The sequence below is a fragment of the Lutjanus erythropterus genome, chromosome 2 (genome assembly GCF_056507025.1).
Source record: "Lutjanus erythropterus isolate fLutEry1 chromosome 2, fLutEry1.hap2, whole genome shotgun sequence".
Taxonomy (NCBI): domain Eukaryota; kingdom Metazoa; phylum Chordata; class Actinopteri; order Lutjaniformes; family Lutjanidae; genus Lutjanus; species Lutjanus erythropterus.
In genome coordinates this window covers 46,647,742-46,936,099 of record NC_139318.1, presented here as the reverse complement: position 1 = coordinate 46,936,099, position 288,358 = coordinate 46,647,742, and the positions used below count along the sequence as shown (strand labels likewise).

The 288,358-nt window shown below is 39.7% G+C and overlaps 9 protein-coding genes and 1 long non-coding RNA gene across 11 annotated transcripts; 7 read left to right on the top strand and 3 right to left on the bottom strand.

Moving 5' to 3' along the window:
* The first annotated feature begins 39,687 nt into the window (after positions 1-39,687).
* uqcc1 (ubiquinol-cytochrome c reductase complex assembly factor 1) lies at positions 39,688-58,565 on the top strand. The gene is made up of 9 exons (XM_084742032.1): positions 39,688-39,906; positions 41,481-41,588; positions 44,043-44,150; positions 46,774-46,846; positions 47,202-47,259; positions 47,428-47,536; positions 52,597-52,674; positions 53,490-53,603; positions 57,459-58,565. Exons 1-9 carry the CDS (start codon positions 39,832-39,834, stop codon positions 57,591-57,593), a joined length of 858 nt encoding a protein of 285 aa, XP_084598158.1. The 5' UTR covers positions 39,688-39,831; the 3' UTR covers positions 57,594-58,565.
* A 27,142-nt stretch (positions 58,566-85,707) lies between these two features.
* On the top strand, positions 85,708-112,508 carry sack1c (scaffolding CK1 anchoring protein C). Of its 2 annotated transcripts, none has more exons than XM_084741972.1 (6): positions 85,708-85,987; positions 87,004-87,620; positions 96,384-96,551; positions 98,980-99,104; positions 107,354-107,593; positions 108,883-112,508. In XM_084741972.1, exons 2-6 carry the CDS (start codon positions 87,111-87,113, stop codon positions 109,676-109,678), a joined length of 1,839 nt encoding a protein of 612 aa, XP_084598098.1. In that variant the 5' UTR covers positions 85,708-85,987; positions 87,004-87,110; the 3' UTR covers positions 109,679-112,508. The 2 variants fall into 2 exon arrangements, with proteins under 2 accessions (XP_084598098.1, XP_084598091.1); XM_084741965.1 differs by having other exon boundaries at positions 85,711-85,987; positions 108,880-112,508.
* Positions 112,509-126,346: 13,838 nt separating this feature from the next.
* On the top strand, positions 126,347-128,218 carry LOC146332340 (uncharacterized). Its single transcript, XM_084743648.1, has 2 exons — positions 126,347-127,140; positions 128,119-128,218. The coding sequence occupies exons 1-2, from the start codon at positions 126,518-126,520 to the stop codon at positions 128,216-128,218; spliced, it is 723 nt and encodes a 240-aa protein (XP_084599774.1). The 5' UTR covers positions 126,347-126,517.
* An 886-nt stretch (positions 128,219-129,104) lies between these two features.
* LOC146332339 (uncharacterized) lies at positions 129,105-130,299 on the top strand. The gene has a single exon (XM_084742021.1). The coding sequence runs from the start codon at positions 129,137-129,139 to the stop codon at positions 130,127-130,129; it is 993 nt and encodes a 330-aa protein (XP_084598147.1). The 5' UTR covers positions 129,105-129,136; the 3' UTR covers positions 130,130-130,299.
* Positions 130,300-131,932: 1,633 nt separating this feature from the next.
* On the top strand, positions 131,933-133,643 carry LOC146332338 (uncharacterized). Its single transcript, XM_084742009.1, has one exon. It carries the CDS (start codon positions 132,021-132,023, stop codon positions 133,011-133,013), a length of 993 nt encoding a protein of 330 aa, XP_084598135.1. The 5' UTR covers positions 131,933-132,020; the 3' UTR covers positions 133,014-133,643.
* Positions 133,644-145,192: 11,549 nt separating this feature from the next.
* On the top strand, positions 145,193-225,722 carry mmp24 (matrix metallopeptidase 24). Its single transcript, XM_084741730.1, has 10 exons — positions 145,193-145,792; positions 176,739-176,887; positions 177,446-177,562; positions 188,456-188,555; positions 189,559-189,763; positions 200,871-201,032; positions 206,496-206,701; positions 214,977-215,115; positions 220,053-220,319; positions 225,117-225,722. The coding sequence occupies exons 1-10, from the start codon at positions 145,655-145,657 to the stop codon at positions 225,479-225,481; spliced, it is 1,848 nt and encodes a 615-aa protein (XP_084597856.1). The 5' UTR covers positions 145,193-145,654; the 3' UTR covers positions 225,482-225,722.
* A 17,526-nt stretch (positions 225,723-243,248) lies between these two features.
* Positions 243,249-253,302, bottom strand: LOC146332336 (uncharacterized). The gene is made up of 4 exons (XR_014772244.1): positions 253,284-253,302; positions 252,243-252,375; positions 243,941-244,083; positions 243,249-243,714 (listed from the first exon to the last, which is right to left on the bottom strand). It is a non-coding gene; the product is annotated as an uncharacterized LOC146332336 (long non-coding RNA).
* Positions 253,303-255,147: 1,845 nt separating this feature from the next.
* On the top strand, positions 255,148-260,419 carry eif6 (eukaryotic translation initiation factor 6). The gene is made up of 7 exons (XM_084741697.1): positions 255,148-255,286; positions 255,597-255,730; positions 257,728-257,813; positions 257,978-258,153; positions 258,320-258,496; positions 258,582-258,766; positions 260,140-260,419. Exons 2-7 carry the CDS (start codon positions 255,624-255,626, stop codon positions 260,147-260,149), a joined length of 741 nt encoding a protein of 246 aa, XP_084597823.1. The 5' UTR covers positions 255,148-255,286; positions 255,597-255,623; the 3' UTR covers positions 260,150-260,419.
* A 3,915-nt stretch (positions 260,420-264,334) lies between these two features.
* On the bottom strand, positions 264,335-277,112 carry map1lc3a (microtubule-associated protein 1 light chain 3 alpha). Its single transcript, XM_084741710.1, has 4 exons — positions 276,908-277,112; positions 271,096-271,151; positions 268,950-269,056; positions 264,335-267,272 (listed from the first exon to the last, which is right to left on the bottom strand). The coding sequence occupies exons 1-4, from the start codon at positions 276,945-276,947 to the stop codon at positions 267,110-267,112; spliced, it is 366 nt and encodes a 121-aa protein (XP_084597836.1). The 5' UTR covers positions 276,948-277,112; the 3' UTR covers positions 264,335-267,109.
* Positions 277,113-278,604: 1,492 nt separating this feature from the next.
* On the bottom strand, positions 278,605-286,734 carry LOC146332333 (dynein light chain roadblock-type 1-like). Its single transcript, XM_084741684.1, has 4 exons — positions 286,580-286,734; positions 286,195-286,270; positions 282,662-282,829; positions 278,605-279,277 (listed from the first exon to the last, which is right to left on the bottom strand). Exons 1-4 carry the CDS (start codon positions 286,694-286,696, stop codon positions 279,234-279,236), a joined length of 405 nt encoding a protein of 134 aa, XP_084597810.1. The 5' UTR covers positions 286,697-286,734; the 3' UTR covers positions 278,605-279,233.
* Positions 286,735-288,358: the final 1,624 nt, after the last annotated feature.

Genomic DNA, 288,358 nt, shown 5'->3' with positions numbered 1-288,358 from the left:
GCATTGTCCTCAGCACCTGGGGTCAAACTTGGATATTTAAAGATCTCATGGCACATCAACGGATTTATTGAATCTGAATTATTGAATTTCCTTTAGTGTAAGTTAAAGCAGAACAAGCAGATGTTGCTGTAGAGTTACATACATTTTGATCATCCAGTCACATACACTTATCTTTCCTGGTCCCGATCTGAGCAGCAGCGTGTTTTAAAATGCTGATCACTTCTCGTTCTCTCAGTAATGTTGGATCGCCTGTCCGTGGTTTCAAAACCTTCTCTGTTGTTGATTCCTACTGAATATGACCCCTTGACTTTTACCCAAACAAAACACAGGCATTTGGTTCCAATGAAAACACAAGCGGAACAATTCAAAACAGAGGCTCACACCAGCATTCTTTGGTTTTAAGAGTAAGATGAAATGAGTTCCTGTTCCATCAGTTGCCACAGAAATTTCTCTCTGTTTCTCTTCTTTTCTGTCCCTCTCTCTGCAGCACAGAGAACAAGAAGTCAATGAGTTTCCAACACGTACAAAGAATATCCTGTTTTTCACTGTTTCACCAACAGATAATTCAGTTCTTTAAAGTACACAGATATATAGTTCCTTTTAGGGATAGTTTGGACTTTTTGAAGCGTCCCAGTTTGGAGAAGCAGCAGGTGCTGTGGACAGGGTCAGCAGCAAAATGTATTTTAATAAATGAACGCTAAATTTAGAATATTTTCTCGTCTTTACCTCGCTGTCAGACAGCCTTTCCTAACGGAATATTGCTCTTATATGACGCAAATATCACTCTCTCCAAACCAACCAAACTCTTTTGGAAAAAACGCCCCTGTGTTCTGTGAAGTCTACCGATGCTTCGAGTGATCGATTAGTTTGTGTAATTGACCCTTCATGAACCACCACCCTCCTATTTTAGTGTTGCTTCTCAAGCTTTCCATTCTTGCACTGTACATGTGCAGTTTATGGTGATACTGGAGGTCTTTGATTTCACAGTGACTCTGTCAGCTACAATGACGACCCTCACAAGCAGGTTTTGTGGGTGTAGCTGAATAATGTGAGCTAATGCTCGTGCTTGAACTCCTCGAGTTAGCCGAGAAGTCTCTTCAGCTGACTTCTTTAATGTTTCCATTATTTTAAAACAAGAACCCTGGGAAAATATCTTAAATATGTAAAGTTATCTAACAGATGATATAACACATGATATAACATAAATGCTAAAATACTGAGGCTAACGCTAGCTTTCTTCTTTGCTTAGCATTTCATCTTGGATAAGAGCTAAACTAATCCAGTTTAGACTTGAGACAGCGAGCCAGACTGAGGTGCATCGTCGCTGACCCACTTTGATTCTGCACCAGTCCACCTTCTCCTCCTCAAACCCCCACAGAACAAATGCAGATGCAGAGAGATCTAACAAGTTTTTCTGGAGGTAAAGCTACTGCAGCTAGTAAACTAGTGTGATCTTAAAAATCAGGTCTTGAATAGCACAGCTGTCAGTACCAACAAACAAATGTTCCAATCTGATCAAACTGTGGAGTCAAATTGAATTGATGATTTGGAGAATCATGACAGCGTAATGTAAACAGACCTTCACTTTGACTCCAGGGTAACTTTAACTGCCCCTTATTTACATTATAGAGCAACTTGAGTTTGGTCTGTGATTAACAGTCTGGATAGGTCTTATTTTTCTATTTGACACATCAAGTAAGAAAGAAAGTAAAACTTTATCATGATGTCACAGTTTTACAGAGGTGTGTTACAAAGTTCCACAAAGATGATAAACCATCGGAATTAATATTTGAATCAAATCCAAGCAGAAATTATTTCAGAATACGAGCCAGTCAAATACCTTTGAGATGAGATTTAAAACACTCAGCAGAGTTTGGTGCTGCTGTCAAAATAAGCAGTTTTCATATTTCCCCAAAGACGCTTTTTTCTTTCTTTTTAAATTAAAAACAAGGCTGCATTTTGGCCTTTGAAAATGAGAGAGTCAGCTGTAACCCACGTCCTTCTGAACCGATTTTCATTAAACTTGGTTCATTATAAACATGAATTTGGACATGATGGTGGTTATTCATTGGAATTAAAGTGGAGGCGATTTAATCAGCTCTGTTACACAACATGAACCTCCTGAACAGACACTTCCACTTCCACTGGGACATGCAGACTAAAACATGTAACGTAATCCAAGTATCACAATATTAATGTAATGTAACTTGATTACTTTATGTTACTTTTGGATTATCTTAGTATAAAATATGGTGGCATTTTAACCTAATGTAGTGTATTTGGTGCTGCAACTAATGATTATTTTCGTCATTGATCAATCGGTTGATTATTTTAGCAATTAATTGATTTGTTGGTTGATCCATAAAGTACCAGAAAATGTTGATCAAAATCCAAGATGACGTCCTCAAATGTCTTGTTTTGTCCTCAACTCAAAAATATTCAGTTTACTGTCAGAGAGGACAAAAAAAACCAGAAAACACAGTTAAGAAGCTGAAATCAGAGAATTTTGACTTTTTTTAAATTAAAAAATGACTCAATGATTAGTCTGTAAATTAATCCTGTCACGATCTTGTCAATCAAAAAGTAGGTCATATTTTTCACATCTTTCCTGTAACGATTATTGTCCTTATTGATTAATCTGTCAACCATTTTCTCTATTAATTGGTTAGTTATTTGGTCCATAAGATGACGTCCTCAAATGTCTCGTTTTGTCCACAACTCAAAGATATTCAGTTTACTGCAAAAGGAAACCAGAAATATTCACATTTAAGAAGCTGAAATCAGAGAATTGTGCTTTTTTAATAAAAAAAAAGACTCAAAACGATTGAACGATTATCAGAATATATTGTAAGATAATCTAATAGTCAATTAATGATAGATTAATTGTTGCAGCTCTAAGAGTTTTACATTCATTGTTAGGTTTATTAGTTTGTCCAGCTGTTCCTGCCTTTGCTGTGCAGAATTTATTTATTTATTGATTGATTGAAGTTTGTACTTCCTGTTTATTGTCTCCTTATTTAGGACACTCAGTTACAATACCATCACACTGTTCTATGCATCTTAAATAAAACTGGGACTTTGCTATGCAAAAATAATTTATTGAAAAAGTTGTGGTTGCATTGCAGCAGGTGCTTCACCATCTGTTTTCTGCATTGTGCGTTGTGATGAAGATGAAGTCTCAGCTCTCAGAGAACATGCGATCACTGGAGTTTCCATGCGGTTCTAAACTCTTCCTGACGTGTTTTTAGGACACTTCATGTGTTTTTGTTGTATCCGACTCATGTGAAACAGGAACGAGTAATTTGGCCTTCGCTGGAAATAAAACCCCCATTCAAACTTCAGCAGATTTTAACCATAACTAATTGTAAATGAATGGGACTCATTGGGTCAAATAGGACATGTTTTAATGTTTAGAGCAAGAATTTCACAACGAGTCTCTGTCTGTCCTGTGATTCTAATCTGAAGTTGAGTCAGTGTTTTTATTTTTTAACTTATTAAGGCCTAACAGAACATTTTCCCCCTCGTGGCTGAAATCAAACCTCCGGGCAGAGGAATGTATTTTTCACATTTTTCATATCCACAACATGTGATTTACGTTTCACAGTTTCATCTCGTTTCACATTGCGTGAGATTATTGGAGCATGTGTGAGATTATTGGAGCTTCATGTTGCAACCACAGTTCTCTACTGTTGACCGCTGATCCGAGTCCCGTCCTCCTGACTCATCGCGTTCAGCATTTTGTGGAGGATTGCTAATTACTCGGGTAGGTGGGTTCTTTTGTAACAAAGCTGGTCCTTGAACAGACAACAGTGATAAAACTGTGTGTTCTTCCTCATTCTCAGATTATTTATGTGGTAATGTGGTTATAAGATCTTCTGTCCCTCATGATGAGTTAGCAGTATCTCAAATTAAGGGTGGGCAGTACTTTTCTTCTTCTTTCAGCTTCATTGCTGGAACATGAGGCACTGGAAAATGAGGATGTGGGGTTCAACAAAACAACAAATGCGGTCTGCATCTTTCAAACATGCAGTCAGGATGCACCTCCGTGTGCCATGTTACAGCCTGGGCATAAACCTGCTCCTGGATGAGGTCCGGTCAGGAAAATGAACCAGATGAAATGGGACTCAGGCTGGACAGACACCAGGAAATGAGAGACTGTTTGTGTCTAAAAACAGACAGACCTGCACCACCACATCCAGGAACTAGGCTGTCGCACCTGAAGGGGGGCAGATCAGACTCCAAGCTGACAGGACGCAACACACAAGACTCTGTCAGGACAGACGAGGGGAGGAGGACTCTGTGTTTACACTGATGATACCTTGTACACAAACACAGTCACAGTTGCATATATGCATATACTTCATAAGCACGTGCTTCATCCCACCCCTGCATAAGTTAGTGAAAAAAGTCTGGACACGCCCCTGTTTAATCAGCATCTCTATATGCCACGCCTGTGGGTGGATTATCTTGGCAAAGGTAGTGTGCACAGAATAAGTCTGAGGAAAAAGGGAGCAAAAACCAAAGCGTTGCATTACAATTTTTATTGAGTTTCCTGATATACTTTGGATTTTCTGCCAAATAAATGCTGCTGAGATGCCTAATCTAAGCCTTGTCTAAGAATGAATCACATACATTCACTAATTAACCTTCTTCACGGAGCAGCTTCTCCTCCCAAAACACATGTAGGTCGATTCCTCATTTGAATTCCTGTTTGGAGCCAATAAATACATCTGTTTGTCTTTCAACATATGTTCCCTTACATTGCCAATACAATGAAAAGAGATGGAATCATGTTTTGAGTGGAGTATTTCTTATTATTTGCAGCAGGTTGGACTGTTGTAATGTTGTCTTCACAGGTTTTATTAAAAAGTCAATCAGACAGCTGCTGCCAGCGTCCTCACGAACACGAGAGCGGAGCACGTTACACTGGTGCTGAAGTCACTGCACTGACTTCCTGTGAGCCAAAGGATAGATTTTTAAAATCTTTAAAATGTACTAACAGGATTTTAAGGGTCACGGGCCTTAATACATTTCTGATTTACTTACGAAGCAGTCAGACCCCTCAGGTCATGTTGAACACGTTTCCTCAGAGCGAAGTGAAGAAGTCTTTAGTTTCTCTGCTCCTCAGCTGCTGAACGAAGCTCCTGAGGTCGGCTGATTTTAATCAGGACTTAAAACATCACTGTTTACTGCAGCTTTACAGTGAAGTAGATATATAACTTCTTGCTAATCTGTAACTATTTATTATTTTGCAAATTAATTATAATTTTTAACATTCTAACTATTTATCTGCTCACTTTTTTTTACTGTCTTTTAAATGCAGTTTTAATATTTTTGTTTAGTTTATTTCTTTGCTCCTGTAAAGCACTGAAAACTCCTACTGTTTGGTGCACAGGGAGAAGCTGGTTAAGAAAAACGTCGGGCTGCATTCAGGATTTTTCATTAAAAAAAAATGTTGGCCCTTTAAAGTTGTGTTCCAGATTTCTTTCAGCTCTGTCAGATTTTTACAGAAACATGATTTAATCAGGCATGAAAAGAATCAGCAATGAAAGACGGGAAAACTGTTCATGCACTGGTTTCTATTTTTAGACAAATTCTAATATTAATATTAATATAACATTTCTATCAGATGTCTCAACCATAAAATGTCAACTCTGTAATCCTTCTAAATCAAAGTTAAAAATATGTATTTTGATTAACATTAAGAGAACTGTGAGTTACTTTAAAAAATAAAATGGCTGCTCACTACGACTATGATATAAAATGAAAATATGGAATACTTTCAACTCCATAAAACCTTTAATAAAAAACTTCACCACCAAGTTGGCCCGATAGAAAGTTTAATAGCCAAGAGTTTTATCCTTTAAAATATATTTCCCAGCAAAATTGAATAGTAAAACTCAAAACCCCCTCAAAATATGATTTTGTTCCAGTTCTTAAGGGTGAGTGAATACTGTCAACGTAAAAACAAAACAAAACAAAACAAAATAAAAATGCAGTACTATGAATCTGAGGTCGTATCGTTCACGCTCAGGTGAAGATTTGTCAAAATATAGACTCATCAGCTGCAGCTGATGTGAATGGAGTCAAACGCTGGGAATGAATCGAATGTAAATGAAGTGACCTTCAGGCTGCATTCATTATGTATTTGTCTGCACGTGTGTGTGTGTGTTCCAGTGTTTTGATAAAAGTGTCATAATATTATTATGGGATGGAGATGCCAAGAAAGACAATAGCGGTGTAATCCGGCCTTGCTGTCAAACACACTTAAAACCTGGACAATGAGAGGTAAACTAGACTCTGTGTGTGTGTGTGTGTGTGTGTGTGTGTGTGTGTGTGTGTGTGTGTGTATGTGTGTGTGTGTGTGTGTGTGTGTGTGATGATGAAAAGGTGTGGTGGACCACCCTGCCGGAGAACCGTCTGTTCTGGCCTGTTGTTATTGATCTCAGTGTTGCAGGGCCAGACGTTCCTGATGCCGCTGACTCAGAGCCGCCTCAGCTCTTCCCAGAAACAGATTTGGAAGAAACGTCGGCGCATCTGTCTGTACGCGTGCGAGTTGTTTGTCTCAAACTCAATTTAGAGAGATGAGAGGAATCAAACTCCTGCTGTAATCAGTTCAAGACTGACCACTGCTGTGTTTTCACACACGTAAACAGGCTGCCCATCAACAGCCACTTCTGCAGACCTGAGGAGTCTGGGTAAGATTCCACTACTGTTATCGACTTCACTCGTCCAGTGTTGATCTGCATGTTCAGTTTGGTCTAAACCAGGGGTGTCAAACATATGGCCCGGGGGGTCCAATCTGGTCCTCTGGATGCCTTTACAAAGGTCTTATTAATGCAGATCTGTTGTATATTACAACCAGAGTATGTTTCTATGAAAAAATATTTATTGTGGTCATATTTAAAGATAGCAAAACCCTGTTGTCAGTCAGCAGCTTCAGTGCAAAAGAATCTGTATCTGAATCTTCCATCTTAAAGGGATAGTTCGTCCAAGGATGAAAATTCAGTCATTATCTACTCAACCTTACGCTGACTGAAGGTAAGATTTCGTTTTTTGGTCCATAAAATATTGCTGGAGTTTCACAGGAAACAGCGTTGCAGAATCTCCCAAACAACGGACATGAAACGTCTCAATGACGTGCCAGAGCCATGGTCCTCCAATAAAATAAAAGTCCAAATCAGCCCAGCAGTTCACTTCAGCGGACTTCGGTTCCAACAAACCGACACAGAAGAAAAAAAAAAACATCCTGTCACCGTCCTCTGGCTCTGGTGGCTCAAACATGTCTGGACATGTCCAACAAAGCTGATAGACTGAGTGTCCATGTTTAAGGTTGTTTTCAGGTCGTAGTGGTGTTTGACACTGAGACGGCAGAGGTGACACACCTCCAGCATTTCAGAGTAGAGACAACGGATCTTTTTTCATGAATTTGAGACCTTATTTTATACACTTAACATTCAGATTAGGCTGAATGGTTAATAACAAAGACTTGACTTGAACAAACATCAGCATAAGAGCTACCTAAAATGACAGAAACCATCTTTGGGGGAAAAATTATTTGACGCGTACTGTGATGTTTTAGTTTTGCCCATCATCTGCTAACATGGAGGAGACAGCTTTGTGACCTATACTGCAGCCAGCCACCAGGGGAGATCCAGATGTTTTAGCGTATCTTTTGAGGAGCTGTCATACCCTTCACTGCTTCTGTGTCACCTCCTCATGGTGCCAAAGCTCAGCAGAAAATAATGTATTTAGTAATTTACTGGTGAAGATTTTCTGGACTGTACTGAATCACTGTCAGGCTTTATAAAGCTGCAGGAGAAACTTCTCTGGAGTTTTTGATCCATTTCTTGTTGTTGGTGTTGTGTTTTGGACTCATAGCTGCTGTCCTTTTCAAACTATGCAGAGCCACCATTTAATTCTAAAAGTTTAAGGATTTTAAAGCTTTTAACACTAAAACAGCTGAACTAGAACTGAACTAGAACAGTTTTCAATTTTATATTTTCAATAACTTTGCTGAATTAAAAAATACAACGCTGCTGGTACCTGACTTTTCATGAAAGTGTCTGTGTTTTCATTTGGTCATCAGTCATTGCTGCTGTCTTGTTATCTTGTTATCTTGTTATTTTTTGCACAGTTGGAGATGCATCTTGGTTGCTTAGCAACTATCATTGTCTCTGTCAGTAAAACTTCACAATTGGTCTCGATTTCCAATTTCCCAACATTAAAATATAAATAATTAACTAATCAGACTCATTTAAAAATGAGTAAAACTCATTTTAAAAAGTGTTACAACACTTTTTGTCTCAGCACCTATACCTCACTGAATGATATGATGTTAAAGCTCTAGTGTTAGAAGTTTCTAACTTTTTTGGTTTTATTTTTGTCCTCACAGCCTGTGGTTATATTTTATGATTCTGGGTGGAACATGTTTATAATCTTATAAAATAAAATTTAACTGTTTCTTGCTCTGAGTAATTCTAGATTAATCTAAAATTTGAATCAGATCACTGATTATTATTAATCAACCGAAAAATACTGCTGTGAATTTATGCAATCATTACGGTATACCACATACAATACTGCATATTAATAAATATATAAATACATTTGACAAAATGTACATGTTGGTATTATTTCATTTCTAAAAAGATAAGCTAACAGAATAAATCCTTTTTTATCTTAGTCTGGTGTTTATCATGACAGATAATAGAGTTTGGAAGTCAAATATCAAATTTAATTTATGGCCGTTCTAGTAGTTCTGGTGTTAAAGAATCAACCCCCATCTCTTTGACAGATTAAAAAAAATCTTTCTTTTCCTGAAACACTCAGGATCTGTCTCAGTGCACTTTGATCGCTGGGTTAGGGTTAGGGATGCAGCTTCCATCACACCGCCTGCTGATGTGACTGTGATTTATTTTTAAATAAATATGTGTCTTCAGCTTTACTTCTGGGCGGCACGGTGGTGCAGTGGTTAGCACTGCCGCCTCACAGCAAGAAGGTCCTGAGTTCGATCCCCCAGCTGGTTGGAGCGGGGCCTTTCTGTGTGCATGTTCTCCTCGTGTCTGCGTGGGTTCTCCGGCTTCCTCCCACAGTCCAAAGACATGTATGCTAGGTTAATTGGTGATTCTAAATTGCCCGTAGGTGTGAATGTGAGTGTGAGTGGTTGTTTGTCTCTATGTATTAGCCCTGTGATGAACTGGTGACTTTTCCAGGGTGAACCCCGCCTCTCGCCCAACGTCAGCTGGGATAGACTCCAGCCCCCCACGACCCTTCCGGAATAAGCGGTTACAGAAAATGGATGGATCTTTACTTCTTGCCTCGTGCTGCACAAAGAGATTCTTTCCTTTGCAGAAAAAAAACATGAAGCTGCAAACTTACTTGTTGTTGTTGATGTTTTGTTGCAGTCAACATTATTGCTTGTGAAGGATGCCTGCATGGTTGCTATTACTGTAATAAATTGCGTGTAATTTGATTAAAATATTATTTGCAGAAGGCTATCTGTGTGTTGTGAATAGAGACATAAAGTGCACTTTTTGCCTCAGTTGGTTGTGTTGCCATCTTGCTGCCTGACCTGTGCTCCTGTGTCTAACCTAACCCTAACCACTGTCAAATAAAATCCATAACATGCCAAAAATATCTTGAAATTTGTAAAATGCAGTCAGAGAGTCGCCTCTCGTGTCGCCTTGTCAGTGAGCCTGTAATGTCAACACTTTCCTCGGAGTGGACTAATGGTCATAAAACGGCCTTTATGTCCCACAATAAGCCAAACTCACTAACCTGCAGCGCAATTTCCCAAATGCACGGCTCCGATATTCACTTCCCCCGCTCTGACCTGCCGTGCGACAGCGCTGCGTTAATGTAAGAAGCCTTTGGGAAGGCGGGCAGAGGTGAGCGTGTTAATATGAGCCGAGCGTTGACAGTTTGAGGGGGTCGTTACGTGAGGACAAACTGTGGGGTTTGTATCCAGCTTCAATAAAACGATATGAGCTCTTTCTGTCTGTCTCACTTCCACTTCTCTGTCATTCAGCCTGGATTTCTTCTTTAATAAACCACAGAGTGAGACAGTCTCTCTCTCTCTCTCTCTCTCTCTCTCTCTCTCTCTCTCTCTCTCTGCTGCTTCATTTCTTCTTTTCTCTCTCACACAACTTTTCTGCTGAATGTGCTGCATTTCAGCTTTTATAAACTGACAGCAGGTTTGAGACGTCACTGCAGTCAGATTTCTAAATAAACATCTGAACTCTGCACAGCTTTTTTTTCTTGCATGTCTACTGATTCTGCTTTTGATTCTGTTGGATTTGTTCTTTAACTCAGTTTGACTTTAGTTTATTTAATTTATTAAAGGACAGCGCGCAGTGACATCGATCAATTACATGAAATCAAAACATGGTTGCACCACATTTAGCGAGACGGTCTTTTCCATCTGCAGTCCTACACACAACAAGCAGACACGATAAATAAAATATAAAAGTGCAGCACAGAATACAGTAAATGCAGGTGCCTCATGTAATAAAAACAGTAAACACAGTCCAAAATACAATATGAAACTATAATAACTACCTCATAAGTCTAAAGATAATTTCTGACTGTTTAAATTTAAATCGTAAAAGATACTGATAATGAAAAACTTGGTTCTGAGAAGAAAACTTGTAATTTAAGCACCTGTAATCTATAAATCTTAAATTAACTTACTGACAGCACATGACGTACAATCAGAGATTTCCCCTTATATAATGAAACACAGGGGTTTTCATCAAGAACAAAGAAAGATGAGAAAACTCCTAATTTAAGGAAACTGTTTTCAATAATTTTATCTCTGAAGTTTTGAAATTCCAACCTATAATATAATTGTCCTCTTAGAAAAACATACATTTTATTCTAAAAAAAAATGTTATGGAGACTCATTAAAGTGAATAATGGTTCATAATCTAATAATTTTGAAATTCAGAATTCTTTGAGTTTCTCAAATCACTTAAAACTCAAAACTGAGTGAAGTTTCCTTAAAATTATAAGAGAAAAACAAACCTTTTGGAAGATGAGATCACAGTGATGGTCGAGGAGATTGAAGGCAACATGGATAATTCAGTGGACTGAACAGAGGTAAAGACAAGTAGAAGAGACAAATAGTTTGAGAGTGCATCACTATTAATTTGTCAGACCTTTAATTGATAATTCTTATCATGTTGTTCATAAAGTTGATGCAAAGTTCACCACAGGCTGCAGTACCCCGACATAACCAGCAGGAAAATCACTTCAGTCCAGACTTTGCTTTAAGATAAGATCATTTCCAGGTCAAAGTGAAGCTTAGTGATACTTAAGTTACACTTAAGATCAAAACTGATCATACGTCCATTTTTTAAATGAGGCCCCTGGTATTCCTGCACAGTTGCAGATTCAGATCAGGCTGCACTAATATTTTTGAGATTATAATATTTGTAGAATTAGTTTCCAGTGATAGCTGATTGTTTCCAACTTGTGTGATCCAAACATTTCCACCAACTCCGAGCGTTGCAAAGTCCAAAACTCCAAATTTAATTAAAAAAAGATAGATGTAATCATTTGCAAAACTCACATCATGTTTTTATCTGATGGAATATTGTGCTTCAGTCCAGATTTGTTGGTGTTCAGACTTTCAAAAACATTTTCACTGCAGTCAGAAACTCCTGCTGAACACAGAGTGAGGCACAAACATGTATTAAGGCGACAGTCCAGCATCATGATGTTTATTCAAGTGTTTTTCATATCAGTTTGGTTTAATTAGGTATTTGATGTCATAAAAAGGGAGCTTCACGTCATGATCGACAGCTGAGCCGGCTGTGTAGGCGGGACCTTAATACCTCATCTCCAACCCCGATTTCTGCTGCACAGACTCTAAAAGACCTCACCAGAGCAAGATGGCAGCGCTCGTACATGTGGGATATTTTGGCTTCAGTTTTGCACAGTGGAAGGACGCGAGGACATGGCGTCCATCTTTATTTACAGTTAATGGTTTGGCACAATGTCTGAAAATGGGTGGAAACATCTGGCCTGGTTCTGAACCACTAAAACTCACTAATTAACACTCCGATTGTTGTTTTCTCATAAAAACCAAGGTGTAAAGGGTTTGTGTTAAGAGTTTATCCTTCCTGAGTCCAGAGTCTAAACTAAAGACAGACTGTGCCGTACGCTGTACTGATTTTAAAGCCTCCTGAAGTAAATTGTGATTTGTGATTCTGGGCTATATAAATAAAATTTGACTTGACTTGATGTGTAAAACTGAAAAATCTGAGTTTTATGGAGAGATTATGTGTCTGACCTTTTCTTAGCCTGAACTTTTAACTTCCTGGAGTCCCTGCTGGTTGCCTGGCAACTGCTCAAAATGAAGAAACAAGGTTGTGAAGTTGGAGGAAAGACTGTTTCCAGAAATGTTTTTTTCCCCATTCTGTATTCCCATTTCACCTTTTTTTTTTCTTTTTTTTAGATGAACTTTGTTTCTGTATATTTTTTCCCTTCAGTTTAGCATCTCTAAATACTGATACACTCAACAAGAATCTAAACGGACCTGACAAAAGGCTTATTTCTCTTATTTCTCGTCCACCTGACAGGTGTGACATATGGAGAGATAAGCCGTCTCCAACATCGCTTTCGAGAATTTGGCAGAACAACCAATCGGCCTCGCAGCCACGTCAGCCCAGGACCTCCACATCTGACTTGCCTGTCTGGACGATTGTCTGAGACCATCCAGCTGATGCAACAGCTGGTTTGCACAGCCAAAGAATTTCTGCACAAACTGTCAGAAACCATCTCAGGAAAGCTCGTCTGCCTGCTCGTCCTCCTCACCGAGGTCGACCCGGCTCTGCACAATTCCTGGAAGCTGAAAACATCCCAGTTATTTCATACTTGGCTTGTTTGGATGCTCTGGATCATATGTACAACAGCGTGTTCCAACACCTGCCAACATCCAACAACTTAGAAGTGGACCAGCGTCCCACCGGACACGATCAATAATCCGATCAACTCTGTGAAGGAGACGTGTCGAGCTGCTTGAGAGAAATGGTGCCTAAGAAATGTCTTTGTTTAAGATAAAACTGCACATTTTAGAGTGAACTTTTATTGTGACCAATCCTGCAGTTTAATCAGCTTCTCTATATGTCTGTAAAAAGGTGGTCCCTCCAGGATTTTGCAGGCCATTTTTGGGATTGTTGCAGCCTAAAATGCCTGATTGTACAGCAGCTTTTTCTACAAAAAATTGTTTTTACAGATTTTTTTGCAACAAAATGCAACAAGCAAGTGAAAATTACAAAAAAAAGTTGTTTACATTAATAAAATCAAAGCCAGTTTTTACCAGGGAAAACAAAACCACATACTATTCTGAGTGTTTAAAGCTCAGAATTACAAAAACCTTTTTAGAACTAAATATTATAAAATAAAAGTGCACAGAGCTTTGATAAATTGATAAATTGACATTGACAACTGTTGCTGTTATCGCAGCATCTCCACTTCCTTGAGGAACTGAAAACCCTGTGATCCTTCACTGATAATGCCAGCTGCTATGAGCACAAATAAAGAACCAATATCATCACTAACAAAATGTAGCAAGGTTCATGGGAATTGTAGTCAAACAGTATGTGTGCAGCTTTGGCTTTTTCCTGCCTCTCTTTCTTTTACTGCCTGTGAAAAGCCTTCCTTTCCCTTTGCATCTTTTACTTCTTCTTTCCGATCACCCTATCAGGTCTTCTTTCCCCCTTTTTCCTCCTCCTCCTCCTCCTCCTCCTCCTCCTTCATTGAGGAGAAGGTAAACTTTCGCTCCGGCAAAGGAAAACATGGAAAAGGCAGCGCTGCCCTGTAGCTGTCATGATGTCATTGAGTCCCTCTACTCAGCTTAAGTTATCTGGAGCCGCTTTATGACTCGACTGTTTGCATGCGTGTGTGTGTGAGTGTGTGTGTGTGTTTTACGACAGGCCAGGGGCTCAGCATGCTTACCTAGCCTAATAAATCCTGACAAGCTCTCTACAATAACCTGGATGAGGTTTCTCTTTTCTCTCACTCACACACTCCGTCCCTCGGCGGCCGACCTAACCTCTGTGCTCCGCTACATATTATACCTGCCACCTACTGTTTCCTCAACTTCTGGACAGGGGGAACACACACACACACACACACACACACACACACACACACACACACACACACACACACACACACACACACATATCAACTTGCAGGAGCAGTCATACTTGCACTTGCCTGGCCACACCCACAAAAACAGTCGCACATGTACTATTCACACACACATAAACTTGGAGTGCAGTTGCTCTGAGTTGGAGGACAGACGGAGGACTGTAATATTTATTGAGTGAGTGGGATTTGAACCCCTGGTCTCCTCTCCTACTGTATGTGAGCAGTCAGTGATCTCCTGTGAGGAGCTTTGATGTGACTTCAGATCACCTGAATCATCCAGTCAGACTGTGTCAGGACGCTCCAGCTGTTTGCAAAGTGCTGACACATACTTTTTGGCTCAAAAATTACCCATCAGTCAGTCTGAGGAGTCTTTTTACTGCAGCTGCAACCGTAGCAGCTGACAGTACTGTCTGACATCTTTTAACACTTTGATCTTTTATTAGAAAATAAAAGAACAGGATCGTTTCACCCACGTAAGCAGCACGACTCTATAGATGATAACAGCCTGTATGTCGGTTGGTCCAGCACTTTGGTCCAGACTGAATTATCTCAATATCTATTGGTTGGATTACATGAAATGCAGTTGGAGGTGCATCTTTCCACTGTCCCAGCACTGTTAGCTTAGCTCTTATTCCGGCTTTCTTCCATGATTGCGGTGTGGCTGGTCTGGCTGGGTGACCAGTCTCAAGGTCCGCTGCACTAATTCAGTCCCTGCGCTTCTTTTCCCCACATTAATGAGTGCATTTCTGTCATCTATCATGTAGATATACCTGCTGTATTTCACCATCCGACCAGTGTTTGCTGAGAAGTAAGCTAGCTTTAGCCTCAGTCTGTTAGCATTAATGTTATATCATGTACGAGGCTGTTAGCTAACTTTACATAAACACTTTCACAAAATCCACAGTTGTCAGCTAGAAATGGCAATCTGCTTTTGTTAACATCTCAAACGAATCACAGACCTCATGTTTCAACAGTTACACCCAATTTCTATGTTAAATCTGCCACTGTAACTAAGGTGGGCGGGGCCTATCAGAGGGTCAGTCATTAGAATTAATTATTATTTTGCACCACAATATTATAAACAGACACTTTTCATCATGAGTGGATGAATAACTTTGTCTGATCTCTCACTCCATCTCATTCCTCTCCCTCTCAGCCTCTTTCTGTTTCTCCCTCACACACTCTCAGTATTTTTTCTCTCACACAAACAAACTCTCTTGCTCCCTCTCTCGTCCTCTGTCCCAACAGACACACACGCACACACACACACACACACACACACACACACACACACACACACACACACACACACACACACACACCTACACACAGGCAGTGAAAAGCAGTGAGGGATGAAGTCATTATCAGCTCTAATAGGTGACGTGCCAGCTATTTCCACTGCACTGCAGGGAAATAACATGACAGCAAAACAAACGACGCCATTAGTCATACTTAACACCACCTGTAAATCAACTGTGTGTGTGTGTGTGTGTGTGTGTGTGTGTGTGTGTGTGTGTGTGTGAGAGAGAGTGTGTGAGAGTGTGTGTGTGTGTGTTTGGGGGGGGGGGGTCTTACAATGTGTGTGTGTACTTGTGTGTTTTAACAGGTTATTTGCTCCACAAACTGCAACCAGTGGAAAATATGAACCACACAGAAGACTGACAATGTATGATGAGTGCGCACACACACACACACACACACACACACACACACACAGAGTTGAGGAGTTTTACACTCTGCTCATGTTTTGCTGAACACAGATTATTCACACGCTATGACCAATCCCTGTTAATATTTTCCACTACAGGCTAAACGAGACGAGCCAGCGCTCACTCACTCACTAATCTGTCATAACTGGGACCCAACTGGGCCAGTAAACATTCGTCAGGAGCCCAGTTACAGAGTCGAACAGAGCCACTTATCATCCGCTCGTCGTCTCGCTCGTCGTCTCGCTCTCGACTACACGGCTCCCCGGGGGTTTCTGTTTGCTTACTTGTCAACACAGTAGCAGCTCTTTAACTTCACTCAGTGATTTTTCAAGATTTTGGTTTGGTTCTAAAGACGGTTTGATGAATGAAGTGCAGAATCCACTGAGTCAGTAAGTGCTGCTAAATGGGAGGGGAATTGATAAGATTTTATTGATACCAATGGCAGTATTGATTGTGCTTATTGGTTTGATTCCTTTTTTGACTCCCGATCAATTTTCTCTATGGAAAAAAGTAGGTCTGCTCAAGTTTTTGTCATCAACACAACTGTTTACGTCTGGAGATCATGTGATGGGTCGTGTGTGTGTGTGTGTGTGTGTGTGTGTGTGTGTGTGTGTGTGTGTGTGTGTGTGCATTTTAGGGGCAAGACCACAATGACTCAAAATCTCAAGGCAACTTACTGCAAAATGTTTTAAGCCTAATTCAACTCATAAGTTTTAAAATAAACTAAAAAAAATTACCAGTCTATTATCTAGTTTATCTTTAATTTACTTTTCTTCTTCAGATAAACTTACATCTTGATAAAACTGTAATTCAAAGTGAGTTGTGAACTTTATTTGTCAAAAACTGAAATATTCAAGTTTATCTAAAGAAAAGTTTATTATCTCAACAAAAGATAGGTAGTTGATCAAACTTTTTTAAAGCTTAGTACGTAAATTGCCTTGAAATTCTGAGATTTCTCAACTTTTTCATTTTTACAGTGGAGGCTGATGTACTAGAAGTGTTTGGGGAGTAACTAGTTACATGTAATTAAGTAGCAAAATAAATGGAATTGTAATGTAAATTGCAATTAAATTTCAGTTAATCAGTTTCAGCTGTGACTCCTCTGCGATGGCCGTGAGTTCAACTCCTTCCTGCTGCCCTTCGCTGCAGGTCATTCCTCCACTCTCTCTCTCACCATTTCCTGTCTTCAGCTGCCACACAATTAAAGCCCAAAACACATTAAGAGAATTTGTCTCTGAGGCCTCGATCATCTGCAGACACCACAGACAGTGCTGGGTAAGTTACCCAGGAAGTTACTTTTTACTTATTTTTCCTCTAAAAAGTAATAATAATACCTTATTTGTGATTTGGTATCAAAAGTAATTAGCTACATTACTTGTAATATTACTATATTACTTCAGTACCTCATTGGTGGCTGCTCCACAAAGTTTTTGTTGTTCAGATGCCAGATGACAACGTATTCTCTCTATTCTGAGGAGTCAAAAAACTCAAAGTAATTACAAAACTGTAGGAAGTCTGCCTCTCTTCTTCTCACTAAAGGATAAATTCCACCAGGCACGGCTGCGTCGCCTTACGACTGCGCCACGTCAGCCAGAGGTGATCGCAGCACTTCTACACAACGCTTGTGATTCCACCAGAACCAGAATTCAAATACGTGCTGAGTCTATTTTTGATGGATGCTGCGTCAGTTAGCACAGAGCAGATCGAACAGGCAGGAAGTCAGACAGGCAGGGAGATCGTGGTTAATTTTCAAAATAAAAGACCCTGTGCAGACTCACCATCATAAAGACAGACAGAAAAGAATCTGTTTAACCATGTAGCCTGCTTATCCACGGTAGACATGTCATGTAAAAATAACATGAATCGAAGATTATTGGTACAGGATTTGTCCTCATGTCCTGTAAATAGTGAACATTTACAGGTGAGGATGACCACTTCACATCTGACGACTCTTCTCGTCATGAGCACTCCTCCGCCTCTTTTGAAGGAGTGACGTTGTGTTGGCGGAGGCTCCTGGTGGCTGCACACCTTCAGTCAGAGCGAGTGTTAATCCTCTGTAAACTCTCAGCAGCTGGAGCCGCATGTGTACGGACATAAAAACTGAGAGCTGCTAAGTGTAAAGAGTCTGATGGGACCGACAATGAAAACCAGGCTGCTGCAATTAAACACCGAGCAAACAACGAGCCTCTCAGCGCAGCCATGACCCCCTACATGCACACACACACGCTCCGGTAGGGCCTACTGTGGTAATACTGCTCCCAACGAAACAATAAAAACTAAAACAACACCATTGTCCTCACAGTGTGAGTGTGTGTGTGTGTATGTGTGTGTGTGTGTGTGTGTGTGTGTGTGTGTGTGTGTGTGTGTGTGTGTGTGTGTGTGTGTGTGGGTGTGTGTTCAGAGCAGTTACGTCTGTCCTGAGGTAACAATGAAAGGGCAGACACGTCGTCTCAGAGCGAAGAAGATTTGTCAAACTTTGACAGATTCAGTGAGACGGAGTGAGTGAGTGAGTCTGACAGCTGAATAGCAAGAGAAGAAGAAGAAGAATGTGTCTGAGCCAATCAGGAGAGAGCAGGAAGGAAATGAGGAAACAGCTCCCCTCACTGTTCTCAGACAAACACAACAAAGCATCTGACATGACGGGACTGACATGAGACACACACACATTTTCTACAAATAATCAGCATTTAACAGCTGACATGATAAACGTCACAGAACAATGATTTTCACTCTGTTGTGTCTCATTGTTCATCTGTGTTTTCACAGAAACTAATTATGACCAAATATTTGAGCCCCAGTTTGGGAAAAAATACTTATCTAAGGAAAATATAATATAATAATACAAGAGCAAAGTGGTAATATTTCAAGAACAAATCAAAATTTTATGAGAAACATACCTAATATTTAGAAATTATTGCAATTTTCTGAGAAAAAGGTTCTAATATTTCAGTAAAATTTTGAGAAAAGTAGTAATTTTAGAAGAAAAGTCTGTAATTTTAATGAAAAAATACACTCAAGCTGATATTTCATTTAAAACATGACAATTATAAAGAGGCAATATTACAACAAAGTGTCAGAACGTTTAACAGTTGCAATTTGATAATATTGATAATATTTTGAGAATAATGTCTCAGTTTTACAAGAAAAAAGTATGAATTTGTTGTAATATTTTGAAGAAAAATGATATTATTTCTAGAAAAAAAAAACAATATTTCTAGAATAAAGTCATGACTTTATGGAGAAACAAGTCTTTGAGAATAAAGTCAAAGTTTTACTTCACTTAGGAAAAAATACTAATCAGAGATTCTGAGAACAAAGTTATAATGTTACAAGAACAAAGTCATAATTTAATCATTTGAAGAATAAAGTTGAAATTTTATTAGTTTATTTTTTTAAACTTAATTTATTAATTTAGGAAAAAGCCATAACATTCAAAGAAAAAGTTTAAAAATATTTATGGGAAAAAAAATGTAAAAGTGTCACTTATAAACTTTTCTAAGAAAAAAAAGTCTTAAAATTTTGTCCACTGCGTTTTAACAGAGGAGGGACGTTAACATCTGAGTGGAAAAGGTCAGATTCATTATTTTCTGTCAAGTGTTTTCAGACTGTTGAGATTTGCTTTTGATGATGACTTAGATGTTTTGGTGAATAAACATCTTCTTCCTCGATGCCACTCTGATTATTTGTCTCTTATTGTCATTCTGTTCCAGGTTTGATTTTTGTCTCTTTATCCTGAGAGAAAGGTAACTTCAGGTCGTCCTCGTCACCCGTTCAGCTCATAAAGTCAAATTTATTTAATTTTCTCAAATGATTTTTTTTCTTTAATGTAGTCATCCTGAAAAAAAAAAGATGGCTGCCACTGAACACAGTCTCTGCCACAGAACCATTTTCATTTCAGGTTTTTAATTCTTCTTCTGTGGTTGTGGCTGAGGTTAATACTGTGGTTTGGCTTGTTTTTAGCTTTAAGTGGGCAGTAAGAGTACGCCTCCGGGGTGTGAGTGTGTACACACACACACACACACACTTCACATGTGTTCATGCCTGTGTGTATGTGTGTACATGCATATTTATGTGTGTGTGTGTGTGTGTGTGTGTGTGTGTGTGTGTGTGTGTGTGTGTGTGTGTGTGTGTGTGTGTGTTGAGTTGCTGAGCTCTGGGAGTCTATAAAGCAGCTTCTGGCCATTCAGTGGGTGATTATATGTTAGCACAAACTTTACAGAAGTGAGGTCACCTCTACTGGATCTGTGCGTGTGTGTCTGTGTGTGTCTGTGTGTCTGTGTGTGTGTGTGCGTGTGTGTGTGTGTGTGTGTGTGTGTGTGTGTGTGTGTGTGTGTGTGTGTGTGACAGTGTACCAAACAGTGTTGCCAACACCAACATTGTGTTGGCTGGACTGGTCAACCTGTTGGCTTGTCACCGGCCTCCCTCCTTTTCTTCTTCTCTGACTCTTTTACCTTTTGTACTGCAGCGAGCAGTAAATCAAGATTTTCTGACTCTTATTAATCATCATCATTTTGCGTCATTGCTGACATCTGCACAATCTTACAACAGTCATTTTTGCATAAAATGAGAAGCATTGCATTGTGGGAATGTTAAAAGAAATAAGCGTGCGTGCCAACAACAACACTTCTTTGAGTGGATTAATTTACACACTCAGAATCTGGACACTTAAATAAAACGGCAGCCGCTCTACAATTGAAGGTGCAATATGTAAGAATTTTAGTTGAAAGAAGAAATCTGTAATACATTTAATGTCCTAAATCACAAAATTAGGAAGATGTGTCATCAGATATTAAGGAAACAATAACTGAAATATTCCAGCAACAACACTACAGTCAGCATGTTCTCCTCTGAAATTTCTATTCTGGGCCAGAACGTCTGTTTTTGTTTGTTTGTTTCGCATAAATGAGAGCTCAAATTAATGCTGAATGTTTGCTGAATGAGTTAGTGTCTGTTTATGAGTCATAAGAAATCATAATTAATCTTTCAGATGGAGTAGATGTTTATAACTGTTAAATTGAGCAAAATGTTAATGGAGTTTGGCAGCAGTGAGACAGGCAGCCACTAAACTTCAGAGTTTATTCAAGTAGAAGTACAGATACTGGTGTAAAAAAAAAGACTCTAGTAAAAGTAGAAGTACTGATTCTTCTTATTTACTGCAGTAAAAGTGAAAAAGTTCAGGCTCTAAAATGTCCTCAAAGTGTAAATGTAAAAGTCGTCCTCTGAAGGACATTTCTTCTGACTGTTTCTGTGCAAAGTTAACTGAACCTCACCTTTTCTCCACAGTTCGTCTCCCTCTCTCATCTCTTCAGTCCTGTACAGCATTTTTGTCTTGTTATGTCTTTTCTGTCATTTTTTGTAGTTTTCCATCCTTTATATTGTTTTTGTCTTGTGAAGTTGTCTATGTCGTTTTTTGTCTTTAACATGATTTCCATCCTGTCAGATTGTTTTTAAATGGTCTTTTCATCTTTTTCATCATTTTTCATCTTGTTTTGTCTTTTACATCATTTTTTGTCTTGTTGGTCATTATCATGTATGATATACACCGATGGACACTCCAAGGAAAGGTCTTTTCTATGTCTTATTGTCCCACTGACTTTGGTTGAAATCAGTCTTCATGTTGGGAAGGTGGCGCACAGTGATGCAAAGTAAAAATACTCAATAATTCCCCTCAAATGCATTAAAACTAAAGTAAGGAGCCCGTTTGGAAAATGTAAAGAGTAGAATGTACAGATTAATCTAATCTATTAATCTACAATGTACAAAAATCATTAGCTAGCAAGAGTTTTGATAACATTAGCTAACTTAAGACACAACCATGAATGGAAAAGGAAACAAGGAGAAAAATGACCCAGGTATGAAGTTCTCTGAACTGTTACTGGAGGAAAAAAGAAAAAAGGGGCGGGACTTTTCAATTCTTACATATTGCACCTTTAAGTAACGTTGGAATATTTGTACTTGAATATTTAAATGTTTGTATGTTTGTACTTTTCCTCCAACACAATTAAGAGGAAAGTTTTCATCTTTTTTCACCTCTACCTTTATTTGACAGCGACAGTTACTTTACAAATTAAGATTTAACAAACAGAAGATCAGTTTATAAAATGATTCATCGTTAGAGATGAAACTGCTCAACATCTAATAAAACAGTTGAACAAACTAAAAAAGCAAAATGCTGTAAAAATGTTCCTGCATCAGCAACAATAATCTAAAAGCACACAGCATTTAGCCTTTTCTACTTAATTACTTTTGATATTTTAACTAAAATGTCTTAACCTTTACTCATTTTCAATGCAGGACGTCTACTTGTAATAGAGTATTTTCACACTTTTACTCTGATAAATGATCTTAATATTCCCTCCAGCTGTGATAGAAAGTTACCAGACATTTATGGAGCAGCTCTGATTTACCTCCAGACTGGCTGTTTCTATTTAGTTTGCAGTAATTTGAGTTTGGGAAGTTGTAAAGCTCCAGGTGATCCTTCATATTTATTGAACAATAAAAGAAAAGTAGAATGAGTTTCTGCTCTGAATGGCTTAACACGCTCAAAATGCATCCAAAACCACGAGGAGGTCGAGTCCACGTCTGCCACTGTTCTGGCTGCACGTGTGTGTGTGTGTGTGTGTGTGTGTGTGTGTGTGTGTGTGTGTGTGTGTGTGTGCTGCGAGCAAATCACAAAGGTCAGTAAATTTAAATGATCTTCAGATTATTTGGATGATGTAGTCGCTGATTGCACGGCTGTTTCACGCTGTTTTACTGTTCAGCTGGATGGTTTTCTTTCAAGCTGATTAATTCTTTTTTCCAAGATGAATTTTGTTTCTTTTCTTTTCTTCTCTCAGTACGAGGCTGGTGTTTGACCACGCGGCTGCCAGCTGGAGATAAACCGACCCTGGAACAAACTGGTCAATGTGGTGGCACGGGCAGGAGCAGGGCACTGACGGGGGGCAGGACGGCCCGGGGGGGCTGATGGCTCGGTCCACATTCTGAGCAAGAAACTGAACCCCAGTTGCTCTGAATGGTCAGGCCAGTGCCGTCATCAGTGTGTGTGTGTGTGTGTGTGTGTGTGTGTGTGTGTGTGTGTGTGTGTGTGTGTGTGTGTGTGTGTGTGTGAAGCACTCTGGATAAAAACACTCAATAAATAAAGTCCAGTTTCAGTCCTGGTGAAACTGAAGTACATTCTTATCCTATTTTTCACTCATGTTTACATAATTTACAAAAATTCACAATTCATTTGTGTTTTTGAAACCAAACTTGTCTAATATGATTTAAAGGTATAATCTGCAACATTTTCCTTAAAAATGACCCAGTAGAAGTGTGTGGTGGTGTCTGCATCTGCAGAGACTCGTTGTTTTTCTGCTCGGGACGTTTTATCAATCCAAAATGTTGGTATTCAACATCCTGATGTGTTTAGGAGCAGCTCGGACAATTCCTACCTACTTGACTTTTAAAGTTCCAATGAAATCACAGTTGGTGTTTGTGAAACCTTTACGCCAGTTTATGTTTGAACAATGACAAAAAAAGTAACTTTCTTGGGTTTTGTTAAAGGGATAGTTCACCCAAAAATGAAAAAATAATTAGTTCGGGTTTAGTTTTTTAGTCCATAATCCAGAATCTCCCAAACAATGTACGTGGATGGTGACCAGTTTTCAAATGCGAAAAAAGCAAGCAAAAAAATCACATAAAATAAACATAAAATGCCTCCACACTGCTCATCTGGTGTAATCCAAGTCTCCTACAGTCCTGGCATGCCGTTCACACACCACAGCAGTGACAGCCTTGAAAAGGATCACTGGTCTCATCCGACCCCCTCCAGAGAGTCTTGGCTCAAACACCAGGCTTAATTTGACATATTATTCAACATATTTTAATATTTGTCAAATGTTAGGGCTTTCTGGACGCAGCTTCATTAAGTGGAAAACAAAAGCAAGTAAAAACAAAAGAATGTTTTGTGGAAAACCCCTCCTGCACTCTAACAAGTACAAGCATAAACAAGAAAGGTTTTGTTTCCACAGAGATGTTAACCTTTAAAACAGAAATATTTTGTGATTCAGACGTCTCGGGGTGACTCATAACTCGATTACTAATCCTAATAATATCCTCTGCTTTTATTTCAAGAAGCACTTCATAAACCTGCTTGTCACTTTTTCAGCTGGTAGTTTCCTTTTCATATCAAATCTATTTTCAATTGTTCTGTCAAAACATCCAATAAAACCTTGTTACATCAGCTCCAGATTTCTAAACACTTTTTGTGGGAATGAATCATCGTCCCATTAAAATCTAATTTCTACTGTGACCTGAGAGTTTACAGCCATGTTAGTGGCTATGTGAAGCTGTACTGTGGTGCTAATACACGCCATCTTAGTTTCGCCAGTTTGTATGCTATGATTAGGATGTTAGCATGCTGATAGTTAGCACGAAAAACAAAGTGCAGGTGAAGCTGATGGAACATTAGTTTTACAGGTATTTGGTCATAAAACAAATATTAAATAATGCTGAATTTTCAAAAAGTTTGGCAGGAAGACAGTCAGCCACTAAACTCCAGAGTGTGTATTTTCTGACCATTATGGCCAAATGATGAACCATAATGGTTTTGGTCCAGGTAACCCTCTGGACTGTATGATTCTGGACGGAGATTCTGGGTCTGAAACCTGCCTTAAACCTCTGCTGTTTCAGCGTTAATCACCAGTTTTATGTCACGTGATTTACACCTGTTGCTGGTTCTCTGCATCGTTCTTATGCGTCATTTTGGGAGTCATCTGTTCTGTCATTTCGGTATGAAGACATGTAGGACAGACATTGTGACACTGCCATCCATAGAGCTAGAGCTGATAAAATAAACCCGTTGTTTCAAAGGAGCAAACGTCACGTTAGAAAGTTGACTCAAAACATACAATTTTTACATGTTCTTTAACCTTTCAGTCACCGTCCACCATGTTTTCACTTTGCAAAGTACAGCAAACACATTCGTTATATCAGCCTTCATTAGCATGAGGGTTGTCACGGTGACCATGACAAAACACACGTTCACTTGTTCATCAAGTGTAACTGAAGTTTTCCATTTGTTTAGTTTAATACTCAGGTCATCACAGATTGTGTTTTCCTTCTTTAGTGGAAGTGTGTTGGCTGGATCTGACACACTGGCACTCTGCGATCCTTTTGTTACTGAGCCCCAAACTACAGATACTTTTAGTTCCCATGAGTCTTTACCACTGACACACACACACACACACACACACACACACACACTGCAGAGGTGGCGTGGTGGTACATATATTGTAGGCGTGCGTGTGTGTGTGTTAGTTTTGGCTGTGTTCCCGTCGTGGCTATAATCAGGGGCGTCTTTGACATGTCACAGTTTCCCCACCTAGGCATGACCTGCCCTCAGCCAGGAAACACTGAACAAACCAACGGTGCCAGAGCGTGTGTGTGTGTGTGTGTGTGTGTGTGTGTGTGTGTGTGTGTGTGTGTGTGTGTGTGTGTGTGTGTGTGTGTGTGTGCGTGTTTTACAGAGACTGTGTTTTTTGTGGACGGTGTGTTCAAACATTATGTGTGCATATAAGAACCGTACATGTAATCATGGCTTCTGAGTGAGTCATATTTTGCTTCACTGAGTGGATACATTTTAACACCATTGTCGACCCGGTAACGTCTACGGAATAACTCACTACAGAAGTGGCTCCTAAAGTGGAGTGCCACAAGATTTGTCATATTTTTGTTTATTTGCTTTTAATCGTTTTCAAATATGTCGGTGTCAAAGTTGTGTCAACTTTATGTATATATGTATAACACATTTAAAAACCAAAGTTTAAAAACTTACAAGCTTAAAATTACATACAGATACACAAATTGCAGCATAATAGAGGAAGTCGAGGTGTGTAACTCAACCTGAATTGAACTCCAAAGAGAAGAGGTGGATCTTCAGCAGTGACTTAAAGTTTTCTGGTGTCTGAGCGTCTCTTATATGGAAAGACAAACTGTTCCATAGGTTACAGGGCAGCCATTGCAAAGGATCAGTCGCCTCTGTTTTTGCATCTGGATCTGAGAACATCCAGGAGCAACAGGTTAGACGTTAGACCTGTTACTCTAACTGGAGTCTGAAGATGTCAGAGATCAGATGAACAGTGTGACGCCAGCCCATTTAAAACCTTTAAAACAAGCTATAAAATACATCAAAAACATACAAGAAAAAGCAATAAATATCAAAATCACCAGTATGAGCATCTGTTAGATATGCAGTTATGCTTCACACAGAGAGAGGGACTGGAATTCAAGCCGAAATTAAGTCGTGCACATGACACACATTTGAGACTCGATTTGAGCCACATCAAAAGACTTCAGACTCAAATTGAAATCTGAGAATCATGAACAATCTTGATTTTATTTTTTAGCTAATTAAAACGAAGACTGAACGATGGGGATGTCATTGCCTCATTTACTAACATGCATAACCCTACATATGTGTCAGCTGCACACAGCCACAGATGACTGTGGACTGTGGACGGTTAGCAAAGATGTTTTGTTCAGCTGTCTACAGTTTGCTGGTAGATTTGTAGCTGGGGGGGGGGGATCTGGGATCTGTGTGATCTGGGTCTCTCCTCAGAGTGAAAAGGTTCAAACACCTCACAGTGCAGCAGTGAAAAAGATAATAACCAATAATCAACAACACACCACAAGTTCCATGATGTAAGTTGTAATGAATTGCTGAAACATCATGCAGGGAGAAACATGCCTTAAATAAATCAAACATACCACATCCCAAATGGTATTCAACATTTTTTGGGGGGGTAACGGTCGTGTCAAGTGACGACAAGTCGAGTTCTGTACATGACTTTCAACTGAGCCCAGCAGGAAGTCCAGGCTCCCTCCTCTGCTTTTACCATTTCTGTTATTTTACTGCAATCAACGGCTGGCGTTGTCTCTCACACATATAAAACATTATAACAAACCTAAAGCCAAGACAAACTGCTGAAAATGAATTCTAATGTAAAAATGTTCACTGGAGGAAAAGAAGTGCACGATAAAATCTGATTCTTGTTCTCTCCCCTGTACGATTGACCTCTTTGAGACGTGAGAAGCATTGCGTTGGCGTTGTGTTATGAAGTCGTGAACATCGAGTCCAGGTCGACCGTCCAAACTTCATTTCTGACGAGGAAGAAAGTGTATGTTGGCCTGAAGTCAGGTACTGTATGTCTGAGCCAGAGGCATCTGATGCCACATATGCTACATGTACACACTCAAACACTCGTTTCAATCCACCTGTCTTCATTCTCAAATTGCATGCAAGAAAATGTGAGTGGAAGTTCCAGAAATTTAAATAAAAAGTTTTTAACATTTGGCTGAGGCTTAAAATTTGGTCTATTGCTAAAAAAGTGACAAAGTACAATATAAATTGACTTAATAAATGATGACATATATGAAAAATGACTTAAACAGGGGCGTCTCTATAGCTCAGTTGGTAGGACGTGTGCACCATGTATTGAAGCTATCAGTCCTCTGCAGCAGCTGCTGCTTCGATTCCCGTCTGTAGCCCATTTGCTGCGTGTCATCCCCTCTCTCTCTTCAGCTGTCACTATCACAATGAAGGCAAAAGCCCCCAAAAAAATCTATAAAAATGACTTAAACATCAGCTGTCAATTGCTGTGAAGAGCTGAAAACATCAGATCCATGTGGAGCGATAAGGAAACCTTCCTTATTTCCACCATTTTGTTATGTCCTCTTCTTCTGCAATTGTTTATGGCACCAAGTGGAGCATCTGCTCCGCCAACTGTTCACTGACATGAATCAACTTCTAACATTCAGAAAACAGCAGCATTTCTCTTACAGATTTTATGGAAATTCTGATAAAGTTTTCAGCAAATTCGGATGCAAACTTGACATAAATGCATTATCTGTCTCCTGAAACTCTCAGCGTGGAGTCAGGCTGGAACGTGCACAGGCCTGGTTCCACAACAAAATGACTTTGGGTGCTTCTGAAATTTAAAAAATTGGGTGCACTTGTTGCTACAGTGCAGGCCAGCAGGAGCATTTTCTTTCCTGTTTCTAAGTAAATACTTAATGCAGACACACTGCCACAGCAATGAATGCTTCATATATAAATAATTTGCTTCAGTTAATTCATGAAATCCTTGCAGCGTCTGAAAGCAGCAGGCCTGATGGTGATTCATGCGCAGGCTTATTGTGTATTGTGTAAATATTTGTGCGATTCATGCCAGGTAGTCACCACTGCTCTGTGACACTGTCAAGGCCACTGTGGAAAAGCTACAGCAAGGTCAAGGCCACTGTAGAAGAAAGAACCAGGAAAAGCAATGTTTCTTGTTTTTTTTGTTGTTTTGTACTTTTCTGCTTCTTTGTTTTTCTTGTCTCTTTCGATACCAATCATCAACTGCTCTCTGCAGACTGCAGTGTTTCAAATTTCAAGTGGCGTGCATCAAGTCCGTGTTGTTGGCTGCAATAATGTAATTGTGGAAGTTTGCAAAGCATGTCTGAGAAGCATGTAACAGGCCTCAACCTTCACTCCTACATGCCCATCCTATTGATTTCACTGGACAAGGCACATCTGCGCAATTCTGATCCATCCTCCACATGGCTGCATGCCCCCTTCAGCAGTGTTCCAGAAGCTTTTATTCTGAAAACTGACCAGATTCTCTCTGGCTTTTTCTGAGCACTCAATCTGCTCTGTGCAGTTTGATGCACCATCTGTCAGAGATGATTTTGGAACATACCGAGGCACTGCTGGTGGAATCAAACCCTAACCTTAACCTTTAACCTCTTTATCAGCCGTTTGAAGATGTGACAACCAGAAAACTTGTCCATCCTCACTGAATTGCTAAAACTCAAATGCTGTGCACTGTAAAGCCCCTTGGGGCAAATTTGTGACTGTTGATATTGGGCTGTTTAAATAAAGTTGACTTGACTGGACTTGACATACACACACACGCATATTAGGAATTCATGCAGACTTGCAAATATATCACATTCTTACACGTGTCAGCTGAAACATGCACACTCAGAGGAGCACAGTAGAAATACTGTAGTCTTAATGTTTTAGGGAGGTTTCACACACACACACACACACACACACAGACACACACACACACACACACACACACACACACACACACACACACACACACGCTGCATTGCCAGGAAACACTTTAGTGTAACTTAGACCTTAACTTCATTGGCTTTTCACTCCTCTGGGTCATACCTTCGCTCCTGATGGTTTCCAAACGTCGGCACATTACCGTCTCTACCTGTCTGCTGCTCCAAACCTTCTCGTGTTTCTTCTGGCTGCTGTTTTCTTCAGTTAGAGCCCACAAAGGAGAAAATATCTGACCAGCTGCACCCGGGGCTGTGAAATACATGATATAAAGAGCTGATTATAACCCTGATTTTGGCCCAGTGGCCGACTGCCAAGACTGTGGGGCATCTGAAGAAAAAATGGCTGCTCTCCTGCATGCTAGTGCTGGACTGAGTGCTAAATATTACCAACGTACAAGTACTCTATTACACAGTACTTGTTACTATTTTGAAAGTTTGCATTTACTCCCTGTTGCATTAGTTTTGGGTTACTCTACAACATCACTGGAGATATTTTGTCACATAATATGAACTGCATTTAACTGACAAAACACACTCAACAAACTCACAGGAGTTGCTCACAGGTCCAGCATATTTGACATGTTTACAGCGTTTACAGTTTACAACATGCAGTGGTTTTACATCATGAAGAAAAGTCTCTCAAATCATTTGTCAGACACTCTGACTCCTCAGGATGAAGAGCCTCTTCACAGGCCGAGCAGACCGTGTCATTGTGTTCAATTTCATGGATATTGTAGGGAAACGGTTCAGGACCTTCATCTCTGACCCTGACTTTAGATATTCAGTGACTTCGGAGTTGAGTCAAGCCGGATCCTCTTCATCAAAACCAAAGACGTCACTCAGGCAAATGTTGCAGAAACAAACATGAAAGAAAACAGTTTAATGTTTCTTTTTCTTTCTTTCTGCCTATTATGCAGATCATTGAAGAACTTATGTAACGCAAGTGCAGACATAATCATTAGTGACTGTAATGTGATTACTGAATTAGGAACATTAAGGCATTACTTTACTGTGTTGCAGACAAATGTAATGTGATTACCCCCAACAATAAACTAAATGCTAACATGTTCAGTGAACATGCTAAACATTTTACATGCTGAACATCATCCTGTCACTGAGAGCTCAGTGCACAAATACTCCAGCAATTATTTTAACTGTTAATAAAGCCCCTGGTTATAGTTCAAAATTCTTCATAAAAATGGACGGGGCGACGTAACTGGATGCGAGGAGGAGGAAGAGGAAGATAAAGACAGATGAAGGGAAAATGGGTGACCAGTTTTCAAATGTTAGAAAACATAAAATGCCTCCATGCTGCTCGTCTGGTGTAATCCAAGTCACCTAAAGTCCCAACATGCCGTTTGCACACCGTCACACCACACACACCCAGTTTAGACAGTGTGCATGTGAACGTGACTCTGAGCTACGGATCTACATTGAAGATTCAGAAGAAACATGGTGGAAATAAGATCTTTTTTAGTCAGCTTGGCATGATGGGGCTTTAGGAGACTTGGATTACACCAGACGAGCAGCATGGAGGCATTTTATGTTTTTTCCCAGCTGTTTTTTTTTTTTTTTTATGTTTGAAAACTGGTCACCATTCACCTCCATTATTTGGGAGATTCTGCAACACTGTTTTCCTGCGAAACTCCAGCAGGATTAAAAAACTAAACCTGACCTTCAGTTGGGATGAGGGTGAGTAGGTCCCTTTAAAGGTACAATAAAAATTGGTCACCTGTTGATGTCATACTCAGATACAAACTTGGATGAAAACATTCAAACTTGAGATGTATTCTTTGGGCAACTAGTAGATGAATCATTTCAATAATTGATGACTAATCGACTATCGACGATGTACGTACTCCTGCTGATTCTCCAAACTGGGGGCAGGTTGACCACCATCTACTGTAGGTAATACATCATATAACCCCACTATAAAATACCCAAACTATCCCTTTAAGTACAGTACTTGAGTAAATTTACCACCTCACATACAACAACACTCACTCTTTCTCACACTCACTCACAAACAGGCCCGGTTGGACTCAAACACACGCAGACACACACAGACGGAGCAGCTGTGTGGGTTAGATCATCAGTTTGTACAGCAGGCTGGTACCCTGTCCTGCGTCAGGAGGTGTTAGTGGTAACATTAGCCAGGGGGGTGAAGGAAGGAAGAGCCAGGGACTGAGGGAGGAGGAGGAGGAGGAGGAGGAGGAGGAGGAGGAGGAGGATGGAGAGAGTGAAAGAGAAACAGAAAGAGAGAGTGAGGTGGAGTGTTAGCATAACCCGAGGCTTAAACGTGTCATTTCTCTTGTTGGTTTAGCCCCACCAGTTAAACACTCAGGAAATCAGGCTGTCTTAGCAGGAGAGCCGCTCTGTCATCACACACACACACACACACACACACACACACACACACACACACACACACACACACACACACACACACACACACACACTGTCCTCTACTCTTAGATTTACCCGTAACTTCTTTTTGCATCTTTTTAGCTCTGATCCATCCCTGTCTTTGTGTGTTTTCTCATTTCTTCCACTTGTTATCTGTTTCCTTCTCTTTCATTTTGTCTCAGACAGAAACTGACACACGTGTGACAGCATGAAGTCGGGTTTGATGACACCAGTTGAGACAACAGGAAGCAGACGGGGTTGACCACGCCAGACATTATGATTAGTGGTTTTCTTTGGCATCCGTCTCGTTTTGGTCTGAAGGTGAGTAATTTCAATTTTTGGAAAGCGCTTCAGTGTGGTATTTTTTATTCTGACATGTTGCATTTTAATCCTGTTACACCAGGTTTGGCAGCCGTGATCACCACTGTCTGTGCTGGTTCCTTTGGTTATTACTCACAGCTATTTTATGTATTTTGTACTGTAACCAAGTCAAAAACTGGGCTCTGCAAGATAATTTTCAGTATTATTAGATGTAAACCAGTAGAGAATGTGGTTCTGTAAGGTTATTTTATTCCCAATATTATTTTCTAATTGCTAAAGTAAATAATAATAATAATATATGTGTCAGTCAAAGCCATTTTGCTCAGACTTCCTTCTTATTGGTTAGATCAGGCAATGCAGACTTCCAATAGGAGAAAGGTAAATAAGTCCCACCCCCTCTGGGTCAGAGTTCAGTAGCACTCGAGCCGAAAACTAGTATGAAAAATGCAAGTGATAGTGGATACATGTGTCATGAAGAGATATCCTGAAGAAACCTTCAGATTTGGATTTTGGATTCTTCCTGATGAGGGAGATGGCGAGCCAGCTCTGAACCCGACCACCTCCTTATCCGGAGGAGTTGGACCGATTCTTCTTCTGCCCTGAGGAGGAGGTCACCACTCTTCTTCACCCACATCGCTGAAGAAGACTTTTAAAGCCCCACATCACACTACTTCACTATTTGACAATTCTAAGAGCCAGAGGAACTGAGTCGAACTTAAATGGACAGGTCAAAGAAATTCCCAGCTCCCGATACCTTTCAGACACATAACTCAAAACAGTTAACGTTGAACTGAATGCACTAGAAAGATGGCTAACTGGTCGATTCCACTGGGCACGGTATGTCTGCGCCACAGTTTTGATCCCTCCTCCTCTTGTCTGCAGCCCCCGTCAGCAGTGTTTGTTACATTGACTAGCTGAGAATTTGTTGATTTGGTCCTCCTTCCTCGCTCTTTGTGATTCTGTGTGGTTTAATAGATTCTTTCCTGTCTGTTTTTATAATCATGAGTCTGCATGGGGGCTTTAATTTGGAAAAAGCACAGACTGGACTGGATGAAAATCCTAAACTGAGATAACTGTCAAATTTCTGTAATGATCAATCATGACTCCCAAATCACAATCATCCCAATAACTGGAGAGTTTGAAGAAAAGAAGGACAAAAGAGAAAAAAAGAAAAGGTGAGATACATTGTGTGTTCACACTGGTTCATACCCGCAGCAGTTTGAGCACACGGCCCGCTGACCCACCAGGACGACCTCCATCTGTGTCCATTTATAAACTTCTGAATCTAATCTGGCTGCAGGTTTATTTGTATTTAAGATCCCATTACTGAACCAGCAGCAAATCACCTCTGAATCTAATCTACAGCTGCGATCGAGTGTTACGGGTCGATTTAACGCCTCCTGTACTTCGGTGTTAATAACGTTTCTTCTTAATGGCTCCATTTTCTTTAAGGAACAAACCAGAGGCCACGTGGAAACAAGGTGCTCACACTCTCTGTGAGACGTTCGCTGACTCTTTAACCCAGCGAGCGGAGGATGGAACAGACACACACACACCACATAAACACATACACACTTTACTACGTGTCTTTGAGGAGAGGCAGGACCATCACTCACTTGCTTTTTGCGTGTGCATGGGTGAGTATAAATACATCCTTAACCTTTGTTTTCTTTGCACTTTTTCTCCTATGGGATACTGTTAAAAGTGGACTAACACACACACACACACACACACACACACACACACACACACACACACACACAAACACACACACAGAGACACAGTGTAGTGTTGCAGGCAGGATGGCGGCGTGGCAGCCATTATTTATGTCTGCTTTCTTTAGCGAGGTTTCTCACAGGAACAGGAGCCGAACAGGAATCCAACGTTTCCTCTGAGTCCACCATTTATCACTCTTTATTAACACAAAAACACACACAGAAAAATGCAGGCAAAAGTGTCCCAAACACAATTTATTTGCTTATGTGAGATCTGTTTTTTTTTTCTTCCTAACAGTGTGAACAGCACAAATCACCTGGAATCTGATCTTTTTTTTTTTCATTCATTCATAGGTAACAATTCATAACAGAAAGAATTTACATAGCTCATCTATTACATGAGGTAATCCCATAAAACTTTATTTCATGACTAGTTGTCATGAAATAAAGTGAAATACCATAAATAAATAAATACAAATAAATAGTACATATAGCAGTATACTCAGAATGAGACCCAAAATAAGATCATTGCTGTGTCAATGCATTTAAACACTTTAAAAGAACAGGAAAAAAGGGAAGAAAAACAAAAATAATAAAAAATAAAATTCTAAAGCTGGAATCTGATCTTTTCATCTCTTGAATCAGATACAGGTGTGATTTTGTTTGCAGTGTGACCTCAGTCTGAACAGTATATTAGAATTCATGTGATTTTTACATCACTCACCTGCTGCACTGACAGATTTTGTTAAAGTTCCCCTCGACATCCAGAAGTGTTGGATGAAATCTGTTTCTGCAAAGCCTCGATCCTGTCAGGCCCAGTTAGCGCCCAGCTGCTCGCCTGGCGCATAAACTGAAAAAGTTTTCGTGTTTACTTCCTGGTTACACGGCCCGCTGAATATCTGCAATGGTGTTCCACCGCTTACCTTCACCCACGAGTTCCTGCTCGGCACATAGACTTTAAATTGTGAAGACGAGTTTGAAGAAAGTTACATGAATATAAAAACTCCATGAATCAAAACTTCATAACAGAAAGAGTCATAAGTGACTTTGCAGTTTGAGGCGGCCTGTCAACAGTTCCACAGACGTCTCTTATATAATGCTGGCCTGTGGAGGAAAATGCTTTTTTGGGCCAGTTGGTAATTTTTTGCTGCAATATCACAAGTGGTCAGTGAAAAAAGTAGCGGCAGGGCTGAGCGGCAGTGTCCTGTCTAGGTCTATAATAAGTCTATTACTGGTGCAGGCTGACAACAACAATGAGAAACAGTCGGTGTTACAGGTCTGAGTTTGGTTCCTGATGAACAAATGAGAAACGTGCAAACAGCAGTATGTGAACACAGCGTGTGGTTCTTCTTTAACAACAGTTTGCTTTGTCAGATGATATGTTGATTAATCCACAAACTCTGAGAAGAGCCTCACCAGAGAAGAGATGGGTACTGAAACCCGGTCTTAAACAGGCCCTGGGCCTAATTAATAAAGACCGGAGTATTGATACACTCTGACATTATCGATAAGAGTACCATTAAAGTACTGGATTAATTAGAATTACTGTTAAGAGTACTAGTATCGATAAAATCCTAACGATACCCATCCTTGTACCAGAGTACAGTACCTGTTACACACTGTCCCTGTGTTTTCATTAAATCACCTGAAAATGACACACACAGACACACACACACACACACACAAACACACAGAGAGAGAGAGAGAGAGAGACACACACACAAACTTTTAAAATTATTAATACCAACACTTTCACTTTTTGGTGAAAATGTATTCTTTAAGGATGTATACATAAGAAGTTTGTGTAGTTTCTAAATGATATTGCTTTTCAGATGTTTCTCAAATATAAAATTTTTCCCTTGAACTTTATTTTGCAGATCAGTAACAGAGAGACAAGGGAAATGTCCAATCAATGAGCAGCTCCTCAATGTCCCTCATCTATGAGGTTTTCTGGTGATTTCTTTATTCTGGATATTTTGATTCTTTCGGTTTTGACTCATTCATGTTCTGTTGGCTGATGTGTGTATGGATGTACGTGATTGGTTGTCTTTCAGGGCCCGGCCTGCGCAGAATCAGTCACCAGTGATCACAGCACAGTGTGATCGAGAACACGCTTTATTTCTTCAGCTATGAACGTTGTCTGCAGACTACAGGTCACCTACAGGTGATCTAACAGGATGTTAGTGTCACTTCCTGTTTATTCTCTGAGGTCTGCTGGAAACTGTCTGAATTGACTGAAGCTTTTCGTCACCGCCTCCTGCTGCGGACACCTGCTCTCGTCTACTTTCCAGGCGAGACGCAGTTCATCTCGAAGAGCCTAATGTGTGCCGGAGCCAAAATATGTTGGTCTGCAAATAAAGTTGTTCAGCGCACTATAAGTGTTGCAGGAGCTTTGCTCTTTTGAGCCCTTTTCCTCTCCTCCGTGCATCTTGAGAGCAGGTAAAATTGTGCCAGGAACCCCAACTTGTCTCAAACACATCATGTCGACTCTGTAGTCCTTCTAATCAAAGCTAAATAAGAATTATGGCTTTAAAACGTGTATTTTGATCAGCATTAAGAGAAATCTGAGCAACTTTAAAGAAATAAAATGGCTGCTCACTACGACTGTGTTGTGAAATGAAAAAATGGAACGATTTCTCAACTCTGTTTGATTTTTCATCTGATGGAGTTGACCTGAGGTCGGCCCGTTGCAAGGTTCACTAGCCAAGAGTTTGATCTTCTAAAATGAAATTTCCAGCATAATTGAAGAATGAAAAATCTAAAAAAAACCCTCAAAATACAGTTTTGTCCCAGGATTGTTCTTTATTCTGCCAATAAACCCAATAAAAACAAGTCCTTCACCGGGTTTGGGTCACGACCCCGTGTTTTGGAAACACAGCACTGATCTGAAATATGAACATTTTTATGCCAATTAGGGGGTTCCACCAGAATTTAAATTTTGTCACGGTGGGTTAAAAACTGAACTCTAAAACAGATGAAATTGAATCTAGTTGGCACATTTAAAGTCTGGAACAGAGTCAGACTGCTGGGACTTTTTGTAGCTTCCTGGGAGGTTATTCAGTGTTAGATGAAGGTCATAGATGGGAAATGGTGTGTGTGTGTGTGTGTGCGTGTGTGTGTGTGTGTGTGTGTGTGTGTGTGTGTGTGTGTGTGTGTGTGTGTGTGTGTGTGTGTTGTCAGGTGAGGTCACTGCAGGGAGTTCAGCATCTGACTGACTGCTGAGGAAATAGCAGTGGCTAGACCTGACGTTACCCCACTCAGTCGCGTCTCATAACTCACGGCTGAAGTATTATTGTAACTGTTCACGTTCGGCATCAATCTGAAGCTGCTGAGTTCATTTCCTCACAAAAAAAAAACGTCTCGACCAGACGGCTGCTGCTCCACAAAACTCCACTTGACCTTTTAGTTTTCTACTTTCACACCCTTTCATTTAGTTTTCCTCTTTCTGTTTTCTCTGACTGGCTTTCATTGTGCCTCTCTCTCACACACACACACACACACACCATTTCTTCATCAATCATCGTCCATTAATCAGCAGTGATTGATTGTGTCCACAGGCCGTGGCTCGGGAATCAAAGGGACAAATTATAAAAACACAAAATAATAACAGGAATGTTTGCTGCTGCCTGCTCTGACTCTTCTTTCATTCACGCCAGGAAAATTCTTTTAGACATAATTTGAAAATGAGGGAAAACAGGAGAATTAGAGTAAATCAGAATAAATTAACTGCTCTCTGAATGTCAGTGAGTGTAATAACAACTGTGTGCTTTCTTTCTGCATTTTTGTCTTTCTGCTAAACTGCAGATTCTGCCTATGAACAGAGTTTATACAGGTGATCATACTTTCCTCAAACTTGCAGCCATTATTTATTTAAATACTTTGCTATTATTGTGTGATTCTGTGGTCTTAGTTTTTGCAATTACACTGTTGTGTTTGAATTGCATTTATAATATTCAATTTGATTTGCTGTGTTTTTAATTGCATGCATTATCTAGTGTTTTCTTATTTTGTTTTGCAGATAATTATTAGGAGCTCAAGCAGCATCGCTCACTGTGGATCCCTATTTGTTTTGTTCTGATTATTCTTTCATCTTCTCCACTAAAAGTGTTTGTGCAGCAAAAACTGTAAAATGAAAATTCACCAAAACTGGCAGGTGGGTTGCAAATTCCACCCACTACTCAGGCAACAAAAACAGCACTTATTGACCTCAAGGTGGCACTGTAACAATCAAGCGAATTTTTTCACACATTCGCTTTGTGTTTGTGACAAACGTTTGTCTCGCTGCAGCCCGTGGTCAATTCAAAAGTCCAGCACGAAGTTTTAATATTTCGTCAATTACAATGATTTTCCTTAAAATTCTGAAGTTGATTTGTCTTCAATAGCCTCTCAAGGAACAAGAATGTAGTGGTTGTGGCTCCTGAAAGTTTTTTTTATTTCTTTTTTTGGCCAAAAATGGCTCTTTTGATCATAAAGGTTGTAGAGTCAACAATCTTTCATCCCTTCAAATCATCTGCGTCTGATCTTCTGCTCTAAAATTGTACATTTCTGCAGTTTTCGCCGTCTGCTTGGACTTGGCAGATCTTGTTTATATTTATCATGATGTCAGCAGCTCTGTAGGGCTGGACTTCTCTGCATCACTTTGTTTTGTGACAAATGTCCTTGCAGAATTATCAGTCTTCAAACATTCCCACAATATATCTCCCCTATAGAAAAAGTCATTTGTGAGGTTTTCTGTTTTTAGAACTTTTAAGGAAAAGTTGTTTCTAAAGTGAGGAGTTATTGTTGCTGATTTAAAACTGCTGCAATGATGTCATGAAAGCCTGATGCCACATCATCTACTGTATGTTATCCATGAACGTAGAAGACTTACAGCTGCAGTTTCAGTTCAGCATGTGGACATGAATGTTTATGTCCTTAAAAACAAAAGCCACAAAACTTAAAATATTCCATCAGCGTTCATGTGGAGGTTTGGGTGTCACATTTTCAGTGTTTGTGCACAATTGGACCAACACATTATTTTGTGAAATCTTTCATGCAGAAACAGGTTACATACTGTGACTGTCGGTCTGGGGGCTTTAGCAGGAAGCGGCTGAATAGCTGGACGGCTTTGAACAATCTGTGGAGGCAGCCATGCATGACCCTGCTGACTCTGTGGCCCTGGAGTCCTTCCATAACTGACGCTTCGTAATGTTCATCTTCAGGATGAAAGAGGAGAAGAAAGATTTGTTTATTTTAAAAAAATGAGACAAATACAACATCAACACTAAATCAACTAACTATGGAATCATGTGTTCATTTTACTGTATGTATGAGTCACATTTTAACCTCCAGGCAGCTTTTTTTTTTTTTTCTGTGATAAACCCACGGTACTACAGACCAGCAACAAACAGCAGATATATATACATACATACATACTGTATATATATATATAACATCTAACTTTATATATTTTTAAAGCTATATCAACTTCTTTGAGCTCATTTTGAACTGTTCTGTACCACAGTGAAATTAATCATTATTAATTCTTTTCATTATGAATTGATTTGTTGATTATTTTCTCCATCTGTTGATTGATCATTTGATTTGAAAAAACTTCTGAAAATAGTGAAAAACTTTGTCATAATTACCTGAAGTGACACCTTCACAATGTTTCTTTAACAAAACAAATATTACATTAAAATGAATAAAATGATTAAAAATAAAAGCAGAAAATTGTCGTACCTTTCTTGTGCAAACTTCTGGTTTGTTTAATTCATAACAAAACATCATAGTTTATAAACTTTTTATTTATTTTGTGCAAAGATCTTGATTTGTAAAGTAACTAGTAGCTGAAATTTTAAAATGTAATTAAGTATTAATATAATTAAGTAAAAAGTAATAAAGTAAACGACAGAATATTTCCCTCTGAAATGCAGTGCAGTAGAAGAAAAAAATGGAAAGTAAAGTACCTCAAATTTGTACTTATGTACAGTACTTAAGTAAATGTACTCAGTTACATTCCCCACTGGTAAATGGTAGCCTAACTAAATGTATCAACTAGATGTAAAGTAGAAAGTAATAATGTTTCCAAATAAAAAGGAGAGTGTTGGAAGTATAAAGTAACATAAAACAGAAATATTCAAGTAAAAGTACCTCAAAATTGACCTACTTAAGTTTCTCAAATTTTTTCATTATTTTTTTATTTTTAATTAAATACCCGGTGTTCATAAGCGCTGTGTGCGTGAGCGGACCTTTTCTTCGCTGAGTCTTTGTTTCTGGCCGGACAGGTTTCCGGGTCGGACAGAATCCGTTGACATTGCTGAGGAGGAGGAGGAGGAGGGGACAGGACTGGCGTTACCAAACCTGCTGAAGGTTTAATTGCAGGGAGCCGCGGTGAAGTGGCAGCCCGTTTCTGAGCTGTGATATCGGGACACGGTGGAGTCATGTACCGGCGTCCGCTGCAGTCCGCCGTCAGAGCCGCGGTGAACGTGACAGCGTCCAGAGCCGCGTACAGACAGGTAACAGCTAATATTAGCTTAGCAGGCTAATAGGATTTAAGCTAAGTTCACCAACACGCCACATTACAACACACTGAGAAACTGAGAGCTAACGGTGTTTGTGAAAACACAAAACAATAAATGAACGATAGAAACGTATTTAAGTGAAGACCGTCGGTTATAACCTTGTGTTTGTGGTGATATAATCAAACCACAACACAAACTCACCGTGATATCAGGTTAAACAGATTAGTTAGTCACCTGCCTGTGTGGTTAGCTGGTCAGTGCAGGTGAACTTGACCATGCAGGTTAACCGTTAACTAGCTGACGTCACTGCTGGTCACAGGTAAGTTAACGGCCACAGTAACAGTCACTGATCCACTGACCTACTTCTGCTCAAACCTCAGAATAACAACTGGAAACTTCATCTAAAACTATTCAGTGTCACGGTGTAAAGTTCACAATAACACAGAAACCTGTAATATTTCTATTATTTATGTTTCTCTGCCTGTTGGAGGACAAAACAACTTCCAGTAAAAATAACAAATGTGCTGTGAAGCTGCAGACTTTTGAGGAAGAGGCAGGAGGAGTCATGAAGACGAATCTGGACTGATTCCTGTTCTTTGAGACCAGATTTTAAAGGAGTTTATTATCTCTTAAGCTGCCAGTTAATGCTGTGATTAATTTCTTATGCCAACCATACAGAGCTGTAAATCACAGACTAAGATTCTGCAAAGACATAGGATTTTGTGGGGTCAGTGTTTAAAAGCCTACAACTAGATTACTTTGTTCTTGTCCCCCACCTCTGTATTTTTGGCAAGATGTCTGTACGTTTATTTTCCAATATACTGACTCGGCACAATTAATTGAAAATTTATCGAAATTGCAAGAAGGCTTTCTGCAATTTCAGTCCATCAATTCAGTCCATCTGAAGTTGCGCAAACTTGGTGATCAACACTAAAACTTAAAAAGTAACCAAGTTTACAAAGTTAATATGATGCACACACTTTTATCAAAAGTAAAGTACATCTAAGCAATTAAATCCCAAATATATTCAATTTAATAGAATGTAAGACAACGCAAGTATCAAATCCTCACATCTGAACCTGAAAACTTGAAATATCTGGCTTTTTCATGAAATTACATACAGTGAACATCAGAATAATTAATAATAGATTTTCTGTCAGTCAACTGATGGATTACTCTTCACATTATTGCAGCTCAGTCATTAAACCCTTTTGGAATGTAAACTTTATTGTGTAGTTTAATTTTGTTTCACGCGGGAGCAGATTTATTTATAGTGTGGTTCTTGTTCAGAATGTGGCTTTTCTCATTTGACTGATAATCATATACAACACAGCAGCAGTTATCATCAGAACACAACACTGGAACGTCCCTCTGAAAGGCCTGCAATTTATTACCACAGTTTAAAACTCAGACCAGTTTGGTGCTGTCTGAAATGATTAATATATCTTATTTGTGCAGGACCACAGTATCTATAAATTTGTTCATTTTATCATTTTAATGTCAGTAGTTTCTCATGTCATTCTGTTTTCCACCGTCTCTTAATGTTTCTCCTCTCTGTCTCCATCCAGGTTTTAGATCAAGAAGCCAGTTTTGCCAGAGCTTTAGCAACTTGCCAACTGGCCAGAGTCTCCTCTCCCAGTTTAACACCATGTCGGACACTGCACATGACCACACAGGTAACTTCACACACACACACACACTCTTGATGTATACACAGAAACAGACTTTTAAAACACAGATGTAAGGTTGTCTGTAGTGGCTGCACTTCCAAAAAAGTTGAGAAGAGAGTTGAAACATAATGCAATGATTAGCAAAGGCATCTCAACGTATATTCAGTCAAATAAGGTACGAAGAGAAGATGCTTAATGTTCAAACTTATTTAACCTTATTATTATTTATTCACAGAAATGTACAAAAAGTACATTTCTGTGAATAATTAGGTTGTACATTTTTTGTAATATACATGAAACAATGGGGAAAGGATCATGTTTCTCTCTGTGATACATCAGATTTTGTTTTAACACTCAGTCAGTGTTTGTGAACTGAGACACTAATTGTTGAAGTTTTAAAGTTAAATTCTTTCTCATTCTTGTTTGATATTCGTCTTCAGCTGCTCAACAGTCCACAGTCTCTGTTGTCGTATTTTGTGCTTCATAATGCACCACACATTTTCAATGGGAGACAGGTCTGGACTGCAGGCAGCTCAGTCTAGTACCTGAACTCTTTTACTACAAAGACGCGCTGCTGGAACACGTCCACAATGTGTCTCAGCATCGTCTCTCTGAAATAATCAGGGACATCTCTGAAAAAGACATCATCTGGATGGCAGCATATGTTGCTCCAAAACCTGTACGAACCTTTCAGTATTAACGGGGTCTTCACAAATGTGACAGTTACCCATGATGCCATGGGCACTAACACACCCCCATACCATCACAGCTGCTGTCTGTTGAAGTCAGTGCTGGGAACAATCTGGATGGTCCTTCTCCTCTTTAGCCCGGAGGACATGACGTCCATGATTTGTGAAACCCGTCTGAAATGTGGACTCGTCAGACCACAGCAGACTTTTCCACTTTGCGTCCGTCCATCTCAGATGAGTTCAGGTCCAGAGAAGTCTGCAGTGTTTCTGGATGTTGTTGATATATGTCTTTCTCTTTTCATGGTAGAGTCTTAACTTACATTTGTAGATGCAGAGACAAACTGTGTTTACTGACAACGGTTTTCCAAAGTCTTCCTGCGTCCATGTAGTGTCCTTTATACAATGATGAGGGTTTTTAATACAGTTACTGAAATGCATGAATTGAAGAAACAAATCCATAAATTTGTAAGACCAGGTGATGATAATATGATGCGCAGATTATTAATTTTTCAGTAAGTTTTCTTGTATCATATGTAAATTCTAAATTCACTGACATTACAGGTGTTCATAATCTGACCAAGTGTTTTTCTACCTGTGGAGAATTATCCAATCATGATGTGTGTGAAAAGTTTGGACAGCTCATTATTTTGATTGGTACCAAAGAGAAAATTGGTGAATGCGACAGATTCCCTTAAAGCACTGAAGAATGAGTCTGTCTGTCGTAAAACTGTCATTTTAGATTCAATGTGCTTGAGTCAAAAATATGTCACATGTGTTCTGATACTTTCTGACTGCACTGTGTGTACTGAGCAGCCTGGACACAGACACAAGACAGCCTGATATAGGACTTTATTTAGCATCATAATCAGTATAGAAAACATGTAATGGCAAAAATGAATGTAGAAAAAGCAGCTGCAGTCATTTTAAAGCAAAACGTGTGCCAGCACTGATGGAGGGTAACTGGGGTCATGGTGGCAGTAATAAAACTGTCAGGGATGAAGACAACATGCAGCTTAGAATAGGTCAGTATATTAATTTACTCAGCAGCTGCTCTGCCCAGTAAAGGCCATGTTCTCCAGGTGTGTGTCGTCATACTGAAACTACATGTGCTGTTGATTTAATGAGGCTTTTACAGTATACACAGAGAATATTCAGCCTGTTTAAAGGCGCGTTCAGGCTACACAATATTTCTGTTTATTAGGATGGTCACTGTGGTAGAAATTCTTGCCATGTCTCGGCCAAAAGAAGGCATCTCTCCCTTCCCTCCTGTGCTGTGTGCAGGTAGCAGGAAGCTTTGAGCTTTACTCTCATTTTTTCTATCCAACATGTAAATACTTTGCTTGATCTTCTCCCTCTTTTGTGGATTAAAATGGTTTTACTTGAAATAATTGATGTCCCTGTAGTGAGTTTGTGATTATTTGATGTATTGATCGCTCCCTCGCTGCAACCGACCCTTTAATCTGTCAAAATGATGGATGACCTTCAGATTTTTCTCTCATTGTTAAAAAAAAAAAAAAAAAAGTCAGTCAATGTGGAAAATATTCGTTTTACGCAACCCCTGGTCTGAACCCAGCATGAGGAGGAGTTTCTCCTTGCTTTCTTGTCTGTTGTTACTCCTGTTTGAGTCTTCTGAATAATTTCTTTCATTCTCTTTTATATTCTGTCTTCTTTTCTCACACATTTCTTTTCTGTTGTTACTTTTCACTCTAACCTCCTCTTTGACCTCGTCTTTCATCCGTCCCTCACTGCTTGTCCATTTCTCGTCCTTCAGCTCTACAACGTGAAGGAGACGCCCCAGCACACAGAGGAAGAAGTCGGGGCCTTCACGAAGCTCATTGAGGCCATGGGCTTCACTGGACCCCTCAAATACAACAAATGGGTGAGTAATGGTGGGAGAGGGGGGAGATAACATGGAGGGAAAGTGTGGAGGATGGAGGAGAGGAGAGTCAAAGGTTGTTAAAAATGAAGGAAGAGGTGGTTGGGGGATAAAAGGACCACAGAGGGCTCAGGGACTGTACTGTGCTGTGTACAGTGTGTAAAATGTTCAAATACAAGAACAGCTGCACCTTTACCCTCATTTAACCTGTTGGTTTAGTAAGAACATGTCAACAACCCAGAGGGAAACATCACAGGGAGGGAGGAGAGACACAATGAAAGACAGAGATACAAGTGAAGTGTAATAATCACTGTCTTTTAACTGTTACTTATTGAAAAATCTATTCTTAAATAAGATTCCCAACAACAGATCGCTGGTGTTAGTTTGTTAATAGTTTGTTCAGGTCTGTAAGGAGAGGACTGTTGTATGACTCCAGTGTGTGTGTGGTGGTCAGAGGACAGAAGAGCTGCAACCTCCCAGCAGGGAGCTTAAATTATGGGCTGTCTTCCAGGAATATTCTTCACAGCATGTCAGCACACACACACACACACACACACACACACACACACACACACACACACACACACAGCCAGTCTGTACTGCTGCACACACTGATTTTAAATACATCCTGTCAGTGCGGCTGTCACTTCTTCAAAAATAGTATTTAATGTACACTTATCAATGCCTACGATCATCAAATAAAAACCTATTTGTGTTTTGTCAATACTTGGTATACAGAGTCACAGCACAGGAGTCAGATTTCAAACGTTACGCTGTAGGCTAATCACAGCTTGACACGAGGCTGCTTGACAACTGGATGTGGTTTTAGAAACTGAAATTCACTGGAAGAGCCCCAGCATTGCAAAACAGTCATGGAGTGTGGGCTGCATAAAAGTGAGTGTTCTGTTGTTCAGTACATTACCATGAAGGTGTTATCTGGTGCTAATTTATCCAGAAGGAGCTAACAGTACAACCAAGGTGTGCTCGACGTTAGTGTTACTTTACAGCTCGACTGTTGGAGTCGGTGTGGGGGACGTTTGAGAGACCTGCAGCTTGAAACTGAACAATGAACCAACTTTCTAAGAGTTTAAAGTGCGATCTGAGGTCAAAGATCACAGCACTCAAACATGAACGTGGAGAACAATTCAATACATTTTAACATATTTCGTTTTTTTCATACTTATGACAACAGAGGAAACAAGGATGGAATTCAAACAGGAACCGATGAGTAGAAGTAGAATCAGAATTAGATCATTGTCCAGTCAAATACTTCAACATGTTTTTTCCAATACCAAATCAAAGTATAAACGATATCCACTCCTAATCAAAATGGTCGTTGCATCCTAGAGGTATTTTGTGACTGGAATGTCAATAACCGTGTATCTGTTACAGCCAAAAATATAACAACCAACACAGAAGATGAGGGACGTGCAGTGTAAAAATCAGCTGGTGAATCCACCTCGCTGGTTGAGGTTATACTGTATGTTTGAGGATTTCCTGTAAAGGCAAACTCAGCACAGCAGTGACTCGTGCATCCTCAGTTCATCTGTTCACCTGAGCAGGTGTTTTCAGCAGCTGGACTCGATACAGTGAACAAACAGACTTCAGTCTTTACTGGTTTAATTGAGCGCTGTTAGTGAGGATCAATGTTAACTTTACGTTTATAGTTAACAGATTTTTAAAGTTCTGGCCCGTTTTATTGAATGTGGCTCGACTGCTGCGTGCTGATGTGTCCAGCATGTTTAATCTTTTTTATGTGTTTTTTTCCTGTATCAATATTTCAATGTGCCATTTTTTGATAAAAGTCAGGAGAGTCAGAACACCACAGTTCAGTGAAGGCATCATTTTGTCTGGATTATGTGATGATTGTGAGCCTCGCCAGATGTTAAAAAACACAGTGACTAAAAATTACCCACTTTGCATCATTCTTTATGATTAACCAACTATTGAATGTCCAATAATCAGTTAAGGAACTTGTTTGAAATTTGCAGGCTTAGGCTGTTTGTAAGATGAGTGGAGGACAAGAATTAAATCAGAACAGTTTTGTTAACATTTTTCAGGGATGTGTCTGTTTTTTTGGTTGCATTCATTACATCACAGTCTTGTAGTGAGACTCTTTTCCAAGAATTCACACATCAGTGGAGCATAAACATTTACAGCCACAGAAAGGTTTGGTTATGTGAGAGTGAAAGCGGTGGCGTGTGTGCAGAGGAATGTGTGTTGTTGTGTCATCTAGCAAAGTGTTGGCCTACACGGCGGCTTGGCAGCATTTGGCGTGAGCGGTTACACGTCTCTGACCTCATGTCCTGTTCTCTCAGAGGGTTGAGTCGCCGTTTGTATTCTCGCTTTCTCCGTACAGTTGTTGCAGTTTAATTTGTGCGGTGTGTTTCTGGCAGCTCATTCAGACGCAGCGATCAGTGTTACGGAAGTAATCAAAGGAAACAAGTTAAATTAAATCAAGAAGCTAAATGTGTCGACATTCTTCCATCTCTTTGGAGACAACAGCATTATCAAATTGTCCACAACAAAGTGGCCAAAAAAGTTAATTTTGCACCCTGACTGCAGTATATTTGTTAAAGATGTTTATGATGTTACTGATTTTTTTTTTTCTCTTTTGTCTTCACAGAAAATCAAGATTGCTGCCTTGCGCATGTACACATGCTGCGTAGAGAGAGTCAACTATGACGATTTCTTTGAGAGTAAGTGTGCAGCAGTTCAGACGCTGCATGAGTTAATGAGGAAATGGAGACAACAGTTGACAATACACATTGTGAAATGTGCCAAACAATTCAGCACATTAGAAGCAAACCATAAACTAGAAGAGCAGTCTGAGAAAGCAGATCTTCATTAAGACCAAAAGTCAACTCTTAATATCTCTGGTGGATTTTATTATAGACAATTCACATTTGGATGTGAGTATGAGTTGTTAGGGTTGTGGCGATGTTACAACTGTACAGTTTCTCCCATGAAAACACTGTCCCTGTTTTATCAAAGTCAGATCGATAGTAAAGAATGCACATATTCCTGTTCGTGAACGCTGTGTGTTTGTTTCAGAGTGCTCCCTCCCTGACACACTCAACTCCTGGTTCTTGGTAGCGCAGCTGCATGTGTGGTGAGTTACACACACACACACAAACACACACACACACACACACACACACACACACACATAGATGATAGCTGTTTTCCCATCTGTCTTGTCTTTTTTTCTTTCCTGTGCATTAATGCTCATTCTCTTTCTTTTTTTTCCCTTGTCTCATTTTGTTCTGTCGTCTGTCAGGATGTGTTTGGTTCGGATGCGTCAGGAGGGCAGAGCTGGAAAGTACATGTGCCGTTACATCGTCCACTCCATGTGGGAGGATGTGGAGCAGAGGAGCAAAATCATGGGGGTGAGTTCTCTGTGTGTGTGTGTGTGTGTGTGTCTGTCTGTCTGTCTGTCTGTCTGTCTGTCTGTGTGTGTGTCTGTGTGTGTGTCTGTGTGTGTGTGTGTGTGTGTGTGTGTGTGTGTGTGTGTGTGTGTGTGTGTGTGTGGTGTTTAACACAGCTTCGTGATAACCATCAGATCATTCAGCAGGATTAAACCTACAGGAACATCTGACCACATTTCCACCATAAACACCTGCTGCACATACATTACATGACCTCACATTACATTATGCACGTATAGCCTGATGCACAGCATGCTTATGATCACACACAGGGTCTGTAGCTCCTAAATATAGTTCCCTCAGACTGATGTCTGTATACCAGTCGGCTCATGTGACAATAACTGCACTATATGCAGCATCATGGAAACACAGTTCACACACACCGTCCACAGATGGATCCATAGATAGACTTTATTTATCCCTGAGGGGAAACAGACACGTAACAGCAGCAGCCGTACACAAAGGAGCCACATGGAAGAAAGAACGTTGCAAAAAACATGTCAGAGTACGAACACAAAAGTAAAAAAGTTTGTCCTTTTAAGGGTCCTTTTAGAACAGGAGCGGACAATTATTTTTTTGGGGGGGGCACATGACAAACTGATCAGGCTGCTGTGGGTCAGAAACAAATGATATAAGGTTCTAATGTCCAAATCTCTAATAATGGACTGGTCAGAAATGTTCTATATAGGGTTGGTCACTCTTTCTGAATTGCCATGTTGAATTGTGGGCAAATATTTTGTTGGCGATGTCCAAAACTTTAATGTTTTACAGTGTAGCATGCAGGCTGCAAACAGGCTGCAACAATAGTAGCATCAAAAGTAGAAGAAGAACATAAACAACATGGACGTGCAGCACTGAGTGCATAAACTTAGTTTTTATATTAAAAGATACAGTTCATTATCATTACTAATGAATACAGTACTGAGCCCTTTCAAAATAAAAGTCTGATAATGGTTTACTGGTAAGCAAAATGCTAATGACTGTCTTTGCTAGATTTTCATTTTTTTTGTTCCTATGATGACCTTGTGGGTCAAATGACACCTTTCAGTGGGCCACATCTGTAAACATAGAAAGTTAATAAATGTGACTTTTGTGAGTTATTGACTTATGGGAATCTTTATAAACTTTTTGAAATGTCTCCTTCAGCAAATTCTGAATTATTGTCCCCTCTTGTAAATTCAGCAGAGGGTTATTCCTTTCTTTGTATAAATAATATTGTTCCAGTTTTGTCACTCAGTGTTGCAGTGCTGGTGTGTCGGCTACTCTGTGAAAAGAAAAATTATCTGCCTTGTTAACTGCAGATCAGTATTTCTTTCATGTTTCACACAGTTGAATAACTCAACTTTTGGAGCTTTCATGGTGCAGAATAGATGTATTGTCAGTAGGGTGTAACAATTAGTCAATAAAAAATAAAATGTTTGTCGTGCTGCAGAGACATGCTGACCTACACATCAGATATCTACAGACTTATGAAGGCAGGGGCAGATCTAGAATGAACCATGAAAACTACAGCTCAGAATGACCAGTCACAGTGTCATGTTTAACAGATGTTTTGTTCGAGGAGTTGCATTAAAACATATATTATATTTTAACATATATATATTTTTCTGAGGTAAATGTGCGACTGTAGCAGTGTAATTTTCCACTTTTCTCATGTTTGCAGCCACAGCAGCTCAGTTTTTTCTGCGCCTCTAAATAGAAGTTCTACCCGACAACAACTAAATGTCATTCTGTTAAATAAATATTCATTATTTTACAAACATTTCCTCTTTGGGCTGATGCAACAGTGCATTAAGTTTTATTCGTGCCATTGCATGCTACATAAGATGCAGGTTTTGTTTATTTAAAGTTTTACATCAGCATAATTGTGCCAGCAGTTCTCAGGCAGAAAGTGAAGTCAAATCCCCGGAGAGCGAGCCTGGCTGCGGTCGCCGTGTCCACAGAGTCGCTCCTCTATTCTTTCTCAGTGGAGCAGCTCCAGGAAGTGTCGCTCATTGACATCACAGACTTCAATCTTGGCTTTACTCACATGTAGTTTTCAGAAAGTCTTTCTCAAACTCAGATTAGACTGGAATTAACGCTTAAAGTTCATATGAGAAAACGAACTGTAGTTACTTGTGTGTTTGTTATTTTACAAACCTCACAAACATGACAGTTAACTGTAAACTTTAACAAAAATAAGAGTTAGAGTTAAGGTTGCAAATTCCAAGCTCTTTCCTTAAGCAATTATTGGTAAATTAACAATCGATTAATAATCCTTACAAAATCTTTAAAAATGTGCATATACCATCAAAGCTTTATTTCCACAACAACATATCGCAGATTCTCTGACAGCGTTACATGCAGTCTTAGAAATAAAGGTTCTAACTAGAACCATATAGGGTTTTTCAGCTTGTCCCCATAGAAGAACCATTTTTGGGTTCTGTTAGAACTTTTTATAAAAAAATCAAAGAATTCTTGACAAACACTTTCTTTCAAAAACGTTCTTCTAAAGCACATTGTTCTGTGTAGAACCACAGCCCTTCACGAAGAACCCTTCTGGATCCCTTATTTCTAAGAGTACATCTTATGAAACATATAAAGGACTCCATATTAAACACATATCAGTGAATATCAGAGAACGTGAGGCGCGCTTGTAAAAAATAATCTCCGCCGTCTTTATTTCTGTTTTGTTTTTGTTTTGTTTTTGTTTTTTTCAGTGCAGCTGATGTAATGTCTCCTTCCTCTCTTCAAAATGGAAAGAAACAAATTTAAAAAACATTCAAACACTGATTTAGACGTCTTGCAACAACAGAAGTTTTGACTCTTCGAAACATTCAGATCAGCTGTCGACACCTCTGATAAACACGGGGTGATTTCAGACTGATGAAATGATGAAACTGTCGTTGTACTTTGTGGGTTCCCTCTGCCTGTATAGAACAGAACACAATCACATACAGTCACTTATACAATAAGCCTGCTGGCAGCTGAACAGCAGAAAAATCTACGTCGACCGTGATGTTAAACAAGTAGGATGGTTGAAGTGGAGCCAAGGTTCAGAAGGTTTTACACATATGAGGTCTTAAGTTGAGCTCATTTTGTTTTGTGTGACAGAAAGAGGTCAGAGATGAGGAATTACAGTGTGGTTTGTGAGGTCACTCTGGTGTGTGTGCATGCATCCATTGGGCGGAGCACGGGGGTGCGATGTGTGTGTGTGTGTCCGTGCGTGTGTGTGTTTTCACAGCTGCACATGTGAACTTTTGTCAGCAGCATGTGTACACACACTTGCATATATCCGTATGAACTGGCACACGGCTGCACATGTGACTGCGAATTAAATAATCGTCATCAGTTTGACCTCAACACAAACTCTAATTTATGTTTTGAAATTTAATCTAAACACCTGGAGACGGCCACGACAAAAAAGGTCAGACAGAAGCCCAAAGACGCAATAAAATATATTTAAAAAATAGCTAAATAAATTTAGATAAAAATAAAGTAAAATTGGAAAACTGTAAAGGAAAGAAAAGTAATGATAATAAACCTCTGACCTTCTGTAAAGGTCACGTGACTCGTACTCAGAGATCATACTCTGAAGTAAGTTTTTCTGTCTGAAAAGCCTGTTTTTACTAAAATGCCGTTGTGAGTGTGTCTGAAACTGAAGAACGCAGCACAGCTGACCCACAGTGTTTCAAATCCAGCTCACCATCAGCAGCACAGGTATTTATACAACACACACAGAACCAGGAGCAGTGATTGCAGTTGTTCTCAGGTTTCATGCTAATTGTGGTCAGAAGCAGTAAAAACATTGGTCATTTTCTCCACGTTCATAATTACTGCGGCAACCACCTGAAACCAACCAAACTCACAGAAGCTTTACTAGATTCTGCTTAAATCATGAAACATTACTGAGGAAAAAATCATTTTAAAAGATTTTTACCTTCACTGCTAAAAGTCTGGCTTCGTTTAGTGACTGATTACATTGCCTGCGTGCGTGCATGCGTGCGTGCGTGCGTGCGTGCGTGCGTGCGTGCGTGCGTGCGTGCGTGCGTGGTGTGAGATTTATACCTGCTTTCTATGGTGCGGGCCCCTCTCTTGGGCCAGACTCACCCTGGGTTCCCTGCCCTTCACAAAGAAAAGGGAACTCTCCCCGGGGTTCCCATCAGCTTCTCCAGGATCGTTTGCGTTACCAGACTGTGCGCCTCGCGGCGCTTATCTCCGCCACTCTAGCTTCAGGGATCTGAACCCGTTCTCCAATCTCTTAGGACCGACTGACCCGTGTTCATCTGCTGGTCACATGGAACCCTTCTCCACTTCGGCCTTTAAAGTTCTCGTTTGAATATTTGCTACTTCCACACAGGACAGGATGCTGCTGAGTTACACGTTCACCTTCTTTAAATTAAGTACTTATTCTACATACATGTCAGCTGTTTTTAAGCAGGGCACGAGAGAGAGAGACACTTTGTCCAGTCCTGACAGGGCTGCACATAAACAGACACACACAGACAAACTGGAGAGAAATCCATTTTAACTTTAACTGTTGCAGAAGAAGCAACTCCCTGTTGATCCAGGAACACAAAAACATCTATATGTTATAAATTCATGAGGTTTTCAGCTCCACGATTAAAACGGTAGAAGAGCAGAATTACTTGTTGACCGGTGTGTTGTTGTGTTGTGTCTTTTGACTGCACGTGGCCGGCACGCTGTCTTAACTCACAGTCTGGGGCAGCTTTACATCAGCGCTGTTTGGTTCAGTGAAAAAAAAAAAAAAAAAACAACACAAAGGCAGATTAGATGTGAGCCTTCGTTGCTGCACTGCTGCACAATCTGTGTGTCAGAAGGTCTGTTGTGTTGTTTTAATGAAAATGCAACACTACAATCAGAATTTTAATTTGACCCACTGAGTTTTTGATCCAGACTACAGTGACTCAGACGGTGGTGATCGAGAGGAAAAACAAAATCTACTGTAATTTATCAGTATGTAACGTGTGTTCCTGCTGTTCTTCACTCAGGTTTTTGTCTCTTTTTCTGTTATTGTGTAGGTTGATGCCATCCACAGAAAGGAAGCAATGAAAGCGATGACGGAGACGTTCTATGCAGCGATATTTGGATATGATGAGGTGAGAGATTTACACACATCTGCAGAGGCATCGTAGAGGCTTACTGACTGATCAAATTTTGTTTTTTAAATCTATTTGTAATAATGTGAACTTAAATCCAGATAAAACAGACATTCCTTAAAACTGAGCAACTGTGCTTCTAAGATGCTGTCAGCAGATGTTTGTATACTTGTTAGTTAGTTATGTATAAAATATTGAATGTGTATCAGGAGTGCTGCTCTGAAGCTCATGATGACTTCTGACTGAGTGTCCAGCTTTCAGATCATTTATCTGTTCACTCATGTTGAGTTTTTGAACAAGGTCACAAGATTTTTCATGTATATTTTCATACATAATGTTGACTTCATAAGACTTCTACTCAAAACCAAAATGTGCCTCCACTTTAACTAAATCAGATGCAACAATTGTTGGGATTTCCAGTTTTCTAAGTGTGATTAATTGTTTATTTGGGGTTAAACTCTTCTGCCAAAGCAGCTCGTGTCTCCAAATTAACTTGTGAATGGTTATAACTGGTTATAACTGTAAGTAAATGTCTTGGCAGTTGATTACAAAGTAATAATTGATGATGTATTTCATGTGTATTTGACTTTGTCTCAACACGTAGGCTCATAAAGCAAAACTAGTTTTTCTTGTAACAAGTGACTGAAGAAGCAGAGAAACAGCAGAACACATTCCTGTTTTTTTACCAGTGAACAAATATAAAACACAATTTAATCATGGTTTATAAATGTTACCTGTCAACCAGCTGTCATTCACAATATTTTATGATCATGACTTCTGACAAAATCAAACTGTGTGTGTGTGTGTGTTTGTAGGGAATCCTGTCTGATGACTGCGTTCTGGCAGCAGCTCTGTGGAGGAACCTGTTCAATCGCGAGTGTGAAGACCCCCAACAGCTGGAGCTCATGGTGGAATACGTACGCAAACAGGTGTGTTTGTTTACACGTTCTATTTTTGTCAGCATTGTTGTCAAGTTCATCTAAACCGAGACCAAGTCAAGACCAGGACCAAGTGCTGCCACATCTCCTGTTCTGTCCTCTCAAGTGACGGAGCTGATGTTAGCTAACGTTAGCTAAGAAACTCAAAACCCTGTTTCCAGGTCATCCTGATATCTCAGGATCAGGATTTCTTCAAATTTCCATCAGACCCGAGGATGAATTAATGAGGTTTTGATGGTAAAAGTTAAATGTTCAGTCTGTGAAGGTCACTGTGGCTTCATCATTGACACTGTTTAGCTTTTATTCAACACTGTAACTCAGGAACAGGAAGGAGATTGTAACCATATTTCCTAGTTTGTCAAACAGTGGACTCAAAGGTCAAAGGTCATTATGACCTCAGAATAAGAATTTAAGCCACAACTCAAGAACAAATCGGGTGATGTCTGATTTTACGCTCATGTTCTTCAGAGCTTTGACAGCTGTGCTCTTTAATGTTGCCGTGGTTACAAGTTGGTTAGCAGATGAATTTCAAATGGTGATTAAACTTGAGCTGAACTACTTGTGTGTAATACGGTTTTAACACACACCTGCCAGCCAATCAGAAAAGAGTATTTCACCCAGACCATAGTATCATTCTAGTTGATCCTTGGAGGTTTTATGTTTTTATATAAAAGTTTCCTCGAGCTGAGAAAAGTGATTTAAAAGCCTGGAACATCATCACACCAAACACTACAGTAAACCCTGAAAATAGAAAACTTCTTTTTTTGGCTTTTCCGTCAGGCGAGCAGTGAACAGGAGCCATCTTTGAGTATCAGGTCTATAATGCATCCATGGTACAGAGGCAGACGGCTAATGTTAGCTAGCTTTGCTATTTTACAAATGAGCTCAATTCACCATCCTTTATTGGCACAAACAACATAACCAAACCTCAGAGAAGTCTTTATGGTTTAGGTGGACAGATTTTACCACAGATTTCATCTCTTCTCAGACAGACACACCTGCTGCTTCTTCTTCTTCTTCTTCTCCTGCATTCACTTTCTCACAGTGTGTGTGACGGGGGGCGGGGATGGATGACAGCCGCTAACAACAACATTCAAATTATAATGAAGTTATTGCTAAAAACAGACTTAAAGCCAGTAATGAAAGCGCAGGTTTGTTCTATTGTCACTTTATCTCCTCCTGCTTCGATGAATTAAATCCACTCCTGCTTAATATTAGACCAAAAGTCAGATGTCATAATCTGGTGAATTTGCCGACACACACTGTTCTGCCCATTTCTGCTCCCCCCACCCTCACTGAGAGCTTTTCCTCTCCTCCTCCTCCTCCTCCTCCTCTCCTCTGTATATTTTCTTTCCCCCTGTGAGATTGAAAACACTCTCCTGCTTTGAGAAACACCTGCAGGCCTCCATCTGCTGCCGGGGCCATGTGGTCCAGGACCTCCTCTCTCCTTTTAACTCCACTTCCTTTCATCCTTCCATCCTTTCATCGGCTCTCTGCAGCTTTCTGCTCCTGATCCTGTTTCACTGTTTACACCCGTCTAACTCTCCCTCACTGATCCACTTTTAATATTTATGTCACGTAAACATCCACCTACTGCTCCTGCATCTTTTTTCTGGCTCTGATGAGGCAGCATGTGGAGTGATCACACACACACACACACACACACACACACACACACACACACACACACACACACACACACACACAGATGCAGGTGTGTCAAAGGTCATGGAAGCAGCATCCAACTCAATCAGCCAATTAAGTGTCCCCACTGCCTGTGTGTGAGCATGTCTTACGTCAGAAAATAAACAAATGACACACTCCACTGGATGTGTGTGTGTGTGTGTGTGTGTGTGTGTGTGTGTGTGTGTGTGTGTGTGTGTGTGTGTGTGTGTGTGTGTGTGTGTGTGTGTGTGTGTGTGTGTTATAACTGTTGCTCCTGACTCCCGTAGTGCAACACACTCACATCTCGCAGGAAAGTAAACAAGTTTGTCAGGTTAACGCCGTCACAAGCGGAACACATAAACCTGCTGCCGCTGACGACATTAAACAGACCCAAACACACAAAATTATTCCTTAAGTAGAACAAAAACACAGAAAACACTCGGCACATTTCCCAGAATTCCAGTAAACTCACCTCCAGTGTTTAATTTATTCATTTTGATTTATTCAGATCTGCCTCTCATTTATTTGTTTTGTTTCTGCACCATATATGAGGATTATAAGTTCTCTAAATATTCATTTAAGTGCTGTTCAATATGTAAAAGTCAAATCTTACCTTTCAACATCTGCAAGTAACTAAACTCCCAAGTCGAAGACGTCTGATCAGCCTGTGTCGTCTGAAAAGGCAAAAACTTGGACCAGAATGATCGTTACAGCAACAAACACTTAAAAAATGATCCTGACAAAACCTTTTCTTAATGTTTCACAGATGAAGAAAAGTTACTGTTTCTTCCTTCACCCCACTTTACTTTTTCCATCTTTGTGTCTTTTTTTCCATCCCTGTCATCATGATCATGTTCCCGTCTCTCTGTTCTCCTCTCTGTCAGATCAGGAGGGATTTTAAATTTGACATGAAGTTTGTTGCTGTAACTTTCTCGTCCACTCCTTTATCTCTTTTTTCCTTCTCATTTACCCAAAACACAACTCGTTCCTCTTGTTTCCTTCACAGAAAAAAGTAAAATGAAGAAAAAAGATTTTTTTTTTTTTTTTAGATGTAAGTCTTAAGGTGTGAAGATGAAGAAGCATTTCACAGTCCAGGGTTCAACAGAAACGGTTGCCCAGGGCAAGTGAAATGCCACGTTGGGCTACTAAATCTAACAACTCACTTACCTGATGTGGTTAAAAATAAATAAAAAACTTGTCTCCTCGGAGCTGATGATGATGATGCAAGGAGTTTACTCAGGTGATGTTAGAGAACATGAACAAAACTACAAGTTTGAGAAGAAAGTGGCTAAAAAGAGGTTTTGTTTTCAAGGCGAGTCCAGTTTCTGAAAAACTTTGCCGGAGTGCCACAACAAGAGCCGACAGTGTGGTAACATCAGGATTTTAAATACGAAGTTTCTGCTGTAGCTGATACCACCATGTTTCTGTCTCTCTCAGAAACTGGTGTGCAGAAAGAATAAGAACATTTATTCCACTCAAAGAGAAATGATCAGAATAAACATTTACATGGTTGTTATTTTCCTCATGAATATCAATGTTTTACACCACACCTCTCAAACTAAATGATTGAAAATTCAGTTTGTTTGAAATTTCTTTTTTTGACCCGAAGTGTTTACATGAAAGTTTTATTCTGACTGGACAGTTATTGTGATTATTTGTGAAATATTAGAGTCCATACAATTGCATTCTGGCATTCTGTGTGTGTTCCTATTTCTTTATTTAAAAACAGATTAAAGATGATCACATGCAGAAAAAAATTTAATGTTGCTCTCTGGTTTCAGTGTCTAAAGAGTACTGAGGTCAGTGCAGTAAATATCAGAACTGTGGCTCTGACCTTTGACCTCCTCTGTACTACTGCTGCTTGTTATTTAATGAAGGTTCAGGTTAAGTTTATTTATAAATCACATTTAAAAACAGCTAAAGTTCTGTACAATAAAATGACAGTGAACAGCAAGACAAATAAAATCCCACGCACAAGTAAATAAATAGAGGAACAGATAAAAATATAAAACACGAGAATAAAAGTGAGAATACGACTTAAAGCCTGAGAAAACATGTGGATCTTAAGTTTTGCCTTAAAAATGTCAACAGAAGGTTTAGACTTAACTGAAATAAATTATCGTCCCTGAAGATGGACTGAAGAGTCATTAAACATAAATGTGGACGTCCTTCTCCGTGCAGATGCAGTACATCGATGCCCTGAACGGGGAGGACCTGCTGCTGACAGGGGAGGTGAAGTGGCGCCCCCTGGTGGAGGAGAACGCACAGAGCATCCTGAAGGTGGTCACGCCCACATACAACGACGCCGGACTGTGAGATGAGGAGACGCACTCCTGCGTCCTCTAATCCAAAGTCCTCTTCTCCTGACCTCTTCCTTCACCCACTCTCACTGTCCTTTTTCCATCTTTGTCTTTTTTTTTCCCTCCTTGTAATCATGAACATGTTCCCCTCCTGCCTCTCTGTTCTCCTCTCTGTCAGATAAGGAGGGATTTTAAACTTGACATGAAGTTTGTTGCTGTAGCGTTCTCACTTCTTTACCCCCCCCCTCTCATTTATCCAAAACACACACATCTTCTTTCCTTCCTCTTCTCTTGAATGATTTGTCCTCCAGAAGTCTGTTTCTGGAGCTCCAGTGTAGCCAGGATAGACAGTCAGGGATTTATTTCACACACATACACACCCCTTCTCGTGCACCCATCAATCAGCGAGCCAGCCAGTCCAAAATCAGGAAACGCCATGCTTCATCATCATCATCATCTTCCTCTGCCGCGGTCCTGTCGGTTCTGAGAGCCTCTGACGCTTCCTCTCTGCAAACTGTTGAACTCACTGTTGCGTGAAAAACACACAAGAAGAGAACAAGACACTCTGTATTTATATTTTTCTTGTTTTTTTCCATGAATGCCACGCTGTATTTATATAGTATTTTATACCTCCATGTTTACACTCTTCTCCTGCAGAGATGTTTCACTAAGACTTCTGTCACCGCTCCCTCACTGTGCGTTAAATAAAGTTTCACTCTGAATAGGTGAAGTTAGGTGACAAGAGAATAATGCCAGATTTCAGCAGGCTGACGGACCTCCTCTCTCTCTCTCTCTCTGTGTGTCAGAGGTCTGTAGTTCATCATCTCTGCTCCTGTATGTTTCTCTGTAAAGTTTGTCTCTCTCTCTTCTCCCATGATGCTCTCAGACCCGAACAGGAAGCGACTTGGACGTCGTCACTGCATCAAAAATAATAAGAAAGTTTTTAAAAAGTGAATTAATAAAATGTTCTCTGGATGTATAAAAACCAGTGAGCCTTGTTTTCTTCATGTGCTGCTTTTTGTGACCAAATGAGCAAAAAGTTTCTTTGCTCTCTGAGTGGAAACTTGTTAGCCAAACTCGCTAAGTCCACTTCCCAAGTGAAATACAAACTTAACACCAAGTCTTCCCAGATGTTTAAAGCTACAGTTTGCAAGTTTGCAATCAAATGTGGGGCAGCAAATCACCAGAGTAACAGCTAACTGCTGCTGTTAGCTCAGTTAGCTCTGCAGCTAGCGGTCCTGGGAGATTTTCCATCATGGCTGATAAATAAGTCTGTGCTTAAGTGAGAAATCCTGGCTTGAATTAACTTCAACTTTAGCTCAAGGCTTAAACCACAATTTATCCTGGTCCAGTCAATGCTAACTCAAGCCAGGCTAAAATAAGCTGCACTGTGAGCGAACAGAAGCCGACCAGAACAGCTGATTGTTGAAAAGAAAAGAAAACCAGAGCAGTTTTCTTCTCAGCTGCAGAACAAACCCTGCAGATCGAACTATATGAAGAATACAAAGGGTTCATCGTTAGAAGGGAGGAGGAGGTTTTCAGACCAGAGTAACAACTCGATCTCCCTGTGAACACAGAGACCGATGGGGAACACAGTACCAAGGTTCTTTACAGCAGGTCTGACCAGGACTCTGACTCTAAAAACAACAAAGACAGGTGGAGACAGGAGACACAGAAGAGGAGCAAGAAGGAATTCAGGCATCAGTCAGCAGAGACATCCAGAGGCCTGACCGGGGGTTACAGTGGGGTCGTCCTTTAGGGTGTCAGGAGCCAGAAAACTAGCTTGGTGTCTTATAATACTTTCAGAACTCAGAACTAGTAGAAACACACTTGAAAAGAAATGTTGAAAAATGATGCATGACAGCTGTAGAGTATATCAGATGGTTAGTATATTATATATTATATGTGTGTATTTTCATGCTTAGCTCTGAGTCAAATATAATACATAAGAGGAACAAACTGGAGCTACAGATCTTTAATTCAGGGCCACAGGGTGTGTGTGTGTGTGTGTGTGTGTGTGTGTGTGTGTGTGTGTGTGTGTGTGAGGATATATTTTGGTATGATGAACCTCTCCTGAGTCTTGGGTTGAGCCCCTGAGGCTCTTACAATTTTGCTTAATTTCACTTTGTAACTAAATTGTACTCAGAATTATGATATAAAATTAGCTTTAGTATGATATGAAAGTAAAATAAACTGATTGAGGCTCTGTGTTGTGCCTGCAGAGGGCGCCACACTCCACTCCACTAATATACAGTCCAGCAGCATCTGTAAGAGTCTTCATATGTTTAACATTTCATTCACATGTTGACAGCTGGAGAGGAACAGCAGTTAAAATCTGCACAGGTACATTAATGGAGACATTCAGGGTTTTTTTTGGTGGGATGTTGAAGTATCCACACCCCCGAGACATTTTCAAGTTTTCAAGTTTTGTATTAAATAAAAGTAGATCAATTTTTTTTTTCTTGGTGCTGATCAACAGACAGATATTCTTAAATGTAACGTGTGGCAGCATCAGTGATTATTCGGGGGGGAATATTTATGAAAACTCTGTCTGGACTTTTAGAAAACCCTCATTAGTGACAATGATGGTCTTTAATTGAACTGCAGAATCATATTTACAGTAATATTAGTATCTGTATTTGTATTTTCCATGATCAACCAAGCCAGACTCTACAGCCGAGCCGCAGACAGCCTGCTAACCCCAGTTTCACCTGGGTTACAGTTTGTTAGTTGGCCGCCCCCGACTTACATAGCTGGTGAACTAATTTGGCAAGACAGCCAACTAACATTTTCACTCAGATAGTATTTTGCTGGTGATAACATTAGCAAGCAAGCAAAGGTTAGCCAGCCACGCTGCATGGATCCATCACCAGACCAGCGCTGGAAGTCTGGATGAATTAGCGGACGTTATTCACTCCAGACAGTGTTCTGTCTGTTATGTTAGCTAGCTGTCAGTTTGTCTACACCAGCAAGAAAGCTAAGCTCAGCTTTGACTTTGGACTTTGTGTTGGACTCTTTGTGTTGTATTGTTTGTTGATGTTAGTAAGCTAACTAGCTAACGTTAGCTAGTGTTGTATGCTGTACAGGAAGTGAAGAGAGGCAGGACACGTGCGCACACATAAAATGTTACATCCTTTAGATTCTCAGATTGTTGTAGGTAACTGACAAAGTCGGGAACGTCTGATTTTTTTAAAGTTGTGTTACAATCTGTTTACACATTGGCGTTACAGAGTGATTAATACGTGAAAATTCATTCAGATTTTTACATATTGCACCTTTAAATCCCCTTTGATTCAGTGCTGAGAAACAAAATAAGAGCTTCTTACATCCACTGGAACATGGCTTTATACGTATATCTCCTGGCATACGACTCGACTCTTTTTATTAATGTATTCATTTATTTCCTGCTCCTCCTCTTCAGCAGTGCCTCTAACTCCAACTTTCAGTCTTGAGCTGACTAAATCTAACAGTCTGTCCTTTGTAGCTCTTGGAAACATTTCCCAAAGTCTGGAACTGGACATGTGAAAATGACGCAGAGAAACAAGTTGTTTTTAAAAAAAAATTGTGTTTTGCTGCTTTAATTTGGCTCTGCGCTCTGCCTCTGTGTCGCTCTGTGCCTCAGTGATTTTCTCAGTCAGTGGAAAAAGCCTCCGACCTTCATCTGTGTCTCGGGACGTTAAAAGCTCTTCTGTCGACTGTCAGTAACAGCAGCAGAGTCCCAGCAGCTGAAGGAGGAAGTGGTCAGACTTAGTCATCTCTTTATAAGACGAGATGTCACAGAGGAGAGTCTTTGTTTTCGGTCTCTTCTCTTGTTTTCCTCTCCAGTCCTCTGTTCTTTTCCACTCGTTTGCCTTCACATTTCACAGCTCCGTTCTTTTCTTTCCTCAGATCTTTTTCTGACATTCTTTACTCGTGCAGAAGTACAAAAAGTCCTGAAACGTCTTCTGAACTGAAAATATACTCAAAGTATAAAAGTAAAACATCGTCCTCTGAAGGACATTTCTACAAGATGTTTCTGTGCCTCGTTTTTTTTTCCAGGCTCAAGTCTTCGTCTCCGTCTGTTTTGTCTCGTTACATCTTTTTATCCTTCATATATCTTAATGTCATTATGTCTTTTTTTGTTACATGACCTTCTTGTCTTTTTACATTTTTTTTTACATGGTTTTCTTCTTGTTCCATCTTTTACTTTATTCTCATCTTATAACATCGTTTTTGTCTTTTTATATCTTATACATCGATTTTCTTTTTTCACATTTTTTCATCTTTTCACATCTTTTATGTCTTTTTTTGTTTTGTAAGATCATTTTGTCTTTGTTATTTTTGTTTTGTTACAGAATCTTTCTCTTTTTACATTTTTTACATATTCTTTGTTCATACGTTGATTTTGTCTTTTCACAACTTTTTATGTCTTTTTGTCTTGTTACATCGATTTTGTCTTTTTACATCTTTTTACGTCTTTTATGTCGTTTTTGTTTGGATACATCCTTTCTGTTTTTTTTGTCTTTTCATCTTTTACATTATTTTCATCTTGTTACGTCTGGTTATGTCTGTTGTGTGTGATATGAACTGACACATTCACAGCGCAGATACCTCAGAGCTCCACTTAAGGACAGTAACAAAGTATTTGTACTTAGTTACTTCCCACTGACATGGTCAGACAGAGTTTCTTGAACTCCAATGAGATTTGTTTTCACTTTGTCACCACGACAGGTGATCAAAACCTTTAACTACATGATATACAGTAAAAACTAGAAGTGCTCACACTCTCCTCCTTTTCTTTCCTCCTGAAGTCAATAAGCTGCAGCTGCAAACGGTTTCATGGCTGTAAATCGAGTCAAAATGTGACATCATGACCCTCCTGTATGTTAGCAGTGTAGTTTACTTCAGTATTAATGGGAAACTTGACATTTCAAGTTGTAGCGGTTCATTTCTTTATTGGATATTTCAAACTGAAGAAAATAGTTTCCATCTCACTTCACCTCAAACAATATGTGAGCAGTAGATGTTCCTCATGAAACACAAAGAACCACAGGGAGTCAAACACGTTCAACAGACCAGAACATTAACAAGACTGAGAGTCTGCAGTCAGGATCGCAGCTCTGTGAGACTTTAACTCTGGTAACTCTGGTATTTTCCAGCCTGGACCCTATTTTACCATGATTTTTGTCTAAGTGACTGAGGAGGAACAGTTTTTGAAACTGGTCCTTTACTGAGGGAGAAACACTGCAACTGTCGTCCTTGAACTAAGCTGTAATGTTGTCCTCTGTATGGACAAACGTGTCCGTCTGAGTGCTTGTTTTGCCAAAGACAGGCTCAGATTTATTCTAAGTTTTTAACAGCCAGTTTCAGATGTTCGGGCTGATTGCGTTCTGACCTCAAACAGTGGCCTCTGGTCGATCTCAGGCCGCATCTGAGTGTGATCACTGTGTTCACTCAAAAGAACCAAATCAAGAGGTAAAACACTCCAGGTGTGGAAATGACTGGTCTTAAGGAGGAATGCATGAATACACCCTGAGAAAAACTTGAATCATCTCTTGAATCATCTCTTCCAAACTTACAGACTTTGTTTTTGCAGAGCGGCTGAATACGCAGCAGAGACGGAGACATTTGAGGGATGTTGGTATATTGAAGACACATTGTGAGACGGACTCTGTGGTCACCAAGTCTCTCACACTGTAAAAACAAATAAGTTGACACAACTCAAAATTTCATTGGACTGCAAATTCTGAAGTCTTGGAAAAGTTTTACCAACTACTGATGTTTTGTTGAGATAATTTACTTTTCTTCTTTAGATAAACTTAAAGCTTTGAATTTTAAAAACTCAAAACGTATTTTAAAAATAAATACAACTTACAATTAAAACTGTTTAATTTTTGTGGCGTGAAAAAAAAGATGAATCAGGTTCTCAGCACACTGGCCAGTTTTTGAATTTTTTTACTTAGAGTTTCTAAAACTCAAATATTCAAGTTTATCTAAAGAAGAAAAGTGAATTATATCAACTATAGATTATAGGTCAGCAAAACTCTTTAAAGTTTATTTCAAAGCTTAAGACTTGGGCTCAAAACTCAAAAATCTAATGCAGAGTGTTGCCTTGAAATTTGAAGTTATCTTGTGAACTATTTTTTTTTACAGTGCAGAAGTATAAAGTATTAAACCTCACTGAAACCTCAGACAGTCGGCTGTTGTTGTATTTGAACATGTGTGTTGTTTTAATTTCCCTCCTGTGTTCGTTTAAAGACTTTGAGCCGGATCTTCCCACAACACACCAGTTTCTTGGTAAATCTAACATCTCAGTGTGTCGTATTCAAGGTCAGATGGTCCACATGTTACATTCAGGGTCTTTTTACGCTGACAAAAAGACTTGATGTTCATTTTAGTTTGTTGCTCCTTTTCTATTATATTCCGTCCGATCCTATTCTATTCTAGAGTGCTGTGAAAAGAGGATATTTAGTGGGTTAACCTGCTCACTATTGTATCCATTCATAAAGAAACCAGTTTTTCCAAAAGCCTGATTCTCTCCTCGTGTGTGTGTGTGTGTGTGTGTGTGTGTGTGTGTGTGTGTGTGTGTGTTTGGATCTGATAACCTTCCCAGTGTTCCCAGTCCTTCCTGCTGGTGACCTGTTCAGCTACAGATCAGGTTTAATCCCATCAGAAAACACACAAATACTCCTTTAAATGTACATGTGCACACAAACATGTATTAAATCAGCCTTCACACAGACGCTGAGCTAGTTTTATTATTTTAGTGTTTGCAGTAGACAGAAGGATCATCTTTTGTTGTTGATAACAGTAAAAAAAATATAATATGTTGAATGATTGTGATAAAGAAGTCACTTCAGTCCCGTTGAGCCTCAGTGATCTGACTGAAACTGAGGCTGCAGGTGCAGGAACAGGTGCAGGTGCCGTATGTAAATGTTAAGCATCACAGGAAAAACCCTCAGGTACTTCAGCTTATGTTACAGCAACACACACCTGCATCACTGCATGATATTAAACATCTTGTGTGGCGTACAGGAGCAGTATGGAAAAACCCTGAAGGCATTTGAAGACATGATTAGACACTCGTTGTTTCGATTCAGTTCGACTGTATAGAAACATCTAAGCTTCTATGTATCCCTAAGCATCATGGCTGCCTCACGTATCCTGCATCCATTTGGAGCCATGGTTGAGTCCGTCGTCAGAAATGAACACTACATATGTGTGAATGCAAATGTGTGGTTAAACAGCAAGTTTCTCTTTGGCCCAAGTTGTCAGTGTGGCAGTAAATGTACAGTTCAAGTTGCAGTGTGTCAATTAATAAACACTGCAGCTTCTCAATAAGAAAAGTCACGTCTGATGTTTCCCAACTGCTGGAAAAGTGAAAGAGTTTAGCCCTGAAGTAAGCTAAGAAAGGCTAATGTTAAACAATTGAAATGTTTCTAGGGACTTGGATTCTGTCCAATCACAAACTAGAAGCATCCCGACTTTTCTGTAATCTGAAACTGTGTTTTGTCAAATGTCATGTTTTGCAAAATATTTTGTAGTATTTTGGAAAATGTAGGTTTTTGCCTTTTCCAAAACCAGAGTTAATGCTGTTAATTAGAGCTGTGCAATTAATATAAATTGTATCAAAATCGCAATATCCTGCAAATCCTGCAATTTTCAGATCGCAGGTGAAATATTTGTCAAAGGCAAAATGTTTTAAAAAATGTAATTGATTGACTGTAGTGAGGCACAGATGTCCTGTCCTACAGATTCTACAGACTTAAGAAAACATCTTCATTTGGTAGAGATTCCTGCAAAGAAAAAAAGAAAATATCACACCATAGTCATTTTATCATGTTTGTAAAAAATATCATTACCTCTAGAATCACAAATCATATCACAATTGGAATATCAGTAAAAATAACTGCACTTTAGATATTTTCTTCAAAATCGCTCGGCCCTACACTGAATGGAAGATGGAAGAACCTTACATTGTTTTAAACCGTTTCTCGCTGTTTTAATTATGTCATCTTGTTGCGTCCTCTTCTTCTGCAGTGGTATAATGGTTTTCTGACTGAAGAATTGACGCCGTCCACTGCTCATCTCAGTGAATCAACTCCTAATAATCACATAATATTTGCCGGTGGAAACAAGCACTCATTAAATTTTACGACACATTTGGATGGAAACACGGCTTCTGTGAACTACATCTGTCAACCTGTTGAAGCTCGACTACTAAAAGTGTTTGTCCCAGTAGGAGATTTTTGCTCCTTTTGTGTGTCAGGACCTAAACTGGGTCACTAACCAGGTTTCATTATGGAGGCTCCCAGAGTGACAGAGTCACATCCTGACATCTGGGTCACACACAAGCTGTAACCTCTCACACTGCTGCAGGTCAGCGAGCGGCAGGAGGTGAAACTTTGTCTCTGAGTAAATCTGTTAATAACGTCTTGTCTTCATGTTTGTGCTCTGTGAATATAATGTATACAGAATATGAGAGTATCCCATATAATTTGAACTGGATCAAAGCTAAATGACAGCTGTAGCAATTTAATTTCAAGAAGTTAGCATGTAGCATCAGTGCAGACAAGCAACCTGCAATTTTTAACTCTTCAGCTCTTTTAACTTTTCCCATTTTGTTCAAATTTGAAAAATAGAAAGAAAGAAAAATAATCCCAAAAATGCCAGTGCTTAAATTAACTGTCATCCGCTACAGTTAGATAAAAATATAAATGTGTGTAGACAGAAATTACTCATTTATTACTTTTCCCCACAGATTTAATATGTCAGTCTGTCCAATTTAACTGCATGTGTTGCAGACTTTGCTCAGTTTTGCATTTTATTAATTCAGTAAATGTAATATTAGAACTCAGTTCTGCTAAAACATGTTTGAAAAGCCTGAATGATCACATGCTCCAGTGATGAATAAATCAGAAGATGTTACTGCTCCAGGTGACAAGTTGGCTTCACACCCAAAACACACACACACCAAGTTCATAATGGAATGAGTCTCTGGGAAAGTGGAAAGCCGTTGGTGTTCTTCAGAGGATAATGTGGGAAGACTTTGACTTGCACTGAACCTGCTGGAACAAGAATCCTGCAGGTGACATAACGTGTTTATATCTCTTTGTGCTCAAACTTTTCCTATTTCATTCTGTTCCGTTTTCCTCAAGTGTTCGTTCTTCTGTGCAAGTCTCTTCTTCCAACTCAAGAGTTTGTCTCATCATCATGCGCGATTTGACCCATAACCCAATTCCGGGCGGGTTTGGGTCAACTTTGAATAAAATACCAGACTGGTCAAGTGACAAAGCAGCATGTTAGTGTAACTTATTAATACATTCAGAAACATTGTGTGCAATAGTCATCTTTTCTACCTTCCCCTTCTCTGTCTGCCAATCTCACAAACGCACACACACACACACACACACACACACACACACACACACACTCTGGCTGCAGCTCTGGACACTCCAGCGTATCCTGTGCTACTACTGATCAATGCACAGAGCACAACAAAACAGGCTAACTCCTGAAACTGTGACCACACTGCAGCCATGTCCTTAATGAAGGATCAGTCGTTATGCTGCTATTCACAATGAAGAACACATTTGGAAAATGTGCTCCAGATGCAGGATCAGCACTCTTGAAGAGCACCATGACAACCGAGCTACTATAATGTGTAATGTTGGTGATTTGGGGGTCGCGTTGGGCGCAGGTCATTCATTGATATATTTTTACAGGTCAGGTGAGGTGGACTGGCTTTGATGACTCATGACAGGTCAGGTGGATGCAGGTCTTAAAAAACCCTGACCCTGATCTTCTTCGTCATGGTAACATTAATAAACATGTTTTATTCTGGTGGTGTTGAGCATGTTCATGTTTTTGGTTAATGGTGAACTGAAGGTATCAGTTGCATCGAATGACGTGAAAATGAGTGTCGTTGAGTCTCTCTGCAGGAAGTGTGATGCAGACTCACAGCAGAGAGCGAGAGAGAGAACCTGGACAAAAGTGTTGATGTAATATAAAAAACTTTTTTTGATCGTGCAGCAACCACTTCTATTAACTTTCAAATTCTTGGCAAAGAAAACATAAACTTTCTACATAGTTCCACACAACAAGAAGTAATAAATTATGTTGTTTTAGCCATTAAAATAAATATTAAAACATGTTTCTCCACACAGTTATGTTCTATACAGGATGGTAACACACCAGAGTCCCAAACATCTGAACATTTTCAAGCTGTTAGATCTGCAAGTACATTAAGAAACAGTTAGGCGAAGCAAGCTGCAGTGAATCAGCCATCTGTCAAATGACACTATAAAATATTATATGACTGAGTCTGAAATACAGGTTTTATTTGACATGACAGCTGTCAGGCTGGCAGTGTTTGCTCACAGTGTAATAACTGGTTTAATATTCTAATCGTATTCACACCGCTGGAACATTTTTTAGCACAGCATGTTTTCATAAAGCAGCTCATGACTCAGTGAAGGCATCATCATCTTTTCCACAGAACTCAAGTCTCATGTTTTCTGCTCAGCTTGTCTCTGTCTCACTTACACTACATGTCCACAGTCAAACTGAGACTTTAGTTTCCTTCCATTCATTTGTCAGCTTTCATCTATCCGTCCCCCATCTGTCTATTTGTTTTGTCATGACTTGTTTTGACTGGTGTGTTTTGTCTTTTCTTTCTCCGTCTTTACAGACACAGACATCTACACATGCCAGCTTCGTATCAGAAAAAATTGCATCCATGTTAGATTCTGCAGCACGCAATTGACATTCAGTGCCAATGATCGGAGCCAACACAGGAATTAGAGCCCCTTTTATGTAGTGCGGTGGAAAATGAGGGTGTGAATAGAAGGTGTGATGGCTGCAGCTGTTGCCTCATGGGATTTTCAGTTTGGAATTTTGTGATTTTTTTTGGACTGCATTAGTTTGTTGGGTTTTGCTTACTTGTCAACACTGTGCATCGCTGTTGACTAATCATTTAGCACGGTGCAGTAATAAAATCGTGCCAATGCATCTGCAGCAGATATGCAGCAGGGGGCGCTGTGGGCGGCTGTTGTTGACTAAACATAGTTTTCATGCATGAGGCAGAAAGAAACATGGTGGCTGAAGGTGGACATGACTTTGGTTGTTGTTGAACATAGATTTTATATGTTATATCCTGTTACATAAACAGAATTTAAGGTATTTAGAGAAGCAAAGTCACCTGCAAAAAAAAAAACAGTCACATTGTTACTGCTGTCAAACAGTTTAGAGTCCAAGTTTAGTCCAATCAGATCTCAGCTCATTTGAAAACAGCCTCTTAGCTCAACTATTGCACCTGTTGTCCAGGTTGGTCCCGCCTACATTAGTTAATCCTTTACTGGTTGTATTTGAGGCTTACAGCAGATGAGTAGTCCCCGGGAAACAACAACAGCCTCCGAGCTGCAGCCTGTATGTCGGCAAAGTCACACCTGGGACGCTAATGGTACAAGCTAACAGCTGTTACCTTTTCTTTTGCAGTGTTGTGGTCATTTTAATATCAGAGCTCACCTCCTGATGTGCAAATGTTCCACCAAAACAAGTTCCCCCTTGACACTATTGTGCAGCAGAACCATCGCTGCATCCTGGGCTTAGCTCCGCCCGAGATGTCTGTGATTGGTTTAAAAAAATGCAAACAAGGCAGGGTGTTTTTTCACTTATAGCAGAACGTGTATGTGTGGAGGCAGACCTTTCTCCAGCTCTGAGACGTCTGGCTATGTGAGACTATCTGGATGAAACTTGTGAGAATGATTCATCCCAGCGCTCTGTGAAGTTCTTCATCCCTCAGTAACTGAGCCAAAGAGGGCTTTAAATGAACAATAAAATACAGGTGGAAACGAGGTATGTGGGTTTGAATCAGTCATTGTTCATTCATCGGTTCTGTCTGTGTGTCAGAGCTGTTGGTTTCTACCCACAGAATCATGAATATAAACGACGCCCAGTGAAATTTAAATGAGATGCTGTTGAATTCAGTAATGAGCACTAACAGTTTTTGCTGTGTCACAGAGACACTCTGTAGGTGTTATTTCAAAAATCTGGACATCCCTACAAGAGGTCCTTTGTGGGGTTTATTTTAATTTCAACCTTTAATTTTGGCCTTTTCTTTTGTCGAAGAGAACAAATTGTCTTTTGACAGAACTCTCAGTCTCACACTGTGTGGTTTGAGCTGCAACCTTTCGCTGTTAAACGGCTCCACTTCATCAATGCTGTTCTGTCAGAGTGTCGGAGCTGTGGGTGGAGAGCGACTGTGAAAGTCTGTTTGTGCTCCAGCAGAAGATTTTAACTCCAAACCAAACAAGTTACAGTCGACTCAACTCAGATCATCTCAGTGTGCAGATCATCACCTGTCACTCCAAACCTGCAGCGACTTACAGCAACAATTTGATGTTTTGGGAATTCTTACTTACTTTACTGCCGATGGGATCGATCGACCAGCTTCATTACTCCACCACTCAAAGCAGACACTCGCTCTGTTGTTAGCACTGGGTCCAGATCATCACAATCTCCCCGTCTCACATGTATAACCACAACCAGAGACTCATGCAGCAGGCTTTGACCACTCAGTTAAAGACAGTTCACAAAATAAAAAATACGCTTTTATTATGAAGCAGCACAATCAGGAAATGTTTTCCTTCGGGATTCCATCAGCAGTAACTTAACACTGAACGCAAATATGAAACGGTGAGATAAAGCAGATAAGTGAAAGAAGGAGAGGAAAGAAACTACATTTGAAAGCACAGAGATTCAGTTAGAAGAGTTGAAAAGACATCACTGCAGCCCGCTTGGAGGCGGGTCAGGCTCGCTTTGTCTCTACTCCAGAGTAGGTCCGTCCCAGGCTCGGCTCGGCGCAGCTCGATGTGATAAAAGTGGTAATGGAAATTCAAAGATATATATATCTATAATACTATATATAATATCTCCAAAACTCTGCAGCTCAATCTTCTGTTGGCCACCGATGAAGATGGATAAAGAGCACTGCAGGTAAGATTGATTGATTGATTGATTGATTGATTGATTGATTGATTGATTGATTGATTGATTGATTCTGAGGTGCACTGTGCCTTTCATATGAGGCTATTAGCTTAGCATGAAGACCGGAAACAGGCTGTAGATGGAATTGGATCCTGTTGTGGAGTAAAGCAGCACACTGACGCTCACTGCTCAGAGTGTGAATGAACACTGTGGGTGTTAATAAGTGTTTCCAAGTGTTTGTGCCGTCCTCCCTCGTCCTGCTGCAACACCGCTCTGCAATTACTGTCAATAAGAAGATATCCTCATATAAATTCCCTGAATTAATAAATGTTCATTACTGCCTACAGAAATCCTCTGCTGGTCAAGAACAGGAAGTCAGACCTGCAGCATCTGAGCTGTTTGTTGTTTATCTGTGACAGATCTGATGTTCAGGAAACAGGTTCTTCCCCCCCATGAGACTGTGGGCCCTGACCTTTAGTCTGGGGACTGAAACACCACACAGACACATTCTTCTTCTTCTTCTTTTGTCTTTTTGTTTTGCCTTTTGTTGAAAGAATCAATGCTGACCCTGCAGATTTACTTTTGCCAAATGTTTCTCATTGACTTGTTCCTTTTAAATGACGTCTATAATCCTCCATCAGACATGCAGTTTGTTTCTGTGCTGCCTTCACAGTCCACGATTGTTTCCTGTTTGCAGCCGACAAAGAACAGATCAGAGTTTCTTTTATGAGATGCAGCCATTCAGAGCGCAGCAGCTGAGCGACCGGCTCATGTTCAGCTCCGCTGCCTTCATGTCCATTATGTAACCGACTCCACTGACTTCATCATGACGCGCTTGTGTTTGTTGTTGTGCTAAGGTGTGCGCAGATCTGCATACCTCCAGTCCAACAACACACACACACACACACACACACACACACACACACACACACACACACACACACACTTGTCCAAAATGCCTTTTTCCTTTTCATGAATACACACACACAATGTCCTGATTGAGAAGCAGAATAGAGTTACACTGAATAGAGAGCGAGAAGAGGGGCTCTGTGTGTGTGTGTGTGTGTGTGTGTGTGTGTGTGTGTGTGTGACACATTTCAGACTCGAGTATTTAACTCTTTCTGTGCCAACATCAGCATTTTTAATCAAAAATTGGACTAAAAGGCGTTTAGCTCATGTTGCTAGATATAGAACTAAATATTCTCTTGGTGCTGAAAAATCTGTGAATTTTATCAAAAATGGTGATTCTGCTCGGAAACATTTTTTTTTAATGCTGGTGGGGAACAAGTTAAAACACAGATGATTAAATAGAAAACATTTTTACATCTATATTATCAGTAGGTGAGATTTTAAAGACTTTTTTTTTTTTTTTAGGTTATTTTTTTTGGCATTTTTGCCTTTATTGACAGTGACAGCTGAAGGTATGACAGGAAAGGGGGGTGAAGAGACAGGGGATGACATGCAGCAAATGAGCCGCAGGCGGGATTCGAACCAGCGGCCGCTGCAGAGGACTAACAGCCTCAATACATGGTGCGCATGCCCTACCGACTGAGCTATAGGGGCGCCCCGAGATTTTAAAGACTTTTAATACATTTTAAAATTGTTCGAAGTTGTGAATTCTTGTCTGGAACAAGGCTGTTTTCTGCTACAGAGAAAAAAAATTAAAACAAAACATTTTAGAAATTACATATATTTTCTGTATATAAATCTTTCTGTAATAAATTTTCACAAAAAATGGGATTTGGATTGGAGGATTGGAGTGTTAGTATTAATAATTATTAATATATTTTAAATTATTTGATGATTGAATGAAACCAAAACCTAATATTAATCCTGCAGCCAAGATGTGACCTTAAACTTGAGATTACTGAAGTTTTTCAGTCGTCCTTTGAACCACAGTGCAGAATAAAAAACACACAGCTGTAATAACCATGATGTGACTCTGACTCATTTCTCTCTTTCATTTTTATTATTTCTCTCGTCTTTCTGTCACTTACATTCTGTATTTGTGTCGGGAACATACAGTACATATTCTTCCCTTCATCAACCCACACACACACACACACACACACACACACACACACACACACACACACACACACACACACACACACACACACACACACAGGCACAGGGAGGATTAACATCTCTGACTGGTTTGTCTGCGGCTGCTTGAACTGCACAGAGAGAAAACCTGCTGATGCAGCAGCTCCTGAACTGAGTTTAACACAAAGTGACATCGACGCCCTGCAGACAGAAAAAACTTCAGCTGCACAGAAAACATACGAGAACTTCCTTAACATGTTGCACACATGTATGAACTGGACGTTGTTCTATAGGAACATAGAACGTCAAAGAAATGTAAGATGTCGAACGTGAGATGATGCATGTCTGAATGACCTTCTAGTCACCTCAGTTTTTACAATAAATGAATCACAATCGCCTTTTTATGTCGAGGAGGAACACAGAATAATAATGCATGAGATTTTTAATGGGACATGAACGAGACAGGGATGAAAAAAGAGAGACGTTTGTGATGACAGCGGATGGACGGTGTTTTTATAGTTCGGTGTGGAGATTAACGGTTGGCATTTGAAGTATTTGATTTCCAAAAGCGGGTGTTTCCACAGCTTTGGACACCATGGACATGTAGTAGTTCTGTTTATACTACTTCCTGTTCCACACAGAAGATCGGTGTCCACATGGAGACGTATTCCGAAACACACTTTTGTCTCTGTCCAATGTCCCTCCACAAACTGTTGCACGTTTGATTGTCTTTAAATTTAAATTAAGGATGAATTGTAGAAGAGTTGAAGAGACGCTGACAGTGACACTTCTCAAATTCATTTAGGTCCATTTTGGACACAGTTCATGTCCTTGTAGTATAGTGGGCGCACAGATTTGCACGGTCACCATGAACTGGCAGAGGTAAGTATTTATATATTTATGAGTTTTTATTTTTCTGACAACTTTTTACTTTTATTTCTTACATTTGAACATGAATATCACAATAATATCTACTTTTTCAAAACAGACTTGTGTCATGGTTTTGGTTTTTGTTGGTGATTTCCTGTTTGATTTTGTAGTCCTGGTTCTCCCTCATGTGTCTAGTCTTTACTTCCTGTCTTTGTTCTTTTCCCGCTCTTTTTGATTGTCATGTGTTTCACCTGTTTGCCCACCTCTGTCTCATTAGTTCTGTCTATTTAGTCCCTGTGTTCCTCTGTGTCTTCGTGAGTTCGTTGTTGTCTCGTGTGTTGAGGTCCTGAGTCCTGTCTGTGTTTCTTCGTGTTTTTTTGGGGGGGATTTTTCTACCCTGTCTGAACTTTTATTTTGTGTTTTGGACGCCCACGTCGTTCAAGTAAGCCTGAGCTTTTGTTACCTTTTTGTTTGCAATTAAATCCCTTTTGAACTCTGCTTCCTTCGTTCCAGTCTGCATTTTTGGGTCCACTCTTTGTTTTACTTGTTTACTCAGCACACATAACAACTTGTTACTTTAGTTTTAGTGCATTTGAAGGGAATTATTTTTATTCCGCATGATTATGCGCCATCTCCTCAACATCAAGACTGACTTAGAGCCACAACACATGATCAGCAGTGAAGACATTGTTTTCCTGGTGATGGTGGCCCCATCCATGCAGCATGGTAGGTAGTATATGAACAGAACAACCACAGGTGTTTGGTGTTCACATATATCCGTGCACAGGTCTGTTTGGGAGTATAATCCAGGCTTAAAAAAGGTTTAACATGTCTGTAGTTTGATGGAAACCTTTCTGTAAAGCAGCTTCAGGTTCACAGAGCAGAAAAATGTCTCAACAATAGAGATGTTCCAATAACATCTGACAAAGGTGAAGCAGTTTGTTTAAGACATCCATCATCGAGCGTATCTGACAGACCTGCTCTTACAAAATGCTGCTGTTACTGTCGCATTAATGCATCAGTTCCAGTCACAGATGAAAGACTGGAATGAGGTTAGTGAACTGGAAATCTATCAGTCGGTGTTGATAAGAACAAAGCAGTGGCTCTGGTTCTCTGCCAAACGCTGCAGTGCTGAAGTTACTCAAACTCTGACTCAGCCTCGGATCATTTACTTCAATAACTGTTACACATGACTTCAGTTATATGGTGGCCCTCATTTTCAGTGATGCTGAGATTACATTAGACAGCAAAGCAGGAATACAAAACAAGAAAAGACAGAGAGATAATAAAATAAATAGCCAATAAGAAATCTACGATTGATTTATACAATTCCTGGTTAAAACGTGTACATTTTTCCAGGAATCAGGAGCACAGAACCTAAAATCAGTCTTTCCTAGTTCAGAACTGACACGAGGAACATGAAGTGTTATCCAGTCCTGAGAGCAGGTCTGATAAGCTCCTGTCCTTAAATGTAATAGTGATGAAAGGTAATTTGGTAATTTGTTAAGGAGTGCTTTGTAGATAAATAAATACCAGTGTTGGCCTCATCTCACAGAGAGAGACGGCCAGGGAACTTTACTGCACAGAATACAGCGATGGGTACTGCAGGCATCGCCGGTGATGAACCTAAGAGCAGAGTGGTGACCTGCATCCAGGGGCTCGAGGGTGATAACAGCAGCGTGTCTATAAATTACATCATCATAATCTAAAACAGGAGACTATGATCCTCATTTAGCAGCTTTATGTAGACGATTATCAGTCAAACGTGTAAAAGTATCAGAGGGAAAGTTACCTTGTTTCGTCACATCTTCTCCTTATCTATTTATTTGATAACACACAGGTAATTTTTCCATTGACGTCTCCACTGATCTTGATCTACATGAAGGCACCTTCCATCTTTCAAGGAACGATAGATTAAAGATATACAGTAAATCATCTTTATCTTTACTGCAACCAGTCTGTCCACGTCTCCTGCTGCTGTTTTTATTTCTGCCTTCAGTCTCGACACCTGCTCTCCCTCGCTTTCTGTTCTTTTTACTTATTCATCGCCTGCATTGTCGTATTTCTGGCTTTTTTCTGCCTCAGGAGTTTCCTTTTTCTCTCTCTCTCTCTCTGTTCCCAATCTCTCTCTCCCTCTCTTCCATTTATGCCTGTTTTTTTCCATCATGCTGGTAAAGTCCCAAGTGCTCATTCTGCAGAAGTACATTTACTCGAGTACTGTATTTAAATATGATTTGAAGTACTCCATTACAATTGACTGGCAGTAGTTAGTCTCACTCTGCCACACATATCTAACAGCCATTGTTCCATCGAATTTTTCAACTTAATTTATTGCATTAAAAATAAATAAATTAAAAACTGTTGACTGCTCATATTTATCTATTGACCCTTTGAAAGCGACTGACATCAGGCTGGGAACCACTGAGCTCACTCTATATAAAGTAGTTAAGCAGTTTAAGTAGTTTACTGCAATACCACTCAAAGCCACATCCACATTTTTCTTTTGTATCTAAGTTTTTCTCTTCTCAGTTCCTTCCATTAACTTCCTCTTCGGTCTCTTCACCATGATGTCCATAAAAGCAGGGGTCTCACTCTGTAATTGGCTTCTGGCCACTGCTGATAAAGATGAAGATAAAGTTGTCGTCTGAGTATTTCTGAAACTTTACTTTTTCACTTCTAAGTAACAGTAGCTAACAGTAACACTCACTACAGTAACATATGTCTGATATGGCGAGGAGTGTTTGTTCTCTGAACCCTCCCTGTTTTTTCCATCTTTACCATCTTTGCATTTCTCCACAGATACTTGAAAAACGATGCTGGATTGAATATTATATTTATTTCCTAACCTGAGATAAGAGAGGATAGTAAGTTAGGATTTGTTTCTGTAACACCAAATTGGGGGAAAAAGCTCCCATCTTAAACTCTTCCTATCTTAAGACTCAAGACAGGAAGTTTCTGTTTCTTTTTCTGGCCCCTCATTAAGTTAAGGATCTATAAACTTCCTCCTGTAATTGTCCAAACTCCACTACACAGCCGTGACTCACTGGTTTCAGCCAACCGCCCATTTATGCATATGAGCCACTGGAAGCTGTTTCCAGTATGACTCAAACAGGGTGACTTCCCCTCAGCACCATGACAGCTGACTCACCTCGAACATGTGACCACGAATATGTAATTACACCTACAGCCAGGAAGTCACGCCAAATAAGGACACTCGGGATTAATAGTTACTGATATTAATACATATAGTAATGTAGGTGTCCTGTAGAAAGAAATAAAAAACACTAAAGAAAAAGAAACAGGTCGCCTCTGACTGATGTGTGATCTTCAGTTTAGCAAAGTCACATGACAGAAACTTTTGTTTGCACTGAAGATGTCAAGAAAATATTAAGAACTAGAACCACCAGTCTGACTGTCTGACAAACTCGACACTGTGATATTTGAAGGAGCGAGAGGTCATGGTGTTTTTTACTTCTCTGATACAGGAAGTCTGGGTTGACAGAATATTTTAAAATGATCAAACAAATACTTTGTGTGAATCCTGTTAGTTTTTAATGATGTTTTACTCTCATCTCCATACGTCTGTATCTGTGGAGGAACATCTCTGCCAATGAAGATCCTGTAAGTCACTGCAATGTGAATTTTTATCCAAGTAACAACTTATTATCGCAAAATAATAATTTACTTTTTTTTTTTAATAGTGACTTACTAATGTGATAATTATATTATATAATAATATAATATAAAATATAATCATTTTTAAATCAATATTTAAAAATACCAAATCATTATTTAGAGAGGGAGAGTTATTATTTTGGGAAAGATTCACATTATAACAATTTACTGAGATACTAAATCATTGTTTTAAGATACTAAATAATTATTTTAAGACATTAAATTATTATTTTGAAATAGTGAATAATTATTTTGAGATACCAAATCATTATTTTAAGATAAGAAATTGTTATTTTATGGCACAAAATTATTATTTTGAAACACTAAGTAATTATTTAGAAATGCTAAATCAGGTAAGTCAATATTTATCACATATTTCTGTAGAGATAAATTGTTGTTAATAAGTATAAGATATAAATCTAAGGATATAGATTATCCTGGCCATTTCAGTTAATACAAAAAATATGAATATTGCATACACACACATACGTACATATGAGATGTGTATGTATATACACAGTATATATCTTTTGTGGATTATGTAGAAGGCTGCACAAAAACTACCAAAAGTTTTACTTAAATTATACTTAAATTGTTAAGTATTATTCATTTGAGAATAATATATAATTGGACTAGTTATTAATGTATGAATGTGTTCATCAGTTTAATGTTGCAGCTGATAAATGTGGAGCTGATTTTACCTACTTTATACAGTTAATGGTACACCGTCATTTATTCTTTATTTTATTTAGTTGAGAATAGAAGAATGAAGCAGCAGAATCTGAAAAAAGTGAAGTATAAGTACCTCCAAACAGTTTGTGTTCACTAGTTGATTGTGTTCATGTAGAAGGGCCTCATGTTTTTTGCCCGCGGCCTTCAAATCTCTAAACCCGCCCCTGTTTAAATCTAGCTGTGGCCTACATTTGCAGCATGCAGGCAGGACGCCAACGAAACATTTGACTGCGGCTTAAAAACACTGTCTTATCATCATACGGGAGGTAATTCTTTATTTAGCGCAGGTCAACCTGTCAGTCCAGTGTGACTGCCTTTTTTTTTTCCACCCACCTCATGACTGCACGTAAACTAAATCCCTTCACAATAAAGTGTGAGTCTTTGCAGGCTGTTTATTTATTCAAATCCATCAGAGTGATGATGTCAAACAGGAGCTGAGCGCTTACACCTCACCCTGCTGGGTAAATATTAACCCAGACGTTAACATGAGCTCCTCACGGATGTTTACGAACAGTTACGGACATTGAGAAACTATACCTATAGAGCAGTCAGTCCCAAACACTGGGTCGTGACCCTCAGGTGGGTCACAGGAGATTTTATTTGGGTCATCATATAAATATGGAAGCATTTAAAATGTGTGTGTGTTTTACTGATGAGAGGAGAAAAGAACCTGCTAATTCAGTCTAAATGCACTTATTCTGTCTCATTATGACGTTGGCTAAAATGTCCTACACTGAGAAAAAACGAAAAAGTTGATAAACTAAAAAATTTCAATAGAATTTTGAGTTTTGAACCCAAATCAAACTTAAATTTTAAACACGTTTTACCAACTAATAAATAATTCATTTTACTTTCCTTCTTTGGATAAACTTAATAAATTAATGAATTGTTTTAGAAGACACCCCAAAAATTAATTTTAGTTAACTGAGTTCACCAGACCAGAAAAGTAAATGACCTCAACTACAGATCGGAAAAACTTTTAATTTTAGTTTATTGAGTTGGGCTCAAAGCTCAAATAAAAAAAATGAGACAACTCAAAACTTCAAAGTAACTTACTGTAAAAGATTTTTAAGATTTATTTTCTTGATGTGAGGAAATAAAATCAGTGAAATTTCCTGTTAACTCAGCCTAAATGGATTTATTTCTTGTTTATAGATTATTTAACATTTATGTGCATGTGTCAATATAAGGTGATGCAGAAATGTTGGGATCGTTTTGAAAAAATAAAAGTTTGTGAAACAGTTCTATAGAGAACCTGTTTTTTTTTCCCTCTCCTGTTTTTTCTTCTGTTGTTGAAAAACTGGTGTCGGGTGTTTTATGTTGTGACTGTTTGACCCTGTCACTCCGCATTAACACAGAAAATCATTTAGGCCAAACGAGATCAGAATCGTTCTCCGTTCATCTATTAATTCTGTCGTTTTGCCCGAGGGAGCCGAGGCAGAGATGATGAATCCTCCTCTGTCTCCTTCAAATGCTCTCTGCTTCTCTCACATCACTACAGGAAATTCAGCAGCGCTACACAGCTCCCAAACTTTACTAAGAATTTTCTTGCAAGGAAACTGATAGTCTTAAGATGATTCCTTGGAATAACTGCACTATGGTTAAAATTATAGTGAAACTGGAGACAGTGTCCAGACAACGTCAAGTCAACGTCAAGCTTTTTATTCTTACATCCAATTTACAATGCAAACTGTGGCAGCAGGGTTGCCAGGTCTGTGTGAAAAAAACAGCCAAATAACCACTGAAAACCAGCCCAACCCCAGGCCAGCGGCGAATAAAACTTTACCTTGAGAGGCAGCTGGATTCGTGAGATCAAGAGATAATGCAAGAATCCATCTTGCCAGCTCCAAGCTATCCATTTGTGTCCATAAAGCCAATCAGCATTGTCAGAGGGACGACTGGCAGCTGTGGTCGTGGTTTTAGGCGCGTCGATAGCAAGAAGCATCCATGAAAAAGACTCGTCTCGAATAAACAATGGCGGCTCCTTGACAGGTTAGCATAGACACTGTGATAGCATCAGTCACATCATAACTGGAGAGGATTTCTTCATTGAAAGATGAGCAAAGAACTCGAGGGCTTTTATCGACAGAAAAGATATTTTCACTCTTCTTTTGGGCGACTTCATCTGTTGGTCTGATTGGTTACAGTTAGACGTGACAGATGCCCCTTTCCAAACAGTTTCTATAGATGGCCTCCCAGATGGTTTTGTGTCACAAACCATCTCATGTCAGGTTAAATAAAACCAGCCCGATACCAGAACTCGTGTCCATATACACCGCGAAGAAAAGATTTTACCTGCGGCAACAATTTTCCTTCCATCACACATACAGGTTCATTTCAGAAAATAAGCCATAATCTAAAAGAATTTTTGGGCTCATATATTTTCTACTTGCCCTATTTGCTTGAGGCATTACAACAAACAAGTGTTTGTTTGTTACGTGCACTGTAACACTTTATTATGCAGCTTCCAAAGAATTTTGCAGCAAGGAAGTTGATTGAATTCTTTAGAAGATTCATTGGAAAAAACTGTGCACTGTGGTTCTAATTATAATGAAACTAGAGATGGTGTTCAGTTGCGGAAGACAGTCAAGCTTTTTTTTTTTTTTTTTAAACAATGAAAGATTTACCTCAGAAAAATCATAATACCTTAAAAACAATGGTTTCAGACAGACATAAATACAAGAAGCTGACATTCTTCGTTTTTGTCACCTTTGACCAGGGTCAGGAGGGTTACCTCTACAGTAAAATATATTATGATACAGTTATTTGTTTAAAAATGTAGTCAGTAATCCAATAAAAGTATCACAATATTAAAGTAATTTAACTTGACTACTTACTTTAGTTAGTAGTAGTAGTGGTTTGCTGTGTTGAAGTGTAACTTCTAATTAACAGACTGCCCTGAACCCAGAACTGACAGGAAACTTACATGTTGTGACTGTTTCATGAACTGCCATGACACAGGATTGAATGATAGCTGCTGCTGGCAGATTTTACCTTCTGTAGAGAACTACAGGAAAATTTAGGAAAATTTAACTCTGTTTAGCTGCTTAAATAGTGAGACGTTTTTATGCTTATTGGACTTGGATGATGAGGACTAACTGATGTGTCCGGTGAAAGTTGCTCCCTCCGTCTCTGAACAAGGAGGAAAATCACTGATTGCCTTGAAAAAATAGTTTTTTTCTTCTCTTCCAAATTCTTCTGCAGACACTCTGTAGAAAGACAGAACATTCAGCAGCCACCTCGCAGCGGAAATGCAGCCTGTGTGGACGCCACAGCGTGTTGGGTGGCGGTGCACTGCTCCAACCTGTAGCGTGAACGAGCCATAAGAACGGGATGAATGCTAATGTTAGCCTAAACTCTGAGAGCATCCAGAACAAGCTCCACACAGTGGCAAAATGCTGGATGTGTAAGTTGTGAGTGTCACTTTTTTAATGTAACAAATTAACTTTCTGGGCTACTGAAGTGAGCTAGTTAGCTGAACATGCTAATGTTTGAGGCTGTAGTCTATGATGTGTCAACATGACGCAGGAATGAGAACAGGCAGGTTTGGGAGAATAACATTAATTCGTTGGTTGTAAAGTTAAAGATCTTTACTGTCAATCACCATCTTTGTGCTTGAAAGAGACTGTCAGTTCAGCCCCCATCACCTTCACCTCAGGTTGCTTTTACTTTGATGTTATCTGTAAGAGGACAAAAACATTACATGAGTCACCGCTTTGAGCTCGTGTCATGTGCATCCTACTGGCTGTGCTTTGCATGAAGTCTGAAACTATCGCTGTGGGTTCAAGTGCGTTGGTGACCTCTCTGACCCTCTTGTGATTCTATTGTGCAGTAAAGCTCACCGGGGAATTAATCCGTCCAACCGTCGGGCCAGGATGTCGAACAAAAGCTCTGGAAGTCTTTGATGCTCTCCTGATGAAACTATCAGCTCACCTCAGGTACATGTGGCTGGTTGGTAGCTATTCTACCAGCAATGTCAGTCTGTCGGTCAGACATTTGGTTCAGACAACAACTACATACTTTACAGATATTAAAGGTGCCCAGAGGATGAATCCACTCACTTTGCCAGACATGCAAACTTGTCACCTTATGTGCTGTTCTGAATCCAAACTAGGTCACCCAAGTGATTCACGCAGATGTGATGAGAATTTCATTCTCATCCAAGAAGCTGAAGGTGTGTAAGAGACACTGGTCCATGAAATTCTAATTCTAGGCGAATTTCACAAGTTAAAGTGAGATGATTCACAGCAGTATTTCACTGAAAATGAAGACAGTGTTGTCTTGGCTGAAGAGAGTGTTAACATGATACATCTATTGATCGTGAGCGCAGCCATCACTTCTCGCAGCACCACTTTGAAAGGTTTTCGAAACTCCATGATCACCTGATGAGTTTCTTGATAACAGGTTTGTCATTCCAGGTTTGTAAACCCACGCTCTCGTGCAGTAACTTGGTTTCTCTCTGTCACAAGAAATACCTGCTCAGTTGGAAAACACGAGGTGAGAGATCAAATTCAAGGAAACCAGAGTTATTGCAATCTTTCTTACCAGCTCAGGTTTCTGCAACCTTCAGCATCAAAAGAAAGAAAAAAAAACTGTTGACTTCTGAGCCCAAACTCAAACTCTTTAAAAAGTTTTGCAGACCTATAATCTTTAGTTGGTTTACTTTTATCTTCAGATAAACTTGAATGAAAAATATATATTTCAAAAACAGTTCACAGCTGTGAACTTTTTTTTTAATATATTGTTATTTGTGTTCCTGAAAATTAAATGGTTTTAACTGAAAATATTAAAATTCATACCATCCTTCACTTTCACTTGAATTAATTTACTCTATAATTTTTAAATACACTTTTTGGGGATGAATGACAATTAAAGTATTTTTTAAAAATAACTGTTATCTATATATTTTTTTTGCCAAAAGGGCCACATGCAGCTCCAGGGATGCAGGATGCAGACACCTGAATTCACTCATTTAAAGAGAACAGGCAGTAACCTGGACTGTAATGTTACCCCTCAACATGACAAGTTTTAATCTCGCTCTTCATGCAGCAGACAATAAATACAAGTGATGTATAACATGTATTACTTTGCACTTCTTTTTAAATGTATTTATTTATTTAATGTTTATTTGTATAAGGATAAATAAGTAGCATAAATCAATGCCACAAGCAATTTGCAATGGCCGTCTTTAGCGGGACCTTTAAGATACAAAAGACTCAGCAATAAATACACAAGAGGCTGTGCAAAATACAAACAATAAAATACAGACAGAACAATACAAGACACAAACCATAGAATAAGAGGCACCAGATTACTCATGACTACACGACTGATTCCTCTGCAGAAACTGTTTCAAAGTGTCTAAATCTGGATCCAGTTTGAGTTCTGTGGGTAAAGAATTCCACATGTTAATTCCACAGACAGAAAAAAAAATGTTTGTCCAAATGAAGATTTACGTCTGAGAACCTTAAAATTAAAATGTTCCACGTGTTGCTAAGCCTGAAGCTCTGAGTGGAACCTCGAGGTCACTGAGCACCTGAGGAACCGGATGATGTAGGCGTTTATGGATGAGTTTAAGACAAAGTTAATGAAATGATCAAAACTTTACATATTTATTTTCTGAAGAACATGGTGATGATAAGATCTTATTATCTTATTCTTCATCATGCATCATTTGTTAAAAGGCATGAAGACATTTTTAGAGTTATTTCACTGCTAAATGTTGGTATGAAATGTGCATCTCCTGTTGGTCAGATATTTATAAAGATAATTATCAGGTTTCCCATGATTCTCTTCTACACAATAACGATCACACTGTGGGAGTTTCAGTCTGTTATTGACCAACAAACAACTATAATACAAGTCTGAAGGCAGTAATCTGTCTGCGCCTGATAATTACTTGATCCCTACATGGACAGATGGAGGTCCCTCTGTGTGTGTGTGTGTGTGTGTGTGTGTGTGTGTGTGTGTGTGTGTGTGTGTTATCATATGTGATCTTTATCATTCATGAGGAAGAACTGAAAGGTCCAGGACAGACTGGGAGCTTTCAGGTGAATTGGGGTTGCAGCCTACATGTAACTGAGTCCCACAGAGACAGACGGAGAGTCTCAGGGGAGGACGGGACAGTTTTCCATTTCACACATCATGTGAGCAGAGAGAGAGAGAGAGAGAGAGAGCTGGAAAACCTTCCTACAGTCAAGGAAGAGGAGAATTTAAACGCCCACTGACGTGAAAACCTTTGGTGAAAGAAGTGTTCACCTCCTGTCAGTGAAGCTTCTGTTTGTAAGAGAAGAAGGAAAAAAGTTTTTCTTATTAGACCGATTCTCCGTCCGTCACCACTCCTCTACAAAGTAAAGTGTGAGTTGACAATATTAAAGTGGTGGTTTTATGTTTTTAGAGGGAGAAAAGCTGTTTCTTTCAAAGTCAGAGACAGTGTGTGAGTGAGACCAGAAGTTAGGGAGCCCTGCTTTCAAAATAAAAGCACAAAAGACACGCACATAGAGAAGTAATCAAGCAAAATAAAACAGTCACTGACTTGTTTATCATGATTGACTGATTAATCATTATTGCAGATTATAGTGAAAGTGCAGCTGTTAAATAAACCTGCATCTAATATCTCAATTCACAAAACAACCAAACCCTGTTTCTACATCCAACATTTCTGGGCATAAAGTGGATCAGTTTTTATGACTGATCATGATGTCTTATATTTTATTATGTTGACTTGTCTTCAGCAGGTTTAGCAGGCTGAGACGTGGGACTAATAAAGGAATATCTTCTGTATTTATTTGTGTTAGGACGTAACATCTGGAACCAGTAAACCCTCTGATTTGACAAAGTCCCTAAAATATATGAGCTACTTCCTGTCGCTTTAACTTTGACCACTGTTCAGATTTTTAGATTTCATATCTATTTGAATCAAATACAAACTATAACTAAATAATATGCAAATTCACCTCTTTATGCTATGGGACTGAAAGTTTATAGGCTGATTTCAAATGTTGTATTTTAGAAAGACGTAACCTGTAGTTTATGTACAGCAGAGGATAAGAAAGGCCAAAAGATGTAGTGAACAAAGATGGATGATTTAATATTCCACCAAATATAACTGGCATGACTGTGACTACAAACACAATCAACATTTCATTATTTATTTAATTATTTTTTTTCTTTTCTTGTAAAGTTCATCACAAAACTTCACAAACATGCTTTGGCTTTTACAGAGCATTTTGCCTAAAAATTTAAATTAAATGCTTTGACATAATCCGTCAAATCAGTTATTATTATGACCAAAATGTATATTATTGATAAGTAGGGGATAATGTACAGTGAGCAATAATGATGTGCTGTCACTGTACATTATCCTGCTTATTTGCAACAGTCTGTCAGACAGAAACCACAGACGTAAGAATGCCATAACAAAGCCATATTATAATAATGAGCTAATATAAATTTCCCGGTAACTTATCTGCCCTGATATTTACTGTGCATCTTCTATATTGAATCTATCTACAAGAAATGGGTTTAATTAAATTTTACTTGTAATTGGGACAAATTTACAAGAAACTTCCAAGGAAATATCAGGAAATTACAGACCTGCAGAAATGTTTCTGCTCCTCCAGATGCAGTCTGACCCTCTCATGGGACTTTATTTTGAAATTTGAAAGCAGAAGTAGTTCCGGCCTTTGTGTTGTGAGTTCGGTGACTTGGCAACGGAGCGACAGGAGGAGCGGGGGGGGGGGGCGGGGGGGGTTGGGGGGGGGATAGAGGAAGAGGAGTGAGGGGGAGGAAGGAGGGGGAGGAGCCTGGCCACGTCGGAGACCAATGACAGCGCAGGGAGCAACAGGTGAGCAGAAAACACACACCTCACACACACACACACACTCACTCTCTCACACACTGACACACACACACAGTGAGAGGACAGAGGAGAGAGGAGAGAGGAAGGTGTCCGCTGTGCTGAAAAGGCTCCTGGGACTCAGATCCTGTCTGACATGACGGGGAATTAGAGAAGCGAGGACCATTTCACCGCCGCGGAGGACAAACGACTGCGGGACGTTTGGATTATTACCGCGATTATCACGAACCAAATCACCGGGACAGAGAGAGAGAGGCTCGGCGGTGAGTTAGAGCCACTCTAGAGCTTCACAATATTTTTATTTCACATTTTAAAGTCGTGTTTTTCTCCTGTGTGCGCTGTTTTTACAGATCTGATTATAGATTATTGATCTTCTCTCGGCTTTGCGGATTATTCCGACTCTAATCCGACAGTTTGTGTCTCTCTGTGGCTTTAAAATTCCTCTTTCTTTGCAGTAACGTTGCTCCAAAACCAGTTCAGTAGGAAATAGCTGCAGTGATCGGCTCTTTAGTTTCTTCTCTGAGCCGGGTACAGGATTGTTGGGGTTATTCTGGGTGAGGGTTTCATAAAGATGACAAATTAAAGGTGGGATCAGCAATTCTGGAGCAACATCGTTGATTAAGGCAACCTGTTGCTGATTGTGTGGCTCAGTTAAAGCCACTTTTTGTTTCCTATTTTCACAGCAAGAATCAGGCAGTGAGATACGTATCACGATACGGGAGCTACGATTCAATATACTGTGATAAACTGCAACTTTTTTTTTCTTCATCTAATTTTAGAAAAACTGTCATATGCAGAAAATTTGAGCTAAAATTGACTTTTTTATGCAATCAGAGCAGTGAACAAAGATAACACTGCCATCTAGTGGTCGGAGGTTTAAATGCAACATAAAATGAACAGAAGTTTTACTTGTATCACGATTAGAGCTGCAACGATTAATCAATTATGAATCGATTGTTAGATTAATTGCCAACTATTTTGATGATCAGTCAAAATTCTTGAATTCTAGCTTCTTAAATGTGAATTTTTTTTTTTTATTACAGTTAACTGAATAGCTGTGGACGTTTGCACTTTTTATGGACTAAATGACTAATTGGTTAATTGAGAAAATAATCAACAGATTAACTGACAATGAAAATAATTGTTAGTTGCAGCCCTGATCATGATATAGTTTTGAGAATCGATACAGTATCATAAAAATAATATCGCAATGTTCAAGTTTGTCAATATTTTCTTCACCGCTGGTACAAACACTGAGTTTTGTTTCTAACGTGCACAGAGAGCGGACAGCTAGCGGAGCGTGAGGAGGAGATATTCGCCAAATTCTTCTTGGATTAGACTCGTGTCCCCACCTTTAATCTCAGGACGGCTGACTTCACGAACGCCATGATGAGCTCGGAGGCCCTGCGGCCGAACACGTCCAGGAAGCCGCTGGGGAAGCTGGCCTCGCGGCTGGACGAGGTGAAGAACCCGTGGCGGCAGGTCTCCACGCTGGAGCTGAGCCACAACGAGGCAGCGCGGCTGGCGACGGACGCCCTGCTGGAGCACGGAGAGAAGGAGTACCGCCGGGTGCTGGCTGAGGAGCGGGAGCTCAACTTCCTGTCCCCGCTGGAGATCCGCTACATCACCCAGCACGCGGCCAAGGCGTGCAACTCCGAGAGCAATGGTATCGGAGGCCCCAACGACAGGGACTTCGGGGACGGGGACGCCGTGTCCGAGCTCACCTCTGGGACATACTTCCCCATGATGTCCGACGAGGAGCCGCCGATGCTGGAGCTCGGGTGGCCAGATGCCCCGACGAGGTACGGACCGTCGGAGACTCAGATCTACTTCCAGAGGGACAAGTCTCACAACGTCAAAGACCTCATCAGGTCCCTGATCAACAAGGCCAAGAAGGTAAGAAGACTCTGGGTGGTTTGACCCCATGATGTCCCAAAATGTGAAGAAAAAAGATTTCAGTGTCCTTTAATTTAGAGATGCAACAATTACTTGCCAACTGTTTTGATAATCAAATAATTTGGTTGAGGGTTTTTTTTTTTTTTGGCAAGTCAGAATTCCCCAATTCAGGCTTCTTAAAGGAGCAGTACGTAGCAGCCGCATGTGCAAAAATGACATCTGCAGTCCAGATAATGAGTTGGAGCCGTAAACTGTGTATTAAATAGGCTGCAGGAGTGAAAGACGCGTGCAACTTCATAAACTGACAGTAACAAGCGAGGACGAGTCCTCAGCTGTCAGTTCATCAGCTGTTCATAACTCTGTCAGTTGTCTGTTGATCTAAAGTTCAGCCTGTTGTCCTGAAACTAAAGTCAACTGCTCTTAAAATACACACTCTTCAGTGTGTGTCACTGCTGCCAAACTCCATTAACATTTTGCTCAATTTAATGATGATTTCTCACAACTCATAAACAGACGCTCACTGTTTCAGCGAACATTCGGCATTAATTTGAACTGTCATTATCATGAAACAGGGAAACAATAACAGTTCTTCCTCTGTGGTGTAGAGATTCAAAGTGGGACACCGCAGCTGTAGTGTTGTTGTCATAGAAGTGAGTATTTCAGCTTCACTCTGATGACACATCGTAGTCATTTTAAGATAAATTACAGAAACTATATTACATATTTTCCCTTAATGTGAATATTCTGTTTTTTTTTGTTTGGTTGTGGACAAAACAAGACATTTGAAGACGTCATCTTGAGCTTCAGGAAACACTGACCGAAAAAACTGACAGAAAATAATTGTATCTGCAGCCTCATTTTAATGACAAGAAGATGCCGTTTTAAGTGTAAATTTGTTTTGAGAGAATAGTTTTTGTGCTTATAAAAAGAAGGCTGTGTAACGAGGAGGTTTTAATAGATTAAAAGGAGGAAATTCTACCTGAAATGAGACAAATATACACACAAACTCACTATCTAATGTAATAACTGTCTAACTTTGCTGAACATTTCTTGACCATCTTCTTGAAAAGCCCATATTGTTTAAACACACTGATAACACGACTCATGCGGGAATTCTGGGGCCGATATCGATAATGATATTATGGAGTTTATCGTCCGATATTGCACCGATCCCTCAAATGTGCTCATCAAACACTTGTGACAAAGATGGAGGCAGCATTTTACAGTTTAACTGTGAACTTGTTGCTATAAACACTGACTATTAAATGAAGCGCAAGTTTGACGTCCTTGTTTTGCACAACTGTTAGAAAAACATGCCGGCATTGATGGAAGGAATTGATGATAACATCAGCCGGCCGATGCAAACACTAGCCGATCAGTTAATCAATAGCAGGATATAGGTCAAACACTCTGCAGTTCTGTCATTAACCTGGTTTTAACAGTCCGCTCTTCCTCAGCTAAAACACATATTTACACAGCGATTAAAGTCGACAACATGTCATTCAGTAGTTGTGGAACCAGCTCAGTGATGCAGGAGGACGATTATGAAAATGAACTTCACTGTAAATATGAGGTCACTTCAGTCACGCCCTCCACTGTGATGTCAGCACTTTTTCCACCGACTCCAGTTCATTGAAGCAAACAAAACCGTATTTATTTTTTTAAGAATCCACTGGAAGACAGATGTTCTTGTTTCAGATGTAGTGGGCTGTATTCTTCATTATTAGTCACAATAACATGTTTCTTGCATTATTTATGATGTTTTGGCTTCAGTGTGCAGTTTTTGTTTTCATGTTCGTCTGTTGAAGAGGCAACGTTTCTCTGAATTCAGGACTGAAAGACTGGAAAATATCTAATTATAATTATTTTGACTGATAGTGTGACTGCAGAGTGATTTGCAGTTTATGAAGGAGTGATCATTTTTACATTTTTACATTTATTCTCATTTTCATTGCAAAACATTAAAATGATTACATGTTTTTTTCTTCAGATGTTTTCTGTAGAGTTTGTCATGACGGCCTGAGCATCTTTGCAGCGCGACAACATTTAGTTTAAATATTTTGGTATTTTGACACACATTTTTCCTTTAACAAATATTCTGCCTCCTTGTGGGTCGACCACAACATATATGTTGTCCAACATGCACCGATATGAAAACTTTAAGAGAAACAGATTGTTTTTATTTCATCTATTTATACGCAGCTTTTATGTTTATTTGATTTGAAACTCTTTGTGGTCCTTTGTGTCTTAATGTCTCCTTGTAGTAGTTTCGTGTCTCTGTGGTACTTTTGCGTCTCTTTGTAGTTTTTGTCTTCGCGGTTTTGTGTCTGTTTGTCTTTGTGGTTGTTTGTGTCTTCGGTGTTGTGTGTCTCTTCTGCACCTCTTTCACTTTGAAAACTTTCAGTAGGTTGATCAATATTCAGTCCTTCCAGGAAGCTGCGTCGTTGCGATCGCAACAGTCAATGTAAATTCAGCCAGTCTCTGTGAAATCTGCACGACCTCGCAATTTTGTCCAATCACTGCAACTTTTCCAGAAATTCAACCAATCACTGCAGTTTCCCACCAGTTCCATCAATCATAGCAGCTCCTCCACTTCTCAGTGTCCCGACATTTATCAACGCTCTTTTTAAAATAATTTTGTTCTGGTTTTGAGTTTCAGCTCCAGAAACATTTTGTTTCTTGGTGGAACGCCCCCTGACTGAACGTCTTCATTTACATTTAAAGCTTATTTTGATAGAGGTTTTTTGTAATCTTGAGACTTTTTCGTACGATTAGACAGAACACTCAGAACAGAGTGTACCACCTTTTTTGCAATTTTCATTTGTTCCCATTTTCTTTGCACAAAAAAACAACAACAAAAAAAAAACCCAACTGAAAGCATCAAAAGCAATTTTTTTTTTTTTAGAAAAGCTGCTGTGAAATCATTTTAGGTCACAACAATCACAAAAAAGGCTTTGAAATCCTGGAGGGACTGAATATTTGTTTTTCTTCCAGTCTAATTTGCACCAGTATGATTTTTTGCATTTGATCCATTTTCTTCATTCAGGATCGATATTGAAATATATTTTCATTAATTTGTGTATTTTTTAATTATTATTATTGAAAATACCAATGAAAGTTTGTTGTTTCAGTGACTTGATGTCATTTTGGACATTAAAGTTTATTCATTTAAAATGGTATTTTGCCTTGAACAAATATTGCACCTCCTACAGTTTGAAAATTGTAATAATTTAGATAAACTTCAGTTTGAGCCTCCAGTGAACCTACACTGAGAATCATCTGACTGAAACAACAAACTTTATTTGTACATCTTGCATTTCAAAGTTTTTTAATAGATGAGAGACAAACAAACAATCTGAATGATGGAAGTGAAACAATAAAATCAATACAGCTGATAAAATCAGTAAAATAACAGACAAAAAGACAAAACAAAAACAGAGAATCAGAAATGACATATTTTAAAACACGAGTATGTAGAATTAATGACAATCAAAAAATGGTCCCACGACAAGCTGAAGACGGAGGAGACAACGTGTGTCCAGCAGTTTAAATGAAGATAATAAAACCTGCAGTCTGATAATAATAATTCAAAACAACATGATGCAGGTTTGTTTTCCTGACAAACAGTCTGATGAAGAGATCATCAGCTGTCCTGCAGTCAGTTGGGAGTTTTCTTGTTTTTCATGGTTCCAGCTGAGCGGATAATTCCTCCCTCCAGTGGTTTCCACTTGGTTTGCTTACAAACAAATGCAGCGGGTCCCGGAGCCGCTCCGTCCTCCTGCCTGCTGTCGAGTTCGATCAGCTCTTATCTCCCTCCAAACGCCGCGGCCGACGGCTCGCTCTGTCACTCATTTAACAGCTGACCTCAGGTCAGAGATCAGACAAGTTTGACTGTCTGATCACCAGCTTTAAGTTAGACAAGACTGGGGACGGATTATGAGACAAGAGGCTCTGATTCGTGTGTCTTTGAACTGATTTAGTGTCTGTAGGTGTTTTGTGTCTTAATGGGTGATTCATGTCTCTTTGTGGTTGTTTCGTGTCTCTTGTGTGTTTTTGTAGTTGTATTGTGTCTTTGGTTGTTTTGATTCTTTGTTGTCATTTTGTGTATCTGTGGTAGTTTGCATCTCTTTGTTGTTATTTTGAAACTATTTGTTGTCGTTTTGCGTCTCTTTGTTGTTGTTGTTTTGTCTCTTTGTTGTTGTTTTGTGTCTCTTTGTTGTTGTTTTGCATCTTTATGTTGTTGTTTTGTGTCTCTGTGTAGTTGTCTTTGTAGTCAAACAGAGGCTCTGACAGCAGGAGCCTCCTGACCTCTTCGGGCCCCGGAGCCCGGTGTCTCATGGGCCCCTTCAGTATGAATCCATCCATCCAAATTAAAGCAACAAAGTTTTCATCAGTTTTCAGCTCAGTAATGTAGAGTTTACACTGAATGTTGTCAGATCATCTCATGATCACTGAACTGACCACAGACCAGCAGAAATAAGAAACAGTGGGTTTATTGGCAGACAGTCGGACACACGTTGAACATGAGTCACGTCTCCGCAGACACTTCCTTCTTCTTCTCTGTCTGACTGTAAACACACTTAGAAATCTGTTGTCTGTTGGAAATAAAACTGAAGACAGTTCAACCTACAGTGAAACAAAAATCCAAACTTGTTCGATCCTCACATGAAACGATCTTTAAAGTGTTTCTGTCGAAGCTGTTTTCTCTGCACATGGCGGGTACGTTGACCTCGTTCTCACGTGTTTGTGCAGAGTCAGCAGGTTTGAGATCAAATGACACTGTGACTGCAGCTCCTCAGTCAGTCAGTGGGTTCAGCTGATAGCTGCTAGCAGAGCTGCACATCAGTTCACTCCACTTATCTTAGAACGTCACTTCATGGCGTCATGAACAAGATGAGAACAATAAATCAGCTTTGATGGAACTTTAATGCTGTTTAACTCCAGAAGAATTCAATAACTGTCTCGTGTCCCACTGCTGTCTGTAATAAATAAGGCTTCTTTGTTTCAACATCTGAGAGCTTTAACACAAAAACTTAGTGAGTTATAGGTGCTGATGTTACAACTGTCCCTGGTCTCCCCTACTCCACTTTTAATTCAGTCTAATTAATTATTTGTATTTTAATGTTAGGAAATTAGAAGTCAAGACCACTTGTGAAGTTTTGTTGACAGAGACAGTGATAGTTGCTAAGCAACTAAGATGCATCTCCAAATGTGCAAAAAGTAACGGTGAAACAGCGGCAATGACCATGTGGTCAGTATGACCACCTGTGGCTAAAATAAGTAAAAATTATCACACATTCTTTGTCTTTTGTCTGATTTATGCATTAAAATAACATTTTAAATGAAAATTAAAAAGTCAGGTACCAGCAGTGTTGTATTTTTAATTCAACAAAGTTATTGCACATAAAAAAGTGTGAGTTGCTTGTGAAAACTGATGTGTTGATTCCTCTGGACACATCTGCACTGATCATCTGATGTTTTTAGTTCCAGCTTGAGTCCAGAGAGCCACATCTGGACCCATGACTCTCTGGAACCACTGTCATCTTAATGATCTCTCAGAATTTAACAGATTAAAAATAAATTAATTGACAGTGTATGTTTTGTGTATCATTTGACATTGGCAGAGACATTATGTTGTGTGTGTGTGGACAGGTGGACAAGAGCAGCTGTTTCTCAAGCGAGACACTTATTGTTTTATTATTCAGTTTGTTTAAATTATACATGCTCCATGAAATAGAATAGAAAAGAATAAAATAGAAAGCCTTTGGAGCGATACACCTGATCAGTGCAATAAAACTACAAAAAATACACAGGAAGGAAAATAATCTTAGCCACAGTAGAATAAAAGGCAAAAAACTAGAATAATAAACATAATTTGGAGTAAAGAAATCTGACATAACTAATGTACAGCTAGAATGGAAACAACAAAGACGTGCATTGATTGTTGACATGTTCAACTATCGATTTAAGAAAAATGCATAAAGTTTGTAGGTTTAATGCAGATGGCTCTCGTCCTCCTCTCTCTCTCTCTCTCTCTCTCTCTCTCTCTCTCTCTCTCTCTCTCTCTCTCTCTCTCTCTCTCTCTCTCTCTCTCTCTCTCTCGTTGCTCAGAAAGCTATCGGCTCTGTAAGAGATCGGCCTGTAAATCCCCTGCAGCTCACCTCTCCTGGGAGACACGTTGTTCTCCAAGCGTCCTGTTGGCAGTCGCTAACATGTCCCACATACCTCCACTGTCTGCTGCAGCAGCACGACTGGTTTGGTGTTCTCGGGTAAGAAGACGCAGTGTGGTTCGGGAACTCGAGCTGTTGTTTGAGGGCCACTAACAGCTGCCTAATCCGGTTCAATCTGCTCTGATGAAGACTATGACCTGCTTGAAGGAGCAGGAACCTTTAGCTCCAAGCCTGGACCCGACTCAGTTTTTTAAAATTTATTTATTGAATCAGATTTGGTCGTTCAACACAAAGATTGAGCAACTTGTTTGTTTTGTTTTTTTCAGTTCAGCGCCACACTGAGTTCCTGTATCAGCCTGCATGAGTCTGTTTTACCACTCAGACTCATGTCTTAGAGTCTGTCTTCATCATCTGAGATGTGATTTTCACACGGGCAGATAAAGAGTGCGTCCTGCGTCACGCTGCGCTCCGTTTCTATCACTCTTCTCCACCTCCATCAGTTAGTTTTGTGGTTTGTGGTGATTTAGAGATACGGTTTGTTAAGTTTACAGCCTGTCATGAAGCTGAAAAACAAAAGCTGAAACTTGTTTACCAGCCGCTCGTTTCAGCCTCTCTAAACGCCAGCGCCTGCTGTCAGGAGGATTTTTTTTTCTTAGCTCAGGGCAGACATGTATTATTGTTTTCAGGTTGCAAATTCATGTTTATTTAGACCCATCTTCCATTTTGATGTAACCGATCCCAACGAGATGCTCCTCCCTCCTGACTGCAACTGATCATACTGAGCAGACATCCATCAGCTTCTGTTTCCACGGCTGCATTAATTCATTCTTTTAGTATCTTAAAATAACTCAACAGACAGTTTTTAAGCCCTCAATAATCACAAAATGAAAATGCACACTTGGATATGTTTGGTATTTGGGACGGGGCCCTGAGAAAACACAACTTCTGATCCAAACATCTACTTCAGATTTCTAATACTTCAATCCAAAGTGGTCTGATCAAACTACATTCCTCGATACAGAGCAGTGCGCCAGCTAATCTAAAAATATATTTAATTCCTCTTATTAATAACTCCTAACTGAAATGTTCTTCTTGGGCATTTTCTAAGCTTCTATCAGTTTTATTTTGTTAGTTTAATGGACACTGACTGATATAAAAAAAAAAACAACCTGCTGAACTGGAAGAATCTCAGTCAGCTGAAGGTTCTCCAATGATTCCACTCACTGACTTTCACTCAGCTTTGATTTTAACAGCTTCAGCGGTGACCTCCATCAGTTTCGTCCCCCTCCGAGTGACCTTTAAATTAATTTCCTTTTAATTAATTTGGCTTTGTTCAGTAAAAAAAACTTCCGATCTGCAGCTGATCGATGCGGCTGTCAATCATTTTACGAATGTTATTCATTTACATACTTGTGCCTTTGGGTCTGAACATGTTTGTTCATGTGTCTGCTGTCAAACACATTCTTTTACTCTGTGTGTGTGTGTGTGTGTGTGTGTGTGTGTGTGTGTGTGTGTGTGTGTGTGTGTGTATGTTCATGTTGCATAACTCTCACTATATGAAGGGCCATATTGTTTCTTGTGAAAGCAGGTGAAGAGTTTTTATTTGTAAAGTGACACCTGCAGAAGTCATATATCACCTGGACTGTTATGTAACGTAATAGAAAAGTCCTGTCTAAATAAAGGTCAGATTCTAACCTTTGTCGTTTCAGTTTGTGTTGTGCTCACATGGTGCGTTTTCATATCACTACAGACTAACTGACAGGTGTACTGGAGTAACAAAGCCACCATCTATAGCGTGTTTTGTGCCGTGCACACGTTGGGATCTTGGAGCCATTTGCTGCCAAACACTGACACTGTTTGCCCCGGGACTGTAGAACAGGTTAATCCAGCCACTGTGACAGACTCAGAGGACTTTGTGAATGTGCTTCGAAACTGTCATTTATCTTTTTGAACTATTGTGTCATAAATCATTTGTAACACAATTTTCACAGTGAACAATGGTGGCCCCTGGGGTCATTTTGTTTTTAGAAAAGATATTCTGCACCCGTCGTCTGTTTTTAAAAGATAATCAGGTTGAAACATTATTTATTGAAACATGCAACAATAAATATTACTAGGGCCTCACATTTATAAGACTGGAACCAGAGAATATGTGGTGATTTTGCTTAATAAATGACTCATAATGATTAATAAATTATCAAACTTGTTGCAGGTTAATTTTCTGCCAGTCATCTAATTAATTAATGAATCAACTCATTTCACCCCCTTAAATTGCAATTTTTTTGCTTTTGCTTCAGACAGTTTTTGATTATTTTCTGATCCCTTTTTTAAGAGGAAGGACAAAGCAACTGGAGCTGTCGCAGTATTTCAAACTTTGATCCAACACTAATATAATAAGATACTCGATGCCTCCACCAATTATACCATAAAAATAAGAAAAGTCCCACATGACAGTGGAGTTTTAGCTGAATCGTGTCTGTGAGTGAAGCTGCTGTCAGTTCTGTGCCATGAAGAGGCCCACTCACTCTCATGAAATCTTTATTAGCTCTGTATGCTAAGCTAACGTGTCCCGTGTCTCTCCCCGCTGCTCCAGGTGATAGCGTTGGTGATGGACGTGTTCACAGACGTGGACCTGCTCTGTGATCTGATGGAGGCGTCCAACAAGCGCCGCGTCCCCGTCTACATCCTGCTGGATGAGAAAAACCTCAACTGCTTCACAGAAATGTGCTCGGCACTCGACATCCAGAACTCACACCTGAGTGTAAGTACAGAAGAGTTTTAGCTTATAGGAACAGGACGTACTGTACTGATGCAGGGACAGAGACGCCGTGTTCACGCCGTCTGAGTTCTGTTTCAGGTTCAGAGACAGAAAAAGATCTGTTAGTCCATTAATTAAAGAGAACTTTAAACTGAAGATTAGTCAAGATTAGACAAAGATGCTATTATGGGGTTTGTGCAGCGAGATGTTAAAATTACTGTAGCTGGATTCTTTGACCTTTGACCTTCCAAACTATATTAACCTTCACTTTAGCTGCACAGCTGATCTTCAGAGGCTGAATGCCACGGTCAGTAATAAATATTAAGGGTGTCAGAAGTTGAAAACTGAGGCAGAATCTGTATTCTCCCAGTATTTTTTTCTCTCTCCACCCGCCTGCTTGTGGCGTCCAGTGTGTGTCTGGAGAAAAAAATAACACAGTGCAGCTTCCTGGCCTTTCTTTCACACTCCATACCATAGAGATATTTTTAAAGAAGAATTTGAAACTGTGAATGACAAGGCGTTGGTGGATAAAACCAATGATCTACTGATCTTTACAGAGGCAGAGGAAAAAGAATAGAATCTTAAAATTGAATTGTGGGTTTGGAAATCCGTGACACCCGCAGATAGGCTTATTTTGGTTTTACCAACTTGGAAAAAAGTGAGGATTGTTTGAGAATTGTTTATATCTACTGTGTTTGTTTCTACAGTGATGTTTGAGGTGGTTGTTCTGTTGTACGTTGCACACAATTCACTATGACAGTTTTGCACATTTGCACATTCAGTTAATTTTTTTCATATTACTCTCGTTCTGTTGACCCGTGACTCAGATCTGCTTCAAAATGTAATGGGTTCTTCCTCAGCTCATAATTCAACCTTCCGCCAAGTTTTATGAAAATTGGGCCAGTAGCTTTTTTGTAATCCTGCAGACAGACAGACACACAGACAAACATAATCTCATCAGAGAAGGTAATAATAAAATCAGCTGTGTCATGATTCAGTCCAACATTTTGGTCCAATCTCAAAAATCTCAACCAAATTTGTTTTTTTGATGGATTTCCGTGAAGACATCTGTTAATCCAGAGGATGAACCTCAGTGACTTTAAATAGTTTGATTTATGAGCAGAGCTGTGGTGCTTTTTGTTTTAGTACCTGAGAGCAGCAACAACGTGAGTCTGCACTCTCTTAAATTGTCACTTGTTTCAGGTCATATGACCACTGGTCCTACAGCGGTAGATTTACATATATTAGTCAAATATAGCTGACCACATGATCAAATGTTGGACTATGAATACTGACGTCACACTGAGAGCATTATACAGCAGTCAGTCCACATGAGCTGTCTGTCTGTCTCTGTCTGTCTGTCTGTCTGTCTGTCTGTCTGTCTGTGCTGTGAACATGATGGAAAACATTATACCTGCTAAACATCAGCTTGTTAGCAGTGTCACTGTGGGCATGCTAATGTTAGCATTTAGCTCGAAACACAGAGTACAGCCTCACAGAGCTGCAGAAGTCTGATTATTACACTGCAGTTCAGTTCATTATAGCCTGTTAGCCACCGTGTGTGTGTGTGTGTGTGTGTGTGTGTGTGTGTGTGTGTGTGTGTGGCATTATTGTGCACCCTCAGCAGTGTATGTGTCTCTACACTCGACTTGTAGAAGTCACACTGGAGCGTTAGAGAAGAAGAGTTTGGAGTTTGCAGTGAAACTCGTCGTCTTTCTAACTTTATCACCTGCTCCGTCGTTTACTTTGGCAGGCGTCATTTCAACCTTTGGTGTGTTTGAAGTCTCTGCATATTGATTTTAAAAAAGTGCACCAACATGAACTGAAACTAAAAGGAAAGAAGAATATAAACATAAGAGAAAACTTATGAAAACTTTGCTGAAAATAAACCTTTATACTTTGTTGGAGTAGAAGGTAAAAACGTTTTTGTCCATCTGTTGTTCTGACCTTCACACGCTCACGTCCCACCTCGCTATTTTTCAAACTACTGGCTGTTTCTAGTTTTGTTTCCTCCATGTGAATAATTATAAAACTTTTTATGCATGGACCTCATTTGCATTTTCAACAAATAATTTAGTAATTAATTTCACGAACATCTGTGAGACCAGGCTGCTCAGAGCTCGCTGTTCTATCGTCCACAGATCGTCATGAGTTTGACTTGAGAATTATAATGCCTTAATCTGAATGCATTTAGAGTTAAGTATGAAAATAATATTAACTTAACTGAAAATGTTGTTTCCATCTGATGGTTGTGATGCTTCTTTATGTCGTAGTAACAGAAGTTTTCATTATTGCCAAATGTTATTTTCTCATTTCTTATCATATTCAACTGAATTACTGAGTGTGTTTCCTCTGTGAGCCTGCATGTGTGTGTTTGTGTTTCTAACAGTAACATTTGTGTGTGTGTGTGTGTGTGTGTGTTTGCATGCAGAACATGCGTATACGCAGCGTGTGCGGGGACACGTACTGCACAAAGAGCGGCAAGAAATTCACCGGTCAGGTTCTGGAGAAGTTTATGATCATCGACTGTGAGGAGGTCATCGCGGGGTCATACAGGTCAGCAACACACACACACACACACACACACACACACACACACACACACACACACACACACACACACACGTGCGCGCTAACAATCATTAAACATGTATTAAACACTTCTATAATGTGGACTTAAATGGATTAACTGTAAAAACAATGGAGAAATCTTTGGAGATTGAAATGAAAGGAATCTTCAACTGAGGAAGTAGAAAATAACTCTAATGCTGATATTGAAACAACTTGCATAATTTATTATTATAATATAATATTAATGATATATGCTGTTATATTAAGATAAGTGCACAGACAGTTGATCACCACAGCTCATCTCCAGACGCTGTGCCGAGCCCAGAAATCCACAACTTTTTCAGCGTGTGCACCCATGAGAAATGTTCATGGGACTGAAGACGGTGCCATCTTGTTTCATGTTACGCATTTCTTTATCATTATTTTTAACTTCATTTATATTGCACCTTTAGTTTACATACAAAGCATGATCAGGAGACCCAGGAGGCAAAATAACAAAGCCAAACAAAAAAACTAGACAAAATTAAAGTAGGATAAGAAAGATAAAAACAATGAAAACCCTGTCGGTATAATGCATTAGAAATTAAATAAAAAGATGACATCACATCAAGGAAAGTCTATGAAAGATGATGTGATTTAAAAGATTTGCAAGGTTGTTCTACAGCTGAGGAGCCTTGACAGCGTCGCGTTCATGAACTGGCTATAGTGCAGGAGTCAGCAAGATTTATTATCAAAAGAGTCACTTTTTTTCTCTGGGACTTTTCTCTTTTTTTTTCTATAGCTAGTCTGTGGAGACTCAAAACGAGCCACCAGCAAAATGTAAGGCAGAAGAGCCGCAGATGTTGGCTACGATGCACATTTTAATTAATAAGTATTTTTATGACTTGGAGAACCACATGTAGCTCCGGAACTGCAGGTTTGCAGACCTTAACTACAGTGTCCTACAGTTTTTATAGCTATCACTGCTAGCTTAGCTACAACACAGTCATGAGACAGCTGCCTCATGTACGAGGAGGCAGAGACGCTCACAGATTTTACACAAGAAGATCAGTTTATTCGTCATATTCATCTCTACTCTGAATTGTGAAAACGGTTTTGTCATCTGGAGGAGTTTTGTCAAGTCTGACAAAATGACTCAAGGGATTTCAGTTCTGCATCAGAAACTGGGAGCATCAAACTGTCAGGGAACGTCTAATGAAAAATGCTGTTGAGTTGCATTCTGGGAAATGTAGGATCCAGTGTTTTTGGACTATTCTGGAGACTAAAAGTCAGGATACCTCTGGCTCTGTTGCATCAGTTTTTACCCTTCTCCTTTTTAATCTGTCTCCTCTGAGTCCCACAACTTAACAGAAGTCCAGTATTAAATTTCTTCCTTTTAAAGGCACACTGCAGCCGGTGTATGTCATGATATTTATAACTGGCATAATGTTGCAGTAATTTAAGTCTGGAAGAAGCCTGGAATGACACAAAGATCACAGATTGATGCTGGCTGTGAGAGGGTGTGTAGGTGGACTCTTCAGACTGAGACATTCACACTGATGAAGCGAACAGATCGAGAACAACATGTGAGAACATAAAAATAGGTGTCTACCAGCAGCAGAACCTGCGGGCCGCTGGCGGTCGGACGTTCACTTTGCATCCTGCGTCCTGATAAGCAGCAGGACGATTACAGGAGGAAACCGGCTGAGCTCAGAGGCCATATTGAGTTTGCAAATGTGTGTGTGTGTGTGTGTGTGTGTGTGTGTGTGTGTGTGTGTGTGTGTGTGTGTGTGTGTGTGTGTGTGTGTTTAAGCCGTGTGTGTGTGATGAAGCTCGTGTTGTGCAGCGACGTGACTGCACTGCTGTCAGAGAGGAGCTGCTGCTGCTGGTTTTTGAAACTGTTATGAGAATACCTGAGTAATACCTGTAATTACAGCTGCACACTCAACAGGTATGTGAGACTGAGAGCTCTGAACAACATGCAACGACGGTTGTTTACTGAGTGAAGATTTCTATATACAGTTAAAGAAAGGATTTTAAGCAGTAATTTCACTCATCTCTTTCATTTGCAGTAGATTTTTCTTTTTTTTTTTACATTTCCTGCACTTTAACTGCAGCTTTTGTGTTGTTAAAGTTTATTTTACTCCTCACACTGTATCCAATTTTAGTACTGATGAAAATAGTATCAGATAAATGTTGAAATTGCACATTATGCACTACGTATCCAGTATGTGCATTACAGGTGGAACCATGTCATTACTGCAAGTCTCAAGTCTTTGCACTCAAGTCAAGGAAGACAAGTCCTGAGTCCTAAACTTAATGTTAGACCGAGTTTCCAGCCTCACTGGTTTACCTGGCTAATGTTAGCTTAGCATTAGCTCACTAATTATGTTAATATTACCCTTGACTTACCGTTCTTTGTGCAACTTCAGATGTTGCAGCTGGAAGTGGTCGTAATTTTTGAACTGCATGTTTGGCAAACCTCATATTTTTTGTCAGTGAACAAAATTATGTTTGTTCTATTTTTTTTCCAGTAATGTAACTTCAGGTCTTCATGGTTCTCTGCTGTCTGATTGGTTGAAACGGATCTGGTGAATTAAGTGTCGAGTTACTGAGAATGAACAGTGTTAATGTTCAATTCAGGAAATGAACTGAGTCGTGGATTCACACTTTTTAAAGGTAGAGTGAGAAAGATTTGTCTGAGGTGTCTGTAAACGCACCAGAAAGATGGTTGATGGTTGACTGTCATCTACTGGCGACTGGTGATAAATATATTATGTTGTTGTTGTCACAGCTGCAGGGCATTGTGGGATATTTATGCCAGTATAAAGTCCAGTGGTTACATACTGTAATGTGCACTTCAGGCACTATTAGTTTAATACAAAAGCTTTCTGAAAAATCCCACTTACAGTTTTTGCACATTAATTAACATGTTAGTCTGGAATTTCAGGTGCTGCCAGAGTCCAGAGCTGCAGCTGATCATTATCAAATAAGCTGATGATTATTTTCTTGATGAGTCACTTAGAGCTGCAATAATTAATCAATTAGTTGTCAACTATTAATTAATTAATTAAAATTAAATTAATCAACTATTTTGATAATCGATCGAAAAAAATATCTGGTGTCTTTACCTCACTATGACAGTAAACTGAGTATCTTGACATATTTTACCTTTTTTCTGACTTTAAATGGACCAAAGAACTAATCGATTAATCAAGAAAATGATGACAATTAAAATCATTTTTAGTTGCAGCCTTAAACTCACTTGACCTTAAAACATCGGAGAACTGCAAAATCCCTGAGGAGTTGTGTTCATATTATTTATTTTATCACAAAAGATTCAGTTACTAATTATGTGCATACTATAGAATTGCATTGAATTCTCAGATAAATGTTTTTGCTTGAAAATGGACAGAAATGCAGACATGACATAAAGAACAGAACAGAAAGAAATCAGGCAGTTCTGCTGTTAAGTGACGCTTACTCATCCTCAGCTCAGAGTCCCTGCAGGGAGAAGAGTGTGTGTGTGTGTGTGTGTGTGTGTGTGTGTGTGTGTGTGTGTGTGTGTGTGTGTGTGTGTGATGTACCAGTGAAGCTGCGAGACAAATAGTTCTGTGGGATTTTAACAACTTAGTGTTACGGAGCAGCAGAGTGTTGGTGTCACTTCATGCTGTGATTATAAATCCTTAAATCCTCCCTCACTGAGCGAACACAGACGATTCTCATTAATCTGAGATTATCAGTGTTTTTTGTTTTTTTTTTGTTTTTTTTTAATTTATGAGAACGCAACAACACATATTTACTATTTGACATTTGAAGGTCGACTGCTCTGATGTGTGAACTTCTGCTGGAGTACGTTGTGCTGCCTGTGTAGCTGGATGGATCAACAAATAATCAATAAAATCTTCATATGATTTAATAGAAAAGGGGTAAAATGTGTGTTTAAACAGCTTTAGACTGATATTAGAAGAATATCAAGGGATGGACACGGCACTAGAGGCGTCTTTGTGTCTCTTTATATCTCCTATCATCCCGTCGCTGTGCTGTCACAGCAGCTCTCTGACGTCTGAAGTCTTCGTCCTGCACATGTGAAAAACCAAAGAAACCATCATTCTCCAGGAGAAACCAGGTCTCTGATCCTCTGCCCTGATTCTAGAAACCAGGTTTCTTGTTTACGTGACGTTTCAGAAATCAGATGAGTGCAGACGGCTGACAGTAACCCACTTACTTAAATGGGACCTATTATGCTCATTTCCAGCTCCATACTTTCTTTCTGGGACTCCAGCAGAGCAGCTCTGAGCGTCGCTTTCTGTAAAAACTGAACCAACCGGCAGCTTGTATCACGATGACTACATTAAAAATTGTGATAGATATTTGAGGTATTCACACTTTCTTTCTTTCATCATCGTATTCAGGTGTGTTACCAGCTACACACCTTCATTCATTCTGTTCTTTTATTTCCTGAGTCACCTCCTCCGCTCTCTTCTTCCTCGTTGGTCGACTTCTGTCCGGTCAGTTTGTTTCCTCCGTGTTTTATTTTCTCCTGAACATTCAGTCGTGTCTCAGATTTCACTCGCTGGCTGCAGCAGAGTGTTTTCACTCCTGGAGTGTGTGTGTGAGTTTCAGGTGTGTGTTGTGTGGCAGTGGGTAGGGTGGGTCAGGTATGCGGGCCGACGGGCATCAAATGTACAGCTGACTGAGGAATGAAGGGCGAGGTCCCGATGGGTGCCAGGAGCCTCAGTCATGTGTTCTTATCACCTGAGCACACCTGTCCTGCCCTCCTACACAATCTACACACACACACACACATAACTCTGATATTAAAACGCTGCTCCACACTGTGGTACCTGGGCACTGCCCGCTCCGGTTCATTTAAAACTGATTAGTTTATTTGAGAAGCAAATAATAAACTCTGATTCACTGATTATCAGTCGATAACGTCGGCTTTTATCTTTTAATCCAAAGGAAAGTGCAACATTTCTTGATTTTTTGCAGAGATAATACCTCACATACATGGCAGGTTTACTGTAGCCCGTCCTCGTTAGCATTTATAAGCACTATATTAACATGTAATAAGTGACATAACACTAATAATGTGCTGATGCTTGGTGTGTATCCCCACACTAATATTACCAGTAACTAAGAAAGTATTAATAGCAGTAGCAGTAATGTTATTGGTGAGGAAAAATTCCCACATATCTTCCACCTGTCTTCCACCTTGGAAAGTAAAGGAATTTTTGACAGATAGGGACATTTTGGAAAGTTAAGGACAGTTTTGGAAAAGTTTTTGAAAAGTTTTCACATATTCTCCACCTGTCCCTCACACCTATCCTTGCATTCAGGAGATTAGGACTTTTTTGACAATGAAGGACATTTTTTGGGAAAACTTTGGCAAGTATTGAAAATGTTTTGGAAGGTTTAGAAAGGTTTTGGAAAATGTTCAACCTATCGCCCACCTGTCTTCCACCTTGGGAAGTTAGGGGCATTTTTGAAATGCAAGGACATTGTGGAGAGTTTAGAAAGGTTTTAGAAAAGCTTTGGGAAGTTTTGTAAAGGTTTTGTAAAGGTTATGGAAAAGTTTCCACCTATCCTTCACCTATCACCTGCCTGTTCTAAGGACAGTTTTGAAGGTTTTGGAAAAGTTTCCATGTATCGCCCACCTGTCATCCACCTTTAGCTATATGGACATTTTTGATAAATCATTTTGAAAAAGTTTTGGAAAGTTTAGGCAGGTTTCGTGGGAATGTTTCCTCCACCTGTCCTCCACCTTTGCTAGTAAGGATTGTTGAAGTCGTCTCACAGTCAGCATCATGAGACTCTGCTGAACAATCACTGATGTGAGAGCTTGTTGTTGTTTTCAGTCAGTGGAAAATTGACCTTTTTAACCACAGTCCAACTGATATGTTTACTGGATTAACTGGTAACTGACAGAGGAAGAAGCATTTGAAAGTACACCAAACTTATCTTGGAAAATATGGCCTGTTGTATAATTTTATATGACTTCTTGGATGAAGTGATGATGGATGTGAGGCCTGCGACTCCCTTCTTGTAATGATAAAACAAGGTTTTATGGTTTCTGCAGACGAGGCGTGCTCTGATCAGTTCCTCTTACCTGGAATTTATCTTGAGGTGAAATGTGTCCAACATATCTGATCAGTGAGTGATTAATTACAGAGGAAGTGTTGTCCTGCAGGTTTTTTTTGGCTGCTGTTTGTTTTGTGCTGCACGTAGCGGCGTCTCTGCAGAGATTATTATTTGTATTTAGTTTTCATGATGTTGTTTAAAACTAAATCACAATTAAAGTGATTTAGTTAAACTGGAGGTGGAGATGCTCCCGAGGACAAGTTAGTGCAAATGCTGCAAACTGTCCTGACATGAAGAATCACAGCCGCTGTTTGTTACAGTACAACAAATAAATAAAGACAACAAGTGCAGAGCCTGTTCAAAACGTGTCCCTGTTTGTAAGTGGTTGAGTGCTCGGCCTCTGGCTTTGCTTTCTCCATCCAAAAACTTCTTTTGATTAGTTGATTAATCTATCAACTTATTCTAGAAATTATTTTTTATTACTCAATTATTTTTGGCTAACAATTAATTAATGTCAAATAGATGTAAATATGTCAAGAATTTTATGCACTCATCTAATCATCATTACCTAATTTCCATGTCGGTGCCGTGTTATGATAGGTCTATTCATAGAAATGATAATAGACGCTATTATTATACCACATTCCTTCAGCAGTGAGTCCTGGGCCACATTAAAGGACGTCCTGTAAGTACAACAGTTGATTAATTGTGATGAATATTATGTGTAGCGCCTCTGACCTGCAGCTGATATGTGTGAGCGCACTATTAACCCCAGGGTCCCTTAAAAAAACTGCTATTTTGAGAGTTGTAGGCTGAGGAGAAACTTTCTAAACCCTGTGAAACACTGTCCACAGCAAATTCTAAATTCATGCAGATCTTCTTGAAAATTCAGCAAATGTTACACATTAAGTTTTATCTTTCTTTGTGTAAATAAACAGTGGGCCTAATAAGTTTTTTTCTGAAAGTAGAGTAGAAGTGACTGAGAGTAGAAGGACTTAAATCACATAATGTCCCTTTTCTATTCACTACTTTACTCGTGTGATAAATATGACATGACCAAAAATAAGAGGGTGAGCTCGGTAATGACTACAACGAAGAGGACTGGCAGGAAGCCGTTCATCTGGTGCAATAATATAAAATATTACATAAGCTTCTCATATATGTCAAACCATCTCTCCTATTTGTTGTATCTGAAGACAACTGGACATTTCTGTAACTTAGCAGGATCTTTAAGACGACAATAAGAAAGGATCCAGCGCTGTTCATGCAAGGTTCTCTAAAGAAGTAGCACTTTCCAATAATGGCTACGAATTGTTGGACAAACATTGCATTAAAGATGCTCCACCCACAGTGACACTCTGGTACAGGGAGATTTTCAATGTCTCATTAAAGGTTAAGTGCGGCCCTGAAGGATAATGAGGAGTCATTTTTTTTAAAATCTGGAACCCCGTACTCGAAAACTGCCACGTAAAACCTTCCCTAGTATTTCTTAAATCACTTTATACCACTCTAAATCAGTGAGAGTTGGAGGACAGTATGTTCTGATGTTCTTCTAAATGCAGACGTCTTCACTCCACATCCTGTCTGTCGACGAGTCCCTCTCCTCATTAGAGATAAGTTATTATAAATATTTGGTTTCTTTCTTTGGTCGCTTTGTCTTTTATGCCGTGTGTCTCAGGCCTGCAGGGTAACACAATGCATTCATTCGCGCTCAGACATTTGCATGATCATACCTCTCTGACTGCGTGTCCTCCGGTGTGGATTATTTCTGCTGATCAGCCTGACGCCTTCAGTACTCGTGTACCCGACGTGTGATGAGTCACCGCTGCAGTGACTCATCGTCCTGCAGGAAGCTGTTGAGGCTGATCTGCAGTTTTATCAGCTGGAGGTGGAGGGAGATCATCTGCATAAAGACCGCTCGGAGCTTTTAAGTCCGACCCGGTGACACACGTTCAGAATAACTTTATAGAAATGAACATTTTTCTTGCAGACGGTCTTGTTAACTTATGTAGGTCACATAGAGGCATCATTAATAAGTTAAGACTGTTTCATGAACACTTAAAAACTCCTTGTAGTAGGTTTAAATCTCACAGATCACCTATCTGCTGTCCAGCGTACTGGTTTCACTGGTTTCATGCTCTCTTTCCTCCTCCTTCCCGTCTCCTCTCCAGTTTCACCTGGCTGTCGGCTCAGGTGCACAGCAACATGGTGATGCACTTCTCAGGTCGCATCGCCGACAGCTTCGACCGGGAGTTCCGCTGCCTGTACGCCGACTCGCAGATCATCGACTGCTTCTACAACGCCGAGGAGGAGGGGATGCCCTACTTCCCCCCGTACCAGGCCATGATGGGCCCCGGCATGGGCGGCATGGGGATGGGCCCCATCATGGGGCTGGATCTTCTCTCTGACAGGTATGAAGCCGATGTCTTTGTGTTTTTCAAGGTCACCGCTGTACATCATTTCCTGTTGACGTAAGATTTTAGGATGTACAGTCACTCTGAGAGGCCTGGTACATGTTTGGTTACTTTCTTGTATAACTGATTAATAATTTCGTTCAGAAAATGGCGAAAAATGCCCAATCTGATCAAATTTAAGTGCTTGTTTTTTTCTTGTCAGCAGTCTGCAACACATGGATGATAATTACGACGATATAAAACAGAGAGAGGCAGCAAATATTCATGTTTAAGGAGCTGGAAACAGCAAATCTTTGGCATTTTTGCTTTAAAAAACATGTAATAAAATACTGTGCAATCATTTGTGACTTGGCCTGAGTTTTGACTAATATGTAAATAGACCAGTTTTAAATAAATGGCAGTAATAACATCGAGTCTTAAAGGACTTACAAACCTTGTCATGTATAGAGTCTACGCTGACTGTGAACTTTGCTCAGTTTGTCCGTTCTGGGCTACTGTAGAAACATGTCTCTATAAAGGCGGTTGGTAACAAGTGGCTAAATGTGACTGTCAGAGGTTGTCGAGGACGTTAAACGTCACGGTGCTGAACACTTGTTACTCGATGGTGTTGCCAAAGTGATGCTGATTTCAGGGTTCGCCTACAAAAATATTTCATCCCTGTGTCACTCAGTTATACGGCTTTGTTGAATACTCAGTTCTGATTGGTCAATTATAGCTTCCTGAAGTCTGCTGAACAGACTGTTACTGTAGTTCTGATTAAAGACTCTGGATGAACAATAAAATCGTTGTTAAATTACTTAAAACATTATTAATCAATTAATAATTTGTGTTAAATTATTGTTTTTTGTAACAAGCAGGAAAATGTACGGTGAGCAGGTTGTTATTGTGAAATAAACCCCTTCAGAATGATTCAGGATTCCTCTGTGAATCATCCTGATGAGATTTATGTAAGGAATAATTTATAGCTCATTAAATGGTCACTTACCAAAATAAAAAAAAAATATTTGGCACACGTTTGTGTAACACAGAAAATCAATTTTAAACTGATTTTGTGGCTTTATTTCACAATAGTGAGCTGCTTACTGTACATTATCCTGGTTGTTACATGGTTATGGTCTGGTTAATATGTATTTTTGATTTTGTTTTTTTTGATTAATGCCTAATGTGATTATCATCTGATGTATCTGTTTGGAGTGACCAGTTTTATTTCTTCTTTTTGTTGCACAGTTTATACCTGCATTAATAGATAATCTACTAATTATGTCTTTTCGTCCGTCCTCCAGCAGGCAGAGGGACAGGGTGTGCTCCGAAAACTCCAGCAGCCAATCAAGTAACAGTGTGTCGAGTGTGAAGGCGGCGCCGGGGATGACCTCCAACATGGTCTACAAGGTCACTCAAGGTCACGACAAGAAGGAGTCCAACAACAACTCTCACCTGAGCCCAGAGAGGAGAGGAGGAGACCGAGCAGGAGGACAGACCCCTTCGCCTCAGGGACCAAGAGTCTCTGCCAACGGAGGGACCAATCACAGCCCGGCTATGGACCGACCATCGCCTGCATACGGTCAGACGATGGGCATCGAGTGGAACAAGCCCAACCCGGCGGACGTGATGCGGGCAAATATCGGCGGCACATCCTCCAAGTTCCAGGCGTTGGGGTTGTACGACCACAAACCGAGCATGTTCCACAGCTCGGGGCTCGCTCCAGGGGGCCCCAACTCAAACCTGAACGCCAAGACGCCGACCCCGATCAATGACGCCAAACTCCCCCCAAAGCAGAGGACTACCTCCAACCAGTTCCTCAACAAGTTCTCAGACCTCTTCAGTAAAGAGAAAGACTCGTACAACTTCCGGAGGTCGCCGTCCCCTCTCGGCACCACGGCCTGGGGGGGCCCGGACCTCTCGCAAAATGAGCCGGAGAGCCAGCAGAGCCCGCCGCCACCGCCGTCTCCGGCCGCGGTGATGAGCCGGCAGGACCAGAAACGGATGACGCTGGGACACAGCAAGCTGGACCTGGTGAACCAGTACAACAAGATGAAGTCCAAGCAGGTTTACAGCCGCTTTGAGCTCAAGACGTCCAACTGAACTGGGAGCTCAGACTGAAGTTTACTCTTAAAGTCTCTGTGGACTTTTTATAAACGGGACAGTCCTTCGTCTTCTTCCACAGTTCAGTGACGAATGGTGGAAATCAAGCCATTAGAGCCACGTTGGCTCCTTCGCAAAGTTCTCCTCTGACATTCTTGAAACCATGTTGCCTCTTTTATTGTGTGAGGAAACTTTAAAAACTACAGGAAGGTCGTAGTTTACAAAACCCGAGAAAAAAAATCACTTACAGAAATTATACATTAAAGTTAATATGTGAAAATCATCTGAAACAAAGTTGTAGTTTTAAAATTACAAATGGCAGCTGAAGTTTACAGCTGAAACATTAGAACAGTTCACCTCATTTTAACACAAATATCAAGTTACATTATACAGTTAAGACTAAAATTAAATTTTGACTCTCACTGCCTTTTCTGTGGTACACTCCAGGGACTTCCAGGAGGATTTTTCTACACAATTGACCATTCCTAAGTCCCGCCCCTTTTTGGAACCTCTGTTTCCTGTTTCCTGTGCTTGGATATGCTCTGCGCTGAGCTGTTGAAAACAAAAACAAATTTTGAAGAAGATGGATGCTGGAGAACTTCCAAAAATGACAAATAGTCACATCTTAACTAGGGTTAGCAAAACACTAGCTAGTTAGCTAGCTAATCTACATCACTCATTAGTTAGCTATTGACATCTGATAGCTAATGTTATCAAAACTAACTTGTTAATTCCCAATTTGAGAGTGCACATATTAATTACAATCACAGTTTATACAAATGTCTGCATTCAAAACTATTTAAAAACATACATTTCTTTGTCGTCAATTAAAAATAGTTCTGTGAGCTCTCAGCTCTGTGATAATGAATAATTATTGTTCTTTTGGTAACAATGAGTGTGTATCAGCTGCTGTGTTGGGTTGTTAAAAGAAAAAAAAGTAGCTTTTACTAGATAAGAGATGTTTACCAAAAATAAAGGTTCTAAGAATGGAAACAGTTTATTTTGAACAGTAAAGCTCTGGAATTAATCACTTATTCTTTGGGTGTTTTCTGAGAACAAGTAGGGTCATCCAAGGAAGCTAGCTAGCTAGCTAATCTACATCAAGCGTTAGGTGGCTATTTACACATGATTGCTAATGTTAGCAAAACACAAGCTAACTGGCTAGCTACTCTACATCAGTTGTTAGCTAGCAAGTTGCACATGACAGCTAATTTATCGCTAGCTAACTAGCTAGCTATTTTACATCAATCATTGTGTGCATAGTTATATGTGATATCTAATGTTAGCAAAACACTAGCCAACTAACTAGCTTAAGGTTAGGTAGCTAGTAAGCTAGATTTACAAAATATCTCTGTACAGACAGCAGCCCAAAAACTATTCCAAACACCCACATTGAAATTACGATCTTTCCCTAATTGAATCCAAAGTGTGTTAATTGCCTAAACCACTGAAAATAACAACATTTCCTCATGATAACCGACGTGCGTTTGCACAGTGAACACCCACCATCCAACGCGGCCTCCTACTTGCAAATCCAGTGGGTTTTATAAATGTGTTGTTTCAAAGAAACACAATCCAGGCAGGAATAACGTTTGTCACCACAATGTAATTTATTGACATACAACGTATTTTCTAGGAGACAGTGTTGAGCAGGAGGTGACGACTTTCACGTTCGTTAGTCGTAAAAAGATGCGTTCAGTTCTCCAAAAACATGAGCACACTTAATGAACGTGCTCTTTCAACGTGTTCATGCACAAACACTGGAGTCAGAACACAGAGCACCAAGACAGAGACTTAATGCAAACTCAAATGTAAAGAAAACCTCTTTATTCTTTTCTTTCTTTATTTTGATGCATATGGTTCATTCGTATTAACACTCCTGTATCATAGTGTATATAACATGTGCCTTCATCATCCTGCCTTAAGGTTTACAGTCACAGTTTAATACAGAAAATCTCCAGTGACTTCAGAAACGTGTTAATTAAGGTACAACACATGAAGCCACTGTCACTGCAGGGAACAAAGTTTGTCGTAAATAGAAGCAGAAGCAGCAGGAAAATATTCCTGATGCTGTTTCTAAACATGATTCTGGGAAATTAGGTGTAAATATAGAAACTGATGGGATTTAAGGTGGAAAATATTGTTCTCAACAGAAAGACAAAGAGAAACAGTTCTGAGAAGATGCTGTTTAATACAACCCTAAAACTAGTTTTTTCATTACAGAGGATTATTTCCTCAGACTGTACATTTTATACAATAAACAGCATTTTTTCCAAATATGTAGATTTGTATATAGTTAATTAAAACAAATTAGCTGCAGTTTTGTAAGGTTTTCTTTGAGTTCTTGTTTGTGATGAATTGCGCTGCTGTTGTTTTTCATCGCAGCACCACAGGGCTCAGTGATTCCTCCTCAGCATCTGTAGCAGCAGCGCTGCACGTGAGGACTACTGATATTTGCTGTTGTCACCAAAGCAATAATGATCGACAGCGATCAGTTATTTTGATATGTGTTTTCATTTTGTTTGTTTTTGTTTACTGTTCATTTCACTTTGTATTGTTGTTGTTTTTTTCTTAAATCGGCCGGACGTCGTGCAGACATCATGTGTCTCACGTTGGTCTGACTCATGTATATTATTGTTGTATATAACACATGAACTGACTGTCAGGAATTTGGGTTGTTGTTGTTAAAGAAACACTGATTTGTTTTTTGTTTGTTTTTTTTAATTTTACATTATGTTGTTTACTGGAGAATGTGAACTTTCTGTTTAAGTTGATCTTAATTTGTAAGATGAACACTTTAGGATTTAATAAAACAAAACGCTGAAGCTCAGAGCTGTTTGTGCGTAGATGTTTTGTCACAGCAAAGATTATCGTCTTCATCAAGAAGATTAAACAAAAGTGAGGGATGAGAGGAGTCGTGGGGAGAGAGATGGTAAGAGATGAGGGTGAGAGGGATGGTAAGGGGTCAAGGGGAGAGAAGGATGAGAACGGGAGAGAGATGAGGTGGGGAGAGGGGAAGGGAGGTCGGTTGTTGACCTGAGCAGCTGAGAACCTGGGGGTGGAGACTCAGGGTGAAGGACGTGCCTTCAACACATCGTACCCCATGGTTCCTACAGAAGATCGACAGAAAGAAAGACAAGTTAATGATCAATAACAGAATTATTAGCTAAGATACGTGTAGTGAGGTGGAACCGGAGCTTGCAGCAGAGACCAGGGTGGATGTAGGGAGGACGAGTCCGCTGCTTGTGGAGGGATCCTGGGTTGGACGCAGTGGAACTTGTAACCGACTGGTTAGAGGACCGCTGTCCTAGCTGTCAAACTGTGTGGTCCCTCCTGAGACAGAAAACAGCGTCACGTTTTTAAGAGAGACTGTCCCTCAAAACTCTGTCTTCTAGAATAAAAAATAATTCAACTGCAAAAGGAAATTATGCTTAATATTCTGATTTAACGGAGCTTTTTGAATTCATAAGGCAAATAATTACTTGTCTTTTTCAACATGGATGAGTGATGCAGGTCAGTGAGTGGAGGATGTTTGCAGGTTGTGTTCAGACCTGTGTGTGTCGGACTCCTCAGCGTCAGGGATCACCTCTCCCCCCTGAGCCTCTGTACAGTATGTTTTCCTGTCAGGAAACTGCAGCCCAGAGGCCACGTCAGAGACCACAGCAGGAACAATGTGACACAATAAAAAGGACAGAAATATGAACAATGGAGCATCCAAGAAACTGTGTCCCAAAAAGTCCCCCAAACTGGACGACAATGTCCCGTCATTCATCCAGATATAAATCCTGAGACAGAAAAGAAACAAAGATCAGGTGGAAGTTTCTCATCTGGTCACTGTTTACATGCATTAATACATATCAACATCATAGATCCAGGAGAGAAGCCATGAGATTTCTCTTTTACTCACAGCACTGCCAGGTTCTGCAGATGTCTAAGGCTGGATCAAACCAGCAAGGATTGATTTTTAAATTAGGGTTTAACTTTAATTTATGTTGCACCAAATTTTTGAACCAGTTTAGAATTAAGTAAGATTAAATATAAATGTCTTTTTAGTTTTTACTCTAAACCTAATTTAATTCTGTTGTACCAGAACTTTAAGGTACTGAAATAATAAACTTTTATAAGTACTTTTAATAATTATAAATAGCTATAGATAACTGACAGATACAACAACTTTAATTAAGAAAAATTATCAAATATATATATAATGCTGCCTATGAAACTAAAAGAATCAAAAGATAAAAACAATTTGAATTATGTTCTGTAAGAAAAATATCAGACAACATGTACATGATACAGATACAGACTGAGATATACGGCTGTGTTAGGCTGTTTTATTCTGACCAATAAACTGCTTCTGCCTCTGACTCAAAGTGCTTCACATAAGACAAGGCACCGAGGAAAGAAACACTAAGCAACATAAAAAGACATTTAAATAGGACTTTAAAGCATGAAATAAAGTATAAGATAAAACATAAAACAGGAGAATAACAGTTACAGAGCAGTTTTGATGGGGTGCAAGATATGAAGAAGTTCTGCATTAATTAATCTATTAAAATGCAGCAACAGAAACGTCTTGAATCTTAAAGAACTGAAAGCTGAAGCAGACCTGCAGTTTGTTTCAGATATACGGTGCATGAAAACTGAATTTTTAACTTCACGACTTTCAGTATTACATCATTTACAGCTCTGTGCACTATAATTAAATTCAATTTATTTTAAAAGAAATTATCTCTCAATGAGTCCAAGAAGGGTTGAGTTTAAACGTGCAGATGAATGTGTCAGTGTGTTTCAGCTGCAGAAGTCCTGCAGTGTTTACTTCAGTCAAACATCACAGAGAAGCTCGATGAGAACAGATGCTGAATACCGGTTGTCCAGAAACGCATGTTGTTTGACCTGTAGCCGTAGTTACGGGATGCCTGGTTGGTTTTGTTGGGTAGTCATGGTTACGGGTTTACAGGTTGTTTTTAAGGTAGCCGCAGCTGACCAGGTTTTCTGTCTTTACTGCCCGTTCTGCACGTTCTCCATGTTCTACATTCCACCTCACAGTGAAGAACTGGGTGTGACAGTCAGAGGATTTAACTTGACTCATTCCTTTCATTCGTAACTGTGGAGCTTTAAATAGACGGGACTCCCAAAAAACTTTTTATTCAGTATAGCAGACTGTTGCTATGGACACAAATCTGATCATAGACTGTGGACTGTGAACAATAAAATCATTGTTAAATCAATAAAATCATTTTAAAATTAAACTTTTGTGTCACATAAACGTGTGTCAAATTATTGTGTAATAAACCCCGTCAGGATGATTCAAGACTTATTTCACAATAATGACCTGCTCATCGTACATAAGAGATCCAACAATTAACCCTTCCTAAGTCCCGCCCCTTTGATACCTCGGTCAACTTTGTCCTCTCCTGTTTCCTGTACGTAGATATTCTCTGCACTCAGCTCGTCTGTGTTGAAATGAAAATCACATTTTGAAGTTAAAAGTTAAAATATGTTGCTGGGGAACATGTAAAATGAAAAGATGGGCTGTAGAGTTGCATCTTAAATTTGCAAATGTTAGCAAAGGGCTAGCTAACTAGCAACCTAATGATTGATTTTGATTAGCTAGCTGGTTAGCTAGTGTTCTGCTCTCTAGCAAAATGCTGCTTATATACATCAAGTATTAACTAGACAGGTAGCTAGCATTTTGCTAACATTAGATAACTTAAGAAGTGCATTATACTACTGTATACAACAATACAGAAAAAAAAAATAATAAGAGATGTTAAAAAAAACACAACATGTAGAACAGTGGTACACAAACAAACATAAATAATGCTGAAGCGTGTTAGGATGCAAGTATTATAAAAAATGCATCTTGGTGGAACCAGTCTCGTACTGAATGTGCCCCTGATGCTTGGCGTTCCAGTGGTCAAGTCGCGAGAACACCGCTGCTAGGGTTAGCAACTGACGATATCTAGAAGCCACAGAAGCTAACAATTTAGCATATTAGCAAGACAGTAACATAACTCAGGAAATGCAAAAAACAACAAAAAGATGAGACCATAGGGAATATCAACATTTTCCTCAGAGATATTACAAAACATACAAAAAAAACCTCTGAAAACATCACAGAACACGTAACATCTCGGAGGGGGACGTCCGTATCGACTCCTCTCGTGAACACGATTAATACGACCCAGTTTTTAGGCAGCGAATTCCCAGGGTCATTTTGCTTATGATGATATAGTACAAACGTTGTGGTTGTGTATCTCTGTGCATCAGTCTGTAGATATTATTTACGTGAATCTCTGCTGCACAGCAATTAAAAGAATTAAAACGTTTTGTTGCACCAGTTAAGTTGCTGAACATTGTTGTGTTGTGATCAGCTGACTGTGAGCATCTGGAGCTAAATCCAGATTAGAAAGTCCCAGAGTGCTGAGAGGACAATACACCAGGCTTCCTGCTGTACACACACACACACACACACACACACACACACACACACACACAAAAAGAGTATCTACAAAACATGAATATTCAAGGACTCAAGGGACGAACAAAATTTAACCGTCAAGGACACTCATTGATACACAAACACACAGAGCTGCACATGCATGAGCCAACTCCCAAGAAGCAAGCACAAACACAAACAAGGTCTCATATCGTATACACACACACACACACACACACACACACACACACACACACACACTCAGCAGAAAATAGCTCTGAGACGCAGGAAGAACGCTGCATCCTGAAGATAACATCAAGATCCTCAGAGCGCCACTGCAGGAAATGCTGCTGCTGCTGCATCCAAGTAGGACACTCGATAAAGTTTGATTGATTTTCAGGAACTGCATCACTGCTTCAACAAAAAGAAAAAAAGAATTTGAATTTATACCAGTGTCAGTATCTGTCTCGGCTGACTGCTTCTTCTGCTGACACAAAGTTTGCATTCTTGTAAGACGGAAGAAAACAACAAAATAAAACAGAAAATGTGATGGCAGGATGGATGTGAGCTGCTTTTAGGTCCACAAAAACACCTGGTTAGTAACGTTCCCATGTCAGTCTCATGACTAAAGAATGTTTTAGGCTGAAGATGACAGCTCCTTAAGTCCTGCTGAACAGGCTGAGATCAGGGTTTGAGAGGTTTTCTTGACTCGTGTCAGGTTACACCGTGGAGGAGATTTACTGTCTGTACTGACCTTTTTCAACATCTTCAAAGTTCCCATGACACTTAGTCTGCAGAGAATCTGAACTTTGTGTTTCACTGAACTGAATTCAGCTTTAGTTCAGATGATTCTAGTCCAGTTCATTACCTTGATTATCTGTTCCTGTTTACACACTGCGACTGTGGCTCCCAAGCATTTTAGGCCGCTCGCCCTCCTCTACATCCTGATCCAGCTGAGCGACCTCCAAACTTCGGGGGACTTTTATTGCAAAGAATTTATAAGTAAAATGTTTACACATCGATCAGCTGCACTTCATCAGTAACTACACATCTTCAAGTGGCTGAAACGTCCGCTGTGCTGTGCTGAGGCGCAGAGTAAAAACAACGAGTCGAGCAGCACACGTGGAAGAAAAAGGAAGAAAAAGGCCTCCACCAAAAAAAAACGTGTCCACCTGGGTGAGTAAACATCTGCGTCTACTGCAGAGTCCTTTGACCTGGGAGTGAATCCTGATTGTACCCTGACCCATTTGAGAAAAAAGACAGATGTTAGTGGGTGTTTGTGGGTTTTTTTGTCCAGAGACAAGGAGGCTTTAATGAGGAACGGCCTCGTCCTGACTCCTCCCCCAACCAATCCTCCAATCAGAGCCAGGTTATATAAGGTTTATATAAGGCACCTGGTGGCCCTTGTTGTTTCCGTTGCCTCCTGCTGTCTGTCCTTTGCCATGTTAGGTGTCTCAGTTTGTTTGTGTTGTCTGAACATGTGTTGGACTCCCTCAAGCCCCGTACCAGAGGTGGTGAGTCGGATCACAACTCTGAAACATATTTCTATGCAGACTGGTCAATTCTGGTTTGCCCCCTTTTTCAGGTTCACACATGGTGAGGTCCCTTCACTTTATGCATGTGAGTAAATGCACTGTGATGCACCATGTCTGCTGTGAAGTTTGCTGTGTTTCACCTGAAATGATCAGCTGTTGCACCTGTGGACACTCCTCAGTGTCGTCTGCGTCTCATCCTAGTTTTCTCATTTTGTTTACGTTGGACTGAGTTCTGTAATGTGCACCACCATGTTAGTTTTCAGTAATTTTAAAAGTTTAGTTTGAAGTGATGTGTTTACTCTCCTGGTTGAGTAATGAGTAAAATCTGATTACTATTTTAGAAAAGTCAGACATTAGTAATTAGTAATGGATCCTGGTTGTGTGTAATCTGGTTTGACTGTGTGTCACTAAAGCCAGCAGCAGTCAGTCAGACGGAAACACGACCGGAGAAGCTTGTGTTTCTCTGTCTGCCCTACAAACAAACACTAACACACACACACACACACACACAGAGGAGTTTTTCATTCTTTGTGTGTCAACTCAAGTGGATCAATAACTCACACCATTGTTTCACACCATTAACTCCAACGTTTCTATTCAATCAAATACTTTAACTCAAGAACAAACAACCACGACACCAGAGCTGCTGGTGATGGTGATGTCAGTGGTTCCCAAACTGGGGGTCGCGCCCTCCTGGGGGGGCGCAGTGCGACTGTAGGGGGGACGTGGATGAAAATGCACAAACAAGAGTAGACACTCAAAGGACTATTAAATTACTCACCAATAATTTTTGATAATTAATTCATTGTTTTGAGTCATTTTGTAAAGAAAAATATCAAAATTCTTTGATTTCAGCGTCTTAAATGTGAATATTTTCTGGTTTCTTTACTCCTCTATAATGAAATTTTTGGGTGATGGACAAAACAAGACATTTGAGGACGTCGTCTTTGGGTTTGGGAAACAGTTAGAAAGAGTTAGTTGCAGCCTGTGACGGTTGTTTGAAACTAGGATGTCAATTGCTTTGATAAAGTCTTGTGTTTGTGTTGTTAAACCTATTCTGTACTTTTAAAATCTCACCCCTGACAAACAAATAAACCCTTCATATTATATTTTTAGAAAAACACTACAACTAACAGAGAAACTATTTAAAAAAAAAAAACCTAAAACTAAACATTTTAAACAATAGCCTAAACAAACTCTCTCTGGAAACTAAGTTGAAAACAAACATTAAAAAACGTATAAAAAATTCAAACTAATGAAAACTACACAGCTATAATAACTGTGAAACATGAAAATAACCTGCGGATGCGTTCAGAAACTTTCTGCAGCTTAATGATGAGATCAGTTTAAATACCAAGTAAATGAACAACAATATTTTGGATTTAATGTGGTGAAGTTGCTTCACCGCAGGATGTTTGACGAGCTGAGACACGAATTACAGCCGGAGATGTTTCTTCTTCTGATTAAAGGTTTAATGTGTATCAACACAGCAGCTGCCAAAAATCACATTTCTCCTGATTTTCAAACCTGCTCTTGATCTTTGACAGTCTGTCTCCTCCTGTTTTCAGTGTTTCTGTGCGTTCGTGCCAACAGTCTTTACTCAGAGGGAATTCCTTCATACTGAGGGTTTAACATCGACGTGTCACCTGCAGCTGAAGAGTTTCAGTCAAACAACATCCACTCTTTACAATCAGAACAAATCATGTCCTATCAAACAAACTTAAAACAAAGATTAATACTGACACTATTATTACAGATGTTTTGGTATTTATATATTTTAAATATATGAAATTTCATCCCAGACAAGTTAAAAATGTGTTAAAAGATTCAAAATCTAAAATTAACAATAACCACTAATAACATAGGTGTAAGGAATTATAATCAGCTTTGTTTTAAAATTAATTTCTTTTATTAAAATGTTGACCCTTTAAAGTTGTGTCCCAGATTTCAGATTTTTACAGAAACATGATTTAATCAGGCATAAAAAAGGATCAGCTGTACCGTAAGGACCCCTGTTTCACTCACCCAAAAAAAAAAAGAATTCACAAAAACCGGAGTTGACGGAAATTTTCATTTTCATTAGTAAATATATTTTAAAACAAAGACGAATATGATTGCTAATTTCTGCACATATGTTAACATTGTTAGATCTAATTTCTGAAGACTCATAACACATTTTTAAAGATGTTTTCTGGCACAGAGCAAGTTTAGAAGTAAAAAATAAATAAATAAATCAGACCAAAACATTTCATGAATTACATTTCACCAAAAGAATTAGAGTGTTGGTATTAATCATTTTCCATAATTGGTCCCAGTTCTCAAGAATAGGCGACAGAAATTTGCCTTTTATTTATTTTATATTTTGCCAGCTTTTGTACCTGTGTTTGAACTTATATCTATAAATCTGCTGAATATTTTGATCTGTAATTAGATCACTTTAAACTTTAACTGCTCAGCCTGCAGAGGTCACCTGATCTCACCTGAGGCAAGGAGGACATCACAAGCGCTCCTGCCTGGGAAGGCCACGCCCCCCTCAGGTGTGATCACTTCACCCAAATCAGAGCCTCTATATTATTCTATTGCCTCCCTCCCTCTGCTCTGCCTTTGACCCCGCTGACGCTCTGAGTCTCTCAGCCCACAGACGTTGGAAGTTAGAGGAGCTGCTCTTTTCTTTTCCTGCACCAAACCACTGTGGTCCACTGGATGATGGAACAGTCCATGTCAAAGGTCAAGCAGGAAATAATCGAATGAAATCAACACAGAAAGTTTGAGTCAAAAATACAAATGAAGTGGATAAAGGACCAAAAAGCAAATAGGTGGTGCAGAGAAGCCCTTGAAGGTTAATGCTGCAAAATTAAAAACATTTTAATATGTTTGCTGTTACCATGGACGTAAAGTTATGCACCTGTAGACGTACAGGATATAAAATGGGTCTTACAGTTTACAGTTTTCGGCACAGCACCTGTCCTGGATTAAAAATGAACTGAGGACTAAGACGACTCAAAGGAAACTTTTTCTCACAGCAGTTCGGAGCGAACTGACTGATAACTGGACTGAACTGATGATTCTTCAGCCAAAGCAGAGGTGAGACTGTTTTATGATTCATCTAAGCTCAGAAACTCTTCCTGTGTTTGCTGTGTGTGACACCAGAGCTGCAGTCGGTTGTTTAGCTTTCGTTTGTGTTAATATTTTTCCCATTCTTTTGTTAATGAGCTGTTGGCATCGACTGAGTGAAGCGGCTCTGTAAAAACCTTGTGTTGCTGAGATGCAGGTGTTGTTGTGTTCCTGTCTTGTAAATCCTGCTGAGATGCAGGTGAGTGTCTGTCTGTTAACCCTTTAAACAGTCCCTCCAGGAAGTTGACATGTTGCAATCGCAACAGTTCACACAAGTCTGACCAATCCCCATGAATCCTGCACGGCCTTGTAGCTGCAACATGAGTCAAAATAATCGCAATATTTTATTTTATAATATTTTTTCTAAATTGTTCAGCCCTGCTTTTGAAATAATTTCCGCTAATATTTAATAGAATATCATTAAATGTATCATATTAACAATAATGAGTTGAATGAGCAGAAGTTTTTGAAAAAAAAAAAGTATTTTTTTTGCTTCATTACCTCACTATGAAAGGACAAAGTCAACCGACAACCGTCAAGCATGATATTAGAAATTTGTTTTACCATTATTAGATTTTATTGCAAAAGGAGGCTGGGGTTGCATGAAGCCTGGAGCTGTGAACCAAGCACACAAAGTTCTCTGTGAGAACCAACAGAAATGTTTTCATCTACTCCCACCATCTGAGGATGTAAAGACCCAGTCCATTAACTTTACTTTTACTGGAAATGTGAAATGTTATTGGGACTGCTTTATCGAGTGCTGGTAACGAACGTAGCTAACAAGGATGGATTGACACAAGTAAGCTGATGACTAAGAGATCAAGTGGTGTCTGTGTGTTGCCTTCTGTTCAAGCTGAAGCTTTTGCCATGTTTTAAGTTGTTTTTTAAGTTATTTTGTAGGTTTTCACCTGTTAGCATGTTGCATGGCTAATGTTTATAGCTTCTGCACTCCAACAGGGTCAGCTGACATTGGATTAATGTTGTAATATGGAGGGGCAGTCAAGAAAAACTGTGTGAACACCCTTGCAGATGTGCAGAGGGGCTCAAAATAACTTAACCTCGCAAAACTGATTCATTCCAAAGGCCTGAAAACTAAAGTTGTGCTTTGGTTTTTGAAATACAACAGAGCTCAGTGTTACAGGGTAAGTTCCACTGGGCGCGTTCGACTTGGCAGACTGCGGTTCACCCTTTGTTGCAGCGGAATGTATTGGAACTTATTGCACGGGATCAAAGCCAAGCAGTGTCTGTTTGAGGCTTTAATGACACAACAGGTTCATGACAAACATCAGTATCAGTCATGTGGTGGAAGAAACAGTGACACAGACGCACTGATAGAGAAAATCAATAAAAAGATTCCAATCATCCATAACGTACACGTCATGTTCAGTGTTTCTCCTGATTGTTTTTCTCTGGTTCATATTGAAATTATTGGTGACCACTGAGAATTTTAATTTGTTTTTTTTTTTCTGAATTGTGGACATGATCAACACAACAAACAGGGTCATTTGCAGCCAAAACACTCAATCTGAAAATATTAAACCAAATACCTGCAAACTAATGACAATTAGCAAACATCAGAATGCTAACACGCTAAACTAAGATGGTGAACTTGGTGATTCTGCTAAACGTTAGCCTTTAGCTCAAATCACCGCTTTGTGTAAGTACAGCTTTAGAGAGTTACTTGCACAACTATTGATTGTCTCTTAAGATGAAGAGAGCAATTAGCAACAGGCTATTGGGGCTGTTAGCCTAAGATAAAAGAGCTTTCACACTGCGGTAATCCTGGAACATTGTAAAGTGAGATAGCCCTGAGTTTGTGGGGTTACCCCCTGAAAATCGACTAATCCCAGGGTTAAAAGCAGCCAGGGCCAAAAGATTAAAAGAAAAAGTTCATCAGCCAGGTTAAGGCAAATCACCTGTGTGAGATTACAGAGGGTTTAACCCAGAGCTGGAGGAAGAGCAGTGTGAATCATATAAGTCCTATCCCAGAGTTAACTCTTAGCCCAGGGCGAAGAATATAGTGTAAAAAGCCCTTTAGTGAAACTCTACCTAAAAATTTGCCCTCTTTCTTGGTTAATTTTGCATCAGAAATAGTCGTGTCTAGAAGGGAACCACGAAATCTCATGAGTGATTATTTTTCCACAATTCATGATCTTTCATTAACCAAGTGTTTTTTGTCTCTAAACATATCCAGATTTTAATCACAACCTTGTCGTATTATAAAACATAATTCACTTTTACAACGTGCACAATGAAGAAAAATGTAATCAACAGACCCTTTTTAATCACATCGAATAACTAATTAAAACCAAACTGATGAGAATAATGAACACTTGAACAAACATCAGCGTGATAAAAGCCACCTAAAATGACAGAAAACATCTGCGAGAAACATTTATTTACTGTGTGCTTTGATTTTTTTTTCATTTGGCAAAGTCCCATAGAACATGGAGTGGGTTTATGACCTCTACTGCAGCCGGCCACCAGGGGGCGATTGAGATGCTTTAGCTTCATATCTGGGTAGCTGTCATGTCGTCCATTTCTAATATGTGTCAATGGTAGAGATGAAGAAACGGACAAACCACAAAGTCAGAGACAAGGAGAGATTTTTTCAGCATAAATCTGTCTCTGGTAACATTTCATTGGTCTCCTGCTCCGTTCTGGAGTCTGAAACCACAACATGACTGAAGCATGTGTCACTCACAGGTATGTTGACCACCTGCACGCATGAGAGAAGATACGCACACAAACATCGAGTTTGTGGCAACTGTGGATTTATGCACAGGAGACAAATGACTCATAATAAACAAATGTCACAATATTTAATTCTCCACAGCTTTGAGTAACAGCGACCCATGAAGTCTCTATTCTGTTGCTCTTTTTCTGTCTGTTATTGTCTTGTGTTTCTTCTTCAGTTTGTTTTCCTCCTGTGGTTGTTTTCATCAGTCTGTGTTTTACAATCAGTGACTCACTGTTGTTTTGGCTCCGTCCACATTCAGATGGTGTAAACCTCATGGACGCAGCGTGCAGATATAATGACTGAATAACATGCCTTTATATTAATTATATTTTCATCTTCTACATGGGGTTACCTCTGTTTCTGTTGGAGTTTTATTGAGAAACTCTTTTTGAAACAGGTTTCAAACTGTAAAGTTGGGAAAACTTCAGTAGAAAATCTCATTTATACAAATTATCATAAATAAATATAACCATTATTATTTTCCTTCAATATCAAAGTAAAAGAAAAAAGTGTCTGCATTGAAAGGAGAAAAAAAAATGTGTGTTTATGTTTAATATTTGCATTGGACCTTTGACAACTAAACTTGAGTTAGTTGCCAGTTAGTTTGTAAAGTGACGACATGCTGCCCTCTAGTGGAAAGAGACTGGAATTTAAAACAAAGAGAAAAAGATTTTCTGTATCTTGAGGGTCAGTGTGTTGAAGAAAAAGAAATGACACTGGAAAAAAAAAAAAGTGGAAATAAACCAAATCAATAAGTGCACTTAAGCACAATTTGTACTATTTAAATTTTCTTTTCAAGATGAAATATTGTTTTATTCCTCCCCATTTATTAGCTATTTTTAATAGTCACATTATCACAATTCTGAAGTTAAGATTTATTTTGACTAAAACTTATTTAGCAACCAACCTTATGTAGTGTTCAAATAGGGAGGGAAACAAATTTTCTGTGCGATTAATTACAAACAAAGTTGATCCAAATAGATGCAAAATTCACATCATTTATGTATATGTGTGACCTTAATGTGTGTCGCGGGGCTTTTACCAGGTGTTGTGTGAAGAAAGCACCCCTGATGAAAAATACATCACTCCTCCAGTCAGCAGTCAACATGGACAGAGACGCTGATTCTCTCACCGTGTCGAACGAGGTCGACTCCTCCGTGGGTCGCTGCTGCAGACAGGTGGAGAAGTGGGAGTGAAGATAAATCCACTTTTTAATCCCAAAAAGTTTGCAACAAACTCTTGGCTCTTCTCCTGCCAGAGTCAGGTTCAGAGAATTCAGAGAATTTTGATTTTTTTTCTCAAACCAAATAGTTGGCAATTAGCCAACTTTGTCTTTTGATTGTCCTGTAATTAGTATATGTAGTACTTTTTTGTTGTACAACTTTTTAGTCAGGCACCTTTTTTGGACAGCTCAGGTGTGCTGCAGGGTCCTGGTAATGTTTATCCTGGGTGTGTGTGGAGTTAACGGGTCCATGCTGCACTGAGGCTGTATCTCATCCCACATAGAACACATTCGTGAAGAAAGTAAGTTACTAATTGTCTAGAAAATGTATCTGCTGGTTGTTTATGAGAGAAACGTTGTATGAAGCCCACATTATGTTCTGTTAAGTTACTGAGGCTGCTGTTGTTGAGGCTAATGTGTGGTAATTTTGCTCACTCACCAACTGAGTTACTGCTAGACACCTAGCTGTATTATCCTTCTCATTTACATTGGGTATATATGTGTAATACCAACTAAGCTATTCTGTCAGCTATTTTTGTTTACATAGCACTTGTATGTTATTGCTAGAGCAGTGAAGCACAGTGCATTCGGTATTTAATGTAGTGAATATTATTTGTATTTTATTGTGTCTTACAGAAACCATTCTACATTCTGCATTCCTCATCTCAAAGTCAGTTCATTAGACTGAGGATTCACCTGTAATGCTGCCAATCATTTAATTCTATAAAGAACTTGAACTGTTCTCTGTGTCTGTCTGAGCCTGAGAGATCTAGTGGAAAAAATGGGTGGTACATACTCACAAGAAGACTATGAGAGGTCTGCTGTCACATTTTATGAAACTGCTTTACAGAACCCATGCCTCCTACCAGATGTGGGCATAGATGCTGAAATACTGAAATATTCTGGCACTAACTCCAACACCGTGCTGCTGCAGACCTCTAATGAACTGCTCCACAGCGTGCCAGGCTTTGTTGAAAAGCTTGGAACAACAACTTACGTCTAAGTTTGTGGACCTTGGACACAAAGTCAACAAATACACCTCACTTTCCAGAGGTCTGGTTGGTTCCTGGTGTTGTCCTCCTGGTTTTATATGAAGGAGCCAACTGGACTTTATGTTCACACAGTTTGTCCAACTTTAAGTTTTATTTCTGGTCATTTGTACTCAGACCACTACTTGTATGGCGTGACTCTAATGCATCAGTTTATACCACTTCTTCCTGGAGGCTTCCTATAATGACTCACTGCTCGACAGGTGGAGAAGTGGGAGTGAAGATAAATCCACTTTTTAATCCCAAAAGTTTGAAACATAAACTCTTGGCTCTTCACCTGCCAGAGTCAGGGTCAGACAATTCAGAAAATTTGGATTTTTTTTTCTTAAAAAATTGCTCAAACCAATTAATTATTAAAATAGTTGGCAATTAATTGAATAATTGATTAATAATTGAATCACTGATTAATCATTACAGCTCTACTGTCCTTTAACTGGTTAAAATGTGGAGACTGAGGTAAATCATCAGCACTTTGTATGACTTGTGTCTGTCTGAGCCTGAGAGATCTAGTGGAAGAAATGGGCTCTGGAATTTAACAAGAAGACTATGAGAGGTCTGCTGTCGCATTTTATGAAACTGCTTTACAGAACCCATGCCTCCTACCAGATGTGGGCATAGACGATGAAATACTGAAATATTCTGGCACTAACTCCAACACCGTGCTGCTGCAGACCTCTAATGAACTGCTCCACAGCGTGCCAGGCTTTGTTGAAAAGCTGGGAACTGGTTTGGCTCCGATGACTTCAATCCCAAATGCTGTTGGACTCGGAGCGTTGGTGATTTCCATGATCATTGAGATCATCACCAAGAGCAACACTCAGCCAAACGTTGATTCCTACAGCATGCTCCGACGTGTGTTTGGTGAAGAGAAAGGTTCGGCCGTCCGGGACACGATGTCAGAGTATCTGAAGCGCCATCGAATATTCATGAACAACCAGCAGAGAATACGGGAGGATTTACGGAGACTAGAACAGCAGCTGAGCAACCATCTCACCGTCCTCAGAAACTCCCTGAAGCATGACGGACAGATGAGCACCCGCGGGTTCAAAATCTGGGTCAACGGAGCCGCCTTCCACCTCCAGATGCTGATCCACGAGGCTCAACTGAATATTCAGTCTGGTAGAAGTGCGTCAGACTACGTTCGTGATATCAATGCTGCCATCAGTTTGTATCTGGAGGAACTGGATCTTCTGCTGGAGAAATACAAGACTTACAAGACCAGTACTATGGGTTTCAGTTTGAAGAATCCCGGGTGCTACCATCGAGGATGTGCCTTTTCATCTGTATGTTTTTCCAGAGATACTGTGGCAGGTTGTGAAATACTTCATGACCACCCTGGTCCTTGTGGGGATCCAGAATTGCTTGAGGCTTATATGAATCATCTTTTCTCACATTATGAACCAATCTCAGGTTTGAAGAGTCATTTTTCAAACATGAAGAACAACCTCACCGCTCTGATTCACCAACATGGTTCATTCACTCTGCCATCAAGAAGAACAAATGATTAGTTTAGATTTGTTCTTAAATATCACTAATCACACGTACTGAACACAGTCAGATGCAAAAATAATGTCAAGGGAAAACATTGCACAAAAACCATCTTTATCTGTTTATTACTGATTTGTGAACTGATTGATTGAGTGTATTTCTCATTAATTCAATGTTTGAATGAGACTGACTCAAAGTGTCATGAAAGTCAGTGGCAAGAGACAAATTACTTTTTGATTCTGTTTGAATTGTGACATGAATAACACATACGAAATTTGTCAATTTAAAACATCAGTTTACAAGTCAGGAAAGACTCCGTTTGTTGTAGTAAAGTTTTAGTTTTGTGTGAAACTACTCAGTGAACTACATCTCGCACAAAATAATTCTAACATCAATCTCGCTGTCTTTTGTAATATTATCTCACCTGAAGTGTTTTATCAGCAGTGTTGGGGTTAGTTACTCAAAAAAGTAATATATTACATATTACATATTACTCTCAAAAATAGTAATGCCTTACTTTACTTTATTACTCCCTGGAGAAAGTAATTAGTTATATTACTAGTTATATTACTAGTTACATTTTTTTTCTTAATTACTCTATAATTGCCTGAGATGCATCAGATGGAGGGAGAACAGACAAAGGAGTTATCTTTCGAAAAGACAGCGATTCGACGGTAGAAAGACGTAACATTTCTTCTACTACGTACGAGGCAACAAGCTTATTTATCTCGGATTTTGATGTCGGTAGTACTTTATGTTCAAATGAAAGTTTTTGCTGCTTGCGGGGCTGCTCGTTCATGTCACTCTGTCGCTTCGCAACGAGCTTGATGTGTCTGTGCTGTCGCTCCAGGTGCTTCTTCCAGTTGGAGTTAGAGTTACAAGCGGAGGAGAGCAGCTTTCTCCCCGGGCAGAGTGAGCACGTCACCATCAAGTTATTTTCCTCCCGTTGAACACATTCAAAATAATGACTGAATCTCCACCCGTCGAAACTAGCTTTCTGCTGCTGGGAACCTTCCTCTGAAAAAGAGCTTGCGTTGTTGACGCTTCCATTTTTTCTCATCTGTCTTTGCGGGTGCCGCTCTGCTGCCGGCTGCCGGGTGTCGATCAACCGGTGATGGTAAATGATACCTCTTGCCAAACCCAGACCAATCACTGTTCCATTCACGCCCCCCTCCCTTTCCCTTCTGTTCTCTGTGTTGTGTGCGTTGTGTGTGATGAAGGTGCTACTGGCAAATGTAACGCAAGTAACTAGCTCGAGAAAACTGTAATAATATTACCATTTTCAGACGAGTATTGCGTTACACTACTAGTTACTGAAAAAAGTAATATTATTACAGTAACGCGTTACACCCACTGTTTATCAGTGACTCCTGGTCCTTTTATCAGCTGGGAAGAGAAAGAATGAGTAACAGTGCATTCTTGTGGGGTGTGAATGATGAGAAAATGATTTCCCGACTGTGAAAATAAACCTGTCCCATCAACTTGGAAAGTCGGAGAAGATTTTGTACATGAGTTGCCAAGTTGTTGTCTGTTGATGTCGTGTATGTAGAAATACAGTGGACAAGAGTAAGTGTTTGGTTGATAATTTTCTATAAATTCATGTATTGCATATCATTTGCTGTTCACGTAATTTGTAATGTACAGTAGTATTAAGTTGTAACCACCTACAACATCATACTGTTAGTTCAGTCCATCTAAGTTTATGGACCTTGGACACAAAGTCAACAAATACGCCTCACTTTCCAGAGGCCTGGTTGGTTTCTGGTGTTGTTCTCCTGGTTTTATATGAAGGAGATAACTGGACTTGATGTTCACAGTCTGTTCAGTCTGTTGGTTGTCTGAGCCTGAGAGATCTAGTGGGAAAAAAAATGGGCAGTACATACTCACAAGAAGACTATGAGAGGTCTGCTGTCGCATTTTATGAAACTGCTTTACAGATCCCATGCCTCCTACCAGATGTGGGCATAGACGATGAAATACTGAAATATTCTGGCACTAACTCCAACACCGTGCTGCTGCAGACCTCTAATGCACTGCTCCACAGCGTGCCAGGCTTTGCTGAAAAGCTGGGAACTGGTTTGGCTCCGATGACTTCAATCCCAAATGCTGTTGGACTCGGAGCGTTGGTGATTTCCATGATCATTGAGATCGTCATCAAGAGCAACACTCGGCCAAACGTTGATTCCTACAGCATGCTCCGACGTGTGTTTGGTGAAGAGAAAGGTTCAGCCGTCCGGGACACGATGTCAGAGTATCTGAAGCGCCATCGAATATTCATGAACAACCAGCAGAGACAACGGGTGGATTTATGGAGACTAGAACAGCAGCTGAGCAACCATCTCACCGTCCTCAGAAACTCCCTGCAGCATGACGGACAGATGAGCACCCGCGGGTTCAAAATCTGGGTCAACGGAGCCGCCTTCCACCTCCAGATGCTGATCCACGAGGCTCGACTCGATATTCAGTCTGGTAGAAGTGCGTCAGACTACGTTCCTGATATCAATGCTGCCATCAGTTTGTATCTGGAGGAGCTGGATCTTCTGCTGGAGAAATACAAGACTTACAAGACCAGTACTATGTATTTCAGTGTGGTGCCAATCCTGATTTGCCACATGGATGTATGTGGCGTTAGACCCGAATGTCATTTCAGTAATACTGAGGCACATTGTCAAATACTTCATGACCACCCTGGTCCTTGTGGGGATCCAGAATTGCTTGAGGCTTATATGAATCATCTTTTCTCACATTATGAACCAATCTCAGGTTTGAAGAGTCATTTTTCAAACATGAAGAACAACCTCACCGCTCTGATTCACCAACATGGTTCATTCACTCTGCCATCAAGAAGAACAAATGATTAGTTTAGATTTGTTCTTAAATATCACTAATCACACGTACTGAACACAGTCAGACGCAAAAATAATGTCAAGGGAAAACATTGCAGAAAAACCACCTTTATCTGTTTATTACTGATTTGTGAACTGACCTGATTGATTGAATGAATGTATTTCTCATTAATTCAATGTTTGAATGAGACTGACTCAAAGTGTCATTTACTCTCATCTCCTGATCTACATGTATATTTGATCTACTTAAGAACTTTCTGATTATGACTTTGTTTTGATGTATATCCTGCTTGTTATCAAATGATCATAACATGTTGCTCTCTTTTCCACATGCAAAAGATGCTCCAGACATGTTTTACAACGACTAAAATAAAATACACTGCTTTGAATACGTATTTTGTCTGTTTTTTTTTTCACAAAATATTCATTTACCTCATTGAAATTTTTTAAAATTGCATCTACACCCCCCCCCCCACCCCAAATTTCATGGCAGTCCTGGTGAACCTCCACAGGATCTTACTTTGGAAGAAATATGTGTGAAAGTCAGTGGCAAGAGACAAATTACTTTTTGATTCTGTTTGAATTGTGACAAGAATAACACATATGATATTTGTCAATTTAAAACATCAGTTTACAAGTCAGGAAAGACTTGTGGCAGGTTTGTTGCAGTAAAGTTTCATTTTGTGTGAAACTGCTACATCTTGTTCAATAGAAGTTTCTAACATCAATCTCGCTGTCTTTTGTAATGTCAATTTCCCGACTGTGAAGATAAACCTGCCCCATCAAGTCAGAACAACAACTTACGTCTAAGTTTATGGACCTTGGACACAAAGTCAACAAATACACCTCACTTTCCAGAGGCCTGGTTGGTTTCTGGTGTTGTCCTCCTGGTTTTATTTGAGGGAGACAACTGGACTTTATGTTCACACAGTTTGTTCAACTTTAAGTTTTATTTCTGGTCATTTGTACTCAGACCACTGCTTGTATGGCGTGACTCTAATGCATCAGTTTATACCACTTCTTCCTGGAGGCTTCCTATAATGACTCACCACTCGACAGGTGGAGAAGTGGGAGTGAAGATAAATCCACTTTTTAATCCCAAAAGTTTAAAAAAAACATAAACTCATGGCTCTTCTCCTGCCAGAGTCAGGGTCAGACAATTCTGAAAATTTGGATTTTGTATGACTTGCTTGACCTGAGCAATGATTTGTCTTGCTTGATTCTCATCACAGTGACTTGGGACTTGCCTGAAACTTGAAGGTTAAGACTTGGGACTTGCTAGTGACTTGTACAGGTGTGACTTACTCCCACCTCTGCCAATCAGAGCAGCAAAACGTGACGTGACTTTTTCCAATCTGGACTGTTGGTCATATATGAAATAAACATCCACCACTGCTGGAACTGTGTCTAAATGGAACGAGGCCCAGACATACCTGCCAAAGAAAATGAAAACAGAAGCTCGGTAGATTTGTCTGGTTCAGGCAATCTGCCACATTTTTTAGTTTAAAGTCTCAGTTCATGGCGAAATACAAACAGTTTCTCCAGCTGCTCCCAAGTCTTTGAACAGCTTCGTCTTTTGATTGTATTGTAATTAATATCTGAAAAAGTATCATTTAGGAACTGGTGTGAAAGTCAAATCACTGGTATCAAAAACCTTTAAAAGATACCCACCATGATCCACCACAACATCATACTGTTAGTTCACTCCATCTAAGTTTATGGACCTTGGACACAAAGTCAACAAATACGCCTCACTTTCCAGAGACCTGGTTGGTTCCTGGTGTTGTTCTCCTGGTTTTATATGAAGGAGACAACTGGACTTTATGTTCACAGTCTGTTCAGTCTGTTGGTCGTGGAACTTCTTTTTGATTTTGTCTGTCTGAGCCGGAGAGATCTAGTAGGAAAAATGGGTGGTACATACTCACAAGAAGACTATGAGAGGTCTGCTGTCGCGTATTATGAAACTGCTTTACAGAACCCATGCCTCCTACCAGATGTGGGCATAGACGATGAAATACTGAAATATTCTGGCACTAACTCCAACACCGTGCTGCTGCAGACCTCTAATGAACTGCTCCACAGCGTGCCAGGCTTTGTTGAAAAGCTGGGAACTGGTTTGGCTCCGATGACTTCAATCCCAAATGCTGTTGGACTCGGAGCGTTGGTGATTTCCATGATCATTGAGATCATCACCAAGAGCAACACTCAGCTAAACGTTGATTCCTACAGCATGCTCCGACGTGTGTTTGGTGAAGAGAAAGGTTCGGCCGTCCGGGACACGATGTCAGAGTATCTGAAGCGCCATCGAATATTCATGAACAACCAGCAGAGAATACGGGAGGATTTACGGAGACTAGAACAGCAGCTGAGCAACCATCTCACCGTCCTCAGAAACTCCCTGAAGCATGACGGACAGATGAGCACCCGCGGGTTCAAAATCTGGGTCAACGGAGCCGCCTTCCACCTCCAGATGCTGATCCACGAGGCTCGACTCGATATTCAGTCTGGCAGACGTGCGTCAGACTACGTTCCTGATATCAATGCTGCCATCAGTTTGTATCTGGAGGAGCTAGATCTTCTGCTGGAGAAATACAAGACTTACAAGACCAGTACTACGGATTTCATAGTGACACCAGCCAGGTATTGCATGTATCTCTCATGCGCTGAATCATCTAAATGTCTTTTGGGAAACACTGAGGCAGGCTGTGAAATATTTCATGGCTACCCTGGTCCCTGTTCAGGTCAAAAATTGCTTGAGGCTTATATGAACCATCTTTTCTCACATTACAAACCAATCACAGGATTGAGGAGTCATTTTTCAAACATCAAGAACAACCTCAACTCTCTGATTCGCCAACGTGGTTCATTCACTCTGCCATCAAGAAGAACAAATGGTTAGTTTAGTTTTGTTCCTTCATTCATCTTAAATATCACTAATCACATGTACTGAACACAGTCAGAAGCAAAAATAATGTGATGGGAAAAAAAAATGTTTTGATGAATGTTGAAATAGGAAAGATTGACTCAAAGTGTCATTTAAAAAATGCAAACTATATTTGATCTATTTTTAAACTTTCTGTGATTACAGCTTTGTGTACACTCACCAGCCACTTTATTCAGTACACTTTCCTAGAACCAGGTTGGACCCCGTTTTATCTTCAGAACTTCCTGAAATCTTTGTGGTGTTGATTTATAAAAGGTGCTGGAAACATTCCTCAGAGATTTTGGTCCATATTGACGTGACATCATCACACAGTTGCTACAGATTTGTCGGCTGCACATCCATGATGTGATGCTCGGGTTGAACTTCAGCAGGTGGTCTTCACCGTGTCTACATGCATAAATGTACTGAGTTTCTGCCATGTGATTGGCTGATTAGATATTTGCATTAATGAGCAGTTGAACAGGTGTACCTAATAAAGAGGCCAGTGAGTTTCTGTGGTGCATGTTTTCAAATTATAATTACATGTTGCTCTGTTTTTTTATGATGTGCAAAATGTTCTATAATAAAAATCACTGCTTTAAATAACTATTTTGTCTCATGTTTTTTTTCCCCACAAAATGTTCAGGTGCATCATCAAAACTGCATCTAGATCATCTCTTATTGAAAAATCATCAAAGAAAAGTTCCCATGCAGCAAATAGTGGAGTGTTTATAAAAAGTTAATGGCAAGAAACAAATCAAACTGTGCACAAACTTAATTTAAGTCATTTGGAAAAAAAAGAATTTCAAAGACAGATGAGTAACAGGCCTTTTAATGTTAATTTTATCTAATAAATAATAAATTATTAATGGTTGTTTATTAACTGGCCACCTGTCACTCACAGTAGACGAGGACCCCCAGCTTGTAGGAATAAATGTGTTAAAGGCATATTTCAACAAACTTCACATCATCAGTCTATTAAATTAAACTATCATAAACCTCCTCAAACAAGGCAGTGGGTCACATTTCAGTGTTTGATCTTTTGTGTTACATTTTAAAGCTTGTTTTCAGGTTTCCTGGTGTGTGTCTGTCCTCATAGACAGGATGTTGAAGGTGTTTGTTGTGTCGCCGCCATCTTTGTCTGACTGCTAATGAGCTTAAACTCCAAAATACACGATAAAGTTTTCCCAAAACTGATTTACTCTCATCTATATTTAATTCATTCTTGAACTTTGTGTGTGCAGTGTGATACAGCAGCCTGTGTGTCACTTCAGGTGAACCACATGAGAGTGCTGCCACCTGCTGGTACAAGTATTCACTGACAGGCCAGAGGACACACTGTCCTTTTTTAGTACACCAGCGTCCTCCAGAATAGAATAGAATAGAATAGAATAGATTTTATTATCTAACCTTTGTGTGCAAAAGGTGATTGAAGCTGCAACTTAAAAAGACACAAATATTTGATAAAATATGGGATTAACTTCTTACAGTTTTGGAAACATCGGCTTGATATTGTAATTGTTCTAGTTAATGAATGAGACCGAACCCACTTCTTGTTTGTTTGTTTCTACATTAAATGCTCAGAGTTTAATTTAAATTGTTTTCATTAAAAACAAATCATACAAACAACACACATAAAAGGGACATTTAACCCCAAAATCAAAAATGCATATTTTTATAAATCCTTTCGATCCCCATTTAAAGCTCTTTAGAAGTGTGAGGTTTTGGTTTTATCTGCAGAAACCCTGTTGTCTGCCTGTATGTCCTCATTATTTTTGCTGTGCTCGGGACATTTCACCAAACCAAAACATCTGTATTTAATGTCCTGGGACGTTCTGGTGCGTTCATGAACAGCTTGAACAAATCTGACCGACTCTAAAACCAAATCATGATACTGTCAGCTGTTTACAATTCACTTGTTTACCTGTGGAATTTTCCAAACAGGTGTTTGGGGTTTTTTTAGGCAAAATATCCCAAATCCACAACTTTCCATTGTTGCCCTGTCCCAACTTTGCAGGTATCAAATTCAGAAAGAGTAACTTTCATGCTGAGTGAAGACCAGGTTTAGTTTTTTCAGTCCACAAAACGCTGCTGGAGTTTGACAGGAAAACAGTGATGCAGAATCTCCAGACAGATGAAGTGAATGGTGAGCAGCATGGAGGCATTTTGTGTTTTTATTTTGCTGGGGTTTTTTTTTACATTTGAAAACTGATCACCATTCACTTCATCTGTCTGGAGATTCTGCAGCGCAGTTTTCCTGTCAAACTCCAGCAGCATTTTGCAGATTAACGAAATAAATACAACCTTCAATCAGCATGAGGGTGAGTAGATAATGACTAAATTTACATTTTTTGGGTGAACTATCCCTTTAATGATTAATTAAATTATTTTAAATTAATTTCATCTGTCGGTTAAAATTAATGGAGGTGACTGTAACCACTGAGCAGAACATTTTTAACAACAGTTAAAAACTAACTAATACTCTGAGAAGTTTTTGAGATGAATATTTTGTACTTAAGTATTTTTCCAACAGCTGTACGTTTACTTGTAATGGAGCGATATTTTAGTAATGTAACAGTACTAGTACTTGAGTACATATTTTCAGTACTCACCACCACTGCCACTTTACTACTTCAGTACCTGGGGTGGAAGTAACTAATTACAAATACTAATAAGTTATCAGTAGAATTCTGTAGAAGTCTGTACTTTTACTTGTACTAAAGTATTTATTACACCATGGAATCTACTTAGTTACTGTCAAAATTGTAACTGAGTCCTGAGACTTAGACTTTTGCTTAGGTATTTTTCTAACAGCAGTACTAATACTTGTAGTTGAATAATATTTCAGTAATGTAACAGTACTTGTACTTGAGTACAGACTCATGGTACTCTTTCCACCATGGTTCAGTAGTACTAAATTAAATCTGACAACTCTCAGTACAGTGAGCTGAACTTTAGTCTGACTTTTGCCTCCAGTTTGCCTTTTTAACCCAAACGTGTTGTTGTTTTTCCAGGTTCTCTACATGCTGATAATTACTGACAGAAGCACAACAGACACTCACATGTTCAGAAGCTTCTCCTCCACAGAACCACAGATTTATTTTTCTTCCATTTCCTGCAAACAGCAGATTTAGTTCAGTAGGTCAGTTCACAGCTGGAGTCTGCCTGTCTGTTGATGTCTGCTAACTTTAGACTCCACAGTGTTTGAAAATAGGAAGAGCAGAGAGTTTTTCATCTTGCTTCCAGGTATGTGTACTACACACACACACACACACACACACACACACACACACACACACGCACACACACACGCACACACACACTGACCTTTGTGAGCCAGGAGGAAACAGGACCAACCAGCAGCCCTTCATTCTCATTAACGAGCCTGTCTGTCTTAATGAGCCGCACATTCACACCTGATTGGACGAGGCAGGTGAGCGAGGGATTCATTCTGATGTGTGATTGGCCGAGAGTAATCGCTTTCTTTTTTTAGAAGCAGAGCCCCCCACTGCTGACGCCATAGCGACCAGTATCCCTCCAAGGGGTTTAGACACACACACACACACACACACACACACACACACACACCCCTAAACACGCCTCTCTGTCTGTCATACAAACACCTGCACACACAAGACTGTTTCAAGAACACATCAAGTTACTGTGTGTGTGTGTGTGTGTGCGCGCTCTTGTACATCTTTCTGCGCAACATTATAAAGTTGAAATGAAATGAAAAATGCCTTTTTAACCCTTTTAGATCACATCTCAAAATATATTGTTCACACGCCTCCAAGCGGGATGTGGTGGCATCACGCTGAACGCGTCCAACCCTTGATGAGCCTCCTTTCTCCCCCTCAGGCGAGTGTTGTGATACTGAGCACATGTGTGCAGGAGAGCAGAGAGGTTTTGTACTTTTTTGTCTCTTTATGTTCAGCTCTCAGCACTTCTGAAGTTTCTAACTGAGTCTCTGTGCTTTGAAATTTAGTTTCTCTTCTGTGCGTTGTTTGTACTTTCAGGTATCTGCTTTATTTTACCATTTCATGTTCACTTTTAGCTACTGTATGTTGGAGTCATGTTAAGTTGTTTTTGTTGTCATTGTTTTCCATCTTCTTATGTCTTTTTGTTTTGTTATGTTATTTTTGTCCTTTTATTCATCTTGTGTTTTGGGTCATTTTCATCTCCTTGCATCTGTCGTTCATGATATGCAGTGATGGATGCACTAAGAAATGATCTTTTCTGAGTTATTGTCCCATCCATTTAGAGTGAAATCGGTCTTGATGTTGAGAAGGTGGCGTGCAATGATGTCAAATGCATTAAAACTAAAGTAACGAGCCTGTTTGTAAAATGTAAGGAGTAGAAAGTACAAATATTTCTGTTAAAATGTAGGTAGTAAAAGCACAAAAGCGAAAATAAATAGTCAAGTAAAGTACAGATACCTGACAAATCTATTTCAGTAAAATAACAAAGTATGTGTACTTCCCACCTCTGATTTTGTGTTGCTCCGTGCAGATTTGTATGTATGTTTATTGAAGACTTGCTCGCTCCATGGTTACATCACATCCTGAGTGTTGGTCTGAGTGTCTGTTGACACTGAAGGCTGCAGAACAGAAGGAGTGTCAGTCCTGGACCAGAACAGAACATGTCAGCTGCTGAAAAGTGGGTCACAACCCAGAAATTATAAGCTGTTATAACTGAACAGGAGGGAGAGGGAGGTGTGAACTGGCGATCTGACTGGCTGGAAGAAAACAAGAGATGACAGAGGAGAAATCAGGAAAGAGTGGCGAGGAGTAAATGAGAGGAGAAAAAGAGGAGACATGTCAAAGGAGGAGAGGACAGAGGTTTAAAAACAATTAACAACAGAGGCGAAACAAAGACATGATGAAAAGTGAGAAAGCTTCTGGCTGGCTGGCTGACAGACTGCTTCACTGAGCTGACGGATGCTGACGGATGCAGAGTGGGAAGGACGTGTTGGGAAGGTGAACAGCTGAGGAGACGAGGTGAGGAAGAGGGGGGGGATGAAGAGGGCAGAGAAGGAGCGCAGAGCGCAGAAAGCGTTCAGAGATAGATGTTAATAACAGCAGAGATGGATCTGTGGGGCTGTTGGCTCCCTGCTCTTCTCAGATGGTGTTTATTCACAGTCTGCGAGTGAGCAGGGAGGATTGTGGGTAGGGACTATGGTTCAATGTCTGGTCTGAGGGGACGCCAGTTTTTGTGCACCTGTTTGCATGTGTGCATCATGTAGAGATGCTCAGTAAGTAGTACAAATACTTAGTTATTTGAATCTTTACTTGAGTACAAATTTTTCTGACAACTTTTTACTTTTACTCCTGATATTTCAACATAAATATCTGCACTTTCTACTCCTCAGTTTTTAAAAACAGGCTCATTATTTTAGTTTTAATGCAAGAGGAACGTAAAAAGGCTTAACAAGACAAAATCGACGTGACAGTATCTAACAAGACAAAAACGATGTACAAGACATAATAAGGCAAAAAGACAAAAACAGCATAAAAGATGTAAAAACACAAAAATAATATAAATAACGTAACAAGGCTGAACAAGACAAAAATGACATGAAAGATGCAACAAGCTGAAAACGCCGCAACAAATCAAAAGTGATGTAAAAGTTATAACAGAAACAAGATAAATGCCATAATGGCACATAACAAGAAGATGTAACAAAGCGAAAAAAAACACAACAAATCAAAAACAATGAAAAAGTTATGACAAAAACAAGATAAATGGCATAACAGGAAATAAGACGGAAACATTTCAAAAAGACAAAAACAACGTAAAAGATGTAACGCCACAAAAACGAGATAAAACACAGAACAGGACATGACGAGAGAAAAAATAACGAAGATGACACAAAAATATCAAAACAACATAAAAGATGTAACAAGATGAAAACGACACGAGATGTAAATGACATAAAAGAGGATGATTGTAGCTGATTGATTGATTGATTTAAAGACACCCAGTGAAGCATCAGTAGAACTGGACACAGTGCATGGTGATTTTATTTTAAAATTATATTCCCAGTTTTAACTAAATGTGTCTGTAATCTGATTGTCTTTTTATCTGTAATTGTAATAGATTACAGTTACCTTTTCTTTGTATCCAGATTATGTAAATCCATTACATGTAATCTGATACTCACCTGTTAGTGGAGTCTGAGAGAGAATCTGTAGAAACTCTGCAGCTCTCTGTCTGTATTTCTCATTATTTTGCTGCTCAGCACATTTTACCGACTCAGAATGTCAGTTTACATCCTGGGAACGAGACACAACAATCACCTGTTTTTCTGGTGCGTTTAGAAACAAATCCTGCCGTTTCTGCCTTTAAAGTTGGCTGTTTGTGATTCTGCCAAAACACGTCCGATTTCATCAAATTTGTTTGAGTCCAGGTCATGTGACTTGCCAACAGCTGTCACAGCTGATCAGCGCTGAAGTGCAGGCAGCCTCTAATGTTCACATGCTGCGTGAAGAGTGTGACAGTGAGGAAGACAGACAGAGACAGAGATGTAGATGGACAAAAGAGGAGTGAGCTACTCAAGTGTGAAAGTGAAAGGGGGGGGGGGTGAGTGGGAGGAGAATGAGGAGGTGAGAGAGGAGGAGGTGTTGAAGACCAAACATCTCTCAGTCTGCGTCTCCTCCGCTCGCTGTCTTTATTTATCTTCAGGATTAATAGATGTAACTCAGAGTAACTCCTCTGTCTGTCCCTCTTCTGTCCACATCAGCAGCATGGATCTATGAACAGCAGCGTCTGCAGGCTTCAGCTGGTAACAAGTTATTGAACCCAAACTGATGCAGTGAGCAGCTTCTCATTTCTTAAACAACCAAGTCAGAAGACAAATCCTGTGGTCGAGGAAAAGATGTTCCTCTGTTTCAGAAGAGTCAAATTATTGTCCTGCATCAAGCAAAGAAAACAACCGAGGAGATGAAACAACTAAAACTGTGTTAAGATCTGTCCAACATGTTATTAAAACCTGGAAGGATCGTGGTGAACCATCATCTTCAAGCAAGAAATGTGGTCAGAAAAAAAAAGAGATCACTTAAATGTTTGGTGAAATCAAATCTTTTTTTTTTTTTTTTAAAAATGAAAGTAAGAGCGTTTCCACACACACAATGTGAAGAGAACTCAATGGACCGGGACTAAACAGCCTCAAAAAATACTTATGAGTGAATATAATCAGAAAAAAGGCTTCAGTTTGCTGGGGAGCTTAAAAATTGGACTGTGGATCAATAGAAAAAGGTCATGTGGTCTGATGAGTCCAGATTTACCCTGCTCAAGAGTGATTCAGGCATGAGGGTAAGAAGAGAGGCGGATGAAGTGATGCTCCCATCATGCCTTGTGCCTACAGTACAAGCCTGTGGAGGCAGTGTTATGATCTGGGGTTGCTTCAGTTGCTCAAGTCGAGATTCAGCAACGTTATGAGGTCAGTTCACTACCTGAATATACTGAGCAGGTTTTTCCCTGATGACACGGACATATTCCAAGATGACAATGTCAGGATTCGTGGGGCTCAAATAGTGAAAGAGGTTCAGGGAGCAGGAGACATCATTTTCACACATGGACTGTCCACCACAGAGTCCAGACCTGAACCCCACTGAGAATCTTTGGGATGTGCTGGAGAAGACTTCACACAGCGGTCCGACTCTCCATCATCAACACAAGATCTGAGTGAAAAATTAATGCAACTCTGGACAGAAATAAATGTTGTGATTTTGCACAAGTTTATCGAAACGCGTGTGACTTCTTTTTTTTGCCAGACAGTGCAGGCTTTACACTTCCTCCTTTCTATATGTCAGAACAGGATGATTGTCAGTTGGCTTCAAAGCCCTGCACACTTCCTTTGGAGCCTCCTGTAGAAACATGGTGGTTTAACATGGCGGACTCCATGGAGGAGGACCTGCTCCCTCTGTAAACAGGCTCATTCCTTATGAATATAATACTCCATTTCTGCCACAGCCTGCCCATAAATCTCGGGGCAGACCTGCAGTTTTCTGCAAGTTTGCTCCAGACATGAAATATAAAGACTGAACGCCGCTTGTTTGTCCAGGTTTAGTTTTGACTCTGGGGACAGTAAGCAGACTGATCCCAGACCATCAGAGATGTCTGGTCACTTCATTAGCTTATTGCTACAGTTTTACGGTAAACGGCTGAGCTTTGTCAGATGATGCTGTCCAGCAAAAGCTGAGCAGCTTCAACTTTTTCTTTTTTTCTTTTTTTTTTTTTTTTTGCTGGATGACCCTGAGTGTTTGCGTCCAGCTGGACTGTTGTTGTTTAAATGAATGAGAGGGGGCAGAGATTTCTCCCCGCAGGCCTGAAGTCGACCCCTGTTTTCACATCTATCTTGATTTGTTCTGTTCATTCTCTCTTCCAAATGTCTTTTCTCCTTTTTTTTCTCATTCCTTATTTTCACTCCTCTGCTTCTCTTCATCTCTCAACTTATATCTCTCCTTTCTGCATTAATTTTCTTTTCTTCTCTTCTTTTTACATCTCAGTTATTGTTTTAACTGTATCATATTTAACTGAAAAGGTAAAAACAACAGGGCGCGTCTTCCCCTACAGCACAGTAAAGATTTTTATGTATTTTTATATAAAATGAACCTACAGGACACCTGAGGACAAATGCATTATGAATCACTGTTCACTCATTCATAATTTAAGCGTGTGTGGAAGCAGGTGTGTGCTCCATATTTCTGAAACTGTAGATGTGATTTTATGTTCAGACTGCTCTTCTTCTTCTTCTCATTCTTCAGGTAATCCTCCCTCAGTTTCACACACATGCACACACTGTAACACACACACTGTACACATGGTTAGCGTGTATGAAGGTGTGAATGGGATCGGTGTGGGAAGTTGGTGATTTAGAAGTCAGTCAAACTTCTCGCTGCTGCGTGAGAGTGAATTTGTTAAGTGACGTTCAGTGACGCACGACGAAACTGTAGTCAAGGAGATCAGATCTTTTGGTCCGTGGTTGTAAACAAACGCTTCACAACAGTTGATCTCCAATCAAAAATAACTAGGACGAGCCCTTTTGACATTAAAGGGATAGTTCACCCAGAAATGGAAAATCATTCATTATCTATTAAGGTTCGGCCATGATTTTCAAATATACGAATAGTCATTAAATTATTCATTCATTCATTCATTCATTTTCTGTAACCGCTTATTCCATAAGGGTCGCGGGCTGCTGGAGCGTATCCCAGCTGACATTGGGTGAGAGGCAGGGTTCACCCTGGACAAGTCACCAGTTCATCGCGGGGCCGACACATAGACAGACAACCACTCACACTCACATTCACACCTACGGGCAATTTAGAGTCACCAATTAACCTGTATGCATGTCTTTGGACTGTGGGAGGAAGCCAGAGAACCCGGAGAGAACCCACGCAGACACAGGGAGAACATGCAAACTCCGCACAGAAAGGCCCTGCCCCGGCCGGGGAGCTGGGGGATCGAACTCAGGACCTTCTTGCTGTGAGGCGGTCATTAAATTATTTAAAAAAAAATGAATAGTTCATGTTACTTCAATCCAAGTCTTCTAAGGCCCCAGCATGCCAAGTTGACTAAAAAAATGCTATTTACATCACGTTTTTAGCTTGAATCTTAAGCTTGGAGCCACGTTCACGTGCACACTGTCTGCACGAGAGAACGGTATGTTGGCGCTTTAAGAGACTTGGATTACACCAGATGAGCAGTATGGAGGCATTTTATGTTGTTGTTGGGTGTTTTTGTCATCATTCTGCAGCACTGTTTTCTTGTGAAACTCCACTTTCAATCGGAAAAAAAAAGTGTATCTCAGAAAACATAAAACCTAACTAATAAATACTAAAATACACTCTAAGAAATGATTCATGGGGTTAGTAAGTATAGCTTAAAAAGAGCTTTTTCAGCTTAAAAAATGAAGTTTGTTACATGTACACATTTTAATGAGTTGATAACTTATTTTATGAAGTTGGTCAGACTTAAAATGAAGAAAGCTGTCTTAACCCAATAACATCTTGGTTTTGAACAAAAATTTCTGCCTTTATTCAGCAACAGAAAGAATTAAGTTAGAGCAATTTGAATATGTAGTGAGCAAACTTTAAAAAGAGCAGAAGGATTTGAATTTGCCCAGACTTGTTTTGCTCCCAGACTGCGCCTGCCACAAGAGACAGGAGGGAGAAAAACAGAAGTTTTGAATGCTACCTGGTGAGTACTTTGCTGTTTTATTGGCAACAACTAATGACTATATTGATACAAGAAGCAAAAAATAGTTTTTATACACAACAGTTTGCTTTTAATTTGTAGCTTGTCCCACCTATTAAAGTTGGTAATTTTAGCTAGCTTGTGTAGGCCCTAGTCTTTTTTATATTTGGTTTTACAGTGGCAGCTTAATGACTAAAAGGCTTAGTTAAGAAAACTAATCACATTATTTATAATATTATAAATATTTATAATGAGCACTTATATATGTGCAGTACCCTGTTTATTTCGTTTACATGATTTCTTGGAATATATTTCAGTTTTATTGCTGTGCGTATAGTGACTTTCGAGCATTGCGATGAAGAAATGTTTACTTGCACTTTGAAATTTCCCTCGGTTTGAGTGGACCTTGAACTCCTCAAGTGTGCTTTCTGTTTGTGTATTGGGTAGCCAGGTGTCAGTTTGTTGTTATCAGCCAATCATTGTTCGAGTTGAGATGAACGCTGTAACCTACCGTATTCCTTTAGGGGCGGGACTTAATCTCTGCGCGAGCGGCAGACGAAGCTACAGCGACATGACGGAGAAGTAGACATGGTGAGCGGCTGGTTAGTTCACTTTACGCTGTTAACTTAATGTCTCTGCTTAAGTTAAAAGCCGGGAGGTTTTCTGAGAGTTTGTACCTCGTGTGAACAGAGAAATAAGATGACTTTAGAGCGAGTGTTCAGTGAGTAACTTTGCTAAGTTAGCACATATGCTGTAGCAGTTGTGGACTGTTGTTAGCTAGGCTAACTAATCTTCGCTCTCACTTGCCGGGAGGCAATTTCACTGTTTACATCGATCTGACCTTCTTATACCAGGATGGTGACATCATTAATGACGTGATGAAGAGGTGCCTGATGTCCGGTTGATTAAAGAAATAGAAATCTTAGTACCTGCAGCCTGTGTAATCCTCGTTGATAGGGTTGATACACACAATCTCACCTACTCAAAAGAACTGAAAAAGACTTTCAGGTGTTTCAGAAAATATTTCTTGAACTGTCTGAAAGCCTGTCCAGAGGTAATGCATCTAATAAATAAAGTGCTGTATTAAAATATATTTATTTATTTATTAAGTATTTATATATTTATTTTGGGCACAGATGATGGTATCAAAACTGTTGGACATAATTTGATAATTGGTTTTAAAATAAAGAGTTTGATCATAAAACTGAAATTATGTGTATTTTATTCTGACTGAAATAAGTTACTAATACTCAAATTATGGTAACTATTTGCATGGACTTTTCTGAGTAGACTGAAAGTAAAATAAATAAGTTAGAATAACTGAAAATAAGTAATCTGACTACTTAATAGCACCAGATGGTGAAACTTAATTAAGCTTGTAGAGGATAAAACAAATCAAGTTGGTTGTACTAAACTGATTGAGTTGGTCTAACTATAAAAGTCTTGTGGGATTTACTCAGGTCATAGCTGAGTTGGAATTACTTAAAAAGATCCATGCAAATTGTTAACTTCATTTTTTAAAGTTGAGCCAGGGTATTGTTATTATTATTATTATTATTATTATTATTATTATTATTATTATCATTATTATTATTATTATCATTATTATTATCATGGTATGTATTTTGAGTGTAGAGAGATGGTGATGGAAAACATGAGTCTTCCCAGTACAGTGATATAATTCAGTTTACAGGGAAAAAAAACAAACATATTTAAGTGTGCAGTACCTCTTTAAATTACATTATTTTTCTTTCATTCACTGTCAGTTTCAATTTCTGCTTGAAATGGTATAAACTTTCCCTATTTTTATGTCTCTTCCTGTTCAAATATTCATATTTTTTTTATATCTCCTCTTGCTTATATTTTTTGACATTTTATTTTATATTTTATTGATGCTTCTCTATGTTTTTGTTTTCCACTTTGCTGCTGTAGCTTTAAACTTTCCTCGTTGTGGGACTAATAAGGGAATATCATATCTTAAATAAAACCCAGAGTGAGGAGTCTGTCTGCAGCTGCAGCGCTCCTGCTGTTTGCGGAGCGCTACTGCAACAACATGCGTCACATCTCCACCTCCACCTCCCCCCTCCGTCCCTCCCCCTCCTGATGTCTCCTCCTCAGCGATACCGGAGCACCGACCAACCTGCAGCCGCGCTGTCTTGTAGCCAGGCTTCCCCAGCTGTTCCGCTGGACCTCAGTGCGCATGCGCAATGGGCGCTCGTCAAGTGCAGGAGACCAATAGCGCGTCTGCAACTGCGAACCGGGAGACAGTGAGAGACAACACACACTCGCACACACACGGAGAGGGAGACGGGATGAAGCAGGAGCGCACGGACTGTTTCCTCCGGTAAACAAGCGGAGCAGGAGCCTGGACATCACCGGCGGACAGCGGAGGAGGAGGGGGGGATTTCGGGGACTCAGCCATGGCGACGGGAGGAGGAGGAGGCGTGAGGCGGAGGAGGAAAGCGGGGCTCCCGGGATTGTGTTGGAAAACCTGCTACTTTCCCATTTTGTTCTGGGTCGTCTCGGTCTGCGGGGAGGAGAAGACGCTGATCGTGGAGGTAGGTGGTGCTGCTCCATCCACACACACACAGACACACACACACACGGTTATTTAGAATAAACATGAGGGTAGTGTGTGTTTTCACCTCCACCCTTCTGTTGGATGTGGAGGAATGAGCATCCATCCCTCCTTCTCTCACTCCTCCGTCAGTTCTCCGTCTCTTCACGCGCGCAGGTCGGGGAGTCGTGCGCTCCTCGGGATGTTTTTCTGCGCGCGTTTGTTTCCATGTTTCCTCTCCCGTCTCCTCCTGAAAGTGATACCCGCCCCCCTCTCCCCGCGAGGAGGGACGGGCGGATAAAACATTCACGAGTTGGCGAAGTGAATTAATTAAAGCAGATCAACAAGAGAGGAGCAGAGAGGAGCGCTGGAGCTGAATCCTCGCTCCGCTCTTTTGTTGTCAGTCGCGTGGATGGAGCGCGCGCTGAGCGGCTCCGGTGAATTTGGTCAAAACAAACAAAAGGACCGTAATGACTCCTCCGCGTTAATTGTCTCCATGTGTTTGTAGTTTTATTTCCGACCGCGTCTCAGCCGCGGATCATTTGTTCCTCCGCTGGTTGGCCTTTTGACGGCGGAGGAGGGAGTCAGACCAAGATGGTGAGGAGGTGTCAGAACAGCCTCCTTAGAACACCCGTTCATTCACACGCTGCTAATTGTTCTAGATAGAACCCATGGATCATAAAAAGATTATCTGTAGAACCCTCTGAGCACGTTCTAGTAAAACCTTTGGAATATAAAGAATCTTTGTAGAACCTGCTGAATGTGTTCCAGATAAAAAAAACACTTGGAATATAAAAACGTTCTTGTTGGAACCCCCTCAGTGTATTCTAGGTAATCCGTTGGAATTTAAAAAGGTTCTTAGTAGAACCTTTCTGAGTGTTTTTGAGATAAAATCCTTGGAATATATAAAGGTACTCTGTAGAACCCCCTGAGTGTGTTCTAGACCTTTGGAATATAAAAAGGTAAAAAAAAAGAAGACTCGAAACAGCTTCTAGTTGAACCCACCCCAGAGTGTTCTAGGTAAAACCCTTAAATTATGGAAAGCTTCTCAATAGAACATCCTGAAAGTATTCTAGTTTTCAGGAGTTTGCCTTGAAATGCAGAAAGGTTTTAGATAGAACCACTGGAATATAAACTGGTTCTCTGTAGAACCTCCTGAGGGGTTTTCCAGATAAAGACCCTTGGATTATTGGATTACACCCCTGCATTATAAAAATGTTCTCTAGTAGAACCCCCTCCCAGTGTTTTCTAGATTTAACTCTTGCAAAAAAAATTCTCAGTAGAACCCCCCTTACAGGGTATTACAGATGAAACCCCTGCATTATAAAAGTGTTCTCAGTAGAACCCCCTCCCAGTGTGTTCCAGATTACACCCCTGCATTATAAAAATGTTTGCAATAGAACCCCCTCACAGGGTGTTCTTGATTAAACCCTTGGATTATAAACAGGTTCTCTCAGTAGAACCCCCTCACAGTGTGTTCCAGATTAAACCCCTGGAACATGTTCTTGTATTTGAGGGGCGATGTGGGCCATTAACCCGGCGTCTCTCCGGTTCTCCGTAGCGGACAGCGGGGAGGTGAGAACGCACCGACGCTTTGATGTAAATGATTGTGTGTTAATGTGTGTAATGAGCTCTCAGGCCGTGTTGTCAATAAGGAACCATCAGCATGCAGAGAACGTCAGAGCGAGGCTCAGTGAGTGAGTGTGCTGCTGAACAAAGCTCCTCCAGATTCTCCCCCATCTCTCCCTCCACTCAGGCCAAATATAGCCTCCCTCCATAATTTATGGAAATGGCAGCGAGTCGGAGGAGAAGAGAAGAGGAGCAGACAGATGTGTTTTAGAAAGTCTTTTGATGGCCAGTAGATCTGATAGAGATGATTATCATGGCCAAAACAAATCAATAATAACGATATTATCAGAATATCGATTGATCATTTGAAAAGAAAAAAGTCAAATTCATCTTTAACTTTGTTTTTTCTGTGTTTTGTCTCATTTTGACAAATTAATTAAACTCAAAGTTCGAGTATAGAGACTCTTTAACCATAAGTGAACAAAAGTGTATAAAAAGTGCTACACTCTTAGAAATAAATGTTCCAAAAGGGTTCTACCTGAAAGGCTGAGGTTCTACCCAGAACCACTTGCTTCCTAATAACCCTTTTTTAGAGAAATGGTTCATCAAGGGTTGTTCGTTTAATGAAGGGTTCCATTAAGAAACATTTTCATTCATGGAAGAACTTGTTAATAAAGTGTTCTTTGTACCATAATGTAAAAGTTCTCCTTGTAGAACCTCCTGGGTAGGAGCAAGATAAAACCCTTGGAGTATAAAATGGTCCCTGGTAGAACCTTCAGGGTGGGTGTCAGTTAAAAATCTTGATATATAAAAAGGTTCTTGTTAGAACCACTTGGTTGGGTGCTGGATAATACCCTTGAAATATACAAAGGTTCTTGGTGGAACCGCTTGTGTGAGTGCTAGATTAAACCCAAGACTACAAAACAGTTGCTGGTAGAACCCCCAGGATAGGTGATACATAAAATCCTTGGCATTTTGAAAGGTTCCTGGTAAAACCCCTGGGATGGGTACTAGATAAGAACCTTGTAATGTAAAAGGGTTCCTGCTAGAACCCCGTGGGTGAATGCTATATGAAACCACTGGAATATAATAATATTTGTGGTAGAACCCCTTGGATCGAGGGTGGAAAGGTTCTGGATAGAACCTCCAGACAGGGTTCTGGGTGGAACCAGTGCATCATAGAAGGGTTCTGTGTAGAACCTCTTATGGGTGAATCATTTCACAGATGATTCTAGGTTTAACACTTCATGCTGGGTATTAGGTAAAACTCTTTGAAAGGTAAAACCTTTTATAAAAGGAACCAAAATGGGTTCTCCTGTGGGGACAAGCTGGAGAACCCTTTATGGTTCTGTGTGCACTCTTGATGGATGGTGAAACGTCAAGCAGATGAACTGATAAACCAAAGGATTTAAGAACCTACAGTTTGTTTAAGAGGCTCTGGATTATTTAAAGGATATGATCATATGTGTGTTTTATCAATCTGTAATCAATATTTCTAATATGTTTTAAATATCAATTTTATCATCAATATCTGTATATGATGACACCTTTAATGGTCGGTCTCAGTCTCACACAAACACACATGCTGAGATGTTCAGAAGAACGTCTTTGTTTACATGAGTGCAAATTCAATCAAGCTGCAACAATCAATCGATTAATTTGTTAGTTATCAACTTTTAAATTAATCACCAATTATTTTGATAATTGCTTAATTGGCTTGAGATTTTTTTTTTAAAGAAAAAAGTAAAAATTCTCTGATTTCAGCTTCTTAAATGTGAATGTTTTTTGGTTTCTTTACTCCAGTAAACTGCTGAGGACAAAACAAGACAGGTTCTGACATTTAATGGACCAAACAGTTGATCAATTGATCGAGAAAATGATCAACAGACTGAAAATAATGTGTAGCTGCAGCTCTCCTCACAGTGATCCTCATGTTCTGACGTGTGATCTGTTGTTTGCTGAATGTAAATTTGGGTCGTGTGTTATGAAATCAAAGGCTCGCAGAAAGTCTCTCACCTCCGGGAGACGTGGTGATGATCTGTGGCGTGTTGTGTTTTTTTTTTTTTCTTCTTCTTCTTCTTCAGTGATGTTTGTGCTGCTAGTGACATGTTCATTCAGACAAAGGAAGCGCCTCTGGCTGTGCTGAGCGAGGCTGCTAACAGCCGGAGAACGTCACGGTTCTGCTGCTGTACAGAGGATGAGATGTTTTCCCTCAGAAATCATAATCCTCACAAAGCTTTTGTTGCTACACGTCATGCTAATGTGGCCTCACACACGTGTTCTGTACAGTTTCTGCTACGATCCAGGCTTTTTATTACAAAATGTTCCAGGAGATCTGGGAAGAACGTATTTCAGCTCACAGAACGTTCCATTGTAGAACAGAAACAGTTTGTGTGGCTGCAGATTATTTTCACCGTTGATCATTTAATTTATAAAATGTCAACAAAAATGTGAAAATGCTTTTCCAGAACCCAGAGTGACGTCTTCATATCTGCTTCTTTTGTCCAACCTCACTCTGAGAAATAAAGGTTCTCTTTAGAGCCATTAAGGGTTCTAAGGCTTGACCTTTTTGGTTCCTGATAGAACCCTTTTAGAGAATTCTATCTAGAACCCAGCATAAAGGGGGATATCCATCTGTGAAAGGTTCCACACAGAACCACCTATGAGAGGTTCTACATAGAATCCCTCAAAGGTGTGACTGGTTCCATCCAGAACGCTCCCTGGAGAAAATATCCAGAACCTTTACATTTTCTAAAGAACCAGCCCAGTACCTTTTTATATTCCAAGTGTTTTATCTAGAACCTACCCAGAGGGTTCTACTGAGAACCCTTTTATATTATGGTACAAAGAACCCTTAATAAAAGAGCTCTTCAAAGATTTAAACAGCCATCTCTGGGGTTCTGTACAGAATCATTCAATCTTCTTCAGAGTCTTCAGAGTGCTAACAAGAACCCACCCAGGGAGTTCTGCCGAGAACTCTTCTATATTCCAAGAACTCCAAGACTCTAAAACCCGGCCAGGGCGTTCCACAGAGAACCCTTCTATGGTGTTATGGTTCCACCCAGAACCCTCTTTGGAGGTTCTACTGAGAAACTTTTTATATTCCAAGTGTTTTATGTAGAACCCAGACAGAAGGTTCTACTGAGAACCTTTTTTATATAATGTTACAAATATGCCTTGATAAAAGAGTTCTTCAGAGAATCAAATTACCCTCTCTGGGGTTCTGTCAAGAATCTTTCCACCTTCTAAGAGTGCTGACAGGAACTCACCCAGGGAGTTTGACCTGAGGTGAGGACCTTTCTATGGTATAATGGTTCCACCCAGAACCCCCTCTGGAGGTTCTATCCAGAACCTTTCCACGTTCTTCCAAGAACCCTTCTATATTCAAATGTTTTCATCTAGACCCCACCCAGTGCATTCTACCAAGAACCTTCTATATTCCAATGATTTTATCTAGAACCCACCCCTGGAGTCAAGAACACCTATTATGTATATTATGGTACAAAGAACCCTTGATGAAACTCTTTCTTCCAAAGTGGTTCTTGGGATAAAAAGAGTTCTTAATGGAAACCTGAGCCTTACAAAGAACTCCTGATGAACCCTTTCTTCAAAAAGAAGTTCTTTAGAAGGAAATGGTTCTGGGTAGAGCTTCTGCCCTTTAGGAAGAACCCTTTTGGAACCCTTGGTTCTAAGAGTGTAGTGTCTTTGAGATACTTTTGCCTGAGAAATGACTCATTCAGTCAGAGAAATCTTCTTCTGTACATAAACAGAAATCTAGTAAACACGGCGTCATGAGTTCAATGTTTTCAGTGTTTATTTGTCTCCTGGTGTTTAGTGGATTATTGTGTTTTACATGTTTTTCTACATTAATTCTTGACGCAAAGTGAAACAAATAAATCTTAAAATGCCATCAGAGTATCTTTAGAACCCATCAGATGTCTCCTTTCCTTGCAAACAAAAGATACCATGTGATGTTTTTGACAAAGCTTCTCCTGTGAAGTCACAGCCGACCAATCAGAACGCTCACAGCCGCAGCGTGCAGGTTTCTTTGTGTGCACGGTGAAGCCACATGGCTCGTATGAGACGGCGTTCAGTGGGTGACGTGTGCTCCTGTTGTCATGTTTTCCTGAATTTAATTTAAAGTTCGGTGCAACAGCGAAGACGTGACGCCGCTGCAAACGCCTCAAATGTTGATTTAATTGGCTCTAATTATTTAATCGTTGGTTTTTATTGTGAGGGGTTTTGGCGTGCAGGTCGTCTGCCAGCTGCATTGTTGTGTTGATTAAAAGCTGGTTGTATCACAGGGACGCCGTGATTTTAGAAGATGCTGTAAACATGACTGTGAGGGTGTGAGTGTGTGTTTGACGGTGGATTTACTGTGTGTGTGTGTGTGTGCGTGTGTGTGTGTGTGCGTGTGTGTGTGTGTGTGTGTGTGTGTGTGTGTGTGTGTGTGTGTGTCATCTCGTGCACATGCAGAGATCTTTGTATCACAGCACTGTGGTGGAGATTTGGTCATGACGTTCTTGATGTTTTCTGTCAAGCTGCATGAAAACATGTTGGAACTATGTCTCAACTGTCATGTATTTATCCATTATTGATTTTATTTTTAATGTACGGTCTTCTCTTGGAGGTTCACATCATGTTAAAACTTGAAATCAGCTTTGATGCTGGGATGTAATGAGATCTACAGCTCAAAGTTTTTATCTATAGTTTTCATCTATTATTTATTCATTTATTTTTTATATAATTTGGTCAAAATATTGCATGATATTGCAGTTATTTTGACTGAGATTGCTCTTGAGATATGCAGTGGTAAACACATGCATTAACACACATTTTGCCTTTAACAAATATTGCACCTCCTGTGATTTGAACATTGCAGAAAGCCATATTGCGATTTTGTTAGAGTTTCGATTAGTTGTGCAGCCCTAAACGCCATGGCCGCTGTGACCCCTCAAAACTCTGAGGCCACAGTGGCGTTGATGCCCCGCCCACTCTGCCCCAGCTGATTTAGCTGTTGTCAAAACTGTTTTTAGACACAGATTTCTTTTGTTGAGGTTCTGAATTCTCATTGGGCAAAATCAAGTGAAACACGCACACACAAATAGCCAGTAGTGCCTGTTATGAACCGCTGGAGAACCGGGCTGTTGATGACGACAGTTTGATAAATTAGCAAAAGAATAAGGCTGGAGATGCTAAATGCTAACATCAGCAATGCTAACATGCTGATATTTAGCTGGTATAATGATGTCCATGTTCATTATCTTATTTTAGGATGTTAGCGTGCTAAAAGATGCTAATTAGCAGCTCTGTCACAGTCCACAAACCCTCTGTGAGAGGTACCATAGACAACCCAACAGGGAGTTCTACTGTGAACCTTTTTTAGATTCCAGGGGTTTTATCTAGAACCCACCCACAAGGTTCTATCAAAAACCCTTACATATTCAAAGTGTTTTATCTAGAACCCACCCAGGGGGTTCTACTTCAAAGCTTTTTAGATTCCAAGAGTTTTGTCTAGACCACACTCACAATGTTCTACCAGGAACATTTCTAAGGGTTTTATCTAGAGCCTGCCCACAAAGTTCTGTCAAGAACCTTTATCTAGAACTCACCCAGGAGGTTGTGCTGAGAACCCTTTTTATTCCAAGGATTTTATCTAGAACCCTCTCAGGGGGTTCTACTGAGAACTGCTTCATATTGTAGTTGTAGTTGAAGAGAGAGTTCCTCAATGATTTCAACAGAACTTTTTCTTCTAAAAAGGGTTCTATGGATGAAAAGTGTTCTTGATTTAACCCTTAGTCTAATAAAGGGTCCTTGACAAGCCCTTTCTTCAGAAAAGGGTTCTTCAGAAGCAAATTGTTCTGGGTAGAACCTCAGTCCTTCAGGAAGAACAATTCTGGAACCGTTATTTCTGAGAGAGCACCACGGCAGGGCAGACTGTGGTGGAACGATCTTGGGGACAAAAAAATAAAGCTGTAGCTCCACATGTGTTGTCTGCTGAAGTGTGGAACGTGAATCACTGTGATGTTCTTGTAGGTGTTGACTGACAATCTGCTCAGTGTTTAGTCTCTGTTCTCATGTTCTGTGCAGCACCAGAACTGTGTCAGTCGTCCATCAGCTCCACACTGAGCCATGAAACATGGCGCAGAACGTCTCCCGCCCGGCTCACCTTCAGGTTGTTGCGGCGACACAGAGACACGCGGCGGTTCTCCTCCTCCTGTAAGCCTGTAATCACGGAGCGGAGCTGCAGCTGCGGAGCGACGCTGGCTGGCGCAGTGAAAACACAGATGGTTGGTTAGCGGACGAGCGGAGACAGCAGAGGGAGAAGGAGGCGTTGGGTTCTTTGTCTGACTCACGGCTCCGCGCTCCTTTGTCTGTTTGACTGTTTACACAATAGGTCAAATTTCTGTGGTCAAACCTGCTCGTGTTTGTGTGTTTTGGAAAGAATATTTTTGGGCAGCGGGTGCAGACAAACTGTAGTGTGGGCTGGAGCTGCTGCACAGATCATTACACAGTAGATTCACCCAGTGTTAGTGATTATCCTCATGCAGTTAAATGACTGATTGATTAATTGATTGATAAGTAAGGAACTGATCATAAACAGAGACGTCTGAGGGATCATTAAGCACTTTTGTTAATGATATTAATAAGAAACGTCTCAGGCAGGGTTAAAAAATCAATAATTGACTCAAATCAATATTCCTTTGCATGGTCTGATATTGATTCATAAAATCCCCAAATCGATTTTTTAATATGTCTTTTCTCCCACGGATGTGTGTTACAGCCTTTGGCGCGAGATCTTGTTCCATGAGACTAATTTTAGTGTGTTCAAAAAATAATCATGTTTAATAATGGACCGGAGTGGAGGGTTCCTCGTACAGTTTACAGTATTAGTTTTCTCAGAACCTCTGTCATACTGAAGCAACACTGGTATTGTAACTGTAATATCCCAAACTGAATTAATATAGAATTGAATCAAATCATGAATAGAATCAAATCAAGACCATGTCAATCAAACTGAATCAATTTGGGAAATCTGACCCGACCCGAGTCGATATCCGATGTGCCGATACTTTCCAATGCTTTGTGCCAATTACTGATAAATGCACAAATCTTTTCCGCCTCATGTCAGAGAACATCAGGTCTCTCTCGTAGTGGAATTTAATTATTATCATGCTGCTCTTATCTGATGCATGCAGCGTTTTTACAAATGTTCACATGCACTGGGTGAAATAAGAAAAATACTGCTGACAGTTTTTTTTTATCTGGTACCTGTTTTTCTTTGTTCTTCACAAATTTGTGGTAATGGTTGGGATGACGGTCCTCAAGATAGGCAATTAAGACAAAACTTTTATTTCTGGACAATACCAGTAATTAATTTCAAAGCGTTTATCTGCTGTTCATCAGAAGTTATAGTCCTGCTTTAATGTGGTTGTAAAGACGGGCACAAAAAAACTATTTGTTTGATAAAAAGTGATGTTTTGATGTCAGAGTGTCTGTAAAGTCAGTCGTGGTGTTGAAGTCACACCGACTCCTCTGAGGTTTCTGTCAGTATTTGATACAATAGAAACCTGAGATCCAGCAGAGAACGATGGATTTAGTGGGATTTGACTCTGAGTCGCTTTTTTTTCCTTCACCACATTTTCTGTGTGCAGCAACATCGACCGTGTGTTTGAAGACGATGGTGAGTTTCACACTTCCTGGTGATGAAGAGGCTTCAGAATGGCTGTGTGTACCTGCCAGCATGATGATGATGATGATGATGAAGGTGACTGTAGTCACTTGTAGAAGTAAGGGTTCCAAAAGTGTTCTTCCTGAGGGGCTGAGGTTCTATTCAGAACCATTTGATTCTGAAGATCCCGCTTTGAAAGAAAAAGGATCAGTGAAATCATTGAAGAACTCTTTCATCAAGGGTTCATGAAGGTTCTTGAAAGAACTCACCAGGTGATAAAAAGCTTCTTGGTAGAACCCCCTGGGTTATTTTGTGATGAAAAATTGGAATATAAAAAGGTTCTGTAGAACCCCCAAGTGTGTTCTATGTAAAACCCTTGTAATATGAAAAGGTTCTCAGAAGATGAACCTAAGTGGGTTTTAGATAGAACCCTTGTAATATAAAAAGTTTCTCAGTAGAAGCCCTTGCATGGGTTCTAGATAAAAAACCCTTGGAATATAAAAAGGTTCTGCAGTCAAACCCCTTTGGCTGAGTACTAGATAAAGAAAAGGAATATAAAAAGGTTCTCTGTCGAACCTCCAGAGTGTGTTCTAGATAAAACCCTTGGGATTTAAGGTTTCATGTAGAACGCCCTGAGTGTGTTCTTGTTAGCATCCTTAGAAAGTGGAAAAGTTCTGGATAGAACCCCAGAGAGGGTTCTGGGTGGAGCCATTGCACCATAGAAGGGTTCTCAGTAGAACCTCTCATAGGGGGTTCTGGGTTGAATCTTTTCCAGATGGTTCTGAAAGAGTTCCAAGCAGAAACTTCATAAAAAGTTTTCCCAGTACCCTAAAACAACTTTCTCATGGGGACAAGCCAAAGAACTCTTTGTAGTTCTAGTTAGAACCTTTATGTGTAAGAGTGTGCTGAGGATCAGAACAACAACAGTGATGAAAAATGTCCAGGATTCAGATCACCATGACGATGATGGAGATGATGGCAGTGTAAACAGTGAAGCTGCTGGTTTTAGTAGCAATGAGGATGATGATAATAACAACAGTAATGTTGTTGATGATGATGATGATGATGATGATGATGATGATGATGTAAAGGCATGAATGATAACAGTAAAACGGCCTGGTGATGATGATGATGACTGAGTAAAATGTCCAGGATTCAGATCACCATGACGATGATGGAGATGAGGACAGTGTAAACAGTGAAGCTGATGGTTTTAGTAGTGATGAGGATGATGATGATAATAACAACAACAGTGATGATGATGATGTCAAGGCATGAATGATAAAACTGGCGTGATGATGATGACTGAGTAAAACGTCTAGGTTTCAAATCACCATGACGATGATGGAGATGATGACAGTGTAAACAGTGTGCTGATGTTTTTAGTAGCGATGAAGATGATGATAATAACAACAGTACTGATGATGATGATGATTTTGAAGTAAAGGCAGGAACAATAACAGTTAAAACTTCTGGTAATGATGATGATTGAATAAAATGTCCAGGTTGCAGATCACCATGACGATGACGGAGATGAGGACAGTGTAAACAGTGAAGTTGATGGTTTTATAAGATGAAAGTGTGTTTCCAAACCTCTCTGGACTTCTTTCTGTCTTTTTCTCCTCCTTCCCAGGAGGAGAGGAGCTCAGGGAGAAGGCTGGTCCCCGGGGTGTTGTAAACACTACATTACACCCGAGAAATGGGCTAAATGAGCCTGCAATGCTGCACTTATCAGAGCTGCGTACGCGTGCGTGCGTGTGTGTGTGTGTGTGTGTGTGTGTGTACACTGTGTAGGCGGGTGTGAGTCCACGGCTGTTACTAGTAGTTTTATGCTTTGTCCTGATTTGCCGTCCTTGGAGTGAAGCGCACGCATATGGAGCTTCATGTTCGCGTCTATTTTTGCGATCGCCACCCGCAGCGCGTTTCGAACGTTTTGGCTTTTTGATGGACAGCCTCATTGTTTTACAGTCCTTCCTCTCTCTGCCTCTTTATTCATCTGTCTCCCTCCGTCTCCAGTCGTTTTTTTCGCTCCTCTCCTCTCCAGCTATTGTCTTTCTCACCCACCCACACACACTTTACTGCACACTCAGTGCGGGCTGCAGCTGTAAATAAGAGGAGTTGTCACTGTGCATTTGATGAGGGTATTGTACTGTTTGTGAGCAGCGAGTCAGGGACAAACTCACAACAGTTTGAAGTACTTTCGAAGCGGCGATGGATGTGCTGGATGGTCGGCTCAGCTGAACTCAATCAACCCTTTTTAAATAGTTCGCATGCTTTTCAAACTACTGTGATAGAAAGTTTTTGTACACATCATTGCCTGTTATGTCGCTCTATTGTTGCTGCTGCATCAATGCATCTATACAACACTGATGTGTCTTCCATCTGAGCACAAATAAAAGAACTCTACACTTTCAAATAGTGAGCAGTGCAAACTAAGGCTGCATCTAACATCACTTTTAACACGATGAGGATGAAGAGACTCATACAAAATCTGTTGGAAGTGACTTCTGCTAACAGAAATATGTTCCACGTGTTGACAGTCCTCATATGCCGCGTTTGGGTGCTGACAGAAAGTAAATGGGGTGATGGTGCTGCTGCCTGAGGAGGAGGACAGGTCGCTCGGTGCTTCGTCCCGCTGTGATAAGTCACATCCAGTTTGTGGAGCTAAAGAGCCAAACTGTTGCATCTCTGTCTAAAATACGAGCACACTTTAGATAATCACAGCGAGGCTCTCTGCAGGTTCTTCACCGGGAGAATCCATCCTCTGACCAGACGCAGCAGTTCATAGTGACGCATCAATTCACGATATGCAAATCAACTTATTTTCATAATCGATTATATGGATTACGTAGACGAATCACCCCAGCTCTAGTGTATATGTCAAAGTCCAATTTTGCATGCAAGTGATACACCTATCTCTCCCATTATTTTCTGTGCAGTCAGGTGACCTCTGGTTGCAGTTTAAGCACCAAAACTACTTGGTTATGTTTAGAGAAACATTGGTTTGTTGTAATAAGAATGTTAGTTACCTAAGTTAACTAAATTATCATTAACTCTTGTTGACTTTTGTAGGATAGTGTGAGAGGCTCAGTCATCCCGGATGAACTCAGAGACACTGCTCCTTTGCGTAGAAAGGAGCCAGTGGAGGTGGTTCAAGCATCTTGTAAGGACGCCACCTGGTCGCCTCCCGAGGGAGGTGTTCCAGACACGTCCAGCTGGGAGGAGGACACGGGGCAGACTGAGGACTAGGCGGAGGGATTATATATCCACACTGGCCTGGGAACACCTCGGGATCCCCCAGTCAGAGCTGGTTGATGTGGATGGGGAAAGGGATGTCTGGAGTATTTATCTTATTAACCATTAATAAATCCATTGGTTACTTATGAAACGTAGTGTGATGAACTCCTGCCTGGTTTAAGGCTCTTTCAAATCAATGGAAAAGTTAAACAGTGCCGAAGTGAATTAGGAAACGTTGAAAGGCTCCAGTTGGCTGCTCGTCTTTTTTTATTCGCCAGAAACCAGAATTTGTGAAATGAAACTCAAGACTAATGAAACACATTGAGGCGTGTAACTGTCACACCTGAAGCTGCTGATTCAGCTTTTATTAGGCTCATGTACTGAATCAGAGATTTTTCACAGGAGAGCGGTGCATAAATTGGTGCTTTACTGAGTTTTGCAGTTCACTTGTTCTACTTTATGTATTGTGTATGATTGTTTTACGGTGGTGAGTCACTCTCAGCCTCTTTTTTTTTTACCACAATGTCACTGGTTTTAAGATCTGCCTTATCTGCATAAAGCCCTGTGAGAAGAGGGAAAATTGTGAGAGGAAAAAGAGGACAAGTTGTATAATACTGCAGCAGGAGACATCAGGACGTCAGGCGGTGAAGGTAGAGAGACTCCAGATACTGAAGAAGATGAGGAAAGGAGAAAGTGAGACGAGAAAAGAAAAATAGATGTAAACTGGAAAATAAGAAAGTGGAGCAAAAACCACTGACATGGAAATCAGCGCAGACTAAAGGAAGACAAAGAAGTTAACTTGAGACAAAAAGTAGAAGAAGAAGGACGGGGTGGACAGCAGGAAGGAGAAGTTTGTCCACAGTGAGCAGGGTGAGAACACAGGAGGCCAGAGACGGACTGATGGACAAAGTGTTGATAAAAGTCCATCCCTGTGATGTCTGATATTTATGTCCTCTTGTCTCTGTGATGTGATCTTCTGCAAACTTAATAAGATTAAAACTAAATTGCATCCAGTAATATTTCTGTTTGCATTTGATACATTATTGTTATTATTTATTTTTTATGCACAAATGAATGAATTTATTTCCAAGGAGCTGTTTGTCTCAGTCCCATCACAGTTGAATCTGCACCTGGTGAGACTAAGTGAAATCATCAGAGCTGCTCCCATGTTGATTGTATATGTTATTAGAGCTGCAACGATTAATTGATTAATCGATTATTGAATTAATCGCCAACTGCTTTGATAATCGATTAATCATTTTGAGTGATTTTTTAAATTAAATATGTCCAAATTCTCTGATTTTAGTGTCTCAAATGCCTCCATGACAGTGAACTGAATATCTTTGTGTTTTGGACAAAACTCGACATTTGAGGACGTCAGAGATCATCTGTGAAAATATAACTCAGCCAGTTAGCACCTATTAGTAATTTCACAACAAACCCCTTTAACCTCTGTCACGCAAATTACCCACAAGCCCACCTTCCTTAAAGGGGAAGGCTCAGCCTGTAACACACAGCTGCATTGAGTGTGTAGTTTAAGTCAAATACTGAAGCAGAATTACGGCTGAATGATTTTGAGATATTGAGCTGAATATTGAGATATTTTTAAGCCATATCGCTCAACCTCCAACTAAAGACTGTCCTAATCAGTGTATCAGAAACAAACTGGGATTTTGTTGGTGCCAAACAGTGTTGAAAGTGCATTTTGTCACATAATCACAGAAAAGGACATATAACCGTTATAAATGAATCCTGCAGATAACTTTTAATACGTCCCAGACTGTAATACAGAGCCTGGTTCATTCTTGCAGCACATGCAGCAGTCGGCTGCAGCTCGAGACGAGAGTCCTGCAGCGCCGCGGAGCCTCAGAACATGAGACTCTGAGCAGGACGGAAACGCAAGTGCAGTTCTAATTAAAAATGAATATCAGGCAGGTCTCTGTCCGTCAGGAGGAGAAGAAGCATCTCACTTCTCTGTGAGCCATCTGGGTGCAGCGCAGAACAACACGGAACGTGGATTATGTTTGATCAGTGTGGAAACACAGGAAGAGGAAATCATTTTACACCGAGATGTAAATTTAATTATCGTGCGTGTCTGCAGCTCGTTCTGATCAGCACCAGAACGTTCATCACTGATCCCACTAATTATTTCTTTTTTATTTTTAAACCCAGGCAGGATTTTTTTCATTTACCAGAACTTTAAAGGAGCTTTATGTCAGAACTGACCACCTGTCCTGTTCGTACTCGGCACATCAACAGGAAGTTGGCTTGTTCACCTCTATCATAACAAACAAGAAAATGCACCAGTCAGAACTGTTGTTTCTTTGCATTCTTTGCTTTTTAAAATATTTTAAACTAATATTCTTACACATAGGTTCTTGTAAGTTAAAATAAAAATGTATAATTAAAACTACACAAAAAGGGCAGCAACAACCGCTCTGATTTGACAGTCCTGCTGACCAGGACCTCTGCTGTTTGTTCGGTACAGACCCCAAAAAATACCTCATCATCCCGGTTTATTCCCTTTAATTGTATTGCAAATTGCAGTTGCAATTTCAGTTAAAATAATTACGATATGACTTTTTTTTACCATATCGTGCAGCTTTACTGTAAAGCGAATTTGCCAAACTGTGCAATAACATCACAGTCACATGATTCAGTCATTTCATCCCCATTCCAGGTAGCGGAGGGCTAATTTTGAAGTTAGCGTAGAAGTCACAAGTGTGCTTTCTTTGAACATGTACAATTATTTTCTCACCTGAAAAAAACCCAGCACCATCTAGTAGACTTAAAAAGCAACTGATTTTATTATACTTGTGCCAAAAAGTTCAATTTGCATTTGCAACATTAATAATTTCTATAATAAAAGATTGATGATACTTGCCGTGGATTGATACTGTGCTGTACTGATTCCTGACCAATGCATGCTGGTCATACAAAGTTGATATGTTCGGTGCTGAGCAGGTCGTGTACAGTGGCTTTATCACAGCAGTGAGACTGAACCGAAACAGTAAAGTTGCAGTTTGGTAAAAAGCTTCGGCTGGAGCTGCAGAGTGAGTTGATAATCCTCTGTGGGTTTGTCACTTTGAGCGACACCTTTCACATCATTTGATTCAGGGTAAATATAAAAATATTGATTACAGCCGCCTCAAATGCTTTTGGAGTTTTGTAGGATCAGGCAGGAGGCAGAGTGATGATAACTCCGCCGCGCTGCAGCCTGAAATCTGTAAGCTCCTCTATGATTAACAGCGTGTCCCGACTGAACTTTGTAGAGCGGTAAAAGAGTTTAGCAGATGACAGCTGTCTGACGGGCTGCATTAACAGAATAAAGGTACTTCCGACCTCCTTAAATCCATCTTTCAGTCCTCCTTCTCTCTTCTGCTCCGTCCATCCATCAAATCTCCATCGATCTGTTGATAAATCTGTTCATCCATCTGTCCATCACTCCACGCTGAGCGCGTGCTTCGCAGCGGTCGCTGTGATCGAGCCTTTGTTGCATCCTGAGAAGTTTTACCTTGAAGTGAAGCTGTGATGATTTTGGCTGCTGTGCTGTCACTGTTCTGATGTCCCTGCAGGTACTTTTACAGAGGTCACCTGTCAGTCAAACCGTGTCGGCGGTGCTGTGATGTCTTGGTTTTTCTGGTGATGAGGTCCTCAGCAGCTGTGTTAGCAGCTTAGCTCAAAGTTCAGTTCAAACAGATTAAAATGCTAGTAGTTCAGTAAAAATCTGTCTGCTTGTTGGTGGGAAACAAAGGTAACTGGTCCTTTGCAAAATACTGTGAGTTTGACTCAAGTGGAGGAACTTTGCAGCTGTTGGCTCATGGTTTTACCCTTTGTTATTGACTTCCTGTAAGGTTGATGTTTGGGCTTGTTTTTTCAGATCAGGTGGGCTGAATTTGCATAAAAATGGGACCTTTTTTTCATTGGAATCTGCACTGATACGTTTAGAAAATAAAAATATCACTCTCCCCAAACCAACCAAACTCCATTGACGAAAACTATAATTATACCTCATAGAACAAAGGAGCTGCTGGTCTACTATTGTTAGTTTATTTGTCTTATTGTGTGAATCTAAACTACTTTTATAAACACCAAAGTCACACAGTAACACAAACAAACTAACAGATCGATGCAGCGGTAAATCAGCAACTCCTGTGTTCTTTGACGTAAAATTACTGTTTGTGTCAGTGGAGTTTGGTTGGTTTGGAGAGAGCGATATTTGGCTTATATAACGGCAGTTTCCCATCAGAAAAGGCTGTCTGACAGCAAAGTAAAGTTGTGAAAATAGTCTAAATATAACACACAACTATTTACACCTGAACTAAGCCTTTAAAACCCAGAAGTCGCACAACAAAAACAAACTAACAGATCGATGCAGCAGTAGATCAATTCCTGTGTTCTGTGAGGTAAAAACTGACAACAAGGAGTTTTGGCGAGGGTTATATTTGGCTTATATAACGGCGGTTTACTGCTCCCTCATGCCAAAGTGGTGAAAATATTTTATATCTATATTTTTTGGTGTTGCTGCTGACCCTGTCCACAGCAGGACACAGTTCACCTTCCTACACCTGTACTCCTGCTGCTTCTCCAAACTGGGGGCGTGTCGACCTCCGTCTATTGCAGGTAATAGACTGACTGTAGCAGCTTTATTCTTCCTCTGTCTGTAAATCATTAATGTACTGAAATTTTAATGTTGCCAGTGTATCTCAGCCAAGAAAACTGTCAGATATCAGTCAGATTCTTCTCTTTTTGCTCCTCTTTCTGTCAGTGGCCTTACATCATCTATATCCTGGCAGTCATTGATCCGTGTGTCTTCCAGCACGTGGCCAGGGACCTTTGTGTGTGCGTGTGTGTGTGTGTGTGTGTGTGTGTGTGTGTGTGTGTGTGTGTGTGTGTGTGTGTGTGTGTGTGTGTGTGGAGTGTTATATGACACCACAGACATGAGGTCATAGCTATGAGCCCATTGGTCCCACCTGAGCGTTCTTCAGAAGAGTTTCACATTACCACTAAACCTGTGTGTGCGTGTGTGTGTGTGTGTGTGTGCGTGTGTGTGTGTGTGTGCATGTGTGTGTGTAACAAAAGACAAGACAAGCCTGTCATGTATTGGTCAGTGCATCATTTTATAATTTCTCAACCATTTAAGTTTTGCTTTTGTGAACAGGAACTGGACCAGCTGGCATATTGAATCAACTGGAACTACTTTCTTTTCTACTAGAAAAAAAATAGTTCCTTCATGAAACTGCTCAGAATAAAGTCTGTGGATTATCTTGAGTAACCAGGTCATGATTTTTGGAAAGAGATGCTGGTTTTGAATCTTTCCAAAATGTATTTTTTGGTGCTTTGAGCACCACAGGCCGAGTACCATCTAGTTCTATTATACTGGAGAGAAGGCAGACATCTCTATGGCCGATAAAACTCCAAAACTCACACCAAAACTATCTAGATGGACAAATAGCACTACAGGCAAGGGCTGCACAATGTGGTTAAAAAAAGTCATGTTGCGATTATTTTGAATGAAATTATGATTGTCATATGCGATGCAATCAGTGGAAATTATCGTTTTTGCATCCTCACTGAAAAAAAATATATTATAATTGTGGTTGTATGATTTTTTTATTGAGGTCTGAACCAAAGAAACCAAAGAAACATGTTTTCTTTCATCTGGAGAACAAGATGTTCTGGTCAGGTGATCTCTGAAGCACTACAGTACCTCATTAAAATAGATTTGGTTCTGGTTCTGATTTGGATATTGCATTTGGCCATATTGCGATTTTATTCCAATTACGATTAACTGTGCAGCCCTACTGCAGACCAGGGGAACAAAATATGTATTTTGATTTCGGGGTGACTTGCCCCTTTAGATGTGCGAAAATAGAAAAAAAAATTCTAGCACAATTTCCTGGAACTTAATGTCATCAAATGTTTTGTTTTGTTTTTTAAATCATCCAAATATAACATTCACATAAAACAGAGAACAACTAGAAACTAACTGACACTGTTGAAGCTAGGACCAGAAAATTTTATTTTACTTGCTAAAATAATTAAACGCTAAATTGAATAGCATAAAAAAGCTCACCCTCAGTTTCATAAAACTCTCTTTAAACCCACGGGGGAAACTTCCAAACTGCATTGTCATCAGGCTAAAAACAGGGCTGTTATTTTTGGTTTCTAAAAAAGTTTGACATTTTGAAGACAGGGGATCTTCACCCGACAGCGACAATATGCCATTTGGCAGATGCTTTTATCCAAAGTGCCTCACGGCGGCACGACTGCATACATTTGAAGCTTGGATTGCCCCAGTGGGAGGTGAACCCGTAACCCTCACTGCGTTAGTGCTCTGTTACTACAGTCACGGTCAGCATTCCTACAGTCTCATACTCAAATTCAGCTTTTAGTCTCAAATATGAAATCTGCTTTAGCTGAGTTAAAGTAGATACGTTGATGATGAAAAGAACTGTATAGCTGCAGCTCTGAAATATCTTTTAATGAGGCTGTGTTTTTAAGAGGACATGGAAAAGCACTAAAACACTTTCGCTCCATATATTTAACGTATTTTCATATTTATCAAATCAAATCAAAGCATCCACAGAGCTGCTCCGAGCTGACGGGTAAAGCTCTCCGCTCCCTCCTGCTGCTCCGAGCAAGACGCCAGGAAGCCAGAACTCGGGCCACCAGTCGAGCTTTTACAATCTCTTCAGACGCCCCCTGAGCCGCGGCGCTCACATTCAACTGACAGATGAGAAACAATCACAGTCGGCGCCATGCGAGCACGAGAACGTGTGTGAGAGAAGGCTTTTCTGAACATTTGTGACAAATGCATCCCTGGCGGTGACGACCTGTTGTTGTGTTGCTGTCGTGATGGAGACAGAGAGGGTTGGAGATGAGAGTGTGTGTGTGTGTGTGTGTGTGTGTGTGTGTGTGTGTGTGTGTGTGTGTGTGTGTGTGTGTGTGTGTGTGTGTGTGTGTGAGGGTGTGTACTGTAAGCGTTGGTGATTAGATGTTTGTACAGTTGGTTAGTTTTAGGCAGCACATCATTTTGGTTAAGTTTGGTGAAAGATCATAGTTTCATTTAAATTGTTATGTTCTTCATGTCACTGCAGACTTTTTTCTGTATGATGATGTCATGGGATCGCACATAAAAAGCACTTTTTAAGAACATTTTGTCTGTCGTGAAGGCTGTGGCTCCTCCATCCCCAAGAAAAACGTTTATGTCAGTGTCAACACTTTATTGACTTCATCCATGTTTTTATTGAAGCTCATTCACATTCATTTCTGTCTTAAATCTGTATTCACCTCACGATGTCTCTGAAGGACAACCCAGAGTTAAATCCAGCTGATCGGTTTTATCACGTCAGGGTTTGTCTCTACGTCGTCTCCTCCTGCCGAGTGCAGAAATGGTGGGAATGAATTTCATCACCAAACATCTACAAATCTGCCTCTTCAGTCCCCGTCCTTCGGCGGCGAGGGAATCCTCCCTGACAAAACGATGCTGACTCCTTTTCATTTCCCGAACAAATATAAAACCGCACCAGCAAGCATTAGCTCTCTGGGAGCCACGACGAGCCGTGATTTCATTCATTAATCACTCGCTGTTCAACACCGCCGACTGTGTTGACTTTTGATTTCTTCAGTGGAATCTTATTATTGTATGAGATGTTTGCAAGAACAGGAAGGAGCGAGAGAGGACACCGAGTCCAGAGTGATTCACTTTTCCTTTTTCTGCTGCCTCCTTCTCACAAAACTCCCTCCGAGGACTTTTTATCCTGCTCAGACAGAAGAAATGGAGACTTAACCTCAGTAGTTTCTCACAGTGGTGGAATTTAACTGTATTTAAGTGCAATTTACGGATACCTCTATGTCTCTATTTCCATTTCATGCTACTTTATTCTTTCACTTAACTGCAGTTCAAAGGGCAATTCAGCATTATTCACTGGGAACATTTTAAAGCTGGAGTATCAGTGTAGGAAGCTACACAGTGTACTGCAGTGGACTGGATCAGCAGCAAAATATGTTTTAATCAATGTCTGTTTAATTGTACACTATATTCAGAATATTTTCAGTGTTTTACCTCGCTGTCAGACAGACTTTACTGATGCATGAGGCTTACTTCCTGTTGCCAGTAGGTGGCGCTCTGAGTATGACTCCTGATTGGCATGTAGATGTCTTCAGGCCGTGATGTCTTATGAACTTTAGGAGGTATTGGACAACATATACTGAAGTTACAAGAACTTACTCTCCTATAGTGAAACATTGAAATTTGGTGTCACGCCACGACCTCGCCGTTTGACAAGCCATTGTGTTTTAAAGTATTATTTTCAGTATTTTAGAGCTTTTAACAACTTTTTTTAATTGCAAATGTGTCTAGTTTGCACACACTGATTTTGAGGTCGAGGCTCACGTAGATGCCTTCAGGCCGGGGCTCATTTGTCAAGTTTGGGGCAGATTTAATCTACAATAAAGATACAACAACTTCCTGTTTCATGGACAAACAGCGAAATTTGACACCGCGCCACGGTGACACTGTTCAACACTGATGGCTCATGCTGACTTTTGAAGTCTGATTAATTCTGTAGGAGTTTGTTAAAATACAACATGTGGAAATCGACAAAAACTGACCACTAAATTCAAAATGGCTGACTTCCTGTTGGGTTTAGGTTGTAGCTCAAAGAGGCTTTTTTTATGTCGGAGTGTGATATATATGCCCACTAATTTTGGTGCATGTAGGTAAAAAATGCCGTGGTGGCTGCTCGCCAAAACCCACATCAGATGTAAATTTTCACCACGACCGCCATGTTTGATGAGTTTTCAAGCACGATTAGCTCCATGAAAAGGCAATTCATTTAGGGAAAAAATAAATTCCTTTTTCAATAGGATGCTTGCAGAATTACTAGGATGTGCAAACATTTACAGCTTCCTGAAGGCCACAGCTGTTCACTCATGTCGTGTTTAGTGTTTTATTTTTCTCTCCTTTTGGGTCAGTTTTTATCGACGTCTTCTCAATCAAGCCTGAAACCAACACAACACCTTTTCACAAAGTGATGTCAGAGGAAATATTGAGTTTGATAAACAGCCCAGTTATCAGGTCGTACACTCACAGTTTGGACGGAGGAAGTGCCGGGCGGCGTGCACCCGCTGCACTCCAGCTGAGAGATGGTAAATAGTTTAGCAGGGGGAGATAAGGTCTATTTTTATCACAGCAGACAGACGGAGGAGACACACTGGCAGGCTGACGCACAGGTTGAGGCATCGGAGAGGGACAGCCAAACGGGCTCAGAGACAGACAGACAGACAGAGACACAGCCAATCAGGTGGACAGACAGGCAGGTGGACGCAGATGCAAACAGACAGGCTGGCAGCGAGACTCACGCAGAGAAAACACGACTGCAGATACAAACCTCTGCGCTGCAAGTTTTTCACTGCGAGAGAAGAATATCAGCTCACACTGCACATTTTGTTTTCATTTGGCCTCATAAAGGGCAAGTATTTTTTTTAAATCAGTACATTTTGAGGCAGAAAAACGGTGCGGAGACAACAAAAAACCTTCCAAAAAAAGGTATATACTTCCTGTCCCCTTAGTGGGCGTGGCCAGGTGTATTGGAAATTCAAATTTAATGTTTGACTCTTTTGGAGCTCAAACACAAAAAAAGTCTGTAAAATAAAAGTCTACAGAGCAATAACGATGACAAGCGTGTTCTTTACAGTACAAGTGACAAAATAACAAAAATATGAATCCAGAAGTGAACAATAAAACAAACCAGTGAGTCGGTTCGTTGAGATGTACGACGTTTGTGCGAGCGATAGCTCTGATTGGTGGAACTTGCGGGAAACTACGATGATTGGTCAAATATCCGGAAAAGTTGCAGAGATTGGACAAAATTGCAAGGTCGCACAGAATTCACAGAGATTGTTGGCCATGTATTGTAGGTAATTTTCAGTGGAGCTGTTACTTTACAAATTAAAGACATGGCAGATTAGCACAGGATTAAAATCAAGGACCACATCTGCAATTATTACAAATTACTGGAGGTTCCCAGGCAACACAAACCAGTCTGGTGTGAACAGGTCTTTAGACTGTTGGGTTTAGAGATGTGCTGATCCAGTATTCAGTGTCAGTATCAGTCTGATACTGGCCAAAATAAATCTAACTAATAACCTAAACTATCACACAAAATCCTGATTAAACAGCACTGTCATCATATCAGCCGAAAGTAGAAAATAAAGTTACAGCTGAATGCAATTTATGCTTTTATGTAACAGATTTCAGTTTAATTTTATTCAAAGTTCTGTGTGAGAAAAAAGATTAAATCTAAAGAAGCAGTTTTGTAACTGAGTCATGCTGTGTTTCTTCATGGGAGCAGAATATTTGATTCTCAGTTTGAACTTGATGCCTTTCAGATGGCCGGTGAAGAAAAGTGCATTCATACAAATCTGTTATTAACAGAAAGATAAAAAGACTTTTAATTTGGATTGGTATTGGATTGGCAGATACTCAGGGTTTTGGTATCGATATCCGTATCGGACGTGAAAAAGTAGTTTTGAGACGTCCCTAGTTTGGCTGACTGAATGTTACAGGTGCTTTTAGGAGGTGATTTACATGATTTTATTTTAAAAAATGTAACCAAATTTACCCGTAATGGTGTGGTTTTATTGGTCATTGGTGGAAAAAATATTGTGAATCTGGATGCAAAAGCTGCAACATTTATTAGAGCTCTTCATCAGTTTATCTACAATTTGATTCAACATCATCCTTTTTATGGATTTATGACGACTAAACGTGTCCAGAGGAAGTCAGACACTCGTCCAATAAGCTTCCTCTGCTGACGGTATGGAGTCAGGCTGTCAGGGACTTTGTCCAGTCAACCATCAGAGCGCCGCTCCGTCCACTCTGAGACATTCTGTATGATTTTTAACATCGACTGGCTCGACACAGCCGCCATTTTTCTCACGTCCACGAGAGTTTGTCTGTCCAGAAAATGTAAATGCGGGTTCTGGGTGGAACCATTACACCATAGAAGGGTTCTCTATAGGAACTCTGATGTTGGGTTCTGGCTAAAGCCTTTAACAGATGGTTCTACTGTAGGTATAACTCTTCATGTTGGGTTCTTGGTAGAGCTGTCTGGAAGAGTTCTGAGTGGAACCTCTAGAAAAAGTTGTGGAAAGAACCAAAAAGGGTCGCTGAAGAACCCTTTATGGTTCTCGTTAGCACCTTTGTGTCTAAGAGTGTACAGCCTTCATCTCTTGTCTTTGTTCATGTTTCAATTTGAAAGTTAAAAGTGAGTTTTTACATAAAAACACATCAGACTTCATCAGATCAGCCAGCTGAACTAAAACTGACTACTGACCCTCAAACACTCTCTGAAGCTGCTTCAGACTCACTAAATATTAAAAGTTTAGTTAAAATTCACACACGCAGACACACTCTTCCCCTGCCTGCCTCCTCCGCTCGCTCCAAACTGATATGACAACAATATTCTGCTTCATAAGCACACAAATCCATTTTGTTGGGTCAGCAAAAGCAAAATACAAGCGTGCAGCATAAAAACTGAGCAAACAGCTCTTTTTTTTTTTTCGTGTGTTTTGTTTTCTTCAGATTTATATTTTGTTCAGAGGCCTGCGGGGGGTTTCTGAAGCTCAGGTACAACAAATGCTGCACCCCACAAGCAGAAATATTAAAAGTGTTTCCAACAGTGAAGCTTTAATCATCAGGATTCGCTGCACACTCACAACCTTCATGCAAGTAAAATGTGATTTGAAGCATTAAAATATTTAAATTAAAACACTTTTGTTATTGTGTTGCACCCTCCTGTGTTTTTATGTGCTGGGATATTTATGGTTTTGTAATCGTTATTCCTCTTTCTTTTTTTTCTGAACTGTTTGTAACTGTGCAGGAAAACTGAACCAAAACCCTGAGATCATTTTGACACACGTCTCTGTTTGGAGAAAAAGTCACTGCACATTTATCCACGTATGTTAAAGTGGGATCAGAGGACTTTTTTCCTTGGACTTATCATTATAAAGTAAATATTGGCTCTGGAATAATGACATGTGTAGATTAGTTCCCCGTAAGCCTCGATTTTAATTTGCAAATCTGTCTGCCACTGGGAGCAATTCTGGGAAAAACGATGTCTCCATTATAGATTAAATAAATGAACAAATTCACTCTTTTTCTCTGAATGTCTTCGTCTAACGTCACCGTGACACCAGTCCCTGGTGATGCAAAGCAAAAATGTTACTCAGACTGTGTTATTACTATGCAGTGCACATTATCATTATAACTTAGCCTGTTCAATTTAATATATTAAGTATAAAATGTGACAATGTCAATGTTCCTTCTTCGTTGTTATTTTTTAAAGTTGTTAAAGCTCGACTCTGACGGAGGGAAGGGAGGAAATGGAAAGAGATCCGGTGTTGCGTCAATGTCATGTCTAGAAGGGAACTCAGATTTTTTTTGCGAGATCTTTCTCCGTCTGGTTTTTCTTCATTGTGCCAAATTAATTATGGTTAATAATGTTCCAACGCTGGTAAAGTTCTGGGGAGGTTTAGAGACAGAAACACGTGGTTACGGCTTTGGGGTTCTCTTCAAGACACAACCACGGTTGAGGGGTAGGCTGTGGTTAGGCCTGTCAGATGAGGGTGAGCGTGAACACATGCTGACAGGGAAACAGATTTGAACACAACACCTAGGGTTTTTTTTTGCCAGAATGGCACAATGAGAATACCAACTGGAAATGTCAGGGGGCTGAAAAGTTGCCTGTTTCAACTTTTAAAGCAATAGTAGAAGATTTGGTATTTTGGGTTATTTGGCGCCCCCATACAACAGATCGGCAGTATGTTGAGGCCACGCCCACTTCTGGGGGAAAACTCCTGGTTTCATATAATGGAAGAGTCAGGAAAATGTTGTAAAGCTGCTGTTGGTTGTAAAACGAACATACAAATCCATGTGGCTCCCCGTCCTTTCTGGAAAAGAAAGGATTTCAAGAAGAGAACAGTGAGAATGGGCCACTTCCTGCCAGTGTTCCCTCCCTGTAGCTCCTGCTGTAGCTGTGTAAACACCAACACTCCCTCAATGCTCTGAACTTCCGGTCCAATCCGTGCAGAGTCAGCTAGCTGCACGGCTAACTGAGCTAACTAACTAGTGGCAGCTACAGTTAGCAGCAGTTAGTTACATTAGCAACAAGTAAAGCTATCTGTCCGTCAGGAAACTCAGTAAATCCGTAAAAAGAATTGAAGCAGACCAGCTGGAAGGCTGGATTTTTTTTTTCACATAAAATATAATCCAGTTTCACCAAAATCAGTGACATAGTTGGTGTTTGACACTGCATCGTCACTGGAAGTGAAGTTTATGAGCGAATGAGTGAACATCAGATTATATCAGTTTTTCCCTCATCTGCTCTGTGCATCAGTGAACAGACTCCTGACTCTGTTTAAGTGAAGTTTGGCACACTTGTTTCACCTACAAACTGTTTTTCAAACCTTCATTAGCCTCTAGTAAGTATAAGAACAGCGTGGATTAATGATATGTATTAACACATATCACAGATATCATAAAACTATGAAATCACAGCAAAGAAAAAGGCAAATCTGAGAACTGTTGTCTGTTCTGAGTTCATGCATTATGTGCACTGACAGAAGCTGCTGTGTAAACCTGCTGTTTTCTTTGTTTAAGACATGACATGACGTTGTCTTGCAGCTCGACCTGCGATTGTGAGGAAAGTCTCAAAATTCCAGTTTTCAGGATGGAAATTGATCTTTAGAAGCCATAAATCTCAGCAGCTACATTGAATTATTGCTTTTGATCATTTCTGTCAACATCCTGAGGATGTAATCTGGACATTTTGTCTTACAGAGCCGGAAAAATCTCATCCTCTGAGTAAAGTGGTACTTGTATGGAGGCTGTGAGTGTGCAGCAGCCTCTCTCTCTGTGTGTGTGTATGTGTGTGTGTCCTCTTTGTATAATTGTGTTTCTTAGGGTTTTTGTCCGTGAGGCAGTTACTGAGAGGTGTGTGTCTGTGGTTTGTGCCCACCAGCAATGAGGAACTATTTTGTTCAAGTCAGATAAGAATATTAATTAAACATGCAGCTGCAGGAACATAAATCACTGGTTTAAATCTGGCCTGTGATTTATGTTACTGTACTCATGTTGTATGAAACTTGTGTGCGTGCGTGCGTGTGTGTGTGTGTGTGTGTGTGTGTGTGTGTGTGTGTGTGTGTGTGTGTGTGTGTGTGTGTGTGTGTGTGTGTGTGTGTGTGTGTGTGCAGAGCTTTGATGGCACTGTAGTAATTGTTGTATAATAGCGGCTGGTGAATTATTTAATTCAGACTGTTTCCTCTGAGCCAGCAGCAGCTGGCCCACTCGTCAGCACAGGGACACACACACACACACACACACACACACACACACACACATTCACACACATTTGCATGTATACATACACATCAACACATACACATGAGCACACACACATACAGAACAAACACACACTGACTAATGCAGTATCAGGGTCCATAGAGACTTCATTGCAGAGAGTGCTCTGTGTGTGTGTGTGTGTGTGTGTGTGTGTGTGTGTGTGTGTGTGTGTGTGTGTGTGTGTGTGTGTGTGTGTGTGTGTTTGTGTGAACAATAAATAGATCAGAGCTTCTTTAGGCCCCAGTTCTCCGTCAGAACTGTTGTTGTTCTCTTTTCTGTTGTCAGTTGTTGAAGGAAATAACAAAATTAAATATTAAAGGGATAGTTTGGGTTTTTTGAAGCGGGGTTGTATGAGGTTCTTATCCACAGCCAGTGTGTTACTGAGAGTAGATGGTGGCTGACGCCCCCAGTCTGGAGGAATATTTTCACCTCTTCACCTTCCTGTAAGACAGACTACTCTGATGGAAAACCATTGTATCCAACCAATCTCCACTGACAAAAACAGTAATTTTACCTCACAGAACACGAGTTGCTGGTCTACTGCTGCCTTCATCGATTAGGTTGTTTGTGTTATTGTGTGACTTCTTTGGTTTCAAGGGTTTGTTCAGATTCATCAAAGACACGCAATAACACAGACAAACTAACCGATGAAGGCAGCAGTAGACCAGCAACTCCTGTGTTCTGTGAGGTAAAATTACTGTTTTTGTCAATGGAGTTCGGTTGTTTTGCAGAGAGTGACATATGGCTTGTATAACAGCAGTTTCCTGTTCACTGAAAAAAACAAAACATTAAATCATGATGATGTGATATTTATTGAGGTCTGAACCAAACAAAAGATTTTTAGGTCAGGTCATCACTACAGCACTACAGTATCTCATTATAATGATGTTTTCTAATACATTTTTCCTTTTTCAGAAAATTGCAATTTGGTTCTGGGTCTGTGATTTTGATATTGCACTTTTATTGCAATTGTGATTAGTTTTGTAGCCCTGTTTGCAACCCTCGTGTTCACTGGATTTCAGCAGGACATTCCTTAGCTTCCTACACCGGTACTCCTGCTACTCCTCCAAACTGGGGCCGTGTCGACCTCCATCTATTGTAACACTTCAAATAATCTGAACTAGCCCTTTAAGTATCTAGAAACATTGTGACATCAGTTCTTATTAAATAACTTGTTGTATTAAGTGAAAAACCCGCAAACATGAGATGGGGATAATTAATTTATTGCATGATGAAATCTCAACTCTTGTTTAGACGACAGGCACCGTCTGGTTTATTTATGAAGATTAAACTGTGAAATCATTATTTTCATCTTTTTCAAATGGAGCTCTTGTATCTCGACAGTTCCAGTGAAACTGTCCTGTTGATTCTCGCCTGGAGCTCTGTTTTTTATTATTGTGGAACAGAATTCAATTACAGGATCAGATTGAGATGTTTTGTTGTAGAACAGTGCTGTCATCACCACAGATTCAGGAGTTTTTAATTGGATTGTGAGCAGTCAGTTTCCTCTGGGCTCACCGACCATGTGGCACATTGTGTTCACATTTACACTTTGGATTAAAAGCAGATTAGCATCGCAATCTAAATAAATTCGTTAAATACTGGATTTAGAGAGCAGCACTCAAATAGCTTTAATCACAGATCTTTTTGTTTTTGCAGCGGCTACCTGCAGGAGAACAAACGTGTCAATTAGTCCGTTCAGTTTATCCTACAGATGATGTCAAATACCAATAAATACAAATAATTCAAGTTACAGTAATGCAGCTTGGATCAGCTGTGTTGTTGTGAACTGAAAAGGTTGAGCGCCCACAGGGAGTGTCGCCAATTTGTAAATTTGTAAATTAGAGGTAATGATCGCTGTAACATAATTATTCTTATTTTGATTGAAAAACGTGTTAACATGACCATGTGTGAGGTTTTTTTTTTTGCAGGAATCTTTGTCAAATGAAGATGTTTTTTAAGTCTGTAGGATCTGATGTGTGATTTTTGACACACGTTTTGACTTTAACATATATTGCACCTCCTGCGATTTGAAAATTGCAGAAAGCCATGCTGTGATTTTGATAAAATTTCGATTACTCGTGCAGCCTCTGTGAACATGAACTTGCATGTTACCTTGTCAGATTCGCAGCTCCAACCCGCCTGGTTTTAGACCGTTTTAATAGACTTCGGCGTGGCTTGGATGTTGCTTTAATCACAGAGTTGTCAGATCATGGTAGTTAAAATTTGAACTGACTGTTGGTATATTCATTTGGGAATAATCTCAGAGCTCTGTAGATGTTTTAGCAAAAGTAAACACAAATGGATTCTTCCTTAGTATCGAATTTTGTTGGCAGACTTAACCCACATTTTTATTTTTAGTGATTGTGTCTTTTTTATATTCTTGTCTTTGAGTCGTGTCTTCTTTATATTTCAGAATGAAATGAGGGATTTTTGTCCTCTCGTGTGAAAGCGTCTGAGAGGTTTTGTTGTGAGCGTGTTGCTGTTGGAGGTCGGCCGCGTTCAGACGGGGAATATTTGTCTCTCCGGGGGGAAACGACAGACTGAATCCCTCAGCGTCGGTAACCTCCCTGCGTCCGTCATGGTGGTTAGGCAGACGTTCGTACTGTAGCTGAGAGCTGGTTGTTGGCCTGGGACCGGCTGGGAGAGGCTGACATACACTCTGAAATATTAATGACCTACTGTGGAGAAGGACTCAACCTCCCCCTCGTTATCTCTCCTCACCCTCCTTTCAGCTCCCTTCTGTCTCCCTCTTTTTCTTTCCATCTCCCCTCCTCTTCATTTACCTCCTCTCCCTTCTTCTTTTCCCTCTGCCCGTCTCTCTCAGGAGGGTTGTGGGATTGTGTTATGTCATATTAAAGAGACAGGCGCGCTGCAAAGTGAAAAATACGACATAATAAGACTCATCCGAGGAAAGTTGTGGACTGAGCATCGATTTTGGATCAGCGTGAATCAAATTTTCTGTGAAACTTTCAGGAGGATTTGCTCTTTCCTCGTCCTTTCATCTCTTCTCTCTCAGTTTCTCTCAGACAGATTCCATACATCTCTCTGTGTCCGTCCTCTCTCTTTTCCCCGGACCGAGTCTGTTTTTATCCTCTCTCAGTTCGTCCACCCCGCCCTTTTCCCTCCTGTCTCTTGTTCTGCTTTGCCACATCAAAGAGAAACTCCACGAGGATTGTGCGATATGAAAGCCCCGAGTTTGTTCCATCCAATAAATAAAGTAAACTCACAAAATGTCAAGAAAGGAATATTCTTACACTTATTTTATAGAGCGAGTGATGCATCGCAGGGCTGATATTGGATATGCATATATGACATAATGCACATTGTTTTTAGTTTTTATTTATTTATTATTTTTGTTTTATGGGCAGCATTTTGAACTTTTTTGTTTTTTATGGCTGCAACTAACAGTTATTTTCATAGTCAATTAATTGTTTTCTTGATTAATCAATTGATAGTTTGCTCTGTCAGATGTCAGAAAATCAGTCCAAGATGACGTCCTCAAATGTCTTGTTTTGTCCACAATTTAAAGATATTCAGTTTTTTGTCATTTATTTGTCATTTTTCTTCTTCCAACGAAGCTCCACCCACAAAAAAAGTCATATTTTTTACCAACAAAAAAGGAGTCTAGAGAGAATTTGAGGTCCCTCCCCTTGCTTGTGCTCCACATATGATGTTTATGTTTAAGATCATTTTACAAGTCAAGAAAGTCTTGCAGTTTTGTTCAGTTTTATGTGAAACTGGTCAGTTATAAATTACCTTAATATCCTCCATGAGCTGTGTGTCACAACTGCTGCTGCTGCAGCTGCTGGAAAATAAGATTTCTCATCACTTTCACCACTTTACCACGAGGAGAATTCTGCTGCCGACTGTATATAAAGTCGGAAACAAGAGCAGAATGACAAGACATCAGGAGGGAGGCAGCTGAGCTGATTTCTGCTGCGATAGGAAGAAGGTTTTCTGGTTTCTAGATCTGACATGAGAACTAAGAATGTAAAATCAGCTGATGTTGTAATGGATTATAACCAATAACCAACATCTTCTGTTCTTTTTATCTCTCAGACGTGGCTGAAGAACTACGGTTACCTGCTGCCTCACGACGTCCGAACGTCAGACCTGCGGCAGGAGAAAGCCATGCAGTCCGCCGTGGCCGCCATGCAGCGCTTCTACGGCATCCCTGTGACGGGAATACTGGACGAGACGACCATAGAGTGAGTCACTGACAGCGTGTGTGCGTTTGAACAAACCAAAGTTAAGCCTTTCACTGAATTTAGATACCAACACAGTCATTATAATGCAGGTGAAATTGTTCCAGACATCCAGCAGAACCTGTGATTGTGAGAACACAGCACCTTCACACGGGAGACCAACAGTTAACATCAGGAGTCAGAGTCGGAGCAGGGACTCCCCAGTCTGAAATTTGTCTTGCGTCATAGTTGCTGTATCACAGATATCAAACACAAGTCAACAGCGTGGCTAAAGTTAGCTGCGTTAGCATCACCCTCTGCACGTCCACTGGTTTCTGAGGTTAATAATTCAGATAACTGACCAATATGTTTCAGTAATATGTAGCTAACTTCTCCTGCGTTATTGATATGTGCTACACAGTGATTTTGTAGGTCAGCCAGCTCACATGATGCACAAGGCTTCGTGTTAATATGTCGTCATTTATATATCAGAATGACTAACCGCTGGATCAGATGATCCTGCTTTAACCTGGATTGTGTCTTTAGAAAGATGGCGTGATGTAAATGTGGTGCTGTGTTCAGGTGGATGAGGAGACCTCGCTGCGGCGTCCCAGATCATCCTCACACCAGCCGCCGGCAGAGGAATAAACGCTACGCTCTGACGGGACAGAAGTGGAGAGAGAGAAAGATCTCCTACAGGTATTTACATACATACATAAACCCTTAGAAATAATGGAGAACCCTTCATAGGAGAACCCTTTTTGGTTCCTGGTAGGACCTTTTTTTTTATAAAGATTTTACTTTGAACCCTTTCTGAAAGTTCTACCTAGAATCCAGCCTAAAGGATTATACCTACTATAGAACCACCTGTGAATTGTTTCATCCAGAACTTCCTATGAGAGGTTCTTCAGGGGGGAGACTCTTCTACGGTGTAATGGTACCACCCAGAACCTTCTCTGGGGGTTCTATCCGGAAACCTTTCCACCTTCTAAGAGTGCTAACAAGAACCCATGAAGCAGTACAACCAAAAACCTTTTTATATTCCAAGGGTTTCGTGTGGAACCCACCCTGAGAGTTCTCCTGAGAACCTTTTTATATTCCCAGGGTTTTATCTAGAAGCTACACAGGGGCTTCTCCTAAGAACCTTTCTATATATTCCCACTCAGGGAAGTTCTTTTATGGTACAAAGACCCCTTTCAGCAATCCTTATAGAACTATTTCTTTGATAAAGGGTTCTTTGGATGTAAAGGGTTCTTAATGGAACCCTTAGTCTTACTAAGGACCCTTTCTTCACAAAAGGGTTCTTCAGAAGCAAATGGTTCTGGATGAACCGTTTTGGAACCTTCCTTTCTTCCCATTTCCTGTCATTTCTTCTTTTGTCTTTGTTTTTGTTGTTTTTCTTCCTCCTTCCTCCTCCTCCTCTTCTTTCTTCCTTTTCTCCCTGATTGCTTGTCTCCTTCCCCCTTCCTCCTTTCTCTTCCTCCTCCCATCTGTCCCTGATTGTTTGTCTCCTTCCTTCTTCCTCCTCCTCTTCCTCCCGTCTCTCCCTGATTGTTTGTCTCCTTCCTTCTTCCTCCTCCTCTTCCTCCTCCTCCTCTTCCTCCCGTCTCTCCCTGATTGTTTGTCTCCTTCTTCCTCTCGCTCTCTTTCCCTCGCTCTCTCGCAGTCTGAACTTGGCGAGGCCTAATGTAAATTAGCTCCGTCCCACGGGACCCTGGATGCATCTCGTATCCCTGCATTACATCCACCCACTCGTCTCTCCGTCTTTCTCCTCACTCCTCCTCTCGTTCCACCTGATTCTATTGTCTTCTACTGTCTCCGTACATACAGTAAAACCCTCTGCTTGCTGCGTGATGTGACAATCCAGCCGGCAGCTCAGCCATGTAAAATAGGTCTAATGCAGATTAGAGACGTCCCACGAGATATTGAACACATCCCAGATCCCATTGTTGCTTCTGCCCACTTTATCCACCCCCACCCCCATCCTCAAACCCAAAATAAGCTTCAGTGTCATGAATCAAATAGAAACAATGCTCAGTGTATTTGGGCTTTTTATCATTAAAAGTAACCAAAACTTAAAGGGACAATTCACCGCTTTTCATGTGACTGTCCAGTCAGATTTGATGGTAAATGTGAATCGAAGCAGTAAATTCTTTTGTGCTGCGATGTTGACAGAGAAAGTTGGGTTCTTCTGCTGCAAAATCTGTTGTTTCCTGCATCCAGTGATGTCACAGTGATGTCACAGTGATGTTGTCGGTGTTCAGGAAGAACTACAGGCTGTTTCAACTGCAGCTGGACAACATATCAATATTATATTATATTGTGATATGACAGTAGTTATCATCTTAGATTTCTGATATCTTCATATCATGATGTGGCGTGAGTGTTGTCTGTACCTGTTTTATGAGGCTGTATAAAAGTAAAATGAGTAATTTTCTGTACTAATTATTTGTCATTGAGTCATTATCTACTCACTGTCATGCTGGTTGAAGGTCGGGTTTAGTTTTTTAGTCCACAAAACACTGCTGGAGTTTAATAGGAAAACGGTGCTGCAGAATCTCCCAAACAATGGAAGTGAATGGTGACCAGTTTGGCGAGCTTTGACATGCCAAGTTGACTAAAAAATGTTATTTCCTCCACGTTTGTAGCCTGAATCTTCACTGTAGATCCTCAGTGTGTTCACATGCACATGCACGCTGTCAGGTTGCGACTTTAGGAGACTGATTGATGTAAATCCCACAACGTTCCTTCACTCACCTGACTAAATACACATAAAAATGACATCACTGTTCCGGGAATCTGAAGTCATCCTTCCTTTTGAATGCTGCGTACCTGGAACTTTCTGGTTTGTAATCCATGAGAGTGATTTTAGGGCTGCAACTAATATTTATTTACATCATTGATTATGTTTTCGTCAATCATTTTCTCAATTGATTAGTTTTGTGGTCCATGAAATGTCAGAAAAAGGTGAAAATGTAAAGTCCTTTAATTTAGGTATTAAATATCTGTCTCACTCTCATCTTCTTTCTCTCTATCAAGTCTGCCTCCTTCCTTTTACTAAAATGTCTTTTTCCTTGTCTTTTTCTCTCTGTCTCCTCCTTTTCTTTAGTTTTTGGTTTATTTATCACACGCCGTTTCTTGTCGTAGCCTCCTGTGAGTTTCTGATGACTGTTGCTGTTTGAACCGCCATGATGAAGACCTGTTTCACCCTCCCTCTTCCTCTCACTCCTCCTTCCATCCTGTCTCTTTTCCTCCACCACCACCACCACCCTACTCAGAGCTTTATAGGTCTAATGTAAATTACGCCACTCCCACGAGACACTGAAGGCATCGCAGCTCTCCTGCATTACAGCTACCCACTCTCCAGCGTTACATAAAACCCACAGTGTGAGATCACAGTCCTCTCCGGTTACCTCTTACTGTATGTGTGCGTCTGCTGCTCGGTTCTCTTTTCAGCTGCTATCAGCTGTCACGTTCCTGCAGAACCGCTCCGTGTTCTCTTCAGCCTGCTGCCACTGTTCAGCTGCATCACTCCAATCATTTTTAACTTAATTCTTCTTCTTCTCAGGCGCCAAACCATCTCTACAGCGTCTCCTGTGAATTACACTCATATGTAGCTAATTTGCATTGAAGGAGACATAATGCTGCATGGATTACATTATTTCATATACAGATTAATGTTCTCTGGAAATGTTTTGTTCCAGCATGAAGCAGGTTGAACAGGCGGCGTGATAACTTTCATTTGTTTACACTTCTGGTTTTTCCTCTAACTTAAGTGGCGTCTGCAAGAGTTAGCAGTGTGTTCCTTGTAAACTTCTGTTTATCCATGTAGATTTTTTGGTTTGAGTCACAGAGTTTTGGAGATATCAGCTGTAGAGATGTCTGCCTTCTCTCCAGTATAACGGGACTAAATGGCACTTGGATTGTGGTGCTAAAAGCACCAAAAAACATCTGAAAGATTCGAAACCTGTGTCTCTTTCCAAAAATTATGACCTGGTTACTCAAGATAAGTGTTGTGAGCAGTTTCAGGTAGGAACTACTTTTTTTTGTCGTAAAAAGAAAGTAGTTCTGGTGCTGCAGCCTTGGTACAATCCACCCAAAAGTTCATAACACATAAACTAACTAGGCTTGAAACATTGGCTCCACAGTTTGGTGTTAAAGTAGATAGTTTTGTTTTGACCGACGATATCCACCCCCGTCTTTTCACTTGGCCAACACCAGGTGGCAACAGCACAGTGAGCTCATCAGTGAAAGGCATTAAACAATAAGCAGGTGAGAGCAGGGACGTCAGTAAGAGGTGATTATGATGCATTGAACAAATTTTATACAATCGTGACATTTAACATGATAATTTGATTTGAGAGTAACAAGGTCATTTTCTTGGAGGACTAACTGAAGCATTAATAATTAAGTGTTACATGCCAACATTACTTGTTTTGCAGTCGATTTATCCAACAGTTAGAATGGTTTTGGTAGAGGACGTGTATATGGTATAATATGGTTACTTTAAATAAATAAATCTCTGTGCAAAAAGGAGAAATACAAAAAAGTCATGCTTGCCACCTGTTTCATGGAAACTTTATTATAACCTCCTGTAGGCTTGAATGTTTGCTGTTAAATGTTAGTTTAAGTAATAAAACGTCCAATAAAACTTATCTCAGAATACTCCTGCTGCATAATCCGCTTCATCTGTATGCTCAGTATGTTGCTGTTTTTACAGAGAGAGAGCACAACACAGAAATACTGCACTTAACCATATTTTTCCCTGTGAAGCAGTTTTATTTCCACCCTAAATCAAATCTCTTATTCTACTTTAAAACAATGAGAGCTAAAGTTCACTCCGCTTGTGTTTCAGTCTGCTCACTTTGTGCAGATATTAAAGACATGAGTGGTATTTAAAGATATTGATGAGCTCAGTCAGGATGATTTTCCTCTCTGCTCTGAAACAGCAGTTTTGGAGCAGCTGGAGCGGAGCGCTGACACGACACTGACAGCAATGCAAAGAGACACATTTGGAGGAATTTTAGGGCTGTTGGCAACTGTAAATTATCCCCCGCTGCTCGATGCCGTAGCTGCAGGATTATGCAACAACTGTGTTTCTCTAAATGAAAAGTTCCACTGATGCCCGAGGACAGGGAGGAGAATTTTAAACAACAGAGAGGAAAAGACGAGGGAGGCAGTGGATAAAGAAGAGATGAAGATGCCGGACTTTGATGTTGATGCTTCGGCTGTGTTGTTCTGAAACTTTCCTGCCAGCAAAGCACTTTTGATTGAAAGTGAGTTGAAAGAGGCTGAGAGGCAGAAACAAAAAGACAACATCTGCATCTTTAGCTGTTCTGACTGTTGGTGCTGTGTGTGATGTAAATGTAGGAATCTCAAAGAATCACGTTTGTTTCATCTATTTTTAGTCTCGCTAGAAGCATGACTCGAGGGAGGCTAACGTTTGTCTGTCTGTCTGTCAGTCCACTTTGGTCCTCGCCAAATCTCTTCAACTTGCAATCAAATAACTTGATTCTATACTTCTAAATATTGTGCCGTGCTACATCAAGGACCAACTTTAACATGCAGGTGATACGTCAGTGATACATGTTGTATTTCTGCCGTATTTCACCTTCTGACCAGTGTTTGCTGAGATGTAAGCTAGCTTTAGCCTCAGTCTTTTAGCATTAATGTTATATCATGTACGCAGCTGTTAGCTAACTTTACAGAAACACTTTCACAGGGTTCTTGTTTGAAAACGTGTCAGATGGAAACTTTAAAACAGCTGGAGACTTCTCAGCTGACTCAAGTTGAGTTAGCATTAGCTAACATTAGCCAGCTACACTTATGAAATCTGCTTGTGAGTCGTGATTTTAGCTAACAAAATCCACCGTCAACAGCTAGAAATGAGAAGCTGCTTTTGTTTACTAAGGAATCACAGACCTCGTGTTTCAGTTTCTATGTTAAATCTACCACCGTTATCACTGTAAGGGGATGGAAAGTTTGGTCGGTATAGCAACAGTAACTAAGGAGGGTGGGGCTTTGCAAATAAATACAGCTGCTAAACGGTACCTTGTCTGTCAGTATGAGATGACAAAACGTTGCTATGTGATGAGTTGGGATGTAACTTTCTTTTAGTAACATTTTGTTCAACACTTTGATTTATGATTTAGCTGTAAAACTAATGACATTCCCATCGGTCTCGAGAGCCACTGAGCAAATGTTGACATGTTAATAGTTATATTAGTTACTAAGTAGTTATATTTAGTAGAATATGCCAGTGTGTGGGCTCCAATTACTTGTTTTGTCCAAACAACAGTCTAAAACCCCTAAATTATTGAATTTAAAATGGTATTTAAAAAAAAGGCAGCAAAAAAATATGGACTTAAAATATGGTTCCCTCAACCCGCAAGTTTTAAAGTTGAATTTCTTTGCTTTGGACAAACATGGACTATGAATGTTTTTTTTTTTCTTTTCTTTTCTTGCTCTCAACCACTTGTGAAGTTTTCTCTTACCTAAGACAAGAGTAAAAGTAAGAAAACACTTGTGAATCCCAGAAATCAGTGGGCATTAACAAAATAAGATCAAATCATGGATACAAACAAAAATAAGAGGCAGACTTTCTGTTTTCCTCTCCTCATTTACTCAATATTTTTTTTAAATACAGTGTTTTGAGCTACAAAAATTCAAAGGTTTAAGTTTATCTAAAGAAGAAAAGTAAATTATCTCAACAAAAGATTAGCAGTTGGTAAAACTTTATTACAACTTTTGAGTTTGAGTTGGACTGTTGCAGTCCATCACCTTGAAATTTTGAGTTTTCTCAACTTTTTACAGTTAAGTGTTATTTAGTGAACTGCTGTGGTTCAGGAGGAGCATCATGAAACATCATTTTTACTTCAAGTCAGACACTCGTCCACTCGTACCCGCCCGCTATCACCAGTTTTCATCCCCAGTACGCCATCTGTGTGTTTTGGCCACAGGTCATTTGGCCAGCTTCACTGCCATAACGTTCCACACCATTTACTCAAATCAGACAACTGCTACCTAGCTGTCTGCCTGACACACACACACACACACACACACACACACACACACACACACACACACACACACACACACACACACCACCATCACTGGGCTTTAGGGTGGAACGTTGACTTAATAAATAAATGTTATAAAGGGATTTGGATGCAGACGGATATGAAATGCAGTAAAAATGTAAAATCAGAGGTCTCAAACCTGCGTGTGTCCACCATCAGAGAACAGACATTATATATATAAACAGACAGAACATCAAATTAATGTTTAAAATAAGATTAAACATCCATTAATTGCACAAACACGTCCAAAAATGGCTGTAGAAGACACTCAAAAATATTATCTAATGTTGTCAAAATGAGCTTGAATTAATTTGTCTCCTCACAGTTCAGCTGCTTTATGTAACTCACAGCGAGTTGTTTACACAGAGGGTTGACGCACGACGCTGCAGCAAACAGCCTGTCAGAGAAGTCGAGTAAAAAGGCTTAAATTTGCTTAACTCTGAAAGTCAGAGTGGCTCTTCGAGATTAGCTGAGGCAGCACAGACTCTGTCCAAACACACTAGCAGTCCTCAGAATATATTTCTCTGACTCTACAACAACCTCTTTATATTTCAAGTCATGTTTTATATCTGCGGTCACTCTGACGTCTTCACATGACCAAAAACAGCAAACATCAAACTGAAATCTGCCCATAAAAGAAGAAAAGTACAACTGAATTGTGTAAATTTAGTTGCATTTCCCTTTAACCCTAAACTTACTTAATATTCTTTTATAATCGTGATAGTTAAAGGGATGCTTCGTGCTTTTTTAAGTGTGGTTGTTTGAGGTATTTATCCGTGGTCATCCTATAGTATTACCTACAGTAGATGCAGGTCAGTTTGGAGAAGCGGCAGGAGTGTCAGGGTTGGAAGCTAAACAACATGTATTTTAGATTCATCTCAGTTTAAGTGTACATTATATTTGGGGGGAAAATGGGAAACTGGTGGTATATAAGCCAAATATCACTCTCTCCAAACTAACCAAACATCTTTGGGAAAAATGGTGTTCTAAAGGTTTAGTTCAGATTGTGCATCTCATAAGGATGCTACCTGGTCTCCTCCCTATAAGGAGGTGTTCCAGCCACGTCCAGCTGGGAGGAGGCCAGCTATATCTCCACCCTGGCCTGGGAACGCCTCGGGATCCCTCAGTCAGAGCTGGTTAATGTAGCCGTGGAAAAGGGAAGTCTGGGGTCCCCTGCTGGAACTGTTACATCCGCGACCGGACTTTGGATAAGCAGTTGAAGATGGATGGATGATTGGATGGAAGTTGAACCATGGTTTGGTTCATTTCTAGTTTAAAAATACCTTTTTGGATGGTTCTGACTTTCTGACAAATTACGGGAAGTTCTGACGTGCTGTTCTCAGAATCAGAAAAAGGAGAAACAACACAAAATGAGCCGTGGTCGAACACGAGGAGGAGCAAAAGGGCTCTATCTTCTGCTTGGCACAAAGCAGCACCCAGCACGGCATGGCTCCTCTGGCCTGTTTGTTTATGGCTACAGTTTTTGATTTTGTGCTTTAATGATCAGAGAGGCTGCTGTCAATAATTAACCTGCTGAAGTAAGGTCTCCATGTGCGCTGTAGTGTCACAGCAGTCATCCCTCTGTGCCTCAGATCAGGCGTAAAGCACACGCACACACAGTCAGGACAGGGAGGGACGCTTCAGCCTACTTCATGTTCCACCTTCCACCTGCAGCCCATCCATTATTAATCATAATGTTAATTTTTATGACTCCACCTGCCCGACCCGCGGGTTAACAGCAGTACCTGAATCGCTGCAACTGAGTCCATCATTGAAATGACACCTGAACAGGACATGACGCTCTGGTTTCATTCATATTACGCCTAAAACACACTTACAATTAATCAATAGACTAAATACACACTTTTTGGGCCTTGTGCCTCACTTTGTGCCCACATTATGTGCCATTTAGATAGTAAAGTGGAGTTGGACGTGACCTAAATGCCCTCGCACTTTAGACCCTGTGCTATGGATCATCTAAATACGGCCTAGGGCTGCAACTAATGATTATTTTCATAGTCAATTAATTGGTAGATTATTTTCTCGATTAATCAATTAGTAGTTGTTTATATTTAAATGCCTAAAAATGGTGAGAAATGTCGATCAGTGTTTTCCAAAGCCCAAGATGGCACCATCAAATGTCTTATTTATCAAGCCAAGCAACATATATTTAGCGTACTGTTAGGGGGGAATAAATTAAGAAGCTGAAATCAGAAATCAGAGAATTTTGATTTTTTTTCTCTTTACTCAAACTGGTAAATCAATTATCAAAATAGTTGGTGATTAATAATTGATTAATCGTTGCAGCCTTCGGGACACAAATTTATAACTGACGGCCACAGGTTGGAGTTGAACCGATGACCGTCGCAGAGGACCGAACCCTAACCTTACAGCCTCAGTACGTGGGGCGAACGCTCGACCAGCTGAGCTAACAGATGACTGTTATGTGTCGTTCTTCATTGCTCTTCTAGAACTGCATTGTGGAACCAAAACTAACCAAATCAAACATTGCAGTGCAGCAAAAACATGAACCCTGGTTTGGACTCTCAGGTGTTTAAAGGCTCTTAGACTCGTTCTGCATCATCCTGTCATTCACATCGTTTTTATCTTCAGCCCACAACGAGAACAGATCTTTTCCCACAGAGCTCAACTACTCATAAACTACAGAAAGTGAAATAAAAAAACATTTCTATTTCTTTGCCAGATGGACTTATTTATTCGCATCAGGAAGCTGTTGTGCGCTCATGTGTGAATGTTGGATTATGGCAACTGTGTAATGTGCTGATATTTATTTCCATAATGTATTTTTCTGGTCGGGAACAAAGCATTTGCCCCCTGTCGAGAGACAGATTGTGTGAAATGAACTCAGCCACTCGTTTGCTGTCTTATCCCTCCGCTGTTTTCTTCATCTCGCTCTCTTGTCCTGGCTTTTCTCTTCCATCCCTTCTTCTCTGCTGCTGACAATCACTCCATCTGTCCTCCATCACTCCCAACCTCCTTGTACTCTCTGGCACGGTTGGAAAGTGACACCAAAGGTTTTAAAGGTTTTTTTTTCAAGGATGCTACATGAAAGTGTCTCTCACAGCTGAATAGACATGGAAGGCACGTCTCCTCCTCCCGCAATTACTCTCTAATGACCTTTCTGCCTCATTCGTCTCTTATAGCTGCACATGCATCAACCTACAGAGAAGAAAATGCTTAACTCTGCTGCTGCTGCAATTTCTGACGACCAAACCTGAAGTAATCCATTAATTTTACAAAAAAGTAAATAAAAGTTTAGATTTAATTAATCCATCCATCCATCCATCTATCTTCAACCACTTATCCAAAGTCAGCTCACGGAGGTAACATCAACCCCGGCAAACCCCTTGGCTACATCAACCAGCTCTGACTGGGGGATCCCGAGCCGTTCCCAGGCCAGGGTGGATATATAATCCCTCCACCTAGTCCTCGGTCCGCCCCATGCCCTCCTCCCAGCTGGACATGCCTGGAACACGTGGCCATGTGGCATCCTTATGAGATGCCCGAACCACCTCAACAACCTCAACCTTTCTATGCAAAGAAGCATTCAACTTCATCCCGGACCCTTCACACTTGGATGTGAACCAATCCAGTGACTGCTGGAGGTCACAGAACGATGATGCCATCAGGATCACATCATCTGCAAAAAGCAGCTTTGCAGTCCTCAGCCCATCGAACTGCAACCCCTCCCTTTCAGGGCTACGCCTTGAGATCCTGTCCATGAATATCACAAATAGAATTAGTGATAAGGCCTGACGGAGGCCAACCCTCACCGAGAGAGAGCCCAACTGCCTACGGAGAACCCGGACACAGCTCTCACTTTGAACGTACAGAGATTGGATTATAGTTTGATTAGTCAACACACTCAAATCAGTGGGTCAAACACTGGTCTATGTAGCACCAACACAGTACCGGACTAACTTTACCAAGCCCTGATGGCTTATTATGACCCAGTGTTATGTTTATGTTCCTGTGTGGTTATTCAGCTAAGCTAAATGATGAAGTGTTAAGCTCAACAACAACATAACAACATATTTATTGTATTAAATCTTAAAATGACCATGACATGTCATCAGAGATAAAGTTGAAATACTTGTTTCACTGACAACAACTCTCTCACCAGCATGTTCTCCTTTGAAATTTCCATTCTGGGCCAAAACATCTGTTTTAGTCTGCCTGTTTCATGTTTATGAGAATTTAAATCAAAGCTGAATGTTTGCCGAGTGAGTGAGTGTTTATGAGTCGTAAGAAATCAATAATAATCTTTTAGAAGGAGTAGACGTTTCTAACGGTTAAATTGAGCAAAATGTGAATGGCGTTTGGCAGGCAGTGAACTCAGACTCCAGAGTGCGTGGGCTTTTTCTTTTCAGGATAACAGGCTGAACTTTACAATGGAGGACTGGGCCCACACCTCGAAAATTCTTTCTGCCCCCTGCAGTCTTGTTCACATATGGTTGTTGTAACTGACGCTCAGATTTTTTCTTTCGTGCAGCATATCTAACTTCACCCCTAAAGTGGGCGAGAAGGACACGCAGAGAGCGATCAGACAAGCCTTCAACGTGTGGCAGACTGTCACGCCGCTCTCCTTCCAGGTCAGTGAAACTATTTATGCCATAGATCCTTTTTGTCTTTTTAGTGGGGACAGAAGATCTTTAGGTGGATAAAGCAGGTTAAAAATATATGTCACATAGAGGTGATGAACATCGTCTGAAAGCTAAATGCACTATGTTTTATAAATCTGTGATAAACTGTGAAACTTTTCTCCAGCGCTGTGGAGAGACGTCTGGCTATGCGGGACTAGTGAACGCTTAGAAACGTTGTCTTTTCTGGTCCCACAGTAAAATCTAACTATCTTCAAAGTTTGGCCGAGGTTCAGCTGTGCACCAGACCTTCTCAGCTGTTATTGGTGCACAAAGCAAACGGGGGCGGTGCTCAGGAAGAGTCATTTGGGCTCGTTAAATCCACAAGAGTCAAAGCTTTCTAGTCCAATTTATGCAATTTCAAAACTGTTCAGGGATCCTCGTCTGCAGAAATATTCAAGCACATCATGACAGATTTATACAGTGTACAAAAGACTACATGGTTTTTGCCTAAAGCTGCATGAGATTATATTTATCTTGAGGTAAGCGGTCAAAGGAAACTCTTAAAAATGTTTTCCATCGCCAAAATTTAGCCTTTGGAGCATTATGTTCCCCCCTTCTCAAAAAGCTGACATGACATGATTGACACTAATGAATGCTTCAGGTCGTCTAGTTTCACATGATATTACAATCTTCACGTTAGCTTTAACTGAGTCGCCACAGCCTCAGACAGAGAGTAAAGTCGACCAAGTTGCTTGCAGAGTTTCAGATGTTTCTTTACTCATGACAGGATGTTTGTTCTGGCAGCTTTTGTTCTTCCCTCAAACCTTCAGTATTGTTCTCCTTTAAAATATGAATCATGTTTCACTCTATAAACCATCCTGGCTGTATTCACAGTATTTTGAGATATATTGATACAGATTTATTTCTCTTACTCTGCACTGGCAGCTCAGTGTTTCCTCGTGTTGTTTCTCAGTTTCTTTACTCCACTCCCCTCCTCTCGTCTCCCGTTCAGGAGGTGCCGTACTCAGAAATCAAAAACGAGGGGAAGGAGGCTGACATCATGATCTTCTTCGCTTCTGGTTTCCATGGTGACAGCTCCCCGTTCGACGGAGAGGGGGGTTTCCTGGCTCACGCCTACTTCCCCGGCGCCGGCATCGGAGGAGACACACACTTTGACTCTGACGAGCCCTGGACGCTCGGAAACGCCAACCACGACGGTGAGACGTTGATTTATTTGTGCTGAACTTGGGTCGATCAGTCAAAGAAGTTTCTGTCCATTTGAACTGAATTTATTTCTGGTTGGTCACTGATCTCAATTAAGTCTGGAGAGTTTATTTTTCAACTGATAACCAATAATCACCTGCACAGTTTTTAACTGCCTGTAATTTAAATCCAGTCTGGCTGTGCATGATGAATATCTGTCACGATATGGGTCATTTCATATCTCAATACTGATATATGTCACGATATGTTCAAGTTCCTTAATAGCTAATGATACGGTACGGTACGATTCAGCCCTCTCATGATACAATACAATAAGATGCAATGTGTGAATCTTAATATTTTGATTCTGTAAATGCTGTATGTGTAGGGTACTATTACTTGCAAAAAGACATCCTGATAGTTTTAGTGCTGTGGTTTGGATTGAATTTGACCGTGTAGAGGAAGTGGGGTGTGGAGGAGCAGTGATGCTTCATGTTAGCTGTTCTCACAGTGACATGACGTCTCTGTGGGTCGGGAGACTCGTGTCTCTGTACTCTGCTGTCAGACACGTTTTGCATAAATGATTTGCAGCTGCGTTTCTCATCTTTCCTAAAAAAAAAAAATGCATGAAAGTTCAATCTGTTATTTTCACTCTCACTGTTTGAGGGGAAGAGGAGAGGCAGGAGAGGGAGGGGGAGCGCTTGTTTTGAGAGAGCGAGGCAGCGGGCGTCCAGTGAGAGCGGTGCAGGCAGAGGCAGGGGGAGAGAGAAAACAGAGGAAAGTTACAGCAGCACTTCATTGATGCCAAAAATGAAACATATGCGAGTCCTAATGAGATGTATCCGTGCGCTGGTGCCGCAGTGATTTTCTTCTGATTCAGGTTCAGCTTTTTGCAGATCCAGGTGGTTCACTGGGAGGCTGCTGAGCACGGTTCTGTTGCCTGCTAACAGCGGCTAACAGTTACAGTTAGCATTACATTCAGAATTATGTAATTAAATCACTGAGAGTTGAAGCTGGGCAGCCGGACGACATCAGAGGGAAAATCAGACAACATTTTCATTAAAACTATGATCCAGACACACCATTGTACCATACTGTGCGTTAGCTAGCTAGCTAGTGAAATTTAGCTCTGCATCGGTCAAAGCTCAAGATTGATTGACAGTTGGATGTCATGATATTATCAGTTGAAATTGGCTGGTTTTAGCTTATTAGCATATTTTGTTAGAAGAGAATATTTACAGAATATTGACAATGTAAATAAGATTTTTTGGCATATATTGATAAATATGTGCACAATATGACTGATCTTAGAGGGCTAAAAAGGCATTTTTTATTGCAACTTGACTGACCTTGGTAACCCGAATTCTTATTTGCATGGAAATTTCTTTTTCCATGTACTGCCTGAATCAAGCTAATGTTGAAATATTGCAGACAGTGTAAATGATTCAAGACAGTTATGAAATACCAGTTGATTAAATAATTAATTTTTTCCAGTTATTAATATTTGTCATTGGAAATGAAATGCTTCTCATGTGAAGATGTCCTCAGTCGTCACTCCACTATCTTTGAGCACCACACTGTTTAGTCATTGGATGAAAAATGGAGGGAAAAAAACACTTCACTTTGTAGTTTTTTTCCCCGTCTTCTATCTTGGTTTGACAAATGACTTATGCCAGATTCCCTCTGCTTGAATAACTAACGTGTTGATAGAGGGAGAGGGAGACGCGGGGAGGGGGGAGTGATAGAGGGGGAGAGGGATCTGGTTTGAGAGATTAGCAGAAAAGAGAATTAGCTTTGACAGAGAAGCTCTAAATTTGCCATACCACATTACAGCGAGTGTGTGAGTCTCATTCCAGGATGAACTGACCCAGGAAATATTTAGAATTCCTCAGCATTCATTCATTAAGGCAGCTTTATTTTGAAGTCCTGATGAAATGAAAAATGCCTTCTTAACCCTTTCAGGTCATATCCACAGTCAGATTGTGCTCCTATTTATAGGTACAATATATGCCAAACAAGAAAAATCCATTTCATTGTATTTTTATATCCATATCATGGAAAATCCGTTACTTGTTTCTTCTGTAAAACAAAATATGATGCGTGCTTACGGAAGCTAGAACCAACCAATTTCAACCAAGAGCTAAGATTCGGTAAGATTACGGTACGTCAGCGTGTCTTTGAAGATGTTCGCCAACTCCAACCTTGTTCTGAAGCTGGTTCACTGAGACGTACGTGTACGACGTGTGTGTGGGGGCGCTGCTGTGATTGCTGGATTTGTCAAATTTGCTGAAAAGTTGCGCACAGATTTCGCAGGGATTGGTTGAATTTGTGTGAACTATTGCGACTGATCGCAGCTTTCTGGAGGGACTGAACAGAGAATCAAGTTTCCTGGTGGAAAGATAGCTTTACTTGTTGCTAAAGTAGCTAATTGCCAACCGCCACTGGCTCTGTGCAGCTAAGTTAGCTGACTCAGTCCTGATGTGTTAAGAGCTGAACATGGCAAGACATCCTTGCTGTTGTCAAACCTCTGTCGGTCTCGGAGGTGGTGTTCAGTCCCAGAGAGTAGAGTTTTGTGCAGACTCACATTAGAGCTGAACAATTAATCACAATTTTGTAGAAATCACAATATGACTTTCTGAAATTTCCAAATCGCAGGAGGTGCAATATGTGTTAAAGGCAAAATGTTTGTCTATAAAAGTTTAAATGAATGAAGCATGAGGCAGAGACGTTCTGTCCTGCACATCAGATTCTGCAGACTTAAAAAAAAAAAAAATCAACCAGAGTCATTTTTACATGCGTTTCAACCAAAATAAGAATAATCGTGTAAAAATTATCATTACCTCTAAAATCAGAAATCATATTGCAGTTGCAGTATCAGTCAAAATAATCTCAAGTAAATATTTTTTCAAAATTGTTCAGCCTTGACTCACATTTACGTGCATTCTTTGACCTTGTTAAACCTTAAATTTGTCAATATAAACCTACATCAGTCATAAAAGTATTGACTGATAAAGCATTTATCAGTGTGTGTGTGTGTGTGTGTGTGTGTGTGTGTGTGTGTGTGTGTGTGTGTGTGTGCGTGCGCGCGCGTGCGGTCACCCAGGTGCTCTCGTCACACCCTCACCAGCGTCTCTTTATCTCTACAATCCCTGCACACACACAGACACACACGCAGAGTAATTGAAAGATTATAGAGTAGATAGTGAGACGGCAAAGTTCTCAGACGCCACGAAAACTAATTCACGGTATCAGCTTCAGAAGGACGTCGCGAGGACAAACAGACTTCATTTTCACCTCGGCTTAAAACCTGTCTTTTTTTCTTCCCCCCCCGTCGTCTCTGAGGGACGGTGTCTGTGATTAACCTGTGAACACCTGCAGGAGAGAACTGAAACACATCGAAGACATGAGCTGCTGAAACGGCTGAAAATGCAAACGATTTGTCTCCTGTTCTGTCAGGTTTTCAATGCTGCTTTCAGGCTCAGCGTCCTCAGGAGATGCATTCACGAATCTGCAGCTCAGGTTTATGTCCTTCACTGATGTTCACTGATAATGCAGGAAGACGTATGTTAGTTATATAGTAAGGAGGTCCAGATGGTGGATGGGTGAGTAGTGCATCCGACTTTAATGACTGGTGTTTACATCACGCCATGATTTTAATTTCATTTCATTCTTCTCTCTCTGAAATTAACACCAGAAGTGCCAGAATTCTGTAACTACTAGTGGTCATTTTGACCTTTGACCTGACACCAAAGTCTACATGCTCAAAGCCCCAAAAGAGGACATTTGACCTTGACCACAAACCTTGTTGTGAGCTGTTTTCGTGCAGGAGCATTTTTCTTTGTTGCAGAACGAAAGTAGCTCTGGTAGATTCGACTGCAGGAAGAAAATAGTTCCTACATGAAACTGCTCACAACAAGGTCTGTGTTCAAGGTCAAATGTGTTTTTTTGAGTGTCATCCAGCTCGATTATACTGGAGAGAAGGCAGACGTCTCCATGGGCGATATCTCCAAAACCCTGCAGCTCACACCAAAACAACATATACAGATAAACAGCACTGCAGTCCGGAGGAAAAATGTGCATTTTTGGGATGAATACCATCTTAATCCAGGTCACAACGTTTCCGCTTTAAGCAGAGCGCAGCAGCAGACGCTGTTACCAGGATGTTTTGTTTCTGCTTTGTCATATTTACGTAGATGACTTGACTCAGTTTGCTCTCTGATCCCGCCTTCTAGGAAGTCCAAAGTTGCAAAAACTAACAGGAGAAAAGACCATAATCCTCCTGAAGGGCAGAGACAGACACACACAGAGTGTCGAGAATTAAATATTATCCCTCTGAAACTGACAATGAGAGCTTGAACTCGGGGGCTAAATCACCACGACAGCCTGTCAGTTCCTCTCTTTTTTTGCCACTGTGCATGCTTTAACTCATGCAGACTCTTCAGTCTGGTTCTCTGGAGGGAAAGTTACCTTCTTTTTTTTGTTTTTAACATCATCTGTTGCATAAATGATGGAGCAAGTGCTCAATAAATCTGCTCTTGTTTGCTAATTGAAAGAATATATCACACAGGACGTGTTTCTTGATGTATTTCTGTGAAAAAAGTGCCACATATTAATGATTTTGGCCGGAGAGAATAAAACAGTCTTGGCAGGTGTTTTTCTGTACTTAAACAGCACTTGGCAGGTGAGCCAAAAAGTTAATTTCAGACACCGCTTGTACAAAATGATCCTGGCATGCAAACTCATCTCTGCCAAAAAAAACGAACGTTTCAGCAGAAGAAGCGCTCGAGTCGAACAAAGCGGACTCTGTGGACGCGTCAAACTGGGATTACTTGAGAGACAGGTTTCATCACGGCAATATCAAACATCATCTTTATCGCAGGCGAGCAGACGACTGCGGGGGCAAACATGATAGAGGAAGCCGTTATCGTCACCGCGGGGCGTCGAGGCAGACTACAAGACCGACCACGAGGGGAGAGGCAGGCGCACAGAGAAGAGCCCACTGGGAATTCCCTCCAGCCGTCGTACATGAAGTGTACGTCTTGTGCTGTAAAATCATCTTTATCTTTCCTGCGACATGGAAGAAAGAGAGGCACAGGGAGCGGAGAGATAAAGGCAGGAGGAGGAGGAGGAGGAGGAGGAGGAGGAGGAGGAGGAGGAGGAGGAGGAGGAGGAGGAGGAGGAGGAGGGCTGTGCTGAGAGAAGGAGAGCTTAAAAGAAGTCAGAGGAGACGGATGAAAGGAACTGCAGCAGAGTGTGTGTGTTTGTATGTGTGTGAGAAAGAGATAGAAGAGGTAAACTGGAGAAAGAAAAGCCAAGAAAGACACGAGGATGATTATACACCGTAAAAAAAAAAAAGTTGAGAAAAGTTAACAGCAGCTGCCTTCACTAGATTTTTGAGTCTTTAATTCAAACTTAAACTAAGTTTGAAATAAACCAAACAAAGTTTTGCCAATTTCTAATCTTTTTGTGAGATAATAAATTTTTCTTCTTTTGAGAAACTTGAATCTTTGAGAGCTTGAAAATTAAAGGGTTGCTTTTGAAAATATTAAATTATTGACCATTATTCACTTTCACTGTAATGATTTTTGGGGGGGTTCTAAAACTCAAAGATTAAATTATCCCCACAAAACAGTATTATTTGGTAAAACTTTGAGTTTGAGCTGGGCTCAAAACTCAAAAATCTTTTGTTGAGATAATTTATTTTTCTTCTTTTGATAAACTTGAATCTTTGAGTCTTAGAAACACCCAAAAGTTGTATTTCAAAAGTTGTTCACTGTGAGCTGTGAATCTTATTTTTCATTATTTCACTTTAACGTTTTCTTTAATGTTGATGAGTTTACTCATTAACAATTTTTCATCAACATCAAAACTCAAAAATCTATTGAAGTAAGGTGTCTATAGATACATATGAATATTAAACCAATCGGTTTTCAGATGCTAGTACCCATCAGCTGAGTCTCACAGTCAACATGTGAATTTGTCACAAAATTTAATCAACAGATTTATGTACACTGGCATGAATTTTCCATTTTTTTGTGGCAGTTGGCGCAATTTCTAAAGTGCTGAGGAGAAATTTAGTGTAAAGAGTGAAAGTCAGCAGAGGGATGAGTGGATCAAACACAGTCCAGGGTTCAACTCCCATCTGAGACCAAGAGTCAGTGTTGATTGTTTTAAGGAAATACTTATTTTAAAAAAGGTGCAAACTTCAACATTCAGCCTCATCAGATGTCAGCAAGCTGAGCACTGTCCTGCTGTGGACGGGGTCAGCAGCAAAATGCATTTTAGAGACCTTAAAAAAAAATCAATATCAGTTAAAGTGGACACTATATTTAGAATATTTTCACCACTCTACCTCGCTGTCAGACAGACTTTTCCGATGGGAAACCGCCGTTACATAAGCCAGATATCACTCTGCAAAGCAACCACACTGCTTTAATAAAACCAGTCATTTTACCTCACAGAACACAGGAGCTGTGCACCTTTTCTGATTGTATACAAGTCAAATACTGCTCTCACCAAATCAACCAAACTCCGTAGATGAAATCAGTCATTTTTCCTCACAGAACACTGCAGGTCTACCGCTGCCTCCATCTGTTAGCTAGTTTGTGTTATTTTGTGACTTTGGTGAATCCAAGCTGTCCTTTTAAAATGCTGAAGTCACTCAGTAACACAAACAAACCAACAGATCGATGCAGCTGCAGATCGACACCTCTTGTGTCCTGCGAGGTAAAAGGACTGATTTTGCTTATGGAGTTTGGTTTGTTTGTAGAAGGTGAAAACTGTCCTTTATAACGGTGGTTTCCCGTTGAAAAACTCTGTCTGACAGTGAGGTAAAGGGTTGAAAAAATATTCTAAATATAACGTACACTTAAGCTGATTTGATTTATTGACAATAATGCTGCCTGTTAACATTAAAGAATGATGTGAGTGACATGTAACCATGGTAACTGAGGTGCACGAGTGCTGTATTATGACAGTACTGCTGTCAAAACACTGAGGCAAGGAGAGAACGTACAAGGTTTTATGCAATGAACCTCTTAACTCCACTCAGCTTTATTTATACAGCAGCCTTCGTACACACATTCAACCTAAAGTGCTTCACATAGCAAAATTAAAACAGACAGGAAACAAATAAAAACAAGCAAAGAATAAGAAAAATACAAATAAAAAAAAAGGAATGTAATTACAACAATACAACGATAAAATGAAAGTCAAAAGAATTAAGAAAAAGGAACACGGAAAAATCTGAAAATCTGAAAAACAATGATTGAACCTTAAAAGACCAAGTTTATAACATTATTCTAAATTAACAACTAAAAGCCAGACTGAAAAGATCAGTCTTTACTTTCCTCTTAAAAATATGGAGAGATACTGTCCTGCTAACCTTTATTTCCTTTGTTCGAGTCCTTTATTTATCAGTTCCATCCCCACTTATTGTTAATAACTAATAAATATTGTGAGGTAGGGTCGGCTTCTGAAAAAAACCCTGGTTCAAAGGACAAACTTAAGTTTGAAACTTAATGCAACTGGGCCCCGAATCTTAAAAAAAACATAGCTGTAATTCTGACTTGTACTTCTGAAATTCTGAACTTCTCTAATATTTCCAGCTTGGATTAAAGAACTACAGAAGTGTCAGCAAACTGTTTAGATTCGGCTGTAAAACCTCCGTCACTGAATACTGCAGACTGTTGTTTCTATCAAGAGAAAATACCAACTCCTTGGATATATTCTATATAATACTTCTGAATTTACCTCTTTCTGCCAAAATCTTGTTAGAGTTCACTGTCTCTCCCCAGAATTTTACTCCTCGCAGGATGAAAAAGCCTCTAAAAAAATCCTGGGACACTAAGCTGCTTCTGCAAACCGCCGCACTTCACTTTCAGGAAAACTCTTGTGAAGTGAAGAGAGGGCTTTTGAAGAATTACCCTGTTTGCACCCGCGAGTTCCTCACAATCATCAATTCAGCCTGAAATCATGGAGGATGACTGCTTATTTTTTTCCTTTATCTACAGAAATGTCGCTTTGACAGCAGCATCAATCCATTGTAAGAGAATAAACTAGAAAGTAAACGTGTAAAGGTTTTATTAAATGCAAACTTTTGATTACTGCAGGCAATGAGGAACTTAAACAGCTTATTTCTACTGATTAGAAAGAAAGAATAAAAGAGGAAAACAGAGAAAAAGAAAGGACTGCTCATGTGTTTGCTTTACAAAGAGAAACAGAAGAGGAGAATTAACTTCTGCTCTGCTCTTTCTCTCTGACCGTACAGTAAGTCACCTGCCGGCCACCGAGGCTGAAATCTTCAAACAGACCTGCCTGCGTAAAGAAGAAGAAAAAAAAGATAATTATGTTTCTGTAATTAGGTTCAAACAGAGTCAAACCAATTACAGAGCTGATGAAATGTATTAATTTGAGCTCTGCGTTCAGACCGTAAGAAGTCATTAAGCGTCTGACAGCAGCTCAGAATCTCGGCTCTTAAGATTACGACAGAGAGCCGAGTTACAACAGACCCCACAGGAATACACGACGTCCGGGAAAACACAGCCAGCTACTCTCTTTATGGCTATTGTTGTGATTAGTTGTAATAGGAGCAGAAGTAGCAGCAACAAGAGAAGAAGAAGAGGTGTTTTTATAGCTGCAAAAATCATCCCTTTAAGAAATGATTCAAATCCTCAATTAAAGGTAAAGAACTGTAAAATACAAACATAAATAAACATAAATTAAAACACGTGCAACTCAAGTAAATTGTGTACAAATGTTGCAAAGGAATAAATATTATGACTATACACACATGGAGTGGATGATTATGTTCAGTATGTGCATCACACAATGTGCTTTACATTCAGCAACAATACACATAACGATCAAAACAAATACAAGATAAATATGCACATCAAAAAGTGTGTAGTTACACAAAAGACAGTACAAAGAATATGCAAAATACACGCACACATGTCAAAGATATACGCATGCACACAGTAAAGATATACAACACACACACACACGAGGAACTTAGCCATAGGCTTTTTGGAAAAGTGAGGTTTTTAACCAAGAGTGTTCGGTGTCGGAGCCTCGCTTCGGTCCCGAGGGACGTGTTCCATCTCCTTGGGGTTTAGAAACTAAAGGCCGCCTGCCCTGCTGTGGTATTTGTACGAGGAATGGTTAAAAAAAAAAACGCTGTCTGTAGACCTGAGAGTTCTTGCTGGTTTGTATGTAATTAGCATGTCTTTAATGTACTGCGGTACGAGGCCGTTTAAAGCCTTTATATGATGATCATATGATGATATGTGCATGTTAAAAATTATATTTTATATGCAGGGTTCTTATGGGTGCTAAAATCCTTGAAAACACTTGAATTTTGATGTTGTATTTTCAAGGCTTGAAAAGTGCTTAGATGTTGGATGTAATTTTAATTGAGTTACTTTGACAATAAATTGCTCTCGAACTCAATACTTTGCATTTTAAGTAAATAAAATAAGTCAGAGTCTTTGCTTGCTTTTGCTTTTCGCACAAAATGAAGATGACTCCGCTCAGGCAAGAACAAGTGGCTGTAAGAGCAGCAGAAGTGCTGTTTCATATCAGGTTATTGTTTCTACTTATTAATCCTGACCTCTGATTTGACCTTTGACCTTATTTGGAAGTTCCTGTGTTTTGCCTTTGCAGAGCGAACCAAAAAATATTGGGTCATACCAAAACAAAAGGCAGAAACTTCCAATTGATGTGATCACTTTAGCTTTAAAAAGCAGAATGATGACAAATATGATCAAATCCTCTGATAATGATGTCAAATGAAATGACACCTTTTACTGTTATTAGCATTATTTATTTACAACATTTATTGTTATATTATAATGCGCTTGTGACGTCTAAGTAACTTTTAAAATCAAATTATTTCAGTGGTTTCTGAGCATTTGAAACTACTATTTATATTCTTATAAAATAAAAGTGGAATTTTAGATATAAAAGATAGTATGCTGCAACAGAAAAAAATATTAAATATCATAAAACCTTTTTCAATAAAATATGACACTGAATTTTAATGCATCTTCTTTTACATGTTAGAATACAGTAAGTGAAGTTACAGTGGTTTGGTTTCTCTGCAGCTTTTTGCAGTTACTGTAATTTCAACTCCCTATTTTCTCCAAAATAAAACAGATGTGAGAAAACATATTTACCTTCATAACAAAGGATGTTGTTAATGTCACAAAAAAAGAAGTTACTAGTTACTAGTTAGTCTTTTTCTTTTGTAGGGCAGATTTATTGACAGCCATAAACATTCATAAAGACTGCTTCATGTTCATGACAGGTGTCATATCAGTCGTATGCACACCCCTGCATGTGTTACCATGGAAACATTCAAACATTGCAGAGTGGCTTCAGATTCCAAATTCAACACATCTGCGTGTTCTCGGGCAGATTTTTTAACCTCCTCCAGTCGCAGCACATTATTTATACATTCACAGATTATAAATGTGAAATCTCATTTTGTGTGAGTGTGAAGTCATGAATTTCACTTGATGTGGCTCTGAACTGTTCGCCGTTCGCCGCCGTAATCCCCATCAAAGCAGCAGCGTTTGAAGAACTGGCTCATGCTGGACTTTAAAAAAAAAAAAAAAAATTGGGAGCTTCAGATTCACAAGCTGACAGTCGCCTCCATTTACCACAAATTCTCCTTTTGAAGTGAGAGTCACATTACGCTGCTGATGAGTCGGCGGCATCACAGGCCGACTGCGGCTCACTTCTCCTCCGTGTTTGATGCTGCGTCTTTGGTCTCTTCCGTTGTGTTCACACTGGGGAGGCTTTGTTCCGTTCCACACCGGAGGGAGACGTTCAGGGTTTTTTGGTAAACTGAACAAAAAAAAACGAGCGGAAAGGCCTGTCAGCGGCACAAAGTGTTTCTTGTTTTCTGTTTTATCGCCTGATTTCTGCTGTGAAATAATCTTTTATAAAGCTTTTTAAAGACCATCACTGATGTTGAAAGTGATGTTTCTCTCTTTTCTCTCTTTTTCTCTTTGTTTTGGTTCATTTCTTCTCTTCAAACCTCCACATTTTCATTCAGCTGAGTCTGAGTCTCCTCTCTGACTCGTGTTTCTCATGTTTTGTTTTCCTCTCTGTCTCCAGGTAATGACTTGTTCCTGGTGGCGGTCCACGAGTTGGGTCACGCGTTGGGTTTGGAGCACTCCAACGATCCCAGCGCCATCATGGCTCCTTTCTATCAGTACATGGACACACACAACTTCAAACTGCCTCTGGACGACCTGCAGGGCATTCAGAAAATCTACGGTGAGTCGTCAGTTTGTGTATTTATCCTGCAGATGATCTTTTCCACAGTCCGGGAGTCGATGCACGCTGCCGTCTGTGCAGCGATACGGCTGGCAGGTGTAGTTCGGTAGAGAGAAAGTAGTTCCTACATTAAACTGGTCCCAGCAAGGTCTGGATTATCCTGAGTGACTCAGGATAATTTCTGAAAATAGACATGGTAACACTGGTGGTCTGGCTGAGTGGGTGTGTCCTGCGCCGCTGGATGACAGCGTGTTTCAGAGCAGCTGCTGTCTCTCTGCAGAGTAGTAGATTAGCAAAATAAAATGACAAAAATAAGCTAACCGGCGATGGATTCAGCCCGTCGTCTGTAGTCAATATATTCATCCAGCCGCTCAGTCCTTGTTGTGTTGCATTAATACAAACCATGGCCTTTTCCTAAACATACCTATTTTTTGTGCCTTTATTTTGAAAGTCCACCCAGTTGCTGCATATTATTATTGCTAACTCAACCATGGAGCTCTGCACGTGAATTACTGACTCTAGAAGGGTAACTGAAGCTCTGTAGTTTGAAGTGTGACGCCATTAACAGAGCTGCTGTATTTGATGAGCTGGAAGTGAGAATCTGCTGTCTGCAAACTTTTATTTTGATGCTCAGATAAAGTTTCAACTGAAGCATAAACATTGGAATATTTGTTAACAGTAAAATAACTATTAACTGAAGTTTAATCATCAATTTACCATTTATTAATGATGGTTATTATGAAATGTTACCTGTTGAGTTTTTCAAATGTATTTTTTTGGGCATTTCTTTGAGCATCACAAGCTGAGTGTTTTTTATTCCCATTATACTGGGGAGAAGACAGACGTCTCCACAACTCACACCTAAACTGTTTATCCATTTAGATGGATAAACAGCACTACAGGTAAAAGGTAGAATATGTATTTTTGACTTTGGGCTGAGCCGTCCCATTAATCCAGCTCTAATACAGCCGTAGGAGAACGAACAGTGAAGCTGACATTAATCAGATCAAATCACAAACAGCAACACTCAGGAGGCCATTTGTTCATTTTTAACAGGAGTGAGGCCAACAACAAATGAACAATTCTTCTAAAATCAAAATGAAACTAAGAGGCTGAGAGAAAAAAAGGCACAGTTACAGACCAGTGTGCTGCTTCAGCACCACAGACAGCTCCATGGATTCATCAGCACAGTTACACCGCTGATGGTCTGACTCACGCTGCAGGTATCAGTCTGATGCTTGTTTCAAGTGGCATTGCAGCGTCCGCTATCTATAAGTTTTCAAAGTCCCTGGAAAACAAGAACTTCACTCAACTTACGGGCCGAAAACAGCAAATCAGCGAACTAATGGAAAGAACATGCCTTTCTTTTGCAGTGATGTAGTCATTTTAATGTCAGAACTCGCCTGCTGATCTGCAAATGTTCCAATAAAACAAGTTCCCCCTCAACATTATTTTGCTGCAGCACCGTCACTGCATCCTGCTCCGCCCAATTTTTTTTTTATTTATTATAAATAAAAATACAGGTAAAAGTTCAGTGTTTCAGTGGACAATAAAGTTTGTTGTTAAACTTTAAAACATCCTGCCTCCATTATAAGAGGTGTGTTTATTCTGTACAAATAACATTGATACATTGATATGGGAAGTTTTTACTTTCTAATATCTGTATTAGCATCAGCCCTAAAACTCCAGTATTTAGAAAAGATCAGTGATCAGACGGACTGGACTCTGATATTCACCTAAACAAGTCCTCTGCAGATGGAGCAGGTTAGCGAGGGTGTGTCTTATAATCTGATGACGTCTATTAGACTAAACTGTCACGTGAACGCTTCACTAAACGTTCAGTAATATGATGTAAAGAGAGACAGCAACGGCTGAGTGCAGTTTATTTAAATATCCTGCTGAATGTTTAAATCAAAAATGCTGCTAAAAGTGTGTGTGTGTGTGTGTGTGTGTGTGTGTGTGTGTGTGTGTGTGTTTGTGTTTGTGTGTGTGTGTGTGTGTGTGTGTGTGTGTGAAAGTTTAAATAAAAAGAAGTGACAGAAGCAGTGTTGTATAACAGAGTCGTGTTGTGGGCTGCATATTTTTTCATATTTATTTCACACTTTGAGTGTGATGTTTATTAGACAGCAGGTTAAACAAAGTGCATCAATACAAATATATTATTAACAGTTCAGTTGTTTAAGAAGGAGAAAAAGACAGTATCAGATTTATATTTGTATCATATCTGCAGATATTTAAGGTTGCAGTATTGGACATAAAAGAAGCTATTCCTAGTAATTAGAGAATGCAGATATAAAGAGATTAAATACTGACTAGGACTGCAACTACTGATTATTTTCCAATTAATCGATTAGTAGTTGTATGTTTTAAAATGTCAGAAAAAGGTGAAAAAAATGTGAATCAGTGTTTCCCAAAGCCTCAGACGACGTCCACACAACCCCAGAAATATCCAGTTTACTGTCAAAGATGAGTAAAGAAACCAGAAAATATTCACATTTTGGGTTTTCCTTAAATATGACTCAAACTGATTAATTGATTGGTGATTAATCTTTGCAGCTCTGATGCTGAGCATCAAAAACTGGGTCTGATTTCATGAAAATCTGAAGTGAAAAAACATTTGACTTCACTTGAGACCTGAAAGCAAAAAAATAAATCACACCTTGGATATTAATCATTAACGTTGGCTGAGGTTAGAAGAAGTTGTCCAGATGCTCGGTGAATATATATGAACGTACAGCAGTAAACAGTAAACAGCGCTGATCCGTCTTTGCCTGGAAAGAGAAACACTTAAAAAACAAAACACTCGACTTTGTGTCTTTTCTTTTGTGTTTACACCAGGGACACTTTGTTCCATTTCAGAGAAGATGCCTCCACTTTTCAGTAAATTCTTCTTTTTTTTCCCCTTTAAGTGAACAAAGAAGCGCCTGTCAGCAGCAGACACATTTCCTGACACGCTTTCCGTCTCCGCTGAAATAATCATGACAGCTTCTGTTGTAACGTAGTGTAACAGTTATTTATCTGTGATGCAAAGACACAAAGACGCAGGAAGACAGAAACTCAAACATGTCTGCGGGGTCACAAATAATGTGTTTCAGTGATTTCAACCTCATTTTAATATTTCATTTCACAAATCCCCAGATAATCTACAGTATCTGCAGCTCCGGTTCACTGAGCGGTTTTGTTCTGCAGTTACATCGTGGGTCTGGTTTCCTTTAAGCTTCGGAGCAGGAGGGTTTATCTTCTTCCTTCAGAACAAAAACACCATCTTAACATTAAAGGTCATGATACACGGGTGACATTTTGAGTCAGTGTTGGAAGGAAACGCCGGCCAAAGCAAAGCAGCGCGGTCAACAGTATTTTTCCACTGCACTTGTGTTCAGTGTGGATAACAGAGCCTGTTATTGTATCTGCTGAGAGTTGATCCAGTTCGCCTCGCTGCTCCGGCTCTCTAATACCAACCGACCACTCACAGTGAAGTTCAGAGTGAGACTGTCGGTGTGTGAAACGTGGTTCGTCTTTAACCTGAAAAGTAGCAACATTTTTGAGGGTATATGTAATGTTTTTCTTGAAATATTAAGTTGCAAATATTGGGAAGTAATTCTCTCTCAGATTTTAGTTTGAATATTTGTTCAATTTTTGGTTAAAGGGTTAGATTGGATCAATCAGCTGGGACTAAAGTTCAGCCAAAACTCTTTTTATCATTCTTAATTCTCTGGGACAGGAGAGACACTTAAGATAACAAACAAAGTTATTATGTTCACGTTTAAGTGTTAAACGTTGTAAAGAAGTGTTTTGCCGACTTTTTGTGTGTGAGACACACCAAAAAGGGCAAGCCAAAATCTCAAGGCACACCTGTACAGAGCAGATCTCAACCATACGCTACGCTACGCAACCCACCAAGAACAAGCACCGGGGTAAATGTGGTGAAGAAAAACTTCCTTTTAATGGGTCAGAAATCTTGAGAGAGACGAATTAATAGCGATATAGTAGATAGAGACACGTCTGTTGTCTGATACAATCAGAATCATTTATAATTTTCATCAGCACTGTTTTTGTGCTATGATGGACTGAATATCCTCAAATAAACTATTATTTTATAGAAAATCGCCTGATCAACTGATTTTCTTTCACCTTTATTCATCTCCATGCATATTAGGCTCTATTACCAACAGAAGCAACAAGCAGCCTACAGCCAATCAGAGGCAGAGTTCTTGGAGTGGGGGTGGGGCACGTGGTGCAGAATCTGGGAAAACGTCTCTGTAGATAATTTGCTCGTTCATGCCAGCTGTGCAGGGCTGCATCTTTATATAACTCACCTTAAAGGCTTAAAGTTGCGCGTAATTAGAGGTTTGGCCACTTTGAGTGACACATGGACGCTGTCTCAGGTGGCTAGTTGTTAGCTGGGCGCTTCGTTTGGCCGCCTCAGCTCCACCCACGCGTTGCTATTTCTGGATTAGGTGGAAGTTAGCTGAGTCAGGCACTGCCACACTGAGACCTTCATCGTGGGTCTTCAGAAACATTTTTGTGTGATGCCACAAACTCTCTGTCCGCTACACTCACCTTTTTTGCTTGATTTTGTTCAGAATATGAGGAGACCATTAACTCCTGCGTTTTGTGAGGTATAAAGGTCTGGTTGGCTTGGATGGAGCGATATTTGTTTTATATAATGGTATAATGGTTCCTGTTGGGCAGCGAGGTAGATAAATATAACATAGCTGCACAATATGGTACAAAAAAAGTCATATTGTGATTATTTTGACATTTGACATTGATTCCAATATGATTGTTAATCAGTGGGAATGATCATTTCTGCGTTGAAACTATTAAATTCATGATGTGTGACATTTGTTGGAGTTTTAGAGGAGCAAGATTTGTAGGTCAGAGCGTCTCTGCTGGACTACAGCATGTCATTATAATGATGTTTTGTCATTTTTTTCCCTTTATCAAATGATTGCAGATATTGGATTTGACCATATTGATGTTGACAATATATTGATTAATTCCGCAGCCCTAAAATATACCCGACACTTGAACCGATATTGATTTTTTTAGGTGTCTAAAATACATGTCGCTGCTGACCCTGTCCAGGACATTGATTCGCTTCCTGCACCGGTTCTCCTGCTGCTTCTCCAAACTGGGGGCGTGTCGACCTCCGTCAGTATGGACGAGTACCTCATAGAGCCAGACTTGTAAAAACCTCAACTACCCCTTTAAAATGAGAAAATAGCTGCTTTCTGCTCGGGGAAACATGAATGAATCACTAAAACAATCTTTTTTTGTCTCAGAGGATCAAACATAAACTCTTGTTTACACAACTCGAATCAATGACTCAGTGACTCGAGTTGTTGTGGATCTTTGTCTTCCACTGATCCAAAAAATACTTTATTGTCTCTTAAACCCACAGACAGTGTTTGGGCAAATGCACTGGAGGAATTCATGTTGTTATCGATGTTTTTTCACCAGGAATCCCCACAGCCATGCTGGAACCCACCAGGCCGTTACCCACCTTACCGTCCCGGCGGACGCACTCCACCTCCGAACGCAAGCACCCCCGTCCGGCGCGGCCGCCGGGCGACCGGCCCGCGCTGCCTGGAAACGGCAAACCCAACATCTGTGACGGCAACTTCAACACCGTGGCCTTCTTCAGGCGGGAGATGTTCGTCTTCAAGGTGAGCAGAGACGCAACAAAGACACAATGAATAAAGACAAAAAGACACGTAGAGGCTGAGCTGATGTTTGCTGCTTCAACCATCGTATGGTGCAAAAATCTATCAGCTGGAAAAATATTAAAATATCTTTTCAGTCTAGGTTTGTAGTGCCTGTTGCAGTAAATTACATTATGGATTTATGCTCTTGCTGATGAGTTGTATTTTGAACACCCAAGAAAACTTAACTCCTAGTTTTGGACCCAATTGAAGGATTAAATTCCTCTGTGCAGTCTATATTTACCAAGAATGTCTACATGTACCAGGGTGCATTGCGTGCAAGTTTCAGACATCTACACCCTTGTTGCCGTTTATCACCAGGACTCCCTAAAAGCTTAGTTTTTAACCAGGAGGTAATCACTTACGTCCTGCGTCACACAGTGTTGTTGTGCCTGATGCATCGTCTCATTTGCTCACTTTGGGTCGTCTCTTCGCTTTTTGGATAAACTATCAATACAGTAAAACATCTTTGCAAGATGTCAGATCAAATATACAAATTATAGGAAAACATGAATAGTTTATTTCAAAAACATGGTGTAAATGACGTCTTTCAAGTCAGCTTGGCATGTCAGGGCTTTAGGAGACTTGAATTCCAGCAGACAAGCAGTATGGAGGTGTTTCATGTTTTAATTCTGTTGTTTTTTTTTTTACAAAACTGGTCACCATTCACTTCCATTGTTTGGGAGTTTATGTGAAGCTGTTTTCCTGGTGAGTGGATAATAACTGAATTTTCATTTTTGGCTGAACTATCCCTTTAAATGCATTCTCATAAATCTTACAGTGCAAAAGAATCCAAGGTGCATGATTCTGTTACAGGTAACAACAGGATGTCGTCATGCACACACACACACACACACACACACACACACACACACACACACACACACACAGGATGCTGTTGTGTGTGTCATTAATGGCTGTTTGAGTCACTCAGCTCAGAGTTACTATATATAAAACTCTGTGTCACTGGGGGGTTTGGATGAAGCTTAACTGAACATTAAGTGGGGAGGATGCAGCACGTCAGCGGCTGTCGGGGAGGGATGGTCGCTCTGCGGCTCAGAGGGTAACGATCGCTCCGACGCTGGCAGCGGTACGGGTTCGATTCCCACCGGGGCCGGCCGTGCTAAAAATGTGCGCTCTCATCATACCGCGAGGCTCTTCAGATGAAAGAATCGGCCCAGTGGCATATGGTCCGATCTGGCCTCTGATCATCAGAGCCGGGCGTGTGTTTCAGTGTAGAGAGAGAAACTGATGAGTGTAGATCTGATGTTACTGTCACACACACGCAGACACACACACAGACACACGCAGACACACACACACACACACACACACACACACACACAGACACGCAGACACACACACAGACACACGCAGAGTGGAGGTTTACACGAGTTAAATATGCACATTTTGGATCAAAAATGTTAAAATGTCAAACAGAGAAAGGAGAGACGACTGTGTCTGGAATATTATATGTGTGTGTGTGTGTGTGTGTGTGTGTGTGTGTGTGTGAGACAGAGAGCAGGAGAGGAAGAAAAATCCATTTTGATGTCTCTGATCTTTAAACTGAATGTTAGAAAAGGTCACAGACCCGTCTCGCTCTCTGTCTGTCTGCCTTCCTGCCTGTCGATGTGTCTGTCTCTTCTCCATCTGTGCACCTGTCAGTACCTGTCTGTCTCCTCTCTGATGGATTCCCGTCTGTCTGCCAAAATACCTCATTTCCGTCTCTGCCTGTCTATCTGTCTGTCCCTTCATCCGTCTGTCTTCCTACCTGTCTACCTGTCTGACTCATTCTCTTTTTCTGTTATACTTTTTCTTTCTAACTCGATGAGTCAGACAACAAATAGAGAAGAAAGAAAAACTTAAAATATGACGTCTGTTGCTGACTTTGGTCATTTTAAGTTCAAGATCTCTGAAGTGGGGTTCTTTAACTTTTGTCCATCACTTTAAAAAATACGCCATAAAAATATTGTTTATTATTATTATTTTCCACTTTCAATTTGTTCATTTTTATTAACCAACATCAGTCTTCAGGAGTGTTCTGAATCACACACTTGAGCAACAACATTGATTTTTATATTTTATAGACTTGCACCGATTAATCGGCAATGCTCGGAATCGGGCCGGTTTTCACGTGACTGGCCTTGACCGGTGACCGGCCGGTCAGCGTCACAAATCCGGTTCTGTGCCCGTCATTGTCAAACACATGTTCTGCACGATGGTCACGTCATGCGCGCAGCAGACAAACTGACCTTGATGTCAACACAGCGCTGATAACAGCTACACACTCAGACACATCTGCTTGAAAATGGTGTCAGCGACAGATTCCAAGGAGACAGACAGTCTACAATGAGACGGAGCAGCTGACAATGTCGCAAAACAGCCGTAAACTCTCTCGCACTTCAGGCTAATGCTGGCAAGCTAACAGCAGACTGCTGTTCACAGACTGACAGTTAAAATCTCACCTGTTCTGGCTGAAGAATAAACATCCTGTGTTGATGTGTCTCCTCAAACATTTTCTCATCCAGACTCCTTTAACTTCTGTGTTTGTTTTTCTCACGGCAAAGTTTTACTTCAAACTGTTGCACGCGTTAGTCTCCGGTTTGTTTACATCCACTTCCACAAAAGATCACGTGAAATCGCGTCCCACGAAATCCCGCGAGATGATCTCGCGAGAATACGTTCACCCAATTCATAATCTTAATATAAAATTATAATAAGGCCTGGTTGTAACCTGGATGATTTTGGAGAAAGTATTAAATGAATATTTAATAGTCAGTGTCTTATTATGAACATATTTACAAGAAAAGTTGCAAAAATGTTTGTGAATGCTCGGAACCGGCCAAAATCGGAATCGTTAGGTCAGACCTCTCAAAATCGGAATCGGCTAAGAAAGTTGAAATCGGTGCAAGTCTAATATTTTATATTTTTTATGTAATTATGTTTTTTAGCAGTGTCCGATTTTCAAATTTTAAAATAATATTTACTTTGCTGTAAGTCAGCTGCTGTTTTATGAGCCAAATATCTCTCTCTTCAACCCAAATCATTAAACTATTGAATTATTTGAATGCTAATTTAAGATTAAAGTAATTTTTCATGTAACAGTTGTAGAAAATGCTTTTTTCAGCCTCTCAGATATGGAGATTTCCTTGAAAAGTGCTTGAATTTGACTGTAGACATGTAAGTTAAGACGTAGAGGCCGATCTCTTCCAGCCTTCTCTCTCTAAATTTGACATTTTTTAGCTAAAAGCAAATATCTGTATCAGTGTCATGTTGTTTATGGATCACATTTACACCTACCTACCTGCCGATCTGATCAGATCATTAACACGTGTTTTTTCCTTTCTTTCTCTCAGATCATATTTAAATTCCAGCTGTGAACAGCGGAACATTAACTGGGTGGATTATAACGTTATAACAGACTTGAGTCAAACTGGGAGACTTTGAGCAGCTGCTCTGTTGCTGTGGGCCTCAATGAGATATAAGTGGAGATATTTTAGGCTCAGGTGTACATATATATAAACTACATAACACATTTTCTGTGGATCAGCTCTTTCAAACTGGGTCATTACCTGCTGAGTATCATCCAGGTGTGTGTTAATGTTGAAGTTGTGACAATATACTTCTCTGTGGGTCAGTCGGTTCAGGCTGATGTAATGTATCTGTCTAAGCAGAATTAAGAATTACAAATTTACTAGAGTTAAAAAATAGAAATAGTGCCCGCTAACTGTAACTGTAAAATAGTAACCGCTAACAGCTGCTAACTGTAGCTGCCGTAAGCTAGTTAGCTCAGGTAGCCGTTCAGCTAGCTAACTGGTTCTGCACACAGCTGCAGCGACTCACTTTCTCCTCCTGAGGTACAAATTGGTATTATGAGACAGAACAGGCCGGGGCTAGCTGGTTAGCATGCTAGCATCATTGGATATCTCTGCAACACAATACAGACAAACATAACAAACTGTTATTTCTTCATATTCTGTTGGTAATATCAGTTAATTAAATGCTTTAAGCTAAGAAAGTAAAGCTAATTCATAATTGCATGAGAGTCATCAGTGTACAGCTTTGCATTGGCAGTGTGACGATGTGAAAGGAATCTATCGCAGTGATGAATCTGCAGCTCTCCTCGGCTTTAAGGAGCTTTTTAGTGAGTTTCTTTGTTCACTCTCACTGCTCTCATATTTCGACCACAGCAGGAAAAAATCTGTAAAAACTCACTGCAGACTTCCCGCTCAGCAGTAAACAGCAGACAGACACAGTTAGAGACGAGCTGGTAGTGAAGCAAGTGGGTTCAGGTCAACTTTCTAGAAAATACCACGGGTTCAGGTGAGTGGGTCGGAGCGGTCGGTGTTATTAAAGACTTCCAGAATCATTCTGTGCAGCAGTCCACCTTCTACCTTCTTCTCCCTCACACACACTTCAGCTGCGTTTCGCTGTGCATCCAGTGCGCTCTGTCAGCTCATCTGATCGGCACTCAGAGCGCGACAAAATCAGTTAAATCCTGAAACTGTGGACTCTGTTTCTACACAGTGCAGCCAAACACAAACTCTAAAAATACAGTACAGACTGTTATGTGAAAATTCACTGTTAAGATATGAAGGCAAAAAGAAGAAGAGAACAAAAGAAGGAAATAGGGTTAGGCGATGTGTTAAAATCTTCCAACCGGCCATCGTCAGCCCATCAACGATATATTCGTCCTCGCTCCCACCTTCTCCCGTCCTCTACAGTCTCGGCAAATTCACTATGTTATGCACGCTCCAATATACAAAATAAACTCACAGTGTCAAGAAATGAAATACTCTTACACCTGTTTTCCCTCTTAAACAGAGAAATACAACCATACACCTTCTGAATTCAAGTTTCTCCCTTTTACTGAACTAAGGCTCAACTGTGCCTCCTCATAAAACACGCTTCATTCAAACTCACTGTCCACTCTTCCAACAATCACCAACTCTGGTTTGGTTGAATTAAATCCTTAACTGAACATTAGCAGAAAATTTTTTTAAAAAAGGACAAATATTGCTCCAGAAATCAGCCAATAAAAAAACACATCCCATCATTGTTAGGTGAGATATTCGTCTGATCGCCCAAACCTAGGAGGAAAATGTGAGAGTTCATGTCTTTGATGGTCACTTGTTTTGATTCAGTTTGTTTATTTAAACACATTTGCACTTCACTGACTGCACAAGAAATCCATACATTTAATTAAAAACAAAACAAAAAGAATCCAATGCACCTTATGAACTCTATGCATAATGCCGCTGGCACTGCCTGTAGGCACCTACGACCTATCAGACTTGAACTTTGCTTCATGGCACTGACTCGTTTTGTTCTCATTTGACTAGATCCTTGCCTGTGTCAGTTCTCATATGTACGTCGCTCTAGATAAAAGCTAAATTAAACTGTAAATTGTAATTAATCTGCTATTGTGTTGCATAAATTGTGTGATTTGCAGGTTGGGTTGGGTTGGGTTGGGTGCGGGTCACTGATTAATGCATATTTTTGCAGATCGGGTGGTGCAACTTGGCTCTCATGATAATTCAGGTGGGAGCAGACCAGAAAAAACTCTGACCTGCACATCATTGCTAGCTGGTAAACATAATGTAGCATTTAGCAGCTAAAGAGACGATATTTCCCTCTGGAGTTGGTGGAGACCAAATACCAAGCTAAAAGAGAGACTTAAATTCATCACGTGATACAAACACGACTCCAAATGAACGATCGTGTTGCTCTGTAATATCTGCATGCATAAATAAGTTCAGTATATCTCCTCTCAGATTTGCAGCGACGGTGGAAACGTGCAGTAAATCGTTGGACTCTTGCAGCAGCACCATTGTGCACTGAGGGAGTTTCTGGCCCTGAAAGAAACACAAAAGCTCCTCTATAACTTCAAAAAATGCATCATCATCGATCAGAAAATCAAGGCCGATTTTCCTTTTCCTTTAGCTCTGGGACAGGGGCGTATTAAGACATAAAGAGCACTGAGAGCCAGTGGGCGTTTGAAAGGAGACACTCATTATGGGATGTTTCCTCTGTGAGAAACACTCACGGTTTCTCTCGCTGGATGTGAAGCATCGATTTTCTTTTTTTTTTTTGTTTGGGTTCACACAGAAAAGCATTAGCGGCCAGTGGATGATGTTGGATCATATGAGATGGAGAGTGTGTGTGTGTGTGTGTGTGTGTGTGTGCGCGTGTGTGTGTGTGTGTGTGTGTGTGTGTGCGTGTGTGTGTGTGTGTGTGTGTGTATAGCACTCAGTGGGGACTGTGCTCGGCTGTGTCCTAGTTTCACCGAAGCCAAATGATAATGAGCTAAGATTGATGCTCTCCTTCTTCTCCTCCTCCTCCTCTTTCTTCCTCCTCTTACCTCGCGTCACCTCACTTTTCTTTGTCCTCTGTCTGTTTCTCTCCGTTTGTCCTCTCTGTTTCTGTTCGTCCATCGGGTTATTCCCTTTCCCTCTGACACAGCATTTCTCACCTTCCTTTTTCACACCTTTTTCTTCCATGTTATTCCCAGTTTCATGATACTTTGTGTGAAATATGGGTGTGACTTCCAGTTACTCATTTCTCAGAAGTGTTCTCAGAGTTAGTGGTACACTATATGTGTGCTGTTCTTTTTATTAGAGATGTCTGGGAAATAATCGATGTGGAAAAAATACCAAATATTGTATGTAGTGAACCATCCGACAGTCCCAGATGGTTCCTGTAGAGCGATCAGTTGTATGCTGCTCTTTATCAGAGGCGGGACGTTTAAAGGTCCAGTTTGTCAGATTTAGAATATCAGAATACGCCGGAAATTAAATATAATATTCATAATTATGTTTTCCTGAGTCTATAATCACCTAATTATCATCTATATATTTATTATATATATTTATATTCTCCTACATGCTTGAAATGGGAGGGTGAGGCGAGTAGTATTCAAGTGTTTGCAACAAGCAACCTCACCTATAGATGCCGCTAAATCTAGAGCTGCAACAGTTAATTGACTAATTCAGTATTAATCAACTATTAAACTAATAACCAATGATTTTGATGATCAAATAATCTTTTTGAGTTGTTGACAAAACAAGACATTTGAGGACGTCATCTTGGACTTTTTGACGCATTTTCTGACATTTTGAAATGACATTTGAATGAAAATAATCTTTGGTTGCAGCCCGAACTAAATCCTGATGTTCCAGTTCCCCTTTTTCCTTCCTTTTATTCTGATACTTGAACTTTGTGTATCAGCTGATACTGATCTGATACCAGTGCTATCATTGTATGACTCAGATAAAAATAATTTTAAAAGCAGGACTAACGGGAAGCTGCTGGAAAGTAACAGGGTCACATTTCAGGCTAATAATCATTCAGGTCTCAACAGTAAGGATTAGCCCACTTGCTCAGGTAAAGTAAAATACCATGCCGGGCAAGTAAATCTGGCAACTCACCTGCCCAACCGGGCAACTGGTAAAAAAAAAAAAAAGAAATTAAACTATTTTGATAATCGATTAATCGTTGAAGTCTCGTCATGCAGACATGGCAGAAAATGCTGTTTTCAGCCTCTCAAAAATTAAGATTTCCGGCTTTTCTCAGTTTATTATCATATTAAGTCAGACGGGACACAACCTCAAATAAAAAAGACTTTTGAATCCCAGTGTTACAGTGGTAACTCACTCTGACTGTCAGCCATCACGACTGATGATGTCATCGTCCATCGGCTCATGTCACAGATTTTTCAAGGCTTTTCAAAATCACAGAGATCCTTCAGCATTCAGTCATGGATGCGCTCAAAAAAAATGAGGCTGATCGATCCAGTAGAATTCAAGATTGGCTGTGGACAAGCTGCAGGTCTGTTTATCACACATGCAGACAAACACACTCGTACATATACAAGTGATGCCATGAAAATAAGGTGTAACGAACTACTCCACCACACAGATGATGACATGAAGGAGCGGTCTGCACATTCACCACTACACTAACTGTGTGTTTAGTGTGTTCATGCACTACACACAATGTAGTAACACTTCTTTCTTTTTTAGCTTCCTTGGACTGAGATTTATCAAACGGTTTTATGATTCCCAGATCTGCCTCACATATGAAACCTTCCATCTGCAATGAAAACTGCAGCTCTGAGACTCAGAAAGTTCTCAAAACCAACTTTCCAATCATTTGAGACTTTCATTTCATAATGCCACTGGCACTGCAGGTTTACTACAGCCGACACCGAAGCTTTAACTTGTGTCTGTTCGTGTTGCAGGACCGGTGGTTTTGGCGTCTGAGGAACAACAAGGTGCAGGAGGGTTACCCCATGCAGATCGATCAGTTCTGGAAGGGCCTGCCGCCTCGCATCGACGCCGCCTACGAGAGATCTGACGGCAAATTTGTCTTCTTCAAAGGTACGATGAAGGATGCAAAGATGTGTGCAAAGTAATCAACATCAGCGTGTCACAGTTCTGCCTGGAAGTAGGACTTGAGTCTCATGGGTCCAGACATATATACTGTACTGTACAGGAAAAAATATGCACCAGTTTATTATTTGTTTGTCATTTTAGTGTCTTTGTTTTACTTAAATAAGACTAAATAGTCTCAGTGTGAAGCTAACAGATGGAGGGAGGTGTTAAGAGTAACTGGAATCACACTTCTGCCATAAGTTGTTGCTTGAAAACACATTGTTACATACTTAATCACATATATCTCACTTTATCTCTCACCAGATGTTCAGTTTGAGTCTGTTTCAGCTCTCTTACTTCCCCGTCAGCTAACTTCCTCCTCTCTTCTGTGAAAACGTGTCTGTTATTATGTTTCTGATGATCAGCGGCTCCTGCGGCTTCATCAGTGTCACAGAGATTACTGAGGTTAATTAGTCATAAATTATTTAATATACCATTTAAAGTGGGTCATTGCACGTTTGATCTTTAAAGGGATAGTTCGGATTATTTTGAAGTGTGGGGTATTTATCCATGCAATCGGTGTATTAGCTACAGAAGTTTGATGGCCGACACGCCCCCAGTTTGGAGAAGCAGCAGCTAAACAATGTACTGACACCTAAAAAAATCAATATCACTTTAAGTGAACGCTTTATTTAGAATGTTTTCACCACTTTACCTTTCTGTCAGACAGACCTTTCTGACAGGAAAGTGCCACCATAAGCTGCTTACTTCATCTGTTTGTGTTATTGTGTGACTTTGGTGAGTTCAAACTAAACCTTAATATAAATCTCACATGTTCAACGATATGATGCATCTTAGAAATTTTTAAATAGTTAATAATTCGGTGCACTACGATTCAGCCCTGTCATGATGCAATACGATAGGATGCAATGTATGTATCCAATTCACGTATGTATCCAATTCACGTACAGCTTTTTATCGATGCAGGCATGCATTCTGCAAAATGTGACCAGATGCAGTAGGACATCCTGGTATTTTTGACATACTATGTTTTGCAAAGTCTCTATCTTGCATACTAAATAGTGCTGGTAGTGTTGGTATTGGAGCACAGAACGTATTTCACACAGTGGTGGTTACATTTAGTCTGTGGGCTGAGTGGATCAAGTTAAGGAATTGTTTCAACCCCACTTCAAAAAATTCAAAATATCCCTTTAAGGTTTGATTGTGTGTGTTTTTTTCACAAAATCAAGCACTTTGGTCACTTTGCTCAAGTTTTTTTTGTTGTGAAGCAGCTCCGAAATCAGTCGATTTTACTCCCAATCTCGAGTGGAGAAAGTTGAAATCTGCGTCTGCCATCTGCTGCGGCGTTATTAGACTCCGTCCTGCTCGCTGCACGGCCGCCTCCTCCTGGAAATATATTTAATAAAGTGTGAAATAGAGAATGGCGAGGCAGCGGGGAGCACCCAGCCTCAAGTAATAGAATTTCAGTGTATGTATGAAACCTCCCTCATCCCTGGCCTGCTGACTGTGGAGCCGCTCATTTCCATCACACACACACACATACACACACCCACACACACACACACACACACACACACACACACACACACACACACACACACACACACACACCACACACACATACACACACACACACACACACACACACCACACACACACACACACATCTTCTGAAGGAGTGTCCTGCTATCGCGGCCAGCCAGGAGCAGATATTAATAGCTTTGCTCTCTCAGCTGCCGACTCACACACACACACACACACACACACACACACACACACACACACACACACACACACACACACACACACTCTTGTGGACACAGTGACACAGCTCAACCAGGCTATGACACACACACACATGCAGTGACATACGCAGACGCTCAGAGATGTTTCTTGCACACATTTGGGGGGGCACATGTGGACAAAACACACAGAATTAGATGGATTTGTTGTCTGTCACTCTCTCTCTCTTTGTGTGTGTGTGTGTGTGTGTGTGTGCATGCGTTCTCCATCAGTTCACACATTCTGTAGCTTTTGTGGTTCATTTTTGAATCTCTTATTGTTACAGTGTAGATGTTGGTGCACAGAAACACGCAGCACAAAAACAGCATGAGGTGATGATTCAGAGGCTGTAAAGGCACGACTGCAGGGATGTTCCCAACACTGTTTAAGGGCTTTAGGACTGAACGATTTAGAGACAGTTTTGCAACTATTTTGACTAATATTGCAATCGTGATATTATTTGCAATATTAGAGTGAATAACAACTTTTACATGATTATTCTTATTTTCATTGAAAAAATGATAAAAAAATGACATCTGCAGGGATCTTCACCAAACAAAGATGTTTTCTTAAGTCTGTGATATGAATCAGAAACATGGGATCTGCATTTTTTAGTCCATCATTCAGGGAGGGAGAGAGCTCAGCTCTGACTCAAACTGAAACCGTAGTTGCTGGACACATAGTTTTCTGGAAGTAATTCATAATTTCATATCTGATAATGATGATACTTGCAGGATGCATCATTTAAACAAATACATCTCTGTGCTGTGAGTCATTAGTTTGTATTTAGATCTGAAAATGTCCTCAGAAACTATCATGAGCTCTGCTGTCTGTCATTCATGCTTCAGATGGTTCATGTTAAACTACGATGTTTGTGTTCTCCTGTAAGTGTGTCGTGTAGATCAGACATCAGTCGTGTAAAATGTGCAGAAGCAGGTTCTGGACTCCGTACAGTCTGATGCGCTCACACTCATTCACAATAAATAAAAATAGATGAATTCAAACTTTAATTGGTATCATCTCATAAGATTCTTAAATTGAGAGGACGTGGAAATGGGCTGACTCTTAAAGTCCGTTTTAAACAATAAATTGTGCCTGATATACATGTTATATATTTTTTGCGAAAAAAATGACCCAGCCTGACTGAGACGCCCCTCGCTCACTGCAGTTTCAAAGCAAGAAATGCTCAGATGTGGTGTTTACTGCTTATTTCTCTCCTGATATGTCTTGTAACACATGAACGTGTTAACAAGGTTAAAAACATGATTTTCATTAAAGAAAATGTTCCTCTGCTGGAATATCATACAAACCAGTATTAGCTGTAGTGTCTTACTGAGTCAAAGTTAGAGATCACTTTTCTAATGCAAAACCTGCTTAACAAGATTATTTTTCTTTTTAGACAAACAATTAAGACTTATTTCCCTGAAACATGCTTGAAATTCCTTTTCTGCAGTGTAACGTTGTGTTTTGATGTGCAGTCGAAGTCAGGTGGTGTGTCTGGAGGACGCTGGTCACATAAAAGAAAGACTTAAACTCAGGAGAGTGGAGTTCATGTCCTGTGTGATGATAATGATAATATGATAATAAAAACACCTGCTAAAGGTCACATTTATCTGTCAGCATCAGTAATTTAAACCGTTTATTTAAGTTACCACTAAATCCAGCAGTTTTAAAAGAATGTGGGGAAGTTATTAGTGTGAGAAAATGATCAAATTAGGATGCAGTGTATTAATCTTTGTTTGGATTCATTGGTCCCTTATGTTTTTTTATTATTTCAGATGGTAAGTCCACGCTATTTAAAGGAGCTGGTTTCAAGTCAGGCTGATTTAATAAAACCCAGTAAAAGAGCTTTTATAGAGTCCCACCAGTTTTTAATCTCTCTTTGTATTTTCCCACAGCTGTCTTCTGAATAATAACTAGATGTTTAACAGAGGAGCTGTTTAATCTTCATTGTTTTCTCAGCGTCTGTGTCGTACTACAGTTTAACCAGGAGTTTAACTTTCTGTCCTGTTTTTTCAAGCATTTATTCACAAAAAATAGCTTAATTAGATTTATTTATAAAGGTTATGTTGTGACACGTTTTGTTCTGTTAAGCGGGTCATGTTTCACCTCCACGTTTCCACCAAGCAGTTCAGATCAGTTCAGTTGATTAAAACTGTTATTTTCTGCTGCCAAAAGCTTGTAGATGTTACCAAGAGAAGCGCTTCATTCTGTCTCGTTTTTGTTAGCACCGTTTCGTCATCTGCACTCCGATGTAGGATCTCCTGAACTCTCCTGCAGGAAAAGAAAGGATTTTACACCTGAAGCCCCAATAACAACCACACCGACGTTTAAGAGCTCTGTCTGCAGAGGAAATGAAAAACATATCTAGGATTTAGGGGCATGTAGGTCCAGGTTAAAGGGGATTATAATGGAAGTGTTTGGTGGGAGGAGGAACTCTCAGATTCTTGTGAATGCCAAGAGACAAATCTGCAAATAAATCAGCCTTGAGCCAAAGAACAATTGATCATATTTTGCTGATGATCTGGGATTTCATTTATTAAATAGTCATTTATAAGTGGCCCATTCTTGTCCTACCAAAAAAAAAAACATGATTAAATCAGGCATAAAAAATGTTAGCTATACCCTAAGGACCCCTGTCTCACTTCCTGGTTTAAAAAAGGTGGGGATAACTGCTCAAGCACCAGTAAACTTTCTATTTTAAGACAAATTCATTAAATAATTTTGCTATCAAATGTGTTTAAAACTGTGTCTTTTGATTCGTCTGAGCAACTTCAAAAAATAAAATGGCGGCTCACCACGACTGCAGTGAAATGAAAAAATATTGTCGACTCTGTAAGACGTCAACTCTGAGATTTTCCATCTTATTCCATTTAATAAAAAATGCAATCACTAGAAGGTTGGCCCGTTACAAAGTTTAACAGTCATTTAATAATTTGATCTTTTAAAATATATTTTCCAGCATCATTTAAAAAAAAAACCTTAAGGAGAGAGGAAATGTTTATTTGAGTAAACATTAAACTCAGACTTTAACATCTGTGATCATGAATACACGTTCTCTCTGAAACTTTAAGATGATAACTCTGATAATATGCGCACTATAATTAAAGGACTGACTCACGTTCTCCGTCGTCTTCCAGGTGATAAGTACTGGGTGTTTAAGGAGGTCACGGCTGAGCCGGGTTACCCTCACAGCCTGGTGGAGCTGGGCAGCTGCCTCCCTAAAGACGGCATCGACACGGCGCTGCGCTGGGAGCCGGTTGGAAAGACCTACTTCTTCAAAGGGGACCAGTACTGGCGCTACAACGAGGAGAAACGCACGGCGGACCCGGGATACCCCAAACCCATCGGCGTGTGGAGGGGAGTACCGAACGGACCGCAGGGCGCCTTCATCAGCAGGGAGGGATGTAAGTGTCTGTGCATCATCAAACATTAACAAACAATTCATACACAAGGCTTTTTTAAAGACATTTAACCCCTCCTTATCCAGACTCATGTGCCAAGTTTTTCCCTCCAAAACACAACATTGAGACACAGAGACCTTGAGGAGAAGCGGGTTGGACACAGAGGCGATGCTTCTGCTTGTCCGGCTAGAATAACGCTGTGTTGCGTTACGAATGTACCGTCAGCGACTCTCTCAGTCCAAATCAGTCCAGCAGTTCACTTCAGCTCACTTCAGTTCCAACAACCCGACACAGAAGAAAAAAAAATCCCATCCTGTCACCGTCCTCTGGCTCTGGTGGCTCAAACATGTCTGGACGTGTCCAATAAAGCTGCTAGGAGCGTCCATGTTTCAGGTGGTTTTCAGGTCGTTGTGGTGTTTGACACTGACATTAATTAAATCATTCAGATTAGGCTGGGTGGTTAATAACACATGTTTCTGTGGTGTGAGAAACTCAGAACACACATTTATTGTTGCGTCACAAAATCCTGGAGCTCAGATCAGATGAGCTGCAAGCATCAAGTCCGGGGGTCAAGAAATCTCTCATGCAATCCAAATGTCTGCATGCTCAAAATGCCCACAACCTGCAACAACACTGCAAGCAGCCTGTTACAGATGTGCACACGCTCCAAACAGGCACTGCACTAACTGCTTTAAAAATTAACACATGCTGAACAGTGAGGTGTCAATGTTTCATTACACCACTGTTGGAAAATCAAGATACTTTTTATCCTAAAGAGAAAAATATCAGGTTTTGTAAACAAACGTCTCCACCGTTCTACTACAGATAAGTAAGAGAACAGGTCGACAAACCAGTCAGTCAGTCAGTCAGTCAGTCAGTCAGTCTCATGATGATTCAGTTAATTGAATCTTCTTCTTCAACACAACGTTTCTGCTCCAGCAGCATAAAAATCCTCCAGTGGACTCAAACGTTCAGACCGACTGCCGGAAGAAAAGCGCTCATCATCACTGCTACTTGTCCAGTCGTGACCTCCTGACCTTGTGGCTGCCTCAGAGGGTGTGTGTGTGTGTGTGTGTGCGTGCGTGCGTGCGTATGTGTGTAAGATCAGAGGTGGTGACATGGTCGGTCGGGCATGGTGTCTTGGTGTTAGATGAGAAGTTGTCCTGCGGGGACTTTGGATGCAACAGAAGAGAGAGAGAGAGAGAGAGAGAGTGTGTGTGTGTGTGTGTGTGTTTCCTGTGGGCTGTTCGGAGGTGATGGAGCAGACAAAAAAGCAGACATCTGAAGAAACCTTCTGGGGGTTTTCTGTTGCTGTGTGTATTAAAGCTGCTGAACTGATATTCTGCCTGCATGTTTACGTTTGACTATTTTCACACCAACATTAAAAACAGGTTTTCTATATGTTTTCCCCTTAGAGCTGAATTCTGATCACTGTAATACACTGAGGACACTAAAACCACTGAAGCCCTTTAAATGTTCATAAAGAACAACAATAACAAATTCAGTGTGTTACGAATATTTACTTAAACGTTCTGTATACAATATTTATCCTAAAGATAATGATTTGCAATAATCAAGCAGCTTGAATGATTTATATTGATTGATTATTACCTGAATCAGCCCTGATGTTGATCTTTGGGATCTCTCTGCTGCTCTTCAGTATCTTTGCTTTTAGTTAACAGCCTCACAGCTCTAGAGGTGTTATTGTGCAGAAGTTTGCAGATTTCAGCTTTAAATGAAAAATAAAATCTAAACACACAACACTTAATTCAAGAATGAATGCACTATTTAAAAAAAAACAGTTTTCACTTAAAGTTAGTATCCAGGCTGCCTTAAAATTTCAAATTGACTGAATTTGAAAAGACAAGTTGTGGTAATTTTGTAATGACTGAAAACATATAAATTCGATGAGGCCCAGGTTTCCCAAACTGTGGTACGAGTACCACTGATGGTACGCAGGCTGCCTCTAGTGGTACACAGAGGAATGTCAGAAATATTTTTTAGAAATGAGAAAAAAAAGTTTTTTCTTTCCTGTGTTTTTATTTCAGTTATCAGCCTCCTACGTAGTTACGATCATGCATATCGTGTTCATACATCATTCATGATTAGTTACGAGCTAAAGATGGTAAGATAGTCAGCAGAGCTAAAAGACAGAGACTGAGAGTTGTTCAAAAACTCTGGTGGCTTCAACCAGGAGGTGCAGATCAGGAGGAGAATCTAAATTTCTATTGTAGACCAGAATAACTGTATTTCACGTCTGTTTCACATTAATCAGAGTTCACATTACTGCTGAATTTTCACCAAATGAGGCAGTGTCTGTTTGTGAGTTGTAGAAAGCATGGATGTTTATAACTGCTAAATTGAGCAAAATGTCAATGGAGTTTGGCGGGCAGTGAACTCATCGTCCAGAGTGTGTGTTTTCAGAGCAGTGGGTTTTTGTTTTCAGTATAACAGGCTGAACTTTGAACATTTACAGACAACTGACAGTTAAAATCAGCTGGTAAATTTACAGTGCAGGCCTCATCCTCACTTGTTATCGTCAGTTTAAGATGCTGTTCACCCTGCAGAGCTCCTGCAGCCTGCATGTCTCTGCCGTGTCTGGAGAGGAGGAGGCGGCTGGAAACAACTCGCTTCAACCATAGATGGTATATTTAACAGGATTACAGGATTATTTAATATACAGTCTGTGGCTCTAACTCTGCTGTGCTCATGTTTGCACATGGAGTAGTTACATGTTTCTCCTTTAAAGGGTTCGATTAAACTCTGCACTCATAATTTCAGGGCTGAAAGACCTCAAGTTAAAAGAACTCGTGTTTATAAGTTCAGTTTATTGGTTACATTGATGAGAAAAAATGACTGAACAAAATGAACCAATACAATGTGTTGACTGCAGGTTTTTTACAGATTGTCTTTGTGTAGCTGGAGGAAACATCGACCTTCTGATATTTAATAGAACATCAATATTAGCTCACATGTGAATGCACTTGTTTCAGCTTTTCATTGGGACTGTGTGTGTGTGTGTGTGTGTGTGTGTGAGACTTTGTGTGTGTTGCTGGTGAAGGTTTATCCCTCCCTCTGTATCTCTGTCTCACATACCGTCCCATTTGTCTCACAGCTACAGCGTCTAATGTCTCACAGGCATTACATAATATTGCCCTTCAATAAAAACAACCGCTGCCGGGACTGAAACACTGAATCTGCCTGTAACCACTGTGTCACAATAGAAATGTTATTGTCTCTAATGAGACGCTGCGCCACAGGGATCCACGGGGCTGAGAGAGCAGGCTGAGGACACTGATGGATGTTTTTCAGTTTAAGAGAAAGCTTTTCTTAAAGCGTGAGGGACAGCGTTCGTCATCTGTTTGTCTCCTGAGACGGAGCGTTTGAAGAACAGAGGAGACGGGGTTCCCTGCTGCCGTCGTGTGGTGTTTAACCTCTGTTATTGTGACACATTGTGGCGTCATAAGAGATTTTTTTTAACACTGAATCAGTACTTTTGTGGCTCCAAACAAATATACGCAGAGTTTCACAGCTGAATTTATTAGCTGTTTGTTAAGGTGGTGCAGTGGAACCTTAGTGTCCACGCTGGATTGAAATATGTTATATGTGCAATATGTTTTTTCTGAAAACTTGATGAGAGGTAGGGATTAGAGGCCTGACTCCTGTCTGTTAAAGCTGCTACAAGGAACTTTCATACGGTGTTGATTTTGGAGCCCCCTGTGGACAAAAGTGGTCATGTTTCCTCCACCAAATCCACAAAATATAATATCAGAAACAAAATTATATTTTAAAAAAACTGCTTCTGCCTCTTTTCAACTGGCAAACCAACGTATCTATCCGTTTTCTTTCTCTTCGTGTTCTTGTGAGATCATGCAAGAATTCATCTTGTCAGGCTTCAGTTTTCCAGCTTATGTCAGCACCAAAAGTGGTGCAGCCAATCAGCATCCTAAGAGGGCTTACTGGCAGCTACAGGTGTGGTTTTAGGTGTGATGATGGCGAGAAGCAAATAATGGCGGCTCCTGAAGCATCAGTTATATCAGAGAGTATTTTTTCATTGAAAGAGGAGGAAAGAACGGTACTGAAGGCTTTTCGTGATGGAAAAGATGTAAGGCTGCAACTAACAATTATGTTCATCATCAATTAATCTGTCGATTATTTTCTCCATTAATTGGTTATTAATCAGTTAGTGGTTTACTTCATAAAATGTCAGAAAAAGGTGAAAAATGTTGATCAATGTTTTGCAAAAAAGGTGTTTCCACTCTTCCTCTGACCGGCTTCAGCAGGAGTTTGATCTGATTGGTTGTAGCCTGTGTTAGTCGTGACAGACAGAAGGTTCATTCAGTCACCTGCAAAGTGTTTTTTTGAAAGTCCCCAAACAGTTTCTAAGGAGAACTTCCCAGACGGTTCTGTGGAACAAACCATCTGGCCTATCAGGTTATAAATGACGTGAAACAAGCCGCAGTTTAAGAGCGGCCTACATGCATGCACGCGTCGTAGCCCTGGAGCTTAAAACAGATCGCTCTACACCTCTGCTCTTACATGGATATTTAAAACATCTGAGTAGTTCATCCATGTGCCTGGAATTCTGGGATATTGGCAGAGCAGTGTAGCGTCAACTCTGATTGTCACAAAACCGACAGATGATTAATGACGACACTGGATGGATATGATCAACTTACGTTCATTTTTCTTGTTTCAGCTTGATCGACTAATTTTCCTTTTTTGTTCTATTTCCTTTACCTCCCCTCCACCCACCTTTCTCCTTTCCTCCTCCTCCCCTTCTCACCCTCCCTTCTTTAGACTACACCTACTTCTACAAAGGGAAGGAGTACTGGAAGTTCGACAACCAGAAGCTGACGGTGGAACCCGGATACCCCAAGTCCATCTTGCGCGATTGGATGGGCTGCGACCAATCTGACATGGAGCGCTCAGGCAACAAGGGTAACCGCGGCGACCGGCAGCTGCCCCTCGATGACGTGGACATCATGGTGACCATCAACGACGTCCCGACGACGGTCAACGCCATCGCCGTGGTGATCCCTTGCATCCTGTCGCTGTGCATCCTGGTGCTGGTGTACACGATCTTTCAGTTTAAAAACAAAGGAGTGCAGCAGAGCACCATGACGCAGCACTACTACAAATACCCAGTCCAGGAGTGGGTATGACAGGCAACTTTTCTTCCTTTGAAGAGGTCAGAGTTCGTGGATTTAAGGAGGTCAAGCAGTCGATGTTGTTAGCTAGCTTATCTTGGCTAACGGACAAGAACGCTGGCAGTAAAACAACAGAAAGCGAGCGCTGAAAGACGCTAATTGTGCTAGCTAGTGAAATGGTAAAAGGGCGCAGACTGAAAATGCTCTGTGAGAGTAGATTTAGACGTCAGCTCAGAGTGTGTGTGTGAGATTGTGTGTGAGTGTGTGTGTGTGTGTGTGTGTGTGTGTGTGTGAGAGAGAGAGAGAGAGAGAGGGAGATTCGTGCCTGTCACTTCAGTGTAAAACAGCAAGGATACTGAGTTTGTCTTTCCTCGTTCCTCTCTGGACAAGGACGCTTAAAACAAACATGACTGAGGACAGCGAGATCAAAGTCCGCAAAGACTCCGGGAGGATCCGATTGGCCGAGGAGGAGATAAACAGCAGATTTTTCAGTCTCATGAGTGATACTGAACTTTGACTATTTCTTCGAGGACCTACAACACGACTCTTCTCAGTGAAAAGAAAAAGAAAAAGAAAGAGGATTTGGAGCAGAACAAAAATGCTCCTTAAAGCCAGACACCACCTTCAAGTTTGTTTAAACAACAGCTTGTACACGTGAACTACTTCAACTATTAAGTCAGATGAAAAAAAAGAAAAAAAGAAAAGAAATTGTTTGAAAATATCAAACTTGAAGATAACATTTAGGTAGAAAGGCCATAACAAAAAGAAAACCAAGGATCTCTCTGTGGATCTCTGAATTTTGTTTAATTTATTTTTAGTTTTTATGGAGATGTAAAACCGTAAAAGAGGACCTTTTTCTCTCTTTTTTTACCACATACAACAAAAAACATCTTCATCACCATTAACTCAAACCTTTGTCAACTTAAAAATCCTCTCGGATAGTCAAACCACAGTAAGAAAATGCTGTGATTTACGCAGCTTGGACTGATTTTGACAGATGTAGAATATGTAGTCGTCAGCATATAATGGTGGAATAGATTAATGACAGATCAACAGCCTTATCTGTGTCTTAACAGGCCCAACACATTCATTCTTTTTTCACAAGCAGAACGCAGCCAGAGCCCGTGTTTATCAAACAGATAAAAGTGAAGGATTAAAGTGTCATTTTTACTCAGAAAGTTAAGAAAAAAACCTGTTTACTGAATTTTGTACAGATCATTAATGATCTCAGATTTATGGGATTTCGAGTTTATTGTACAAATCATCTCTGATTATGATGAGTGGGATTCAGAGAAAAGGCACTTTAGCTAAGGGTGCTCCGATCAGGATATTTTGGGGCCGATCACTGAACCACTATGAGCTGATAACCGATCACAGGGTCCATTTGAAGCCTTCTGTTTATCTGCAGCATCAATTATTTATTTAACTGCTCTGAACAACTTATATTGTTATGATTTTAGCATTTTATTATTAAAAAATGCTGTGGTGAAAGAACAAGATAGTCCTGATAGATCGAGGCTGATATATTTCAGTGAAGGAATTTAAAAAAAAAAAAATCTAAACTTTCCCATTTTAAATAACCTTTGTGACCATTCAACTATAAATTTCTGAGTTTACGAGCTGCACTTGAATGCACCTTGAAGAGATGGGTAGCATTAGGTTTTTTTTGGTACCAATATGGATACTGATACTGCTTATTGATCCTGATACTTATCAATACTCTTATTGGTACTACTCACCACAATTTGGGGCAAAAAAAAAAGACACTAAAATACTTTTTTGCAAAAGTAATTAAAATTCAAATTTTTCCTGAGCTACATTTTCATTTTCATTAAATTTAGTAAATTATTGAACATTTTGCCTCATCAGGTGTTTATGTAAAGTTACGTAAATATCGATAACAGTATCATTTAAATATTTTGGCACCAGGACTGTTTTAGTACCTGTCCACAGACTTTACCATACAAACCAATGTAGATTTCAGAGTTTACAAGGTGCACCTGAATGCACCGTGAAGGCCCTTTTCCACCAATATTAGTTCTGGTTCTTGAACCAGTTCCAGTCAAGATTCTTGGAACCTCGGTGCTAAATCTAACAAACCAGGTCACGTTTCTACCAGTTTGGAGCAGAACCATGGTAATCCATGATGTCACCACCAGAGGGCGCTGCACAGTGTTCAAGAACCCATAGAACATGACACGCCCACTTTTCACTTTAACCAGGAATACCTGGTATTGTTTCGTTCCAGCTGGGAACCTAATTCTCAGGTTCCAAATCAGTTTATTTTTGGTGGAAATGTTTTGAAATGGTTCAAAATCCAGTGCAGAAACCGGAACAGGGCCAGTTCCATGTTGGTGGAAAAGGCCTAACAGCGTAGTTTTTTTATTGCATTAATTTTTAGGTGTAAATATTTGCCTGTTTCATGTGCCATGTAGCCTTTGAAATGGAAAAGTCACTTCACACTCGGCAGGTGACAAGTTTGGACCCTACTGCTTCATCACCTGATCAGCTCTTCCGATCGACCGATCGGCCGATCGATCGGAGCACCCTGAACTTTAGCCCACTATTTGCGTTTTATTTTAACCTTTGATCGACTGTTACACTACGTTCTTTTCTTTTTTGGCAAGTGGCAGTGGACACCATCATTTTCCTCTGTCCACCGAGGAAGGTGAAAGAATTGGAGAAATGCAAAGAAGGGAGGAAATGGAAAGAGAAAGAAAAGTGGACGGGGAGGCAGAATAAAGCAGGGTTTCAACAGACGGGGGGAGGAGGGGGGGGATGCACAGAGGATATATGTGGGTCTGTATTAGTATGCTGGCTGCGGCACGGCGACATCGACCGAGCTTAATGAAGTACTTCTGTTCACAAAGCTCTAATAGGGGCTACTCGCCCTCCACATCCCTCGCTTTAATCCTACTGTCCTCCCTCTGTCTTTTCTCACTGTCCTCTTGTAATTCTTCTCATCCGTCTGGCCTCTCGTGTCCTCGTCGGTTTGTTCTCTCCGTCCATTGAATATTTCCCTTTTACCTTCTCCTCTGTCCATCTGTGCTTCTCTCCCTCCCTCCCTCATACCTTTACATCTTTTTAAGTTCAGCATCTCACTATTTTTTCATCAATACACGTCTGTAACACCCCAAGTTGCTTGTCCATGTTCAGTCAGGCGTCTTTCATTACGATTTCATTTATTATTTAAGTGCTTTAAAACTAAAGAGATTGCAAATTGTCTCCAGTTTTGTCTAAATTGCCTACATTTCCTGCTGTCTTTGGCTCTAGATTGTCAATTTTTAAGTCCTCAGGAGGATTTGTCAACACATTTTAAAGCAATTTATCTGTTGTACCTTTCATCAGAAAGGCAGTTCAGAGCGGTTTACAAAAGACTGAGAGGCGTTAAGACAAGAAACACAGGACATTTAAATAGGATTTTAAAGATTAAAATAAGACAAGAGCTAAAGTAAAACAAAAACAGGAGAATAAAATGCAGTGCAAGAAATTATTAAATTGTCCTAAATTTACACTTAAACAAGCCCAGAGGCCTCATTTATAACAACTTACTTTGACGTACTTAGGAGTTTTTCCTGCTCGTTATGTTGGAATATTGCATTTTGGAAAGCATGTGGCCCATTTCTGTCACAGTGAATTAGCTTTCTGAACAGTCTGATAGGAATTATCAGTTAAAGGTTTGAGGAATTAATTGCAACAAACTCTGGTGCATGTTTGGCTTTGTTTGTCACCCCACTATTTAGAAGGGATGTTCTGTTGATTAAATCAAATTAAACTAATTGTAATTTAAATGCTGACTACACGGCATGATGTGGAGAACCACAAGGTTCCAACAATGGAGCCTTGTGGTTCTCCACATCATGATGATCAGTACTTGCCGTCCCATCCAGTTTTCCAGTCTTTCTAAAAATGCAGAGACAGAAAAAAAAAACACCTTGTGTATATTTTGTGCACTGTGGAACATTGAAAAGTTTTGCTTTTGACAACTTGTGATGAAAAGGAGCAAATGTGTGTCACCTGACGTGATTAGTAATTTCTCAAAATCACTTCCAGGCTTCACAGGAAAGATGATTTAGAGGTTTTATGCTGTTCAGTGAGACAGAGCAAGAAATTTAAAGTTCTACACAGTTTAAGGATTTAAAGTACAACTATCTGCAAAAGTGAACCATTTTCTATAAAACAGATTAGATAAGACCACTTTGTCAATCTCAGAAGGACAAAACAAGAATTGATTCAACAGGTCCTTCCTCTTATGTCTGCCTCCATACGTCTCCCTCTCAGTTTGTTCTCGTTCACTCAGCTTTGTCCCTTACGCACCTCCCTCTCTCTCCATCCTGCAGTAATTGAACATGTTCTTGCAGCATCGTTGTTTAAATCTGTGTCATCCGTTTACTCAGGTGATTATTTAAAATTGTTTTCTATAATGTGAGCTTATGGGAGCAAGTAGATGTTGAGTAGAAGTGGCTCGAGAACAGTGCCCTGGGAGACTCCACATGTCACGTCAGTGAGCTCGGACATATTAGTTGCTGTTGTTCAAAAATAATTCAAACTGGTTTCATACTGTTCCAGAAAGTCCCGGCCAGTTTTCCAGTCTAAACTAAACTGTGTTAATCTGTATGTTCTCAAAGTCACTTACAGGAATGACGATTTATAGGTTTTATGTGTCTGTGAGACAAGGCAAGAAATTTGAAGTAATCTCAGAAAGAGAAATTAAGAATTAACTGATCAGATTTGTCCAAAAATTTAGTAATTTTTCTTCCTCATCATTTCTTAAAATAACTTTGTGCAGTTTACTTTAAGTATGTCAGTATTTTCTGGGCAGTTTGGATGTTTTAAACAGTTTCCAACATGTAAAGTTACTGCATTTCACTTGAAGATGGAAAGATTTATCCAAGCGATGGTGTAGAGGGAGCGATGCAGACACGAAGAGGTAGATCTGAGTCATCCTACCTGTGTGAAACACTCTCCATGCCTTCTGCAACAGCGGTACTGCAGTTCTAATTTAGCATGCTTTATTTAAATACACAAGCTGCTCATTTAAATGTCATTAACTCCGAAATGACTCATAATGGTTCACTTGGCGGCCAGTCGGCTCCCCAGAGGAGGTTTGGAGTCCCCCGTCCGTGACCTCCCACCCCCGGGCTAGAAACCGCTGTGGCGGGGCGAGTGGGGACATCCTGACTGAGTCACTGTTTATTCAGACTGCCTGTGTCACTCTGTGCAACATTTAAATGCCTCTCTCTGGGCTGGGAGGAGATTTTATAAACCTCACTTGATATTTTAAAAAATGCGTCATGATCAGGCAACAACCTCCCAGTTTTATCTTGTTCCTGAAACGAGTTTTTTAACTGTTCTTTACACACATGCATCCACACACAAATGCACATGAATAATGCAGCAGAGTGCAGCACGTCTTTTCCACGGCTCCTTCATGCTCCGTACGTTTAAAAGGGTCCATAATGTCTGCCTGCATACGTCTCCCTCTGCCTCCCTCTCCCCCTCGTTCGCTCAGCTCTGTACCTTACTCACCGAGCTCTCCGTCCTGCAGTAATTGAATGTGTTCTTGCCGCATATCCGTGCAATTACTTTCTGCTGTCGAGAGCAATTCAGCGCACGCAAGCATTCAGCGCAAATCGATGTCGTTCGATATCCTACGGCGCTGTTTTGACTCAGTGGAAAAACGCATATTTGTTCCTCGGGGTGTACAATAAACACAGAACAAGACATTCTGCTCCTTTTACCTCTGAGCCCGTATACATCGTACAGACTCCGGCCGCTTGGAGTTTGTGGAAAACATGAATGTCTATCCAAAGAAAATTGCCTGTTGGGCTGAAGTTGTCTTTCTCTTTCTGTTTCCTCAGATTGAGTGTGATGGTCTGGACAGATCGGCTTTATTCAACTGAAAAAAAAAAATCAGATCAAAGTAAAACTGAAGAGTTGCATTCTGACAGAAGATATCCAACATTCAGCCTGTTATACTCTTGATGAATCAATTAATCCTTTTATACAAAATTCTGACGAGCCCAAAGTGAAATCTTAAAATTATTTGTTTATCTAACAATCCAAAACCTCAGTTTATCATCATATAAGACAAAACAGAAGCTGAAACTGGGGAACAAATGGTTATTTTCATTGTCAATCAATCTGTTGATTATTTCCTCAACTAATCAATTAGTTGTTTGGTCAATAAAAAGGTGAAAAATCTCCATCACCGTCTCCTAAAGACCAAGATGATGTCCTCAAATGTCTTCATATTCAGTTTACTATCATAGAAGACACCAGGAAATATTCACATTTTGAAGCTGAAATCAGAGAATTTGGACATTTTCTTTATTTAAAAAAAGTCAAACTGATTAATCAATTATCAGTTGTTGCAACTTGAGGTGGAACCAGCAAATGTTTGACACGAAAATTAACTTAAATGATTAATTAATATGATCACTAGTGAAGAAAATCCATGACAAAGGTAGAAAAGGACGTCCTTTATTTAGGAATGAAACTCTTCAGAAAACAGACGATGAGGTTCATCATATCAGATGAAACAGGAATGAGTCTGTATGTTTACTCAGTGAAACAAGCGTTCATGTGGAGTTTCTGCGGGACGATAACGGCACTGACTGCTGTGGACACGAGTAGTTTAGAGAGGCTCTGTTTTTCGACGGTTTATCTTGATAACCACTGTGTTAATGTTTTATTGAAGCCCATTGCTGCCAAAATGTGACGGAAAAAGACAAACCTCCTGTAAGTCGTCATAATAAGTCAAGCATGGTGTAGAATTTTTATGTCTCTAGCAATCAGGCTGCGGCCGCCTCGCGCCACAGGGTTTGTGAGTAGCGCTTTAATCGTGACTGAGAAGTTGAGCCCGTCGAGACCCGATGTTGACAAAATTCTGTACGAAACCGACCCAAACCTCATTAGCATATTCCAGCCTGAACCCGATTACAGCCCAACATTTTTCTTAACAAACTTTCCTCTATGCACCAAAGAGTAGGAGAGAGTAAATTGGGGTTAGAAATAAAATAGAAATAATTTGATAAATACATAAATATAGTAGAGCCCGAACCCGATGCGAACCCATGAACTGTATGAGAAATAAAATCTGACTCGACCCGAACCCATCGGGTCCCGTCAGGTTCAGGCACAGCTTTAATTTTCTGCTCAATTCCTAACTCATTATTTTGTGATACTAACTAATTTAATTCTGAGATATTTTCTCATTATAATGACTTTTCAAATGTCATTGGCTGAAATGGGTTTCCATGTTTTAATTTGTTGATTGTCTTCCTTAATTTTCACTTGACAGGTCAGGCTGTAAAAACTATGTTAGCAGTTAATTTGTTGCTCTGCTGAACCTCTTATGGATGAAAAAACACTTCAGGTTTTCTGCTTTTGTGCACTTCTTAGAAAAAACAGACAAAAAGAGGGCAGGTGTGATGTGATCTCTGTGCTTGTTAAGGTGGTTATGAGCTGCGTGGTGTCTCGACTGTACTTGACACCGGCGCTCTTTGTAAATAGCGGCGCTCCGGGCGAGTTGTGAAGCAGGTTTGTCATCATCCGTCGAGTGTTTTGTTGCTCTGTGATTTAACATGAGAGATGACGGGGGGGGGAGTTTTCCCTCGACGTGTTCTCCCTGAGGGGGGAAAACATTTCATCGAGCTGACGAGGGGTTTCCATCCCACTCCAACGCACCACCCACATGTAATAATAATAATAATAATAATATCTGAATTCATCTCACTCGCTCGCTCTCGCCACCGTCGTCGCTCTTGGTGCTCACTCATAATGTAAATGACAGAGGTGTAGCTGTTGCTGAAAATAACACAGCAGACAGGATTATTAGTTTTAACTATCAGGTTGGTGTTACAGTAGCAGACGTGCAGGCAGATTAAACCGCCCTTCATCTTATGTGTCGCCATGAGCCGCCGAGTCGCTGCACTGATGCAGTCGGGGATTAAGTGCCTTGCTTCACGGCACGTCAGCAGTACACGTAGAGGGAGAGAAGGGCGCTTCTCATGCAGTTCCTCGTGCTGATCTTTAAAACACTTTCTTCTTTTTGGACGTCAAAGAAAGCAACTTTCTGGTTGGTTGCTTGATTTTTTTTTTTTTTTTTTTTTTTTTTACCGGTTAGGCTCCTGCCGCCCCGATGTTGCTTTGACGACGAATGACTCCTGGGACACACTTTATTTTACAGTACACAAATAAAACATAACAGGCTGCACTTTGTATTAAATAAGACGAAAACTATAAATATGTTCTTTATTAGCCAGTAAACAAACTGAGCTGTGCACCTAACGCTACGCTAATGAGACGTAACAAACTGTACTTCATATCGAATGAGAAGAAAACTAGAAATAAAATGTTCTTTATTAGTCAGAAATAAACCCTTTATTAGACAGACAGGGACACATTACAACAGAACTGTACTGCAAACTAAAGTGAACTTGCATACCTCTACTTCTATCACTTTGGCCTTTACTTGGTAGACCTGGTTCACATAAAGTTTTTAAATGGGGAAAGTAGCAGATTTGTGATTTCACTTTAGTTTACAGTACAGTTCAGTTTTAATGTGTTATTACCCTCTAATAAATAATAAGGGTCAAAAAATGGGAAATATTACACTTTAGTTTACAGTACAGTCTTGTTATAAAGTTTCTCAAAGTACCCACGAATAGACTCTAATTAGGGGAACAATACTCTTTAGTTTACAGTACAGTTCTGTTGTAATGTTTCCCTAATTACCCTCTAATCCTGTCTTATAAAGAACATAAATCTAGTTTTTTTTCTGATTTGACAGAGTGCAGTTTGTTCCGTCTTGTTAGTGTACCATTATAGGTGTATAGAGTCTAATTAGGGCATAGTTGTGTTTGTTTAATGTCTAATAAACATCATATAATTTATATTTTTTGTCTAATTTAATACAAAGTACAGCTTGTTCTGTTTATTAGTGCACTGTAAAATAAAGTGTGACCGCCTCTTGTTCTCACATCATCCTCATCAGGTTCCAGTGGTTTATATAAAAGGGCACTTTGTGGAGGTTGGCTGGTTGAGTGGCCTGCAGTACTTTATGACAGAGGGCAGTTTGATGAATTTTAATAAGGGGGGTTGGTGATCAGGTGAAACCGTCTTTTCCATCATGTTTTACCTAAAAAAAAAAAAAACTTAACTCAGATACATTAGATGATTTGTTCTGTAATAAAAAGACGCCACCCCCCTTTAGAGAAAAGTGTGAAACTGTATATATTTACTGAGATTTACAGAAGAATAGCAGTTTACAAAAGTACAGTGTATTTCAGCAGATGTCTGTTTGTGGAAATGGAAGAAGGGTACTTGAAGAAAACATACTGTAGTGATTTATTGTCGCTTATTCATATTACTTATGGAAGACACATAAAGACAAAATATATGTACATGAGATTTTTTAAGGTGTGTGGTGGAAACTGTCCTCCGCTGTTCTGTTTGAAACTTATTTATCAGCTAAGTTCTGTACTCGTCGCAGAGGGCAAAGGGTCCTCTGAATATTTGCCTCTTTTATGGTCATTGTTTGCCGACCTGGGATAAACTGGCACCGAGATGTGTCCACACCACGGGACATGTAGGCGTAGACACCGCACTGACGGCCTCGGCCTGCAGCCGCCATGTTGGACAGGGCTTCACAACAACAATAAAAAGACAACAAACTGTTTTTATTGTGCAGTTAGTAATTAATGAAATGGTTTGACACTCCTTGTCCTGCATATCATAGTGCATTTTATCCAGAAAAAACGCAGCACCCCCCTTTACTTCTACTTATTCAAAGGTCATATTGCCTGATCCAATATGGCGGAGACGTTGCCACAACTCGATCCTCCCCTTCTCGGTCATTTCACACCACTGTGCATCCATTATGTGACCATCACGATTAAAAAGACGAAGGACGGAGTTTGTTTGCTGCTGCGTCGGGCAGATGAGATTTTTTTTTGTTTTTTTTAAACTCTTCAGTGACGTCGGGGTCTTTTTGTTCCAGGTCTGGTGACGTTCTGGTGGCTTTGGACAACAGTGAGTTGCCTTTAAAGGTAGACTTAGTTATCTGATATCGCCACTCCCAAACACGGCTGACAGTTGCCACAGATGGTAAAAGTCTGCATGACAGTCACTTCAGAAAATTGACTGATGTGTGATTGTAAAAGAACTAATTACAGAGAAAGTGGACAGTGTTCACTTGCTTTCAGCTAATTGGTAGCATACGCTTCTTTATTTTTTACCAAAGTGTCTGTATTTTACACAGCAGGTCTCTCTGCAGGATTTTAATTAAAGGCAAACATATAATTCAACTAATTACAATATCAATTAATATTTACATCAGTTTAAATTAACAGATTTTCCACCCAGTGGCGTTTAAACCACTCTTTTATAATTTTGTGGTTCTTGCACTTTTTCACAGTTTTTCAAGTCTACACCCACAATAACATTTCACCTGTGAATGCTGGACATTAAAGGGATAAGTCGGGGTTTTTTCCCATGTATGGTTATATGAGGTTCTTCTCCACAGTCGATGTTTTACCTACAGTAGATGGGAGACGACATGGCTTCAGTTTGGAAAAGCAGCAGGAGTTACTGGTGTAGGAAGCTAAACAATGTGCTGCTGTGGACAAAATGTGTTTTAGACACCGTGAAATAAACCAAATGTTGCTCTCTGACCTGCAACCAAACTCCACTGACAAAAGCGCTAATTTAACTTCACAGAACACAGGAGCTGCTGGTCTCCTGCTGCTTCAATTTGTTAGTTTCTTTGTATTACTGTGTGATTTCGATTTTTTAAATGGTTAGTTTGGATTCACTGAAGTTAAACATTAACGCAAACAGATCGAGGCAGCGGTACCAACTGACGTGTTCTACAAAGTAAAACAGATTTCTGTTATAAAAGGCTTTGTTTTTCATTTTTGGTGGGCCTTTTTCTAAATTTTAAATGTTTTTAAAAGATGTACTGCAGATATAAATCTTAAATTTTGCTGAATTTCATCCATAATCTTTTATTTTCTAGGGGACCCAAATAAAATCTCCTGTGACCCACCTGTGGGTCTCGACCCAGTGTTTGGGAATGACTGTTGTAGGTAAAACACTGAAGTACCTCATACAACTTCAATTTAATTTAAAAAAAAAAAAAAATCCAATATATCTTTTTAAAGTTTATTCTTCACTACAGTTGCATCAGTAAGTTTCATCATGAATTTCATGAAAAAATATTTTTAAAAAATAAGTTTATCTAACCTAAACGTTCAAACTGTCCACAGGTTTGTTTAAAGTTTGACTGTTTCTCATTTATCGCTCACCAACTGAAATCACATTTCACGTGTTTCGGTGTCGGTACGAACCATCTCTGGCAGACGTTGCTGTGAGTTTGGCGTGTGGCGTCACGTGGCTGAGTCTTCCTTTAACTTGCCTGTTGTTGCCTTTAGTTTCTAACGTTCTCTTTTCTTAAAAAAAAAAATATACGTAGGTGAATAAAAACATATCAAAGGTAGTCTGGACAGACTTTTTGAAGTAAACAAGATATACTGAAGTTGTTTGGATAATATCACAACTACTACTACTACTAGTACTTCTAGGGAGATTTTATCAGATTATAGCTTTAAGAGAGATTCAATTCAGTTAGTTTTTCTTATGAAGAAAAGTTTTCTGTAAATACCGTATGTTTTTTTGTTTGGTTTTGGGTTTTTTGACTAAATGGGTTGATTATAAAATCAAAATGAAAAAAATCTGACCTTGGCTCACTTCTTTACAAGCAAAATGATGCACCGTTTTGTTTGTGGATTTTTTTTATATACAGTCATCATGTCGTCCTTTTCCAGTCGGATATCAAATATCAGCTTGTGTAAATAGAAAGACCAACAAAAAGCTTTTGAAAAGTTTTGTATTTTTATTTCTTTCTCTTATTTAAGATGAAAGTTGTCATTCTTTGCACACGATGTTATACCATTTTTATGACAATGCTTATATTGATAGGCATGTTTACGTTAATGACTTGAGATTATTCTGTAATTCCAGTTTTATTTCTTTAAAATGCTAACATGACTGGACCAGAGATGATTTTTTTTTTTCTATGTTTGGTTTGGTTTTACTGTTCCACGCCAATTATATAACAATAACACCATGTTCTGTTAACAATGAAATGTCAATAAAAGTGAAAACTTCATTGTCTTAACATGTTTTTTTGTTCATTGACTGGATGAAACATGTTTTTCAGTCATATATTGATCTCTCTAATACAGGAGTCTGCAACTTTTACCATTAAAAGAGCAATTTTGGCCCAGAAATAGAGGGAATTTTTTTTTTTTTTTCAGAAGAGTTTGATTTGGGCTCAAAACTTCAAAATCTTTTGCAGCACGCTGCCTTGAAATTTTGAGTTGTCTCAACTTTTTTTTATAGAACTACAACAATGAAACCTGAAAATGTTAAAATGATAACTGTTATTCATTTCTGTATCATGTTTTGCCAAAATCACACAGAGCCACTGGAGAGGAGCTAAAGAGCTGCATGTGGCTCCGGAGCCACAGGTTCTTTAGTTAGAAGGGACGGTTCACCCCAGAAATCAAAAATACATATGTTCCCCTGACCTGTAGTTTTATTTATCCATCCAGATAGTTTTGTTGGAAGTTGCAGAGTTTTACCTGCTTTCTCTCCAGTATAATGGAACTAAATGTCACTCAGCTTGTGGTGCTAAAAGTACCTGAAAATACATCAGAAAATTCAAAACCAGTGTCTTTTCTCCAAAAATCATGACACAGTTACTGAAGATAATCATCATGAGCAGATAAATGTTTCTTTTTGGAACATGTTGTAGGCATCAAATTCAAAATGAGTGTATATGTTTACAAAAACAATAAAGTTAGTCAGTTTGAACATACAAAACACAGAATACACTTCGGCTGATATCAGTTCTGACCCTGTACACAGCAGTACATCGCTTGGTTTCTGACTTTAGGTACGTTTGAGATGAACTGCGTCTCGCCTGGAGAGTAGAAGAGATCAGACGGCTGCAGCAGGAGGTGGAGACAAAAATCTGCAGTCACGTCGGACAGTTTTCAACAGACTTATGAGAGACTAGAGGAGGAGACACGAACATCCTGTTACATCACCTGTAGGTTCCCTGTAGTCTGCAGATCATGATCATAGCTGAAGAAATAAATTTAACAACATCAGTTTCAGTCTCCTCTTTCTTTACAAAGTTCAGTTACGGCCTGATTATTCTGAGTACTCACATGTAATTATAATTTATTTGCAATTTCCCCCCTTTTAATACACTTCACCTTTTGGACTTTGGTCCATGTCAGTGTCCGTCTTTCTGTGGGTGTCTCTGGTCCTCTTGTGGACTGTTTGCAGAAGGATCTGTCCTAATCATATCAACACTAAAAGAAATAATAAAATTAGTATTTTGAGTCATTTGACAGAGTGTGTAGTAAACTGAAAGCTCGTCAAATGGAAGAATGGAAAGGGACATCTTCAATAAGAATTATAACAATGATGATGATGATGGTGATGAAGGAGGACTCCTGCAATCCAATTAAAAAGACAATAGGGCTCAGAGTAAAAGATATAAATAAAAAAGCTAAAACAGAAACAAAATAAGACAAGTAGCGTCACATAGCCAGGGCCGCGTTCAGCTTTTAGGAGCTCAGATCTTCTGGCTTGTCAGACGAGTTGTGTCGTGTCTTTGTGGATCGACGATCAGCATCGTTCCCAGACTCGAGGAGTAATAGATTACATATAACAGGTAACTGTATTCCATTACATTTACAGATAAAAAAAAGATGTAATCAGATTACAGATACATTTAGTAGAAAATGGGGATTATTAGTAAGACTATAATTTTAAAATAAAGAACAGCATACTACCATGATCAGTGCACACGTTCATTATGATTAAGAAATGTTTCACTGGGTGGAAATTTCACGTTTTTTGTCTTTAAATCAATCTATCAATCAATCAATCAATCAATTAATTACTTGTAAATGAAGGAACAGCTGGACAAACTAATACACTTAGAGGTGCAATGATTAATCTATAATTAGTAGATTGTTAAATTAATCTGCATCTATTTTGATATTCGATTAATTGTTTTGAGTCAGTTTTTAAGAAGAAGCTCCAAATTCTCTGACTTCAGCTTCTTAAATGTGAATATTTTCTGTACGTCTCTCTGACAGTAAACTGAATATCTTTGAGTTGTGGACAAAACAAGACCTTCAGTGTCGATCGACATTTTTCAACATTTTCTGACATTTCTTGGACCAAACAACTAATTGGTCAATTTAGAAAATAATTGTTAGCTATGTCCAGCCCTCCTCTTTTATCCAGGCTTGGGACAAAGTGACCCAAAAGAGACACTTTGACAGAGTTACTGTTTATTTAGTTTTATTTCTACAACAAGTCACAGTAAAACGTGAAGATGTCAGACATGTTTATGACAACAAATGTATGTTTCTGATGGTGTGGGGGAACCAGAGCACCTGGAGAAAACCCACGTAAACACTAGACTAGTGTTTTTTTGTTTGTTTGTTTGTGTGTTTGTTTGTTTGTTTTTGGTTTTTTTGGTTTTTTTGTGGGGGAACCAGAGCACCTGGAGAAAACCCACGTAAACAAGTGCTTTTTTTTTTATTATTATTATTCTGGAGCCAGGCCTTGGAAGAATTACCAAAACCACTTCCTCTTCTTCTTTCCTTTCTTGTGGCCCTGGCTCTCGAGGTCGTCCGTCTGGGACGCCTCTGACTGCTCACCCTCCTGCTCGTTTTCTTGGCGAGTCTGCTTGGGGTCCTGTGTGGCCTGAGGGATGGATGACTTGTCCTCTGGCAGCTCTGGACTGTCCAACTGCTCCTTGGTCTTCTTCAGAGCAGCTGAGATCTGTTGTTTTTGGTCATCAAGCTGGGCCATGAACGAAGCCTTCGACTTTTCCATTTCCACTAGGAGGAAGGATTTGTCCTGCTGCCACTGGAGGCGGTCGGTTAGCGCCTGATCCTTGGTCCTGTTGAGTTCAGCCGTGAGTTTGTTGTTTGTCTGTTTGTTTTTGTCAACTTGATCCAAATAGGAGGCTGTTAATTTCTCAAGAGGTTTTTTCCTGCTGCCACTGGAGACGGTCGCTCTTTGCTTTATCTTTGGCTTTCTTGAGATCAGCCACAAGAGCCTTTTTTCGTTTATTTATGATTATTTATATTTATGCATATGAGGCTTTTAACTCCTCCATCTCTTGCTTCAGGAGGGTCTTTTCCTGCCACCATTGGAGGCGGTCAGTCAGAACCTGATCTTCAGCTTTCTTTATAGCAACCACAAGCTTGTTGTTCTTCTGTTTGCTGTCATCAAACAAACCCGTGAACGAGGCTCTCGATTTCTCCATCTCCTCCAGGTGAACAACATACATGTATTTAATCTTTTTTCCAGCTGTTTTAAACCAAGTTAAACTACCTTTCAACTGATTATGATTGAAATAATATAATTCTATTTAAACATGTATTTCTGAAGGATTGCATGTTGCAGTTTGCTGATATTTCCACTGTAATAACCACAAAATACAAAGTCAAAGATAAAAGTATGTAGATAAAAATCTCCTGCTTCTGTTTTGTGAACACAGGCTCATTTCATCTGATTTCACTGAGAATCTGACGTGGTGACAGACGTGAAGAAAAACTATGTAGAAACAGTCGATTCTCTCACTGATGGGCTCATTAACTTATGTAGGTCATATAGAGGCAGCAGAATTTAATTCAGATTCAATTTCATAATCAGTTATAAAATCCTCGTGCCAGCTTTGATCATCATTTTCTCTCTTAAAATGTCTCCTGTTTAAATTTATTTTATTTTAAATTGAGCATTTGCATTGAAGCTTTTTTATTTTTGACTTTAAAGTGTGTTCTTGATCGTTGATTGAAGTTAAAGTAGAAGAGATCCTCCTTTTGATGCATTGTAACATCTGTTCTTTTATCTGCCTTGTAAAAACACTAAACTGTTCTTTTGATAAGTCATATATATACATATATATATACATATATATATATATATATATATACATATATATGTATATATATATAACCCTTATTATTATCAGACACTAAATATCTGCTTGCTGACAGATTAAAACTTCATTGCAATACAGAAGACTGATATGTCGAGCATTAAATATTACAGTTACACAGAAAATTAGTATTTTATACAACACGTGGTGTTTGTTGTCAAAATGAACAGCCAATCAGAGCCTCTCAGCTTGCCGATCAGGTGACAGCCAGGCGTTTGCAGTCGGTGGAGAGCAGCTGCGGCGCCTGGCTCTACAAACTGCGGCTGCCTCGATCTCGTGAGGTTCTCGTTGCCTACGCGTGCATGACGTCAGAGCAAATCGGAATCAAGTCGGACACAAATCTAACCAGCATGCATTGTGCGCCGACCGCCGCTGATTGATTCTGCGCAGACCTGGCTCATCTCGAAAGCACCTAATAGCTCCAAACTGTCTCTGTCTGTAGGAACCCTGTTGTAGAAGCAGCAGTGAACACAGTGACCAAGTCAACCCAAATAACACACAAGAGCAAAACAACATGGACACAAACTACAACTAATACGAGGCAACAACTAACTAACTAAAGCCTGACCCCCTTTTTGGTTTGGCAGCATGGTTTGGTCTGATGAGCTGACTGATTTAACAGGCTCCACCCCCCAGACACACCTTTTGTTCAACCAGGAAGTGAACCGCCCCCAACTACCACAGTAAGTCAAAGACACAGAAACATGTGGTTAATATAACAGAAAAGAGTTTGTTTAACCCCACAGTGTGAGAATGTGTTCACTCCATTTAAACAGTGTGAGGATAAAAACAAATCAACAAAATGTCATGTGACTTGTTTGGGTGTTTGACCACAGATGACATGAACCTGTGTAGGATGTGTGGCTATTAGCATATGTGGCTGTTAGCATGGCTGTTAGCATGGCAGATAGCATGGCTGTTGGCATTTGTGGCTGTTAGCATGTGTGGCTGTTAGCATGACTGTTAGCCTGTGTGGCTGTTAGCCTGTGTTACAATGTTATGAATTAATAATCAAAATTCTTAAAGGGACATTCATCCCAAATTCTTTTTTCTCCTCTCATCTCTTCTATTATTTATCTATCTGGGTAGTTTTGCTGTGAGCTGCAGAGTTTTGAAAATATCTGTCTTCTCTTTAATATAAATGAACTAAAAGGGACTTGCGGTGCTCAAAGACCCCAAAAAATAAGTGAAAAAAAGAAAATAGATGTTTGGTTGTTACAGAATTCAGATTAGTTATCAATATCCACAATTTTTTAATGTGAATATATTGGTCATCTTCTATTTATAGAAAATGTCTCCCCATGAATGAAGAAATGAAGAAAATGTGAGTGAGAAAGAAAAGTACTGTAAAACTGTAAAAGTTATTTCTTACATTCCATTAACATTAACATTTACATTCCAGTAGATTCCATTAACAAAGAAATTAGGTTCCAATTTCTGTCTCTTATCTCTCAAATGCTTTTTTATCAACTGAAGAATTCCACAACAAATCATGTCCCCCAAGATACTTCTTTAAAATTATTATTTAATCTTCTTTATTGAACTTAAGGGACAGTCAGCAGTTGTACATTGAAATGGACAACAGAAGGTGCAATTCATTATGTAAAGTGCACATGTCAATTTAATAGAGCATAAAAAAGTTTGCAGGTTCAAATAATAATAATAAAAGTTTTTCTCGCTCTAAAATGGTCAAGAAGAAAAGATGAAGAGCGCCAACAACAAAATAAATGCACAACTAACTGGTTCAGTGCCACAAAATGTGCATTTAGTGTGGAAATTTTTGTGTTACATCATAGATTTATTACATCAACCAAAAAACAAAAACAAAAAAAACAATACTGAATGTAAGAGCTCATATGTGTTACAGCCGTCAGCATTCAGAAGATCCACACTCATGTTCTCACTACTCATTAACACTTTTCAAAACCAGTCGTCTAAAGAGCAGCAGACGTGCAGCACAGCAAGCAGGCGAGACTCTGAGTGAAGGCTTTATTTTGTTTTTTTCCCGGGGGTTCATGAATGCAGCATCAGGCCCAGCAGCGGACAGCTCAAACTCCACGTTTCCCACCACCTTCTCCCAGCGGTTTCCTGTTTCACTGACGTGTTGCATCAGGACCAGTTCAGTACCAGTTGGTGCATGTGATCATGAAGCACATGTTGTCCACCTTCCTGTTTCCCATCTGGCACTGGGGCAGCTCTCCCGGGGTGTCTGTGGGAGGAAAATGCCGCAATTTGCATGAACTTTTTCAAGACGAGAGCAGTGACATTTAGTTTTTTGTGACGTTTCTTTCTAGGATGATAAAGAATTGAAGATGACCTCTGAAACAAAACTTCGTGCTCATTAAATCAGTTGAGTACTGGTCAGAAGTATTGAATACAGTACTTGAGTAAATGTACTCAGTTACTTTGCAGCAGTGATTATGAGGATATTTTACCTTGAGAAGCAGCAGACTGTGAGCTGTCAGCAGATCTTTCAGTCGTTGCAGATTCTTCGTGTTTTTCAGTCTCTTCTTCTCTCTCCTTCCTCTCATGACTCTGCTCTCCTCCCATCATCAGTCACCGACACAGGAAGTCACACCTGAGCAAAAACACACAGGTATATAAACACGTGTTGACTGTTAATTCATCGTTTAAACATGTTCTCCTGTTTGAGTAACATTTCTTACAGAACCACACTGTTTTAGGGAAATTACTAATGTTTTTTTTTAATCTCCACAAAACGTCATCCTGGAGGGGATCATGTGATCGCTAGTGTGCATGTGTGAAAATATATTTCGTTATTGACAACTAAAGTGTGACCGTGTCCTTAAAAGTCCAGTGCATAACATTTACGGTGATCTCTTTGCAGAATATGGCAGAAATTAAATATAATGTTCATACGTATTTTTCATTTTCATAAAATCACTCAAAAAACTGAGATGAAAGATGTTTATATCTACATAGAGAGCAAGTCCTCTTCCACAGAGGCCACCTGTGGATGCATTAAACAGAACTGGATACAGTTTTCGAGGTCGGTTTCTGTTAATTCGGATGAAAAATGCTAAATGGCACATGAAGCCAAAAAGGCCACTTCTTCTTTTTTTGGACTGTTGCAGCCTAAAATGTCTGATTTCACGGCAGCATTTCAAATAATTGCAATGAATGTTGCAATGCTTTTAGGCATTTTTTGCAAAAACAAAAAAATTGCAGGACCAAGTGAAAACTGGAAAATAAAGTTGCAATTTTTTGTGCAATTTGTTAAAAAAAAATGAGGACAACTTGTTCCAGGGAGAACAAAACCACTCTGTCCTGAGTGCTCTAACTAACTTTACACCAAAAAAGGCTCAGAATTGCCCTCTTTTTTTGTAAATGAAGAGGTGCACCAGCAGGGTCTGCAACAAAGAAGCAGAATCTTTGAGAAACTCAAAGTCAGTCAAAACTTCATATAAGCCCTCTGGGTTCGCTGCCTCTCCCTGCACTCTTTATTATTTGTCATCAAAATGAAAAAGAAACACTGAAAAAATCAATATTTTCTTTCTTTCTATGTAATTTACAAATATTATATTTTGTTTGTATCATATTGATACGTGAGGGATTTATGAAAATTCATTGCTCACACAGGAACAGGAACCTTTTTATTTTGCATGTTTGTCAGCAAAAAGAGCTCGACCGGTTTAATCTGACATAAGAAACATATGACGGCCCAGGAACTTTGTAAATTTTTTATGTAGGTGTAGGCTTCATATAAATCCTCTGGGTATTTTGTCTCTCCCTACATTGTATATTTATTTGTCATCATTGCCTTTTTTGTGTATACTTTTTAATTGTGCAAAATAAAAATAAAAGTAAATGGATCAAATCCTGACAGTGAGACGAGTGATTTAACAGAGGTTGTGACATCGAAACAAATTCATTTTACAGCCACTTCTTTTATAATAAAGAAAGAAAGAAAAGAAAGAAAAAAAGAAAGAAAGAAAGAAAAAAATAATATAAGCTCACGGGAAAAAGACTTTCTGGGCCGCTGACGTTGTCATTACACGGTTTGGCCACTAGGGCTGATGTTCACTGATGGAAAAAGTCAATCTAAGGAGAAATCAAAGGGCAAACATTCAGCACAATCTCACTGACTCAATGAGTGGAAGTGGACAAAGATAGAGAGACCCTGATAGAGAGGAAGAGAGATGCAGATAGAGAGGGAGAGGACGAGAGAGATCAGAGCCGCCCGGGTTATCAGCTCGGACATCTCTAATCCCCGCCACAATGATCCGTCCTGGACGCCAATCCACTCAAACACAACTCAATCAGACACGACTGATGGGATCATCTTACTCTGATTAACACTTTACACCATCGCTGCGCGCGCTCTGAAAGCTTTCCCGGTGGTCTGTAATGCATGCTGGGAAATTACGCAGGACTCAGGACAAATGGAAACACGATGAAAACGGCCTCACAGAACCGTCCAATAAGGCTGAAACTAATGACTTTCTTTCAAAGTTAATCAATCTGTTGGTTTTTATTCACTGTGCAGCGTTTGTGATGTCAGAAAATGAAGACAGATTCCAGCTTCCACTCAAACTGATTAGTTCATCTGGACAGCAGTTATTTACTTCAGTCAAAAAGTTTTCAGAGGCACATTTTTCAGTTTGAGATATAGGAGAAGACAGCTAAATACTTTTCATCCAATCAGCAGCAGCCGAGGGTTTGCACAGTTATCAGATGTTGGTCAGGCCATTGTAAGAAAGCAGTCAGGCAATAATTATCATTTTTCCATCAGTCTGTGAAGTAAACATGATCAGATTTGAGGCTGCACACGTCATGAGTTGAGAGGTTGGAGGTGTGCAGCCTGTCGCCTGCAGCTCACTGTTGCTGCTCCTGACTCTTCAGTTACTCTCAAACATAATGCAAACTCATCTGCTGTCAAAATAAAATGATGCAAACGTTTACTGATGAACACATTGCAATCTGCAAATTTCTAAAAACACATACATGTTGCATATTTTGTTGAGTTGTGTATCTACATTATCCCAAATGTTTCCAACAATGTTTAAAAAATATAAAATTTATTCAAGGTAAAGGTGTGTTTCCTGTTAGCCACTGCTAGCTAGTTGCTATAACTTCTAGGAAGACAATAAGAAAATCTCACATGATGCCACACTACTTCATGACATCATCAAACCACGTCTTTTGTTGTTAGTTTAAAGTGAGAGACCCTTAATGGCAGAATTTATATATTGTGTTTAAACATTTAAATTAAAGTGTTTGAGCTCGCCACTTCAGACACGTGACCCTCAAGTTAACTTAAGGGAAAAATCATTAACCTTATGACACCATTAGCATCATATTTCACACGAGTTTCTGATCTAAAACATCAATATGATCAATACTTTCCTGAATAACCGGTTGTATCAGTCTGAGACATGTCTTCTGCCCCCTGGTGGATTATCACTGCACTGCAGGCAGCAGAACATCCAACATGGCTGCCTTCACATGGTGAGTCCCGCGTTTTTGTCAGGAAAATCTCTGCTAGTTTTGAAAAAGATTCATATTCATATTTCAATATGAATAATTTACTTTAGTAACCTATAACCTACTTTTTTTTCTTATTTTATAGTAAAATCATGTTGAAAATGTTTCTCAAACATTATTCTGTTGAATTTTATGATGCAATCTGCATTATTCCACCACATCACAAATACTCTAAAACAAACTATTTAAGACTGAAATGTCATTTTAAGATACATTTAGAGTGGAAATTTAGATATTTATACGTTTTTTACATATGCAACCTACTTTTGCAAACAGTTACTAGTGAGTGAGCCCTTGCTGATTATTATTTTTAATTGATTTTTACTTAAAAAAAAAAAAAAAAACAATTCCTGAACAGTCATAGTTGTATGTTAGATTGATTCATTTGGTTTACATTGACTGCTGTTTTTCCGGAGACAAAATGTGAAATAAAAAGGTTCCTGTTTGGGGAAAAAAAAAAAAAGAAACAAATTGAAATGTGCCAAGTTTTCCAAAAGCAATGAATAATACTTTAATATTAAAAAAAATACTGTGGTCAATGAATTTTCATAAGTGCCTGACATATCAAATATTATCCAAACAAAATATTATGTATGTAATTGATAAAAATACTGATTTAAACTTCAGAGGGTTAACTGCTGGTTTGTTGTCAGCAGAGTCTTTGTTCCTTAATAACATGAATAAAATCTACATTTATACTCGATCTAGAGCTGAATTCATCAGCAGAATCCTTCTTACACAGTCTGTGGTTCTCGGTACGAGACGCAGGCTGGTGGGACGTTTCTGTCACGATTCTGAAATAAACAGGAACAAAATGCTGCTGAATATTTTCACACTCCCCGACCGGCCTGATCTTACTCACAGCTCGGTGACAAATGGAGATTGTAACCGACGTGTCAACACAGTAGTAGAAGTAATGGGAGGCAGTAAAACGGGGGAGCACGCCTTTTAAAAATGAGAAATTAACTGCCTCACAGATGCATTACGGCTCCGGGTCTCCGGCCGAACTGCAAAGCAATAACTTGTGATAATTTTCACATAAAAGTTGATTATGGGCCTAACCTTTACTCCGGACCTAAATATAACATCAGAGGGGAGTCTGCTGGACGGACATAAAACATTTAACCACAGCAGAGTCGCAGGCAGACAGGCAAATACAGAAGGACAGAAATATTAGATTTATGGAGCGAAAAGGAGATTATGACGTTTAAAAAATGTTGTCAGTAACGTAATCACAATATCACAGTATTAAAGTAATGTAACTGGATCGCTTTCAGTTACTTTTGGATCATCTGAAACTGATTAATTGATCCTGTCACTGTCATTTCACTTGAAAAATAGGTCCAAACAATCAGTTATCAAAATAGATGCAAATTAATTTAATAGTTGATAAATAATATTAGTTTTTGCAATTCTGAGTGTGTAATGTTCTTTGTCCGGTAATGAGTTGGTCCAGCTGGTCCTTCCTTAGCTGTGCAAAATTTGATTGATTGATAGATTGACAGACAAAAAATGTCAGAATGAATAATCAATATGTGTATATTTGTTAATTATTAAATTAATCACTAACACTTTTGAAAAACAATCGGTTTGAGCAATTTTTCACAAAAAAAAAGTCAAAAATTCTCTGATTTCAGCTTCTTAAATGTGAATATTTTCTGCTCTTTACTCGTCTTTGACAGTAAACTGAATATTTTTGAGCTGTGGACAAAAAACATTTGAAAATGTCATCTGGGACATTTTATGGACAAAAACAACTAATTGATTGAGACAGTGATTAACAGATTAATAAATAATGAAATTATCACTACAGGAAAGACTTGTCACTTGAAAAATAGGTCCAAACATACGGCGCTTGTACGCCTGTGCGCTCCACATGCGCCATATGTTTGGACCTATTTTTCAAGTGACAAGACTGTGACAAGATTAACTGATCAATTAATCATTTGCCAGAAAATGGTGAAAAATGTTTCCTTATTCCAAAGACAACGTCCTCAAAGATCTTGTTATCTTGACTTTGGATTCTCCTGTTTGAGCATTTCAGAGAAACCCGACGGTTGTTTTTTATTCTTCTTCCTTCCTAATAAACCACATTTTATTGGCGTGAATCAGTAAAACTCTGGCAGGCAGACAGTTTAACAAGTTAATCTGAGGCCACACATGCTTCATTCATGAACTTCTCAATCAGCATTCAGCGCCGTCGCCTCACTTCCCCTCCCCAGCTGTCACAGCCGGAGAGAGAACGCCGCGGCTAAATATAGCTCCCCATCTCGTTCTCTCAGATATTGTTTTGTTTTGCCTCGTTCTCCTTATCTCCTGCGCTGCCCTCTTCGCTTCACAATAAACCAAACGTGTCTTTTCCCCCTCTGAGAACTCTGAGGACTCGACACAGAACCGACATGTGACCCACGGCGTGCAGCTGCAGGGTTCAGCTGCTCCATCATTCACCTCAGATCCTCTTTATGTTCTCTTTTTATGTTCTTTTTTATGTTCTTCTGTGACTTGGGTTGGTACACTCTTAGAAATAAAGGTGCTAACTAGAACCATACAGAGTTCTTCAGCTTGTCCCCATAGAAGAAACCTTTTTGGTTCCCAGTAGCATCTTTTATAAAGGATCCTTTTGGAACCATTTCAGAGAGTTCTACCTAGAGCCCAATGTAAAGAACCATCTGTGAAAGGTTTCTCCCAGTGGAGGTTTTACAGAGAACTCTTCCATGGTTCTAACCCACCCAAGGGTTTTTACCAAGAACCTTTTCATATTCCAAGGATTTAAGTGAGTACACGCCAGGGGCATTCTTCCGAGAACCTACTTGGTTCCAAGTTTTTTTATCTACAGCATGCTCAGAAGGTTCTCTGGGAAATGTTTTTATATTCCAAGGGTTTTACCTAGAATCCAGGTACAGGGTTCTGCCAAGAACCATTTTATATTGTGGTAGAACCCCTGACAAACCCTTGATTACAGTTCAATAATCGTTGAAGAATTCTTTCCTCCAAAAAAAGATCTTTGGATGAAAAGGGTTCTTTATGGAACCCTCAGTCTTACAAAGAACCCTTGACAAAACTCTTTCTACAAAAAGCAAATGGTTCTGAGTAGAAACTCAGCCTTTCAGAGAGAACCCTTTGGAACCTTTATTTCAGAGAGTGTAGTTAAAAACTGACTCAAAATGATTCATTCATTATCAAAATAGTTGACAATTAATTTAATAGTTGATTAATAATTGACTTTTTGTTGCAGCTTTAAATCTACTATCTACTTGTCAACTATTAAATTAATTGACACTATTTTGATAATTGATTTGATCATTTTTACACGAAAAAAAAGTCCAAATTTCTCTGATTCCAGCTTCTTAAATGTGAATATTTTCTAGTTTCTTTACTCCTGTCTGACAGTAAACTGAATATTTTTGTCTTGTGGACAAAACAAGACATTTGAGGACGTCACTGATTGAGATTTTTCACCATCTTCTGACATTTTATGAACAAACAACTAATTCATTAATTGAGAAAATAACTAACAGATTAATCAACAGGTTAATTAATTAGCTACAGGGGACGTTCCTGCTGACTACATGAATTAAGAGGAGACTGAAGGTTCAAATGGTGTCTTTCTTTAGTTTTTCTTTCTTTCAGTGAATGAATCACTTTTGGCATGAATGGAGTTCACTCGCTAAGAAACAATTAAAATAAATAATCTCTCAGCAGCAGATTAATTACAGTCTATCTGCATTATTGATTCTGTTGAAGTTAGAGTTTGCCTCAGCTTTATTCTCCTCCACTTTAAAGGGACAGTTGAGATTATTTGAAGTGTGGTTGTATGAGGAGTTTAGTTGGTTTGAAGGGACTGATATTTGGCTCACATAACAGAGCAAAATATTCTACATGTAGCATACACTTAAAATGATATCATCAAATAATCCAAACTGTCCCTTTAAGGAATGGCACTAAATCAGTCAAATTAATAATTGTACATCTTGGTCTTCTATGTTTATTTTTAGCTTTGTTTTGCTTTGTTGTCCTTGATATGTGTGTCTGTCTGAGTGACAACAATTAGTCGATTAGTTGATTGAAACAACATTAGCTGCCGATTATTTTGATCATCAGTGAGTCATTTTCAAGCAAACCTGTCAAACATTTGCTGGTTGCAGCTTCTTAAATATGACGTTTTGCTGCTTTTCTTTGTCATTTATGACAGTAAATGAAGAGTATTCAGGTTGGTTGGACAAAAGAGATCATTTGAAGACGTCACTTTGAGCTCAAGGAAACTGCAATGAGTTTTTTTTTTTTTTTTGACATTTTATAGACAAAGCAATTCATTGTGACAATATTTGATAATGATGTTAGTTGCTGTTTAATTCTTTCTTCCTGTGAACTGTTCTTGAGAATAACTTCAAACTGGAGCCAAATTCCTTGTCTGTTCACATGAGGGCAACAAGTAACAATCTTCTTACTTGTTTCATTTAATATGCAGATTATTTGAGTGATCAATTAGTTGTTTGGTCCATAAAATGTCAGGAAGGCTTTATCAGTAATCTCAGTGTCCAAGATGATGATGTCCTCTAATGTCTTCTTCAGCCCATAACCAAAAATATTCAGTTTACTGTCGGAGAGGAGAAAAGAAACCAGAAAATATTCACATTTAAGAAGCTGAACTCAGAATTTTGTCTCTTTTTACAACAAAAAAAGGGCTCAAAACGATCAATTAATTCAATAATTGATTAATAATAGATTAACTGTTGCAGATTGTTGTCTTAAGTTCTTTGTTAGATTTATGAAAAAATAAGTATAAAACAAATATTCAGAGAGGAGTAATGAACCAGAAAATATTCACATTGTTGAAGCTCAAATCAGAGAATTTTGTCTGTTTGTCAAATTTAAACTGGAATAAATATAAACACGTGGCTTTAATTCAAGGTAAACCCTCATAGGAGGGCTCATGTTTATCAAGACAGTCTTACAAAATACTCCGATAACCTAAAATAAATGTGTAAATGATGTCTTGTGACGTTAATTACTGTTAGTTTAACCTGTTGGCCTTATCTCGACCACAGACTGTCTGTCATACAGTTTTAATCCTCTGTGAATGTGACCGAACACAAACACTGACATGTTTACAACAATCAGAGCTCCGCCTACAGACACACACACACACATTCACAGAGTGTGTGTGTGTGTGTGTCTGTGTGTGTGTGAGCTGTTAGCTGCTGTCGGGAACGTAAATTAATTTTATCCCACCTAGTCGACCCCCTCGTATCCTGAGAGACCCGTCCGCCTCTGTCGGCCGACGGTTCCGATTAGTTTGCGGTGTTTCCAGGCAGAGAATCCGAGCGACGTGTCGGCGGAGCGGCTCACTGCACAGATCGTTTATCTGTAAGAAGAGGGATCACTCCGTGTGATACAGAGGCCGGACTCAAGAAATAAAATATTCTGGAAATATGACGTCGGGTGGCAACCAGGCTTATATGTAACAGGATTAGGATACAAAAAAGGTAACTGTATTCTGTTACAGTTACAAAAGAGTAATACTTAATCACATCATAGGTACATTTAGTAACATGACAATTATTAGCACAATTACAATATTCAAATACATTTTAAAATAAAGAACAATTATACCATGTGCAGTGTTCACACAAAACCACTCTACTCTCACTGAAACCAGCGAATCTGACAGCTGCCAATTTGTCATTATGTTATCTCAATATAATTTACGAAAACATTTACAGGTATGACTATATGCTAACGTTAGTTGCACAGACCAACTGCTAATTTAAGCCACACAGACCAACTCCTAATGTTAGCTACACAGACCCATCAGTTGTTGTATCAGCAGACATTTAACCCAGATTGAGTAAAAGTGCAATGTGAATTGTCTAAATGTATGCCAATACAGTTGCTAATCCAAGTATCACATCCTATTTCTGCCATATTCTGATAATAAATCACAAAATCTTCCACACTGGACCTTGAAGCAGTTATTTAAACTGTATAATCTAAAAGCTGTTATTGGTGGTGGCAGGTAACCCCAAAAGATGCTTCCCAGTAGGCTGCGCTGTTTATCAGAGGTGTGAACCAGGTGTGTGTTTGCAAGGCAAAGTTATCCCTGATCATGTCTGAACTATTTTCTTTTCACTGACACATTGTGACAAAAAACAAACAAACAAAAAAACACAATAAAACCATAAATCTTAATATAAGTCTTTTATTTGCTACAAACCTCTAACCAATTAGCATGATGACTGGCTAAAGCAGATGAGTTGCTTCGGACGTATTTACCTGCGAATTTAAATTCATCCTGTTTTTAACAGCAGATGTTGACTTTGAGCAGACCAAAAAAAAAAAAAAAAGGTTTGAGTGAGACCTCTTACTTCTCTCGGGTGATCTTTGTCTCCTCCTCCTCCGCGGCTGCGGTTCGTCCCCGCCCCCCCAACCCCGACCTGCTGCAGTGACGTCACACAGGTGGCGAGCTAATGGAAGTGTCAACAAACAAGACGTCATACGGAGCTGCCGACGTGATTGGCTCCGAGCGCCGATCCCGGAGCTGCGCGACGACAGAGGAGGAGGACAACCGCGCGTGCAGTTGCTATGCAGGTTATTGAACGGAGAACAAGATGAAGAAGGCAGTTGGGAGATTTTTTAAATACCCGTTCCCTTTTCTATGACTCATGCACGCGCATGTAGACTTGCGCGCGCACACATTGTGAGCATCTGGACTAAAAACATCAGCAGCTGATGAGACAAATATAAAACTAAGCAGGCTGCATAACAGACAGATGTGTATACAACACTATTATATTACAGCCAATACTATCATTTTTACCATACTATCTTACATTATTGTAATATATTGAATTATATGATATATTACATTAATATCATATATATTTTCAGCCTCATAAAACATTTAATGATGTGACTGAACACCCTGTTGTGTGAAACCGCAGTAAAACGGTGCACTCTAGACTGAAAACTGAATAAGTCTTAATTTCAGGTGATTATACATAAAAACATGCTTGTAACAATCATAAAAATAAAAATGATAAATCATTATTAGTAGTTTTAGTGGCCCATTGTGCTACTTATACGTGAAGATAACAACTTTCTTTCTACAGTAAAGTACCAGAACCATTTTAAAATCTATCGGTACTACTTCCTTTGCTACTAGAAAGAAAGTAGTTCCTACATGAAACTGCTCACAACAAGGTCTGTGGATTATCGTCAGTAACCAGGTCAATTTTTGGACCGAGACACTGGTTTTGAATTTTTCAAATGTATTTATTGGTGCTTTGAGGCCCACAAGCCGAGTGACATTCAGTCCCACTATACTAGAGAAAAGGCAGACATCAATATGACTGATGTCTTCAGAACTGCAACTCACAATAAAACTATCTAGACTGTTAAACAAGACTACACATCAGAGGAAAAATATGTAGTTTTGATTTTGTGGTGAACTGTCCTTTTAAGTAACTTAGTACATTATATTTGCACTCTTTGTATGGCTGTGAGAGTTTGACCTGTCCTTTTGTTCTCAAAATTAAACCAAACATGGAAAAGATTCCATGTTTATGTCAAAAAGGTTTTTAAGTTAGTCCCAAACATCCTGGAATAAATACACTGAAATAAAGTAGGAGATGGTTTCCTTGTCCAGTCCAGTATATTATATTCTAAATCTTTGAAGTTAATTTTTATGGTTAGTATGGTTGATCCTAGAGAAACTATTTTTTTGTTCACTTATTTTTTAAAATATATCATCAGCAGCATAACAAAACAAAACAAAAACATGACAACGAAAGATAGTACAAACTATATACACAGGGATGTGACGATCACAAATATTTATTTATTGTTATATGTTTACTTTCGTTTTAGTCCCTTTTCATTTGAGAATGTAATGGTGTAATATTTTACATTAATATAAAATATCAATGAGAAATGACTTAAAGGACTTTTCGCCTTCTTATTCTGAACTCTTCTTATGTCTTATCGTGATGTCATACTGATGAGTCCGTCTCTTCTGGTCAATATGAAATTTCATGAATAATAAAAATTAACCGAATAAAACATATTTATAATACATATATACTTTCCTTGTCATTGTCATAAAACATACTTTTAAAAAGTCGTGATTTTGAAACTATAAAATGAATGACTCTGTGAACAGAACTGTTTTTGTAACGCACTTTACGTCTGACGTCACCACGTTAACCCTGAAGCGGAAGTGAACACGTGGGGTTGAAGGGAATCACCACGCATGTTGTGCGGCCCCAAACGTCTCTCAGGTAACTTTATCTCCTTCTTTTAATTAAACATTATCATTTATTTAAACACAAACTTCAGTTTATGTTAAGTCGAAGCTGTCTGTCTTTAACACGTCACCTGATGTGACGTGTTTCCTCTCTGGTCGATAAAGGAGAAAAGTTTTGATAACTGCCGCTAGCTAACAGCTAACCGTTAGCTCTGTATAGTCTGTACTGTCACAGCCGTTAAACTCGTAAATGATCGATTATCAGAGTACGTGTGTTCTGATCAGCAGCTGATCATCCCAGTGATCGATCCTTGGAGTTTTTAATTCCCTCCGTGTTGTTTCAGATCAGAAGTTAAACCTCCTCCTCCATCATGGCCGTCAGAGCGTCATTTGAGAAAAACAACGAGATCGGCTGTTTCGCCAAACTCACCAACAGGTACTGCCTGGTGGCGACCGGAGGCTCCGAGAACTTCTACAGGTGAGACGTTACCAGTTAAAACACCTGTCACGTGAGTTTTATTCAGTTCAACAGCTGTTTGTTTCGGTGTGGATGTGTAGCATTGATGCTAAGTTAGCCTCACCGGCTGATGTCATCAGCGTGATATCTGACTTTATGTAAGATGAGGTGTGTCGGTCATTGTTTATCTCAAAATTCATCAACACACACACACACACACACACACACACACACACACACACACACGCACCTGTGAGACTACACAGACAACATGTACACAGGTATGAGGAATGACCAGATTAGTAACACATCGGGTTAATGTTGCAGGCTAATATCTGCTTTATTATCAACTTTTTACCAGAGCTACAACAATTAATCGATTATTAATGAACCATTAAATTAATTACCACCTATTTTGGTAATCGATTAATCATTTAAAATAATTTTTTAAATAAAAAAGGCTAAATTCTCTGATTTCAGCTATGCAGAAGTGAATCTTTTCTGGTTTATTTACTCCTTTCGGACAGTAAACTGAATATCTTTGAGTTGTGGACAAAACAAGACATTTGAGGACGTCATCTTGGATTGGGGAAACTTTTGTGACTGTTAACCAATCAATTAATTTAGGAAATAATTGACCAATTAATGGTGAAAAGAATCGTTCGCAGCCCTAAAAACTATCAAGATAAACAATTTAATCATATTTTATACTTAATACTGAGGTAATCCAAACGTGGTAGAAAGTAATCAAGTTACATAACTGTAATTGTGATACTTGGAGTATATTACTGACTACATCTTTTATCAGGTAACTAATAACTGTATCAGATTACAATTTTAAAGTAACCTTCCCAACATGACAGGAGGATTTTTTAACCATATCATGCATTCCTATTTCCAACCTTGCTGATTAATCAAGAAAATAATCAACCAATAGTTTGATAATGAAAATAATTGTTACTGGAAAGACGTCCAACACAGTGTCTCCTTGTGGACGTTGGGTAGACATGTCCTAACCGTAGACTCACCCCAGAGAAACGATCCTAGAAATACGAGCCAGAGCCATAAAATCATCCTCACTGCTTGATGACTCCACTTTGTCCTCGTGAATTTTTGTAACCAAACGGTCCAGAATTAAAAAAAAAATGCATTAGAGTAGATGTGCAGGGTTTTTGTGCGTAGCCAGATTTAATGGATGATTTAAAAACTCATACAAAAACTTTGGTGAGCAAAGGCTGAAAGCAGACAATAATTAACATTTGGAGCGAGGCTGATATTAATTTATGGCAGATGTATCGCTGTGATATGCCAAGAAATCGCAGCACATAGATGTCAGACAAGGTTAAAGGTCATTTAGAAACTGTAAAGATTATTATACATGTGTAAAATGTCCCAGTCAGTATGAATCTTGGTCACAGCTGATGGCAGCTGATGTTATCTGTGTATCTATATTTCTTATTATAAGTTAAGAATCATACATTACTTATTTTTCATCATATCCAACACTTCAGTTATGGAGTATATATGTTACTTAATTACTGATTGACCATGTAGCTGTAAATTAATGTTAAAATACACTCAGACTTCTCAACATTAACATCTCTTGAAGAATTATTGCAGAGATGTTCCATATTCTGCTGCTGTACCAAACCCCATTTAAAAATCTACCATTTTAAAGTTTCTCCTACACGGGTAAACATGCACAACAGGAACAACAACATTTAGTACATTTCAAGAATCACGAGGATCTCATTTGAACTTCAGCATGTTAAATATTCAGCCCGAAGCCTTTTAATTAAATGTAATCTCACAGTTTTGAAGCAGCTGACAGCTGTTTTATTCAAACTAATTCCACAGATGAAGGTTTTTCTGCAAAGGACTCTTTTGTCTCCTGGATGAGTTGTTGTATTGACAGCTGTCTCAGGAGGGAACAGTCAGTCCAGTTCATCACCGACTGGTTTCCATTCAGAGCTGAAGTCACTGACAGCCTGTTGTTGTTGTTGTTTGTGTCTCTGCAGCGTGTTTGAAGGAGAATTGTCAGAAACCATCCCAGTGGTTCACGCCTCCATAGCAGGCTGTCGCATCATCGGGAGGATGTGTGTGGGTGAGCAACGCTCAGGAACACACACACACACACACACACACACACACACACACACACACACACACACACACTCCATAGGTGTGTCTCCTCTTATTTGTGGCTTCTGGAAACCTTTAAAACACATTGATCCTTTACAGCAACACTTTTCTTTTATACTTGATCAGGTAACCGTCATGGCCTCCTCTTGCCCAACAACACGACAGATCAGGAGCTGCAGCACATCAGAAACTGTCTGCCAGACGCAGTGAGGATCCAGAGAGTCGAGGAGAGGCTGTCCGCTCTCGGTAACGTCATCGCCTGCAACGACTACGTAGCGCTGGTCCACCCCGACCTCGACAGGGTGAGACACATACACACACTTTTCCTGATCACCTCACAGGGTTACACACTTAAATCTGGAGTTGGCAGTTTATTTTTGGTGTCGTTGGGCAAAAGCATAAAGTAATTCATGTGATCTGAAAGAAAACTAGACTAGACACACGCTGTCCTCCGTCCCTCTGCTCCAGGAGACAGAAGAGATCCTCGCAGACACGCTGAAGGTGGAGGTTTTCCGTCAGACGGTAGCAGAACAGGTCCTGGTCGGCTCATACTGCGCGTTCAGCAACCAGGGAGGCCTCGTCCACCCGAAGACGTCAATAGAAGACCAGGACGAGCTGTCGTCCCTGCTACAAGTTCCCCTTGTGGTGAGTGGACCCTGAAACGCATCATTTCCTGTGAGAAACTGGAGTTAAACTTTGTATATAACAGTGAAGTTGACTTCCTGTCCAGGCCGGCACGGTGAACCGGGGCAGTGAAGTCATTGCGGGTGGGATGCTGGTCAACGACTGGTGCGCGTTCTGCGGCCTGGACACCACCAGCACTGAGCTGTCGGTCATCGAGAGCGTCTTCAGACTGAGCGACACGGCGCAGCCCTCCGCCATCGCCACCAGCATGAGAGACTCGCTGATCGACAGGTGAGATGCACAAACAGCCATTTTATTCCTGGTGCAATGATTAATCAATCGATCAATCAATCCTGTCACAGTCTTATCACTTGAAAAACAGGTCTAAACATATGGTGCATGTGGCGCACACGGTACGTCCCTGCGCTTCACACGCACCACATGTTTAGACCTGTTTTTCAAGTGATAAGTCTTTCTTGTAATGATTGTTTTCATTATTTTGATCACTTTCTCAATTAATTGATTAGCTGTTTGGTCCATAAAATGTCAGAAAATGATGGAAAAAAGTCGAAGCTGACGTCGTCCAGTGTCTTGTTTTGTCCACAACTCAAAGATATTCAGGCTGTAAACTGATTACGTCTTTTTATCAGTAACTGTAAAGGAATACAGTCACCCTTTTTTTCAGTATCCAGATTACGTGATCCAGTTACATGTAATCAGTTACTCCTCAAGCCTGATTAAACAGACGTTCAGGCCTCGACTTCCTGGAGGACACGTGTGTGTTGTTCTTTGTTCGTCTCTTGTTGGTTCAACAAACATTTTGTTGACAGAACCAGAAACCGACCGACTGTTTGTGGTTCTTTATTTACTTTAGACTAAACAGTCACACGGTATTTTTCTCTTTCTTTTCTTTCTCTTGTGAGTTTTCTTTTCTTTTTGTTTTCTTTACTTGTTTTCTTTTTCTTCTTTTTTTCTTTTTTACTTTTTCAGCTCCTTTTCTTTCATCTTTACTTTTCTTTCTTTCTCTTTCTCTTTTTCTTTTCTTTCTCTTTTCTTTTTTTTTTTCTTTTCCTTTTCCTATCTCTTCTTTGTTTTCTTTCTTTACTTTGTTTTCTTTCTCTTCTTTTTTCTTTTCTTTATCTTTACTTTTCTTTGTCTTCTTCGCTTTTCTTTCTTTTCTTCCCACCTGACAGGCTGCTGGTGAAGATGAGGAACAAGTTTTTTTTTCACATTAATTCGTTCTTTGCGGTGGTTGATCTCTGTGATCTTATTGGTTTGACACCTCATCCTCACAGTTTAGTCATGAAAGAAAAGCACGTCAAGAATCGTCAGAGTTTTTGTTGATAAAATCAGTACTTTAATGAATTATTAAAGTTTGATAGTAATCTGATTAATGTGCTTCCTGGAAAACTACGTATTTCCAGGGTTTTGGTGACATGCAGATGTAGGAGGATCCATCAGACACATGGAGCTCTGCTGTATCTCCTCGTCTCCTTGTCTCCTCGTTCCTCAGCCTCTAAAACTGATTCATTTTGAAGAACGGTCCATCCTGCTCTGATGTCCCGTTTTACCCTGAACACATCACAGTATTACAGGAACAGTGAAGCCATTAAATGTTGTTTCTCCGTCATTTTAACCCTCGTCTCTCCTCTGTCTCCCGTCAGCATGGCGTAAACTGCCTCTGCAGCTTCCTGCCCTTCAGGAGCTTCTGCTGCGGTTCGTCTGGTCTCACACATGAAGCCAACAAGCTGCTGGACCTCGGTTCTCAACTTCAAACACCTCCTTCCACACAGAACAGCTCACTCTGCTCCCACCTGCAGCCACAGCATCATTTTATACCTTTTTTATCAGATTTATTTGGTTTAATCTTTCTAAATCCTGTCCTCTGGTTACTTCACTCGGCTTTTTGTGGAGAGGAGACGATCCACCTCACCTCTGAGGGTAGAGAGGCAGTTAATGTGGTATTCAGGAGGTCTTTTGATACAAACAAGAGGAAAAAATTAAACGGTAAAAGAAGCATTTACATACAAGTTGAGGAATCTGATATTTCAGCCTTTGTGGCACTAATGTGAATATTTTTTGAACCAAACAGGAAGAAATAAGATTTATCCCAGTTTGGAAAGACCAAAAGTGACCGAGGCTGCGCTAAAAGCAATTAAAATAAATTTATTTCTGTGCCTGTTTTGTTTAAAAAGTCAACATAGAAAATAAAACTGTTCTGGATGTAATTCATCAGTTGCTTCAACAGAATCGCCTCCAGAACAGTTGAGCAACTGTTGAAGCAACTTTTCAGGGTGTGAGAGGCTCAACGTGCTGCTGCTGCTGCGTCTGTCTGTCAACGTCAGACTGCATGTTTTGGTTCCTCTCCGATTCCCATCAACACACAAATCTGACAAACGAGACTGAAAGAGGCAAAGATCCAACATTAATTTGAAAGTTAAAAGGCGTTTCTGAAGGTTTGAGAGAGCTGTTTGTTTGAGCGAGCGCTCTGAGGTGTAAAATCACTCAAACATGCAGAACGACACACAGGTAGTAGAAGTGTGATTTCAGTGTCTTGTGTGTGACGTTTGTACAGAATCTGTCTGAAGGAAAAAAAAAGTTCACAGATTAAAGCAGAGATGAATGAAATGAAACGAGTAGTTTTTACTTCAGTCTTTGTGTAACAAATCACAGCCTGCCTGCTGAACTCTGAACACGGTTGATGTTTCTTAACGAACAGTACGTCTCGTCTGTCTTGTAAAATAAAATAAATTGCCCTCTTTTTATCTGGTTGATGTGCTTCTTTTGAGATTTAATGTTCAAGAAGAACAGAAGAAGTTTGGATTGGAAAAACTGTAGAAGTGCTGTAATTAAAGGGAATTTTTTAAAAGAAACAAACTAAAATTACTTCAAGCGTGGCTGTAATAAATATTTAGTAGATTTTGGTAGAACCTCAAAATGTCAGAGTTTTTGTTTCCATCATCAGGGGCTGTTTTTTCAAAACTATTAATCCAGATCAGAATCATCTGGATAGGATGAAATCTCAAATTTGGGTATTTCAAAATCAGGACATGTTATCCTGATGCTACAAACAGGATACAGTTTTGGTGATCCAGTCCAACTCAGGACTTATTTCAAAACTCCAACATGGAAATTCTGATAGTTTTGATGTTAAATCAGGATTATCCTGATCTCACTGGAAGGTTGAATGTATTGAATCATTATTTTAATTTAATTTCTTGTGAATTAAAGTAACACAGATCAGTTAATAAGACAGTTAATAATAATGCTCTTTTCTTTCTTTTCATTTTTTCTTCCTCTTTTTTCTTTTCTTTCTTTTCATTTTTTTCTTTTATTTATTTTCATTCTTTCTCTTCTTTTTCCTGTTTCTTTTCTGTCTTTTCCTTTTCCTTTAATTTCTTTCTTAATTAAAAGCAGTTGTCTTTTAGTTTTTTTTTGTTTTTTTAAATCAAACTAGACAGTGAATTAACAATAATGACATTTTCACGTCTGTTTTAGTGAAATGTTTCTTTGACCAACAATCTGCTGGTTTGCATGTAGGAAAATGATGGTAAGGTATCCAGGTGTTTTTGACAAACTATATCGAAACAAACTAAATCTTTTTCTGCCATACTGAATAGTACAGTAGTATGGAGTATATTTTGTAGTTATAATGGTGGAAACACTACCGCTTTTGTCCACTTTCTCTCACTGAGTGACCTGTTGACCCCCAACTAAATAACATACTGTTTGGATATTTAATACAATATTCAATTCAAAACAGTAACAGCACAGAACAACTGAGAAACTATAGAATTAACCCAACATGTGTAAAACGAATGATTTGGATACGTTTTGAGCAGCATTTCCTGCAACTGATATTTAGTAAATTTTTATACATTTGTTTGTTTTGTGTACTTTTTTGACGAATTGTGTTTTGTTGCTCATCTGTCGTTCTCTGAGCTCTTCGGTTGTTTTAACTGTGAATTGTTTCTAATGCAGGACGAGGCTGTTTATCAAAGTGAATACAGCTTCTGTTCAGCTCCTCACTGTGCTGTTAACCCGTGAGATTATTGTATCTTAAATAAGTGTCTCAACATTCAAAATAAGTTGGTTTAGTTTTCTTCACGGATAGGAATGAAATGCTGTACGTTTTCTTTACACCCCTTAAAATCAAGGCCTCGCGACCCCTGGGTTGAGAAACATCACATATCCCCGTACGCCAAATAATGAGACATAATTTACCAAAGCAGGAAATAGAAAAAGAAGAGGGCATTAACATCTTTAACAAAGTGAAAAACAAATAAAAAGACAAGAAAATATTTTAAAGGCAACTTTTTATTTATTTATTGGCAAATGCTTTGAATAAGGTTGTAGCAATGCGTCTATGTACACCCCTCCAAACAGTGACGATGTCAGAAAGCCTAAAGAAAAACACACTTTGTAATACAGCTCGATTATATGATCGTTTATACGCACACACATTTTTTTTGTTGTTGTTGTTTGTTTCAAACATACACATACATTTATTTTCAGTTTTTGGTTTGGGAGACATCTAAAAAGACTTTTTCTTTTTCTTAATTAAACAATACAATTATATCTATTGCGTAAAATCAATATACATTTATAAAAAAAAGAGTCAAAACATGCAAGGTTTGTAGTGCATCACAACCTTTTTTTGTCTATAAAGTCTTATTAAACAAAGGCAGACAGACGAACGTACAGATAGAGAGCAGCAGCGCTCGAGAGAAGAGGAGTAGATACAAAAAGAAGAAGAGATCATTGTTATATAGATACAGTAATTCCTAAAAAAAACTCTATGCCAACTCTTTTATATTTGTATTAATTTATGTGCAAAAGAAGCTCATTCATTTCCAACATTAAATACATTTTATTAATTCTAATGCTCGACTCTATGCTACCATGACACACGTGGCGTTCTTACAAGCTGTCTAACACACGAGGCCAGGAGGAGACGGCGTCCTCACAGTGGACAAACGAGACAGTGCTGCAGGGATGACGGGTTTTTGTAGGTTGACCCTGAAGGTAGCATCGCTCCGGTTCCCTCCACAAAAAGCCAATTAATTTTTTTTCCACTAGATTTTGGATTTAGTGCAGAAAATACTAAAAATACTAAAAAATAACGGAAAAGTTTATGACACACTCGACACGTTTTGTTCACAAATGAACACACGCAAGTAGAAAGCTAACATTTGGCTGTGATGGAACCACAACACGGCTGCAGCTTCAACGTCACCACCAGAAACTTAGCAGTCGATACCAACCAATGAAATTCCACAATTCTTGATGCCTAAATTTGACGCCACGCTGAAAAAACAAAACAATAAATCCTATGTAGTTTTTTTTGATGACAGATTCCATAGACTGACAGACGTATGAATCAGGACTGTAGTGCGATGAGCTACATGCGATGTTTAGCCTAAACATGTTAGCCTTTAGCACGTAGCCACTGTAAATGTTGCTGGCTGCACAGTAGAGCCAGCTGTCTCAAACTAAAATAATGGTAACGTTTATTTCAGGATAACAAGGAGACATTCTGGAGACGTTAGTTGGATTTGCTGTAATCGAGGTGCTTCACTAAGTTGGAAGTGTTTCCTTTTGTCTGAAAAGTTGGATGGTGCCGTTTTGTGAATTTAGCATTAATCCCTGATGATCCCATGTGAACGCAGAGTATTTCCCCTCAGAACTCTGTTTCCTGTTCTTCTTTTTGCCGGGTCGAGGCACTTGTCTAGAGCTGATTTTTGTTTAGAAAAGTTTTGATATCGGTACAAATGCCCTGCAGGGCTCCACATTAAGGACTGCCCGCTTGCTCAGGGCAAGTAAATCTAGCAACTAATCATTCATGTAATGTGTGCAAAAATGTCAGAAACGCCTCTCAAACCTGGAGATTTCCTGCCTTTTTATCTGTTATTTTTCATATTAATCTGATTATCTTTGGGCTTTTGGACTGACAAAACAAGACTTAAAAGACTGCGATGGAGATTTTTCACCATTTTTCTGACATTTTATAGCTGCCCGACATTAAACATGACAAAACAATCTGTACAGGGCCAAGTTAATTTGATTTTGGGCAGGTAGATTTCTAACTCACTCCCCAGACATTAACGGGACATTAATGTTGACCCTTGACCTCGGCTTCGATATCAGTTCCTAAACAATACTTTTTTCTTTACCACATCCAATTTAACAATAAGATTATTACCTTAGATGTTATGACACAATTATTCACTTTAACGGAAGAAGAAACAATAATCCCCATCTCTGGGTGCAACGTAGTGTTTTTCCTGTTTTTGACGGCACTATTAAATCTTGATACAAGCGTGCTTCATGCTCATTGGCTTACTGATGCCAATGATGCTTAGGTATTGAAACTTGGTTTTGACTGATGAGGCATTTTTCAATACCTGAGCACGAGGTGCCATAAAAGTATTCAGTACCTGAACCTTTTTTTGTCAGCATCTTCAACATTTTGTTGACAAAAACTTCAAGCAGCACTTCTTCTTCTTCTTTTGTCCTTTAACGGCAGACTAGAATGCATTTGATGCTCTATTGTTGTTATTATGTTTCTGTACTTTTGAAGCAATCTGACACAAGAACTTGCTTCAGGGTGAGTAAAGTTCTATCTCGCCCCCATCAGGTCCACGATAGAACTTGGACTGGTGGTACAGGTGCTACCATCAAAAAACATATACTGTCATGTTTTCAGAATTTTGGCATCAACTTTGCACCGTAGCATCGGTTATCATGACATTCCCAGTTCAGAATAATGACGTTTAATGCCCCCAACAACCTCTATAGTCTGATTTAGCCACCTGTTAGCAACTTTTTAAGCTTTAAATTTCACAAGTGAGGTATTTACTGATGTGTTTTATATCGCAGAACAAAATATGTAAGCTTGTGTTCACCACAGACCTTATTTCAGCCATCTATCCAAAAACTAATTAAAAAAAACCCACTGACTTCAAGACGAGGGAAGTGGAGCTGCAAAAATGCGAACTCACTTCAGGGTTTTAGGACTCACTCCTGCAGCACTCTATTAAACCAGGGGCCTTAGTTCACCTCAGCTCAGCTGAAAAGCTTCACAGGGATCTGATTACTTTCTGGCTTCCACTCCTGCCAAGCACAGGCTGCGTCAGCTCTGCTCAATATACAAAATGGGATAATTTTATTGGCATTTCACTGCGCTGTCCGAGCCTGCCAAAAGAAAAAAAAAAAACCCTAAACAAAATCACAGAGTGTGTCAAAACAAAAGCTCCTGTCCTGTCTTGTAATCTTCTCCCATGTAATTGCTTGTGACCCCGTGTTTGCCTCTGTGGAGACAGAATCCCCTCCTGTGCTGCTAATCCTGACCAACAGTGTCAGTTTCAAGCCAGATATCTGCTCGCCTCTGAATATTCTCACATCTTAAGTTTGTGTATATTTTACTCCAAATGTGTCTTTTCAAACCAGGCATGAAAAGCAAGCAAGCGCTGAACTTTTAGGACTGTCGGAGCAGAGAGCATCCCTCGTGTTTTCCACTGCAGAAAATCTACGGGGTAGGCCTTTAAATGTGCTTCACCTGATTGGTTGTTTATGAGATAGTGTGGGTGAGCTTTGTGCAGGAAGACAGGTGAGTGCTGAGACTACAGGTGTGTTGTGCTTACGGGGCAAAAAGATATGAACTTCAGTCCGTTAACATGCTGTTGACCTGTTGTAGCAGCGCGTGGCTAACGATGCTAACGCTAACTTCCCTTCTGTGACTGAGCGGTTACAGTAGCTGTACGGGGGAGGGAGTGGAGGAGTTAGTGTTGCTGCTGTGTCTTTCAAGCGTGTGTGAGAGGGGATAAATATTGCACATGTAAAATGTTTTTAAATTTAAGAGTGTTACAGTCTTTTCTTTTTTTAGCCTGATTGTCAGCTACTCGGTAGCCAGTGGTGAGTTGGCAAGTTGAGCTTCAGGCTGACGGCAAAAGTGATTAAAACAAACTCAAGAACGAGCTACATTAACACAAACTAAACTACAGCTAATATCTCAAACAAAAGACAATAATTAAAAAAACTAAAATGTGAGTTTAAAAAAAGTTATAAGGTAAAATCACTACGAGTCTTTCGTCTAGCTTGAACTACTGCTGCGGCGATGACGAGAGTCTAGACCGTCGCAGGTAGTTATGAACCTGCGAATCAGTGACCGAGCTTCAAATTACATCCTCAACTCTGACTGGCTTGCAAGCGACGGCCTGGTTTCAAGTTTAGCTTGTCTGGTTCATCTATGCTTGTAGTTTTAAGGATGAAAATCTATTTTACTCCACGTCATTGGTTTATCCCACCTTTTCAAAATAAAGAGTGGAACCAAAAAGAGAGAAAATCAAAGTCGAAACACTCAGAGATATGATCACAGGTATGACTCTGAGGGCGGGAGAGACACACAGGAAGTCCTGTGGCGTTTGTAGCAAGTGTTTTTACGTACTGACCAATAAGAAGAGGACTACGACAGAGAGAGGGGACACGGACTGCTACGTGGGCCTGCGGTGCAACAAAGTGGAGAGGATCGTCGTGGTGGTTCCTCCCTTTTTCCACCTCAAGCGTCCCCCTCTACCCTCTCCCCTCCCGAAGACGTCCCGCTCTCCCTCCCCTCCCCTCCCCTTCTCTCCCTCCCTAGCAGCCGAAGGTCTCCTGCGAGGCGTAGACCATGTAGAGGAAGCCGTCCTCGTCTCTCTCCTGCTCGTAGATCTCGGAGATGGGTGTGGACACGGACACCATGCTGTGCTGGTTGACCAGCAGGAAGAAGGCCTGCGTGGGGTTCAGCTGCAGCCGACGTCTGAGGGGACAGACGGGGTGAGGATGAGGAGCAAAAGAGAGAAAAGAGAAAGAAGTTAAGGAGGTATTATTGTTTCTTAAATCACATTTTAAAAGCATAAATGAAAACATCTTTCATCCATCTTTCTTGACATCCACCCATCACCTGCAGTTCTTATGTCTTTCTTCAAAAAATTTTATTGTCTCAAGTGGGAAATAATAAAAACAACACAGACCAACAACCAAAGCACAGACAGACAAGAAAAACACAAAAGTCTCCTGTACATACAGTTATGGCAAATTACAGGTGCAAACTTAGCAGGGTTATTGCACAGGGGACGAAGGAGTTTTTAGTCCTGTTGCACTTGAAGTGGGGTTCTCTAAATCTACAGCCTGAGGGAGGGGTCACTCATCATGGAGTCTGATATGGACCTGGCCTTGCGGAGAACCTGCAGGTCAGAAATAACCACCAAAGAGAAGGAGGTCTGTGGGACATCGATCACCCTGTCAGCCACCTTAACAATATGGCTCAGGTGATTTTTATCCCTGATGCTCAGGTTACCAGACCAGGTGATCATGAGAAATCTGAGAACAGATTCAATAAATGACTTATGACTTTTTATCTTTGTTAATTTCTCGATCACACTGATATTACTCTGTGGTGTTTTTATGCTTGTGAAACACTTTGTAAACCTGATTTTTAATTAATTAATATTTTGTGTCACATAAATGTGTGTCAGTTTTTTTTTTTAACTAATCACGTAAGAAGTAGGATAATATTCAATAAGCAGATCATTGTTGTGAAATAAATCCCTTCAGGATGAATTCAAGATTCCTTCCTGCATCATCCAGTCAGGATTTATTTCACAACATAACGTACATTATCCCACAAATATCACTCAAATACATTTAAAACTGTTTTTCATTTATCAAGCCTCATTTTAACATTCTTCAGTTACAGAACTACTGTAGCTTCTCATTCAGTTTTTAAAAACATGACTGATGTACTGCATTTGTTAGGGAACACAACCCTGAGGATGTCAGAATCAATGCAATCAGAAACATCTAATTTTTCATTCTGCCTCACATTTTATCTAATTTTTTCTCATGTTTCACCTCCTCTTTCCATCCTCGCTCTCAGCTTTCATTTCTGGGTCAGTGCTCTTTTGCTCCAAACCTTTCTGAGCTCCAGAAATGATCTACAACATGCAGACTAATTGTGAATGCAGCGAAATAAGATGAATCTATGACAAACCGACTCTCCATCACCAAAATAACTGCCTTTACATTTGTGCCTCATCATCAGTATTTAAGGTTGATAATTATTAACGATCCTGTCAGCACACACAGATATATGATGGTATTTCTGCATTGCAGGACAGTAAAATCTTAATTTACTGCCTCATTAATCTACAGCTGAATGTAAAGGGATCCTCTATGTTTCATCGGTTTGGTTTTGAAGCTGTGCTGATTGTAAACAAACTGCTTCTCTGCAGCCTCAGCAAGCTGCCAAACACTCACTTCACCTTACTCTTCTGGTATGTAAAACACCACCAGCTCCAAATATATACACACACATACCAAACATACACCTCAGTGACCTTAAACCTGCCCTGGTATCCAATTCGGCAACCTGCAGTATGAGCAGTATGTGTGTGTGTGTGTCCTCAGGTATGAGCTTTGAGAAGTGTGCGTTTACCTGATGATCTTGACCAGCTCGCTCATGTTGACGTGGTCAGGAACCAGGAACTTGGTCTTGTCCAACACGGGCAGCTGTTTCTCTCCCTTATATCTCTCAATGATCACCTGCAGCAGCAACGAAACACAACAGTCAGTCAGCCAGGCTGCAGTACACATAAAGTACCTGCTTAAAGGGACAGTTCAGATTATCTGAAGTGATCTGAGGGAGAAGATGGTGGTCGGCACGCCCCCAATCAGAAGAAGCTGAGAAGAGCACCAGCATGGAAGCTAAGTGTTTACTGCTTAAGGCTGAAATGATTCCTCGAGCAACTCGATTACTAAAAAGCCTCAACAAAAACTAGCACACTGTGTTTTGCACCCCGGTTGGTTATTTCTGTTGCACAACAAGCTTGTTTCCACTGTCGATCCGCTGCTGTAGTGTGGATGCAAGTCGCAGACTGCAAAATCATGAGGAAAGAGAAAGAAGACAACAGCGAGGGGCAAAAAGAAGAGACACCCCAGAGGACGGAAAATGTCCAGAATGTGGGATCACTACTAACTACTACTGCTGCTGCAGCACCTCAACAGAAACCAGGCACAACAAGGTAACGTTATCGATACATTAGCAATAAAAACAATAAAAATGTTGATTTATCAAAAAGGAAACAATAAGTTGTTTATTTAAAAGACCTGTCTTATTTTAAGAAATTTAATGGAAAAAACAGTACAGTACAGTAAACAGGTGGTTAGCTTAGCTTAGCACAAACAGGATAGAGTGTCTAGACTGTAAAAATCATATTAGAGTTGTCCTCAAATGACAGCAGTGTTCAGTGTTTTACTGGGTATCAACCTCATGTTTACATGTGTATTGTCAAAAATGGCATTTTGGCACATCTGATCAGAAAACGCACACAGTATTTTAGGTGTGTTGTCGGCTCATAAACAGTGGACCAGGTTTCATTAAAGATTCAAACCCTTATTATTACAGGGTGAACATTGGGCTAATGCCTCATCAAACTGACTGATCTAGTTAAGGATATCAGGTTAGATTAATATGCTTTCAATGCTCATTAACTGGTAACTAACTAGTTAGTTTTAAGGAAAAAACAAAGCTGTCGGTTTAGCCATCCAGTGAAACATCACACAACTTAATTTTGAGTCTGGTAGGGCTGATTCATTGAATATCAATTTCAACTCCAATTTTGGCTTCCCGCGATCATTAAAACACGACGATAGACATAAAATGATTACTGAGTCACATGCTAAGGTAGCATGTTGCGTTTTGTCTTTTGTTGTAAATGAAGCGCACACTTCCTATGCAGCCAGTTTTGGTTTCAGCTCATGTTGATTGAATTTGAAACAACTTGAAGAAAACGACAGAAAGGCAGCTTTTGGTTGAGGAGGAAGCCGGCACGGCAGGACGGGACGCTGCTGAGCTACATGTTCGCTGTTGTTTAGGTTAAATTTGAAACATATTCCACATATATGTCCGCTGTTTTAAGCAGAGAGACAGAGGGAGATGAGCGGACACTTATTACAGTGCTGACACAGAGCTGCAGACACTTTTTTATTTTCATTTAATTTCTTGTTTTTCAGTTCAATTATATTGACAGTTTAGTCACTGTGTTAAACTTAAAGTTCAATAAATGCATATGATGTTCTTATGAATGAATAATCATGATTTCAATATAATTCAAAATAATCGTGATTTTGATTTCTGCCATAATCGAGCAGCCCTACCGTGTGAGGGAAATATTTTTCCAGACTGCAAGCTAGTGTTGACGGTAATGAAGTGTGTGTATGTGTGCAAATTAACCTAATGACTGACGTGTAACCTGTCAAAAATACTCGGTGGTTAACCAATTAACAGCTGACTGTTCACATCCTGAGACCTAGCATTAGCTCACAATGGAAACCAAACGGTTGTTCACCAGATTTGTCAGATGATTCTTTGACTTCACTGTAGCGTAGCTCTTTTCTTCATATTTCTGCCTCTGCTTTCTGCACTTCAGTAACCACAGGTACGTCACATTCAAAGAGCTCGACAGGAGCACATGTAGATCTACACAGAGATCTCTCTCTCTGGATCACTGGAGTCTGCACTGTGGTGTGTTAAAGAGCAGTGGAGTGTGGTGTGTTGAAATCAGATTTGAACAGCAGCTTACTGGGATCTTGTTGGGGTGCTGATCACGGATCTGCTGGACCTCTTTGCACCGGTCAGCTGTGGACAACAAAGGACACAAGTTGTAAACAACAAGCTGAACTTTCAGCTCATCTTAACCAGATATAAAGCTGTGATCCCCTCGATAATACTTCTGGCTTTTTCAGTTCAACATGAGAGATGTATTCATACCCAAAGAAAAGCATCATTAAAATACACCGTATCTCTATTTTAGGACAGAGAACAAACAGGCCTGGATGCATAATTCAGGAGCAATGTTTAAGAGACATTTGTAAAAATCATGTCACTATTTGTAGCCTTAAACCCAGTTTATTTAAAGCACATTTACAGCAAATGTAACCGATATGTGGAGCAACAGAGGAAGCAAGTTAAGTATCGAGTCCTCGACAGAAAATCACATTATTAAAAACCACAAAATAAATGCAAAGTCATGTGCAGTAACAGTAGCAGGGCTTCAACTAACGGTTATTTTCATCATCAACTGTTTTCTCTATTCATCAGTTAAGAGTCGTTTGTGTTAAAATGTCAGAAAATTATGAAAAATGTCTGTCACTGTTGCTCAAAGTCCAAGACGACGTCCTCAAATATCTTGTTTTACTCACAACCCAATTCATTTAATATTCTAAGGGTTGTATTTTTACACCTGTTTTCATCTGTTCCCCTGGAGACAAAAACAAAACAATGAAAGAAAGAAAGCAAAATGTGTAAATTAAAAAATGAGGTCTCATGTCTCCTGGTGGACACCCTGCATGTTTGACCTGTTTTGCACGAATTAATTTCTGCTGCTCGGTTTGGTTTCTGTCAGAAAATCCACAGGCAGTGACAAACTGCACATTCAGATGAAAATAAAAAACTGTCTCCTGAACAGCGGCCGGCCCGGGCAGAGTCCAGACACAGCTGGACTCTTTTATGACGACTGAACCTGCTGCTGCTGAAAGAAACGTCTTTTGTGTCCACGTCCTCCACACCCTGACAGACCCTGGGAATAAATGTTGAATACACGGGAATAAACAGTTCACTGTGTTCTGTCGTGTTCCTCGTGTTCTCTAACCAGCCTCCTCCTGTTTGTCTACATCTTCTCTTAATTTACGATGTGATTCAGGATCAATAATGACTGATTTAATTATATTATATTAATGTACAGACATGTAGAACAGCAAGGAATTCATTTGATTTTTTAATTCTAAAAAAATGTTGACTTTTCTGATTTTAGTTTCTGAAATGTGAATATTTTCTGGTTTCTTTATTCCTCTCTAACAACAAAATCAATGTATCTTTGGGTTGTGGACAAAATAAGACATTTGAGGACAACTAATTGACATTTTTCATCATTTGATCAATTGATTAATCAAGAAAATAATCAACAGATAAATTGATAATGAAAATTATCTTTACAGGAAAGACCTATTCTTCAATTGACAAGACTGTGACAGGATTAATTATTTTAGACATTGTTTTGAGTCATTTTTTAATTAAAAAAAACTTATCCTCTGATTTCAGCTTCTGTTTTTTCTGTTTTTTTTCCTCCTTTCTGACAATAAACTGAATATATATTTGTTCTGTAAACAAAATGAGACATATGAGAACAACTGATCGACATCCTCAAATTTAAAATAATTCTCTTTCCCTCCATGGGCAGAGCCAGTGTGTGTGTTGATGTGTGTAAACATGTATGTATACCCTACAGGTAGATTTTGTTATTTAAGAGATGGATCCTCACTTTGTTGTTTTTGTTGTTGTTGTTTTGTTTGTTTGTTTTTTTTTCAACATTATTTTGTATTTTATTCTGTGAGTTTTGGCACATATGTACCACTGTGGCTATTTGTGTTCTTTAAAACTGAACCTAATAAAAATTAAATTAAAAAAATAAATAAATAAATATTGTATTCACATACAATGCTGGTTAACTGCTGCCTCTCAGATGTTATGATGTTTTGAATGTTGTGAGACAAAGATAACATCTTGTAAAGGCAGATATCTCTACTGCTGCTAAAAATATGTATTTTTTTATTTTGGGGTGGACTGTCCCTTTAAGTTTTCTTATTCTTTTCCTTTCTTGGTATCACTTTGATTCAAACATGTTTTGTAAAGTGTGTAACAAATTAAAGTGTTTTGATTCTTTGTGTGTGGACTCCATTTACATAGTTTCTAACTGCATATAATTTGTGTGTGAATGTGGCTTTTTATTCCTGCAGCTTCGCTCTCTTTCACTTTTTACCACCTCGCTTTCTAAATTTACAACACACACACACACACACACACACACACACACACACACACACACACACACACACACAGAGAGCAGCCTTATTTCAGAAAAAAACATCAGGCCTATTTTTTAACACTGACAGGGTTCAAAGCTCAGATTGCACTGAACAGTGAAGTGTGAATGGTTCCTTTGTTTGGGTCCACGGAGGTTTTTCTCCCTCAGCTGTGGGAGGGGTTGGTGCTAATTGCAAGAATATTTATGAAAAGATACTGAGGGATTAGGCAAGATCAAATTTTAAAGACGTCACAATAAAGAAAACACAATATCACTGTTTTGTTTTTGATACAGCTCCCTTCCCTGGCCATGCAGCAGAACGTCCCACCCATTTCTTAAATATCTTTCCCCTCATAAATTCCACTCTCAGGACTGGATCTATTATCCTGCTATCAAAAACTGAAATATGATTTGGGTTCATCATCCTGTGTCCCAGGTTAATAACAAACAGTATATTACAATTGTGGTATTACTGTGAACAGGCCTGTTTAAAAAATATTTATCTGTATCTATCCATTTACATCAGAGGGTTACAAATCTTTCTGGACCTGCAACTATTAAATTCTCTCTTTTCCCTGAAGACTTTTCTTTTCTTAAATTTGGCTTCCACAGCTAGCTTATAGACTCAAGAAGATGAGTCACTGACAAAATTTAGAGGAAAAAGGCACCAAGCCATAGACAAAGGCTATTATGCACATTTGAGTTGACCAAATATTATTTTTTTTTCTTTAATTTGGTGTATAGGCTACATATTTTTACAGTCCGAGAATCACTTTACATTGCAAAACAAAATAGTTGAGACAACTCAAAGTTTCAAGGGAACATATTGATTTTTAAGTTTTGAGCCCAACTCAAACTTTTTGACTTTAGAAATTAACTTTAAAAAGTTTCGCCGACCTGTAATATTTAGTTGAGATTATTTAATTTCCTTCTGTAGATAAAGTTTAATCTTTGATCTTTAGGAATTAAAAAAATGTGTTTCAGGAGCTAAAGAACCACACGTGGCTCCGGAGCGGCAGGTTACAGACCGCCGATCTAGAAAGAAAGTTCCTAAATGAAACTGCTCACAACAAGGTCTGTGGATTATTTTGAAACAGCACTACAGGTAAGAGGAAAACTGTGTTTTTGATTTTTGGTGGTGATCTGTCGCCACATTCTGGTGGAAGTATTTTATTGTTATATAACAACACAGTAATGTGTGTCAGTGTGACACAGAGCGTCACAAGACAAACCACACAATAAACACCATAATAAAACAGGTTAAAAGGTCCAGTATGAGGCCACAGAGTCACTATGAAACACTATGTCCTCACTGTCTCTGGTATTTTTACAGTATGAACTTTAGAACAAACTGTAACCAGTGTCAGGAAGTAACTAGTTTAAACATGTAACAGAGTGACTAGAGCTTCAAAGATTAATCCATTATTACTTGATTAGGGTGGCAACTAACAATTATTTTCATAGTAGAAAAGTCTGTTGAATATTTTTTCAATTAATCAATTAGTTGTTTGGTCTACAAAATGTCAGAAACTGGTGAAAAAACTCAAGATGAGATCCTCAAATGTCTTGTTTGCTTCAAAATCCAAATATATTCAGTTAACTGTCATAGAGAGGTAAAAAAAAAAACAGTTATAAAAAAAGAGTTATATCACAGTATATTATTTTCAGTAAAAAGCTTATATGTAAAGGATAACATTCATTCTGTTGCTTTGTATCTTTTCACTGCATGAATGCCTCCTTTTGGAATATTTCTGAATAACAATGGTGGTACTATTTACTAATCATTGATCATTTATATATATATATACATATATACATATATATATATATATATATATATATATATATATATATATATATATATATATACACACACACACACACACACACATATATATATATGTATAATGATTTCATCATTAACCCTTGCTGTTAATTCAACTTTATGACTTATTTTACTTTGTTTTCTAAGTTGGACACTTAAACATTCTGCTGTTATTTCTGCTTTCAGAGCTAGTTATTAATTATTAAGTTATTACTAAGACCATTAATGAAATGCAGAGGCAATTATGTAATATGAAAACAAGCAGATACATTTATAGACTCTTATATTTACGACCGGCCCTTTGAGAGCAACCATAATGTTGATGTGGCCGGGATGAAATTGAGTTTAACAGCCCTGATCTACAGGTGAGTTAAAGGAGCAATTCAAAAATGAGTACTGCAGTCCGAATAGCAAGATGGAACCATAGACGGTTGAGGTGAGTTCTTTACCCCGCCTCCTCCTCCCAAGACTCACATAAACTCAGACTGCAGGAACAGTGCAGACGCACAAAATGAGTGCAACATCCAAACATCATGTTTGGTCCAGTAAGTGTCGTTCATTGTTTCCCAGAGTCCAAGACAATGTCCCCAAATGTCTTGATTTGTCCAAAACCCAAAGATATTTAAGTTTAGTGTCAGAGAGGAGTAAAGAAACCAGAAAACATTTACATTTGAGAAGCTGAAATCAGAGAATTTATATATTTTTTCTCTTAAGAATTGACTCAAAATGATTAATCAGTTATCAAAATTGTTGGCAATTAATTTAATAGTTGACTAATGAGTCATTAATCATTGCAGTTCTATCATTATTTATAGACAATTAATCGATTAATGATTTTGATGTGTTTAATGATCGTTACGGGAAAATAAACAAAATTTGCCACATCAGTGTGGTGAAAATGTTGTTTCTTTGTTACATTACTTTGATGAACTCATTAAAACAATCACATGACTTATTACATTACTAATCTGTAACCTTCTACATTTCAGTAGTAACCTTCTCAACACTGGTTATAAGTATAACACCATGTCATTAGTATTTTTCCGTCCTCACTGTGACTGTTGCTTATTTCTCTGTTTCACCAGATTATGTAACACACTCTCAGTCTGGGCTCCTCCCTGTCCAGCTCAGGGGCCGTCGTTTGGTATCAAATTACAACATAAATCACTGAACACGTGTACTGGGATAAAGTGTCAGCACATGTTGTTTTTCCTGTGAGCAAACACCAAGTGTTTACTGCTAACTAATATACTGCAGCTAGCTTACACAGTTGTGTTACAGCTAGGGTTTATGTCAGGCCCTGCTAGCTTCAGGGCTTACCAAGCTAATGTGACAGTGACCCAGATGGCCTTTAAACGTTAGCAGACACGCACACACCACAATAACAACACACAGGACAAAAGAAACTGCCTGCACAGGGACGATTAAGTTAGATTTTACTCATTTTTCACTCTTGATTAGCACCACAAACCTGTCAGAATTTAATATTATCTCAACTTGACGTTCGTTAGCTTCTGCCCAGTGTTGCTGCTGTAAAAACAGACCTTCAAACGGCTGTGAAACGGCTCCAATGATACGACATACAGGTGTAACTACATGTAACTTCACTTGTCAACAGACTGTTAGCTTGGAGGCTAACAGGCCGGCTAACTCCAGCTAGCTGGTGTTTTAAACGTTAGCTTAAAGAGAGTGTCGGCGGTTTCTTACCAAATGTCCTCCTTTGTTTGAAGGGTCTGTCGGACGGCATCTCTGTCAGTGTTATAACACCGTTATAACAGTATGAATAAGCACTTCGGCTGCCTGTAACGCAAGTGGGTCACAGAGAAGCAGCGGTGTATTTGAACTGAGTGTCTCCTGTCGTCTGTTCGCAGCTCCTCCGGACAAACAAAGCAAGTAAACCAGGCGATGACGTCATCCGCTGGATTTAAAGGGGACGTTCACCAAATTAAAGTCAGAGCCTCTGTACTAAACATTATTAAATATCACTTAGTAACTTCATTTATTAAACTTAAACCGTTGAAGATAATAATCCCCATGCCATTACTGCTGTTATGGTGTTTCATATATAAGCCGTTTAGTGCTGAGTCATTTTGTTCTGACAGGAAGTGATGCAAGTTTCATGCCCACACTTGACATACCATGCTGTTACCTGCTTGTTGTGAACTTCACACTCACAATGCTTTATAACGCTTTTTAACAGGTCACAGAACATACATAAAGGTAAAATGTGCATGTTGTTGTTTGTAAATGCACAAGAAAGATTGTTGAGTTTCATTCTCTGAGCAGCAAAATCATAAGAAAATAAAGAAATATATATCAATATAGTCCTGTGTGCAATAAATTTGTTGTCTTTTTATTGTTTATATGGCATTGTTCCAATATATTTTATTCCATCTAGTTTATATTGTTACTATATTTATATATCTCATCTTATTCATATTTCTTGTTTACTTATTATTTTGTTTTCTTTATTGATGCTTCTTCTATTTTAACATCTACTTTGCTGCCACTGCAGGTTTACCCACTGTGGGACTGATAAAGGATCTTCTTATCATTTTTAGGAAGATTGTCTTCAGCATTACTTTACAAGCTTGATACTTCATGACTTTTACTAATTTTATGAGACATGTTTATGAATCCAGAACTGAAATCACTTCTCTGACTCCTGGTACAGATTCAACTTCAAAATTTTATTTCATTTAATTGTGTTGATGTTTTGGGGGATTTTATTGTTTTGTGTTACAATATGTTTGATTTATGAGCCTATGCTTCATTTTCTACATTTTACTCATGCTTCTATTCATTCCTGTGTTACCTGTTTTCTCATGATTATGTCTGTACTTTATATTTTGTCTCTTAAAGCACAGTCATTTTATGCATAATGAAATGTGCCATGTAAATAAAATTTCCATAAATACAGAAAACCTTAAAGGGTTGAGATAACTTCTTCCCCTTTAACCATATTCTAACAATAGTTCATATAAAAATATAACTAGAATACCAGAGGAGTTTCTGAGGGTTCTGAGCTGTAAAACACGGTTAAATAAAGCTGATCTATAGGAGCGATGAGTGGTGACAGTACTGTTACACAGTCAGGCCTCTCTAAAATCCCAAATAAATACTTTTATTTCTGTTATCTGAATTTTCTCACAGTTCACAGATCTTAAACTCTTCATCAGAAGGAGTTTATGAAACAGTTCTTTTCAGCTTGCGGACAAATTAATGTTTGTAAGTTGCACAAATTATATTTTTTATTAACAACAAATACAATGACTACCACAGAGAATCGTCACCTGACTCTGCAGCTCCCCTCAGATCTACACAGCATTTTAGTCTCTTTAAGCTCATTGAAGTTGTAAATTCTGCCTTAATGTACAAGAATTATATGACAAAAACACACAACACAGTTTGACTTTTTTTTAATTTGTTAAAAATAACCATCAGAAACTTGCCATGGCAACAGCAGAAACGTGTTTGTAGTGTAGTTCGCTGCTCGCCAGTGAAATACTGTACTTCAACATCTTTTGCCAACAAAATAAATAACAATCCCAAAGTTTTCCATTAAGATAGAACTGAAAAAAAACCATCCTCAAACCTAAAGATGTGTTGTTGTGGTCTCTCTCTCTTGTATACTGCTGCAGATTTGTATTCACTGGTTCACTTCTTCTGCCAGAGGTATTTCAGCAGGTGCTCACTTCTCACCAGGTGCTAAAACACCAATGGAATAAACAGTGACATAACAAACAGTATCACAGAGAGGAGACGGAACTGGAATGCTAAAAAATGGAAAAAGGAATTTGCCTGCGGACAGATTGACCGTCATGTGGTTCAGACACATCTCGTCACTGAGCGAAGTGATAAATTCAATTTCATCCACCGTCAAATCCTGTCATTACTTTCCTGGTACAGCAAGTGCATAAAAAGCTTCTGATAAACAGGTTCTTTTGATTCAGCGAGACAAAGAAACGTTTGGCTGTTTAAATATGAAAGACAGACAAAGAGAGCGATGAGTCGGGCAGCAGGTCCGTCTGTCTCAGTCCGACGGGTTCTGAATGACGATCAAGAAATAGTCCTTATCTGTGAAGAAAAAGGCAAAATAGTTAAACCCATATAAGGGAAAAATACTACAACTGGATCTTAAAGGGATAGTTGAGCTTTTTTGAAGTGGGGTTGTCTGAGGTGTTAATGCCTAGTCAGCACAGCTTCAGTTTGGAGAAGCAGCAGGAGCACCGGTGTAGGAAGCTAATCAATGTAGACAGGATCAGCAGAAACACATATTCTTAGACTCCTAAATATTTTCACGGCTTAACCTTGCAGTCAGACAATGTTTTCTGAGGGAAAGATGCTGGTTTAGTACAGGCCTTAATCTTTATTTATGTTTTTGGTTCTGTGTTTGTTGTTATGCACCAACATGTAACAGCAAATTCCTTGTATGTTTCTGACTGTGATTCAAACATCCTATTGCAAACATTATTTTTTGCACATTATTATGTCATGGCTGCTACTTTGAAGAAAGAAAGAATAAACACTTTAAATTGCCAGCAAAAATCCTGTACATCCTGTTTCTTTGTGTGACTTCTGTGTTTTAAAAGGTTAATTTGGATGTCACACAATAACACACACAAACTAACTGATCGAGGCAGCAGCAGACCAGCAGCTCCTGTATTCTGTGAGCTAAAATGACTGTTTTTGTCAAAGGAGTCTGGTTGATATTTGGCTTAAAGCAGCCAACTTCAACCAGTGAGCTGCAGCCCAGTTATGAGCCTCAGAGCGCCATCTAGTGGGCTGCAGAGGGACTGGAACTTCCAAATAGTTAAGATTAAAATATAAAATGATTTTTTGTAGTGTTATTTACAAAGCTTGTTATTTTTATGCTGAAAAAAACATCAAATAAAAATGTATAATTTCGACGACCAGTTACATGTGAATATCACCACACCAGAGACAGATCTGTGTTTTTGATGCAGAGAGACCAAATGGATCGAGATGAAGCAGTGATGCAGGAGACGACATTCTCAAATAAAAGCTCCACAGTGTATTTAATTTGGGTTCATATTGGCAGTGATGCTGAGCCAAATACATAGTGTGTTGAATGTTGTGCCATCCTGTCACAGCCCAGTTTATTTTTTCTCCTTTTTATTGATCATGTTATGTTTTTTTCCTTCATTTTTTGGGAAGGTGGTCCTCAGAATTTTTTTTAGCATTTAGAAGTCAACCTTTAGTTACAAAAGGTTGAGAACCCCTGGTTCATATAACAGTGGTTTTCCAATTGGAAAAATCTGTCTGACAGCAAGGTAACGAGGTGGAAATATCCTAAATATAGAGTTCAATTAAAGTGATATTGATTTCTTTAGTTGTCTAAAATACATTTTGCTGCTGACCCTGTCCACAGCAGGACATTGATTAGGATCCTACATCAGCAGCCCTGCTGCTATGGAGAAGTACCTCAAACAACTTCAAAAAACCCAAACTATCCCTTTAATTGCAAATAGAGCCAGGTATCATTTGAAAGTTTTTCCACACAGGTTCTATCTAACACCATAACCTGATACAGACACTATACTAGACAGACATTTTTGAAAACCTCACATTGAGTGATCTAAGACAAAACTCTCAAATGCATCATTTTAATCACTGAGAACCAATACATGACCTCTGCCTGAACAAAACATTTTATTAAATAAGCAAAGTTATTATTTACATCTACAACAAGAAACTTTGATATTTTGAAAGACCCATGCAGACAAAAGCAGTAGTGTTAATAATAAACACAAACTATAATGTCAAAAAATAAAATTAACTCAATAAAAATCTCCTCATTCTTCTTTTTAACTGGCTAATGAATGATTCACTGTAACTCTGTCTGACTAAATGTAAACACAGACTCATTTCATCTGATTTCAAGATAAATCCGAACCAGCGGCAGACATTAACAACAATAATAAAGAAACAGTCAGTCTTCTCACAGATGGTCTTGTTTGTTCATGCAGGTCATATAGAGGTACCAGTAATAACCTGAGCCCATTTCATAACCAGTTAAAAACTCTTGTGGTACATATAAATCAGCAAATAATCTAATCAAAGAATGAGTAAACAAAGCAAGCACTAAATACGAACTTTGAACTTTGCCAGTTTTTGATTTTCTCTGCTCGAGACATGTTATGATCTGTCACCAAAAATATTAAAGTTTGATACCCAGCCCCGCATGTGGAGGAAAAAAATCACAAGGTCAACTGAATAATAAAGGTTTAAAACAATCACCAATAATAAGTGAGACTATATTATGACATTATCGACACCCAAACTGTTCAGAACAGCTTCATTATGAGCTGAATCCCGCCTGTTTCCAGATGGTGCTAAACTGCAATGCAGAGGCGATAAACTGGACATTATGTTTCCAGAGGGGGAAGAAAGAGCCTCTAATCACTGAGTTTGAATGCAATCAGCTATAATAGCTGCAGTAATGTGTGATTGCAAACGACCAGAAAATGCTCCTCTTGATAGTTTTTTTTGCCTTTAACTGGTGTGATTTTACCGACGGCCTAAAATATCTTAAAATGTCTCTGTGTTACTTGTTGGGCAGCACAACAAGATGAAGCACTTCTGTGACCCACACTGCAGCGTCATGCAGAGTCACTCTTAACCCTGTATACGCAAATATGCAAACAGATGCAAATTTCCTGTAAGATGTTGTTTGCTGCTCTGCATTTCCAATGCTGCCTCTCATGTCAAATCGTAATATTTTCTTACACAATTGGTTCATGTTTTTTCAATATCGCTCTCTCCAAACCAACCAGGCTCCTTTGACAAACCAGTAAATTTACCTCACAGAGCACCTTCTACCTCGATCGGTTAGTTTGAACTGTTAAAATCATGATGATATGACATTTATTGAGATCTGTAACAAACAAACTTTCTCTTTCATCTGGAGAACAAGATTTTCAGTACAGGTCATCTCTGCAGCACTACAGTACTTCATTATAACGCTGTTTTACTTTACTCATTTTTTCTTTTTCAGAAAAATTTTGATTTGGTTCTGGATCTGCAATGTGGACACTGCACTTGACCATATTGTAATTGGGATTAATTGTGCAGTCCAACTTATATAGTCAGAAAAGGTTGTCTGACAGCAAAGTACAGCAGTGAAAATATTCTGAATATAGCGTACACTTAAACTGAATGAACAGCAGTACATTTCTTAGCTTCCTACAACTATGCACCTGCTGCTTCTATTTTTAGACTACGTTCATCATGACGAACATCAGAATGACAGAATTGTGTTTTGGTTTGATCAGTATAACATCACTTATCTTGTCCACCAAAGACACAGACACTTCACAGTTAGTCTTTGTGGGGTTATGGGAAATTTGGGCCAATATATGCAACTTAATTGACTTTTGTTTCTGATTTTGAGGCAGCAGGAGGCCCAGAACACTCCTGAGATTTTTTTCCCCGTCTCACCTGGAGCGATCATGATCTCGTTCTTCTTGGAGCGCACGCGGAGGAAGGTGAGGTCGTTCTGGGGGTCGATGTCTCGTACGGTGCTCCGGGCCTTCATCACCAGCTGGTGGATCAGTCCGGCGTACTGCACCGTGCTGGCGTTGTCCAGAGTCGTCTTAATGGGGATTCCTGAGGGAGGACACAGGAGAATGGGTTAATTTAATGGATCCATGACATCTTTGGTGAAAAAGAAAAAAAGTCCAACAATTCTGATTTCAGCTTCTTAAATGTGAATATTTTCTGGTTTCTTTCCTCCTCTCTGACAGTAAACTGAATATATTTGTGTTGTGGACAAAACAAGACATTTGAGGGCGTCATCTTGGACTCTGGGACACACTGAACATTTTTCAACATTTTATGGCCCAAACAACTAATTGATTAATGGAGGAAATGATCAACAGATTAATTGAGAATAATTGTTATGGAAAGAGCTTGAAAAATAGGTCAAAACATGTGGAGCACACGGTCCGTCCTCAATAAGAAGAGTTGAGAAAGTTGAGAAAATGATCAAATGATTAATCAACAATGGAAGTAATTGTTAGTTTCAGCCATAGATGCATTATTTAAATAACACTGTAATGTATCACACCATACCATCTATATTTAATGCAGCACTTCTGGAAAAAAAAGCATTAGATTTTAATAATAATACACAGGTTTCTTGGATTTTTCTTTCACACATATAAAACTATTACGTTAAAATCAGAGAGGCATTCTGGTGCTTCATCTCCAGTCTTGAAGGGCTGCTGTAACTTCTACAAACCACCAGAGGTCACTGTGCTGCTGAGTTTGAAGCCTCAAAGCTTTATGAGGTTTCACTTCACCCATCACTGCTGTAAACTAAATATACATGGAAGACTGTTGGTCAAATAAAACAAGATATTTAAGGATGTTTAGATGATAATTCTGAACCTCCTGGAAGGAGAGGAACGAGGTCACTTGATCGAGGAGTCTATTCTTTTTTTTTTTAGTTGAACGTGTCTAAACCAAAGACATGACCTTGTTGTGAGCAGCTTTATGTAGGAACTACTTTGTGTCTGCAGGAGAATCTACCAGACCGTTTCTATCTCGCAGAAGTAAAGTGATCACAGCCTGGTTGACACAGGTGGACCTGGCTGTCTAGAGGAGACAGGCTGTGTCTACTGTGTCCACAGAGACATGCGGAGACAGAGCAACATTTCCTGCTACACAGGAGCAAATATGAAGTTATAAGGACAAAGTTCCTTACAACAGTTGAATGTTAACTCAAAGATTTAGATCAAAACAAAACAAAACAAAAATCTTCTGGGAAAAAACAGTACAGTACAGCTTATACTCTGCCTTTTATTTTTTACAGTTTTGTGTTTATATATTGTTAATTGTTTCTTAGCTGATTCTACACTCTGACTATTGATGTATTTAATGATATTCAATGATGTTTCTTTTGTTTTGTAGTATTCTTTTCTGTAATATGCTCCTTAGTTTAAGTATTTTAATTTTTTTATAGAATGTGATTTGTTATAGTCTGTTTTCAATGTGGTTTTATATGTTTAGCATTTTCAGAAGTGTTTTGCTTTGGCAATATGTACAATGTTACATCCTGTAAATAGAGCATTTTGAACTGAACTGAAACAAAGTTGTACCTACATGAAACTGCTCACAACAAGTTCTGTGAATTCTCTTGTGTAATCAGGTCATGATTTTTGGAAAGAAACACTGGTGTTGAATTTTTCAAATGTATTTTTGACACTTTAAGCACCAAAAGTTTGTTCCACCTAGTCCCATTATATTAGAGAGAAGACAGATATCTCCAAAACTTTGCAACTCACACCAAAACTATCTAGAAGGATAAACAGCACTACAGGCCAGGGGAAAAGATGTACTTTTTATTTTGGGGTGAACTGTCCCTTTAAGGAAGATGACAGCTAACTCCAAACTGACAGAAATGAAGCTGACGTGGTGGAAAGTCACAAGTATTTGGGACCCATGTTGAGCTTCCAACCAAATGTTGAAGCAGTTTTCTAAAAAGATCCTGCAGTATCTGAACTCTTAATGTTGCACCACAATGACGACTCTGTTCTACAGACGTTTCACTGAGTCTGTTCTGTCCTTCTGTATTGAGGCATCATGGTTTCAGAGCCTGAATCTGGCCAGTGAGAAAAGTATTGTCCATCTCGTCAGTTTGGGTGAGTCAGCTGCAGCTCTCTGATCTCAGGCTGGTCCTGAGGAAGGCCGAGGCCTGACGAGACTGTGCTGATGATCAGAATCAGTTCCTACCTTCAGGCCAGAGATACAGAGTTCACACTCAGAGGAGAAAAAAATACAAAGCCTCTTTTGTTTGCTCAGCTATTAAAAGCCTGAATTTGCACATGTGATCTCTGCACCTCAGCAATTTATGCATTTGACATTCAGCTGCTTTTTCATTTCATTTGAGGTGATCTTGCACAGTTTGTATGTTGCATTTGCATTTTCTGTGATATGTTTCTTCTATGATTAATGTATTTGTATATGACTACAACCAAATTTCTCTTGGGGGAATAATTCAATTTGTCTTGACTTGATGTCACCTTGTAGCCCAACAGAGACTGAATGATTCACTATATAAAAAAAATAATCAACAGATTAACTGACAATGAAAATAGTGAGAAATCTAAATCTATGAAATGTTTCTCCCCTCAGTCCTACAATCTTCTAACACTGAAATAACTGGTAAGGAGTTGAGGTGTGTTCAAATTGTTAAGTTTGTACAGAAATACAGTTTATGAATTTTATTGATGTTGAACTGCCAAGATGAATGTCGATACATGATGCCTTTTATCACCTTTTATCTTGTATTTATTGCTGACAGCATCTTGTCAGGCTAATTATCAGGTTATTACACTACTACTGTTTTGTCTTTATACAATGTAGTTTTCACTTATTATTTTTGTAACACTGGTTTTGACCTTAGTGACCTACATTTTGGCCATGATTCCCCAATAAATTTATGACAAGCGGCCTTTCCATAAAAAAAAATAAATAATAATAATTAATTCCAGGCCCAGGCATAATCTGAAAATGTAAAAAGAATGAGGGGAAAAACAAAGAGAGAGAGAAGTATTTATACAAATCAAAGAGAGTTACAGTGACTGTAGGCTGAAGTTTGAGCTTATTACACCCGCCCTTTTAAGATTAATCATTCAGCACAGAATCCCTTTATATTAATACTGTACACATCCGAAAGTCCCACAAAAATACATTTTATTCATCCTAGTGTTCATATCTCTATTTCATATTTTACAATCACCTCAATTTTGACATTTTCTAAAAATGTATTTAGTTTATTACACGTTTTTATTTCCCTTTAGAAACTAATCCTCAAATTAACTCCTGTTTGTTTGTTTTCCGTTTGTTCTGATCTTTAATTTTGTTCCTTTTAGTTCATACAGAATTTGAAACAACCTCAGGACACAGACTGGAAGACAACATCGTATTTATCCATTAACTGTGCAGTTTTTAAGTCCATCAGATTTTACCTTCTGAGTTGACAATAATGATCCCCTGCACTCCTTTCTGGCCCTGGATCCTCTTCAGAGTTTCTTCCACTTCAGCCTGAGAAACAGACGGATCAATGAGTTAGCATCGATTCATTTAGTGACTGAAATCCCACAAAACGATACGAGAGAAGCAGATTTAGGAAATAAAAACACCAGACTATCTGCTGACAGTGCTGTCAAAACACACTGAAGAAGGCTAACGTTAACTACACTGTGCTGAACTGACAACGCCCGGCTAGCATCAATAAGCTAACCCGTTAGCAATTTATTTAAAACACGTCTTTTACAAATAAATATTCGCAACAGTAACGACGCAGTTATGAATATGTTTATGAAATATATATTAGGCGCTCATCCATCCTACCATTTTAATTCTGTGAGGAGATTTCTGTATCAGAAGTTTGCTTCCGAGCTTAACAGAATAGCAGCTAACAGCTAACAGTCCAGTTCTGTTGCTGGGAGAGAGAAAACAACTAAACATCCGGGTCACTGCTGCATTCACGGTCCACGGCAAAAGTGGAAGAAATGGGCACTGTGGAAAAATGTATAGACGGGTTTCAAGTTTTTGAAGCTTTAAACAAAGAATTGTCCCTGAGGAATGGCATTCATCACACATTCATAACTTAGATGATACGTTTCGATACTGTGTATTTTTACCCTTGAGTTATGTGTGGCAGGTGGTATCTAATAAAAAGGTGGAGGTGCACCAGTTAATGAGGACTGGCAGATTAGAGCCACCTGCAGGAAGAACGAGCCAGGTATTTTAAAGTTCAGTTATAGTTTTTATATGAAAAATGAATGATAATTCAGTCATTACTGATTCACTCTCAAGCCAACTGAAGCTCAGGTTTAGTTTTTTAGTCCACAAAACACTGCTGGAGTTTCACAGGAAAACAATGTTACAGAATCTCACAAACAATTGATGGTGACCAGTCTTCAAATGTAAAAAAAAAAACCAAGAAAAATGCCTCCATCCTGCTCATCTGCAGTAATCCAAGTCTCCTAAAGTGCCAACATGCCGTTTGCATGCTGTCACACCACAGACCCTGTTCACACAGTGTGCATGTGAATGTGGCTCCAAACTAAAGATCCACGGTGAAGATTCAGGCTAAAAACATGGTGTAAATAATGTCTTTCAAGTCAACTTGGTATGTCAGGGAAAATCTTTCACAAGTGGAAAGAAGAACCAAAATTGAGACAAACACATTTTGGTGAAAAATCAAGATGGCTGCCACTTTGTCAAGATCGCCAGAAACGCTGTTTTGGGATCAATGCTGTGTATAATTGTCTAATATAAATTATGTTTCTATTAAAATCAAGAGAAGACAGATTTATAACCCCAGGGAGGCTGAGAAGGTTCTTCTACCACCTGGGTGTTCAACAGGGGGTTCGCGACTCTTAGGCCAACAAAGGATCATTTCATAACTTCAGGAGCAAGAGATTCTGGTGTAACCTCCACCTCAGAAAGTTTCACTGTCATCTGCAGATGTTTCCTCTTCGAGTCCGCAGGACTGATTTAGAGTTAATGGTGTTCTTGAGACCCTCGTTAAGATCCCAGACATAGAACCAGAGGCTGATTTTATCATCACTGATGGTTCAGCATTGGTCCACATTCTGCCTCCACAAACACTGGATGTTTTACCCACCATACAGTTATACTTTATACTCCAGTCAAAGACTCGGTCAGGACAGGAGATTTTATTTGGATCCCCAAATAAATAAAAGACTAAAGAAAATTGTGCAAACTTAAGATTTATATCTACAGTTCAGATTTTATTAAGCATTTATTTGGTTTTACTGACGAGAGGAAAAAACTAGAACTTGTTTATTCCATCTAAATGCACTTATTTTGTCTCATTTATGAAGGGCACTAAAATGTCCCAGTGTTTTTCTATTTTATTTTATCATTTCCTGTAGGTTAAATAGTAAGGGGTTGACTTGAAACATTTGATTAGAATTTAAGAAAATAAAAGAGTTGAAAGAGTCCCAGACAAGGGCTGAAGGATTGTGAAGAAACATCTAATTGCAGTTATTTTGACTGATATTGTAACTGCGATATGATTTGTGATATTAGAGGACACATTAGCACATTAAGATAATTATGGTGTGTTAATTTCTTCAGACATCTGAACTAAACAAATAT

Bases quoted from the DNA above. Each gene is read 5' to 3' on its own strand.
- uqcc1 (XM_084742032.1), top strand. From the start codon at position 39,832: ATGTACCGGCGTCCGCTGCAGTCCGCCGTCAGAGCCGCGGTGAACGTG. The intron at 44,151-46,773 runs GTGAGTAATGGT...TTGTCTTCACAG, and splicing joins CCCTCAAATACAACAAATGG to AAAATCAAGATTGCTGCCTT. The intron at 47,260-47,427 runs GTGAGTTACACA...GTCGTCTGTCAG, and splicing joins GTAGCGCAGCTGCATGTGTG to GATGTGTTTGGTTCGGATGC.
- sack1c (XM_084741965.1), top strand. From the start codon at position 87,111: ATGATGAGCTCGGAGGCCCTGCGGCCGAACACGTCCAGGAAGCCGCTG. The intron at 87,621-96,383 runs GTAAGAAGACTC...CCGCTGCTCCAG, and splicing joins TGATCAACAAGGCCAAGAAG to GTGATAGCGTTGGTGATGGA. The intron at 107,594-108,879 runs GTATGAAGCCGA...TCCGTCCTCCAG, and splicing joins CTGGATCTTCTCTCTGACAG to CAGGCAGAGGGACAGGGTGT.
- LOC146332340 (XM_084743648.1), top strand. From the start codon at position 126,518: ATGACTTCAATCCCAAATGCTGTTGGACTCGGAGCGTTGGTGATTTCC. The intron at 127,141-128,118 runs GCTTGAGGCTTA...CTGTCGCTCCAG, and splicing joins CCTTGTGGGGATCCAGAATT to GTGCTTCTTCCAGTTGGAGT.
- LOC146332339 (XM_084742021.1), top strand. From the start codon at position 129,137: ATGGGCAGTACATACTCACAAGAAGACTATGAGAGGTCTGCTGTCGCA.
- LOC146332338 (XM_084742009.1), top strand. From the start codon at position 132,021: ATGGGTGGTACATACTCACAAGAAGACTATGAGAGGTCTGCTGTCGCG.
- mmp24 (XM_084741730.1), top strand. From the start codon at position 145,655: ATGGCGACGGGAGGAGGAGGAGGCGTGAGGCGGAGGAGGAAAGCGGGG. The intron at 177,563-188,455 runs GTATTTACATAC...TCTTTCGTGCAG, and splicing joins GAGAGAAAGATCTCCTACAG to CATATCTAACTTCACCCCTA. The intron at 215,116-220,052 runs GTACGATGAAGG...GTCGTCTTCCAG, and splicing joins CAAATTTGTCTTCTTCAAAG to GTGATAAGTACTGGGTGTTT.
- eif6 (XM_084741697.1), top strand. From the start codon at position 255,624: ATGGCCGTCAGAGCGTCATTTGAGAAAAACAACGAGATCGGCTGTTTC. The intron at 257,814-257,977 runs GTGAGCAACGCT...ATACTTGATCAG, and splicing joins CATCGGGAGGATGTGTGTGG to GTAACCGTCATGGCCTCCTC. The intron at 258,497-258,581 runs GTGAGTGGACCC...CTTCCTGTCCAG, and splicing joins TGCTACAAGTTCCCCTTGTG to GCCGGCACGGTGAACCGGGG.
- map1lc3a (XM_084741710.1), bottom strand. From the start codon at position 276,947: ATGCCGTCCGACAGACCCTTCAAACAAAGGAGGACATTTG. The intron at 269,057-271,095 runs GTAAGCTGCTGT...TTGCTGCTGCAG, and splicing joins AGCACCCCAACAAGATCCCA to GTGATCATTGAGAGATATAA. The intron at 267,273-268,949 runs GTAAACGCACAC...CTGTCCCCTCAG, and splicing joins GAGCTGGTCAAGATCATCAG to ACGTCGGCTGCAGCTGAACC.
- LOC146332333 (XM_084741684.1), bottom strand. From the start codon at position 286,696: ATGTTTAGTTGTTTTCTCTCTCCCAGCAACAGAACTGGACTGTTAGCT. The intron at 286,271-286,579 runs GTAGGATGGATG...TCTGTTTCTCAG, and splicing joins CTCCTCACAGAATTAAAATG to GCTGAAGTGGAAGAAACTCT. The intron at 282,830-286,194 runs GTAAAATCTGAT...GTCCTCCCTCAG, and splicing joins CATTATTGTCAACTCAGAAG to GAATCCCCATTAAGACGACT.